Source organism: Gymnoscopelus microlampas (genome assembly GCF_963454915.1).
Source record: "Gymnoscopelus microlampas genome assembly, chromosome: 23".
NCBI classification, from domain to species: domain Eukaryota; kingdom Metazoa; phylum Chordata; class Actinopteri; order Myctophiformes; family Myctophidae; genus Gymnoscopelus; species Gymnoscopelus microlampas.
This window is the reverse complement of record NC_139960.1, coordinates 25,763,195-26,051,552: the sequence shown is the minus strand read 5'-3', so window position 1 is coordinate 26,051,552 and position 288,358 is coordinate 25,763,195. Positions and strand designations below refer to the sequence as shown.

The 288,358-nt window shown below is 42.3% G+C and overlaps 5 protein-coding genes across 13 annotated transcripts in view; 3 read left to right on the top strand and 2 right to left on the bottom strand.

Moving 5' to 3' along the window:
- Positions 1–86,572: 86,572 nt before the first annotated feature.
- On the top strand, positions 86,573–191,145 carry syt1a (synaptotagmin Ia). Of its 3 annotated transcripts, XM_084050040.1 has the most exons (10): positions 86,573–86,710; positions 139,659–139,856; positions 152,579–152,751; positions 156,549–156,674; positions 165,540–165,707; positions 167,687–167,854; positions 176,585–176,702; positions 188,474–188,607; positions 188,823–188,859; positions 190,639–190,724. In XM_084050040.1, exons 2-9 carry the CDS (start codon positions 139,691–139,693, stop codon positions 188,853–188,855), a joined length of 1,086 nt encoding a protein of 361 aa, XP_083906166.1. In that variant the 5' UTR covers positions 86,573–86,710; positions 139,659–139,690; the 3' UTR covers positions 188,856–188,859; positions 190,639–190,724. The 3 variants fall into 3 exon arrangements, with proteins under 3 accessions (XP_083906166.1, XP_083906165.1, XP_083906164.1); XM_084050039.1 differs by lacking the exon at positions 188,823–188,859 and having other exon boundaries at positions 156,558–156,674; positions 190,639–191,145; XM_084050038.1 differs by lacking the exon at positions 188,823–188,859 and having other exon boundaries at positions 190,639–191,145.
- Positions 191,146–216,383: 25,238 nt separating this feature from the next.
- LOC311039888 (endoplasmic reticulum-Golgi intermediate compartment protein 2-like) lies at positions 216,384–223,492 on the bottom strand. 2 transcript variants are annotated; one of them, XM_084049899.1, is made up of 14 exons: positions 223,359–223,492; positions 222,559–222,694; positions 221,862–221,970; positions 221,690–221,736; positions 221,510–221,577; positions 221,048–221,088; positions 220,532–220,633; positions 220,175–220,270; positions 220,024–220,079; positions 219,018–219,116; positions 218,269–218,366; positions 217,994–218,156; positions 217,803–217,887; positions 216,384–217,585 (listed from the first exon to the last, which is right to left on the bottom strand). In XM_084049899.1, the coding sequence occupies exons 2-14, from the start codon at positions 222,668–222,670 to the stop codon at positions 217,561–217,563; spliced, it is 1,101 nt and encodes a 366-aa protein (XP_083906025.1). In that variant the 5' UTR covers positions 222,671–222,694; positions 223,359–223,492; the 3' UTR covers positions 216,384–217,560. The 2 variants fall into 2 exon arrangements, with proteins under 2 accessions (XP_083906025.1, XP_083906024.1); XM_084049898.1 differs by having other exon boundaries at positions 217,808–217,887.
- Positions 223,493–226,462: 2,970 nt separating this feature from the next.
- On the top strand, positions 226,463–263,107 carry kdm7aa (lysine (K)-specific demethylase 7Aa). Its single transcript, XM_084050392.1, has 18 exons — positions 226,463–226,583; positions 234,709–234,794; positions 241,085–241,202; positions 241,527–241,687; positions 245,183–245,324; positions 249,129–249,315; positions 249,760–249,922; positions 252,915–253,002; positions 253,532–253,638; positions 254,214–254,305; positions 254,590–254,676; positions 257,128–257,370; positions 257,974–258,098; positions 258,180–258,340; positions 258,643–258,740; positions 258,955–259,160; positions 259,426–259,823; positions 259,970–263,107. The coding sequence occupies exons 1-18, from the start codon at positions 226,486–226,488 to the stop codon at positions 260,056–260,058; spliced, it is 2,649 nt and encodes an 882-aa protein (XP_083906518.1). The 5' UTR covers positions 226,463–226,485; the 3' UTR covers positions 260,059–263,107.
- A 124-nt stretch (positions 263,108–263,231) lies between these two features.
- On the bottom strand, positions 263,232–265,830 carry ndufb2 (NADH:ubiquinone oxidoreductase subunit B2). 2 transcript variants are annotated; one of them, XM_084050394.1, is made up of 4 exons: positions 265,631–265,830; positions 264,838–264,982; positions 263,528–263,639; positions 263,232–263,307 (listed from the first exon to the last, which is right to left on the bottom strand). In XM_084050394.1, the coding sequence occupies exons 1-3, from the start codon at positions 265,714–265,716 to the stop codon at positions 263,553–263,555; spliced, it is 318 nt and encodes a 105-aa protein (XP_083906520.1). In that variant the 5' UTR covers positions 265,717–265,830; the 3' UTR covers positions 263,232–263,307; positions 263,528–263,552. The 2 variants fall into 2 exon arrangements, with proteins under 2 accessions (XP_083906520.1, XP_083906519.1); XM_084050393.1 differs by having other exon boundaries at positions 263,232–263,330; positions 263,539–263,639; positions 265,631–265,829.
- A 4,414-nt stretch (positions 265,831–270,244) lies between these two features.
- Positions 270,245–288,358, top strand: part of kmt2e (lysine (K)-specific methyltransferase 2E) — a 36,039-nt gene continuing 17,925 nt past the window's right edge. For 4 of the 5 annotated variants that reach the window (XM_084050030.1, XM_084050028.1, XM_084050029.1 and 1 more), the window contains exons 1-3: positions 270,245–270,592; positions 283,161–283,342; positions 287,876–287,987. In XM_084050030.1, the coding sequence (XP_083906156.1) occupies positions 283,272–283,342; positions 287,876–287,987 (183 nt within the window). In that variant the 5' untranslated portion in view covers positions 270,245–270,592; positions 283,161–283,271. Of the gene's footprint in view, positions 270,593–283,160; positions 283,343–286,380; positions 286,493–287,875; positions 287,988–288,358 lie in introns of those variants that run through there. The other variant, XM_084050031.1, reaches the window with a different exon arrangement.

Sequence of the window (288,358 nt, the reverse complement as noted above, 5' to 3'; positions counted from 1 at the left end):
GAAAATGCACAGTGTTGACATTGGAAACTAGAAAAATGTGCTCCTCTGAGCAGTCTCTTCCAGGCCAGGTAGTAAAAGTCAATCTTAGCCAATCAGGATGAAATATGAAAAATCTTACAGGTCCGTCTTGATGACATGACTATAGACACAACGTGTACCCGCTGATTTATGCTCGTGCCCACGGGTGCTAAACCCCAATCCAAAGGTTTAGCCTAACTAACGAATAAGGAGCCGATAAATATCACCTCGTAACTAATTAAATTGCCCACACTTTCACTTTAGGAGCCTGAACCAGTATGAAAAAACGCACACAAAGTAATTAATTAATGCGATTGCACCGACATTATGACAGAAGGCATTTGTTGATGAACTCACAAAAGATAAGTGCTACAAGCACGCTTATGTTTTACATTTTTTTGTCTATTTAAATTGTGGAGGAAACATCTCTCTACCTCACTCCCTCGCTCTGTCTCTCTCGTTGACTGTGCCTTCACTAGGAGCCAATGGGCAAGCTTTAACTTCAGTGGGTAGGTCCAATTGTTTTACAACACAGGATATGCCGTGTTGGGAGGAGTTCGTTATCAAATTAATGTAAATCTGGCCCCGCACGACGGGTGTATCATTAGTAGAAATCAAAGGCACTTTCCGAGGCGGTGCTGGACATTTCTTGCATGTGCTCGGGCTCCTGAGTACCCTTAGGATCGGTGTCTTTGCCGATGTACGCGATGTTTGCACAAAATCTGTAGAAGTAATAGCAAAGTGCTCCTCGGAGCACAGGTCTCCGCCAGGTCAGGTACGTTATTCTGGCCTTCTAGTGGCGCTATAATAGGCCAATGTGAAAAGGGTGTCACCCGTTCAATTTATTCTTAGGCCTTTCACGGCAATCAGACACTGCATTCATGATTTGAGGCATTTTGTTCCAAAAATGTGTTTTGCTAAATTAGACCTGCTGGTGGCGCTATAACAGGCCATCTGAAAAGGGTGGCATTTCTTCCTCGGCCTAGTGGGAATGTGCGTGTGAAATTTCACGGAAATCGCAAAATGCGTGCATACTTTGAGGCTTTTTGTTCAAAACGGACCAATCCTGCAAACTTTGGAAGCTAACCTTAAGCAATGAGGATGGAATATGGGAAATCGGACAGATCCGTGTTGATCACATGACTGTAGAGATACTGTGTACCGATTTGCATGACGTTTGGATAAAATGTGTAGGAGTAATATAAAAAATCACACCCTGTGTGAAGGTAGCGGCGCCTTTGATACATTTTGTCATCGATTATGTGTTTATAATGTGTTTATAGCCATGTGTCACATGAAGCTTGACCAATCACTTTGTTGACGGGTCTGACCAATCAGAACATTGACGGGTCTGACCAATCAGAACGTTGACGGTGAACACGGACAAAGTCAGGTATAGAGCGGCTAGCGCCGCTAAAAATGGGTTTTGCACAAATCGGCCTCCTGGTGCCGCTATAACAGACCCATGTGAAAAAATTGGGGCAGAGGTTCTGAATAAGCATCCAGGGAGTGTGTGTGCACAGTTTCGGAGCGACCGGGCCAACGGTGCCGGAGATTAGCCAGTAACACACGGACGGACGGACAGACAGGGGGTAAAACATACTCATACTATGCCTTTCGGCCTGGCGGAGACAAAAAAGTGTTTAGCAAACATTGGCCTCCTGGTGGAGCTGTAACGGGCCAATGTGAAGTTTCACGGTAATCAGACATGATTTGAGGCAAATGAGGCATTTTGTGAAAAACAAGCCACTCCTGCAAACTTATGATGCCAATATTAGCCAATCAGGATAGAATATGAAAGATCTGACAGATCCGTCTTGATAACATGACTATAGAGATAATGTGTACCGATCTGCGTGATGTTTGGACAAAATCTGTAGGAGTAATATATTTTTTTTTGTTGCAAAAATCGGCCTACGGGTGGCGCTATAACAGGACAATGTGAAAAGGGTGGCATTTCTTCCATGGCCTATTGGGAATATGCGTGCAATGTTTCACAGCAATTGGATGCTGTGTTCATGATTTGAGGCATTTTGGCATTGTGTTCACCTGCAAACATATGAATGGAATATGAAAAATCGGACAGGTTTGTCTTGATCACATGACTATGGAGATAATGTGTACCGATTTGCGTGATGTTTGGACACAATCTGTGGGAGGAATATAAAAAAATGTGGTTAGCAAAAATTTGCCTCCTAGTGGCGCTATAAAAGGCAGGTGTGAAAGATTTGGGGCAGAGGTTCTGCTCTGACATCCAGGGAGTAGGGATGGAGCTCGAAAACCGGGTCCATTATATACCCGGGCATGAATTTATCGAGACCCGGTTTTCGATAAGCTTTAGGCTTGTCGAGCCTGTTATCGAGTGTAGCGGCCCATGACGTCATGTCTAAACTATCAAAACAAGAGGCGATCAAGAAATAAATCTAATCACCCACGCTGGCACAAACATGTTGGTCTAAAAGTGTATTGATAGCTGCAAGTTGTGCCAAACAGCGCTGTCCGTCCCTCAGTCTATCGTTGCCGAAAATGGCAGATCTACAAGCTCACAACGTGGTGCGAACAGACGCAGTGTGAGCTTGGAGATCGGCCATGTTTGGTGCGTGACACCGTCGTACGATGAAGTATACATTGCGCTTTTAAAGTGACAGTACACACATTAACCGTTTCTTCAATATTATTTTCCAAAAGTAAAAAGGTCACTTGCCTTCTGTCTGTTAGAAAAGTACTGTATTTGAATGCCCTAGTAAAATGTAGTGCACGTGATATATTTTGGTTAAAACAAAGAAAAAAGAATAGAAAAAATAACTATGCATTTTTTGTTTATAAAAAGTTGAAGAGACATGGAGATTGTATAGTAATTATTACAGTACTATTCATAATATAAAGCCATTTAACACTTATTGCACATTATATGAATGGTTGTTTTAATGGTAGGCAAATGGTAGGTACTTTTGTCATCTTCATTTAATTTTAGATAGTGGTCAGCCACAAACTCACTGTCACAACTGGCCAATAAAAAAAGATACCGGTTCTGTTCAGAATTTTTCGCCTCACGTCTTTTTTCTTAATAATAGAAAAAGATCGATAGTGGGCTCGATAAAAGCTCGGTTCGATAAGCAGGTTCGATAAGGTGCTCATTATCAATAAAAATTAACGAGCTCCATCCCTACCAGGGAGTGTGTGTGCACAGTTTCACATCGAACGGGCCAACGGTGCCGGAGATTAACTGTCCACAGTTGGACGGACGGATGGACACACACATACGGACGGACGCCGGACGGGGTGCAAAACATAGTCTCGGCCACGCCTTCGGCCTGGCAGAGACAATAATTGAAAAGGGCACAGGCCTAACACAAACATTAGAAAAGAGCTGGAATTACTCCGACCGACATATGGATCCATTGTTGAGTATCAGATTAAGTCATGACGTTTGATGGTAAGACTATTATCACCAGACAGCATGGCCACAGACAGACAGGCCACACAAAAAGATGGTGAAATTGGATATCATCATCTTCTTTAACCCTCTGATCAGATCCCTGGAGATCAAGAAAATGGTGTCAGACAGCAGAGAGCTGTTTGTTCCAGAAATAAGTTCATCCCTTACATGAGGTTGAAGTCCAGTGCCCTGTGTAAAGACCGATCAATGATACGGTCTCCCTGGTAATTCTTATGACAGCTGCACAGCCTGTCAGCATCCATAACCCTTAGATTGGGACGTGACATCTGTTTTACTCCTGGGAAAGAAGTTTAGAAAGGGGGCGGAGGTGCTAGCGGTCTGAGGGCCATCCAAAACGCCCCAGGCCACAGCCACATCCACCTACTGTAGGCTGCTGCTCTCTCTTTGGCTCTTGCATTTGCAGTAAAAGGTCAGAGCATCCTCCACTGCCTGCTGTATTATTTGCCCTTTCTGCTTGCTAAAATTCCCTACTGACCTCCAGTCAGGTCAGTCCCTCCCCACTGGAGCCATGGCAGTCTTCCAAATTAGATTTTAAACTGTGTCTGTATATCAGCCACTAACTTTAAAGGGGCTACACCATGAATTTTAACTTTTTCTTAATTTTTGTGTGTTTTTGGTCTCCCCCACCTCTCTTCTGTTCCAACAAATACCCGACTTCGAGCATGCAGGCTTTCATAGGCTATCTGTGGTTTTTATGTAAATTGGTCTGAAAACAGTCCGTCAGATTTGTTCCCCCTGCCTACGTCACGTCTGGGAACAATTCCTCCCGTTTTTCAGTTCCAAACAAAAAAAAAAAAAGTACATTTTTTAAAAAAAAGTTTTTTTTTTTTTTTTAATTTTCATATTTTTTTTTTTTACTTTTTCCACACAGAACCAGGAGATAACATGCATACAAACTGGCTCAATAGCGCCCCGTGCCAAACAGGACAATGTGGTATTGCAGGTGAAAGTGCTTTATAAGCCAGAGAGAAGTTAGTTGGAATGAGTATATCTGAGGCTTGATTTAGGCTCAAACCTTTTGAAAAACGTTTGAGGGACATAAACAATATGATATTAAATATTATTATTATTTTTTAAATTCATGGTTTAGCTCCTTTAAACTATAGCTTGTGCTTGTGTTTTTAAATAGTATTTAAATAGTACAACATGGTTTAATCGTTTTTTTTTGCTTTTTACCCCTTTTTTCTCCCCAATTTAGTTGTTATGCCAATTAATTCCTCCCACATTTGTTTGGGTAGTTGTCACTGCTGTTGTATCCTACTGACTCACCTACCAGTGAGGATCCCCCACCGGGAAGACGTAGAGCCTTCGTCCTACTCCCCCCGCCCAAAACTCCCTGCTGACAGGTGCCGCCCCAGCCTGTGGGAGTAACTAAGTGCAGTAACAACAAGACTGCAATCTGTCAATTGCTAAATTGCGCCTTGAGAATTAATGTACAATTTTATTGTACAAGTTTAATGTACAAGTTTATTTTTTATGTATGTGTATATATATATATATATATATATATATATATATATATATAATATATTATATACATATACATATACATATACATATATATACATACATACATACATACATATATATACATATATATGTATTATATACATATATATACATACGTACATACGTACGTACGTACGTACGTACGTATGTATGTATGTATATAATACATATATATGTATATATATGTATTATGTATTATATACATATATATACATACATGCATACATACATACATACATACATACATATATATATATATATATATATATATATATATATATATATATATATATATATATATATATATATATATATATATATATATATATATACAGTATATATATATATATGTATATATATATATACAGTATATATATATATGTATATGTATATATGTATATGTATATATATATATATATATGTATGTATGTATGTATGTATGTATGTATATATATATATATATATGTATATATATATATATATGTATATATATATATATATATATGTATATATATATATATATATGTGTATATATATATGTATGTATATACTACTTTACTAGTACACTACTTTACTAGTTTTACATGTTGTGTACTCGACATGACGGCCCTGAATACAGTACACGGGCTAATTGTGTTCGTATGGATGCTTGACAAAGCCAGATGCACCGTGGTAGGTTCGAACCCCCAAGCCTCCGCGGTGGTGGGCAGGCTCTTTACCACTGCGCCACACAAGCGCCCCAACATGGTTTAATTACCTCTAATGTTGTGCCTTTTTCTTCTGCATGCCATGTTATGGATATTTCTATTTACCAGTTTTTGGCATGCTGCATTACCTACAGTACACACTCTCTTTTTTTCTCCTCCATTTTCTCAAACACCCCTCTTTTCTTTCGGTTTAAGCTGTGTGGTCTTTGTTCGTGTAATTACTAATTACACATTCATGCTGCAAGAGCATTTCCGTGCACATTTATAATGTGATATTAATCAGGACACTCAAGTATTCAGGTCAAGAGATGGCACATGTTAACGTCATCTCATTTACAAAATGTGTGATAAACACAAATCCTAATTTTTAACAGCTGTAATAAGATAAGCCTATGTGGGATTTTAACCACAGGCCCTGTTTTCTGTTTAGTAGCTTTGTGTTGTCTGTGCAAGTTGTGAATAATCCCTTGATTAATGGGAATTTGATATACATTTGATTTGAATATAGCCACGTTTTCACTACAGTCCCAGAATCTTTCCAGCAAAAATAATTAGTATAACTTGCTGGAATGGCAATGGGAGAGACCGTTTTCACATGCCCTCATTGGCAGCAAAAGTTCTGGTATTACCTGATAAGTCACTGTTTTCATTTGTTTTTCTTCTAACGTTATAGTACTTTAAACTTGCGTGTGAGGTGATGTAAACACGCGAGATTGTAACTTCAATCCATAGACAGAACAGAGGATAAGCGGATTTCTCATTCTTTTTTTCTCTCTCTCAATCATTCATTATCACAGGGATAAATCTAATCTAATCTAAAATCTCACAGTACTTTTTGGAAAAATTACTAGGTACAGTAGCTTGACGTAAAATTTCTAACGCCAAAACTTCCGCCACACAAGATCAGTGGGCGTTTTCACATGAGATGAATTTCAAAATTTCCACTATACTTCCTGCACTTTGGCTCTGTAAAAACGGGCTTTTGATCACAGATGCAGAAAAAGTTGACTTTGGGTCTTGACCCTAATCATTTAGTATCCAGGTTATAATGATAACCAAGACAGTGTAGCCTCATCTGCTGTTCAGCAGCATGCAGTGATTAAGGAATATAGGGAAGACATTTATTTTCAGGTTGCATGCCTCTGCTTCCCTGCTCTGTAATTATGCATGTAACTGGCACACAGCATGTTATTTATATTGTGGAGCGTGTCGCCAACTGCCACGAATCTCCTGATTGGCTCAACTGTTTTATGGGTCAGACAGGAGAACACACGTGAGCACACAGCACACAACACACACACACACACACACACACACACACACACACACACACACACACACACACACACACACACACACACACACACACACACACACACACACACACACACACACACACACACACAGAGACACAGACACAGACACACACACACATGCACAAAGAAGCGTCCCCTTTCTCTCATGTGCACAAAACCCAGTACTTCCCCTGGGAAGGTGATGTGCATTATTTGCCTGGATGCTCCTCTTCCTCCCCAATCTAAATATAAACGTGACTCATGGGAAGCAATGGCACTCGCACTCAGTCAAAATGGCGGCATACCTTCAGAGGTCCCTGTATTCACTCTGACAGGTCATTTTTGCCATTGGTAGGATGTTATTGTCTCCACCAGGCCGAAAGGTATGGCCGAGACTACGTTTTGCACCCTGTCCGTCCGTCCGTGTGTGTCCGTCCGTCTGTGAACAGCTAAGCCGACTAATGTAAAACCTTTTTTTTAATATTACTCCTTCAGATTTTATCCAAATTTCACACACATCGGTACACATGATCTCTATAGTCATGTGATCAAGATGGATCACATGATCATATTCCATCCTGATTGGATAAGATTGACATCTAAAGTTTGCAGGAGTGGCCCGTTTTGAACAAAGGCCGCAAATCATGAACGCAGCATCCGATTGCGGTGAAACTTTGCACGAACATTCGCACTATGTTGAGGAACAAATTCCACCAACATTGCCCTACTATAGCGCCGCTACAAATGTTGTCCAACCATCACACAAATCGGTACATATTATCTCGTTCGGATCAAGACGGATCCAGACGATTTTTCACATTCCAGCCTGATTGTCGAATTCCGAACATTGCTGGCCCACACTAACCTACCTGACCTGACGGAGACCTGTGCTCCGAGGAGCACTTTTTCTAGTTCTCTTTTGTTTCTTTTCTTTAGTTTATTTTGTTCCTAAAAAATAAAAATAAAATCAATTCATCTATGCAGTGGGACAAATCACCCAAGTCAAGATTTACAGCTGAGCTCCATTTCTGTCTGCCAATGAGAGACGGCTAATTGCCATTGTCTGAGAATAATGCATAGGCAATAAACCTGACACTGCCAGCTGTTGTGGGCTGCTCACTGGCCCCCAGGGTTGGCCATCAGGTGGGTGCTCGTCTGGCGGCTGCTGAGGCAGGAATGGAAGTTGGCACTGCCCCATTGCCTCTTTCCCTTTCTCCATACCCCCCCCCCCCTCTCTCTCTCTCTCTCTCTCTCTCTCTCTCTCATTGTCTCTCACTCACACTGCAGTACAGTATGTCACTGTTTCTGTGGTTTCTGTGCCCTTTGACATAAAAGGGGCAATTTTATCATATTCAGGCTAAACGTTCATTGGCTGTTAGGTTGGCTAAGGGTTTTCATAATCAATGTTAAAGGCCTGAGAAGGCAGAGTGAGCACAGCATGGAATGGATTTGATTGTGTGTATGTTTCTGTTCCCAGTGCTCTGTGTACTCTCTTCTCAGAAAGAGAGTATTGGAGTGGAAGGAAAGCTGTAGTTTGTTTATTACACAGTGATTTGTATCTGTTAATGATTGGCATGATGGAATCCGATGAGCGGTGCCACAGCGCTTGAGGTCATTTGAGTATTCTGTGTTGCCCTGAGCTACAGGCTTTTGTCACCCATATGAATCATTTAGCCTCTACCACTAGTGCCTCATTGGTCATTGTTTCAACCTTGAAGTTTTGTCTTTCTTTCTTCAGCTCCTTCATTGACACCATCAATCAAGGTTTCAACATTTCCCACCTCTCTACCCCACAAATAAGATGTTCTGTTTTTTGACCCCCATTCACATTTTATGTGCTCAGAATACCTTATCTGGTGCATTTAGCCACAGTAAGCCCCATCATTTTCTCACTCAACCCTTAACTATTTTTTTCCTCCTTTTTTCAATATCACAGAAAGACACTTGCGGCATGCCACTGTGCTCTACTATTGCAGAACAAATTCTTGAATATGGATAGATTTTTTTTTCTTTTCTCAGGTACACCCCCCATCAACTACTTCAGCCTTTCTTAGGTTAAGCAGTGCAATCTTCATATGCAAATATCTCGGCAGGTGGGCAGTTGCTGTGGCTAACTTGGGAAAATGAAATACATTTGCATGCGATTGTGGGGAACCCAGTGGGGGCTGCCTTGCAGAGGAAAGGAGATAGTGAGAAAGTGGGTCTGATAGCATGCTTCGCTTGCACTCTTCAGGCGCTTCAGTGCTAATGCTTTCTCTCTGGAGTATGAACTTCTCAATTGTCTCTTATCTGCTATTCACATTTGTCAGCTGTTATTATTTTGTTTAAGGGGGCAGGGCAGTTCACCCAAATAACAAAAGACAAACAAGTGATATCTTATGTAGCACCAGTGTTGGAAGAAGTACTCATATTTTTTACTTAAGCACAAGGTAGAAATACTCTGTTACAAGGAAAAGTCCAGTATTGCAAATTTACTTGAGTAAAAGTACATAAGTGTTGGCATCAAAATATACTTAAAATACCCCAAAGTAAAAGTACTTGTTACGCAGAATGTCCCATTTCACAATTTTTAAAAATTGTATAGAAATCCTTTGAAAATAGCATCGGCTATTTTCAAATAGCCGAAGTATATTAACTGCTGAAATTTTCAAATCATTGTATTGGAGTAAAAGTACTCCAGTAAAGTAAAAATACCTCAAAATTGTACTTAAATACAGTACTTGAGCACATGTACTTAGTTACTTTACACCACTGTGTAGCACACTATCTATCCATCTAGATCGTTTGGTTCTGTGCGGTTTGGTTTGTGGCAGTTGAAACACCAAAGAGTTCCATTTGAGACACAATAGCAACTCACCATACAGAATGAACACCCAATGCATTTGAAATCATCAGACTTGAAACAATGAATTTATGAAATTATATCTGTGTGCACAATGCAGAATTTATTGATTTTAAATTCAGTTTTCAAAGTCATATTTCAATCCAATTTGCATTTTACAAACACTGGCTTACCAAAGTGCTGCACAAAGATTAAAAAATAAATACACAGTATAAGTTAAGAAACAAAAGCCACGGTTGATTGATTGATTTAATACTTAATTAGTCAGAAATGTAAACGGCACGAGGTACCGTCAGACATTAAGGCTAAAAGGATAACACAAAAAAGTCCTGGGGACTTGTTTCTAGCCTGGTAAACCATCCCGGTCGCGGAATTCACAATGGTCTTCTGCATTCATCAGGTCTGCCGAATGAAAATCAAATTTGAATTCCGTGACCGGGATGGTTTACCAGGCTAACTTTTTCCTGGAGACTTGCAAGATTAACGGTGGGGGCCATTTTGATATGGCAGGGTAACTCATTCCATAATGTAGGTGCTACTACTGAAAACTACTACTGATTTTAACGTGTCTTTGGGATGACAAGTTGCAACTGATCAGCGGACCGCAATGACCTTGAAGGAGTGTAAACATGTAAAAGGTCAGAGAGGTACTGAGGTGCCAAACCATTCAGCGATTTAAAGAAAACTTAAAATGTATTCTGAAGCCAACGGGGAGCCAGTGGAGAGTGGCCAGAATCGGTGTGATGTCATGCTTGAGGGTTCCAGTTAAAAGACGCGCTGCAGCGTTTTGAACCAGCTGCAATCGTGCAATATTACATTTAATTTAATATTTGAACTTGTGCACGGCTCATTCGTCTTGTCTGAGAAAATGGGAAATCATGCCATTCATAGTGACTGCTGTTTGCCACATGGTGTGTATAGTATTGGAACCAGTCTACCAGCTCAATCCTGTTGTCTGTCACAGGGGTTCCCAAACGTTTACATGCCAAGGACAGGATCCCCAAATATCCATAGCCTCTGGCTGTGGCCTATTGTGAAATGGATTTAAAAAAAGCAAAAATAAAACGTTGCTGATCTACAAGCTCACTGCGCATTGTGAGTCAACACGTGAGCTTGCAAATCTGCTATTTTAAATGTAAATATAATGTAAATATAAGAAATTTGACAATAATTACATGCCCAAAATAGGGATGCCAATTTGAAAGTTGTTAAATTGGCACAATAATCTTATGAATTGAATTACTTAATTTTTTTAAATAAGTTATTTTTCCTCTCCTTTCCAACTGGCACCCTGGGCCCCCGAGGAGCCCCCCCCCCCCTCCCCCCAATTGAAAAACCATGCGGTCTATCAGGCCAGAAGATCTGTCACTTAAGGCAGTCAACCAACTCTTTAAATGGAGAATGATAATTGTGACTGATTGTGTGTATGCCTGTCAATCAACCCTGGCACGATAATGTAAACATTTTGGAAACCATAACATCGTATGACTGCTGACTGCATGACTTTGTTTATAGACAATGCGATCATATTGCCCTAAGTGTTGTCTATCTCTCTCTCTCTGTGACACACACACACACACACACACACACACACACACACACACACACACACACACACACACACACACACACACACACACACACACACACACACACACACACACACACACACACACATACACAAGAAGTGCCACAGCCGTGTCGAGGAGTAGCAGTTCTAGCCAGCACAGACTAGTTCACATGATGCAACAGACCACCTTATGTAACACACGTCTCTGCTGGAACTAGGGCAGAAGACCACGTGAGCCAACCATTGGATTCTGTCCATTCGCTCCCCACTCCCCTACCTTGCCTGGCTCAAGATAACTGTATAGGGAGACAAATGCAAACAAGTATGCTTGTTTCCCCCTGCCGTGTCTTACCTTTCTTTGTACTGAACACATGCATGCATAAGTACTGTAATTTATCCTAGAACTACAGTAATTTATTGGTTACATGGATGGTCCCATTTAGAGGCTATTAGATGAGCTCAGAAATTACATTGAATTTCAGTCTTAAAAGTTGGAAGATTTGCAATTGTTATTTACAATTCAATTATTTATTATTGCTGTTGTTGTTGTTTTTGTTGATGTTGTTATTATTATCTAGCCTGGTAAACCCTCCCTCCGGAAATCTCATTTCCATTTGATTTCAGGAAGGAGTCTGGGCTGAACCGCCTTTCTGCAATAATCGCTCTGTTCTCCAAACCGACGAGCCTATCAGCGTCGTCGCACATCGTTCTGTGATTGACAGCGACAGTTGGCCAATCAGGTGGCGAGTTCGAGTGAGCCCGAATGAAGCCGAGTGCAGCCTGACTGGGGCCGACAAAAGACGAACGGCAGCCATTGTTGTTGTCCGAGTGCCTTCACTGTTTACTTTAGTTTTTAAAACGGTCTCAAACTTATTTTTTGAGGCACGGAATTTACTATTAAGATATCGTTTGGATAGAATTTAGTTGTTTAACTTCATATATGTGGTCAATTAATCATGACAGAGCCTATTTAAAAATATAAATTTAGAGAACCGGCAGGGGCGGGGAGTGACACGCATGTATCCCAATAAGGCAACCTATTTTCGGCATGGCCGTCCCAAAAGTCCCGTTGCGTCACATAGTCTGGAGCTCGTCAAAATGAACTGCTGATTGGCTGAAGGGGAAAAACGGTCATTGGTTGAAGGGGTTGTCAGTCAACGGTATTACTCCCGCCCAACTCCAGCCCACAGCGAATATTGCAGAAAGGCGGTTCAGGCCAGACTCCTTCCTGAAATCAAATGGAAATGAGATTTCCGGACGGAGCGTTTACCAGGCTAATTATTATCATCATCATTATATTTTGCATAGTAAATAATGCACATAAATGTATGTAATATATGTAGAATTGTAACATTTTATGTGAAATAATATTTATTTCATGTCAGTTTAACAGACTTTGGACAGGTGGAAAACTATAGCTAAACTATTGTAGATGATAGACCCATTATTTTACCTGAGTTACACTTCTGTTAGTTGAATGTTGTCAGACATGAAATAATGAAGCCTTCTGGACCGGTACAGTACATTAATCCAACTAGGCTAGAATAAGGATACAAGGATTTGTCAGTGATGTCACTGTCAAGTGTTTCAGACGAACATGTAGGCTGTGCAGCGATATTAACACATTGACTGCCAAGGGGTTTTCTAGAAATGGCTTCCCACTGCCAAGGTTTTTGACCATTCTGACTCATTTTTGAGGGCCCACAGAACATTTTGTACTAGGACTATGAAAACATAGAATATCTAAAAAAAAAGCTTAGAATCTCTTCTTTCATCTGAAAGAAAAAGTGAGTTGATACCATGCTCCGTTCTTTAGCTAGAGGAGTTTGAATACAGCTTGGTATGCACCAAAAAGAGGCCTTTTTCTTCAGAAGCTGAGATATGAGCGTTTTAGTAAATGACACACATTTAGAGGCATAACTTGATTTCAAAAGTGTTTCAAATTTATTTCGCGCCTTCATTGACATCAGTCATGTAAACAATACTTGTTTATATAAAAAAAAAAAAAAATGCTTTTGATTGTACATTTATTGCTCTGTTTCGCTCCAAAGTGCTCAATTCAAACAACATTTTTCACTATATATTTTTTTTCTTCATTTTTTTTTTCAAATAATAATAAATAATAATAATTCAAAGTTGATGTGCAACATCAATATATTCATCGAGAGCGTCATTTTCCAAACTTTTTGCCCACACAATTCAAAATCTCAATACTACATTCATAGCAGATCTACAAGCTTGCCTTTTTTTCTCTTATGCCATTTATGACATGAATCTCTAGGGAGTACAACAACAAATTGGTGCTATTAGAGCAAAATAAATAAATAAAAGTAAAACATCTGCCTGGCATGAAGCAGTATGAATAGGCAGGTTGAGGTTGATAGGTTGAACAACATAGTAGCAGCTGCTTCACAAAGTGCTTTCAAAGTCATTTCAAACTAAACGTAACTACATCAAATAATAAATACTAATCATTCAAATCAATAAATTGAGTGCAATCAGTGCAAATAAATACATAAACAAAAATAAGTGTTTATTTTAGGATGAGTTGTTGGAGGAAATCTGCACTCAAACCAACCTCTATGCCTCACAGCAGCCGCGCAGTGACAAGAAGTATGGCAGATCAAAGAAGTGGAAAGCGGTGGATCTAAACGAGCTCAAGCGCTTCCTGGGGCTCTTTCTTCTGACAGGAATCAACCAAAAGCCTGAGCTCGAAATGTACTGGTCCACTGATGAGTACATCGAGGCCGCTGTCTTCCGGAAAGTCATGCCAAGGAACAGGTTCCAGGCCATTTTGAGCAACCTCCACTTCGTGGACAACACCATCCCCCGCCCTGTACCAAAAAAGCCCGAAGACGCAGACAAACTCTGGAGAGTCCGCCCAGTGCTGCAGTCCTTGCTGGCCAATTTCCAGGAGATGTACCTGCCGAGCGTGGACATCAGTCTTGATGAGGGAATGCTGTTGTGGCGGGGACGCCACAGTTCAAGGTCTATGCCCCACAGAAGCCGGTCAAGTACGGCATCAGGTCGTACATTTTGTGTGATTCAGCAACAGGCTACCTCCACAACATGCTGCCATACTGTAAGCGGAAGCAGACACTACCTGCCATCATAACACAACTCTTAGGCAGTTTAGCCGGATGTGGATATAGGCTCTATATGGACAACCTGTACAACTCGGTGGGGACGGCCATTATGCTCCTGGACAAGAAAAATACATACGTCTGCGGGACCCTTCGTAAGAAGCGAGGACAGCCACCAGCCATCGCAGATGTTACCCCTGCAAAGCTGCCACTGGGGTCCACCATCTCTCGCCACTCCAGGGACGTGATGGTACTGGCATGGCGAGCCAAGAAAACAAAAATCGTCACGATGATCTCCACCTTGCACCCTGATGGCATGCTGCCCGTGTCCAGCAAGGAGAAACATCACAGGAAGACTGAGCTCGAAATGTCCTGGTCCACTGATGAGTAACAGCTGAAAGAAGTCCACGGGCTCATCAGACTGCAGAGCAGCAGCGGCGTTCTGAGGACCCGGAGTCCCAGCTGTGAAGGGGATGTCCTGTGAATTATAGAAATAGATCATTACCATAAAATACTTTTTTCTTTCACACACACACACACACACACACACACACACACACACACACACACGATAATAATTCTTACCTGCACGACCAGCTCCACCAACCGCTCCACCAACTGCTCCCTCCTCCACCTCCTCCTCACCACTAGCATGCGACCCTGTGTAACATAACATATACTTTTTTTTAGATATTATGTCCATCTTTAGCAAAGCATTTATCATCCACAGACCACATGCATATATACACTGAATAAATAAATATGAGAGAATACATTTACCATTACCCTGGTTTTAGCATTTTTTCATTCCTGTGCTATAATTGACAATTCACTCACCCCTAATACCACACACACACAGCTCTTTGAGCTTGTAGATCTGCTATTTTTACACAATAAAAAAAAATCAATAGAGCCTAAACATAATCATCTCATAAGATAGATGCATGCATATACACACACACACACACACACACACACACACACACACACACACACACACACACACACACACACACACACACACACACACACACACACACACACACACACACACACACACCTGGTCGCGTATTACTTTCCCTGGTCGCATATTACTTTCCCACGATCTGGCACGATCAGGCTGTGGCCCGTCTTGAGTGACTGTATGTGGCTGTATGTGAGCAACGAACCACAGGTTGAGAACCGCAGCCACATACAGTCACTCAAAACGGGCCACAGCCTGTCGTCTATGTTGCCAGATCGTGGGAAAGTAATACGCAACCAGGTCTATGAAAACGAGCCCACAAGAAGCGAATAGCCGAGTATTAGGCCACATGGGCACTTCAAACATATCTAAAAAAAGGTGAAAATAGTCCATCTACAAGATCACAACCACAATTACCATAATTTCCAAGCAGATTTACAGAAAAACAAGTCCAGTGTGGCTTAGCAGACCTAGCCCTGAAACAGATACAAGCGTCATGTGAACCATGGCTTAGCAAACTGGCAACGCGGGCAACGACGATAGTTTACTTTTCTGCATTGAATCAACTAAACGCACGGTCAGATGAAGTAGTAACGAATACAACTCGATCAAATCAACTTGTAACACATAAAACGATAAAGAAAAGTATGCTTACCACTGGAAAAAAGACTGTTGCCCCGACTGAGAGCCGCCGCCGGCCGGTTCCCAAGCCGAGCCCTCGGCTCTTGGATAAACTTTTTGAAAATGCACAGAAAGAGGGCTTCGCGCATGCCCCTTTTGTAGGTTTCCGATCTCAGGACACCTGTTATTTTTCCACCGTGGCTTTGATCTGAGGTCACAATAACCTGGATCCAGATCCGAGTGCGAGCATTGACGTGCACACCCTCCCTTCCCCCATAGAGCGGCTGCTGCTATTCGGTGATTACAGGCAGTCAGAGTGCATGGATGCGCGTGCACATTACCAGCGTGGAATGTGATGTGCACACGCTTCCTTTTGTTGACTGCAGCGCAGCTGAGGGAGAGAGAGAGAGAGAGAGAGCGATCGCTCGGATTCAACTTTAGGTTTGCCTGATCACTGCTTTAGATGATGTTTTGTGTGATCACATGTTCAGATTTTTTTATTTTATTTACAAAACAACAATATTGGCGGCGCGATCAGTCAGTTTATCAAAGGGGTAACATGCTGTGTGTTTGTGTTATGATCTGTGGGGAAGGTTGCTGCTGCGGGTGCACGTTACGAGTGCGAGCATTGACGTGCACACCCTCCCTTCCCCCATAGAGCCAGCTGCTTGCTATTCAGTGATTACAGGCAGTCAGAGTGCATGGATGCGCGTGCACATTACCAGCGTGGAATGTGATGTGCACACGCTTCCACAACGAACCTGCCATGCGGCTTTGTTGATTACTGCAGCCCAGCTGAGGCAGAGAGAGAGAGAGAGTGATTACTGGGATTAAACTTTAGATTTGGGACCCCTGATCACTGCTTTAGATGATGTTTTGTGTGATCACATGTTCAGATTTTTTTTTTTTTTTACTTCTACGTCATTTTCATGTAAGAGATTAACCAACAAAGTGCCTGAGGGGTTAATCTAATGTAAACCATTAAAAAGACCTTGGCCCGTAGGACTACGGGCTTGGCACTTAACGGTTGGATTTAACGGCCCGTAGGACTACGGGCTTGGCAGTCAATGTGTTAAAGGCCTTCATCACCCACTGCTTTGGTTTAATTGAAATGATAAAACATTGAGTGGTAGTAACACCTACTATATATTATTTGATATCGATTGCAGATTTCTCCCCAGAAGTCAATGATTATTTTAGGCTTGATTATTTATTTGACAATCCTAGTCCCATTGTCATCAAGCACCAATTAGTTAATATTAGTGTTCTTACTGAAGGGGAATCTGCAGCTCATAATATGCAGAAATGCAAATGGCGCAAGATCCGTGCTGATCTGTTGGCCGAGCCTGAGCATGGCAAGAGCAGAAACCATTGTTTAGTTGAGCATTGATAATGAATGTAGTGCAGCTAGGAAATTAGAGTATTCATTTTGGCATTTCCTGTGGATATTAAATTCTAATTAAGAGTGGAAATTGAGCATCCTGGAATAAATGATCTGACTGACGTTGATTATAATGCACAATATCCTTCTATAAATTCACAAAATCTCTGAGTGCATGAGTGAGTGAGTGTGTGTGTGTCCCGCGTATCTTGAGAACCGGACAACCGATCTACTTCAACCTTGGCGTGCCTATTGCTGAGGACCTGAGGCAGTTAGCTGTATGTGCCGAGTAGGAAGTCGGTTGGATTGGCGGTTGTCCAAATAAATATTGATAAATCAGCAAATGTCCATATATGGAGAACCCTGATGTCATCAATATGACGTTATAGGACTGGTGCCATAGACTGACCTGGGCATAGCTGACATGGGTGGGTAAGAGTACAAGAGTACTAGTATCCTATATATATAAAAATGTGCTAATGGGAGGGGCGTGGGGTGGCCAGCAGGCCGGTCGGCAGACGGACCACGACCACGTCATCACGCTCATGTCACTATGACTCAGCCATAACTCAATTTATTTAAGAAGTTCCCAATGCAGCTACGCCCAAATATGGGCGTACATTGGAATGGATATATTTTTTGGGGCTTTTATGCCTTTATTTAGACAGGACAGTAGGCTGACAGGAAATGGGGAGAGAGATGGGGGGAGACATACAGCAAAGGTCATCGGGATCGGGAGTCGAACCCGCGACACGCTGTCAAGCTGGATTACCAGCGTATGTGGTATGCGCCTGGACCGCTAGGCCAGCAGACGCCCCACGCATGCAATGTTCTAATCCAGGTTATGTTATTAGCACACATAGCTCAAACAGCTTAAACAGCAACTTCCCATGGCTGTGGGATCGACTGGTCCGTGTGTGCGTTTGTGTGTGTGTGTGTGTGTGTGCGTGCATGCGTGCGTGCGTGTGTGCGTGCGTGCGTGCGTGCGTGCGTGCGTGCGTGTGTGCGTGCGTGCGTGCGTGCGTGCATGCATGCATGCATACGCGACCACGGACCGGGCAGACTTAGCTACGGGGCTTACTGCGCGCTGTCAGCTATCAACTATTGGGGCTAACAGCGTGAGCGTGGGAGCTCAGCTGACAGTGTGTGTGTGTGTGTGTGTGTGTGTGTGTGTGTGTGTGTGTGTTGTAACTGTCGCAGCTAAGCAGACATCGACCCATAGGAACACACGCCTTGCCCAGACATAACTAAACGTCTGCAAATACTTTTCATTGCGCACATCCCCGGGTAATCCAGCATTCGATGGGGGTCGACCTGCTACTTGCTACTACTACTTTCGAGAACCGTCCGACCAAACAACTTCAAAGTTAGCACAGGGAGTGATGTGCCCAGTAGGACGTTGATCAGATTGATGGTAGTCTAGAAATAAATATAAATCCACAGATTTCTGTGTCTGTCTGTCTGTTTCCCTTTTATGCCCATATATGGAGATCCCTGATATCATCAATATGACAGCACTGACATCAAAGACTGACCTCCAAGTACTATGATAAGGAGTACTCTGTCAATGGGTATAACGGGGATTGCATAACCGAAGGGGCCTGCAGGTCCAACGGGCATTGCCCTAGTAATGTTCAAAAATGAAACAATTAAGTGTCCCACTTCCAATTTAACACCCAAACATGTTAAGCACGATAATCAGAATTAAACTGTTTTGCATTCAGAGCCAATGAGAAACATCTGCATTGTTTTTGCATGTAGAATCTCTTCTATCTTCCATCATACAAACAGCCAATTCAAAATCCAAAATAAGTAATCTTATGTTGGAATTTAAATGTGTGATTAATTCCTGAACAACATTGGAATGGATAGGGTTGCCTTTCCTTATCTGTGACTTACCATTGTTGCGGAATGACAACTTCATTAATCTCCCAGAGTACTATTTTACTCACTACTGTATGGCCCCATGCCACAAAGTTGTAAACAGTAGCTTTGTGGCATCCTGCCAGTCCTAGTGTACTATGCAGAGACACTTACTGTAGTTGCTTTCGTAATGAGCTCTATCATATCAAAGGAGAACATTTCTCCTTTAGTTTAACATTGAATTTGAACAGGAAAGGGCTGGGGTCATTTCCTACAGCAAATGCTGAGACATGAGGGGGTGAGGGAGTAATTATCCTTTAATTAGCAACGTGCTGGAAAGTTAGCTTTTTATAAGTGTGTAACACAAGGATTTTTACTTAGGGTGATCCTATTGTAAGTAATAGGAATGGTCCCAGCTAGCCTCCATAAAAACATCTGGGGTTTACACTACAATGTAACTCGGCTGTTACTGTAATAACTTGTAAGTGAACGGGTTGTTGTATTCTAACGATGAGAAGCACTATTTGGGAGAAACAGATGAACCAGCATTAAGTGCAGTCAATGGCATGGCGCTTGGAGCGTGGCGACAGACGTTTGGTATTTTCTGGACTGGAGAATAGGTGGCAGTCACTCAGGGGGTAGAGTGACAGTCTTGGGTCAGGAAGGTTCCAGGTTTGATCCCTGGCTCCTCCTAGCTGTGTGTCAAAGTGTCCTTGAGCAAGATATTGAACCCCTAATCGCTCTCATACCGTTCATGGTCACCTCCACCGTTGGCGTGTGAGTGTGTACAGCATTTACGTTATGTCTTGCTATGTCCACTATGATGGTGTGTGAATGGGTGAATGTAAAGTAATGTACGTTCACATTCGAGTCGTTGGATGACTATACATGCAGTCCATTTCCCATTGCAAAGTGGGTTGGATTAGGCTGAATATATTATCATATATCTGTGTTGCAGGTGGATTCAATCATGAACAATCAAGTGATTGCCTTTCATTACCTTTAAAGACGACCTAGAGCATTGGTTCTCAAAGTGGGGTCCGGGGACCCCTAGGGGTCTACGGGGGGTGCCAAGGGGTCCCCAGCAAAATGTGTTAACCCATTGAGACCTGAAGCCGATTCTACATGTCTCCTAAATCTCAACAGTATGCTGAAAAACGTATGTTTCTATATCAGTGGTGCTCAATCTTTTTCATGTCAAGGACCCCCACAATTATACGTATTTGGCCGCAGACCCCCATCAAAATATTTTGTTCCAGGGACCCCCAGAAGCAAATGATTTCACGATTTTTCAAAAATAGCAGATCTACATACTGTATGTATATCTGCTATTATTAAATAGCCCAAAGTGTAAATTAATGCTTTTTAGCTCAAATCTAAAAATGACACAGTTTCAGGTCTTAATGGGTTAATATAGCATCACAATCATTTTAACCACTTTAACCTTTTATACTTTGGCTATTCAAAAATAGCAGATATACAAGCTCATAGCGCGGCAGTAGATCTGCTATTTTTTTATCGTACAAATGTGTGTGAACCTTTGAATATATATATTTATATATATATATATATTAAAGTCAACATTTGTTTGATGGGGGGGGGTACGTCCACCTCCACCTGCCTAGGAGTTAGATGCCACAGCAGCCACAGTCATTTGTTTTCTGTCTGTGTGACTTGACCACGAGAAATGTTTTCTATACAATGGGGCTGGCATGCTCCGAGTATGGTACTGCTCCAAGTTTCCTGGCATGTACAGTATATTGTGCTTAAAGTGTGTTTTGGCCTAAGGCTGACGACAAAAGAAAGGCCAGAGGTTCACCAGAATAAGTAGGTGCCATCATCCGGGGAGCATGAAGGTGCACAGCAAATCCCATGGCATTCCAGTCATTAGTATTCAACATTGCTTGCGACCAAAGTCTTGGATGGACTGTTTATCCAGCAACGTCGACCTCCACTAGTGGGGGTGTTAAACATGTGTTTGTTCATCTTACATTGTGCAGTCTCAGTTTGGCCATTACCCAATGTGCTGCTCGCCATTTAACTACAATTAATGACATTTCATTCTTAAACCTTGCACCATTTCTGTCCGATTACAGCAAAACACAGCTAACCTTTACATTTTGAATTACCCTAGTGGAGAGACCCAACATAATGGGGTGAACTCTCTGTCTGCATGGTTAAAGGCCTCTGGCAAAGTGCTGGTTTTGGAGATATGAGTCTGCAGAGTTTTTGTTCCATTATCAAACCTCACTGTCTGGGTGGGTTTGCCCCCTCCTGACAATACCAAATTCTATTCACTTTTGAATAGTTAGCTGATTAAAATGTCAAAAATAATTAATGTGGATAGGAGGAACCACTTACCTTGCTGAATGCTCATTTTTCCAATTTAGCAGGTTTGATTGGCTTTAATATCAGAGCTTAATGAAGTACCAACTCACTTGTATTCAATGAGGCATTGTAACAAGGAGAGGATATAACATGGACATCACCCTTTTGTAGTTGCCAGCGATTTTTCAACTGAACATTGTACTATATATAAGTGTGTGTGTGTGTGTGTGTGTGTGTGTGTGTGTGTGTGTGTGTGTGTGTGTGTGTGTGTGCGCACACACACACACACACACACACACACACACACACACACACACAATGCATACACCGATGTATGTATATATCGTTTTTTTTTTCAGTTGAAAAGAAATATGCCACTTTGTTTCCAAAGCATAAAACAGACTTTATCCAACCCACGCGCCATGTTGAGTCTCTCTGGCTCATCTGCAGCCCTCTGCTCTGTTAATTATGGATAATGGACGTGAGCAGGGGCTTCTGCCAGAACAAAAACAAGCTGATTAAGTGTGGGGGAGCTGCGTCATGAAGACAACATGACGCTTTGGTCATTAATAAGACTGGACGGACATTTCCCCTAAATCAGCACTGCCGGTGGATCAGATATCACCCATGAACTTTTAAGTCTGTCCTTCTAGCCTCAGAAAAGCCTAATGTATACTCTGTCGAAAAAACGACATATTTTCAAACTAAAAACGCCACACATTGTATTGTGCCACAGAGTATAAATTATGCTTTAAGTCTAGTCCTCTTTATCAAGAATGAACTTCTGAGACTTTTCTTTGTTTACTTAATATAAGTTTGTAATTTGTGAGGTCAATATTCCTGTCTGCTTTTTAATTAAATCAATCAGGCTCTGTCTGTGTTGGGTAGCTCAGAGTGGCCATGTGCGTACGTTCATGAAATATGAATCATGTATTTTGATCCAGCTGCGTTCATTGTAGACAAGTAGTGCTGCTACATTTTTTATAGTTTATAAAGAAATGGATGGCTGTGATGAACACTGCTTGTGTGCTCATTTCCTAATAATGAAACAGGAAATGTCAGATTATACCCTGCTCAGTGCTAAGGTGACCAGAATACTGAAAATGGCCACAAATGTCTGGCCACAGCAAACTCCCTGCTGTCTTCATAAGTACATACAAATGGGGCTTGATCTACATGCCCCCCCGCCCCCCAAATCCCCCCCATTAAAGTCCCTGTCTCTGCCAAACTCTACTTTATGTCTGAGGAGGTTGTAGATAACCACGTCTCCTCCAATACAGATGTAGTTGCCAGACCACTTCCGCTCTCTTCTGACCACACCAACCTGTATGAGTTGCTAGTGCAGGAAACACCCTCCCCTGCTGCTGGCTTCTCAACCATGAGGCCAGAGCACCTCCCGAGGCACCATGGGGGTAGTGATAGGGGAATTGGGGAATGTAACCACACACACAACAATGGAAAATGTCTATTGGCAGATCTGTGCTGTGAAAATGATGCCACCGCCTACGGTGCCACAAGCCGCTGTGGGGGGTCTGGGGGTCCTCCCCAAGAAACTTTTAACAGGGTGGATGTAATTTCCTGTGTTCTGGAGAATTTTGGGAGTTTGATAGCCTACTTTTATCATGCTTTATAGCATTGGATAATGATGGGTGCTGTACATTTAGTCATTTCAACCATTAAAAAGCTAAAAGTAGGCCTACAGAAATTGATTTGAAGACTGAAGCAATTAAAGAGCCATCTTTAATAATAACCATTCATCCTATCCTATATTAAAATTGACTAATGGGATGGCCAGCCGGCGGGCGGACCTCTGACATCATTCTGACTCTGCCATAAACAAACCACGGCCACGTCACTATGACATTATAAACAAACCACAGCCATGTCACTACAGTATGAGAACATAACCATAAACAAACCACGAGTCAGCTCCATATATGGGCACAAAAGGGGGCATGCCCATATATGGGCATATATTGATGACATCAGGAATCTCCATATATGGGCATAAAAGGGACAATTAAGGACTGACAGATACACAATACACAATTTGGTGTATGTGTATTGCAGAGGACCTGAGGGTGTATTCTGCTTAGTGGGATGTCAGTTGGACTGGAAGTTGTCCAGAAGCAAATCCAAATCCAAATAACTCTGTATCTGTCTATGTGTCTGTCTGTCTCTGCCCATATGTGACCTTGTGGTTCAAAGGCGAGTGCTCTACCAACTGAGCTACCCGGACACCAGTGACCATAATTCATTCTCAGCAATAACGGGTATAAAGATGTAGTTTTCATTTTTGTCAATGACATGGAATCAACTAAATTAATAAATATAGAGCCCACACCTGGTGCCGGATCTCCCCAGAGCTTCTCTCTGTATTGGCTACTGTTTGACTAATTAAATTCACTATTCCATTGGTGCCAGCTGCATGTCTGACTCAAACCATACTCTCATCAAACAAACCTGATTACAACTGACAGAGCTATGGGGCCTGATCTACGATGCTGTGTGTGTCTTGATGTCGTGACACACAAGCTATGTGTAAGGGTTTTTATGTGAGTTCGATTGAAACAGAGAAAGATGGGAGAGCAGTGGCGGGAAAAGTACTCACATTTCTTACTTAAGTAAAAGTATCAATACTGCAATGTAGAAATACTCTGTTACAAGTAAAAGTCCAGAATTAAAGATTTACTTGAGTAAAAGTACAAAACTTTTGGCATCAAAATATACCAAAAGTTAAAGTATTCATTGTTTCAAGTTTTCAAAATGTATTGAAATCTTTTGAAAATAGCAGATCTAGCTCACAAGCTCACAATGAGTCGCATCGCGACGCATTGTCAGCTTGTAGATCGTCTATTTTCAAATGGCCAAAATGTATATAGGGCTGAAGTGATTACTGTATATATTCTGTAATAATAATCAAAATCTACAAAGTAACTAGTAACTAAAGTCTTCAAATAATTGTAGTGGAGTAAAAGTATAATATTTGCCTCTGAGATGTAGTGGAGTAAAAGTACTGAAAATTGGAAATACTCCAGTTAAGTAAAAATACCTCTAAACTGTACTTTTAAGTACAGTACTTGAGTAAATGTACTTACAGTAGTTACTTTACACCACTGCACTGTGGGAGAGTCGTGACATTTCACACGTGAAATGTCAGGTAGTGGCCATGTTGCAAGATGATGTCACAAAACATCTACTGTATGTTGTGGTCGTGTGCTTGTACATGTGTGTATAGTTTGTGAGCATGTGTGGGAAATGAAGGATGGAAGCAGAAATGAATGCTGGGATTGCTGGCCCAAACGATGAGGTACATTGACTGGTGTGAAAACCAAATTTCATGGTAGCTCATTAGAGAGGCCACCTGATAGATTCCTAAATAAAGAATGTGAGAGTACTGTAGGATGAGTGCAAATTGGATTTTCTCCACCCTCTTAACTACAAAATTCTCAGTGCTCAATCTGGAAGTAATGAGCCGGTCCTGGATATGGCCACATGATTCACAGTGTTAAAGAGCTGATATGCAACCACATTATTACAAATTATACCATTTTATACAGTGGTTTATTGGTTATTTTTTCTGCCTTCACTCTCAAAATGAAAAGTATAACTTGAAGATTTAGTTTGTGTAACTTTGTGTTTTTTTTTTTCAGGGGGTGGTGTGAGGCGGGGCATAGTCTTATCATAAGGTCACACATGGCAATTTCAGGATTTTCACCCTGAAACTTGAATACTGTATAACTTCATATTTGTGGGTATTACATTTTCTCCTTTTCCCATATGGTTCATTTCTGAAGCAATGAAATGAAACACAAAAACAACAAAATCGTTTTCAGTAATGAAATGGCAGCAATCGTGTCAGCTTCCAAAGATCAGTGGTCATTGGAAGTGCAACAGCACTTACTTTATGCTATATTGAACAAGAAACCTTGTTTCATTGCTATTAATTCCTCACACTAGGTTGTATCATATTTGCTGTGCCATAGAACAAGAAAAAGTGCTCCTCGGAGCACAAGTCTCCGCCAGGTCAGGTAGGTTATTGTGGGCCAGCAATGTTCGGGATTCGCCAATCAGGATGGAATATGAAAAATCGGACGGATCCATCTTGATCACTTAACTATAGAGATTTGCGTGATGTTTGGACAAAATTTGGGAGTAATATACATTTTTTTCGTGCAAAAATCGGCCTCCTGGTGGCGCTTTAATAGGGCAAATCTGCAATGTGCGTGCAAATCTGAAAGACCTGTTTCGTTTTATGACTATAGAGATACTGTGTACCGATTTGCGGGATTTTACTGTACTGTTAAAAAAAAGTTTTGCACAAATCAGCCTTCTGGTGGCGCTATAACAGGCCCATGTGAAAACTTTGGGGCAGAGGTTCTGCTCTGGCATCCAGGGAGTGTGTGCACAGTTTCGCTGCGATCAAGCCAACGGTGATGGATACGTATACGTATGCATGCAACATTATTTTAAAGTCATCAGCTAGTATGTTGGATGTTGTCTTTATTCCCATACTGCCCTAAAGAGGTCTAATTGCCTCGTAGCAGAAGTCGAACATTGGAAGAGGATCAAGGTTCATACTTTCCTCTCCATTCCCTATCACTGGAGCCCACTAATGAGTGTTGCTTAGCAACCAGGAAAACAGCTTGTGTGGAGTCAGCTTTTTCAAAGACATTAGCATTCCTTTTTTTCTTTCCTCGCAAATTGCTATATATTTGCATCCAAGAACAATGGAGGTTTCCACATTAGCACCAAAAGGTTCTTTGTTACCTAAATATCAGAACAGTGCTTTCCTAAATGACACTTGAGATATCTAATGTAATTGCTCAGATGACATACTACGTACATAGTCAGATTAGATGCCAAGTCAGTGGTTTTGGGGGGATGTTATTGTGGTTCCCACCAAACATCACTGGTATTTATTTTTCCATCTGCGGTACAATGCTATACCCTGCAGAATCAAACCTGGTAAATGAAGCCCAATAGTTGGTTCAAAGCGTGATAGATATACTGAAGTGTCCACAATAAAACTGTTCCTGGAGCTTTTAACAGCAAAATGACAGGTTGCACTGTACATATCATTACCAAATATTCAGATATTTAAGCTTCTTGTATGAAATCATTGCTTCACAATCTCATCGTGAAATAATGATTTCTGCAGATATCTAGCTGCCAAGGCGAATGAGCCAAATATGACTCAAATTAGCATCAATCTAAAATGCTCCTCATGGGACCTTGCACCTGTGGAAGCCAAATAATGCATTTTGATTGCATGATTATCCAGTGTGTGGATTCTGAGTGCTGTCATTCAGCTTGAATAGGCTGGATGAGAGGATAAGTAATAAAGATGAAGAGCTGAAAATGTATTCCATCTCAGTCTCTAGATAAAGTCATTTTCTATCAATGAAATGGTGAACTGTTGGAGGAATAATAGTGTTCGGCTTTACCGGGGTCCAAGTCCCATGGGTATCATCACTTGTACAATGTCAAGATTATCTACCATGGATTTCACGTTTGAAAACTCACTTGAAAATTCAGACTGAGAGTTGCTGTTTCCACTAGGCTATGTTCTATGTTGTCCTGATTATTGTGTATTGTTTTTGCTCTTGGTATTTTGGTATTTTTTGTTACTGAGTGTACAGCACTTTGGTTCAACATTGTTGTTTTAAATGTGCTCTATACATAAAGTGGATTGGATTGGATTTATGTTGTAGATCTCATCCAAAGAACATTGCCTTAAACAGCTTACTCGAGAGCACATCAGCTTCAAGGTGCTCTTTCTCAAATTAAGCCATGCTCAATTTATGCAGGGTTGTAAGCGGGTCATTTTAACCAGTGATGACCATTGAGCATGACAGGACCTGCCTCAGTCACAGTTGTCTGCTCCAATAAACATTCTTAGTCATCAGTATATGCAGAGTGTGCTTACTGTACCTTTCAACTCTTCCAAGTCCCTCTTCCTTTAGAGAACAAATTATCTGTTTAAGGTGCTGAGACTGGCTGTAAGAGATCAAAGCTGAAAGGCCTGATCACTGATCAAAACGCCTAGTTTCCTTTGCACCGTGTGTAAAGATTTGAGTTAAGAATGTTCGCTTTGTATATATCTTCTATTTTTCAATAGCCAAAGTGTAAAATAAAGGTTAAAGTGGTTACCAGATCCTTTCCCGGTTTTAATGGGTTAATACGGTTCATGATGATGATACTGAAGGCAGTAGTCTGTGCTGAAGTTAGAAGTTGTTGTGTAGGGGCAAAAGCTTTATCAGTGAAGGGCAGAGGAGACAGAGGCAGGCCTTTGCCAATGCTGTGTCATCATCATGCAGGGAGGCCATCTGAATGATATTATACTGTCTAATTTAAGTAAACCAGCTTCAAGGGCAGGTCATCGTCCTCTACGCAGGCGGTTGTTGTTGTTGTTGTTGTTGTTTTTTTTAAAGCACTCAGCTAGACCCATATGTCCTTTCACTGCTACAAGACAAAACATTTGACTTAATTCGCCCCCACGATCCTTACTGGGTTTTGTTTCAATTTGTGAATGCCAGGTTCCCATTCCATTCTGCCGTGAAACAGCAGTGTTTAATAGTGTTAAGAGAAATTGTCAATCACATTGATGTGGAATGGATGATTATTGTGAAAAATATAGCAGTGAAAGATTATATAAAAAATTACTTGTGTTTAGGCTAACTGAAAAAGTTACACAATATGCCTTTAACTGAGCCCTTGATAAACCTTTTGTGGCATGTTAATCTGTTCAGATGTTAAGTACATTTTTGTGACAGACCACGCCCAGTGTCAATCACCCTTCCATCAAATCACTGTAAAAAGTTAGTCGTTTTGGCACAGCATCAATCTTTCCACTAAGGTTTGTGCAAATCCATTCATAACTGCAAAGATATACTACCAACAGACAGACAGATGTACAGACTGGTAAATGCACGGGTCACATTATTTTCCACACTATTTTACAGGCAAGGCAAACGAGGCTGTTAGTCTTTTATTTAGCCGCTCTGCAGAATCTGTAGTTGTATGATTTATTAAATGTTTCCATGTTAGGGGAGAGAAATGTTGACTGACAGGCGACCGACAAGCCTGGCCAAGCGCCACGCTTCACATCATACTGTAACTGACAGGAAGCTTCTCTGGGACCTCAGTGTATCTTCACAGAAAAACATGAACATTTCAAGCATTTAATTATCCTACCACCTCCGGAGATGGATTGTTGTGTTTAATTGAATTTGGCCAAAACATTCATGGCCAACCCCTGTATTAACCTTTGCTTCTTTGGTTATTTCCAAACTGCCTGCCTGTCTAAAGGAAAAAAAAAAGTTTAACAGAGCAAACGTAATTGTATTCTGTTCAGGCATCCATTAATTATTTGTGAACAAAGTAATTTATTTGGATAATATTACAATTAGGAGTTTTCCTTCCTTTAACTTCTGCTATTAGAGGACTGACTGGACATGATTGCATCTGAAATGTACTATGAAATTACATGAACTAAGGTCACTGCATAATAAGTCTACAGGCTACATGCATTATTTTTTCAAGTTTTGAGTTTTGAGTTATTTTTTCGTTATAATAATACAAGTAAGTTAGCCCACTGGCAGGGTGCACAAGATATCTGTGGTGATCGGTCCAGCAGTTTGAGAGATTAGCTCTGGACACACACACACACAGACAAACAGACGGATAGACAGACATACAGACAACACTAATCAACAGCTAGCCTCTTGCAGAGCCACGCCATAAAAACTAACAATACTCTATGTCATCACCTAATTGTCTCTGCCAGGCCGAAAGGCATGGCCAAGACTATATTTTGCACCCTGTCCGTCCGTGTGTGGCTCCGTCTGTGAACAGCTAATCTCCAGCACCGTTGGCTTGATCGCAGCGAAACTGTGCGCACACACCCCCTGGAGTGGAGTTTTCTTTATATTACTCGTACAAATTTTGTCCAAACATCACGCAAATCGGTGCACATTATCTCTATAGTCAAGTGATCAAGACGGATCCGTCTTATTTTTCATATTGATTGGCAAATTCCTAATATTGCTGGCCCACACCTGACCTGGCGGAAGCCTGTACTCCGAGGAAAACTTTTCCTAGTTTCACCTCATATCAGTCAAAATAAAATGATTATGTCAGCTGAGAAAAAATGGTGCAATTGTATACAAGCAGCTGGGAAATTGTCACTTTGAAAAAAGATTGACTTGATTGCAGCTACATTTACTCTCTTTTAATATCTATTGAAAGTGTACCAGCGGTCACTGTGGTGCAGTACTCTCCCATTATCTCTTCATGAAAAAATGCTAGCTACTCCTGTGGGAAACCTTGGCAGAATAGAGGGAGGATGGCCATCTTTTTTGGTTGGTTCTTGATTGCCTGGTTAGAATTGTTCTGACAAAATCACGCCAAATTCCAATTGTCAAGAAATGTGCCTGCTGTGTAGCCTGCCTGCTTGGTGAGATGCAACCTTGGCTTGGGGTGGAATAATGGATACGATTCTGTCCTGCATATACCCTCAAATGAGAGAGAGAAGGGGGGGTTCAGAGGCATGAGAGCCATACCTCTCAGGGGTTATATTTCCATGCCGGATATTGGCTTTGTGTTGGTATCGCTCAACGGAGGACACACCATTATTCCTTAAACACTGAACCAGTGAAGTTCTTCTTAAATAGATATCGAGATATAAGAATTATTGGTCAAAGCTCAATATTGGCCAGTATGCACGCGTGTGTGCGTGTGTGTGTGTGTGTGTGTGTGTGTGTGTGTGTGTGTGTGTGTGTGCGTGTGTGCGCGCGAACACTGGTTCTGGTGCATTGTCGTACATGTAGCTGTTCATTTTGTTGACCGGCATCTAAAATGTTGAAAAAGCTGGAACACACACGTATTGTATAGTAACTTCTACAGGCCCAACACAAGTCACTAATCATTATCATCATAGCTACCTCAGACCATGGTGATTGGTATAGTTACAGTATAAATGGTAAATGGTGCATTTATCTTTTTATCCAAAGTGCTTTACATTCACCCATTCATACACACATTCATACAACGATAGCGGAGGAAACCACGCAAGGCACCAACCTGCTCATCGAGAGCAATTAGGGGTTCAGCGTCTTGCTCAAGGACACTTCGACACTGACTCTGGGGGAGCCCGAGATCGAACTAGGAACCTTGCGGTTCTCATCCGGCCGCTTTACCAGCCACTGTACCCCTGAACCACTGCCGCCCCAAAGACTTCAATGGTCTCAAGTGAATACTGAATGTAATAGAGTACAGTAGTAGTATCTGGAGCCGATAGAGAGGTTATTGTACTGTAATTGCTTCAGGTCAGAGTTACAGCACAATAGCGCTTAGGCTACATTGTGATATGGTCACATATCAGAACAGAACCCCAGATTAAATGCTTTCTTTAGATATTAATGCATAATAATGCCTCAACTGTCTAGGAAACTAAGGAGGAGATACTACTAATATTAGAATACTACCCCAGAACAAATCTGCGCAAGCATTATGGACCTCTGAGCCTCAAACACCCATGAGGCAGAGTCTAGAGATACACAGTTATTAGGACATGATAATAGGCATATGAACCCATGATAGGGCAGGGCTTAAAGATGGACGGACATTAAGAACATGATAATATATGTATGAATATTATGATAAGAGTGAGTGTTGGCCTGCTTAAATCGACCGCATTGTTATTCCATTAAGATCTTGTGCATATACTGTATGTGACTGGAGGGTGTATGACCGTGAGACCGGCTCAACTTCCTACTCTACCTCCATGGTACACACAGGACAAGAGCACAAGGTGTAATGGTACATAGCTAGTTAATTACAAGGGAAATATAATGGGTTATTCAATGCACTGTTGTTGACTTCTGCTCAAACTTGAGTTCCCTCTTTAGTGTCTGTTTGATTGTAGACTTGGTGTATGGTTAAAGACGCACTGAAGTGACATTTTAGGTCATTTTATTTTGAAGGTTCAGCCCGAAACGTCGGCTCAAAGACTCTAAACCAATCAGAAGGTCCCATCCCTTCAGGCTATGGGACGTTGGATCTCAATCACTTCAGCCGTGCTGGCACACGGCTAGTTTGTTTACAAGTGAGAGAGAGACGGCCAGTGAAGCACGTTTGCTACTACCTGGCTTATTTCTAACCTATAATGTTTTCAGATACATATTTTAGTGTGCAGATGAAGTTTAAAATGAGTAATACACTCATCTTCAATGAGATTCAAAACGGAGTATCTCTGTAATTAAAATCAGCTGTGTTTGAAGAACGTGCAGCTATGGGAATCAAACAGGTGCATGTAATCAAGATTCATTTATATTCGTGAAGGCTGTATTATGTCATCACGTAGCACGTTTTCGTTTACAGGAAGTAATTAAGATTGGCTTTTTAGGGACTTTAGATGTAAAAATACACAAAAATGTTTTTTTTTCATTTTTTTGGGCATCTATTGTTAGGTATGCCCATATGATGACCACGGATATGCTCTAAAAGTGTGAAAAACATATTTTTCATTTCACTACACCTTTAAAGGTGAGACAGGCTTAACTTGGAGTGCCCTCAAAAACACGCCTCCTCATTAATGCATCATTTGGAGCCAAAATAATACACTATAACTATTGTTAAGGCCTACAGATTTGATTTATATTTGGTTAATCTGGCCAACATTCTGAATCTGAATATATATTAAGGACATGGCACTAGTTTATTGCATTTTATCTAGTCTGCTAGTACATTAGACCTAATAGAAGTGATCTGATGACGAATCAATTAGGAAATAACGTACTATACCAGGCACATACTCATGACTAGAACAAGGACCAATAATGTCTTAGTGAAAGATACATTTACTTGCTGGGGCAAACCAGTATGTGGCCTCTACTCTTATAGAACAGTGACGCCACTACTGTGGCGCCTCTACTCTACTGATTTGGATTTGATTTACTGTTCTAGTCTCTCTTCTCTCTTAATAATCTGATACCAAATCAAATTTTAAGATAGGCTTGTGGTTTTAGAATGAACACTACTGGGACACTTAGTGGGAGGGCATACACTCCTTATAACAGAAGATGAAGTTCAGGTTGAGTTATACTTTTGACACTGGCACTGTCAAAAAAGACATATCTTAAAATCTTGCTTCATCAAGTACAGTATATTGTAGAGTGTTAATTATTGCCACAGATGACAAGAGATGTCTGCAGGCCTTTGAAGTCTATTCTGGGATCATAGATCACCTTTTCAGTGAAGGAACTGTGTTAGCTTTCAAAGACCTCCTGCGGAATACTGGCAAATATCAACCTATAATTAATGGCTGTTCACTGGTTTCACAACATCATCGTCTGGAAGACAGTGGGCCAATTTTAGACACTTACTGGTACTGATTCCCTACCTTTATAGTAATCATTCGATAAACTCTCTCTCCCCCTCTCCCCCCCCCCCCTCTCCCTCTCTCTCTCTCATGTATCTCTGGGGACAAAGCAAAATGCTTTCTTTCAGAAACATGTGCCGTATAATGTAGCTTTGAGCTGGAAATCTCAAGTAGAAAGGATGACATTGGAATTAATGAATTGAGTACACAGTACCCCAATGGCACAAGCCATAACGTGCTTTCTTGGGTATAATCCTCTTAGCAGACCTTGTATTGAACTGTACTTTCCTGTGCCTTTTTTTTGTGCAAAATAATCAATCGATCAATCAATCAATCAATCAATCAATCAAAGTCTAATAATTCTGTTTTCAATTTACATGCTTCCTCTGGGTCACATAATTCTCAAATACAACTTTCCATTTCCATTGTTATGCAGATGACACACAGTTATATATCCCATTCAAGCCCAGTGACGCAGGTAATATGAACCGGATCCTCACATGAAAAAAAATCAAATCAAATGTTGGATGTCCCAGAACTTTCTCCAACTTAATGAGGCTAAATCTGAGATTCTCCTATTTGGCCCACCTCATTCCACCATCCCTTTCCAATCACATCTTGGCAATCTGTCAAACAATGTCAAGATCTCGGCTCGCAAACTAGGTGTGATGTTTGACTCTGACTTGTCCTTTAATGTGCAAGTAACTAATATTGTACAATCATGTTTCTTCCAACAACGAAACATTGCTAACATTTAAGTCATTTTTATCATTTGCAGACCCTGAAAAAGTCATTCATGCTTTTATCTCATCACACCTAGACTATTGCAACTTATATACTCTGGGCTCAGCAAAAAGGTTATCTCCCGTCTTCAACTGGTGCAAAATTCTGCAGCTAGATTACTAACAAAGTCTGAGTGACATGATCACATTACACCGATCCTAGCTTCACTTCCCTGGCTGCCGGTGAGTTTCAGAGTTGATTTTAAGATTTTACCGATGACTTTTAAAGCCTTGCCAGGCCTGGCTCTCAGCTATATGCTGGAACCACATAAGCCGGTGCGTAGCCTAGATCCTCAGGTAAGGCTCTCTTGGAAGTTCCCAAGACCCGCCTTGTCACTATGGCTGATCAGGCTTTTGCGGCCCGGACACCCTGCCTGAGGATTTAAGGCTAGCTAAGTCAGTGTCATCTTTTAAATTGCTACTTAAAACTTATTTGTAAGGCCTTTCCTTTGATTTTTCCTTTACCCTTACCTTGCACATTTGGTTGTCTTAATTGTGCTGCTTTCAATATGTCTATGTGTGTTTATGTATATGATTTGGTTTTATTTTGGTTTAATTTGTATCTGTTAATTTGAATTGACTGTTGTTGTTTATCCCTATGGTTGGTTGGTTGGTTTTTATATTGGCTTTGGTGTATATGGTAACTTCAAAGTTTTTTGGGTGTGATGAGTTGGTTGGTTGGTTGGTTGGTTGGTTAGAGAAACATCTTCATGGTCTGTAGGATGGTTTGCCTGTTGACGGTGAAATAGTCGATTTGCAATCTCATTTCTTGTTGAGCAAAAGCAAATATATTTAAAAGGGACTGCATCAAGTGAAATCGGATGGAGTGTATAGTAGAATTGTTCCACAGTCCAATGTTCACAGATGTGATTTTTTAAAGATTTCTAGATGCTTTATCTCAGATAGGTCAGTGTAGAGAGACAGGAATCGAGGATCAAGGGCAGAGACTGCCAGAGAGAGAGGAGAGACATGCGAGACAAGACGGGGATCGGATCTGAACCCCGGTCCTCACACTCAGGAACATAATGGTCTGTGCACCAACTGGCTGAGCCACAAGGCATCCCCCAATGTCCACAGACCCTGATGCTGAAAATCACAATCCTTGTGACAGATGAAAGAAAATCAATATTTATTGATGGAATTGTTTTAATTAGGCCAGGAATACACTGGGTCTTGTACAGTACCTAGTGATTTATAGTACAGGTTGTAGAATAGATACACAGTTAAACATTCATGGTCAATTTAGAGCTGGATTTATTGTCATGGGCACCATGTCAGCTGTATGGTGGACAGAACAGAGTTTGGGCTTCAAACCTGTAATATGGTTATGCTACATTTATTATGCAACGCTTTGATTCTGTTATAAGAAATGTATTTCCATCCATACCTTATCAACATGCAAACAGTATACTACTGTATGTGCATATGCTGAGCAGTAATTTGGTTACCGTAGGGAAAAAGTGTGGGTAAGACTGACAATTGTTGCAATATGTCGAAAAAAACTGCAAAAGCTACAGTATCTTAGTCCTCCTTGAAGCCAACGTGAATTTAATATCAAATTCAAGACTATCACACAACCTCTCAAGAGTATAAACCTGATTCTAGTTAATTTGCACTTAATAGTGGACATTAAGAAATTGTATTGGTACTGAGCTGTGTTAATTAATGGGGATCATTTTGGTTCAGAAATGTAAAACTGCTGCCTTCAGGCCACAGTAGCTGTTATTCAAACTATTAGCTAATTGGCCTACTGTTACTCTATGTTGAAATGAAATACTTAAGGTACTAGTTGGTATAGAATAGTGTCCACCAGTGTGACACTTGCAGTTTTTTGTTTAGGCAACTGTCTGAAACGTGTACTATATAATCTCATGTTATTTCCTCACTGAGTACTATATGGAATAGATTTGGAGTTTGTGTGGCTGTTTGACAATGCAAACCTGCCTAAACTCAGTTGTATGTTATAGTGTCATACTTATGTAAACACTTCTTCACATATTTTATGCTGACATTTGACGGACCATTCAGTGCTTTTAATGATGCTGATGCAGGGATGTCCCCAAGGCCTACGTGTTCTGTTTCTATTATAAATATATTATGTGCTCTGTTTATGAAGCGCTAAGTGTAACACTGTGCTATTTCCTTTTTTCAGTGAACAACCATTTGGAAAAGACGACAAGAGGAAACTGCAGCTGAAGAAAGTGGTAAGTGTCCTTCCTAACAGCCTTCTTATTGAATGTACTGAATGAACAGTGTCCGTCACTGTCAGTAAAACCTTCACATTGTGTTTAATCCAAACAAAGCTTTACACTGTAAAGCTAAATTCCTCTGAGGCCCTTACGGGTCCATTTGGTTCCATTCGTTCTCTCTCAGGGTTAAATGAATATTGACAATTTTACTGTGTAGTTTTCCACCCATTGTGCAATTCTTACAAGTAATTCTATTTTACGCAGAACGACATCTTACCCTGTTGTTATTGTGAGACGGCTGTTGTGTGCGCGCATGCAGACACACACATGCACGTACACAGTATCAATCAAATCAGTAAATTCAACAGGGAGTCAGGATGCCTGATGGCCTCTGGTCTCATTGGAGATGCAGACGTTGTCCTGTTGCTTCCTTTAATGAGATCTGTAGGCGTGCAATCTAATATTCACCACTGAGGCTCCAACATGGCCCCTGAAGCCTGTAGCCCAGAGGGCCGCGTTGCTAATTCAATGGAGTGGAGTCAGCTGTGATCAGAGGGACTGGAGAGGTCATTCAGTTAAGAGGAAAAGGGGCCCCAATGAGTCCTTGCCAGACGTGCTTTGCTGTCATATGACGTTGATAAACCTTGTTTATATAGCGTCGTACTACCACGTCACTAACCGATATTCAAGTAGCAGTTATTTCCAACAAACGACATGGCCATACATGTCATTAGCGTCCGTGGCTGAGTGGGTAGAACGGCTGTTTGGGAATTGTAAGGTCACGGGTTCAACGCTTTTGAAGTGTCTCTGAGCAAGACACTTAACCCCTAGCTTTCCCCTCTGCGCTTATCTGAGTGATCTGAGCAGCCAGCTGCTGGGTGAATGCAGATGGCTCTCCCGGGGACCAGTAAATGCTTCTTTTCCATTTACTGTCAGATACCGTATGATGTGTTTACTGTACTCATTCAAATCATTTTAATTTGACTATAACATGATGTACACCAGAAGGAAATGCTATTTACCTCCTTATGAATGGGGATGGTCATCACCAACCAATAGCAGTTAAATACTGTAGGATGGCAGCTGAAGGGAATAACGTTAAATGTGCTTGTGTTCCAAATACTGTAGGTGTTGGGGTGCAGTCACACATGCATGACTGTGTGACCGTACCCTTAGCATGCTTTCATTGGAGTAGCCGTAGAGGTTTTGCTGATGATTGGTTAAAGAAATGGGCCCTCAGAGTTTAGCAATTAGCGCTGCCTGGTTTGACATGGTGGAGCACCTGGTCCTCTCTTGATGAATGAAGCCCCTTCCGTGCCTCCCAGCTGTCACCTGTGATTGATGCACTCTGCCCATCCCAGCTTCACTGCCCTGTGCTTCCCTCCTGTTTACGCCCCATATCCCATCTCACACCCATAGATGCCTCAGCCTCCTCTGATTATCTGCCATATTAATCATCATCTACACCATATGATTGGGTTAAAATCCCAGCTTATCATGTCGCTATGTCTGCTGGGAGAGAAAGCCATGGCCTATCACCTTGATTTGAGTGCTTTACTGTATGTTCATCACCCACCAGTGTTCCTCAGAGAGAAGAATATGATATAATATAGGTATTATTCCCCCATGATCCACATTTGAAGCACATATTAATTTGTAATGTTCCATTTTACCCAGGAATGTGTTAAACATGATTTAATACAATATTATTTGTTGCCTTAACAAATTAGTTATGGCATTAATGTATTAGTGTAGCATGTGAAACAACAGACCATTTGAGACATTAATTAACTATCAACAGCAAAATAATTTATGGGCAACATTACAGGAACAGACATTAACAATGACACTGAGCATCAGTTGTGCGTGAAATTAAAGAAGTGGCGCTGGTTGCTAGATAACAGATATAAAAGTTGGATTTTGGATAATGTTGCATTGAACTCACTTTACAATAACATCACAATAACAAGTCCACGATAACATATTTATCACGATATAGAAAATAAAGAAATGACTGATATCTGTAGGACAGAACTTTTCATTTCCCATTTGCATGTTATAATTTGAGCTGTGACTAGCAATTATCATTGCTAGTTTACAACTGACGCAGTTGTCATTTTCAAGTCCAACGGCCACGTTGTATAATTACCAAATATAATTAGCTCATCTGTGCACTGATGGGCGTTGTTAGCACTGAGGTGTGGTCTGCCGCATTGCTGGCGTGTTGCTATCTTAGCAACTGTGAGAAAACGTATTGCACCTACAGTAGAGGCTGTTCTTAAATCCAGCACAGTGACAGCAGGTATTTTTTATAATCTCTGCGACTGCCAGGCCGACAGGCCAGGAGGCGGAGATAGTTTTTGCCCCTGTCCGTGTGTGTTCGTGCGTCTGTATACAGGTAAAATATCAGACACCACTGGACCGATCAGCATCAAACTTTGCACACTCCCAGTAGGCCAAGGAAGACACACCACCTTTTTCAAATCGGCCTCATGGTGGCACTATAGCAGGCTGTTTTATGTTTTGGCTTTAACTCTTGAACTGTATGTCGTACAATTTCCACTTAATAGATCTTCCACAATTTTTTTTTTTTCAGAACACACATTTTGCTACTTCACATACAGATTTTGTCAAAACACAAATTGGTAAACATTATCTCTCGGGTCATGTACCAAACATGTATCATTCAGATTTTTCATGATCCATTCTAATTGTATTGATTGCGTCCAAATTTGCAGGAGAGACCTATTTGATCAAAAATCATACTGAATACTGTTTGATCTACCCAGAACATGAATCATACATTGAGGGGCCTCTAAACAACATGGAGGCAAACACGATTTCTCTTACACCAATAGGGGGCACCACAAATGCTACAAATGTCACTGTACAACATGATTTGTATCAAATTATCTTGTGAGTCATACTGTATGTCAAGACCCTCAACAGGGTTTTGGATATTGCATACTATTGGCTTCACAAATTAGTGGGAGGGGCCTATTTCTACAAAAAAAACGCCATATATCATGAATGCAACATCCAATCAATGCCAAATTGGATTCGCATGTTGACTTTCATTTCTGCCCATAGCACCGCAAGTGCGTTAATTTAACTATTAAAAATAATGAATAACTATGTAGAAATTTTTGCTCTTAAAGTGAAAGGGAGAAGACTCTCTAATTGTTCTAATTTATGTTATGCTCAAAACGCATCCATGATTAATTCCGAGACTTGTTAACGTTTAACTAGCAGACACACATTGTTATTGAATACTATTAATATTGAACTGATCGGGCCTAGACCGTCGCGGTCTAGGCACCCTGGTTGAAAATCCTTAATAGCAGTGTGCCGCGGGTTCGCGTCCCGTTCCCGTCGGCCTTTCCTGCATGTCTTCCCCCCATCTCTCTCCCCATTCTTCCTGTCAGACTACTTTCCCTGTCCCACTTCAATGAAAAATAATAAAAAACTACCAAAAACAAATCTTAAAAAAAAATAAAAAAATATTGAACTGATCTTCAGAAGGAGCCCCACTGATCTCACTGAACCCAGCTTCGGCACACAAATGGGGTCAAATTTCTTCTACTGCTATGCCACCAGAATGTGGAATGTACCCTCTTTCAAAACCGCTCTAAAAGAGCACCTACAGGTGGCTGCAAATTGTAACTGGCCCCTGTAAAAGGTCTAAGCTCATCACCGGAAATTACTCTGCACTGGCAGATTTGTCTGGTTTTCTAGGCTATTTTGGCTGAGGGTATTATTTGGAAAAGGGCAGGAAATTACTTCTACAACACGTTTGTTGTCCATGAAATTCTGCATAATATCAGTTTTTTTTTTAGGTTATTAGGATGCATACTCATGTATTACTGGAATTATTGAGTGTTCTATCACCAGAACCCTTTATACAGTGTTGATTTTCCCTGTGATTCACAGTATTAACTTTACAGTTCCCTACAGATCTCATCTCACTTTCATCTCACAGAGTAAGCTTCTTGCTCAGGCAAGTCTCCCAGGGAGCAAGTGGGTGGGCTCAAGATAAGTGCATAAAATGTTAATTTAATGCAAAACAGCCAAATCAACCTGTTTACACAGATTTACAATCAACTCGGTTGAGTGCATATACCTCCACCATACCAGAAACTTTGCACGCACACTCCCAGCAGGGAATGTGCGGAGGAATCTTTCTAATTGGCCTCATGATGGCGCTATAACAGGGCCCTTCACATTTTGGCCTATAACACTTGAAGGTAGGTCGTACAGTCAAATATTTTTTTCCTGGATTCCTTGGGTCATGACGCAACTCCCCATATAGTGACATATTATGACAAGATTGCCCGCCATTTTGAATTATCTTCGAAGCACTTTTTACAGATTCTGTTGAATACTCACGCAAATCAGTACATATTATCTCTGGTCATGTGATCAAGACAAATCTGTCAGATCTTTCTGATTCCATTCCGATTGGTGGTAAAGGTTTGCAGGGAGCACCATAGTCGCGGGAACTGGGGGTGCTGCGGGGGGGGGGGGGGGGGGCAGTCGCCCCCCCCTCGGCCAGGAGGTTAAGGACATTGAGATTTGTTTTACTCTTTGTGACCTAGGCATAGAAGAAAATGATGAGTCTCATTGTGTCAGAATTGTGGCAATAATGTTATGGTTTTTACTTAGTACCTGTTGCAAAAAGCAGCAACTGTTACAGTATGTTATTCATATGAGATTATGAATACACTGAATAGTATTTCCTTAAGCTTTATTGTCCCATACATTATAGCTCATCTACAGTACATTGTAGGAAGTGAAATTCTTGAATTTAAACTTCAATTGTAAGATACAGCATAAGTCACGTTTTTAAGTTAATAATACTGATAACTGTAAGCTGTAACTGTAACATACTCATAACCATAAAGGACCAAAAGGTAACTGCTCTATACGCCTTGTGGCCTGTGCCTTAGGCTGACACGCAGTGTTTAGTAACCATCAGTCTGGGTGGCATGTTTCTGCCAGTGAGGCTCCGTGATCCATACACAGTTAGAAGAAAACCCACCCTCTGGCCAGAGTGTTAAGAAAGAAGCAGCGCATGGGGGGAGAAAACCTGGTGTGTTCAAAATGGCCACAGGGTCGCCATTTCCCAGGATGCTTCTATTCCCTCGGCTTTGTGGTGTTGATCTGTCCTTTTGTGAGCCAGAGTGCCTGAGACACATTGCGGTCACCATGGGCTGGAGGAGATATGACAAATACAAAAGGCAGACTGTGTTCGCTTCTCTCCCCTGAGAGACAAGTGTGTGGCTCATTGATATTGCATGAGCTGTCGACGGCATTTCTTGGGTCTGCAAAGGACTGTCATATGTCAGTTATGGTTTAAAAAATTAGCATACATGTGATAAAAGCAGAGCTGCACTCTTAAAAATGTAGAATATTTGTCTTGCAATGCCTATGGCTCTGAGGGCTAAAGCCCATGGCAAACACTCTATATACAAATAAAGTGTCTGTATGCATCACTGCTTGCATACAGGATGGGAACTGACACTTATTATGCACATGGTTGTATGCTTGACAACAGATTATTATGGAAACTGAGTATTGTACACAGCTACGTGTGTAATTATGTATGTATTTACATGTATATATACTATATATATATATTTATGTATATATATATACACACACACACACACACACACACACACACACACACACACACACACACACACACACACACACACACACACACACACACACACACACACATATAGTTTAATATCTGTCATAGGAAACTATGTGTTATTCAAACTCACCTGTAAAATATATGTAGTTCTATGGATACCCAAGCCATGTTACATTGATTGATTGATTAACATTTTTATTAGGCAAAAGAATGTAAAACAACATACGCAGCGCTTTTGTGTTATGCTAATGTTATTATTGCAAGGTGTGGTCCTACAGTATCTGTTGTTTTTGCACTGTATTTTGGTGCCTTGCTGACACCTTCTTGCAATGAAGCAATGACCTACATTTTTGTACAAACAAAGAGGAAAAAAATTAAAAATGGTAGACTAGAGTATGTTAATACAATATAACACAGCTGCGGTGATTGTATTTCTGTCCCTGCTCTTATATTGAAACATTTAGATGGTCAGGTACTGTAGGACCACTACTGGTTGACAAGAGGTATTGCATGAAACTCAAATGGAAAGAACTCGCCTTCCCAAACGCTATAGCTCAGAAGTGCAGATGTTGTCGCTCGAATCCTATACAGCATTAAAGTTACAATACGAATTACAGGTTTAATTCATTTATATCTTTAGCTGTATTTTTGTATTTTGAAGTTTGTTTAGAAGTTTGAACAAAAACAGGTTGATTTATTTCTCCATTAATCATGTTTTGGTTTTCTTTCTCGGTGACAATCACACAGGTGTGTGAGTCATACACAACTCGGCACCAGTTTCATCTAGCATCCTTTGCATGACCACTCACATGGCACTGTTGTTGTCCCCTGTGCATGACCACTCACATGGCACTGTTGTTCTCCCCTGTGTCGACAGTTGCATAGCTCGTGAGGGGACCAACAGTATGGATCATTCACTTTTAAAATATTTAACTGAATGATGCAATTATGTTGTTGTTGAGATCGGCCATCTGCAAAATTACAACCTGAGTTCCAGCGACGACAGCCAACAGCCGTAAGCTGGCAACGTTCCGTTTGTTGAATATGCAGAGTAGTAATGAGCAAAAATAAACAATTGTTTTGCCATTTTCATACAGTATATGCACTAACCCTCTGGTGGTACAAACTGGTTGAAATTGATGACTTGTATTCTACAGCAGTGGTCCTGATTTATTGAGGACCCCCTGGGGTCCCTGAGGGGGTTCCAGGGGGGATCCCCAGCTAAATGATTGATATAGTTATCAAATGAATCCACACAGTTACGTCAGCAAGTGTACAAATGGAATCAAATGGACGCTTATGGGTCCATTTTGTAGACTCTCCGAGTTGATTAACAGAGGGGTTTTCACAGTGTACATTGGGGTCCCAGAGATAAAAAAAATAATAAACTAGAAAAAGTGCTCCTCGGAGCACAGGTCTCCGCCAGGTCAGGTAGGCTATTGTGGCCTCCTGGTGGCGCTATTATAGGCCAACGTGAAAAGGGTGCTATTTCTTCTTAGGCCTTGCACGACAATCGGACACTGACTGCATTCATGATTTGAGGCATTTTGTTAAAAACATGTGTTTCGCTAAATTAGACCTGTTGGTGGCGCTATAACAGGCCAATGTTAAAAGGGTGGCATTTGTTCCTCAACATAGTGTGAATGTGCGTGCAAAGTTTGAGCGCAATTGGACGGTGCGTTCATGATTTGCAGAATTTTGTTCAAAACAAGCCAATTATGCAAACTTTAGATGTCAATTTTAGCCAATCAATATGGAATATGAAAAATCAAACACATCCGTCGTGATCACATGACTATAGAGATCATGTGTACCGATTTGCGTGAAATTTGGATAAAATTGGAAGGAGTAATATAAAAAAATGTGTTTTACACAAGTCGGCCTCCTGGTGGCGCTATAAAAGGCAGATGTGAAAAATGCAGGGCAAAGGTTTTTCCTTGACCTATAGGGAGTGTGCATACAAAGTTTTACACAGATTGGTGCAATTATAGGTAAAAACACGAATCGGCCTGTTATAGCACCACCATGAGGCTGATTTGAAAATTTTCAAATGGTAGTTCTTCCTCGGCCTAATGGGAATGTGCGTGCAAAATTTCACGGAAATTGCATGCTGTGTTCATGATTTGAGGCATTTTGTTCAAAACGGTGCACTCCTGCAAACTTTGGAAGACATTTTTAGCCAATCAGGATGGAATATGAGAAATCTGAAAGACCCGTTTCGTTTAATGACTATAGAGATACTGTGTACCGATTTGTGGGATTTTTGGACAAAATCTGTAGGAGTACTGTCAAAAAATGTGTTTTGCACAAATTGGCCTCCTGGTGGCGCTATAACAGGCCCCTGTGAAAAATTTGGGGCAGAGGTTCTGCTCTGGTATCCAGGGACTGTGTGTGCACAGTTTGGCTGCGAGCAAGCCAACGGTGCCGGAGACTAGCTGTACACAGACAGATCGAATGACGGACGGACGGACACACGGACACACGGACGGACGGACAGGGGGTAAAACATACTCTCTCGCCATGCCTTTCGGCCTGGCGGAGACAATAAACATATCAAATGTGGGTCTGTGGCCTAAATGCATATCAAACCAGGGTTCCTTGTAATTAAAAGGCTGAGAATCACTGGTCTACATAATGTCCACTGGTTGGAATCATACAGTGCTGTAGCTACAATCTCAGATACAGAAAAGAGAAACAAAACTCAGAGAATGTAACATTGAGGTTTTGAGAGGGAAAGAGAGAGGGGTACACAGGCAGAGTCAAAGACAAAGGCGCTGTAAGTGATATGTTTTTGATTTATTTTTATTTTTTGTTAAAAGGTTAAAGCTATATTCCAATTGTAATCATTGCTATAGCGGGTCTCACCATCTCTCTAACTCTTTTGTAAACAGAAAATATGTTTTCAGTTGGATTACAAAATTGCATCCAGTCAGGAGAGAGAACATAACAAAGATCATTTATCGGATTGTGTTCCAGTTACATTTTTTTCAGCTAATTTATTTGTTTCACCACTTCCATTTTCACTTGTTTATCCTGTATCCTGTATGACTTGTCTCTCCTGATCGGATGAAATTGGTATCCCGACCTGAAAATGTTTTTTTTGTTTGCTGAAGAGCGTATTAGCAGAATCAAAGCTGCAGCATTTTAATCTTCTTGAAGGCAGGATTCTTAAACTAAGCCATGTTTGTTTTGTGTACAATTTAAATTACATTAGGGATCATAAAACAAATGAATTTGGGCAAACTGAAGTGTGTGTGTGTGTGTGTGTGTGTGTGTGTGTGTGTGTGTGTGTGTGTGTGTGTGTGTGTGTGTGTGTGTGCGTGTGCGTGTGTGTGTCACTGAATATCTTTGAAGCATGAACTGAGGGTTTAATCCCTCTTTCCACACTCTACAGGAAGTGTGGGTGATTTTTCTCTCCCCCTCTGAGGGATTAGGTATTGCCTTAGTAAATATTTACTGACTACAAGGAAGACACTTTCACTGCTTGGGGATCAAATACTGTATAATTCGCAACAGAGGCGACTAAACATCACTCTGAAACTCCCTGTCTACACTACACTGTCGACACATTCCTTTTCCTCCTTTTGTGGAATTAGGCAGGCCTACTGGACCTTATCACTCATTGTGTCTGGAGGAAATCAATGGAGACGTTAACAGGATGATAACAAAGCGGACAAAACAGACTTTTGAGCCTAAATGTCACCATATGGAAAGTCTGAGATTTATTTAAGCTTTCAAAATACCATTTGGTGCTATCTTTAAATATGGTAGGATAGCCATTGAGTTTCAGCTGTGCTTTATACAAAGTTTTTTTCAGAATTTGCACGCCCGTTCATTACTGTTTTACAGTCAAACATTTAGAGATGAGGGATTTGTTTGCTCCATGTGATAGGATGATGTGTTTGTAAAGAGAATGAATTGGAAAAGATGGACATTGGTCTCGTTCAGGTCTACTAACACAGCCACCCTTTCTATTGAATGTACTTCATTTAATTCACTACCAGCTCAGTGGCCTTGTGGTTTTAATGTCCACCTTGCGATTAGGATGTTGGGGGTTCAATCCCCGGCCGAGTCATAAAAATGGTATACCCAGTGCCTCCCTGCTTAGCACTCAGCATCAAGGCCTGGACTAGGGGTAAGTCCCTGCTACAGGTATAGTACACCTGTATAGTACTACAGGTGTAGTTGGGTGTAGGCTACTTACCCTTTCCCTCTAAACTGTCACATTAAGCATGACACATGATAGAAATAACACATTTTCACACAAACTTTCTCAGTATACTGTACCATTTCTACTAATTCATTCTGTCTGTCCCATGCATTGCCCTAGAATTCATGTGTATGTTGCTTTTTCTTCTTCAAGAATTGTGCTCACGTCTTCACTGCCATAGTGTCACACTGATGGATAAGGTAATTACACAGAAGTGTGTGTTTAGCAAACTTAATCTGGCACAGAAATATACCACAGGGGTGAACTCCATCATACTGATAATGCCTAGTGGCTGACGTTGCAAATTGGAACTTGTGGCCTAAATTTCCAAATAGATTAGTATGGATAAATAAAACTATTGCCCATGATAATTTGTATGTATGATGTATTTTCTCTAAGTGTATGTGTTTGGGTTGATAGCCTACTTGCCATGCACCCAGATAATAAGAAGCCACTAGATTCATGTTATTTCATATTTTGAGAGTGCTACAATATTATGCCATTAATACCGAACCCAGGAGGCCTGGGTGACCATTGCGCATGTGCATGCGCATTCTGTGCGTCTTCAGCTCTCCGCCTCATGCCGGGCGCAACCTAGTTCTTAAAGAGATATTTCACTTTCAAAAAAACTTTTAGTGATTTTATCGTCTACTCAAGCCTTTGTGAGCCCCCCAGACAGTTTTTAAGTTGCTCGATTCAGTATTTAGATATTTGATATTAATTTTATCAGACACGCCCCCTTCCTATACAAACCCATTGTAACTTCAAACTCCATTTTAACCATGTTAGATTCATCAAAAACACCCGTCCTTGGTTCTGGTGACTCACCCTGCCCTCCTAATGCGTGAGGGGGCCGTGTTTTTTCAAGATTTTTTTTCATTTATTTCATTACATTTTTTTATTGTTTTATTTTTTTCATTTTCAAAAAAAAAATATTAAAAATAAATGAAAAGAAATTGAAAAAACACGGCCCCCTCGCGTATTAGGGGGGCGGTATGAGTCACCAGAACCAAGGACGGGTGTTTTTGATGAATCTAACATGTTAAAAATGGAGTTTGAAGTTACAATGGGTTTGTATAGGAAGGGGGCGTGTCTGATAAAATGAATATCTAATATCTAAATATTGAATCAAGAAACTTAAAAACGGTCTGGGGGGCTCACAAAAGCCTGAGTAGACGATAAAACATTTTTTTGAAAGTGAAATATCCCTTTAAAGGTGATGGCACCCTGCACTTTGATTGGTTTTATTAATGTAACACCTAACGCAAGCGTCCTGTAAATAGCACCATTGCGCTGGACACACCCCCATGGCACAAGTTAAGACCATGCACCATGGCGCAAAGTTTCGCTATTAGAATAGGGCCCTCGGTGTACAAATGTAACCTTATTGGGCCCACCTTTTTATGACAGCTATACAAGTTCTGTGTATGTCAACATCAGCTGTGCTGCCAATAAACATTCAAATTTCTACCCTCCAAGTAGTTATAGACAGAATCAAATGCTTTCTTTTTTGTTTCCTAATTGTCTCCGCCAGGCCGAAAGGCATGGCGAGAGTATGTTTTACCCCCTGTCCGTCTGTCCGTGTGTGTGTCCGTCCATCTGTCTGTGAGCAGCTAATCTCAGGCACCGTTGGCCCGGTCGCTGCGAAACTGTGTGCACACACTCCCTGGATGCCAATTCAGAACCTCTGCCTCAAATTTTTCACATGGGCCTGTTATAGCGCCACCAGGAGGCCGATTTGTGCAAAACCCATTTACTCCTACACATTTTATCCAAACGTCATGCAAATTGGTACACAGTATCTCTATAGTCATGTGATCAACACGGATCTGTCCGATTTTCCATATTCCATCCCCATTGGCTAAGGTTGGCTTCCAAAATTTGCAGGATTGGTCCGTTTTGAACAAAATGCCTCAATTCATGAACGCAGCTTGCGCTTTCCGTGCAATTTCACACGCACATTGCACTAGGCCAAGGAAGAAATGCCACCCTTTTCACATTGGCCTGTTATAGCGCCACCAGCAGGTATAATTTAGCAAAACACATTTTTGGAACAAAATGCCTCAAATCATGAATGCATGGTCCGATTGCCGTGAAAGGCGCAAGAAGAAATGGCACCCTTTTCACATTGGCCTATTATAGCGCCACCAGGAGGCCACAATAACCTACCTAACCTGGCGGATGCCTGTGCTCCGAGGAGCACTTTTTCTAGTTTTCCTATTCATCCATGTTGAGAAGTGGAGCTGATTTCCAAAATTACTTATTAATACTTAATCATTTTTAAATGCTTTAATACAAAAGTAATATTTGAGGAGACGCACCGCCACCCTTTACTGCTGTTATAAGGCAATATAAATAATTCCAAAGTATATTTTTATGTCCTGTAATCAGTACCATCATAAAGTACCATAAACTGTGATTCAGCATCAGTGACGTTGTAGGAAAAAAAGGTCAGACCAGTGCAGCTTCCCAAAGGAAGAGTGATTTTTTTTCCCCCTACCATCTATCCGACGGCAATGTGAGCCAAATCTCCCAGATGCTTGTTTAGTGCCACGCTGGCTCTTCATCGGCTATAAATTGAACATGGGAGCATAATTCTGGGTGTCTGTTTGTCGTGTTCAAACATTGCTGAACCTTCTGCCCGTGTCGCTTCATCAGCGATCCCCCACTCCTAAGCTGATAATCCCCCCCTCACCTCCATCCTGTGCAAATCTATGATGGTTGGCCACAAGATTCAAGAGGTGTATTTGTCACTATTCATACAAGTATGTGCCGTACAAATGTTGGTGTGACATGCTCCGCAGACTGTGCTAAGAATATAGAAAAACATGATAATCAAACATGGTATAATACAAGTAAAATGTAAAACTTTTGCAGCAATAAAGCAAGAATATACAGCATATAATGGATAACAATTTAGCAACCGGGATACAGAATATACATGGGCCTACAAGCAGCAGCTTGTAGGCCCATGTATTATCTAAACAATCCCTATAAGTACATACTGTAGTACAATATGTAAAATGAGTATAACAAACTTGTGTTGTCTCTGTTGTGAGCAAAGGAGTATTTGCAAATTGAAGACATTTTCACCTAGCAGTTTGGAGTGCAGGGTAAACTGTTGCACCCTTCTTTGTCCTTTGTTGAGGGTTGACTGCAAGTCAAGACTTGCACTCCATAAAAACTTTAAGGATGATCGTAAGACAGATTGAAAACAAAAATGCTCATGAAGTGCTCAAAGTGAAAGGTGCAAATAAGCTGCAATTGGCTGATGAGACTTAATGTTTTCTCAGCTGTCTGAGGCGGTATACCCTTCCTTGACACAGTGTCCATGTGCATTGTCCATGACAATTCTTAAGTGATATGCACATAGACGACTTGAAGCTGCTCACCCTTTCCACTGGAGTCCTGTTGATTATGAGGAAGGTGTAGGTCCTTATTAGGCTTGTGATCGGGCCCACCACCATAGTGCCGTCAGCTAACTTGATGATGGTGTTGGAGCTATTCCTGGCCACAAACAGAGCCGAGCTAAACTGAAGCAGACGCATCTAATCCAGGCAAGAATGAGCTCGACAAAGATTCTGCATGCATTGGTTTTGCTTTTTTCTTCTGTTGCATGTAATTTAGCTTATTTGGCTAATGTTAAACTTCACCATTAGAGTCGAAATCGCTCCGCAGTTGAGTTGCTAGGAAACCAATAAGCCTCCAAAGAATGTGCTGTTATTTCTGAAAACTGCGTCATGTTATTCACATCTCGAAGAATAAGTGCAAATTGCAAATGCTGGTGTTTGTGGGGAAAAAATACTTCATCCGGATGAATTATACATACAGATGTTAACACATCTACGTACCTTGTTAAGGGGCCAGGAAATAATTTGAACCTCATAATCAGTCTCTACTCTTGAGAATGAGATGTAACACAATTGAAATGTTACTGTCTTCAGCAGTATTGAAGAAATAGAGCTTCATAGATAAATGTCTACGTATTTATTTATCAGAAACGGTCCACCTTTTATAAGTGGGATGATGAAATGGAAAATAGTCTACAGGAGGTGTTATCTTATCGCACTTGTCCAATCCCTGATATAATGCGTGCAGTTACTGTGTGAGCAAAATGGCTTTCAATCGGCAACAGTTGAGAGCAGGCTCGGAAGCACTCCATAAGTGTTTGTGCATCTAAAAAAGCACACCATGTAACACACAATGGATAACATTATTAGGCAAATGATCTGTTCTATATTTTATTTGCATTTTATACTTTACCAGGAGTGTATAACAGCTTTCCACCTGCCGTGTCGACGGCAGCCCCTGAGGTGGGGTGGGAAATGTGGTCTATAGTTTTTCTTTTTTTATTGGTCCAAAATATTGTCTATATACATACATTCATAAAACCACCTGCTGACCAGGTGTCAGCATTGAGCATTTTTTTCTATAGGGGGGTATATGTGATCATACCTCTAAAATTTGATCCAAATTAAATCCATAATTTTGTATCAGGGTGGCTGCAGGTGTAGCATTGCAAGGGCTACAGAAACGATGTGCTTCATTGTAAAATATTATTTTTGGACAAAAGAGCCTCAAATTGCCGTTGCATTCTCAGGCTTTTGCCCTGATTATCTCTCCCTCCCTGCAGACTGCATGCTGCCATGCAGGCTGCAGTATGAGGGGACATGCAGTAAATGGGGCCCTGTGCTTACACACAGTGGCCGGTTATCTGCAGCCTCCATTGTTTTTGAGGTTCACACAATGGCAGCTTTACCAGTGTGGCAGTGTCATGGGAGGAGAGAGAGTGTCTGCCAAATACAGATAATAAATGTACGTAAACATAAAATGTCCTTCCTGGATTGGACCAGGTCCACTGGCAGGTAGTTTGACACCCCTGATCTAAACATATTTTGTTCATAATTTAATTATCAGTGCTTTTCTTCAGATGATAATGAGTAGACACCCCAGACACAAAAGACCCCATGTTTCCCACAGGAGATGACACCACACTGTTCCTCCTATGGTGGCTTACTGAACTCTCCTTTGTTTACCCTTCCATGTCTTTGACATTGAACGCCTTCTACAGTGGTTGCCCCTGTAGATAGGCCAAATTTTTGTGATGTTAATGCAGCCATGAAGCAACGTTACCACGGGGGGGGGGGGGCTTAATTGTGAAATTAATGAAGATTGAGCAACTGCATATCTTATTTCCTATCGTATTTCATCAGAATCTGTAGGTGAAATAGAGATAGTTTCCATACAGGCCACCATCATTCTTTTAGTTACACTAGTAGTCAAACAGCCATATGCAAGCTTTCTGCTGCTCGTAGTGTCTATCCTTCACATCTCTTCACAATGCATTGTGACGTTAATGTCATGCAAATCCCGAAAAGAGAGTTGTATCAGGGTGGCTGGTGGTTGACAACATGAAAGGGGAAAGCATTGTGCCTCCTTTCAAATTATCTACTAAATTGAGGAAAATGACTACATTTTCACATTATTTTCTTGTGGCAGAGAGCGCCCAAGCCCACCTTGTCCCCTGCATTTAAAGTTGAAATGAAGCAGGCTTTGTGACATCTACTCTAGGTAATAGCAGCGGAGACAGCTGGAGCACATGAAAGCTTAGTCTGGTCCTCAAAGGCCAGGAAGAGGGGCCTGAGTCAATGGACCCCTTTGCCCCCAGAGCTGAGCTTTCTACAGGCCCAGCTTTGATCATGCACCTCAAGGGTACAGATGTATCAGAGGCATATGGGCAGCAATACTACAACATTTATCTTTTTACAACACTAATACATCAGCCTCCATTTTGTACATTGTGCTACTGAGGTTCTAGAGAAATGATGCATGTCTTTTATAGGAAGAAAAACCTTTTTCTTTTTTTCTCTCATTATGTTAAGGTTAGAGTGAAATTATTGGGTTTTGGCTCGATCAACATTGCACAACGACAAAATAGCAAAAAACATATAGTAAAGTGACTATAGTAAATGAAAATAATTGCAAAACAAAATAAATGTGTGTGTGTGTGTACATACTGTAGCATGCAGCCTGGAAATTTTAGGGCCCTTGAAGCCTTTTGTTTTGTGTGGGCCTTTACATTTATTGCAACTTCACACCAGAATTGTATTACAGTACATTAGCCTGTCTTTGTTGTTACTAAAATCAATGTCTAGAATGCTTAATAGCCTACTCTCTTCATATTATTGTCAATATTAAGTGACAATGGTGTTTCCCTGATGTTCTCTAGTGCAGTGGTTCTCAAACTTTTTCATGTCAAGGACCCCCAAATTGACACTTATTAGCCCGCGGACCCCCATTTGAAAAGATAAGCCAGTGACCACCATAAGAGAAGATGTTCACGGCTCTCTAGCAGTGATTCTCAACCATTTTAATTTCAAGGACCCCCAGATTGACATGCATTAGGGCTACAGACCCCCATTTAATGGCAATTCTATCACTTGGACCGCAATTTATATTGTAAAATCTATGTCAATTTAACAGGTCCATTTGGTTCCATTTGTACACTCTCAGAGTTCCAGACCCATAAGGGTCCATTTGGTGCCTAATCTATCATTTAGCTGGGGACCCCCTGGAACTCCCTCAAGGAGTTAAATCAAAAATTCAAATCAAAGTTTTGACTTTTACCAAACTTTTCGAACAAACAATTGGGAGCGCTCTGGCGTGCAGCCTCCTCACTTCCTCCTCCTACATCCTGTATTAAGAGACCAATGTTCTCTGAAAAATATTGCATTTGTCCTCGCATCTCCCTCAGGCTGTGCTATGTTATATTTACGTAGGAGTAGCTAATGTGTGCGCCTACTACCCAGACCCGCCCCTCACCTTATCAAACAGAGTATTTACCTTAATGTGTGAAAGCATCTGAAACGGACAAAAAACAACAACATGAAATGCATGTTCAATTGAAAACTGTACAGTGGGGGGAAATGACTACTGGAATTGAAATACTAGTGGACTCTGTCACCTTAGCTAAGCTTCACTGTATTGCCAGCAGTTTCTTTTGTACATTATTTTTTTCTTATTTCCTCTTGCACTTGACAGCCCTAAGCTGAGTTAGGAAAACATGCTACATGTCCCCTAAATGATTCCCCGGACATTTTCCATTGTTCATATTAGAAAGTGGGTATACAGTATAATCACTACTAATTAAGCACGACCACTCCTGATATCGTAATTTAGAAAAAAGTTAAGCATGCTTTTACTTAAACATGTGGATAACAGAGTAGGGTTATGCTGGCAGACTACTCAGTCATTCTGAGTGTCGATGACTGAGTTGTCGATAACATTATTTTATGCCTTGTATGGCAGCTAAACAAACTTGGGGCCTACTGGCAGTGTGCACACAAAGTTTGGCGATTTTACTCATATGGATATGAAGCATCAACTGAAGGTGGAAATGTACACATTTACCCAAAGAGTAACACAATAAAGGCTAGAAACTAGTCAAACGACCCAAAGACTTTTCCATGAACGCCAGCTGCTGTAGGGACAGTGATGTTATACCCGGAAGTGTAGTTCTTAAGACTTTTAAGGCAGAATTAATTCCATTTTCGCCAGAAATGGGCTGAATAAAATATGAATGAATATCATAAACGATGGAGAGCCACCCCCCTGACAGAAACGCCAGGGCAGTGTGTTTATTTTTGGAACACAGTTCTTATATGACATGATCTAAGATTCTGTGGGGATTTTAACACAAAAAATAAAGCCACGAACCAGCAGAACAGCGCCCTCTAGCGGCAGTGACGTCAGACTTCGGTGCTCTATATGTAATATTAACAAACAAGCTAAAATAACAGTATCTATTACAAGTAAAGAAAAAGGAAACTGAAAGAAAAAAAAAACGCCTATATAAAACACCTATTTGATGGGAGAATAGTTTAGCAACTATAGTTGCTAAACACACGGGTATATCTTTTAAAGCCTACAGTATACAGCCGTGTGTTCTCTGTTGTGAGCGAATAGTTATTTACAGGTTGAAGAATGTACAGTACAGAATATGAGAAAAAAAAATGGCCCATGGATAATGATCCGATAATGGAGGGAAATTACTAGTAATTACCAATAATGGTAGCCTGGCTTCAGACCATAGACTCCGCCCACTCATTCACCTTCTCGCTTCAGTCAGATAATCAGGTAGATAATCAAGAGATTATGCAAGCATCATGAGGAAAGGGGCTTTTCCATGGCACCATAGGTTCTGAGTACAGTTAACAACGTTCCAAATGCATTTCCATTTGCACGCAGTTTGGTGCTAATTGGCAAAGAATGGTAAACGTGCCCAAACTGCCTATTCCTGGTTTTAATTACTTTCAGATTTGGTTAGGTCAGGTTTTAGCCCTGGCTGTAGGAAAGCAGTAATGATCTTAGTCAACCCAAAAGGCTGCTCCAAATGCATGTCTGAATATTTTCTACTGCTGGACAATTGAGGAGAAACAACAATACATTTCCAAATCCACAACTATTCATAGAAGTTGTAGGGTGGGTGATGATTCCCTCATACTAATTGGGCTATGAGCTACAGTATGTGTATGATTTTCCCTGTGCCATTTGTTTTCTGTGTGACAATAACCACAATTTCATATCTGAGGCATGGCAAGCAGTTCTGTAATCACTGGAAAATAAAGAGAACTTTGGTTCAAATCCTGCTGTCATCTGTCCTACCGCTGAACCTGTCACGGAAGACTACAGTTGTTGTCACCTGTAGACACTCAATTACATGTTATCACATGGTTGATTACAGGCCATTACGGCAAATAGCCCAGGTTCTCACCAGACAAATGGTTTTGTCTGAAATGCAGCTCGGTAGTCGGTACTCGGCAAAGCACCTCCATTCAAATGCAAAACTAGGGATCTGGTCAAGGCATATTTGGAAAAAAAAGAGATGCATTTTCAACTGAAAATAGTGACAAGACTAGAAGACATGAACAGTTTTCAGTTGACCCTCAGACACGTTCTACAGTGGCACAGTGTGTATGTGGGTTGCGAATAATCTCTCAAAATGTTCTCTCTCCATCTCATTGCGACTTAATTTCTCCCAGGCGATCAATAAAGTCTGTCTGTCTGTCTGTCTGTACGTCCGTCCGTCCGTCCAGCTCTAATGTCATTAGTAAATATGCTGTCGTCCCCTAACTAAAACTAACTACATTGACATCACTGTAGTTTTTACCAGGTTGCAGACCTGGTCTGTATACTCTCCAGCTAGTAGTGACTTTTGTGTGACTTTTTCCTCATTGGCTGGTCCTTTAGCCAATGAGGGCTCAATGTCCTCTCAGAATATGGGATCTAAAGACGACCCACACAATCAATGCTAAAGAGTCCCACTTTGGCCACGCCCCCATCTCAGAAAACGGCTGCAATGACAGGACTTTCAGACTGAATAATGGAGTGAAACGAAATGAAAAAGAGTGTCAGGCTAGTTTTAATTGTGACGCCACTCTAAACTTGTGAAGCCACTGAATAGATGAAGTAAAAGAATGGCTGCAGTGACAATGATTTATCTCAGTTTTCTTTGTGTGATATCCATCTTCTTTAGTGGTCCTCTCTGGCCATAAGGTCCCTGGGTACTGTGTGTGATATTCCCCAGGCATGTGTAAGCATAACAATCACCTGGCCACAGGTGATTGCAGATCTCAGCAGCTTTGCCTCCAGTGTAATGCCAGCAATTGTTGGACTCGAGGGGAGTGAGATAGGAATCAGCCACCCTTAGACTAGATGAAAACATCTCTTAAATGGCTGTCGGGTGTCGGCCAGCCAAGCAAGCAGCAGTCTCTGCCCTGACAATTACCCAGTGGACAACACACCTGTCAACATCCATCTTGATCGTATATTACGACCAAAATTGGACCCAATTATGAACAGTTTACAGTACCTATAATGACCAGCACAGATGCAATGACAAAATGCAGTGTGACCAAGCATGGTGTGTGATGTACAGAACTGTATGCATAAAAAGTGGTCCAATGTGTTCAGATATTAGCGTTAGCCGTTTAACCGTCCCATCTCTAGTTAGGGCTAAGCATACTGTAGTTTTTTGTGAGGTTAAGTTAGGGAACGGAGTCTGATTTTCTGTGTAGTTGTAGCTATTTTCAGGGAAGGAGGTAATGCTAAGGCCATCCCAATGTTAAAATTCTGAAATGTGTGCCACATAAAAGGAGAGCTGTCCTTTGTTTTGGTAAACCCTTGTTTTGGGGTTAAAATATTAGAATTTTTGGCATTGTTTTTAACAGGTTACGTTTTTAGGTCTAAGATTATCTTTACCAATCTATGTTTGAGCCTGTGTTTAAACAGGCTCTGTTGATTCTTAGTCTTATTTAGGTGTATATTAAATTTGTTTTTTTTTGGTTCACAAGATGATCGCCTCACTAATGAATTAAGTTTGTCCTATGACGTTGGCTGCCAGAACATGACGTTGACACCTGGCTCATGAATGAATCAAGATTATTCAGTTGTTCTCCTCGGGGGGAAAAACTATTGCTGTACCTGCTGCATGGAGATACCCACGACATTTAGGAATGCATTGCAACACTGTGACAGCCAGACTCACACATCCCTTCGTGTAGCTAAGGAGAGGAAATGTCAACATTCCTATTTAGTTCCTCTAAAAGTTTTGTGGAAAGAAGATCCTAATGTTGAGCTCTTGACCAGGTTTTACCTGCACCCTTATATTCCATAACCTTGATATAAAATTATAATTTATGATTTTTGCTGTTGTCTTGAATAACCATTAGCATTACTGGAATAATGTCCTGTTTGACATTTCCCTTTGTTGCCTGTTCATTTAACTCAGTTATTGTCTCCGCCAGGCCGAAAGGCACGGGGCATGGCGAGAGAGTATGTTTTACCCCCTGTCCGTCCGTCCGTCCACTCCCTGGATGCCAATTCAGAACCACTGACCCAAATTTTTCACATGGGCCTGTTATAGCGCCACCAGGCGGCCGATTTGTGCAAAACATATTTTTTGACAGTACTCCTACAGATTTTATCCAAACATCACACAAATTACATAGTATCTCTATAGTCATGTGATCAACACGGATCTGTCCAATTTTCCATATTCCATCCTGATTGGCTAAGGTTGGCTTCCAAAGTTTGCAGGATTGGTCCGTTTTGAACTAAATGCCTCAAATCATGAACGCAGCTTGCTATTTCCGTGAAATTTCACACGCACATTCTTACTAGGCCGAGGAAGAAATGCCACTTAAAATTTTTCAAACCAGCCTCATGGTGGCGCTATAAAAGGCCGATTTGCGTTTTTAACTATAACTGCACCGATCTGCATGAAATTTTGCACGCATACTCCCTAGAGGCCAAAGAAAAACATCTGCCCTGCATTTTTCACATTAGCCTTTTATAGCGCCACCAGGTGGCCGACTTATGTAAAACTTTTCTTTTTTATTAAGCGTTCACATTTTATCCAAATTTTACGCAAATCGGTACACATGATCTCTATAGTCATGTGATCAAGATGGATCTGTTTGATTTTTCATATTCCATCCTGATTGGCTAACATTGACATTTAAAGTTTGCAGGAGTAGCGCGTTTTGAACAAAATGCCGCAAATCATGAACGCAGCGTCCGATTGCGGTGGAACTTTGCACGCACATTTGCGTTGAAGAACAAACGCCACCCTTTTAACATTGCCCTATTATAGCGCCACCAGGAGGCTGATGTTTCTTTTTTATATTACTCCCTACAAATTTTGTCCAAACATCATGCAAATCAGTACACATTATCTCGATAGTCAAGTGATTAAGATGGATCTGTCCGATTTTTGTCTCCGCCAGGCCGATAGGCATGGTGAGAGAGTATGTTTTGCCCCCCGTCTGTCCGTCCGTCCGTCCGTCCGTCCGTCCGTCCGTCCGTCCGGCCGTGTGTCCGTGTGTGTGTCCGTCCTTCTGTCTGGGAGCAGCTAATCTCCGCCACCGTTGGCCCGGTCGCTGTGAAACTGCGCACACACACTCCTTGGATGCCACAGCAGAACCTCTGCCCCACATTTTTCAGATCAGCCTGTCATAGCGCCACCATGAGGCAGACTTTTGCAAAACACATTTTTTGCTATTACTCCTACAGATTTTGTCCAAAAAACACGCAAATCGTTACACAGTATCTCTATAGCCATGCGATCAACACGGATCTGTCTGATTTCCCATATTCCATCATGATTGGCTAAAATTGGCCTCCAAAGTTTACAGGATTGGTACATTATGAACAAAATGCCTCAAATCATGAACGCAGCATGCGATTTCCATGACATTTTCCACAGAGATTCCCACTTGGCCCAGGAAAAAATGCCACTTGAAAACGTTCACATCAGCCCCATGGTGGCGCTATAACAGGCCGATTCACGTTTTTAGCTATAACTGCACCAATCTGTGTGAAACTTTGCACCCACACTCCCTAGAGGCCAAGGAAAAACCTTTGCCCTGCATTTCACATATACCTTTTAGAGCGCCACCAGGAGGCTGAGTTTTGTAATACACATTATTTGCTCTTACTCCTTCAGATTCTGTCCAAAAATCACGCAAATCGGTATACAGTGTCTCTATAGTCATGTGATCAACATGGATGTTTCCGATATTTCATATTCCATCCGACTTGGCTAACATTGGCTTCCAAAGTTTGCAGGATAGGTCCCTTTTGAACAAAATTCCTCAAGTCATGAAACGCAGTGTGCGATTTCCGTGAAACTTTGCACGCACATTCCCACTAGGCCGAGGAAGAAATGCCACCCTTTTCACCTTGGCCTGTTATAGCACCACCAGCAGGTCTAATTTAGCAAACCACATTTTTGGAACAAAATGCCTCAAATCATGAATGCAGTGTCCGATTGTCGTGCAAGGCCTAAGAAGAAATGGCACCCTTTTCACATTGGCCTATTATAGCGCCACCAGGAGGCCATAATAACCTACCTGATCTGGCGGAGACTTGTGCTCCGAGAAGCACTTTTTCTAGTTTATATTCCATCCTGATTGGCGAATTTCGAACATTGCTGCCCACAATAACCTACCTGACCTGGCGGAGACGTGTGCTCCGAGGAGCACTTTTTCTAGTTTAACACTGAGATACTACAGAAGGAGCTGTGTACAGTAAAGTGAGGGAATGTTGCTGATCAGGATGAAACAGCAAGTTTATTTGAATGTACATTATAGTCACTCAAGTATCACTGAAGCAAAGTGATAAAACAGTACTAAAATGACAGAGAAAAGGCAGAGATGTTTAAAATGTACCTGAATGTCAAACGACAAACTTGTAATAGGCCTTCACGTCATTGTTAGACGCAAATGTTTGTTTATTTGAAAGACGGACTTACAGGTACTCTCTCAAGCAAAGTATAGTACTTTTGATTACAGTAGTAAATATCTGATGGCTACATCACAGATCTTCCATTTCCCAAGTTATTGTCCTCACTGCTGGCAGCAAGTCACCCCCAAAGTTCCTTGAGACAGAAAGAGTAAACAAGCCTGCCTGTGTTCATCAATGTAATCTTGTTTGCTCTGAAAGCAGTGTCTATGGAGGACAGCATACTGCCACAGGGATGAAGGTCTACCCTGGAGACACTGTGATTCCTGCCTTTATGACTTTAAAGGAGACAAGATGGAATGGCCTTGGAACTGAGCTTGTGTACACACAGATATGCAATGTCAGGGCATTCGAGTGGCATGGGGTCAAGTTCCTACCCACCACTGCAGAGATAAGGGGTTTGAATCCTCCACGGTACTTCTGGCGTGGCCAGGCATGTATACGAGCACATTTGGCCATCTTCATGGGAGGGAAGACAGGCTGGTCAAGGGCACTTGTCAGTGGAGGGGTTTGAACTGTGAGGAATAGGGTGTTCCTCCACATGCACTACATCCTCCCAGGGGTCTCCTCACTGGCAGATGAAAATATGTGGCAGGCGATTCCATGTATCTCGGCATGTGGTTTCAATACCATCCCTAGGACCAACCAGTCCACAGACCAACCAGCAAGGTTCAGACTCAGCAATGACAATATTACACACAAGTGTAATATTGGAAGTCCAAGGATGGATGTTGCAGAGTAGCTCTGCCTGTAGTCCAGAAGCTACATGTACAGATCGAGATCAGATATTTGGTTTTCCATTCAGGAGACCTGTGTTCAAATGCAGGTGGTTACGTAGAATACCAATGCACAGAAGATTTTAATTGGTGTATTTTTAACCACTTAAGTTTTTATTAAAACTTTCCCATGTAATGACATGCCCAAAATATGGACAGCAGGTTGAAAATTGTTAAACATGGGGCACTTATTGCTGTTCAGGTCTTCTATAACAATAAACAGGCGTTAACATTACCTGCGTGGTCTGGATTCTCGCTATGGCTTTCTTCCACTGGGAACGGTCAATGGCCATCTCATGATCAATGCCGAGTGCTTTCATGTCAGCCAACACGGTCGTCTGCCAGGTCTTCTTAGGCCGGCCAGTGGGTCTTGTCCCCTCCAAGTTAATTTGCTTAAATTATATTTTAGCCTTTTTTTAATGTAAAACTGCTGTTGTATGGGGGAGTTTAAAAGTGATCTCCTGGGTTTGTAATTAGTCTCCCAGTAAGTAGCTTTCACAAGCAGAAGGAGACAACTGAAAATGTGTCACAGCAGGATAACTAAGACACGAATGCCACAGCGTGTCACAGAGATTTCCTTTTCTTTATTGGATTTTACATTTTAATGAAACAACATAACAGAGAAAACACAACTCCACATGACGCAAAGCAAAGCAAACAAAAACAAAACCTCAAAGGTTGCCCATGTGATTTGGATGTCATTCCAAATCCCATGTCGTAAAAAGGACATTTTGAAGGATAAAGGGTCACCCAGAAAAAATATATAATAATAATAATAATAATGTATATAATAATAATTCTTTCAAAAGGAATAATTGAGTATTTGCATGACGCTTTCTAGTGTCATAAGTTTTTCATTTCGCATCTGTTCTACCATCTGTTCTACGGCTACCATCAGACTGTTGAACAAGGTCTGATCACCGCCTGTCACCAGGCTGGCCTGTCAACTGGAACACTTTCCTTGAAACGGATGTTTTCCTCCCTTCATGTGGATCTGTTCCTCAATGCAGACTTTACTTTCCCTGTGGAGGGAAGTTTCTGCCCTATGTGGACTACCATTCTATGTGGACCTGCCAATGTGGGAAGGTATTAAAACTGACGTGGCTGCCTTCTAGTTTAATAAATATAATATAAGCTACTTATAATACTTAAAATATCCTTCTTACAAATACAATTATTAAGTTAATAGGCAAAATTGATGAGTTAATGCTAATTACATCAGGATTTATTCATCAGGATTTATTCAGCAAAATAATACCTGTTCTTATTTGTGTATAAAAATATACATTGCAGTTACATATTGTATTACATTTTTTATTATACTGTAGGCCTACAGTACTGTCTGGTTTCTTCCTCAATAGACATCGTCCACCTATTGTGTGAGTTTGGCCTATGGGCCAGCATATCCCAACATCAAAACAATCGTTCATTTTATGATAAAAGCACCTCATATGGCGGGTGTGTTGATAGATATATTGGGAACAAATTTGCCAATGTGACAATAAATATGATTCTTGTTAGATCTCAGAACATTTCACTGTTACTCATCACTCAAAGCAGAATCAAATAAAAGCTTATTATGGGAAAGGACCCGACAGCTGCATCTGAGAGCACTTACTTACTGCAAGTATCATACGTAGACGGCTACCCTTTCCAAGTACATCTTTAGAAATGAGTTTGAATCAGAGAAAGGCAGCACTCTGTTTTAAAGAAGAGCTGGAGTGGATTCAATTTAATTTCCCCCACCCCCAAAAATGTGTATGGTTTAAATGTCTTGTTCTGAATCCCCCAAAAAATATTTATTCAGACAAATACACAAATGTTTTTTGATTGGGAGTTGATTATAAACCCTGTTTTACCCCCAGTTTTAGCAATGTTTTTCTCTACTTACTTAACCACTTGGCATCCCAAATTTGGGCATGTCATTATGGGCGAAACAGTATCATTGTAGATCAGCTATTTCCAGAATAATTTAGAATATGTTTGTGGTTTAGTGGTTAAGTGTTTTTTTTAATCAATATCCCCCGTCACTGCATGTTCAGCTAACCTCATTCACAGCCTCATGAGTCATGAGTAGAAAAGCCTGGTAAAGAACACAAAGTGTCTGTCAAAAGGACAGAGTTGACCAATCACAACTCTGTTGTCATGTCCTAGGAATGTAAATAGATCTGCACAACGTGACTTCCTTGGGTGGTACTTCTAATCAGTGGTGTAAAGTAACTAAGTACATTTGCTCAAGTACTGTACTTAAGTAAAATTCTGAGGTATTTTTTACTTTACTTGACTATTTCCAATATTCAATACTTTTACTTTGATGTCCATTAACCACTACAACTCTATATAATACTGTACTTTGGCTATTTGAAAATAGCCGATCTACAAGCTCTGCTATTTTCAAAAGATTATTTATTTTAAACGTGTGAAATAGGGCCTTTCTGCATAATGAATACTTTCACTTTTGCTACTTTAAGTATATTTTGATGCCAATACTTTTGTACTTTTACTCAATTACATTTTGAATACCGGACATTTACTTGTAACAGAGTATTTCTACATTGTGGTATTAATATTTTTACTCAAGTAAAAAATGTCATTCTTCTTCCACCACTAACTAGTACTTGTGCTTAGACACTTTCAGTGCTGTTCTTGAACAGCGAGCTGTTCAGCATAGTATACTGAATGTCTTCCTTGGAACAGATGGCCTGTCTGGTGCAGCTCCATTGGTACAGAGACTTGCCTTATGTAGATGTATTGGACAACCGGGTAGCTGTAAAGCATGCTGGGAAACAGTTGCTAAGCATTTCACTGGCAGTCCTTTCTATGTCAGTACTTAGACACGTGGCATACCGTATCTACTGTAAGTCCTTGTGTCACCCGTCTCATTCAGAACACACGCTTTCATAATTGCATGGGATGAGGTTGTTGCTCTTCTTCAAGGAAATATGGTTAGTGTCACACTTGAGACTAGCCATTGTCGTTTAATTCAGTTTCAGTTTTTTTTTCTTATCTGGGGGAAAAAGGACATTCTTTGCAGTATTCTTATCAGCACTTTTTTTTCAGAGGAGAGCTTGTACCTTTTTGTACTGATTTGGGTGTTCCACTCTTTGTTGTTAACTATTTATCTTCCAAATGCATTTTCATTTTCACCACAGGCATCGATGCTGGTCAGTTGCACAATAAGCATCAAAGTAATTTAGTTATCTGATGCACAATGACAACTGGAATTTTCTGATTTAATCAAAAATGTAATGATTTAAAATAAATAATTATTATTCAAAATCTACTGTATGCTGCATGGTGTAATACTTTTAACAGGCAAGTACTCCAACTGTATGGACTGTAGTACAGTAATTGACACTGGCTGATTGTAGAGATGGTGATGACATGAGGCCATAGTTAGGTCATTACAGGAGTTGACATATCTGGGTCTTGGCTTTGTGCCTCACTGCCTGTCACAGAGGAGAGACACTCTTTTGACTGGCAGGTTAAACTCTTCAAAGTCAGCTTGCTCTACGGCTCACCTTCTCAGTGTCGATTACTGTCGTAAAATCTCTACTGCTGAATGCCACCCATCCTCCACTTGAAGGATGCACACACAAGGCTCTAAACATTGTTATCACGTGACCCCTTTGTTTTATAACAGAATAAGCAACTGCATAGGCTGTTCAATATGGAGATTGACTGCACATACTGTATGTTGTGTTGGCCATGGACTGGAATACGACAAATTTGTAATTTCTTCCCAGCCAGGCTTTCAGAGCTGGTGGGAGAGGGAAAGGGGGGCGTGATTGCTGCCCCAGCTGTAGCTCTCAGAGAGGGGCCAATGTGGGTCCCGTTCATCACAGAGGAACAGCATGAATTGCATCATTTTAGTTGGTTGCTGCCTGAGAGCCCATTCAAAACCAGTTAAAGTGTTCAAATCAATACAGACTACTTGCATGGAATGCTGATTATGAGCCGATGGAGGAATCGTGCTGTTTGGATGTAGATGAGAACGACGTAGGCCACAGACGCACATATAAGAAAACGTAAAGAGAGGAGGGGGAGAGAGAGAGAGAAAGGTGAATAAACAGAGATTAGAAGAGTAATGATGATTGTGAGTCCAAATACAGGGCTGACGTGTTAAAAAAGACAAACAGAAGGATGAGAGATTGAGAAAATGTGAAAACAAAACACAGCAGGAGACAGGAGCTCTGTTCTATGAAGTGCCACAAAAGGACTTGTGCAGATGGCTGTTGGAAGTCACAAACACTCAGTCACTAGCGATTGATATCACAGTGACATACTCATGTGTTCTGAGCATGGTGTTTTGTTATACACGCATATTTAGCAGCGCATCTCAAATGGGGATGTATCATTGACTCGTACACACCATTGTAATGCTCCTTCTTGTCACCACCACCTGTGCATTCCATGCAATGATGTGAGACCAGCTGGAAATTGATTGGCAGGAGGTTGAAGCCTGATTTATACATGGTCGCATGCCAGTGTCGCATGCCAAAAATAGCAGATCTACAAGTTTGCTTGGTACTGGTACTGGCACCAGCACTGGCACCGGCATGCAACCAAGTTACCTAACCACGTCAGTGGTGTCTGGTGGATTGTTCCCCAGGTGGTGCTACACAAAAATTAAATCACCAATAACATGTACGTGTACAGTATGTTATCATCACATTCGTTTATGATAAGCCCTGCCCTAGGCTATAGTCATTCATTTGTGTAAGACAGACATAACTAATGGCATGAGCAAAAATTATGATTAAGTACTACCACGTCCGCCAGGGGAGTGTCAAAGAAACTATCGGGTCGCACATTGGGGGGGGGGAATGTGGATGACAAACGGACAACGTGACAAAATAGACAAAACAGGACCAGGCAAGCCTAGTTCAACTAGACCCTGAATATAGCCAGTGGGGAAATCTGTCTGTCAGAAAGTGAAACCCACATTATGACTCTCCTCTTATCTGTGATCTAATCCTTGTTCTGGTGACAGTAAAGGTGAACTGGAAGTTGTCATTCTTGCTTAAATGTATGAAATGTTACATTTAGATGTGAATGTGTTTATCTTGCCAACTAACGAAGACTTTCTTGCTCAGCTTCTTTGTTGGTGGAAATTATGCTTACATCTTCATACTACACACATAAAGCACAGAGTGCATTTGAAACACTAGTTAAATAATAATATGTTTTTTACTGATACCATTGGGGGAATCTACTTTGCAAAATAGCATCAAGCGGCCAAGCCACACAATGGTTCTATTTTGTCCAACAATATAAAAGCTTGACTGTGTTCTGTCCGGTCACTTTATGGGCCATCACTGGATTAAACTTTAAGTAGTCACCCAAAATATGGATTTTGCTGTTGGATTATGGAAGTGCATATACCTTTCTGTGTTAATTTGTGAAGAGTGTAGAAATGGGATAGCTGCACAGCCAAGGATAGACAGTGGCCCTCCTTTATCAAACATGCGTAGATCAAAAAATTGTCTTAGTGGTTGCAGTGCAATTGTCTGCAATTACCAATCTGTCTGCAATTTCATGTGAGCATAGCAAATGCTCAAATCTCACGTCAGGTCAGCTTGTATACACCAATAGCTTTCATTGTAGACTCGCAGTCCAGCATCGTCTGATAATCTGACAGGCATCTAAACATATGCAGCAGCCACTTATTCCAAGTCAGAATTCGGGCCAATACATTGTTACTGTTTTTTTGAAAAGCAAGGCCTCCTAAAGCCTGATTTATGCTTACGACCAAGTGTGCCGCTTGTCAAAAAATAAATTAGTCAGCTGAGAAAAGTGTTGACGCGACTTGTCACGTTGACACTTTTTTCAGTTGAAAATATGTTGTTTTTGTTGCGCTACACATGCCGCTTTGTTGCTGAAGCATAAATTAGGCTTAAGGCGCGTCACGTCTACAGTAGATAAAATGTCAACCACACATAAAGGTTTCTCTGTTAGATGAATCACCAGCAAGGAGAGACAAATGTGACAGAACACTCTGCCGAGGCAGAGGCTTAGGCTATATTCAGACTGGCAGCCCAAATCAGATTTTTGGCCGATCCAGGCTGGAATCATATTGTTTTAATCAAGACTGAACGGCAAAAAGCAAACATGGAAACAGATTTTATGCATATCAGATTTGAATCACATTCCTAGGTGAATTGACGTGATTCAAATGTGATTTCCAAAGATGGATCCCAGTCTAGACACTCGGACACTGAAGCCTGGTTTATACCGAAAATAGCCGGCACAGCGTGTTGGCTCATGACACTTTGTGAGCTTGTAGATCTTCTTTTTTCAGTGACTGTCTGACACACCACAGCAACCACTGCAGATAGGTTGACGAAGTCTGACCCTGAATACATAAATCCGATCTGATCACTTGCAAATAACAGTGTGGACAGTCAGTCATTTGAGAGACAAATCAGATTTGCCTGCATCTGAACAAAGCCTTATATGGTACCAACATATCCACTCATATCTCTGATAATTTCAACCACACTGGCATGTCTCCCAGTCCAAAATCTCAGCAGCTGGCAGCATCTGTGAGGAGGAGACCCCAGCTGCTTTCTGTCCCCTTCTCAAACACACGGCTGGCCATCGCCGTCCTTGCTCTGAACACAGCCAATCGTCTGTGAAAACAGCCCATCGATAACGGATATGTGCCACCCCAACACTGTCATGCACCGATTACTAAGCTGATGGAAAAATCAACAAACGCCAAAAGACACAGGCTTACTTACTAGTAGTGGCTAGTTCCTGGATGTAGTTGTTGTAGCCCACCACAGTGCAGTGTGATTATTGTCTCCACCAGGCCGAAAGGCATGGCCGAGAGTCGAGACTATGTTTTGCACCCTGTCCGTCTGTGGACAGCTAATATCCAGCACCGTTGGCTTGATCGCAGCGAAACTGTAAACTCCCTGGATGCCAGAGCAGAACCTCATTTTTCACATGGGCCTGTTATAGCACCACCAGGAGGCCGCTTTTTGCAAAACATTTTTTTTGACAGTACTCTTACATATTGTGTCCAAACATCACGCAAATCGGTACACAGTAGCTCTATAGTCATTAAACGAAACGTGTCTTTCAGATTTTTCATATTACATCCTGATTGCCTAAGATTGGCTTCCAGAGTTTGCATTTTTTAATTCACTGGTTCTCAGTGTGGGGTCCGGCGACCCCCAGGGATCCTTGAGGGGGTTCCAGGAGTCCCTAGCCTAAAGGGTTAATTTTGGAACTAAATCCTTACAGGTTTGTAAATCTGACCCTTACGGGTGCATTTGGTTCCATTTGTACACACTCAGATGTAAAATAGCACTGAGGATTTTAATATGTAGATTGGGGTCCTAGAGACGATAAACGTATTTTGGGGGGCCGTGGCCTAATGCATATGAAACTGGAGGTCTTTGAAATTAAAAAGGTTGAGAATCACTGGTTTAATTAATTAGTTTTTATCTTCTCCAGATCTGAGCAACTGCCTGGGCGAGTAACTGAGTGGAGTGTGGAAGAAGCCCTTGAAACCATTGCAGCAGCATCATTGGGTAAAAGGTTAGTCTCCGTCCTTCCCTCCAAAAGAAGCACAACAAAAAATTGGCCATCTATTTTCATCCAAATTGCCACTCTCACTATTCAAATCCAGGTTTGTTCTTTTTAATGCCAGTGCATATCAGTTTTTTAACATTATACAAAAAGCTATACAGTTAAATATGTTGTCACAGTCATACATGCATGCCATATATAATGGATGTATTTCCCCAATACATTTCTCCCAATTAATAATCCCACCCACCAGGGAGAGAAATCTTTCTCCTCGTCCATGTTTTAGCGCTTTGCATTAAAACTCAGTAATACGACCTGCCATGATTCTTTAATTTTGATTTATCTTTGTATATAAAAATATAGATTTCTAAGCAAATCTCTTAGTTACACCAGCATCGGTGTAATTTATTTTTGTTTGTTTGTGTTTTTTTGTGTTGATGAAACTAAGAAAGATCTAAGAAAGAAAGTGCACTGAATATATGTATATTTTGATAGAGCATGTGCAGTAACTCACAGTTAATTTTGTCTTGTGCAGTTTCTGGGGCTCAAAGATTCAGCTTATGAATTCACACAATATTTAGATTTTCCATGATTGGAATGAAATATTGTTTGTACCAACCATATCTTACAGTGGAAGAGATGCACAAACATACTGCTTATACAAATCTGTCATTGTACAAGACCAGTTATCAGAGAAAAAATACATATATGAATCGTCTTCTGGGAAACTGAGCACTTGTGCTGCATGCTAAATAGTACAAAAGGAGAGTGGTACTGTACTTGTTCATACAGTATCAGCACATAGCCAGATTAATGTTAATGTGTTAATGGAACAAATAAGAAAACTGAAAGGCCCAATGTCTTCCCTGATAAGCTCTTATCATCATGCCACGAATGACTGCTCGAGGATATTTTCATACCATCCGCCTTAAAAAAGAAAAAAGAGAAACGACAAAAAGGACCAAAAACACCTTTTCCGTGATTTCAGGTCGAGCTGGGTGCTCTCAGTAGTTGAGAATAGTATTCTAAAAATGTTTTTTTTTTTAATTACGCAGATGACGTGGGCTGCTTTTTATCACCCAAACAAACATAACTGTATAGAGAAATGCAGAGCTGACTATCACCAACGTCCCTCCTCAAAAAGAAAGCCAAAGCAAGTGCCATTTCTTCCCTCTTGTTATTTGATATAGGTATTAGGTCAAATCATCATCATCTGTTTTCACTGTCCAGGACAGGCTTCAGACACGCCTCCTCAGGAGACTTGCCTCAAATCTGAACTCAATTGATTTGGCGTTAGGAACTCGTTGCGACCGCATGCTCTTGCGGACGTCGACCCCACGACCATCCACACAAAAGGCATGTGCTCTAACCGCTACACTATTAGGTAAAATACATGGCCAAAATATCAATGAATCTAGAGCCGCTAGTCTGCTAGTTGTAATTTTTATTATTATGATTTTTGTAACCCATTCTTTCACCCAGTGCCAACTGCCTAAGCTGTAATCCTGTGTAAGAAGAAAAATGGATGGATGTACAATGTCAATAAATAAATCTTTACAAAAACATTTTTATTAAGCCCACAGACAGACCTAACCGTTCTCAACCTGGGATGTCAATGGCAAAACAATTTCCTAAAGTTGTGAGCTTGTACTAGATCGGCTATTTTTGGTACTTTTTAGTATGAAATAGGGCACTCAAAAAAAAAAAGATGAAATATGGAGATACAAGGTTTCTGCCCGACAGCGACTATGCTGCATTTTAGTTTTATTTGGCTCATTAATGGGAGTGTGCTTCCACATTCTCCCCACTTAGCCTTATGTTGCTGTGTCCCCAACACGACTATGTGACTGCACACATCACTGATCAACCCTGTGTACTTAACCACAATAAATAGTAAATGTGAGTAAAAAAATAAATAAAAAGACGGTCTGCTTTAATTGAAATGGCAGACTAAGGGAGATTAGAGCTATCAGAGCACAATATTTCCAAAGAGGCACTTCATTAATGCTGATTGAGGCTTGTGGTGTTTGATTCAGCACGCCCAGATCATTTGCAGTCTTAGCATGGATTTGAAACTACACCATACGCGCCTTGCTGTCAAACCCTATTCAGTCACTGCACACATTGGCGTTAACCCATTGAGACCGGGGGGAGGATCTGTCATTTTTAGATTTCTTTGGCTATTCAAAAATACAAGCTCATAGCGCGGCACCAAGTGCCGTGCTATGAGCTCGTCGATCTGCTATTTTTTTTAAATCATGAAAATCTGTGAAAATATATATTTTTAAAGCAAACATTTGTAACTCAAATTTGTGCTTCTGGGGATTCTACAAATGTCTTCTAAATCCTTACAGTTTTTTGTAAAAAAACAGTTTTGCTATACAGTATATCAGTGGTGCTCAAACCTTTTCATGTCAAGGGCCCCCCAAAATTATATGTATATTTGGCCCCCATCTGAAAATATATATTTTTAAAATAGCAGATCTACAAGCTCATAGCGCGACACGCTGTGCTGTGCTATGAGCTTGTAGATCTGCTATTTTTGAATAGCCAAAGAAATCCAAAACATTGCACAGATGCTTTCCCGGTCCTAATGGATTAAAGTCTGTATCCAACTGCAATGTTGGTTCAGGTGGGGTTCAGTGGCTATTTACTGAGGCATTGTGAGTGATTCTGGCCTCGTTAAATCCTATTTTGTTTTGTGAGCGTGGAGCTCGACCTCCTCCAGGCGTAGGAAGGTGGAGGTGCTCTGACTGTGGACCTGAAGAGCTGGCCAATTTTTCATCCTTATTGCCCATGACATATCCAAAGTGGCAGTGCCCCGTCCACGCAGAGACAGAGGAATGAGGACGAGGAAAACGGAGAGGTGTTCAGTTCAGATCAGCAGGGAGGCGTGTACCTCTACTTCCTCCTCCCGTAACCCTGAACAAGGCCCCCAATCTTCCTTGCTAAAACAATACAATTCACCAGAGCCGATTAGGGCAGACAAGGTTAAACCAAAGCAGTCCCGGGGTTCCTGGCTCCCTGTGACTCACTCCGCCTTTGGCCCGGTGGTTTAGTTTAGCCAGACACCAGGAGCATGAAGACTGCATTATAGTCTACCTCACCCCATGACGCCGGCTAAATAAAGACGTTACATAACCTACCTCCTCCCTCTTGTATCGTTCTAACCTTTTACAGGAATCGTCTCCTAATGATAATGGAAAGACAGAGACAAAATGAAGAGATCTAGCCATTTTAATTCAATGGCTTGATAGGGGATGTTTGATCCACCCTCCAACCCAAGCAATGGCTCTGAATGGAGTCAATTAGAATGGAAAAGTCAGGTCCCCTCAAATGTATGAAGAACCTTTTCTTTTTTTTAAAAGAACCATCCACTTACTGTAAGTAAATTGTACTTTGGATGCTGATCGTTCTTTCAGGAACTATTGTGGAGAACCATTAAAGAACTATTTGTACTGAACGTGGTGCTCAAAGGATGGTCAAGGACATCATCAAGGTGACTTCTAGGTCAGGCTGGAGGGGGGTTGTGTCTTGAGAGAGGCAACGTGACTGGGCGCTTGTTCTTTGCAAAGCAAGCATCCCTCTCCCTCTGCTCTTCTCATCTCCTTCCCACAGTGGAGATAAAGATCTCTTGTTGTAATTATTGCTCCGTGAAGCGGCTTAATTCTGCCAAGTCGATAGCATCGCAGCCGTCAGGTGCTATAGAGGATATCTGCCACCAGCTGTTCATGTTCTCTACATGTTCCATTGGGCTGTAGTGGAAAGTAATGGCACTGTTATGTGATACATGTCTGACGATCGACAGGCTTCTAGACTGCCGCCTGACACCTGACACCCCACAACCACCACCACCCCATCCCGATTTGTTTTCCTCCAGTAACCACAGACAATGAAACGAAAAAAGGAAAAGCAAATAGGATGGAGGGATGGAGTGGCAATCCCCAGGGTGTTTTCCCCCCCTCCTAACATACAGTGAGGCATCAATCATGAATCCTCACATGAAACATCTGGCCAACTGCCTGTCAAGAACCCCCCCCCCCCCCACCTAGCCCCAACCTAACAGGTACTTGACAGACACAGTGAGATCTGCCTAACAAGCAGTGGCGCCACTGTATAGTCTGTTGTTTACGGCCAGGTACGGAGGTCAACCAGGGTGCGTTCATGAACATGCAAAGCACACATCCAAATAGCCTTCGTAGATGAGGTCCTACAACTTGATATATAATAGCAGACACACCGTCTGTGTCTATCTGTCGGGGGGTAATCTCGCAAACCACAGATTGATCAGAGCCAAATGTTTTGCTTATGTTGCAAGTCAAATGAAGTAACATCCTGGATATACAATGCATGTGTGTGTATGTGTGTATATAAATGTATATTTATTTATTAAAAACGTTTTGGGGCGGGGGTTATTATCTGATCTGCAAGGTTTTATCTTTAAATTTAAACCTTGATCCAAAGCTTCTTTTTTTTGGGAATATTATCTGGACAATAATACACATACAAAAGAGTGAGCAACATTCAAAACATTTAATTTCTCTTGGAAAATCTAAATTAGGCATGCTTAAAAGAAATGTCCTAGTGTCTTCCTATGGAGAAGAAATGATGTGCTGGCACAGGCGGAGGATGGATGGAGTGAATAGAGAGCATGCTTCCTGTGATAATAGCCTTTATGAAATGGATAATAGAGGAACCTTGCTGCTGTTTTATTTGGTTCCTTTTTGTTGTATTCATATATTTATTCTCTCTTGTTTGTCTCAGGTAATGATTTATTCCACCCCTCCCAAATTTCATATAGTATGTCACATCTAAGAAGATTTTGATTAGATTTCTTCACACAATCTCCAGTGCTTGACATCGAGCTTGATGGCAACGACCTTGGTCTCTCGGAAGCAGGCAACGTCTTTGACATGGCAGATGCACAGCTGAACCTCCTCCGCTGGCTTGCGCTGTCACTGAGAAACGATCCGCATTTATGATTAGCTTTTGAGCCTGTTTATGCTAATGCCCCCAATACACAGGAGACCTGCTCAAAACTGGCAGCGCTATGCGACTCAAACAAAAATAATTTTACGGAGTTGTCCATCAGAGGTTTTCTGCTTGCCTGGGTAGCAGGAATGGTTTTCAGGTTTTCACCCTGTTCTTTTGGTCCTCCATTACAAGTGGAGTTGGGACCATTAATTTGTCAGTTGGCTGATAGGCGGAACCAATCGGAAAGCATAAAGGGCTGTGGTTGTGGGTATATAGATAACAATGAGGGACTGAGGGAGCCTTCATCATTCAGCTTGAATGAGTCCAAAAAACACCAGACCAGTGTGTCTGATCACAATTTATAGAGAGGGACATCGATTAATTTACTCTAATTGTAGTGGAATGGCAGGCAATTAAGAACATGGTAATGTATTTCAGCCCTTCTGTCATCTGTGTGTGTGTGTGTGTGTGTGTGTGTGTGTGTGTGTGTGTGTGTGTGTGTGTGTGTGTGTGTGTGTGTGTGTGTGTGTGTGTGTGTGTGTGCGTGTGCGTGCGTGCGCGCACACAGTGTATATGGACATGGATAGACGTTAGGCTCAACTTGTCAGACTTAAGTAAGACAGTAAGACGATGAATTTACTTACAGCTTTGAAGGGTGGTGTGTATAGTTTACATCATGCATTATATTGTAGTTTTATGCACTGTAATCTCCAGCCCAATCTCTTTACCGTAGCTGTGACATTCCATGTCTGTACCACTGCGTGTGTGTGTGCGTGCGTGTGTGTGTGGCATGTGCATGTATGTGAACAGGAGAGAGAGTGCTGCTCAGTGGTAGATCGTGACAGCTCTCTCTGCGTGGGAGCTGGAACTGCTACACCCGCGCACATCTCTCTATCTCTCACTCACTCACGCACGTGCGTGTGTGCGCCCACGCACGCACGTGCGTGTGTGCGCCCACGCACGCACGCATGCACGCACGCACGCACACACTCTCTCTAAGCTCTTTCACTCTCACCCCCTAGCTGTCTCTCTCTCTCTCTCTTGCTGTCGCTCCCTCTCTCTTCTCTTTGTCTCTCTCCCTCTCTCTCAGTCAGTCTTTAACCTTGACTCCCTTACCCGCCCTCAGTATGTCACAACTATCACTCTGCAGTATCTACAATATACTGTATACGCAGTAAAATCCTCAGTGCTAAATTAACTTGGAGTGTACAAACTCTCCGAGTTACAAATGGATACATTAGGAGGATTTTACCATGTAGTAGTATCATGATATTTTAGTGTCATACAGTATGGCTGTCCTCTGTATTCCCAGGCAATTCAACCATGATAATGCATCTCTGGTGAAACCTCTCCAGTTGGTCTTGCATCATCAAGCAGACCCTCCATGACTCATACACTCACACATCGCATCACAGGAAAAATAAGTTATCTAGTGTGACTGCCGACGCTAGTTTTCATATGGATATGAGCACAACCTTTTTTCCCCTGCCGTGCATTTCCATATTTCACGCTGAGCAAGCGTTCCACTGATATGAGTGTATGCGAGGTAACTGGTGTGTGACAATGGCGCGAAAATAAAAAATCACATTCTTTAAATTTGGGGGTTAACTTATCTGTGTGACCTTGAAGAGTCTGTATGGATGGGCACTGACAGGGATGCTAAGGTAATTTAATTACCAGGCCCTCCACGGGCAGCTATAGGGGTAATTACTGCTTTCTAAATCCCCCACTAATCCCCCCTCTGAGTCTCCCACACAGAGCCAGCCCGGGGCACTCTCTCCTCGCATTTCAGATCTGGCTCTTCCAAAACACACCACCCTGCCCTGCAAAATGATGCTCAGAGGCCCTGTCCATGGCTTAATATGGAAGGTGTGTGTGTGTGTGTGTGTGTGTGTGTGTGTGTGTGTGTGTGTGTGTGTGTGTGTGTGTGTGTGTGTGTGTGTGTGTGTGTGTGTGTGTGTGTGTGTGTGTGTGTGTGTGTGTGTGTGTGTGTGTGTGTGTGTGTGCGTGCGTGCGCGTGTGGCCACACCCGGACAATTAGCATGTGTTTTCATGTTTGCGCATGCATGTCTTGTGGTCTGGCTGATTTTGTCAGAGTGGATGACAGCATGTACACCACTCCCGATGAATTCCACTCACGTCGCTCCCTCCTCCCCTGCACGGTGAGGCATGGGGATTCTCAGGTCAAAGGGGCCTCTCATCACTCCATGAGAATATCTTAATTAACACTGCTGGGATGAATAAGATGAGACCTCAGAGGAACAGCACCTGCTGGGTGTGGTGACTGGTGTAGGAGCCAAATGGGGTTTTGTATTTGTATTTGGGCACTGATTGATGTGATAGATGTAGGCACCGCATTGGCACCTTGATGGTGGGAGTGTCTCTGTGGGTGGCCTCCAGTGGCTACAAGTAATGCTCCTCACCTGCTCGCCTTAAGGCTGGTTTGGCCATGGGGGTAGGGTGAGCTGGGAGTGATATATTTTGTTGACCGCATTTTGTATTTTTGCTCACTGTTAACTTATTTCTTTGCACATATTTATTACATTTATTTATTGGAAACGTATTGTAATATTTGGTTACACTGAAGTAAGAGCATTTTAAACTTTCGTTTGGACGCGAGTCCTTTTAATGTGCGCGTCATACAGTTTCTACAGTACCTCCCAGGCTTAGCCTGCCGGCTGATCAATGTATTGGGGGTTGCTATCAGCCGCAACAACTGTGTTATTAGAGAAAGAGAGAGAGACCTGATAAAGATGGTCCAGCAGAGTTGATCAGGCTTTGAGATAATGCTGCCGTCATCAGCCTCACATTGAAATGAAAGCTATAATTGTTCGCTCAAAGTCCTATTATTTAATATATGCGCTTCGACAATGTGACATTTACCTTCGCATTTACCTCCCTTCCGCTGCCATTTTTGCTGTTGCCACGCATCAACAGGTGCTGTGTATGCTGTAATACGTGTGTGTGTGTGTGTGTGTGTGTGTGTGTGTGTGTGTGTGTGTGTGTCTGTGCACACGTGCATGCTCATACAGTATCTGCATGAGTGTCAGTGCCTAAGCAGTTATGAAAAGAGCACCTGCATTTTCTGAAAGGAACTGGCCTGCTATTCTGAAGAGCTACACATATTGGAAGGGCCTCTTATCCACAATAGAAATGTAGCTGAGAGGTGGCAGCTTCCTGCCTGCTGCAACACAAGAGAGGATGGCGGCGAGACAGACAGACAGACGGATGGGGGGACGGATGTAATGTCTGTAATTGAGCCACTAGGAAGTTGGCATCTCTTGTCTTTCAGAGGGAAGGAACTCTGTGTACCCAGAATCCTGTATGGCTTGAACTTTTTAGAGTTTGTATTATGTTGTATTCAGATAATTCAATACCTTTTAGGGTCTAGAATGGTCATATTGTATGCATGTTTCTAGTGTCACTCTAAACCACAACAACCTTGGAAGGATGAAGGAGGGCAACGTTACAGCATGAGTTTACATCAAAGATAAGTTAGACAAGATTCTTACCTTTTTTTCGCTCATCATGACATCCTCTCTCTCTCTCTCTCTCTCTCAGTGGCTGAACAGCTGAATGAGACCAGCAATTTATAGTGTTCAAAGGTGACGATTCAAATGTTCTTGACATTTAGGAAATTGTCCCTTTTGTCCGCCCTCTTTCTATTTCAACGCCTCTTTCTTCAAAATGCCATTTTGCCCTTTTCATTCCCTCCCTCGCCCTGTTGATCTGTGCTGTCCCTCTTTTCTTTCTTTCCTTTGGCTTGGCCACTGATGGAGGCTTTTTCTTTTCTTTTTTTGTCATCACTGGAGAGGTCTGCCGTCCATTTATTTTGATCAGAATGAAAGACGGCTACCTGTGCCAAGTACAAAAGTGTGTTTAGCCCAGCTAGAGGCAGGTTCAAAGGATGGATATGTTGGTCAGTTTGTCCATTCATCCAACACTTTACTCCCAGACAGGATATCTGATATGAAACTTGCTGAATACATTTATGCTCCCTGGAGGATGAACCTCCTTTATAAAGGAGGCAACACTGGTTAAGTGTATATTAGACTCTAAGCAGTCTTTCGATCTACAGTACATAAAATGTTGTTATCAATGTTAATTGGTTGACATTATTTTTATAAGAGAGTGATTTCAAAGCACAACCAGGGAACACTGGTTACATCATTGGTTCTGAGATGGTTTCAGTGTCGGCCAAGTAGTGTACTCACTGTAGTAGTCTACTAACTGTAGTTATAGTATAATTTAGTGTCCCAAATGCTATCTTATTGGCCTTGTATATACACCAACTAGTTAGTTGTAGTATTGTAGTTAGATAACCACCCCTGAATTAACAGGGTGTGCCAGCGCAGGAAAGTGGCCAAGTCAAGGGTTATGAGGCTGTATTACCCGGATGGTTTTACCATTGGTTTACCATTTACCATTTATGGTTACAGATCACACTGGACTTAATGGCACTGGATGAACGATCAGGCTAAGTGTAGAGCAATTTGTTTGAACCTAGTTGTATCCCAAATCTCCATGAATACAAGGTTTCATGGGGGTGTGTAATTAATAGAAAATAAGTCATGTTTTGGGTGAACTACTCCTTTAAGTACAATACTCAAGTGTACTGTGACTGTCCACCACTGCAAATTTGAAAGCTTTGACCAGGCTGATAATTCTCACCTGTCATTTGAGTCACAGTCTGTCACAGTCACAGTAAGGGTTCAGGCTAATTGAGCATCTTGTGAACATTCAGGTAGAACATACGATCACACTTTTTGATTGCCTGCGAGTTTGGCCTTTCTTCCTGCTGTTCCTAAACCATAGAAGAGTACATCAGATGAAACATGGCTGATCATCTTCTTGACCTACCAAATTCACTTCCCTATGAGTCATCTCCTCAACCCTGCTTGAGCTAGTTCCATCTGTCAGTACCAGGAAGGTGTAAGAGCAGACATATTCATTGGACATGACTAACGCTGATCTGCCATCACCAGAGATTAGAGATTTATTAAGAAATGTGATCTTCTGAGGTGGGAATGTTCACAGGATTCTCTATTAGTCTGAACTTCTGTGACTATGATAGGCTCCCCGGCCCCCCTTGTGGTTGTGGCCAGGGCGCTGCGTGCGCGTAGCGGCGGGCCTCAAAAATTTCTCTAGCCCAGGAGCCTCAACTCCTATAAATCCGGCCCTGGTTGTGGCCCTAAGCAACCGCATAGACTGCTTATGCCAGTGGCCGGCCCTGAGTTGGTGTATACAGGGCAGGGGCGCAGCCATGGTGGGCCTGGGTGGGCCGTGGCCCACCCACATAGAAAGCTGGCCCACCCAATCGATTTTGCAAAAAAAAAATGTTTGGAAATGTATTTTTAAAATGTTTTTATAATACATTTTTTGATAAAAAATCGGTAAAATCAGGCAAAAATAAGAATTAAATATCATAACCCTAACCTAACCCTAACCCTAAAACCGAAATAAAGTAACAAACGGCACAGGTCGGGGACACATGCTGCGCCACTGATACAGGGCTAACTAGATAGCATTTGGGACACTAAATTATACTATAAGTAACTATAGTTGGTAGACCACAACTACAGTGAGTACACAACTGCTGCCACTAAACCTCATGCCTCTCACAGCAATGATGTCACCAGTGTGCCCTGGTTTTGCTTTGACATCTCTCTTATAAAAAAGAATGTCAACTAATTGACATGTAGATCAAAAGACTGCTTATACCTTGGACTCTACATCTGGTTGAAACTTCAAATCGAATTACAACAGAAAACTGTGAATTTTAGTTGAAAATGGTCGCCATCTTGAAAACTAGAAGCCATATTGAATTTTTACTTGCACCATTGAATTTATCATGTCAATACATACATTTTGATAGTCGTGACATAAAAATGTGTCCGCGACCCACAAATGGGTCCCGACCCAGTGTTTGGGAACCAGTGACCTTGTAAATCTATATATCCCTATCCATTCAGAAGTGGTGCTAAAATATACATGCACTATTTTTTATTTAATTGTTTGCAATTTGGGTTCAAATGCCCTTAGTAGGAGGGATTGGCTTAGGTTTAAAATGAGAGCAGACAAATAACCACAGAGCTGATGCAATTCTGAAATATATTGTACTGTAGGTCAGTGGTTTTCACCATTTTCATTTCAAGGTCCATTATTTATTTGGGATTTGAGCCACGGAACCACCATTTGATGAGATTTAGACTCTCAGACCCAAAACTTAGAATATGTAACATTTTGTCCACAAATTCATGCTGTATTGATGTTGGTACCATAGGAGATATAACAGGCAAACGTTGATCAAAATAACAATTCTTCTACATTCTCTAATTGTGTAGACTTATTGTAAATGAAGAAATGCAGATGTTTAAGAATAGTTTAACAACTCTTGAGAGCGTAAAATGAAACCAAATGGACGCTCTCAAGAGTTAAAGATCTATAAAGGAAGGTCCATATGGTTACCAACTCTCCATCATTTAGCTGGGGACCACCTGGAACCTCCTCAAGGACCACTGGTGGTCCCCGGACCAGTGGTTGAGACCCACTGCTGTAGGTGATGATTGGTGGTTTTGTTACACAGTTTGCAGAAGGGGAAGGTCAAAAGAGAAGAAAGTATGGACATAAAAGAGGGTTTGGCTTCCATCAAGCATAAGGACTCCCCTCCCTGAAGGCTGCTTACTGTATTCTTCAAGGAACATCCAGTGAAAGATAATTCAAGATGACGTTGCTGATTAACTGGCGCAAGCAATGGTTGCTATGGGTACAGTCCCACCCCAGAGACAGCAGCAGACTACAACAAAACAGCCACCAGTCAGAAGGCCCCAACAGCCAATTAGCGAAGCGAAATGTGTTGCAGAAGTGGGGATTTAATAGGTTCTGTACATAAGCAGCACTCCCAGGATTTGATTCCACTTACCTCTGGTAATTGTCCAGGAAATGTTCACTTTCTTCTGGACGAAATATTAAGGTTCAAGGTTCAAGGTTCTTGTGTACAGGTACAAGAGTAAAACTTATTTTTGTTCGGCTTCCTTCAGACATTTGCAGCAGCATAGATAGTCATAGCAATTAACACATTAACCGCCAAGACCGTAGTCCTACGGGCCATTAAATCCAACTGTTAAGCGCCGAGACCGTATGTTTTCATAGTCCTAGTACAAAATGTTCTGTGGGCCCTCAAAAATGAGTCAGAATGGTCAAAAACCTTGGCAGTGGGAGAGCCATTTCTAGAAAACCCCTTGGCAGTCAATGTGTTAAAGGAAAGGAAAAAGGAAAAAAAAGAAGGTAAACAATATTCATACACCAGTATATTTTAGGGTGCCAAAGGCACCTGTCTAGCGCTTTAAGGTGCCAGAAGGGACGTGCTGTGCCTTAGGTTCTTTGTCCTAGATTGTCGATGTCAAGAATGTAAACCTATTCTGTGAACGTTTTGTGTGGTCTTAAACTACTATTTACGTGGACGCTAAATAAAAGTAAATGCTAAATAAATACTCGTTTACATGCCTCAAAGCAGAATATAACTTTTGACATGCACAAAGTGGTTCTGCCTGTTTTTTTTCAGTATATTTTCTTGATGGACCTACACCGTGCCGTCGGCTATTTGCGTTTTTTCTAATTAAGCAAATGTCTAAATTGCACATGCGATGCTCATTTGTGAAATTATGCACGTTAATAGCGAGGTATATTATCCCAGAGGAGGTGACCAAGAAGAACTCCAGTTATATTGTGAATTGTGAATGTACAAAGGTACTAAGCTGTGCTATGCTGCCAATGATATTATTCTAATACTTTAATTTGACACTATTAACAAACATGCAATGATGCACGAAAATAATGAAAAATAAGCCTTGCTCACTTCTGATTCTGCTACAGTATGGTTGGTGTGTTTGCTATGTCAGTCGGTGTGTCTGCTATGGTTGGTGTGTCTGCTATGGTCGTGAGTTTGCTATGGTCGGTGTGTTTGCTATGGTCGGTGTGTTTGCTATGGTTGGTGTGTCTGCTATGGTCGGTGTGTTTGCTATGGTCTGTGTGTTTGCTATGGTTGGTGTGTCTGCTATGGTCGGTGTGTTTGCTATGGTCGGTGTGTTTGCTATGGTTGGTGTGTCTGCTATGGTCGGTGTGTTATGGTCGGTGTGTCTGTTATGGTCGGTGTGTCTGTTATGGTTTGTGTGTCTGCTATGGTTGGTGTGTCTGCTATGGTTGGTGGGTCTGCTATGGTCGGTGTGTCTGTTATGGTTTGTGTGTCTGCTATGGTCGGTGTGTCTGCTATGGTTGGTGGGTCTGCTATGGTCGGTGTGTCTGCTATGGTCGGTGTGTCTGCTATGGTCGTGTGTCTGCTATGCTCGGTGAGTTTGCTATGGTCGGTGTGTTTGCTATGGTCGGTGTGTCTGCTATGGTTGGTGTGTCTACTATGGTTGGTGTGTCGTGCATCGGTGAGTGGTCATTATGAGTTGGTGCTTGCCTCTGAGATGGGTCATACTAGGCGCCTGATTACCGGTGGGGGGCAGGGGTTTGTCTGCTTTGTGTATTGAGAGATACGTTGATGATGACTTTAAAGATGACTTTATCCAGCATCCATGTGTTCTGTCTGTGAACACTAAGATATGGCCTTTTAAATATGGCCATTTCCTTGCCTTTAAAATGTTGGTTACCTCCTGTCCTCCCTACCTCTAGCAGTAATCATTACCTTCAGTGGCCATTTTGCCATTAACAATTCTTCATGTCCATTAACTGCTTAACCCCTGTGCAGTACTTTGTAGACCAGAGTCCCCATATAGGGTCTATACTTGGTCTCCTCCTTTTTTCCCTCTACACCAAATCTCTTCACCAAAAATAGACATTCAGCTGTACAAGCTCATAACGTTGTGAGCTGTTTTGAGCTTTTAGATTGTATTGTACGTATTACATGTTTTACTCACTGATTAATTGAGTACAATGGACCACAATGGAAACAAGCCCCCTGGGGCTTTTTTTGTATTATACTATTAGCATAACCTTGACTGTACTACCTGTACTGTTAACAAACTTGTTAATAAAGTATTGAATCAGAGCTATTTTCACCAAATGTTTGCCTATTATGACCTTCCCAGAACAGGGATGCTATTGTGTCTTAAGTGTTCGGACAGCTATCATCATATAGTAGTCATGCTATCATGACCCTGATGTACAGCGTGTTCTTTTTCCGTGGTAGAGATTGGTTTGGCAAAATTCCCTTCCAGGCAGTATGTGTTTGCAATGAAGATAAGCTGGACATGTTCACGGTTTGCAGGCCACAGACTGTGATAGCGAATGGCTTCTGTGGTGCCGACGTGTATGGTTAGCTGACTTTGTTGTGGATAATCTCCAAAGAAGATGACCTGCACCGCTCAGCATGGATGCACATCTTCTCCCTCTCATTAGGGTCAACCCGTGAGGCTGCTAGGTTTTAAATCTGCTCAGGCCACATCTCCTTGCCCATTTATTGATCTCACGATGTCTATGCAACAGACACAGATATACAGACACATACAGTACAGACACACACACACACACACACACACACACACACACACACACACACACACACACACACACACACACACGTACAGACAGACAGACAGACAGACAGACAGACAGACAGACAGACAGACACACACACACACACACACACACACACACACACACACACACACACACACACACACACACAGTCACACACAGACACACACAGACACACACACACACACACACACACACAGACACACACACACAGACACACACACACAGACACACACACACACACACACACACACACACACACACACACACACACACACACACACACACACACACACACACACACACACACACACAGAGCCAGTGAACCAAAGCTTGTGTACTGAGGAGCAAGCTGTGCAGTGACCAGCCAGGGTGTTAGTTGGTAATCATTAACACAGGCTCCTTGTTTACCTTGCCTCTGCCCTGGCTATGTGTCTGTCAGGCTTTACGCAGGTCCCTGTGTATGTGTGTGTGTACGTGTGTGCGTACTGTATGTACGTACATGTGTGTAGTGTGTTTGCATACTGACTATATCCAAAGTGTGCTGACTAGGTTGCAAATGCACACACATAAACACCCACACATAGACAAAACATCTGTTCACATCTAAGGTTTCACCTTGTAGCTCTAAATTTAAAATGTTGTATATTAATAAGCCCCTTTATTAGTCTTTAGGTAACATACAGTAAGCAACACTGGTTCAGGTAGAATTGACCTGGCTGGAGATTGGTGGGGAAGCAGAGGGCATACAGTGGATACGCATAAACAGGTGAGGTTGTCTTTTCAATGTGACTTTTGTGGTCAGATGAGCCAGATCGGAACTCAGCTGTGTCTGCATATGGGTCCAGGCTTGACACTTCAATGACATGCCTGTTCTGATTTGTGAACTGATGTCGTGTTCCCACAGAATAGGTACGTCCAGAAAAATTGCTCTTGGTGAAAGAGACAGCCTCCTTCTTTTCTTTATATTTATATTATTTTGTAACGGTACTGCAGCCAGAGCCCGTACCACATGCGTTTTGTTGAGGAGAGAGCAGCCCACTGAATTCACAGAACTCACTGAATTTGGTGTTGCTATACTGTATCTGTTTCAAATAGGACAAATTGTAAAACTTTACATAGTTGATGAACATAAATGCTTAAACTTGCTTTAATTAGTTTGTATTTATGCACTAGCACCGGCCAACATGCATGTCTGCAATTGGGTAGTTCCAGTACATAGCCTGGCAGAATGCTTATCCCATAGCCTAGATAGAAGATTGCTCTGTGTTATAAATGTAAGACAAATTACCACATTTTTGTTGAACGATTAAAATATTCAAGAATTTAGGTTCCTTGGCCTACTGTCAGCATGCACAAATTACAAAATACTCAAAAGCAATTAAATATGTATTTTAAACACATTTAATTGCAATACTGCATCTCTGCATATGACGCGACGCAAATTCTGCAAATTATTCCCCCAACTTCACACTTGGCGGATGTGTTGTTGAGGACCAGAGTAAGTGCAGTGTTGAGTGTGAAATCTATTGGATGAGCTGAACCAGCTCCACCTCGGCATGTGATCTACTGACTCTGTGGGTAATAACGCCAGCAACATTGACTTTTTGAGGGCTGGTCTTTCTCAAGAAAACATTGAGCATTTAAAGCGGACTGGTATGATCAGAAGTCAAATGTTGCATTGAAAAGATGTGTAACCAGTGCCTTACGCTGAATTCACACCAGTAGCACCAGCGATTTCTACTGCTGTGTTTTTCCGCTAAATGGGTATGTCCGATGTATGAGTAAAACCCTCGTAATTAGGCGAATTTTGGTCCTGCAAGAGCTCTGCTGCTCCAGGCGGCTCAAAGCCAGCAGCTGTGCCCAGCAGGATAGCTTACAGGCAGGGAGCAGAAGTAAAGACACTCTGTGACACTTTAGTACTTCCATATAGTAGTCCGTTTCTATCCATCTCAAGTGTGGTGTACAGTAGTGCTGTCAGTTTTCCTCTACAATCCCATTAAAATTGCAATGCTTTATTATTTCTAATAATTTTAATATATCTTTTTTATATGATATATAATTATATAAAATAATGTATAGTTGTACAATAATAAACACCCACGTGCACACATACAAATGCTATAACAGGTTAAACAAAATAGTGAAACCAACTGCAACATATTAGTTAAGGGTTATGGCTTTAATTTAGGTTCATTTTTGGATTTTTTGATGGAGGAGAGTAATATTAGGCTACAATTTCTTACCGCACGTCTTTTCACGTGCCTCGTTGAGTAACCTGGCCAGTGGCTATCGACGTTGGCCCTGCATTTCGTCCTCTCACAACAGTACATGGAATATACTCCACTGGTTTATCAGTGCGATTTTGATGTTTGGTGAGTGGAAATACCTCTTCATTTTCACTGTTTTTAAGCTTTTGTGTGTCGGAACTTCTGAGCACAGTCCACATTGTCGCTGTTCATTTTCACAACATGGCAGGTGATTTGTAAGCGGCTGTGCTTTACCCACTTTCTCACTTACGTGGGTGTGTAGTAGCTACTTTAAGATGGATGTTACTATCATAGCAAGAGCCATCCACCGTTCCGCAGCCTATACCTTTCCTAACGAGAACGGGCTCTCGTCCACTCTCATCCACCGTCCCAAGCGCTGATAGCCACAAGTCCACATTGTAGCGACGGAGAGTAAACAATGTTTCATAAAAACTTTCGCTGTTGTCATACTGTATAACAGTTTCTTTAACGTAACTTTCAAGGGAAATTTATGGGGGAAAGGGAGGGAGGAGTCTTTCCTGCCTCTGTGCTGAACCAGCGTGGTCTGTCACAGTCTCAGCGTGACCAGACACACACACAGGCGCGCGGCTGAGCGTGCACAACACAGACTCATTGGGTGGCGTCACTAGCGATGATGTTCATTTTAACTTTCTGTGTGCAGTGCATGCACTCAAACTTTATTGTTGATCATGCGTGACGTGTTGAAAGCATTTGTCTTCTTTAGATTTGTTACTCAGTACCTTTATGATTTTTTTTAACAATAAATACAAAATTAAAAAAAAAAACATTCTAGTGGCAATTTTACCATTCAAAGATTTTTTTTTTTCATATTCGATTCTTGAATTTCGTTCTGACAGCACTAGTGTACAGTGTGGTTGGCTGCCACTCGCCACACAGGACACAGCAACAGTGGCAAAGGTGAAGTTTTCGCAAATAATGCTGCTCCACTTTTTGCTGGGCCTGCCTCTCGCCATGGTGAGGAAAGCAGCATTCCCCCTCTCCATAAACAAGGCATTGAACCTCGCCGCTGAAGCAGAATACCACTGCTGTTGTGAATTCAGCGTTAGATTTCCATTCTGAACACATACATTTTGAGTGTTAAAACTAACAATTCTACACAACTTTGGCTGTACCCGACAGGTAGCCAAATGCTTCTGTGGAAACCCTGGCCCTATAAAGGGCAGAAGTACATTAAGTTTAGGCATGGGTTTAAGGTTAGTTTAGCCACTTTCATCCTGGCGTCCCTATTTTGGGCAGGTCATTATACACAAAGATTTTCACACTTCTTTTTAAGTGTTCAAAGATAGCAGTGCAACCTTATATGGCTTATGGCAGTGGGCTTAAATGGCTAATAAATCAACTTTTATTAAGGTTAGGCATGGGTTTGGTTTGGTGAATTTAACTAAATTAATTAAGAACAGCGGTGAAGTTCCACAAAGATGAGATCCTACTGCATCGCATGTCGTTTTGAACCATCCAATGAGCCCTGAGCAGTCTTAAGAATGTTGTTGCTGGTCCTCGTTGCCCTGGCATCTGCTGCCCCCTCCCTGGTAGAGCCGAGTGCCACATTTGGTTGAGCTTGAGTGTTGCAGGGATTGCCAGGCAGCGCCTTGAGGCACGGCATTAGCCCACACTTACTCTGGGAATGCCCTTGACAAACTGTCTGTGGAAGGGGACGTGAGTAGCATCCAATGCACATATTTATTGTGGCCACACAATTGGCTTGCACTTATGTAACAGAATAAGCCGCTACGGTTACTATACTTGCACAGAAATCATTGTGTATCTGAACATATTATTCATATTGATTATTAATCACTGTTACTTACGTACTGTAACTTGTGGTGAGTTTTGCCTTCACATTGTCTGCCTCCGTACAGAACATGCAATTCTCCGTGAAAACAAGCGTGAGAATCGATAATATATGGCTATGAAAGAGGGCCATAGGTGGGCACTTGTTTTAATGTACCAGAAGGCACGAGTGGGTGGATAATGTCAGAAAACACTACAGAGATACAGAGGGTATGTGTACATTGTGTGTGTGAGTGTGAGTGTGAGTGAGTGTGTGTGTGTGTGTGTGTGTGCGTGTGTGTGAGAGAGACAGGAGAGCGAGCGAGAGAGAAAAAAACGAGAGAGACAGAGAGAGAGAGAGAGAGGGGGGAGGGTGCTGGAGTAGGTGGGCGGGAAGAGTGGAGGCGAGTGTCACGGAGGAAAGAGAGGGAGGGAGAGAGCTTGCAAAAGAGAGGGAATCAGAGCCGCTTGCTGGAGCTGTTGCCTGGGTGTGTGAGCGTGTGGTCGTGAGCGCTTCCTGAACCGGCGTCGTGTGAAAGGGACCTTGCTGAGCTTTCTAGGTCCCAGATCCCTCGGCCCCACCCCCACCACCGAAACTTGTCAGAACCCTTCCTACGCTGTGAGGAGGACCCAGGCAAAGCAGCGTGCTGCCAGGTAAGAGGGAGGAAAACAGGGGTCTTCTCCGCTAAGAGGGGCTTACTGTACGGGGGAGAGGTGCTGACAGTGTGGATGTGCTGAATAATTGCTTGCCGGTTCCCTGGAAAATAGCTCTCGTCTCCATCACTGCTTTGAAAATGGAATTCATGCATGGAACACCTAGGGTTGGAGAGGGTAATAAGTGCTTTTTTGCATGCAAATGTGTGTGTGTGCGTGCGTGTGTGCGTGCGTGCGCGCGTGTGTGCGCGCGTGTGTGTGTGTGTGTGTGTGTGTGTGTACACAGTATGTCAGTAAGTATAAATCACAATCTAAATTTTCCAAGAGTCAGGTTATATAGGAGGAGGCAGTGTTTTTTTCATAGATCCTCGTCTTGATGATAAATGTAAGGGAATGTCCACTGAGGGCGAAGACTGAAAGGAAAAGCACTGAGGAGGAAAAAGAATAGTCAAGAACAAAATAAAAATAAGAAAGCAAACCGACTGTATGCTATTAAAGGTGCCTTTAATTCCTCTGTTCTTACTATTACATTCCCTTTGCCCTCATGTTGGAGTGTGAAGTTATATATCCCCATAGCTCTCCTTCTTTAAAATACCATGAACCACATCATTGACATGGTTAATTTCCCTCAGCTCCTGAAAAGCTGGATTAAAATATTGCTAGTTGCACAGTGAAATCCAGAGTGTCGATTTCACTCTGAAAGTGTGACTGTGAACCTGTAAGGTCCACTGTGTGTGCGGATGTATTTTGTACAGTAGGCTATGTGTCAGGCAGAGTTGATAGTATTGGTGAGAAGCTGGACTAAGCAAATTCCCCACACTAGGGCTGGGCCAAGCTCCAGATCTACTGGTACTCCTGCTGGCTGGGCTCAGCAGCACTGGCAGGACAACAGTCAGGAAAGACATTCCATATTTAGCAGTTGTGCTGTAGATGGATTTGGTGTGTCGTACGTTTTGTGTCTTGCTGCCCTATGGAAAGGCTCGCTCCCAGGCAGAGATCATTCGCAGCCCTCCCTGACGCACGCACGCACGCACGCACGCACGCACGCACCATTTAGTCGAAACTTGTTGAGTAATCAAATAACATGCATTGACTGTTCTTTTTTATTTCTCTTTTGTCATTCCTTATCGTTATTGTCCCATCCTCCCTTGATACCCCCCCCAGCCTCCATCCATCCATCCCTCTCTCCCTTCATCCATTCATCCACCCCTATGTACTGTATCAATACAGTACTTGTTTAGTGTACTGTATCTATGTACTGTATCAATACAGTACATACTACGCAGGGTAATGTTATTGCCACATACCTATTAAACAAAGACACTGGAAGCTGAACAAAGCCCTCCCTGCTGTTAATAATACACACAGTTTTCCTACTCATTTGGAAAACATGAGACGCTGTGACGGATGGCTGATTGTGGCAACTTCAAACAGCTCCTGTCTATTTGATTGTATTGTCTGCCACTGGAATAAGCAAGCCAAGCCACGGCCCGAAGTCTTTTCCAAACATGTACTCTATCAATTCAGCTGAATTTAAATTGATTTTAAATTCTTCTCTTTGTTTCCCCCCTCGCAACCTTTCAAATCCTTTATTCTTGCCCAAGGGCTATTCCAGCCTATTCACATATTCTCCTTTGGAAAAATAGATTTCTAGTTCCAACAGTGGTTAAGGTAATAGCAGCTGAATATTTGCCTTTGACCGGGCGGCCATATCTGAATAGGGGCGGCCATAGCTGAATGGTTAGTGAGCCCGCCTAGGGAGCCAGAGGCCCTGGTTGCCCCAGGTTCGATTCCAGACCAGGTCAGCATATGTGTCGATGAAATGAAATTTGTCCCTGAGCAAGACTCTTAACCCCTAATTGCTCACAGGTTCTCATTGGAAACAAGACCGCAAGGACTTTCATGAACGACCTGTTAAAAGGAATTATCCTTATTATCCTACCTCTCATTCAGGCTATTGTCAATCTGTAAATTTGTATAATTTATGGAACATAATCAGTGAGATACATTTTCAATGACGACATTTTGGTTCCGTTCTTTGATGTACTGTGAACATTTAGGTGTTTGAGCAACTGTTGTGTGATTGTGATTGATTGGTCCTACACGTACTGTGTGTGTGTGTGTGTGTGTGTGTGTGTGTGTGTGTGTGTGTGTGTGTGTGTGTGTGTGTGTGTGTGTGTGTGTGTGTGTGTGTGTGTGTGTGTGTGTGTGTGTGTGTGTGTGTGTGTGTGTGTGTGTGTGTCCAGCTGTGAGATCTCCCATTGCATCAATAGTTAAAGAGTCTCTGACTCTCATTTACATCGTACAGGGTTTTTGTTTATCTAGAGGCTATTCAGCCTACAGATATGTCGCTCAGGCACAGTGCACCCCATACTGGATTTGAATCTAGATCATGTGTTGGTTGACCTTCCCACAACCTTCTAGCATTAGTATGGGTGTTTGGTGAGTTATGAACGGGTGACAAGACATGAAAGCAATGCCTCGTGTCATAAATCCTGTAGATGGCGAGAGGAATCAAGGTGACGACGAGTGATGTTCATCGTGAAAATCTTTTCATATTATACCTGTGGTTTCATTGTCAAAGAGGCATACACGCCACAGGCAAGGCTCATTTGTGTGCATGAGCGTTTGTGTGAGCCAAAGCTCTGACCCATGCCCGTTTCAGCTTTGTTGACCAGAGTGGCAGCACCAGGCCTTCTCTCCTTCCGCTCTACTGGATACTGTCCGCTCTCTCCGTGACTCACTACCTCATCCACTCTGATTGGCTGGCCCTCCTACTCCAGGGGGAAAAACAGGACAGAAAGGGGTCGGCCTCTCCTGAGCTAAGGATCAGCTGTTCCTTTCACACTGCATTCCCACCGGATGCACCTTTACAATACCTGGATTGTAATGTAAGGTTGCAGTGTTGCAGTGTGGAATTTAAATTGGTCGATTATAGAAGGGAAAGGAAATGTATTTTGTCTGCTTAATGTCAGTGCTTCGTGGTCTGCCATCAGGCATCTAGTATGGGATAAAATTGGCTACAAACCGCATGTTTGATCTGATACAGTATTTGTAAGATCTAGCCCAAACCCATGTCATTATTTATATCCATTTCAGGCAAGAATTCAAGATGCCAACTCTCACATGCAAATGCTCCAACGCAAACAGGGTGTGGAGCTTAGAGTAAGTAGTGTTTTACTGTTAATTCTGAAACACCACTCATGTTGGACTGCCTCACACAGTGCCACTGATTCAGGACCATGGACAGCGTTCAGTAGCTCTTCTTGGTACTGCCTGCAGGGTAAACATGGCAAAAAGCAGAGTGGTGTGAAATGTCAGTACCACCTCTTCTGGACAGTGACGTATAGTCAGTCGATGTGACAACTTGAGATTGGCTGGAGTATAGCAAATCGACGATGCAGCCCTTGTTACAATGCTGCTCAACTTACCTGACAGAATTGGAGGCATTAGGAAAGGGTATAAAAAATTATGAACCAAAGTGGCTCACAGTTTATGACAAATATGCAGTCAAATATGGCCTTTTTTTATGATTATTCATGAATAATAATCAATTAATTAATTAATTCATATAATTAATGTTAAACTAGGCTAGATTAAGATCAATGAACTTAAAGCTGGATTTATACTTAGTTCTTTGCTGGTGTCACACACTGAAAATAGCCAAACTACAAGCTCACACCATGTTGTGGTGCAACCTGTTGTGAGCTTGTAAATCGGGTATTATGGGTGCACGTATAACATTTTGAAACATTTTCCCAAAGACCACCTGTGATTATGCCATGGACTACTGGTTGAGAAACAGTGTTTTATTGTATTGTTATCAATTATGAGGCCAAAGCAATGCCATTCAATGGAAACAGTAAATGCTCCAGTAAATGCTCTGGCAGTAGCTTAGGAAGAGACTTGTTGATCCTCACTGATCTTGACAGAACTGTCACACTGTATTGTTTTGTCAAGTGACTTTTTTCTTCCGCTTTGCTGTACTCAATATAATTTTTCTAGCAAGAGCGTACTATGCACCCAAGATGAACACTCTTGACATAGTAACATGCTTCATTTCACACCAAATCAATGTATTTAATCTGCTTTGGCTGTATTAGATGTGATATATGAGTCACTTATGGATTTGTCGAGCCACCTTATTGATTTTAATGCATATTTTTACTATGTACCTACATGCATGGCATGTTTAAATTGCAGCCATTGCACGACCAAGATTTATTATATGATACAAATTCTTCATGCCTTGATAAATGCAATAAAACCTTCATTCATCTGACATGGGCGGGTATTCTATAGCTTGTCTTTACATCACCCTCTGTCATATTTACGTGACATGTGCAAGTGTGGTGCTGGTGAACATGGCAAGATGTCCACTCACTGTGAGACAGAAATCAAATGGGTTATTTCTATTTGCCGTAATAGATGAAAATTGACTTTGATCTTCTGAGCTTTGGCAATAATATGGCTCACGGGACTATGTATGGATCCCTTGTAGATTCCGTCCACGCGGAAGCTCTCACTGCTGGTGCGGTAGTGTTGGAAACCGCTTACCAGAAAAGTTGTAAAGATAAGAGTCACATGAGTCAAAACTTACATCATTGTATTGATTTTGTGCCTCACTTGCGTGGTCCTCAAGAACCAGAAATCTCTGCTGTCGGCTTGTTCATTGGCAGTGCCTTTAAGGAACCTCACAAGAAGTGAGGCATCAAAGCTCTAAGGCTTCTGCTATCAATAGTGGACAGCAAATGACCCGTCACCCTTCTCTTTGCTGTACCCCTACGAATGTCCTGTAATTGACACAGCATGGCAGACGTAACCAGGGTCATTACGTGTATGTATTTGCATAATTGAATAGGCATGAGGTAAGTGTCCGCCAATGGCGTGTTAATAACATGGTCTGTACACGAGGCAAACAGGCTGTTTGTTCAGCGCAGTGCAACCATGGACTCGGAAGCATTCATCCATTCAGTACCCCTCCCCTCCCTTCTTTACACCAGTCCTCTCCTCTCCGCCTGCCCCCGTTTCTCTAGTTGTCAGTGTCGTGTACCCGTGGTGGGGTGGTGGTTTTTCACTCAAGGAGCACGTCGCCGTTTGTGTGAGCCGTGTGTTGGATGGAACCTAAAAGTAGAGGGAACTGGCCCGGTGTGATAACAGCCCACTCAGGGCATTGCATGTGTGGACATGTCCAGTCCAGTCAGGCAGAAAGGCAGACATCCACATGTATGGCAATTTAGACAGCCATTGCTGTTGCCGCCGCGGGCTAATTTCCTCGTGTCAAACTGAGGCGCTCTGGAGAGATTCCACATGCTTTGTGATTTCTTTCCTAAGCGGTCCTCGGAGTGTACTCCGACCGCTGGCCAACGGTCATTTAATGCAAAGGTCTATGTGACTCTGTCCGGATGTCCAGTGCTAAACCCTCCTTTCAGCAGAGCAACCTAATGTCAGCCAGCTGCACACATCAAAGGCAGGAGGAGGTGGGGCAAAGACAGAAGAGAGCTGAGGTGAATTGGACTGGAGGGAAAAGAGGGGATGAGGGAGGGAGGGAGAGAGGCAGAGGATGAGAGGTAGAAATGGGGTTATATTTTCCATGCTGGTACATTGCAGCTGTCGTCCTTGTCACTGTGCTGTGTAAATCAGTGGCCTGCATGCCTACTGTGACCTGAGTGGAAATGTAGAGCTAGTTTCCACTGCTGCATCTTTGATTCCACAGGGACCTCTTTTTTACACTACCAGCTTTCCTCGTTCTCGCTGTTTACAAAGACCAGGACCCGCCATTGTTGACAGCACCTGTTGGCTGTGCAGCTCACAGCATGCTGAAACCTACATACATTTCAAGAGTGGCACACTTCAACCTTTTTAATCGTTGCATAGCAACAGCACCTGTGTTACCAATTATTGCATGGTAAACGCAGAAAAGCAAAGCCCAGGTTCAGATGTGTGTCCAGTATTACAAGAACAGGGGAAGAAACAGAAATACATATTATACAAAATATCTTAAACTGAATATGTACTCATGTGTCAAACAGATCTGAGGTTTTATGTAAAGTCTGGAAAGGCTGATGCCTTGAGTCCACATTCCCTCACTTCTACATGACGAGCATCCAGAATTACTACACGGTACATTACAGGTACATTTACACTTTCAGTGTTACATCATTTTACTGTGGGCTGTTCAGAGAATGCACTGTGGCCACATGTGTGGAACTACTTGCGCCTAATTTACTAAGGCTGCATTTAATTACTGTACACAATATGTGCTGAAAACCCATCGGTCACATTGTGCATCTGTGGTAAGGCATACTGTAACAGTACAGCACTTTAATGGAGTGAAATGTAATGTGAATTATTTTCTTTATTAATCCATTGCAAACAGTCAACGTGTCAGAGATACTGTATATACCGTATGTATGGCACAGGAGAGTGTTATCTGCCCTACAGTCTGACAAAATTGCTCCTGTGCCTGTTTTGAACTTTGAATGAGCAAACAGCACATCCACGCAATGACAACTTGAGAGCGATAAGGCCATTGACACTATTATAGATATTCTAGAATGCCAATCTGTTCAAAATAATTTCTGATCTATCCACTTGTATTTGGACCATAGAGTGTCAGCTTCACAGCAGGGGTCATGTCACAGCTCCTGTTGCTATCATTCAACAACTGTTCCAAGGTCTGTTTCCACACTATTCTCTTTCTAGCTGTTCAGCAACACAACATCCATGGACGTTTGTATTTTGCTGTTTCTGACAACTTGTAGTTGGTTTCCAAAATATCCTCTGGCACTATAGGAGCCTGCAGCATTTATTTTTCAGCGTCGACAGCGCCGACAAACACTGTAATGACAACAGAGCTACAAGGGGTGTAAAACAGACTACTAAAATTCATGTTACACAGTGTAATATGACTTTAATAAGGTTTGGCAGCTGAGGTCCAGCTCTGGCGTCCCTATTTTTGGCATATCAAAAGTTTAATTAGAATTTATAGTGAAAATAGCAGCTCTATAAGCTCACAACGTGTTGCATTGTGACATGTTCTTTGCTTGTATATCGATTTCTTTTTGCTGTTTGTCGTACAATGAAGTATGTAGGGCTTAAGTGGATGAAGATTAAACAGGGTTTACAAGCAGTGCACTGCATGAACATATTGTACTTTTTACACTTTGTACATTGTACACATGTGCAAAGATACCGTGTGCCTACATTGCAAATGTGCTGTTTACAATGTACTGTTTTTCTTCCTGTGCATGCCTGATAAAGAGAGAGACAGTATTTTATAAAGGCTAGGTGTCTGTTAATGCTGAATGGAGAGAAATGGCTTTCAGTGGCAGGTGGCCTATGCACAAAGCCTCTGCGTTCCTATAAATGCACATTCTCCTTGTGCTTTCTCCTGGTGAGGACAAAGTCTTTCCTAAAGGGAGGATTTGAAAGGCAGACAAAATGCAATCAGTGGCTTTTCATTTCCCTTTTGAGAACTCCCTCCCCAGCTTGCGATGCATTTCAAATGAACCACGGTTAACTGAGTCAGGTGAAGAATAAGGGAATTCTGGTCCTATCTTTCTCTCTGTCTGTCTGTCTGTCTGTCTGTCTGTCTGTCTGTCTGTCTGTCTGTCTGTCTCTATCCTGTGCCTCCACTCACTTCAACATCAACCGTTTGGCGCTCAGAGGGAAAGGGGAGGACTTGTGAAAGGGGAGGGATTGCAGCGAAGTGCGACATCACTGTGATTAACGGCACCAGATTTAGCTCATGCATTATTCATCTGTCATCACCTTCACCTGCTGCCAAAGTCAAAGATTTTTTTTTTTTTGTGGGAAAGATTGTTACTCAAAACTTAAAGCCAAATGAATAATTAATGATAAAAAATAAAAACACATATCCACCCTCCTACCTGACAATAATCTAGTACCCCAAAATGCCTCGCTGTGAGGGATAGCTCTCATGTTTAACACCCTCTGTCATCGCCCAAGGATGTTTGAGAGCAGATAATAAACTTGAAACCCTGGGGAAACGGTGTCATTAACCAGTGGGAGCTTGTGGACTTGCAGTAAGCAAGTACAGGGAAACGCTCTATAATAACACTTTATGGACCTAATTCTATTGTCCTCTCTCTCTCTCTCTCTCTCTCTCCCCCCCTCTCTCCCTCCCTCCCTCCCTCTGTCTTCTCTCTCTGTGCCATAATAACTGTCATTATAAATAACCTTGCTGGCTTCTGATATGATATAGTCCTCCTGGGAGACAATACCCATGATGCAGAAGGAGTGTGTTCCCCACACTGAACGAGACAGTAGATTACGATCGTTCATTGCTCATTGGATACTGTCAAACCTATAGTCCAATAGTTTGGACTATATACTATCTTATTGCCTTTATTTATTATGTCAACTTAAGTGTAAAGATTTGAGCATTTGTATTAGTGCATATATTGGTATTCTTGTATTGGTAATTGATTGGGTATTCTTGTATTGGTAATTGATTGCTAATTCTTGTATTGGTAACACATCATTCTTGTGCATTGTGAAATGCTAGCAGATGGTAAGCTTCACCCTTAAAGGAGCATTTCACCACTGGAAGAAGCTGCTGTCTTGCAGACGCACGTGAATACAAATAGTGTTTAATCGTGTTTTTTTATTATTATTTTTTATCCCACGATTTTGTAACCCATTTTTTTCACCCAGTGCCAATTGTCTAAGCAATCCTGGGTGCTACACTCCCTCTGCCAGCATAGGGAGAGCCTAGAGCCGAGCTCATGCCTCCTTCAATGCATGAGAGCTAGCAAACCGCTTCTTGTCACCCGACAGGGTGTTTAATCGTGTTTAAAGAAGTTGTCACTGAAAAAAAATGTTTTATAATAATAATGTATAATAATGTTTTATAATAATAATATATATATATATATATATATATATATATATATATATATATATATATATATATATATATATATATATATGGGGAATGGTTGTTGGAAAATATACCAGTGAAACATTATATCAAAAAGAACTTGTGTTTAATTGTTACACAGTATGGGTTTAATCTGTATAAAATATTTTATAATTAGATTCTGTGGTGCCTGATAGTGCGAAACTTTTTGTGCCAAAGCACACCAATGGGCAAGTCAAAATCTGTATTCAGACAATACAGAATTGTAATCTTGGAGGCTACTGTAGATATGTTTGCTACTTTTTTTAATTGTGTAAAAAAAAAAAAAAAAAAATTCACTTGTGTATGGCATGCCCAGAATAGGGATGCCAGGTTGAAACCAGTGGTTAAAATAAACATATATTTTTAGGATATAGAATTTGCATCTTCATTGGGAAATGAGTGCACACCAAAGTACTGATATATTACATATTTAAAACATAATTTATAACTTTTTGTACAATTGTATATACTGTATATTGCATAATAATGTGTGGTTGTCACAAAATCCCAAGGCACCTGGACTTCTGTCAAGGAACACCATTGTGCCTTTGCACACAGTTGCACTAAACACATGCTCTAATGAGTCAGAATACAACCCCCATCATCTCTCCCATGTCTCCCCTGTCTCTGCCCTCGCCTCAGCTTCCTGTCTCTCTACACTTTGCTATTTAAATAAAGTAAATAATGCCGCACATGTATCTCAACTCTGGGGAAACATAGTAGGTGGAATTATACCCTGGAGAATGCACTACTGCAGTAAACAGAATCACAAATGCACGCACGCACGCACGTACGTACACACACACACACACACACACACACACACACACACACACACACACACACACACACACACACACACACACACACACACACACTGGGGCACATATACATACATATACACGCTTGGTGCACACATACATGCTAAATTACACCCCGCCCTTAAAGCAATCTTTAAATGCGAGTGTGCACCGTTCAACACCACATACCGTATAATATCAGCTCAACAAGCTACACTATAGTACCATGAATAAGGATGACTGGCTTTGTGATTTAGTCATTTATGTCAACATTTGCCTGCATGCTGTATCAATACAATCACTTTCCCACGGCCGCAAAGGCCAGTAACTTTTTAACCACTTGAATCCCAGCGTTCCATCACTTTTAAATCATGGGTTAATGATCTTATGCATCATTTGACTTTGGAGAAAATTGGGGGGTGTGCTCTGAAATTTTACACCATCTGGCAACCTTTTTTTTTAACATATAGAGAGGATGAATGCTGCTTACATTACTGACACATAATACAGACCCCACTGTAATTGTATTTATGTTTTTTACTTTAGTTTACTTCTGTTTTTTACTGTGGGTACTTTTTTTAACTTTTTATTTTTATCCTCGTTTTTAATTTATTTAATTTCTTAGATTTTTTCTTTCAACTTTCAATGTAACTGTGTCTTATTTGTATGTATTGTCTTTTTTGTTAATGGTACAGTAAGGGTTGTGGCTCTTTCGGAGCAGGAACTTTGGGGGGTGGGGATACACTCTTTTTGCAATTTGAAAAATACCAGTGTTCCTATTCTGGGGCAAATATTCTGCAAAAAATATCAGCTCTATAAGCTGATATTTAATGTAGAGTGAAAACTGGAGGTGGCCTAGTATAGAGCCCTCTCGGGTCAACTAAGTATAGGATGTAGGTAGTCAAGAACCTTACTAGGTCATTCAGGTCTTGAGATGTTCTGCTTCTATAGTATATACTGTATGACACTGTTTATCTGTTTATCAATCTTGCCTTTATTCAATCCTGCAGTTATCTTGAATCAGTTACACAGCACTGCTAGGGTCGTTTCAGACAAGGAGCGGTTGTCGTGGGCGTTCTCGCTCGGATCAGCAGGGATCACGCTGTGATCATTTTTGTTTTGTCCTCCTGTGCGTAGCGGGGAAAAAAAGCTCACCACAATCCAGCTCTTGCCGCCCGCGGGCGTGTGCACAAACGAGCACAAGCGCGAGAATTTCACTGGACCGCACCCGCCTGCCTCTCCGCCCCTCAACATCTCTGCACGTCCCAAATAATCGCCCGCCTCTCATTGAAAATGAATTACACAGGCGCCTCGGCCGCTCCCCGTCAGAAAATGTACAAAATAACGTGTGTTCCAATGGAGCGAGTGTGGTTATTTAGTCACAAGCTCTTACTTACTTTTCATTGGTTAAATATTTATAAAACCCACAGACAGACTTGAGGCGTATTTGACGTTAAAACACATCAGGGTCATTTCAATGTGTTCTCTGGCTTTAGAGTGCACCCCATAAGTTTTTATGTTGCTTGATTCAATAAAAAACTGTCTGGGGTGCACTCAAAAGCCAGAGTAGGTGTTAAAATGAACCCCAGAAGTGTTGTAAAGTGAAATACCCCTTTAACCGCGTTCCAATTGGGTACATACCCATTAAAAGTGAAAATGTTACAAAATGTTCCACTTTTTTCGTCTATTTTCGTTACATTTGTACTTTTTGTTATATGACGAAGTATAACACATTTTTACCAAAAAAAATGAAATATTGAGATACAAGGTTTCTGCCCGATATAGAAAATATCACATTTGTCACAGAGGGCCTTTGTGCACATTATTGTCATTCTGACAGTATATAGTATATGAGCTATATTTCATCTTTTGTGTCATGCTGGTGAAGGATGACAGCACTTGAAGTGACACGTCTTTTGTTGTATATGTGCACAGGCATAGTGTGTGTCGTTGTGTTTACCAGGGTGGGTTGGGAGCTGTTTGGCGGCCCCCTGAGGCAGCGCTGCACAGGCGGGACAGGGGCGTGACCTTGAATTCCACTTCCCTGACACATGACAGAGTATCACATTGCCTTGCTTCATAGAATTCATACCCCAGATGCCCACTGTCCTTCTGATGCATAAATGCAAAGTTGTTTGCTTTGTTGTTGTGTGCTGGTTATCAATGCGGTGCTGTGCGTTCATTATTGCTAGAATTTCTCCAGCGTGTCATCCTCTTTGTTAATGCACATGCAAGCTGTCCATAACTGATATTTTCCCTCAGGTGGTCATTAAACAAAACTCTTGACGACACCGTGCGAGAATCCAAACTTAATAACGTGTGCTTCATTTGTTTGTTAATCTCAATTCGTGAAGCGGTAAAATCTTGAGAGGGTAATGAACAGCATGGCCAGTCACGTTCACAAACTGTAATGATTTAGAGCTGCGACAAGACTCTAATTAAGTCTCAAGTCACATTCAATTAAAAACAGAAGTGTTGTGTTAGGGATTTACAGAAGGCAGACAAAGTGGCAAAGACACCGGAAGGAAACATGGAGACTGGTGGAAGAAACAAAGTGTTCACTCCATAAGATAAACTTTGCAGCATGTGGCCGCAGATGGCTGTCCTCTCCTGGTGTGGCCAAGACACATTCATTTATCTCCTCCACACAGCCTTGTCTCAGGCTTTCTGGCCAGCTCTCGCCTCCACCTGTGTCTCCCCTCCACTCCTCCCTGTGGAGAGTGGTCCCTGCTAGCTACTTCCCTCCTCCTGCCTCATTCTGGAGACGTGCATAATGAGGGTTTCTGAGACGTTCTAGCCCTGGGCCTTATCTACCCAAACATTGTTTACAGATCTTGTTTTGGCAGCCCTTCGCAGCTGAGTTGGAATTGATTCTTGCACATCCTCTGAAGTTGACAGTTGCCATTTATTGCAACCACAAATCCATACTCGAGATTTGATGCACAAAATCGTTCAGCATTTTAGAGGTTATAGTGACCAAAGTGAAACATCTATGTGAGCAACAGTTTTCTAAAGACATTGTCTTAAGTCAATACATCAAAGGCGTGGCCGAGACTATGTTTTCGCCCTGTCCGTCCGTCCGTCCGTCAGTGTGTGTGTGTGTGTGTGTGCAGAGTTGGACCGATCGGTGTGAAACTGTGCACACCCACTCCATGGAGGCCAGAGCGGAACCTCTACCTTTTTCACCTTATAGCACCACCAGGAGGCAGATTTTTGCAAAACATATTTTTGGATATTACGCTATTATTAGGTTTTCCACCATGTTGCGTTGTCCAAACTGCTCATTATCTCTGTAGTCATGTAATCAAGATGAATCTGTCAGATTTTTTGGATTCTATTACGATTGACTACGATTGGCTTTCAAAGTTAGCTGGAGGGGCCCGTTTTGCATGACATGCTACAAGCACCGCTGGACTGATCGGCGAGAAACTTTGCATGCACACTCCCAGTTGGCCAAGGAAGAATCTCCACCCAATTGTTTTTCAAATCGTCCAGTTATAGCGCCACCATGAGATGTTCTTTTTTATAAACTACTACTACTACAGCTTTTGTCCAAACCTCACGCGAATCGGTATACATTACAACAGAATACGTCTCTGTAGTACTTGTCATGTGATCAAGACGTACTGTATCTGTCACATTTCTTATATTCCATTCCGATTGGCTATGATTGGCTTCCAAGTTTGTGGGGGTTGCGTTTTTGCACAAAATGCCACACATCATGAATACAGCGCCCGATTGCTGGGAAACGCACATTGTCAGTTGTCACTAAGCCAAGGATTTATCTAATCTTCTCATGTTGGCGCTACAACAGCCCATATAACAGCCTATAACTCTTGAACCGTATGTCATACAATCAACCAATTTTTTCCCTGGATTCCCCCGATTATGACACAACTAAGGCCATGTTTGTGCCAGCCCGTCTTAGCTCTACAAGTCAAGTGTTATGTAGACATGGCTGTAGACATGCAAATCAACCCATTATGTAAATATATATTGTTTCTTTCGGGTGGAAACCTTGTACTGTATGTCCAAAACTGTTACTTTTCAGGAAACAACCTGTGTTCAATGGATCTAATGTAGTTATTATTTAGTTACAAGCACATGTTAATACTTTTCATGTACTGTACATCTACATACACACACACACACACACACACACACACACACACACACACACACACACACACACACACACACACACTGTATATATGTATCCATGTGATGCAATTATTTCAGAAAGTATTAAATGACATGAACATCATTATCCAAAATGATGCCCAGGAGCGTGAAGCATCAACGCTTTGGTAGCGCACTGAGGTGAGACGACAAATTCGTTAGCTATCTATTTTAAGGGAGCTGCATTTTCACACTAATTCCCAACATTCCACAATGTGTAAGGGACGACAAAAAAGAAGTCTTCACACCACGCCACCATACTTTGTTTCCATGACGACAGTGATCCCTGTATGATAATCGGATTCCGACTATAGCTGTGACAACGCGCTCACCCCTGCCTCAACCATGCAAATCATAATATTAATTCAGTGTGACCCGAGTGTGTGCACGCACGCACGCACGCACGCACGCACGCACGCACGCACGCACGCACACACGCACGCACACAGCTGAAAATAGCTGACACATAGCAGATCTACAAGCTCGAGATTGTATATCTGCAATTTTTCTGTGCGTGATATCACCGCACAATTAAGTATAAAATAGGGAAAACTATAACTTTAACCCCTAAACCTAACCTCTATATGACACATAGCAGATCTACAAGCTCGAGATTGTAGAGCTGCAATTTTTCTGTGCGTGATATCACCGCACAACTATGTATAAAATAGGGAAAACTATAACTTTAACCCCTAAACCTAACCTCTATATGTCTAATCCTAACCCTAACCCCAACCTGAACATTTTACCAATTGTAAAATCATTGTTAACATTAAAACAAAAATTATTCTTGTGAGGACCAGGAAAATTGTCCTCACAATGTTTATTTTTCAAATTCTACTATACTTTTGGGGACATTTGGCCCTCACAAGTATAGTAATACACACACACACACACACACACACACACACACACACACACACACACACACACACACACACACACACACACACACACACACACGCTACACACAATACACAATACAAACAAAAATGTGCATTGTATCTGTGCTAGCCTGTAGTGTCAGAGCTCAGTTTGACTATTTATATAAGATGATTGCCAGTCACCAGCAAGTGATAACAGAAACAGCCCTAAAGCACTATGGAAGCCATAAAACACCACATGACGGTGGAGCTAGTGTATATACTGAACAGCAGGAGCTTGGCTATCTACGGAACAATCAGCTCATTTGTATGATGCATATTAGAGCATGATTGTAGGGGTGCGTTATTGCACCATCTTCTTTTCACATCAGATCCTCATCTTGGAGGAAACAGAAGCTCATTTAGTCCAGTGTGTTTTTGACGGGGGACACATACAACATATACGATGTCATTGTTGTCGGGTGGACACCTTTTATGTCCATAAATGTTAGTTTCCAGGAAATGGGGAGAAAAGTTCAAATTGATCCAATGTTGTATGTTGTATATATTTTCAGATGGGGGTCCGCAGCCAAATACATATACATTTGGGGGTCCACATGAAAAAGTTTGAGAACCACTGCAGTAAATTACCACATAACAACCATGTTCATTGATTTCTGCAGCCTCTGTTCTTTCTGTGTACAGTATGTAATACTGTTGGCTTTTCATACCTTTTAATGTGCAAAATGAGTTAGGTAGGAGTGTAAAAATACCACAGTATATAGCTCTCTTTGCTTGAGCTAGACTAAAGCCTGAGTTACGCTTTGTCATCTGCGCACCGGAAATAAACGACTTACAATGCTCACAACAGGTTGCATCCGCAACACGTTGTGAAGCTTGTCAGGCGCTATTTTTGGCGTACGCCGAGGCATAAATTAGGCTTTAGTCTCTCGCATCTGTCTTCAGCTCAAGAGTGTCTGTGACAACTATAGATCCCTTCTCCTTCTGCACAAGACAAATGACCTTATTACCACAGAGGACCATTCAAAATAGGATCATTTCATCTGAGAAAATACAGATCCGTTCTCTGAGCTGTGCGTTCCACGGGAAGGCCGCCAAGAGCACATTTTGTACACTTCTAAATCCCCAGTGTGCGTTTAACTCTGAAGGTACATTTTTACTCTCTGAGTTGAATTGACACTCATGATTTCACAAGTGTAGTGCCTATACAAGTTTCAGAGCTTTGTTCTGGCTTTCACGACGCATCAGGGGGATCATCGGAAATATGCTTGTAGGCTAAGTACCGGTGTCAGTTTGTGTCTATTTCAATGCAGTCCAGGCGCTTGTAAAGGAACTGTACACTTTAAAATCATGAGTGTTGATTTAAATCTGAGACTGTAAAATGTGTTTAACCAAATGGACTCGTAAAGGGGTCTCTTGTTCTTACTCGCGGAATGAAAAGAACACTCAGGATTTCAAAGTGTGCTTATTTGCTGCCGAGGACACATTCATCTTTATGTGTACTGTACCAAATGAGATATGCCACGTGTACAGCACTTTATGGTCAGTTCTTTGGTTTACTGTGTGTGTGTGTGTGTGTGTGTGTGTGTGTGTGTGTGTGTGTGTGTGTGTGTGTGTGTGTGTGTGTGTGTGTGTGTGTGTGTGTGTGTGTGTGTGTGTGTGTGTGGACTCACACACACACACACACACACAGACACAGACACAGACACACACACACACACACACACACACACACACACACACACACACACACACACACACACACACACACACACACACACACACACAAACACACATGCATGCCTACATAAATGTGTGAGAGATAGGCCAGGCACACAACGTTCTCCCTTGTGGGAAATTGTAATTGCAGGATCCTTTTTTATAGGCCATGGCATGTACAGTAATTGTACAACCTTTATTTACACATGATTAAAACCTACATATTAATTACATTTATTAATATCATTATTATTTTGTCATTATGAAGTGACATTGTGATTCATCTGACAGCAACTTTGGCAGGTAAAAGCGGCCTTGTCCTATTCACGATCACTCTCCAAGGAAATTTGAGAGGGCGGTGGCATCTCATTGACCTCCATGCTTCAAAGACCACTGTTGTTTGTAGTGCCTTGTAAAAAAATGTACACTTCATTGATTTGGGTCTGGAAGGATCTGCTGAGAACAGTAGGGTCTAATGAGCCCAACATGCATTAGTGTCTAATCCCAGCCCACCCATCAAGGCTGATTCATAATGACAGACCTTAATAGCATGATTGATAGGTTAATTGACCAATCATATTTGCGTCAATCACCCAAAATAGGTTTGCTCTTTCCAGAGGATTGAATTGATTTAGGGCACTATTTGCACGCTGTGTTGCACCCTATGGGTACTGTTTTGTGTTGGCCAAATAACAGCATTAGCAAAGGCATCTCGGTCACCTGGCTGTGAATGTCGTGTCCCCCTTCGCACCACAGAGGAGCTTTTAGTCTGATTTTATACTTTGTGGGACGGCTGCATCGTCTACAAGCTTGCTATACATCTATAAATTAAGCATTAGGGTCGACTCTGAGCCTCGTCACGTTGACTTGTTGGATAATCCTTTCCGGCCTTGCCCCTCAGGTGAGTCACGCTTTTCACTTGGTGTTTATGCAGCTTGTGGAAGAGGCAGGGTTGCCGTTTGGCTTCTTCATCTCAGTCAGTCTAGACTGTCTGTCCGCAGCCTGAAGGTCAGACTAGGGCTGGCTCACAGTCGACCTCCCCAACATGAATGATCAAACTACTTTAGCAGGAGATTTATGGAGGAACCCCCTGCAGATATCTGGAGGGACATGATAATGATTGCTAAGATCAGAAAACAAATTAACTTTTGAATGTAGAAAAACCTTTTGAAAATAGTAGAAATACAAGCTCACGACACATTGTGAGCTTGTAGATTGGCTATTTTTGAATAAACACATTATAAATAGGGCTTAATTGTTTAATGTATGTTTTGTAATAATAATCTAAATTTACAAGGTAACTCTTTTGCCTCTGAGATGTAATGGAGTAGATAAAGTATAAAGTATTGAAAATTTGAGATACTCAAGTAAAGTAAAATTACCTCGAAATTGTAGTTTGGTACAGTCAACTCTCCACCACTGCTGAAAATAGACGCGTTGTGTCTGCTCCCTTTTGGCTTAACGCCTACTCAGGCACATGTTTTTCTTTTTCTTCTTTTAATTCCAGAAGCATCTCCCCATACAGAACTCAAAGTCACGGAGGCTTCGTCCTGTTTATAAGGTTGATATCAGAGAGAATAAACTGATTCTCTTGTCCTCTTATTCTTCAACATGATACTGTGCAAGGATGCTTCTGTTAAACACTGAGAATTGTGTCTTTGCACCCCTGAGTGGATACATTTTTGTTATTGCCCTAGTTCATGTTTTTCAGTTTTTTTCCTGAGCTGACAAAGGTTAAGCTCTTTAACAGAGACAAAATGGCTCTCATTTTTACTAACACCACCTAAGTACCTTAAATGTCACAGGCATAAAAAAAAAACCTCCTTTGTTGTTCTCTAGGCTGTGGGTATGCTGCATCAGCTATTATTGACAGCCATGCTGTCAATAATTGTCATAATTATATTTAACCAATTAAAGGATCTACACCATGAATTTAAAAAATAATAATAATATTTAATATCATATTGTTTATGTCCCTCAAACGTTTTTCAACAGGTTTGAGCCTAAATCAAGCCTCAGATATACTCATTCCAACTAACTTCTCTCTGGCTTATAAAGCACTTTCACCTGCAATGCCACAATGTCCTGTTTGGCACAGGCGCAATTGAGCCAGTTTGTATGCATGTTATCTCCTGGTTCTGTGTGGAAAAAGTTAAACAAAAAAACAAAAACAAAAAAATAATTTAAAAAAATATATATATATATATATTTTTTTTTACTGAAAAACGGGAGGGATTGTACCCTGACGTGACGTCACGTCAGGGTGAAAATCAGTTTGGCCTGTTTTGAGACCAATTTACAGAAAACCCCAGATTTGCTGTGAAAGCCTGAGTGTTCAAACTGGGGTAAACACACAAAAAAGAAGAAAAAGTTAAAATTCAAGGTGTAGCCCCTTTAAACCCTCAATACTTTGTAAACTTGACCGTTGGCACTGTACTTGGTCTGCTCTTTTTTCCTCTCCACCAAACTTCTTCGGCAGAAATAGCAGATCTACAAGCTCAACGATAAACACTTTGACGCATTGTGAGCTTGTAGATCTGCTATTTTCGGCAAATGTTGCCCAATAGGGATCACACAAAGATTTGCCTGCTGACCCCCTGTTTTGTATACTCATGATATTTTCTTATTTTGAAAAAATACTTTAGCAGAATTTAGTAGTTTAGGCTCTGGTCTCAGAAAAGGATGTCCTCTCAATAAATGGTCACAATGTCCAACTGCCAAAGAAAACTTTTAGAATGTTACAAATGCATAAATATGCATAGCACATTAAAGGAGAGCATCAATAAAGTATTAAACAAAACAGAAAGTGTTTTTTTAATCCAATAAATACTGCCTATCAAACAGACAACGGGTGCATCGGAAATGGAAACAGCAGTTCTTTTGATCACAGAGTAGCATCTCGTCAGGAAACATTTTAGCAGATCTTTAACCCTTGTCTCATGTTGCTGTCCACCATTGGACGTCTAGACTCAGCTGCCTGTGAAACTGCCTATTGTATGGACACCCGTAGTACCCTCTTGACAGGAAGGCATAGCTGACACTATTTCTCTGCACTCCCACATGGGGCAACTAACAGCTTGTTCAGTCAAGGGTTATCAGCTGCAGATGGTTGAAGACATTAAACATGATCAGACATGGGGGTGGCTATTTAGAGGCAGTGCGCCTGAAGCCCTGTCATAGTATGACGCAACATCCCTTTGTAATGTCTCCTCATATTCTGCTCTTTTATTGTCTCCGCCAGGCCGTAAGGCATGGCGAGAGAGTATGTTTTACCCTCCGTCCGTGTGTCCGTCCGTGTGTCCGTGTGTCCGTCCGTCCGTCCGTCCGTGTGTTACCACCAATTCTCCGGCACCGTTGGCCCGGTCGCTGCGAAACTGTGCACACACACTCCCTGGATGCCAATTCAGAACCTCTGCCTCAAATTTTTCACATGGGCCTGTTATAGCGCCACCAGGAGGCCGATTTGTGCAAAACCCATTTTTTTCACATTATTCCTACAGTTTTTAACCAAACGTCATGCAAATTGGTACACAGTATCTCTATAGTCATGTGATCAACCCTGATCTGTCCGATTTCCCATATTCCATCCTTATTGGTTAAGGTTGCCATCCAAAGTTTGCAGGATTGGTCCGTTTTGAACAAACTGCCTCAAACCATGAACGCAGCGTGCGATTTCCGTGAAATTTCACACGCACATTCCCACTAGGCCGAGGAAGAAATGCCACCCTTTTCACATTGGCCTGTTATAGCGCCACCAGCAGGTCTAATTTAGCAAAACACATTTTTGGAACAAAATGCTTCAAATCATGAATGCAGTGTCCGATTGCCGTGAACGACCTAAGAATAAATGGCACCCTTTTCACATTGGCCTATTATAGCGCCACCAGGAGGCCACAATAACGTATCTGACCTGGCGGAGACCTGTGCTCCGAGGAGCACTTTATCTAGTTCACTTTGTGCCTCGTATCTCGTTTGTGTAAGGAGGAGTGTGTGCCCTGCAGCAGGTTATTTGAAATGCCTTCAGAGTTTTTAGTATGACCTAACACATGAAGCATCAGGACTTGATTGAATAACGTTGTTCCTAAGAGCAGAGGCGCACCTTGTCTACCACCCATAAACAATCCAACTTGTGTAATGAGATGTGTGGCCTGCCCCTCACTTTTAATGGCTACTATAAATCACCTATTTAGGAGTTTGGGAGGGGAGGGGGTGGGGGGCAAAGCTAATGTTCGCTCACAGCCTTTTCTCTCCTTTTTCCTCTCTCTGCAAGCCACCTCCAAGCAATTTTGTGTTATAATCATGATTAATTCTGTTTACCTCACTACAATCATTATAGAGAATAGTCCTCCTGTAATTGCAGGAGGCAGTATCCTGCGTGGAGTTCACATGAAAGCATCTGCCTCGAAATGTGCTGCTCTCCCTTCCAGAGGTTCCTGACATCCAGTAAGGTGAAATAAAGAGCCAACATTCAGTCAAAGGGTTATTGCTCGTGGCCTCTGTGGGTTTATTTGCTCCTCTGTCTGTCATATTGCACATGGACTGATGTATTTGTGCATCTGTCTTCGATTACAACAACATTGAGCAGCTAGTATAGGGCATGAGGTCCCATGGACTGAGCGGAGCTGGATCTTTGAATTGAGGTGACAGTAAAGATGACATGGCTTAGGCTTGATGAAAGATCACCTCAAATTAGACACTGGTTTCCCACAGAGCATCTCCATTTGCCTAATTACCATGCGGGAGATGGTACCACTCTGGGTACAATACCTCCCTGATTGTATGGCACTCACCAGGGATGGGTCGCATCAGCCAGGTTCTACTTGACGTCAATTGAGGCTCTTTTGTTCGTAGATAATGCTTCAAAGAGAACATTTACTCTTATATAATCCCTCTCCTGCTTACCCCCTCATTCTCCTTTTATCCTTACACATCGATGATGGAAAAAAAGAAAGCCTGAGCAAATCAGTCCACTTTTGTATCATTGTGTGTTTTAGTTTGACGCAGTTGGAGGGTCGTGATTAGATGTTGCGACCATCTCCCTGTCTCAGCTGTAGTGAGTTGAAATAATAAAGTAATCAGCAGGGCTGACAGAAGCTGGAACACTCTCAGTGAAGAGGCAAGATAATGTTTCCCAGCTGTAGGAGTTAGTATGTCACAAGAGACCAGGATACACAGGGCGACTAAACGCTTGATATTGCTTCTATGTGATAATAAGTAATACTGTGCAGTGTAAGGCTTTCTGAAGTTCCTCTGGATGCTATAGCAACACAAAGTCCAGACCACACAGGCACAAAGGACGATGTACTGTAGCTTTAAACCATACAATATACGTAAATTCATGATATTCAGATGATAATGCATGAAAAAAATAAGAAAAAAACTTTTAATTTACAAAAAAACACAAAAAGTGAAAATATGGTGATAAGAGGTTTCTGCCCGACAGCACTGGAATATAGCAGGTTTTTCAGAAAACTTATTTAGAAGGCATAGGCCTCAGGTCTTAATGGGTTATGAGCGCATACTGTACCACATAGACATAAATACAAGGCAACCAGCCCGTGTTTAAATCCGACCGAGGCTCTTTGCTGCATGTCATCCTCCCTCTATCTCTCCCACCTTTATTGTCTCTCTGATCACTATATCCATCATAAATAAAGCAGAAATGGTGCGAAAATAATCTTAAGAAAATGTCCAGAGCTGCTTTGACATTAGAGGTTATAAACATGTCTTGTATAATAAGTAATGCCACCTATAATGCAGTCCCCGTCCATTACCAACAGAGGGAGAAGAAGGCAGGAAAGAGGAGAACCCTTAGTCCTGTGCCCTGGCCCCTGCCTCTCCCTCCCACTCTGATCTCAAACAGAGCCCAGTAATAGACCAATTTCAGCTCAGCCTGGGGCACACCAATCCCTTTATTCACGTATTCGGGTCTCTTCCTCTGTGGTGAGATTCTGCTCCTGTCTTCACGCAAGTAAAGTGAGAGATGCCTTCCTGGAATAGGGTGAAATAAAAGGAGAAAGTAGAGCTGCAAGGTGGCTGGATGGGAACAACAGAGTGTCCACATTATGGATGGTAATGGACTGTTTTTATGCCTGCCTCCCTCCCTTATGCCTCATATTGTTTGTTCTTTTGGCTCCCTGTGTGCTACTGTACCTCCAAGGTCACAGCTGGGCTTAGCTGTAGAGGCCAGGCCCATGGGTCCCCCTGGTGGAGCAGTCTATGTCCTATCAAATGTTTAATTTCAAGTCATATTTGTAACAGATGGGCCCTTTTCCTGCTCCATCCAGCTCAACAGAGGGATAGTGGAGAGGAGGATATACAGTGTATGTATCACATACCCAGGATGTATTTGCCCTGGGAGAGGGAAGTGATACAATGACTGAGCGGGGGAAAAGCCATATCAGCATTTGTGCTGGTAATGTCATCACAAGCTATAATGCCACTGTGTGCCGAACTGAAAAATGAGTGACCTCTGTTACAAGTCTGGCTCAAGGCTTGAAACAAAGGAGAGAGTCCACAATAATACTCATGAATACTGAAAGGTAAGAATGCAGTGACAGTATTGTAATCAGTAATGTAGTAAGTGTGTGTATGCATGTGTGAAGTGTTGGATATCAACACATATAAAGCAAAACAAACTGAAACAAACAAATCAATGCCGTGGATGGTAAGGCTGTATTCACGGCTGAGGAGATCAATCAATAAATCAAACTGTATTTATACATGTATAGCACATTTGAAATCGACCGTAGTCGACCAAAATGCTGCACAGGTTAAAAACAATCCAACAAAACAGATATAATCAAACAAACAATCAAACAAGATGTGGTCAAAAAAATATTAAGCTCAGCTGTGATTATTAGCTGTGTTAACCCATTTAGACCTGCATGAGGCCTTCTAAATCCTAGCCTAGTTTTCCGAAAATCTTCAATTTTTTATAAGAAAAATGTAAGAAAATTCCAACATCTAAATTTACACAGATTCTTTCCTGGTTTTATTTCAAATATTTCACTCGATGTCTCGCTATGGGAGAGCGCCCTCCGGCGTGATCACACAGAAGTACACCTTCATAAACTTCCAGACAATCCTATTGGCTGGACTGACCTTCCTCTGACTGGAGGTCCCGCCCTCCTCCTATATCAGTCAGTGGATGGGTCATTTTCCCTAATTCAGTTTCTCTTCTCGTTCGCGATCGAGGAAGCACCTTCTCAGTCCACCTTATGAAGTCAGTACGGCGAAAGTCTCAACAGGACAGGATAATATCCCGGACCGCGAGACGCTACTGATGGTAGGTGTTGACTTTCTTTACAAAACCTGTGATAATATCGCAAGTTGCCCTGCTAGGAACTTAATACGTTCCATAGCCAAGCTTATTAAGCTAAAAAGAAAGCATAGTCTGCTTACATAGTAATCGTGATTCGAAGGACAAGTTTAATACACTCTCCCTAGTCTCACCCTGATTACTAGCCACAGCTAGCCCTGAGCTAGCTGTAAAGAACAACACGCCAGTATAATATACTCGGCCCCAGTGTTTGTTTCTTTCAAGCCTAGCAGCAGGTTGCCAGAGGGAGAGCCCTGAGCTCTCCTCAGCCCCACAGACTGCTAGCCACAGTTAGCCACGAGCTAGCTAGGGAAAAACAAACATGTGAGCATAGTCCGCTCAACCCCTGTGTTTTCGTTTTTTCCCTCCTCCCTGTTCTGTTCCCTAAAGCTTAAAACGCTTAACGTGAACGTGGCCTCCACAACTCTGAGGAGCAGGACCGGGTCCAAGAGCCCCGGTCCCGCAGAAAAGAGTGTGGGACGCCACCGGGTAGTAGTATCATAATACTACCGGCTAGCGTAGCATGTCGTCACCGAGAGCTTAACAAGCTCCCACTAGCGACACTTCTTGCAGGCTACCATGCTAACACAGGGTAAACACGACACCTTAACATCGTGTTTTTCTCCGGGGTGACTTCTCACCCACAAGCTAACACCGAGTAAAAACACCAGCGTCGTCCGCTCTTAGTGTGCTTTCTCCGGGTCAGCTCTGCACGCCACCAGCTAGCGCCATAAGACACCAGCTAGTTTTTAGCATGTTGTCACCAGTGAGCTTAATAAACTCCCACTAACAACACGTCTGGCAAGCTATAGCAAACACGACAGCGTCCCTGCTTTACATCGTGGTTTTTCTCCGAGGTGTTTCTTAGCCAAGAGCTAAAACACTGAACAAACACACCAGCGTTTACACTCTTAAATGTGTCTTTTCTCTGACCAGCTTAATACGCTGCCAGCTAGCTTAGTGCGTTGCCATCGGTGAAGCTTAAAACAAGCTCCTACCAGCAACACGTTACACACTGCGTGCTAACACAGAGTAAACACGACAGCATAACCTGCTTCACATCGTGTTTTCTCCCAGAAGGGGTTTTAGCCACAAACTAAACACCGGGCAAACACCAGCGTAGTACGCTCCTACTGTATTCCTTCAGAGACAGTCCTGTACGCCGCCAGCTAGCATAATATGCTACCGGCTTGCTTAGCACGTTGCCATCGGTGAGCTTAAAGCTCCCACTAGCAACACGTTTTGCACACGACGTGCTATCACTGAGTAAAACATGACAGCATCACTGCTTCACATCGTGTTTTCGTCTCTAAAGTGGCCTCGTAGCCACGAGCTAAAACCGAGCAAACACACTAGCGTTAAACGCTCCTAGTGTTTCTCTTTCAGCTCTGCAAGCCACCAGCTAGCATCATAAACTACCAGCTGGGCAGGCTACAGTTAGCTACACGCTAAAACCGACATCGTGTTGTTTCTCTGGGACAATAAAAGCTTAGAAAGTTTTTCTCCCATACACGACTCCCCTGTTTACAGACCTTGCCACAAACAAGCTCCACGCGTGTTGTGAACAATGACCGCTGCAGTCCAGCAACGAAGGGACCCCTGTCCCTCGAAAGAGTGCGGGGTCTGCGGGAATAGAATGTCGGGTCACGACGAACACAACTCATGTGTTATTTGCCTGGGACCAACCCACGCAGCCCGAGGGCCGTGTGAGGAAGGTCCGTTCCGCATAAGTATGTGGACTAACCGAACCTAGGTTCGTCAGAAAAGCGGGCCAAACATTTCCAGTCCCTTCTACACCAAGTTAGGAAGAGGACATGGACGAGGCCCAAAAGTTACTCCGGGGTACAGATTATGTCCCCTATAACCAGGTCATTGAGCAGGCGACTGGCCAGTAAAACGAGCCTCTCCCCACGACTCATACTCGACCTCGAGTTGCCAGCGGCGTAGCCTATAGCCACGAGCCGCGGCCAGTATGAGAGAACGGTTTTAATGCCTACTCCTGTTGGCAACCAGCACTGGGACAACAGTTGACGTGTCCTGGGCTGAGCCCTACTCTTCCGCTACCCGTGGAAGAAGGGGTGGCCACACACCTCACGTCAGAAGCCACGGCTCTGACACGAGAGCCCAAATCCATTGCGAAGCACGCATCGCCTAAATGGCAGGCGTTCTCGCTTGCAGCTTACAGGCCAGGAGGAGCACCCTAGCCAGCCAGAGGCAGGCCTCGGGTAGCTACTCTACAAGAGTGAAATACAGAAAGGAGAGGGACATGGCTGGGACTATGTCAGGAGGAGACGGTGGACACCGCCTCCCCCTCTCTCTCTGGTGGTCCTGGAGTTCGGATGGCCGGGTGGGCGAGGCGAACACGCTCCGCCGCCCGATGGAAGAGAGAATAACTTTACACACTATACATTATGTGGATAATGTTGTGTGAATATAAACATGAGTTACGACTGTAACCCCGGTTCGATGATACTATGACCACGATGTCTCCTTGGCAAGACATCAGAGTGGTTATTGGAAATTGAACCCTCTCTACCTGTTTCTCCAATAAAATTCAAACCGTTACAGCCTGAATTTCAGGGGCACGGCAAAAAGAAATGAAACAGGACAAAACCAGAACATAAGGGACACACGCTCGCTACCGCAGAGGTCTCACAGACACTTCAGGGTAGCGGGGCGAATACTCGCCATGAAGAGATGGCGATTACGCCCTGTCCCCAAGGGAACGGCTCACGGTCGACTCTGTTCAACCACTATATGGCGCCATGGCACCACAATCGAGCCTAACCAGTGTTGTAGGAACCCCACTGTATGATATCGGAATGGATAAGGTGCAACACACCACAGTAGGTGCTGCACTCTATATCCAGGGATGTATACTACAGTTCGCCTCGAGACCTCCCCAAGCTAGTGGAAGCGATCTTCTCATAAGCAGGGGACAGGCGGGCGACTTTCTACAGGAAGATAATTCTCCCTGTTAGGAAAACGAACTGTACAGGAAATACCAAGAGACCAAGCTAACAGCGGGCTCTATTCGTGCTATTCCTGGTCAAAAAGAAGGGGGGGGGGGCTGCGTCCGATACTGGACCTAAGAGCCCTCAATCAGTATCTAAAGGTGTTCAAATTCAGGATATTATCAAATCCGTTCTCTCCGCATGGTGCGTCAGAGAGACTGGTTCACATCGATAGACCTAAAAGACGCCTAATTCTATGCTCCTTTTTTACCCACCACACAGAAATCTCTGTTGTTAGGGTTCTGAGGTTAAATTACGAATACACGGTGCTACCGTTTGTAACGTCCTCAGCCCCAGAGTATTTGTCGAATTCACGCAGGTTGCGATTGGCCCTCTGAGGAGAGAAGGCACTCGCATAACGTCTTACATAGAATGATGGGCTGCTACAAGCCGACTCAAAAATCAGCGGCAAGGCAGCATACTCGGAAAGTGGTGTCTCACCTACTGAAATCAAGTTTTCAGGATCAACTGTGTGTTGGTGCCTGCACAAACAGCGAATTTCATAGGCAGGACTCTGAACTCACTATTGTTCAAAGCCAGTCCGCCACTGAAAAGGATCAGTCCTTTTTGTCCTGCCTGGCACAATTTTGCACGGGCCGGAGGGTCTCCTTCAAAATGTGCATGAGAATATCAGGTATGAGGGCCTCAGCCGTATCGCTAAGACAGGCTGGGCAGTTGCGGTCGTGTGTTGGTCACAGAGAAATGTGTGTCAGCGCTGTGTCGCTGGAGGAATCTGTGATTCATCTCAGACGACTGGTCTCTGCGCCTGTCCCTGTTAGCTCCCACACTCGTGAGAGTGAGGGACCAGGGGCTGATGGTGATACTGGTGGCCCCAGAAGGGGTCACTGGGTATCAGTCAAACCTCTCCTGTACGACCGCTCATGGCTGCTTCCGTTACGCAGAAACATGCTAACGCTAGCAGGGGGCGAGTTATTTTGTCCCTGACCAGTACATCTGACTCTCTGGGCTCAGCCCATGAGGGGATGAATCTGAGTGCCGTGGGGTCACCCCAGAATGGTTTGAGACATGATGCGAGACGTCTCGCACTGTGCCGTTCCATACCAAAGTCCATTGAGTCCTTCTACAGGACCTGATGGATAGGGGCAGAGCTTTTTCCTCAATAAAGTCTGCTTGGCGGCTATCTCAGCCTGCCATATTACTTGGGGCCGAGACGGTGGGTCAGCACCGCCTGGTTTGTCGGTTCATGGAAGGGACAGAACGTCTCTTCCCGAGTCAAAAGTCCCCGGTCTCGCCCTGGGATTTGAGCCGGGTGTTGGACTCCTGTCCAACACTTTTCGAGCCTCTGTGTCAGATTGACAGAACAACTGTCAATCAAGACTATGTTACTGATGGCTTCGGTGACTACTGTAGAGCTCAGTGATCTTCATGCACTGTCAAGTACACGCTGAGTGTACGCAGTTCAAGGAAGGGGCTACAAGGGTGGTTGTCAGACCCAAACCTGGGTGTGGGCCAGAGAACCCCTTGGTACCAAGTGTCCTTGTGACCTTGGGTGCGTTGCACCCGCCTATTTTTCGCCTCTTAGGAGGATGAAAGGTTACATTGCCTTTGTCCGGTTCGGGCTTTGGAAATGTGCATTGGCAGATCTAAAGGCTTTGAGAAAGTCAGATCAGCTATTTGTGTCATGGGCTCCACGGATAGTGGGCTAGCCCATTGCATAACAGACACTTTCCCACTGGATTGTAGAGGCTATTCAGTAGCCAATTCCAGTGGTGGGATGCTGCCCCAGTAAAACGGAGGGCACATTCTACGAGGGAAATAGAGACATCATGGGCCCTCTTCGGGGGGGTCTCCATCTGAGATGTCTGCAGTGTGGCATGTTGGGTTTAGGCCTTGACATTTGCCAGGTTCTACAGTTTGGACGTAACTGCAGCCCCTGTGGCGCATACAGTACGGTCCTTAGTGTAGCCTCCAGACACGGGGATCAAGTCCCTAGGCTGGTTGCTCTGGACTTCGAGATAACAATCAGGGAGTGTACTATATCTCCCATAGCGAGACATCGAGTGAAATATTTGAAATAAAACTATAGGTTACTGACGTAACCCCGGTTTTATGATAATATAAGCGAGATGTCTCGAAAGACACCCTTCTTGTTTACGAACGAGAAGAGAAAGGTTATCTTGAATTAGGGAAAATGACCCATCCACTGACTGATATAGGAGGAGGGCGGGACCTCCAGTCAGAGGAAGGTCAGTCCAGCCAATAGGATTGTCTGGAAGTTTATGAAGGTGTACTTCTGTGTGATCACGCCGGAGGGCGCTCTCCCATAGCGAGACATCTCGCTTATATTATCATAAAACCGGGGTTACGTCAGTAACCTATAGTTTTAAAGGTATAAGAATGTATAGGCTTTCCTAGCCTGGAAACCAGACAAATCTGCCAGTGCATATAAAGTTTTTTTTATCTGCTCTGTAAAGCGACTTACCTAGAAAAGCGCTAAATAAATAATGCATTATTATTTTTATTATTATTATTAGTGCAAAAAAGAAAGGTCTGACCCCGCTCGGTTGTGATTGGATGTCACTGTCCCCGAAGTTGTGGGGGCAGCAATCAAGGCCCAGGATGCAAATATGGGGTGGGTTTATCACCAGAGACATTTTTTTTATTCCGCCCCTTGGAAATACAGGTTCCACACAGAGATTCCAGACTAATATCTAATGTAACTATTGCTTTCCAGGTCTTAATGGGTAAGCAAGGACTTAAAAGCCTCGATGGACTGGGCGGATTTAATGTGAAGGGGAAGGTTATTTCAGAGCCATGGGGGCAGCTACCACAAAAGCACAGCCGCCCCTGGCCGGTCGGGTGTTTGGCAAAATCAGTAATGAGAGGTCAGCTGACCTTAAAGCTCTAACTGGGTTATAATGTTGAATACGTTCAGCCAAATAAAGGGGGCAACCCATTGAGGGATTTAAAAGCAATTTACCAAAATGTCTAAATCGATTCTAAATTAGAGACGCTGGCCCACTGAGGGCACCGACAAATGCTAGGTCATAATTTGTTAATGCCCGGGTGATAATCTGTATGTATGTGTTTGTACATCATACTCGATAAAATTGCACATAATACAGAATGCTTTGTAACTGCAGTTTGCATTTAAAATGTTCATCTGATTAGAGCGATTAGAGTATATAATACAGTTTATGGTGCTATTATTTATTATTAGTGCTGTCAGGTGGAACACGCACCAGACAGGTTTTCCTGCACGCTCTTCCCCGACTCGCTGGCTCTACCCCTGCTGTTTACTCAAATAAAAGTTATAGCAGCCAGCCCTGCCTCACATTATCATCTCTCATAACTTTGATTACCAAATGGCACACAGCCATGCTTAGTTGATTAAAAGACTAATTACAATTTCTTAAGAAATGTTCTTTTCTTTTTTTTTAAATCAGGCCAAAACTGACAGGGTGGTAAACAGTGTGCTAAAGACAGTTGTCTCCACTCAACAGGAAATGACATTTGTTAATTAGAAGTACTTGGAATTTTCCCGTGTGAACGCCATCAACTGCCTGGCAGTGGTCCAGCACTTTCTAACCAGCAAACAGGGGAAGTGGAAAGAATCAGTAAGGGTTGTGAAGGGCGTCTGGGAACTGACGTCAGAGAGGGTCTTGCACTGATCTTGCACTGTAACTGGCCATTCCTGACATGCCATCCTCCCTTAAGGGAAAGGTAATTGGCCACCTAATTGCTCTCTGAGACATGTCTCAACATGCCTCACCCTGCCATCAGCCTCAACTAAAGCCCAATGTCAGCCGACAGCCTTCTATGTGATCTGCCCTGAACACGTAATAGCTGAGAGAAAATGTCTGTACTGTCCTTTCTCTTTTGTCTCTTCTCCTCTACAGTTATACTCTTCTCAGTATTCTGTTCACCAGCCCTGTCATTCTATCTGTCCACAACTGTTTTTTCCCCAACCTGGCATCCCAGGCAGTGAATTGTTAAATCAGACTTGGATCAATAGGAATTCCATTGCTGCTACCATTTTAAGTACAGTAATTGGACACAAGCTAGACAAGATCGTCTTTCCTCTCTGTTTTTCTCTGACGATCAAATGTCCTAGAACATCATGGCACTGTGTACGTTTTACAGGGTATTGGCAAGAGCCATTTTGTCAGAGATCCACTTAACAGAGGGTTATAGAGAAGATCTACTCTCATAGACAGAAATGGATTTGATTTGTATTCTTGTGCAACTCCTGTATGGCTTAAAGTTTGTACAGCGCAGTCAGCACTCACTCAATCTCGGAGCCCAGAGACAACTGAAAAGGAAAAACAGCGACCTCTGCTGTTCGTTCCTCCTCAGTTATACTCTGGGACAATGCCGACGCAGCACATGTGCGCAAGGAAACCGGGGTTTAAGTCTGCCTTCACCGCTCCACTTCCGGGTGGTGCGACTACGTTTTCATTCCCACTAACAATATTTCTACACGGAACACTAACACCACTTCTCCCAGAGAACATGGATCGTTTTGGTTATAAGCTCACTTGTTTCTATGATGAAAGAGTAAGTTAAAATGTGAATATCTTTCCGTGGTTTTGTCTGCTCCGCGGACGCTATTGTTAAATTAGTTTCGGTTAGTTTCCAGTAGGGAAGATCGACGGACACGTGAATCCCGCCCACTACATTTGATTGGGTAAAGCGCGGCCTGCTTCCTGATCTGAAGGCACGCCCACTCCCACACAGTGTGTACACGTTCTGACGAACCTTCAGGACAGATTCCAACGCAGTGCAGAATCTGTTCTTGAGAGATTAGCACTCACCAGGCTTGAGTCATAATCACCTGGAAGGCCTCTTGAAATACAAGCATGGTGTTGAACATCTCATTTGAATGCCTGTGGAATCTTCAGGCTTATACTTTGCCAAATATACTGTTGACAGAGCTGCTTTGAGACAGAGTGGTGAAATCAGAAGACGTTGTGACTCTTAAGGAGCCATTACAGAGAAGCATAAGGCGAGGGATTTCAGACCACTTGAATTTACGATGCACAGTGAAATTGGATATTGTTGCTGTTGGGTGGAAACCTTTAATGTCCAAAACAGTAACTTTTCAGGAATTGGAAGAAATAACCTGTGTTCCAGTGGATCCAATGTTGTTATTATTTAGTTACAAGCTCTTGTTAATACTTTTCATTGGTTAAATATTTACTCACAGGTAGGCCTAACCACTTTCACACTGGAATCATTATTTTGGTCATGTCATTGAAGACAAAAAGCAGATCTACAAGCTCAAAACGTGACACTTTGCAAAGCATTGTGAGCTTGTAACATTTGATATTTTCGCTACTTTTGCACCCCATACAGTACAATGTCCTACGAAGTACGTATAAAATATGGCATTCATTTAAAAGAATCCTGTAGAATGTATGGAGAGGTTTTTGCCTAACAGCGATTATGTATGAGCCTGGGCTTCATCCACTGCAGAGTGGTGTGCAACAGGCCTTTTCAGCACCATGGACAGCCGCCGTTGCGGGGATGTACAGAAGGAGCTAGAAGAAACAGTTATGTTAAGGTGATCAGTGCACACAACTCATAGATCACAAATCAAATCCTTTATCAAAAGTATGGAGCCACTATTATCAAGTCATTTGGCTGTACAAGTCTCACTCCAATTTGTAAAAATCAATGCCAGTAGTGTCAAACAGGTTGTTCATGTGATGGAGAATTGATGCAACGGAGAGGCTATTCCCTGCATGCTGATACAGATCGTCAAAAATATCACTCCTAGATTTGCTTTTGTCTCCAGACAGTGAAAGGATCAAGGAAAGCATAGCAAAATAAAGCTAAATTCACATCTGTGGAAAGGTGTGGAAATAGAGGTCAGCTCATAATGGATCCCTGGAAGCATGAATTCAAGGAGACTTGATGTCTTCAGCTGTCTGCTCACATCAGGAAAAAGGCACTTCTTTCGATGAAGCAATGCAACATAGCGTCAAAGTCAAACGAGACAATGCTATCTGCATGGAATCTGTATTCAATCTGTATCAGTATTGTGTCCCTTTGCAGAGTAGTAAGCTGTCCACCATCCATCTTGGTTTTCCATCTCCATATCACTGCCATACTTGCAATGCAGACCGTAACAATTTCAACCCAATTTCATGCTGTGCCCACTGTGTGATATGGCTGCATGTGATGGTAATCGGCGGATTCGGCGCCCGCAAGGAACAGAGATCTCTTTGATGGTATCTAGTTTGAATGTGTGTCAAATATGTATGTTCCATTGCTTTATTCTGGTGCCTGAGGTGTAATTATACATCTGGGTTATGGAGATGAGTGGTAAAAAGCATTCTCGAGAAAAAAATATGACAGTCATCTTTCTCTCTCTCTCTCTCTCTCTCTCTCTCTCTCTCTCTCTCTCTCTCTCTCTCTCTTTTTCAGTGTGCCTCTTGCTCTTTGTTCTTCACAACTGGAGCTTTTTACAGTGTATAACCCTGGGTCACAGAGATAGCGACAGCGCACTTGCAAATGTGCCAGCCTCTCCCAAATGAGAAAATCAAAACTCATACTAATGCTACGTCAGTGGTGTCTGATGGCAAAAGTTGAACGATTATTGTTCACAACAGCTGTATATTTGTCACGCTTACGACGCACTCAATGGATTCAGGGTCTCTCTATTCAACACTTCCTGGCATTTTGGACTACGATTTACTGTAGGAAGCATGCTGTGGTAAACGAGAAACAAGAAAATCTGACAAGATGGACTACAGTATTTGAATGACACAACTGCTTAGAAAATAAATGTATTTGTAGTACAGTACAGTATGCCTTGACTTGCTATTCACAGTATTACTAAACATTTGTTTTTTACTTGAATTCATTTAACCGCTTAAGCCCTATACACTTAGTCGTATAACAAATAGTGAAAATAGCTGATGTACACCATGGTGACACTTTGTGAGCTTGTAGATCTTGAAAAAAAAATTATGTTAGAGTTCTACGTCGCACCGCCGATCCGACCAATATGTCTGAGTCATACTGTTGGGGGGATTTGTCAGTGTACCCGTTGTATCCGTCTGTCTGTGTCCCTTTTGTGCCCATATATGGAGATATTTGTTTCTGTCTGTCTCCCTGTGTCCTTTTATGCCCATATACGGAGATCTCTGTATCTGTCAGACCATGTCCCTTTAATGCCCATATATGGAGTGCCCAATCTGCCCATATATTGGCATATTGGTGCCACTCCCTCGAGTCCTCGCCAGTGCGAGTTTGAAGTCGGCACATGACCATATGGGCATAGCGGTCGGATCTGAGCCTCTGGACAACCGGATATTTGTATCTGTCAGTCCATGTCCCTTTACGCCCATATATGGAGATCGCTGATGTCATCAGTATATGCCCATGTATGGGCAAACCCTGATGCCATGACGACACATTGAGGTTAGACAACACACTCCATTTTTGGGCATAGCTGCATTGGGAACTCCTTATATGGTTATAGCTGAGTCAGAGTGACGTCAGATGTCCGTCTGCCCGCCCTCCCAGGTAGGATAATTGTATAATGTGTATGAAAATGAGAAGAGCTACTACAGTACATGCTGTTGTTTGTGTGTGGGTGGAATCATTGTGATACATTGTGTGGGTGTATGAAAGGACAGATAGAGGCTTTCAGCAGGAGGAATGGGAGAACGAGCAAGCCTGGGGTAAACAAGAAAATCCAAGTGATAAAGGAGCCACTCTGTTAAAGGCAATACTTTGGATTATATGTTCTAATTCACTCAGTCCTACTTAGAAAAACAGAGAAGCTGAAGAATAAGCTAAACATGCCAAAAGGCATCATAATTCCAAATCCCCAACCAACAGCACCTCCTACCATTAATTATATCATGATTCATAGTCACATCTGCCAGATCAGATGTCTTGGCTGCTATTTCTTAGGTTGAATTATTTGTCACTGTATAATCACCCTCTCTCATGGCTAACACCTTTGTCGGATGAGCAACCTGTAGACAGTGTGCATGAGCACTGCAGCCATCAGTGTTGCACAGCATCTGTAGAGGAACTTAGGTGTCATTGATTGATTGATTGATTGAATACTTTATTAGTCAAAAATGTAAACAGCACAGGGTCTGATATTAAGACTAAAAGGATAACATAAAAAAGTCCTGGGGACTTGTTTCCATTGTGGTCCTATGTATTCAATTCATCAACATAGCATAAAAAAATCACACCTGTGTGAAGGTAGCGGCGCCTTTGATATATTTTGTCATAGATATGTGTTTCTACTAGAGAAACAATATTAAATCTCTGTAAATTTATTTCAAGGCTTCCAGTGGCACTAAATAGTGCCATTGGAAGCGAATCACCAAATGCATTCCAAGGTAAGTGGCAAAAACTGATCTGTCATAGCTGATAGAGTGGGTACCTAAAAAATAAACTTTGTGTGTGCGTGTGTATAAATGTGGTACCAGAAAGATATGTATGTGTTATGAAATAATCTATACAATTTATAAGCTGTACCCAGAGTGTTTATGTTCCAGACTTTTACAGTTTATATAAACCATCTAATTTTGTATTCATGATATAATATTGATGTCATGAATAGTTCCCTTGCCTGACCAATCAGAACGTTAACGGGCCTGACCAATCAGAACGTTGACGGAAAAGCCAGGTATAGAGCAGGACCATCGGCGTTAAAAATACATACAAAAAAAGAAGGGGGAAAAGCATGAGAAAATGAAAATATATACAAAAAAAAACATGAGGAAATAAAAAATAAACCTTGACATCATAGTGATGTCATGAATAGTCCCCTTGCCTGACAAATCAGAACCTTGACAGGCCTGACCAATCAGAACCTTGACGGGCCTGACCAATCAGAACCTTGACGGGCCTGACCAATCAGAACCTTGACGGGCCTGACCAATCAGAACGTTGACGGAAAAGCCAGGTATAGAGCAGGACCATCGCCGTTAAAAATACATACAAAAAAAGAAGGGGGAAAAGCATGAGAAAATGAAAATATATACAAAAAAAACATGAGGAAATAAAAAATAAACCTTGACATCATAGTGATGTCATGAATAGTCCCCTTGCCTGACAAATCAGAACCTTGACGGGCCTGACCAATCAGAACGTTGACGGACCTGACCAATCAGAACGTTGGCGAGCCTGACCAATCAGAACGTTGACGGACCTGACCAATCAGAACGTTGGCGAGCCTGACTAATCAGAACGTTGACGGACCTGACCAATCAGAACGTTGGCGAGCCTGACCAATCAGAACGTTGACGGACCTGACCAATCAGAACGTTGGCGAGCCTGACCAATCAGAACGTTGACGGACCTGACCAATCAGAACGTTGGCGAGCCTGACCAATCAGAACGTTGGCGAGCCTGACCAATCAGAACGTTGACGCAAAAGCCAGGTATAGAGGGCTAATATCCGCTCTATACCTAAAGGTATAGAGCGGCTAGCGCCGCTAATAACACAATAATACATGTCATCAACAAATACAAAACACTATTATGTACCAAGGAGAAAAAGGGCAAACGGCAGCCAGTTTTGAAATAAACCAGTGATTAAATGTTTGTAAGGGATGGTGTAAGGGTTTGTTCTATATTTGGGTAGTAGTACCAGATCGTCATTCCCTCTAGGAATGGGTGTCACTCACTTTGGAGAAGTAGTTAGGTAGGTATGAGGGTATTGAGGGCACTGCCACTTTGACTATCTTAAAGGGATAGTTCACCCAAAGAAATACTTTTTTCTATCGATGAGTCATCCAATGGACACTTGAGTTCATGGATATTTTTTAGTTTTTGTTGCATTCCTAAGCCAATAATTTAATGACCAGCAGACCGGTAGACAGCAATTCTGGTAGGAGACACAAAGGAGACTCTTTGTGTCCGAGACTACCGGAACCGCTGCCGGTCATCAAATGATTACCTTAGGAATGAGGAATGAAACAAACAAATAAATATCCATGAATTCAAGTCTCCATGGGGTGACTAATCGATAGGAAGGAAAGTAATTTTGGGGGTGAACTATCCCTTTAAATACCAATCCCATTTTTTTCTTTGCTTAACCCTGTCTTCTACCCTGAGCCATCCCAGACTAGCAGAGTGTGTTGGAATTAGGTGGGTCATGGGCTTTAGGCCGAGAAGTAGTCAAATCTGTTTGTTTTGGGAGGTCTGAAGCTTAGTTTTTAGTGACATTGAGATGTTGGAGAACCAAGACGTGCAAGCATAGTCAAAATGGCATTGAATGAGGGCTCCAGAGCACTTTTGATGAAATTCTGCCCAAAACTCTTGTTCTTTGATTGACTTTCTTGATCACTGTTGGTGCCATTTTTCTCCTGTCAGTTTGTTGTCAAGAATGCAGCCCAAATATGTAACTTCTTCTTTGCTTCAACTATATCGTCAACTCTGAAATGCTTTGCATTTACATTATAGGGAATGTTTGGACCCAAAAAGAATGGATTCTGTTTTACCAAGGTGTATTGATAGTTTGTTATCGGAAAGCCAAGTTCGGATTTTGCTGAGTTCAGAACTGAGGGTTTCCTCCACTTGCCTTTTGTCCTCGCCCGAGACCAGGAGTGCTGAGTCGTCAGCGAACAACAACAAATTGCAGTTACAGGCTGCTTTCATGTCGTTAATGTATAAGGAACAGTAACGGCCCTAGTATGCTTCCTTGGGGAACCCCACAGTTCACTGGGTGGGACGAGGACCGTCATAGTGTAGGTGTGTGCGTGCGTGCCTGCATGCGTGCATGCATTGGAAGTCTTTTACACTCTGATGTAAACTAAACCGGAGGATTTTACAGTGTGTATGAATGCTGAAAGAATCAGAATCAGAAAGCCTACAGTATGTTCAGTAGCTGTATTTGCCTCAATTCATTCAACACGCATGCACACACACATCCCTTGGTGTAAACTCACTCTTAATCTGAAATACCCATGCTTGAACAGTGGCATATCAGATAAGACTGCGTATATTCACCATTGGTTGTCTGCTGAGCTTGATATTATTATTGAGCCCTGCTGGTCAGTTGGTGTTGGTGGGTTTTGCACACTGAATATTGTGTCATAAAGCCCCTTGATGTAACCTCATAGGTTGAAGGTCCGGAGGGCACTTAAATGAGGAGAGTGTGGAAATCAGACATGGGAGAAGACCTCAAGAGGCGGCTGTTCGCAGCTACAGTGGAGTCAGTACTGCTGTATGGGGCTGAGACATGGACCCTCACAGCACAACAGGAAAGGACCCTGGATGGAGTCTACACAAGAATCCTACGAATGGCACTAGTTGTCAAATGGATGGACCACATCAGAAATGTGGTCCTCTACGGGGACCTACCACGAGTCACAGACAAAGTCAGAGAGAGAAGGATGAGGCTGGCAGGGCACTGCTTCAGGCAGCCGGAACTAGTGGCAAGCAAACTGATTCTATGGGAGCCAACCCAGGGCAAAGCCAGGAAAGGCAAGAAATGCACCACCTACGTAGATGCACTGCGGTGCAACAGCTTAGTCAATCTGGGAACCCATCGCCAAATAAAAAGGAAAAACAGCGCCCTCTGCTGTTTTTTACTCTTTCACTTGGCTCTGGGACGAGCTGAATGGAGCACCCGTGCGCAAGGAAACCAGGGTTTTGGTCTGCCCTCAGCGCTCCACTTCCGGTGGTGCGCTTATGTTTTCATTCCCACTAACAATATTTCTACACGGAACACTAACACCACTTCTCCCAGAGAACATGAATCATTTTGTCTGCTCCAAGGACGCTATTGTTAAATGAGTTTCGGTTTGTTTTCAGTGGGAAGGGAGCGCACAGACTACATTTGATTGGGTAAAGCGCGGCCTGCTTCCTGATCTGAAGGCACGCCCACTTGTAAGCTAACGTTCTGAACAGGGCTCTCGACAGATTCAGTAGCGTAGCTCTGAATCTGTTCTTGAGAGATTACAGCTTAGCTAACAACATTGTAGAGCTCAAGGCCCTGATGCTAGATAGGAGAGTGTGGAAGCCAGTGATTCAGGAGTCCCGAGTTGGTTTTGGCTAGAGCGCACTCTTGCATCGCATCGTATCGATGTGACCTCATAATTTGAAGCACTTCTACTTTAACGTTTAAATTCAGTCATTGTCATATGGCAAATGTTGTGGTCATGTGGTCACACACACACACACACACACACACACACACACACACACACACACACACACACACACACACACACACACACACACACCAGGCAGAAACAAAAGGTCACCCTGCCAGGTGTCTGAGTAGAGAGCTTGGAGGTGCGTCTGTTTTGGGACCAACATTAACAGCTCCAGGGACATCTTTTTGACACTGGCACCACAAAAACAAAACAAAAGTCATCAACATGTAATGAAATGGAGCTATTCCATCTGGTGCCTAATGCATAACCAAAGAAACAAACAACAAGGAGGATGTGACCTCTTCCAGATTAACCGCTTTCAACTTGGCCTCACTATTTTGGGCACATCATTATAGGAACATTTTGAAAAATAGTGAAAATGGCTAAAAGCTCACAACGTGTCACATCGCACTGCATTGTGAGATTGTAGATTGTAACTATTTGTTGTACGACAAAGTAAAGAATACAGTGTTTAAGTGGTATTCTGCTAAGTGTAGACTACTGTGTGTGTGTGTGTGTGTGTGTGTGTGTGTGTGTGTGTGTGTGTGTGTGTGTGTGTGTGTGTGTGTGTGTGTGTGTGTGTGTGTGTGTGTGTGTGTGTGTGTGTGTGTGTGTGTGTGTGTGTGTTTTCTGATACAACACAGGCACACTGTTGTTTACAGGACAAAAAAAACACTTTGAAATCTTGTCGATGTTTATGTGTAAGACCTACAGTACGAGTGCCCCAAACGCAAGGTAGAATAAAGAACAAAAACAGAGAAAGCTGGTATGTGTGAATGGATGTGTCACTTTCACTTTAGTTTCTTCTAACCTAGTTGTTGTGTTTTGTAAAGCTCCAGTGAGATGTAATGATACTGTACACCTCCGGATGTGTTGCCTTGATAACCCATGACACTTTTTATATTTCTGTCTGAGCCCTGCGGCTTTTGGGATCTTGCCGAAAAAGAAGTGAGGGAGGAAGATAAAAGTCAACGTTTTCTATTGTTTTGAATTGTTTTGAATTTCCTGAAACTACAATGGAAAGACTTGGGGTCCCCGAGGGCTCTGTACTTGGTCCGGTCCTTTTTAACCCCTACACCAAAACTCTTGTTGTGACACGTTGTGAGCTTGTGGATCTGCTGTCTTTGTCGAATGTTTACTCGGTTCAAGTGGTGAAGTACTTGCCCCTGCTTGATCTCTGTGTCGCTGTCATTCTAGCATTTGCTAACATTCATTGATTTGTAGTTCAGCCTCCCACCACCACCACCAGTGTCAAGGCAGTGTTAATTAAACTTCAAGTTAAAAGTAGTGTTTAACACTTTAAGAAGTTTAAAGTGTGAAACTGTGATTAAGTGGAAACATAAGACACACACACACACACACACACACACACACACACACACACACACACACACACACACACACACACACGTTTCTATTTTTTTTTTTTAAACATTCTCATTACAATTTGGGATTTCAGGGTCTGTTTGACAGAGTGAATGCTGGACAGTCTGTGACCTCTTGGAAGTCCATCAACTGGCTTACTCTCGAGACCACAGTCTCCAGTGTCCTGGAGGGTTGTGCCCCATGGTCTGTGAACATTAATAATCTGTCATTCACCCTCCACCTCTCCCCAGCCTGTCATGCCATCGAACGTTGCTGGGCAGATCTCCCTATGGGACGGGTCGTTCCCGATGTCAAGCAGTGGGTTGAGCAAATAGCCCCTGTTTCATAGCATGAGTCACCTACCTGGTGCCCAGAGAACCCTCCCCCAGGCTCATAATCACGGGGCATGCAACCAGGCCTAAGAGTCTGTAAATGTGGGTTGTGGATTTCCAAACCACTCTCCCTTCTATAATTGTATGTGTCAAACCTGATAGAAAACAGAGTAAGTCAGCCAGACCAACTACAGTATATTCTTTGATCTCTCTATCTCTCAGAAAACCACCAGCAAAACCATGGGCTCATTTTTCATGTAGATTCAAGCAGAAAGCTCTGCATACCATATCACCAAATAAAGTAGCTCTCATTAAGATGATTTTGTTTTATGTAGTGACATTTTGTGTCACATAATCTAGATGGTACAGTATTTTGTTTTTACCCTGCACCCATTGTACTTTACAATGGGATGTGCATATCTTTTTTATCTTTTCCTCTAATTTTTCAAACACTGTCACTGTGTGATAAATGGGCCTTAATGACCAAATATGATGGTACTGCATTTTTTGTTTTCTTTTTTTATGTTATTGTTTCATGGTTATTTTCTGGCTGAAGCAAAGGCATAAGTGAAATTTCCATGTGAGATTTACAACTTTTGTTTAGCAATGAACAATGGAGAATGACTAATCTAAAGGTTTTCTAAAAATCGCATCCACGTCAGCAGTTACAATTGATTCCAAACTCCACACCTTGCCTAAAATGGATATACAGTGCAATTTTACACCAGTGTCTTTATTCGACTAGTGCACTGTCAGAGTTAGTGCAGTACCTGTTGTCAGAGTACCTAGTGCAGTACCCATTTTCAGAGTACTTGATTAGTGCACTACTCATTGTAGAGTACGCAACGTGGTTCCCGTTATCAGAGTACTTGGATGACAATCTATGAGTGGTTTCCAGCGTCCTTTTCCATGCTGTGGTGGGCTGGGGAGGCAATGCTAGACAGAAGGACACACTCAGACTGGACAGATTGATAGGCGGGCTGGCAAGGCGATAGGGACTGAGCTCGACTCTGCGGTGGCAATGGCAGAGAAGAGGACTTTGGCTAAGACAGTATCCATACTGGATGATGCCAGCCACCCACTGCACACAGCACTTTACTCACAGAAGAGCACAGTCAGTGATATTTCTATCAAAGAAATGCAGCACAGACAAATTTAAGAAGTCCTTAATTCCAAGGGCCATTAGACTGTACAATGAAGGACTGGGGGAAAGAGGAGGTGGGAGGGGGTTGTCCAGCTAATTTATATTGTAGTTATACAGTAGTTGTGTTCTTTTTTAACTATGTTGTTTTTTTACTTAGGATTTTTAACTTCTTATAACTTATATATTTTCACTGCATTCTATTTCTACTGATATAATGTATTTTATGTATTGATCATGCTTCTTTTTCTGACGAACTGGAGCTGTTGAACAGAACAAATTTCCTTCTGGATTAATTAAGTATTATATCTATCTATCTGTCAGGCATTTGTGGATTCATGGAATTTATAGATAGAAGATAGATGTTATCCTGCTCTTAACTTTGCAGCCATTGTCCTTCAACCCCAATGGCTGACACGCCATTGGGGCCACGCCCATGTTCAGGGGGTGGGCTGCCACTAGTGCAATATTAGTTAGATGAATAGACTGAGCAAGACTGCTGGCGGCTTGGGGGGACTTGTTGGACCTACAGTATAAGGAACAAGAGTGGATGATAAGAGAGGCTGGGGTTTGAGGCCAGTAAGTCCCTCTGTCTGGCAGCCGACGGGGCTGCTTTCTCTAACTTTCCTCTGCGTCTCGGAAGCAATAATTGAAAATGGGGGACTCTTTGTGCGCTGGCTTAATAGAGCTGTCCTGCCCTTGGTGCAAAGCGGGGTTAATAACTTTTTCCAGTTCCATTACCCCTTGAGATTGGCTTCAGGTGAGTAAAGAGGCTGCACTGGACAGGGGGAATCAGGCTCAGGGCCTTCCCAGCTTCTCTTATCTCCCCTCACTCTGTACAACTCAGCTGACAATAATTTGCACACCTTAGTATACACATAAAGAAACTGTTCCTTATGAGTGAATTTGTGTGTGTGTGTGTGTGTGTGTGTGTGTGTGTGTGTGTGTGTGTGTGTGTGTGTGTGTGTGTGTGTGTGTGTGTGTGTGTGTGTGTGTGTGTGTGTGTGTGTGTGTGTGTGTGTGTGTGTGTGTGTGTGTGTGTGTGTGTGTGTGTGTATTCCTCGTGTCAGCAAGAGGTCATGTACCACTAGCCTCCCATAAAGTAGACTCCAAACAAATAATGGAGCAGCTTGACTGACAGCCTTTTCACCCCTCCTGTCAATAATGAATGCTTTGGTAGCAGTGGACCTAGCAGTTCAGGTTACTTCTCCCACAACCACATTTAGATGGCTGACAGTGATTTAGACATGCACAGTGCTTGTCTGCTTGATGAAGACTTAGGACCTTCAACAGAAAAGGTCTCTTTAGCTGGTTGAATAAGAAGATCAAGTTGTAGCATTAGCAAAGATTGACAGGAAATGGAAGTATATGAATTGTCTAGGAGTCCTCAACAACTCAAATTGTGTAAATTAGCCATTCATTTCTTTGTGCAGCAGTGCATAACAGTGCATATTGATCTATTAGTAATAATTAAATTGTCTATGAAGTGTGGAATTATAAATTTAAAAAAAGATTACTATTTGCCAGATACTGTTTCTCCCACCTAAATATGCAGTAGTGTTACTAATTGTTTGATTCAGTGTGTTTGGTCTATTATGCATGCACAAGCTTTAATTTGCTAAAAAGAAGGGGGAAAAAGAAGAAAATAATCCATTGTCAATTACTGCAATTACACTGTTAGAGTTCTCTTTGGATCAAAACAAGTGTCTTTGCTATGATTATTAGTTTATCCGTGAAGTAATTGGAAAAGTGGAAGGATTTTCCAAGCTTTCAACTGTAATCAAGAGGATTAGTTTGAAACCACTGAACACCTGTTAAACAGCTAAATTATCAAGAGTGCAGATGATATGAATTCATTAACATCTCAATGCTATAAACAACAAAACCAGTCACATGAAATGAATTGAAATGTGTTTGACTTCTATAATCAATAGCGCGGTGCGCTATTGATTAAAAATACCTCTCTCTCTCTCTCTCTCTCTCTAACTCTCTGTATTGTCTGTTAAAACATGGTGCTTTGTTTTACAGTATATAATAAAATAAATTATTTTTAATACAGCTTCTGCTTTGATGTTTATATTCTGGTCAATGTTAAGATAGTAATACATGCACTTAACCACCTAAACATAGCATCCCTATTCTGGGGGGGACATTTGCAGAAAATGGCAGATCTACAAGCTCACAACGCATTGTGAACATATAGATCTTCTATTTTCAGTGAAGAAATTGGTGTAGAAAGGGAAAAGAGAAGACCAAGTACAGACGGAGCCATGTGCGTAACTGCATTGGGAACTCCTTATATGGTTATGGCTGAGTCGTAGTGACATGAGCGTGCGTGATGGTGTGGTCCACCGTACGGCCCTCCCATTAGCCAATTTTAATATAGGAAACTTTTTCATCTTCTTGAGTTCATCCTCTGTTTTGGGAATACTGAGATTACTGTTAAAATAACTTCAGAGTAGTTTAACCCTGACGTTTCAGATAATATTTTTCGTCTGTTATTACTGTAGGTGGTTACATATTTTTCTTGTTTATGGGTGTGTTCATTCAGTGTTAAGCACCAGTTTTTTTTATATGGAAAAGGGTGTAAACATGTGTTCACAGCAAGTAAATGGATTTAGAGGTTTTGTCAGTGACTTTGTGTACTTACACATTCCATTAAGGCAAGTTACATCTGTCATGTGTACTGCCTGCACCTTCTCCACAACCATGATAAGTATGTCAATGTGTCTGCTGTTATTGACTCTCTGCCTTGTGCTGTGATGTCGGTCCAGACAGACATTTATCTGCTTTGAATTAGGCTGACACATAGCAACTGCTGAATCGGTTTCGATAATTAACAGACCATCTTTGTTAAAATGAGCGTAATGGGCGATTTACTGGCTGGTTAACTCACAGATCACAACACGACCAGAGGAAAGACGAGAGGCTAAATGTCTATCTAGCCATGCAGTCCACTGCATTCCGTTTCTGTTTGTGATGATGAGGAATGGACAGTGGTCCCTGCCGTCATTCTCAGTCTGGCATCACCCTATGGGTTGGGCAGAACTTGGCAGCCGTGTCATTTCCTCAAACAACATGGGCTCCTGCACCCGGCATGCTGAGAGAGAGTGGGCCAAAATTTTACCCAGCAGGAGCAGAAAAGTGCACATGGTACCAACATGCTGTCCAAACACAAATTCAGTGGTGGTACAACACATATTTCTATCCTTTCAGTGCATTAGCCCTCCATCTATTTGTTTCCTGTCTGTTCTTTTGAATTTCATAATCAGCCTATCGGCGTGACATCAGATAAACTACCAGGGTACCAGGGAACCAAGGAGGGGATAAGGGAGAGTAAGGGAGGTGACCCAGTTAAAAAGAGAGAGAGAGTAGGGGTTGGAGAGGGACAGAGGGGGGAGGTGGAGCATTGCTATGGAAGAGACGGCATGGCCACCGCCAGTGTGTGTTGGGACCTGCTGGGCCATCTGGCAGGCCTGTAATTGGGTTGGGGTTTACACCTGTGAGGCACTCCTCAGGAGAGATGGTTGTGGTTAGTGTGAGGACATGTTTGCTTGAATCAGTTTCAACCCGGCATCTGATATTTTGGTTTTAAATTCTCCATATATATCACACATATCACATATGCTCTTGACATTCTAGCTTGTATCGTGCACGGTTTACAAGCTGGGTACATTTGTCACGTCACCTGTATCACTCAAGTAGAAAGATGGGCGGCACTGTGGAACACAGGAGGAAGCAGTGTTTTTGAGCAGCAAAGAAGCCATTTTGAGTGAACACATTTCTACATCTTACTGCTTGAATTGGTAAACAGAGGCTGTGTGATATATTATTTACAGATAGCTTGAAAGTGGACCATACAGTAATAGCAAAAGAGCACATTTTGGCTTTAAGTTGCATACTTTATTTGCATAGCACCTTTCATACAGGGTTGCAGTTCAAAGTGCTTTACAGACACGACAGAATTCAAATACTTCACAATTCAGAGAGATCATTTGGATATAAAAGGTTAACATGATGCCAGGCCTAAAAGATCAATGCTACTTTCAAGTTTTCTGAAGGCAAAGGCAACTCCAAACGATCGTCCCTAAGGCAGTGGACTGCCCACTGTGAGGCATCACAGATGCTTAAGATAATGTGAGAGTTGTCATTTGAAGCTTGAATGAACAGGTGGTCATTAAGGTGCAAATATATGCTAATGTAATGTTTTGTAGACATGAAGGATATGAATCTTCATATGTGCGTCATAACAGACACCATGGGTGGTCCTATGTATCTGATAATTGTGTCTTCTGTGAAAAAGATTGAGATATGTTGAGATATGCAATTGCAAAGAGAAACTGGGTATGCAAAGCATGCCATTTATAGTTTACTGTGTAAACCCCAAATCTAAATAATATGGAAATTTAACTCGTTACCCCAGAGAGATGTACTAACATGCACCCCTAAGAGTCCATTTCTTACACTCTCAAAGTTAAATTAACATTCAGGATTTTGCTGTGTGGTTTGTGTGTCTTTCTATTGCATTTCGCCTGTCGCCTGGTGCTAGCTGAGCTCTTTCAGTCAGTCAGTCCATGAGCTACCTGCTACTGGCAAGAGAGCGCCAAACACAGATACAGTAAATACAATTAACCACTTTCACAATTAGCAGCTGGTGAACCTCGTTATCCCGGCTGCACGCCTCTCTCATCTTTTGCCACTCGACCCTGTCCCCCCACCCGGAACTAAACTACAGCTCATCCACTAGCCATTTGACAGACAAATTTTGCTCTGAATAACTGATGTGTGTTTTTGTCTCAACGCGAACCTGCTTGTCATGGACAGGATTCTTGATGATAATGGTTTTTGGTTTTGGTTTTTATTTCAAAATGCAGCGCAATTATATGTGATTCATGCCTGTTGGAGCGCTGTGAAACATCGCAGGTGTTTGTGACATTTGTTGTTGCCTGCACACGAGACATTGACTCATAGAAAGGTGATGGCCTAAAAGTAGGTACAGGGTTCTATTTGCTGGGGGGGTGGTGGTGGTCCATGCCTCTGCTTTTGATATCCCCCTCTGGTCATTCATTTTTATGGCCGGTGGGGATATGTTTTACCCCTGCTTCTGGCCAAACAGAATTTATATGCATTTCCTTTTGGAAAAGGGAGACCATAGACTGTGACTGTCTGATATTTTTGTTTGGCAATATCACAATTTTAAAAAATCATTTAAAGTGTATGTTAATCACATTAGCACTGGTATGCCTATTTGGGGCAAATTTGTGATGCGACGTGTTGTGAGCTTGTAGATCGATTTTTTTTTCTTTTCTTTTCCCTGCGTACGGTTCTTCCCCCACAGAATGTAATACATTCTCTCGCCCACATGCTCTCCTCTGCAGAGCATCATTGTGCTCCCTAAAAGTCCTCGCCGGTGTTGAAGTATCTCTGTTGCTGTTTCAATATTTTTATTAAACAAAAAGGAAACACACACCACCACCATGACATCACATAAGACACAACATGACATCACATAATGACAATACAATAAATAAAACAAAAAGAGAGACAGTATATAACACAAGATACATATATAACTAGAAAAAGTGCTCCTCGGAGCACAGGTCTCCGCCAGGTCAGGTAAGCTATTGTGGCGCTATAATAGGCCAATGTGAAAAGGGTGCCATTTGTTCTTAGGCCTTGCACGACAATTGGACCCTGACTGCATTCATGATTTGAGGCATTTTGTTAAAAACATTGGTTTTGCTAAATTAGACCTGCTGGTGGCGCTATAACAGGCCAATGTTAAAAGGGTGTCATTTGTTCCTCAACATAGTGTGAATGTGCGTGCAAAGTTTGAGCGCAATTGGACGGTGCGTTCATGATTTGCGGAATTTTGTTCAAAACAAGGCAATAATGCAAACTTTAGATGTCAATCTTAGCCAATCAGTATGGAATATGAAAAATCAAACACATCCGTCGTGATCACATGACTATAGAGATCATGTGTACCGATTTGCGTGAAAGTTGGATAAAATTGGAAGGAGTAGTATAAAATAATGTGTTTTACATAAGTCGGCCTCCTGGTGGCGCTATAAGGCAGATGTGAAAAATGCAGGGCAAAGGTTTTTCCTTAACCTCTAGGGAGTGTGCATACAAAGTTTTACACAGATCGGTGGAATTATAGGTAAAAACACGAATCGGCCTGTTATAGCGCCACCATGAGGCTGATTTCAAAATTTTCAAATGGTAGTTCTTCCTCGGCCTAATGGGAATGAGCGTGCAAAATGTCACGAAAATTGCATGCTGTGTTCATGATTTGAGGCATTTTGTTCAAAACGGAGCACTCCTGCAAACTTTGGAAGACATTTTTAGCCAATCAGGATGGAATATGAGAAATCTGAAAGACCCGTTTCGTTTAGTGACTATAGAGATACTGTGTACCGATTTGCGTGATTTTTGGACAAAATCTGTAGGAGTACTGTCAAAAAATATGTTTTGCACAAATCGGCCTCCTGGTGGCGCTATAAAAGGCCCATGAGAAGAATTTGGGGCAAAGGTTCTGAATTGGCATCCAGGGAGTGTGTGTGCACAGTTTCACTGAGATCAAGACAACGGTGCCGGAGATTAGCTGGTCACAGACGGACGGACACACGGACACACGGACGGACACACGGACGGACGGACGGGGTGGAAAACATACTCTCTCGCCATGCCTTTCGGCCTGGCGGAGACAACAATCACAATATAGTTGCCAACATCTCCCCCATATACAGCTCAGCCATAGTATCCATCACCTCCCTCCCAATTCATACAATACCTGAATGACATCCTCAGTCACTCCAACACACAAAACATTTGACCACTCATCCCCTATATATGGCGCAGTGCAGCCATGCTTCTACGAATTTGGCCAAGGTACCCCGTAAAACATGTGAGAGGCTCTCCAAGGGCATTAAACGTGAAACTTTTTCAAACCATAAGGTAATACTTTGAGGAATGTCTGCCCCTAGGACATACAGTAGTGAAGTTGCATCTAAGGGTATTTTTTTTTCCAATCAGTTTAAGGATTTCACCTTGGATGGATACCCAGAAGGGTCTAATTTGTGGGCAGGTCCAGAACAGATGACTATGGGTACCTTGTCCACTTTTACACCTACTGTACAGTAGGACATAGGGGAGAGCATAAAGGGTCATATTTGCTCCTCATTGCTGGAGAGACATGTAGTTTGTGTATCATTTTATATTCAGTTTCATAAAACTTGTTGAGCAGGTTGTATATATTGATCCTTCATTGAGTAATGTATTACGCCATACTGCCTCATCTATTCATAGTTGAAATGTGTTTCCCAATCTCTGTTGCTACCCAGTGTGCCACTCAATGGCTCGGTCTCCATGCACTATACTCTTGCTACATTTCAATGGGAGGCCAAGTGGAGGCTGCAGGAATATGGACATGCGTAGGCAGACATGGAGCCAAAGGGGAGGTTGAGAGGGCTTAGAAAACCAATGGTTGTTTTGTTCAGCACAAAAATCCATTGCGATTCTCATCTAAGAAGCTTTGTTTTGATTTGATTGGATTTCTTACTGTTTTCATTTTACTTTTTTCAGTGTTTTTTTTTTGTTTTTGTTAAATATTCTTTTTGACGCAATTGTTTTAATTGGCATTTTGTGTGTCAGACGGCTTCATAGCATGTCTTGAAATATCTGTTCACGAGAGACAAAGAAGGGAAGAAGTGTTAAAATCACAGCTAGAGCAAAGCAACGCTACAGTATCATGCTTTCACAGCTACTGCTACTGTAAGTGTTTGTGAATGCCACCTCATGCTAGTCACATTCCTGTTAAAGGCCAGAGATAAATGTAACGGTGAATACATTTTCAGGACCTACTAATATGCCAAAATAAATCTCTGGTCTGTCCTCACTGCATCCACTGACTGTCATTTCAGAAGTCAATTAGTTGACCAGTATCTATAGTCATATTCTTTCTGTCCTTAAGGAGGGCTAATACAAATGTGAAGAACTAGAGTGAGAGAAACAGAGTAGTTGAAAAATATGACAAATTTGGATAACCTTGAAATTAATATTTGTACACTATGTCACATATTGTTTACACTACCTTCAACAGTACAAATTTCAAATTGACAAATGTATGGAGCAGAACTCCTTGATATATTTCTTTTTTATTAGGCTGTACTGAGAAGGTTTGTCACTGTTTATGATTAAATAATTGAAGGTCATTCTCACTAAAGTTTTTTGACAACAAGCATATGTACAAACAAAAACATGCACATTTTAGTCAAAAGGATGGCACAAGAAAGCCCAGAGGCTTGTTTCCATTGCGGTCAATATTTCCAAAAAAAACGGTCAGATAGCGCAGACATGTGTCTGTTGAATGTGATTTTCTAAAACCTGATTGCAATTGGAACAGTAGATTTTGGGATGATAAGTAATTCTCTATTTGTTTGTGTATAACCCTTTCCATTATCATAGATATTGAACAGAGTATGGAAACAGGGCGATAATTGCTAGGATCTAGCTTGCTTCCCTTTTTGTAGAGAGGGGTTACTCTAGCTACTTTAAAAACCTGAGGAACTTTACCTTGCTTTATGGATAGGTTTATTATATGGGTTATTGAGGGAGAGATGACTTCAGCTGAATCTCTTAGAAATCTGGAAGGGATGTTGTCATGGCCAGTAGCTTTGGATGGATTTAGGGCTTTGAGTTTTTGCAGAACATCTTCATTTGTTACCTCTTTCAAAGAAAAGGCATCTTCCTGAACGCCTTTTATTTGATAGTATGAAGTAACATGACTTTCACCATAACATCCTGAGTGACTTGGTAACTTCTTACTTTTTGACCAGATTGTCGGCTATGTTTGTGAAAAAAAGATTTAAACTGTTTGCTACTTCAGTTTTGTCATGAATAATTTTTCCTTCGATATCCAGTAGGTTGTACAAGACAGCTGCCTTCTGTAATGCTGCCTTATGTAATGATTCTTGTAAATGCACTTAACATATGGGTAAATATAAAACCCTAAACAAGATTGTATACAATGACAAAAGGGAAGCACTGTGCAATAAACTTTCAATGGGAACAAGAGAGAAACCTCTGCAACACTAGTATGCCATTAACCTTTGAAATTGCCATGGTAACAGACACAAATTGCTACCTACAGTAAAACAGTGGACAGTAAATAGTCTGCAGTAGGGTTGTTTCAATGTTATACCAGACCAAGTGTCACTACTTAGTATTATAGCATGCTAGCAAACAACACCATACTGGAAATGACATATTGATCAACAAATGAACTCTTTAACATGTTTGTCTTGACAATAATCTTGAAAGATATTTGCATTAACCCATTTTTAATACTACCGACTCTTTCTTGTTTGGACCATGAATAATAATATTAAAGGTGTAAGTGATACTGTAAGCGATATTATTGGTTAAAATATTTTTGGTTGAAATCAGTGTTATATAGCTACTGTATGTATCTCAATTGTAATCATTGCTGTAGAGTTTTTGATCAGTAACAGGGGTCTCCCTGTCGCTCTTAAAATAACTTTTCAGGTCAAGAGGCCAATTTCATCCAGTCAGTAGAGAGAACTCATACATAATATAGGATACATAGTGGAATTGGAAGTGATTAACCAAAACAAAATGAGCAGACAATTTGAACTGGAACACTATAACATTTAAGCTGATAAATGGGTTCTCTCTCCTGATTGGTGATAAAATTGGTGTCCCATCTGAAAATGTATTTTATGTTTACTAAAGAGCATTAGAGATGAGGAGACCACTGTTAGAAACAAACACTCTATATTAATAATTATCATCAGAGTATAGAGCTTTCATTTCACAACAACTGTTGTGTTTTTAACCAAAAATATGTATCACTTATAGCATTATAAAAATGTACAATACTATCAAACAATATGTCAGAGCCCTTGGTACAGTATGGGTATGACATCATATTGTAATACTTGCTATTATCAGTAGTGTGTTCAAGTATTGTGTAACCCTAGCTTATAAACAACCTCCCACACTGTGTAGTGATGAGTAACAAGCCCACAGTGTTCTTATGTGATATACATTACAGAGTGTACACACAAACAGCCTTGTTTATCATAAATGAAACGGTGTCTCTCCCTCCATCCATCTCACTAATACATGAATGTAAATACACCTGGCAGCCAGCTTGAAGCTATAGAACATGGTGTGACAGGGGTAGCAGAATGGTAATCCCTGTTTGTTATACAGCTACAGTATCTTTTTTGGTGTCAATCCCACTGCAAAAAGAGCCCTGAATTTCCACAGAACCAACTGTGCCAAGTGAACTCTACTCTACACAGTTAACTCCTCAGTGTTCATTTATTCATTTGCAACTGTTGAGAGTGTACACATGTATCCACGTGAACCCTTACGGCTCCATTTGGTTACATTTGTACAGTCAAAGAGTTAAATTACCACTGAGGATTGTACGGTGTATGTATGGCAGTAATGGATACATATCTGCCTAAATGGGCATAAACCAATTTAGTAGTTTGTGTCCTGTACAGGTTACAAACTACAGAAGGGTAAAAACATGGCAGTCTGCATAGGCTACCTTATAGTACAATGTGACGTAAGCAACGCAGATGCTGCTAATATAATCTATGATGGGTGTGTTAGATTTTGGTATGCCAGTGTGTAAGTATTGACTACTGTCAATGTTTACACTTTGGCACACCTACAGTACATGTAAATCTAACACACCCTATTAGCTGCTACTGGGTTTTGCGTATGTCACAGTGTAGGTGAGCCTGCCGTGTTTTTACCCATCTGTAGTTTTTAACCTGTACCAGAAAACAAACTGCAAAATTGGCCAAGGGCTTAATCACGGCCCTCTAAATGTGGAGTTTGAATAAGGGTGAGGGAGGATTCTGAGTGGCCGCCAGTCCCATCTCCCTCCTCTGGCTGGCTGGGACCTGCCGGTTCAACCTGGACTCCAGGTGATGTTTACTCAGGCTGAGCCGGCAGCTGCTCACACGAACTGCCTCAACTCACTCGTCAGACAAGTACAGAAGCAGAGTCTCTGACGCACATCTGTCACAGCAGTGCAAATCTCACATGCATTTTGTCTTTCTTTTTTCCTCTCTCTCTCTCTCTCTCTCTCTCTCTCCCTCTCTTTCTCTTTCCCTCCTCCCCCAGCATCTGCCTGGCTGCCCAGCACCACCACCGCCATGACTGAGAGTCGAAGGGAAGCTCTGGCAGCGGCCCCGGCGCCCACCGCCACCTCCGTGGCCGGAGCCAACACCACGGAGCTGGCTGGCCCGGGAACTGGGGAGAAGGACGAGGCCTTCTCCAAACTCAAGGACAAGTTCATGAATGAGCTCAACAAAATCCCATGTGAGTAATGTTCTACTTTCTCCTGCCACACACGAGCAATGATGACTCATCCACTGGTTCTGCGTAGATGCTTTTTGTAGATTTGTACCAAATAAAAAATATATTGTCCATTAACTTACGCCAATATATGAACTGTCGATACATCTTTACAAGCTACATCTTTACAGGAATAATATGAATAGCATTTTATAGATATGTTTGGGCTTTTTCACCTGTGCCAACCAGCACTGTCTCAGCAGCGGTGTGCTGCACATGTCACAGAATAACTACGAAAACATTAATTTCAATAAAGCACCGACAGCATATTCAGGGGACTTGTGTTCATCTACACTCCTAAATATAGATACAGTGACAGGTTGTTGTTGAAGTAACTCTGACATCACATCCCACATCTCGCACCCATGGAAGAGGGCTATTGCTTTAGCAGCAATGCAAATGACAACACAAGCGTCATACCCTAGCAGAGATTTATAGTGCTGTCAAGCAGCATGTTTACCATGTAAAGTGAGTTTCTAATATTCAGTTTGTGGCTAGCTCTCATGAGCTTTGTCCATAGCTCTGTGAGGAGGACTGAGCAGGTTACAGATTTCAATAGAAGTAACAATGAGCAGGAAATTATGGAAATGAGAAACTAGAAATCTATCTGCATTTGACTCAGATCTAATCAGACTCTTTATATTGTTTTTCAGTAGAAATGTGTTCCTTGTTTGAATTCCTTCCTACAATGTGGCATTTAATGTACAGTATATAAAACAAAGTACATTTGAAACCTTTTTACAATAAGTTAGATATATCCTTTCATGCACACCTAAAACAAAAATAGAAATCAAAGCTAATATGGTTGTACAGTACATTTTTACAGAAAAGGTTCATTCTGACAAAGAAAAAAATATTCTGAAAAGAGTGATTCATTTCCACGCAAGCACGCACGCACGCACGCGCGATGAAGATATGTATAAATAAAAATGTATGCCATTTGAAGCAGCCAAACCATTCCCCGAACGTTATGTTAATTCGACCCTGGAGCCATTTCTATCGTGTTCTGGTTCTGTGAAGCTGTGACTAAAAGTATAAAAAAAAAACATCAGAGTTGTTATTGTGCAAACTTGTCTCAGTGTGAGACGGCCACCATGCACTACGAAACCCTTGACTTTGGGTCTGTTTTGACGCTCTCAGAGTTAAAAGAACACTCAGGATTTTGCAGTGTAGCCACTCTGCTCTGCCTGCCTGCTGTCCTGGCTGTAAGCCCGCTTGTCCAGCCCGCTGCCCTTTGTACTGGAAGAGTGGGCCGGGCATGCACCACCAGCAGGGGCTGCAGTCTGCAGCCTGCCTCTCTGAGCCAGCAGCTGACATCTGTGAAGGAAAGAATGCTTAGAGCAGGGGTTCCCAAACGTTTTCGCTTGAGTAAAAAGAACAATATTTGCCTTTGAGATGTAGTGGAGTTGAAGTAAAAGTATTTAAAATTGGAAATACTCCAGTAAAGTAAAAGTACAGTACTTGAGTACATGTTCTTAGTTACTTTCCACCACTGGTTATATGACTGTGTTGCTCGCTGTATCAGATGCCTGATGTAAATTATGGGCACTATCCATATGCTATGCTTTGAAATGAACAGAGGTGCAAAGTAGCAAAGTACATTTACTCAAGTACTGTACTTAAGTACAATTTTGAGGTAGTTTTACTTTACTTGAGTATTTCCATTTTGTTATACTTTATAGAAGTATAAACTTTATACTTCTACTGTACTCCACTACATTATAGAGGTAAATATTGTACTTTTCATCCACTACAATTATTTTATAACTTTAGTTACTAGTTACTTTGCAGATTTGGATTATTAAGACAAAACATACATTAACCAACTAAGACCTATTTTGTACTTCAGCTATTTGAAAATAGCCGATCTACAAGCTCACAATGTGGCGCTCTGCAACACGTTGTGAGCTTGTAGATCAGCTATTTTCAAAAGATTTTTATACAAACCTGAAATGGGACTTTCTGCATAATGAGTACTTTTATACGTAAAATGTGAATACAGAACTTTTACGCAACAGAGTATTTCTATATTGTGGTATTGGTACTTTTACGTTTTACTTTAAGTTAAAAATGTGAGTACTTCTTCCACCACTGGAAATGAAAATGATTGGTCTCAGTGGTCTCCTGTCTTCTGTCACGACTGCCTATTTATTATTATACATCCAGCTCGTGTAGTTCAAACTGGGAGGGTTGTTTTCCAGATTTCAAAAGCGTAGCACCTCAACTCCTAAATTGAACCGCATGAATGTGGGGAAAAGGCCATGATAAAGCATGCTAATCATTAATGCCTTGAGTGAATTGTGTTTGTACAGGGCCAGACTGGGAACACAAATCAGGGCGGGAATGTAAATGTCAGCGGCCCCCATATCTGACACAAGTTGACATAAAAATACTGTAATACTGTAATGACATTTACATTATATAGCATTAATGATGTGTTGTTGTCATAAAATCTGAAGGCACACCTGGGCTTGTCTCACAGCACACCAGTATGGGAAGCCACTGGCTTAGACTCCCCACAGTGGGAAAAGGGCATGGACTGGGTGTTGCTCTCATTGGCATAACAAGATGTAATGTCAAGGTTAATTGACCATCCGGGTTCTGTCACATTGGATTAGCGTGGGCTGCAGAGGCTGTATATTACCCAGATACAACATTAAACACACAAACTAGCCTGCTATATGTCTGGAGTCTGGACTGGTGGCATTCTGTCCAAATGATCAAAAGCTTTGGATATAGTGACGTACATTTTTCATTCAATTTGACATACGTTGACAACATTCATATTCAGGCATACTTAAAATGAGTGCAAAAGTAGAAAAACTTAATTACAAATCAGGAGTAACAGTAACAGCTAATCTATACTTGGACGACCCTTTTGACAAGTGTATCATAACTGTGCTTTTGTGAAGCAACACATTTTTTTTCTAGTTAAAAATACTAGAATACAACAGCACCAAGTCCCCTACGTGTCAAGCGACACTTGGTTTGGGTGATGAAATATAAAGTAGTCTTGATAAGCGCAAGAGAGAGAGAGCGCTATAGTATAGTGCCCCAACAATAGTAGCCAGTAACCAAATATCCCAGTTAAACGTACAAAGATTATTTGCAGTGTCCTGGTGACATATTAGTACTGTAGCTTCCTGTCCAGATGGACTTTATCTATTAGCAGATGAGCAGCTGCATGGAATATGCTAAAAATGTACCAACAATCTGCTATATCTTCAGATGTCATTTAACTGGACTGATTAGATACTCATAGTATCTCTAGATCAGCAGCTTGTTTTTGTTAACACCGCTGAAAGTCCTATATTTTGGCATAAATCATATCTTACAGTCTTGCGTTTTCATGTATGGATGCTTATTTCTGTATTAGCACAATGCTGTAAAATCTCTGAATGGAGAATTTCTTTCACTGTTAATTAACCACTAATGTGACAAAATCAAAGGCTTTGTTTCAATGTTGCTTTGTGCCAAGAATGCTACCATTTGACATTTTGTCCAGCTCAAATGTAACATCTAAGATCACGTGTGTGGGTCACAACGACAGTATCAATGGTCAATTCTCCGTGCTGAGGTTTTCATAAGAGATCTTGACTGATACAACATAAAAATGTAAAATTGCAATACACCCTATTCCAGTCTTTCAGCAGATACATTTAGTCAGAGTTTGGATAAAGAGTGTGCAGAGTTCAGACAGAGCTTCAAGCGAATTCATCAGGAGGCTGTTTCTCAGGGGGAGTGTATGGTACTTAAGCCTGAGCCAAAGGCCCCTGCTGTGTGCTTGAAGACGCTGGTAGAAAGATCCAGTGTTTATCTGCCACTCGTTGCTATTCACAGCCACTGAAGCAAAGAAGGTGTCTTATTGGCTGATAAAGAAGACCCGGTACTTTGGCTGATGCTGTGCCATGATGGTTTTGTGATAATGATGACGTCGGTAGCAGAAATATGACTAGAGCATTCACAAATACCTTCAGCTACTAGCGCACATGCTGACGTTATTCTCTCTCTCTCTCTCTCTCTCTCTCTCTCTCTCTCTCTCTCTCTCTCTCTCTCTCTCTCTCTTTGTCTCTTTCTCTTTTTCTCTCTCTCAAGGGACAATGTATTTGCTTTCATTGCTTTCTGGGACTCAGGTTCCCTTAATTAAGGAACACAAAAGTGTCTTTCATTGAAAGGCACGTGCTGAATAAGATAAGAGTACCAGTTAAATACATTAATTTCTACAGCAGTTGACTGAAGCCTTTTTATCAGACTGTAATTAAACGGTTAAATGATAAATGATTAAAAAAAAGCTAGATCTAACAAGTACAATGTGTTGTGCGTTGTGAAAACGTCAAAACGCCACTGTTTGATAGGCCTGTTTATTTCGAGGCATGCTACAGTATATTAATCCATTCAATGTGTAATTTGTGTATCAAAGCTTTTATTTGAAAACATGTCACTGCTCTGCAGGTCCCTCAGTGGGGAGGCTGCTTATCCCTACTGCTTTCAGGCTAGAAACATGAACCTGCCACATCTGCGACACTTCCATTAAAAGATAGGCTCCTTAAGTTGTGTGTGTGTGTGTGTGTGTGTGTGTGTGTGTGTGTGTGTGTGTGTGTGTGTGTGTGTGTGTGTGGTAAACATGTCCAGTCACATGTTACATTATCCCCGAATGCTGCAATTGTGGAGCCAGTGCTCCAGCTTTGGCCAAGGTTAAAAGTTTTTATTTATTTTTTTATCTCACGATTTTTGTAACCCATTTTTTCCCCCAGTGCCAATTGCCTAAGCTGTAATGCTGGGCACTACTCTCCCTCTGCCAGCCTGGGGAGAGCCCCGAACTGAGCTCATGCTTCCTTCAATGCATGAGGAGTGAGCAGGCCACTTCTTATCACCTGACAGGGGGGAGTCTCCCCGGTAGGACGTAGCACGTGGAAGGAACATGTTATCAGGAGCCCCGGCTGACCAGGGGGAGGCAGAATAGAGACCAGGATTACTGCATGAGGGTACCTACCCTAAGCGACATGGGGGGAACATGCAACCTCCATACAGAAAGGCCCTTCCGCCAACCCCACCTATGGCTTTAAAGCTCACATTCATCTGTCAGCACCCATTTGTAAATAGATTAGCGGTTTAGGGATGGAAACTCAGTGGATGTATCTGTAACTCTGAACATCAGCAAAAGTTGTTTTAACCTTTAACCTCACACAACCCCACGTCATAGACTGACCTGGATATTTGAGCATGCCTCACACAGAACTCCATGGGTAGAAAAGGGGAAGACTGACAGATACAGAAATCCCGAAGGGCACTGGCCTACTTGTTTTTTTCAGCCTGGGGGATAGTAAAAAATAAAGTCCACTACATAGTTTTAAGTTTGTAAATGGAGGAGACCAGTGGTTTGGGATAGCATCTTCTGCAAGGTGCCTATTGCATCACAACAACACTCCAAGCAAAGGCCGAAGCAGTAGATCCTAAAGTTATTTTAGAGCATCACTCTCTGTTTTTCCATGGAGGAGAGTGCTTATTGATTTTGTCAATGGAGCATTGATTTTTCATGACCACGGCGAGGGAACCGTGGCTGAATGCTGCTGAGCCAAAACCAAAAGGAGATGGACTGTAATATTTGTTTCTCTTCTGTTAGGGCTTTCTTCTGCACTTTAGATAAAGTCTTCACAGCAGGACTGAAAGTCTGTCATACACTGGAATCCTTTTTCATTGTAATATTATTGAAGCAAATATGAAAAGAATATTTTCATGAATGTCCCACTGGACCTTCATAATGAAGGTCCAGTGGGACCGAAACGTCTGTCAATTTAAACAGAGTCTGCTGAGCAAGAGCAGTGTGCGGGATTTTTTGGTTCATGAAAATATTCTTTTCATGTTTACTTCAGTTTTCATTGTCCAACGCACCTGCATCCGAATGAAGTGGATGTGGGAATACTTCCTTTACATAGATTGTAATATTATTAACAGGTTTGTTAATAACATTGTGATTGGGTACGGGATGACGCATTGCATAGGGATGAGGCCTTCTTTTTTTCTGAGCTGCCCTAAAGCAGTTCAAAGATTCCCACCACTATCATATTCATGTCAATAGTAGTCTATGTACATTTGTTTCTGTGGAATAGATATGGCCCAAATCTAAATATGCTCACAAAATTGGCTGACTGTTAATTTTCCCACTCTATTGAAAGTAGGAGATGGGCTGCCAGCTGTTTGATATGTAGCGGTGATTGTGGCTCCTGAACAGGGTTGTCTGCCGCTGAGTTTCCATCCGCATTATTTCCAGCCCATCTGGGCTCTTCACCATCTCTGTGATATGTTCAATAACCCACTTGCCCTGTCTGTGTGTGTCTGTATGCTTTATATACATTATGTGGAAAGCTTATGGGTTATTGTGCCATTTAGGCAAACTGGCTGGTTTGTCAGGTGTGCTGTGTGTAGGTGTGTGTGCCTGGCAGCTGGCCGGTGTCCTCGCTGTGCTCTTGAGCAGTGACTCTCAATGTTGGACTGGCCTGCAGGTTGTCCCATTTGCTAGGGTCACATTCATAGACTTCCAACTACTAATCAGATCTTTTCACTCAGATATTACATGCAGTAAGCAGTGCCAACAAAACACAAAATACTTGATTTCATAATGTTGAAGTGCTACCACCTGCCCAAAGAAATCACATCAACTATTCACAAACAAACTGGAGGGAACTAAATGTACTCTCCCTTTTTGGAAAAACAAAGGGATGAAATGGAAGCCTCAGAACTGGAAGCCTCAGAAACCGATGAGTTTGATTGATTGATTGATTGATTGATTGATGTACTTTATTTAATAAGACATGAGAAACAGTACATGGAAGTACAATTCACAATACAAGGTCTACTAAACTGGATAACTCATAAAAGCACTAAGCTTGTTTAAAATGAGTGCCCACGCAGGGGGGGCTTAGGTTAAGACTTTGACAGGGGCCGGTTTGGAATTGCAGCCTCCTGAAGGTGCTTCTTTAGGGCAGTTTTGAAAGTGAGTAGGGGTTTACACTCCTTTACTCCTTTACTTGTTGTATAGCATGAGAACGAGTTCATTCCATTTGTTGAGACAAATCTGGGTTGAACATGATCCTTGGAGCTGCCTCTGGTGTTGTGATTGTGGACTTTAAGTATTTTGACAGGTACAGGGGTATCCCAATGTTGTGTCGTATCTTGAAGACCAGGCCCAATGCATGTTGCAGTACTCTGTCCTCAACCCTGAGCCATCCAACCCTAGCAAAATGAGCAGGGAATATGTAACGGTGGCCAACTGAGTCACATTTGACTGGTTTGAGCCAAATTACTGGTTAAGTAATATCTCAAGAACAGATTCTGCTCTGCGTTTGAATCTGTCGGGGGGGTTCGTCATATCGCGTACGCACTGGCCTACAAGTGGGCGTGGCTTCAGATCAGGAAGCAGGCCGCGCTTTACCCAATCAAATGTAGTGGGTGGGATTTACGTGTCCGTCGATCCTTCCCCACTCGAAACAAACCGAAATTAATTTAACAATAGCGTCCGCGGAGCAGACAAAACCACGGAAAGATATTCACATTTTAACTTGCTCTTTCATCATAGAAACAAGTGGGCTTATAACCAAAATGTTCTCTGGGAGAATTGGTGTTAGTGTTCCGTGGAGAAATATTGTTAGTGGGAATGAAAACATAGTCGCACCACCGGAAGTGAAAGGCTGAAGGCAGACCAAAACCCCGGTTTCCTTGCGCACGTGTGCTACGTCGACTTCCTCCCAGAGCTAAGTAAAATTGTAAAAAACAGCAGAGGGCGCTGTTTTTCCTTTTTTATTTGGCGATGGGTTCCCAGATTGCTGGTTAAGTAATGACAACTTCTAACTTATTCACATTAGGCTCACAACAATAAAATATAAGTTGCACATTAAAGTGTGGGGTGCGTAATTGTTGTGGATACCAATTGAATAAAATGATTGAATTGCAGACTACGCCACCTAGGTTTGAATTTAGGAGGCTAGGAACTCCTTGAATAACACCTTTTCCTTCACAGGCTACACACAGGTTCGAGATAACTAGGCAAGAACCTTAGACTTTAGGAGAACAACACTTAAAACCCAGGAGGAAACCGAAGTCGACACAGTGGATAAAAAGGGTAAACATACATTTATTAGAATTGTCCCTGTTACAAGAGGCCTCTGTGCCTTTAAACAAAATACAAAATAAAACACAATCCTAAAATAAACCCTAACCTCCTATGGCGCCGCTAAACTAACTAAAATACATTCAATACAAAAACTAAAATACAAATGGGGCCAATGTGCAAAACTATAGCAGGATGCTATTAAATAGCAAGGAAGTGCGTCAATTACCCGCTCACAAGTAAAGTGCAGGTGCTATGTAAAAGGCGTTTAAATATACTATAAATAATCAGACCAAATTCAAATGAAACACTGGGGGTTTCTATAACCAATAGCAATACGCAATAAAATAGCAAAAAGGTGCAACAATAACTCGTTCACAAGTAAAGTGCAGGTGCTATAATAAAATGTGTAAAATATGCTATAAATACTTAAGACAAGGGTGAGTGCAAATAATGGGGGAAACGGGTAGAGGGAAGCCAAGCCAGGACTCTTCAGCGTTCGTCTGTTTCTTGTCACCGTCTGAAATTACAGAAGCATGGGCCAGTTCATCTGTTCCCAGATAGTGTATTGCGGGCTGCTAGAGTGGTGGCTATCACAGAATAGTGTTGCATAGATCAAAACTTACTCCGAAGGCCGCGGATTGCGCCTGCTGTCGGAGTTGCGCGTTGCAACACTTTTAGCCTCCTCTCCGCCGTCAGCTCCACTCCAAGCCTTGCTTCGCTCCTTATATGGTATGGCTGGCTGTGTTTGTCCTCTCTGACCCCTCTGCACACAGATTGTCTCCTTTGCTGTAAGGAGCCGTCTGCCAGTGTTCGCCCTGGTTCTCCGTGGTTGGCAGCACGCACTCTCTCGTCCTTTCCTCGGCTAGGCACTGGTCTTTCTCGCTCACGCCCGGTTCCTGCCCACCGTTCCTTCTTTGCTACCTGCTCTTTCACCGTCTCTTTTCAAATTCACTTGTCTCACCAGGGACACTGCGCCCTCTTCCTTCATGGTTGGCTGCTGGTGACGTAACCCGCTGTCGGATTGGGCCGCGGGGACCACGCCCGAGTGCCAGTCAATATCGCCCATCATAAAACGTGCATAATACAAGTAATTCATCACAAATGTTTAAATAAAAGGGTTAAGAGGATGAAAACATGTAAAAGTATATGCAACAGAAAAATTATAATATTACATTACATTACATTACATTACAGTCATTTAGCAGACGCTTTTATCCAAAGCGACTTACAATAAGTGCATTCAACATAGGTAGGGAAACAAAACTACTAATCACCAGAAGTCTTGCATGCATTTTCGGCTAAAACAAGCAACCAAGAGTATACCTAGCGCTAAGGTAAAAGTGCAATATATCAGCTACCTACTTTCTTAAACAGATGAGACAAATAGCAAAATCAAATGAGCAAGAGCTAAAACAAATAAGTGTATCGACTAAACAAGATACAATACAACAATAAAGCAAGAGTTTGTTAACAACAAGAAGGCAAGGCGAAGAGGAAGGGTAGTGTTTCTTGAAGAGGTGGGTTTTCAGCCTGCGGCGAAAGATTGGGAGTGACTCTGCTGTCCTGACATCAGTGGGGAGTTCATTCCACCACTGTGGAGCCAGAACAGAAAAAAACGTGTAGATCGGCCAGAAGGACCCTTGAGTGACGAGGCAATCAGTCGCCCCGAGGTGGCAGACCGAAAGATCTATAATAATGAGACCAAATAATAATGTCCTGTTTTCCCCCCTGTCACAGTTAGATGGGTTGTGTGTTTGAGGTAGGGTTGCCAACATCCAGAACTGGAGAAACGGGACACATGCACGCGCGCTGTGCGCGCGTGCATGGGTCCCCCGTGCATGGGTCCCCTCGTGCGCGCGCGCGCGATTTTTTTCGGGTTTCCCGCGGATAAAGTTACTTTTTTTTGTTACTTTATTTCGGTTTTAGGGTTAGGGTTAGGGTTGGGAACAGGCTGACATGCCACACAAACAATGATGCCGTTCCCACCGGAGAAAATCTCACACACACACACACACAAGCACTCGTGCGAGCACTGTGCCTGCCCTGTCAACTGAGCGGTCCTAGCTCCCATCTCATAAAGCACACAAACACGCAGCCAGACACTGCAGTGTGCGCAAACAGAAATATATTTTTTATTTTTCCCTTTACACCGGAGTCCGGGACAAACAAAGTCCCGTACGGGACACGCCCCTTTTGGCTCAAATACGGGGCGTCCTGGCTAATACGGGACTGTTGGCAACCCTAGTTTGAGGCCAAGAAGTAGCCTTACTAGTTTGTTTTGGGATGTTTGGAGCCTTAATTTTAAGGCCTTGGTGGTGTTGTGATACCATGAGGAGCATGCATAATTGAAATGAACTTGTATGAGGGCCCCTGCAAGAATCTTCAAAGTATTCTTACTGACTAGAGGGGAGATCCTATACAAAAGCGTGTTCTTTGGTTGATCTTTTTGACCACTCTTTCGGCCATTTTATCACCGGAGAGGTTTGCCTCCAAGATGGAACCCAGGTAGATAATTTCCTCCTTTCTTGAGATAACATCATCACCCGCTTTGATTGTGAAGCTCTCAGCCTTGCTAAGGTTAGCACTAGACCCAAAGAGAATGGATTCAGTTTTTCCCAGGTGTAATGATAGTTTGTTGTCAGCGAGCCAGATACGGATCGTGTCGAGTTCATAGCTGAGAGTTTTCTCAACCTGCAGCCTGTCCCTGTCCGAGACCAGCAGAGCCGATATACAAGCTCACACACACACACACACAAGCACTCGTGCGAGCACTGTGCCTGCCCTGTCAACTGAGCGGTCCTAGCTCCCATCTCATAAAGCACACAAACACGCAGCCAGACACTGCAGTGTGCGCAAACAGAAATATATTTTTTATTTTTCCCTTTACACCGGAGTCCGGGACAAACAAAGTCCCGTACGGGACACGCCCCTTTTGGCTCAAATACGGGGCGTCCCGGCTAATACAGGACTGTTGGCAACCCTAGTTTGAGGCCAAGAAGTAGCCTTACTAGTTTGTTTTGGGATGTTTGGAGCCTTAATTTTAAGGCCTTGGTGGTGTTGTGATACCATGAGGAGCATGCATAATTGAAATGAACTTGTATGAGGGCCCCTGCAAGAATCTTCAAAGTATTCTTACTGACTAGAGGGGAGATCCTATACAAAAGCGTGTTCTTTGGTTGATCTTTTTGACCACTCTTTCGGCCATTTTATCACCGGAGAGGTTTGCCTCCAAGATGGAACCCAGGTAGATAATTTCCTCCTTTCTTGAGATAACATCATCACCCGCTTTGATTGTGAAGCTCTCAGCCTTGCTAAGGTTAGCACTAGACCCAAAGAGAATGGATTCAGTTTTTCCCAGGTGTAATGATAGTTTGTTGTCAGCGAGCCAGATACGGATCGTGTCGAGTTCATAGCTGAGAGTTTTCTCAACCTGCAGCCTGTCCCTGTCCGAGACCAGCAGAGCCGATATACAAGCTTGTAGCACGGCACTCGGTGCCATGCTACAAGCTTGTATATCTGCTAGTGTTGAATAGCCAAAGAAATAAAGAAATGACACAGATGCTTTCCCGGTGTTAGTGGATTAAGTGGCAAGTGCAAAATGCATCTGTTATTTCCACTAAACTGGCTGAGGATGTTCAGTGAGGTGTTGCCCTGCCAGAGCACGTCAGGGGCGATCGTTGGGACTGGAGAACGGGCAGAGGAGTGAGCTATAATGTCTTTCTTCTCTGCTTTAGAAAGAAATATGCCACTCAATTAGAAGAGTGGTCTGGGGACCACCAGCGGTCCTTGAAGGGGTTCTAGGTGGTCCCCAGCTAAGTGATGGAGAGTTGGTAACCAAATGGACCCTTATAGATCTTTAGCTCTTGAGAGTGTAAAATGTTACGGGTCCATTTGGTTTCATTTTACGCTCTCAAGAGTTAAATTATTGTTAAACATCTGCATTACTTAATTAAAGAATTGTTCTTTTGATTAACGTTTGCCGGTTATCTCTCCTATGGTACCACATCAATACAGCATGGAATTGTGGAAATCTTATCAAGATCTTAACAACGCCCTGGACTTTAATTTAATTATACAAGCACTTTATTCATGGAATTATTATTTGATTATCCTCATTATGTTTTGCATAATTGTCAATTATGCAAAAGTCCTATAAAAGTTACAGAACCCATCAAGTCACAAAATAGTGTAGAGGATCAGGTTAACAAAAATATTTAGGGGTTATATATACACACACACACACACACACACCTTGTTTTTAAATCCATGGAAACCCTCAAGCCTGGGGGTCCGCAATCACTTAAAAACTAAAAGTTTGCTCCCCCACCTCTGATCACATTTAGGGGCCCTTGGCAAATTATACAACATTTCAAATTTTATGTTGCATATTTTTCTAAATTTTACAAAAATAGTACATTGTCTTTTTTTCACCGTATGATGAAGTACATGTAGGACTTAACTGGTTAACAATGATTTGTTAAATTAAGTTCTGTCCATACACAGTAAAATCCTGAGTGTTCATGAGAGTGTAAAATGGACCTGTAAGCATTTTGTTGTGTGTGTGTCCCTTCCACAGTACCATCATGGGCCATTGTCTCCATTGCCTTCGTGGCCATCATCCTGGTGTTGGCTTGCTGCTTCTGTGTCTGCAAAAAATGGATATTCAAGAAGAAAAATAAAAAGAAGGGCAAAGACAAAGGGAAGAATGCCATCAACATGATGGATGTCAATGACGGTGCCAAAACCGAGGTAAAGACATTAACTACTAATCCTGAAAAACAATACCAAAGTTTACTTAAAAATCTCTATTCTGTACTTTATGCTAAGTTGTGTAGCTGCCTCCTGTTTCATGATCAATGCTATTATTTCAGCAGTCATTATCGTTGACTCTCCCTAGGGTAGATCTCAAATCTGTTCAATATTGTTCTGTATTCTGTATTTTATGTTGTGTTATAATTCCCCAAAATGATTGCTTCAATTTATTTCAATGCGTCTTCAAGTGTTGTTCTGTGATGGCAGATTGATTTTATTTATTTATTTTGGTTTTCAAATATAATCAACACATTATGTTTGGAAATTTTCAAAACAAAGCAGGTCATCACAGATACAGCCATCAAAAAGGCCTCTTTAGTCTTAACAATAGACTACAATACAATAGTACCTCATCAAGTAAAAACACCCAATCTAATTACAGGACCATACCGGTGGTCTGGCATGTTTAGCTCACTGACTATGATTCACGATATACTTGAAATTATATTTAATTTTACAAAGTATACCTTGGTTTATTTGGTTTAGCTTTTTACGGCATTTTAAAGTATGGATTGAGAAGTCTAGCTGAAAATAGTCCTTGTAGAAAAGATTGATTTATGAACTAAATTAAAACGACTTATTTATCAGTGATGTTTACCGAACATTATCTCAGTTATTATCAGGTAGTTTGGTAGCATTTCAGGGACTTTGAAGAGAATTGAAACACAAATAAAGCCATCAACAGGATAATTATCTATATTTATGTATGATTATGGGAAAGGGTGTGAATAGACAATAACATGTATTGACACCGGTATGGTCCTTTAAGGAAGTCAGCCATAATGTTGGCTTCAGAAAAAAAGCAGGAGTGAATGTCTCATTATGCTCTGTTTTATTTCTCTACCTGTGAGTGTTTCCTTTTGTAAATGCAGTTCACTTGTGTTAAAGGTCCTTACATACCGGCGAATATAGCGAATATACGCAAAATTCAGACTCGTTCCGAATAATTAAAAGACGCTTTTTCGCTTCGCTTTTTCGCTTTTTCGCTCCATGTACGGAGCCATTGACTTTATAAGGTTTTTTAAAAAAAACGCATTATTCGCACGAAAAAATCGCCCCGGTGTGTAAGGACCTTAAGAGTGCTGAGTTAGGTTTGCTGTGTAATGCAGTGGCATCCACCCAGAGAAATGACATCACAAACTAAGTGAGGGAACCAATTGAACGCTCACTTTTTGAAAACGTAAAGGGGGATGTGTAGCGCCAACACCCGGGTTAGCATACTTATTTGTGTGAACGAAGAATCTCAATACTGACATTCTTGGTGGGATCTTTTGCTAAGTAAATTTCCCTTTTTGGGAATTTCCTCTTCCATGCCACCACCTCTCGTGTCAGAAGTACATCAGACATCATCTGACAGAAATTAATACAATTATTTGAGGGCTCACACTTTATTACAAGCACTGTAACACATAATGCTGAGGACCCTCCTCTCCGCTGATTGAATAGATTTTAAAATATTTTTAAAAAATAGAGCAGCTTAAATCATGGCGGTATACACCACAAAATCTTTGTCATTACAGCTCACTACTAGAGCAATAAGCATCTATAGTTTTGCAAAGATCTATGGCTAATTTCTGGGTGCTGCAGTTACATAGTAACATCCTCAGTGTTAAATTAACTCAGTGTACAAATGGACATGTATGTGTCCATCTGGTTATGTTTGTTAGTTGACCAAATTCCCAAAGGCTCTATATACTAGAACCCCTCCTGTTTTCGCTCTACACTAAATATCTTCACCGAAAACAGCCTCTACAAATCTACAAATTCACAACGAGTCGCATTGTGCCGCGTTGTTGTAAGCTTGTAGATTGTCTGTCTGCGCATAATGTTAGCCCCAGAATATGGACGCTAGGGTTCAAGTGGTTAAATTAACTGAAGATTTTACTGTGTAACTGCCCCCGATTTGTAGTGAAGTCCCTCTGCCCGGTGGAGCCAGCTGCTCCTCAGGCAAGCAGTCATTTCTCCTGGGTGTGCCCACACTCTGGTGTGTGTTCATTCCTGTGTGTGGTTGTTTTAATTTGTGCTTCTTCCTTCTATGTCCTCCTTATCTGTGTTGTGTCTGATGACTGTTCGGGATGGTCACTGGCGGTAGGTTCCTCATTGCTGTTGGATCTTCCTAAGCCTGCTGCTCTGATGTGTTTTTCTTATAGCCTCTTGACAACAACTTACTCCCGTAAAACCAAATATATGTAACTATGCATACAGTACATGTATATCTATTGTATATATGTGCGTAAAACCTGCATATGCACACATATATATATGTATGAAAGAAGCACTGGGTACGCTTTGATGAGGTTGAACCACATTGATTTCTTGCCAAGCGAACGTCTCCTGCCTTCTGAACCATTCCATTTACATTTCAAACAAGTGCCCAGGAGCAAACGTGGAATGATTGAGAGGCTCTACAAGTAAAGCTTCTTTTGAAACTGGCAATGAAAGAGAAACATTTTCACACAGAATTTGTGTTTGCGTCTGTCTAGCCAGGCAAAAAAAGATATGAAAGTATGAAAGTTGGATTAACATCACGGGAAGACCTGATGCACTTTCAAGTCGACCAGTAATCGGTGGCTATCTTTTCCTCAATCATTTTACCTGCTCTATAACTTTCCTCCTCTTGAGATGAAACTAGTACAATTGCCCTGCTTTGTAGAGGAGAGGGGGGAAAAAACACTCCAAAATCCCATTGAAATTGGATGTGCTTGTGAGAGGCGGAGACCAATGCGCTCAGTAGACATTCAAAGTAAAAATCAATGTTGTTCAGCTTTTTGCTCTCACACAAGCAACCTGACAGACTGATAGGAGCAGGGCCTGATGTACATTCAACCCCTCTTACCAACACCTACCCACCCACTGCTGGCATGACGCTTCTAGCTACTGTACCATCAGCGTCGGGGGAAACACATTGATTGAGCTCAGGGTTATGATGGCACTGTGACTGTGTGTCTGAGCGGGGCGATGAGACTTGGGAATGGGGGTCACATGGGAGCACTGGTTTGTGCTACTGGGAATGCTGTGCATGCCTAATGAAAGAGACATCTTGGAAGGCAACCTTTGACAATGAATGAATGACCTTGAGAGCAAGTTTTTTTGCCTCTTCAATCGCATGCGTTCTTATAAACGACTGCTTCACCCTCTTCCCCACCAATGGCACCACCCCCTCAACCTCACCTAACTATATGGCTAGCTGAAAGGGCAACGTCACCTGTTACCGCTCTGCCATCGTAGATTATTTTTTTGCCAGAGATTTGATCTGCCTGAAATAAACATCAAGGGAATGGTCACACTGTGATCTTTCCGGAAGCATATCTCTCTCTCTCTCTCTCTCTCTCTCTCTCTCTCTCTCTCTCTCTCTCTCTCTCTCTCTCTCTCTCTCTCTCTCTCTCTCTCTCTCTCTCCCCTATCCTATCCTTCCCCAATGCCTGCCCATTATTCTCATCTCTGGTGCCATCATTTGATCTTTCCTCCCTTTAAACCAAACACCCACAGATTGATAGAAAGCATCATGGGATGAGGCCCGGGTTATAGTTCATCACAGAGCATGTCCTGGTGTTAACCACTGTGGTGATTTAGTGCTTGCTCCCCCACCCCATCCCTCCCCCATTAAAAAAGAGAGGCAGCTTTTACAGGAGTAGGTCGGCGGGCAGGCCCTAGGCGGGGGGGCACAGCCGGCCAGGGAGGCCGGTGCCAGCACCATGCAGACGACTCTGACTGTTGGTGGGTGTTTCCTTCAGGCCTTGAAGGATGAGGATGATGCAGAGACAGGGCTGACCGATACCGAGAAAGAGCCAGAGCCCAAGGAGGAAGAGAAACTGGGAAAATTACAGTACTCCCTGGATTACAATTTCACAGAGAATACGGTAAGGCACTGCTGTCCAAATCGCTCTCACTGTGTGTCGTTGTTTTGCGAAAGTAAGTATTGTCACCCCAGGCTCTATGGTGTTCCAACCTGTCCTGTGTCTTTGTTGACCAACTGAGAGTAGACTGGACCACCTGGTACTGCATAACATTCTGCCTACGCTGCACCATTGTTATTGTCGCCGTTCGTGATCGTTGAAGCTTCTCATTGATCATGCAGGACAAGGGAGTATCACACCAGTTATACTTTGTATCACGGAGGCGTTGCGCAAAGACATGCCTCGGGATTCAATGCTCTTCTAAAGTAGTGTGCCTTTTTTCTTTCATTCTTTTTTTCACCTTGATGGAATACCCTCCCGGCAAAATTCCATCTGCTCCCGTTTCCAATGAGTGGGTTTTAAAGAGCAGAGTGAGTGAGCAGAGGAGCACATCAGCTTTTACCACCACCAGATGTTGTGTGACAGATAATAGAAGCAGTGCGTGAAAACGCAGGCCTGTCCCTCACTGGGCTGGCTAGCTCCCCATTATAAACACTACTGACAGCTCCAGATCACCAAGCAACACACAGGCTCATGTGCGCGCACACATATACACACAAAGTCATGAATGTGTATATCTACTGTAGGTACACGCACGCACGCACGCACGCGCTGGTGGGCAGTGAGGATATTGCAAGTGGGCCCCCAAATAATTGGCAAAACACTAACATTGTAACGCTAATGCAACATGAATATTAAAACAATATCTGGGGGAAAAAGGGACTGGTATTTTTTCTTTAAAGCCTTGAAAGGGGAGTTTTCATTGTGATACAGATGAATAGGAAATTACAGGAAAAGTCTGGACTAAAATAACATATAGCCTTTTTCCTACTTATATTGATCCCAAATGACTGGCCATGGGGTCTATTTGCAGAATTGCCCCTGTCGTCCAGTCTCCCCAGCAGCCCCCATAGCATAGAGCAGAGCCCATAAGCATATCGCTACTTATGCTATTTGTTGCGGTCAAAAGTTGCGTCATGACGTAGTCTGGCAAAGTGTGGAGTATAGAGCGTGATTTCACCCCACGTTGGTCTTTTTACAAGTGGCTTGCTGGGAGTTAGTTCCATTGATCCAAGCCAGAACACAATCGATTGATTGGCCATTCAAATAAACATGCTTTGACAATGCTTTGATTTCCAAGTAGGCCCTGATACAATTTTGGGAACCACTGCCATTTGGCATACGCACAAATTGACACAGTTGGTGGTATCCTCGTTGACTAAAAGGATAAGGATGATAATTGTAGAAACTGTGATGGCAATAATTTTGTGAGCTATAACTGCAATACTATGTGATCATCATTGCAGTAATTATACAGATAATAATTACACGATTAAATCGTACAAATGTGCGGTACCATTTCAGGCCCTTAGTCTTTTAGAGCACAAGTAGACATTAAAATAAACAGGCTATGAGTCATTATGTGAAAACCAATATTATGGGGACAATATTACATTTCACAGACTCCATCTGTCATGTGGTGCGAGGCAGTGACAGCCTACTCTATGAGGTCCCTGATTACACCAGTAATAAGCTCCACAGTGGAGCTACAGTATAATGAATGGATGATAGCTGTCACCCAATGTGACGGTGACCTCAGTGCATCGGGACCCAGTTCACTGACACTCCGGCTGCCTCTGACGATACAGTAGCTCACATCAGCCAGGCCCGAAAAGCCATGGTGCAGGGGGATCCAGCCATCCGCCCTGACCTACTTTCAGCCTGGTGGTAGTCACAGTCAGTGGTGGAAGAAGTACTCTGTCGTTCTGCTACAAGTAAAATTCTTGTATTCAAAACTACTGGTATATTGATGCCAATACTAAGTATTGGCATCATCAATATATACTTTAAGTACCAGCATTTTTCAAAAATAGCCGATCTACAGGCTTAAGAACATCCCAATGTGATGCACTGTCAGCTTGTAGTTCGGCTATTTTTTAATAGAAGTATAAAATTGGGCTAAATTGGTTAATGCATATTTTGTGACAATAATCTAAATCTAAAAAGTAAGTAGTTGCTAAAGTTTTCATATAGTAGAAGTATAAAGTATTGAAAAATGGAAATGCTCAAGTAAAGTAAAAATATCTCAAAATTGTACTTAAGTACTGTGTAAATGTGCTTAGTTACTTTCCACCACTGGCCCAGAGCTACAGTAGCCTCCAGTCAAATACCTCATCCTCCAGTTATGAGGCCTCTGCAATCAAACGGAATACTGTACGCCTGCTGCACATCTGTTGTTAAAGCTGCAATCCAGAACGTGTTTAGTGAATACAACATTATTGATAAATCTGTATAGTAGATTATGTTAATACAATACATAACTAACACAACTGCAGTGGTTGTATTTGGTGTCCTTGCACTTCTTTTTTTTTTTTTTTTTTTTTTTTATCCCACGATTTTGTAACTGGATTGGCTATGATCAAAAGATTTTGACAAATTTCTATAAGGAATTGTGAAATGAGACATTCTGCATAATAAATACTGTACGTATATTTTGATGCCAACACTTGTTTTTTACTCAGTCAAATTCTAAATGTAGGCCTTTTAACTATAGTGTTACCTTTTTTCTACATTGTGGTATTTCTACTTTTACTTAAGTAAATAATATTACTTCTTCCACCACTGGTGACCGGTCAGAATGTGTCCATTTCAGAACAGATTATGATCGAGTGATGAGTTTCAAAAACATCCATTTTATTCCCTCTGCTATTGCTTCAAAGCTTTGCTGAGGATTCTTCTTATCTGAGACAGAGCCAGTACACCGAGCTACCGCCGCAAAAGTGCTGAAGATTAGAATTATATCCCCTTCTATTGCCACTTTCAGAGCGGTGTGTGTGTGTGTGTGTGTGTGTGTGTGTGTGTGTGTGTGTGTGTGTGTGTGTGTGTGTGTGTGTGTGTGTGTGTGTGTGTGTGTGTGTGTGTGTGTGTGTGTGTGTGTGTGTGTGTGTGAGTGCGCGCGTGCGTACATTTGTTATTTTAACTCTGAGGGCCCTATCTTACGTTGTTCTGTCTGTTGTCCAACACAAACACAACGTCTGAGAAATTACACAACTCACCCGCCCAGATGATGACAATAATACAAATGATTATAGTAATGATTATAATGTATAAGAATTCAAACAAAAAGTTGCCGCTATTATGTGTCCAAAGAAAGGCGCTCGGTGAGGAGAGAGATGGGGAGAAAGGGATGCATACATTTCAGTAAGTTGCCTACATTTTGTTCTTGATAGACAGCATTATGTTCAAATCCCTCTCGTTGTGTAAGAAAGTCATGTCATGAATGCATAGCCTCCTGGCATTCTTTATATGTCTCTGTAGCTACAGGAAGGTCATTTCAATGTCCAAATGGGGCTTGACGCGGAGCACGTTCTCACTGCGTCTCTGTCATGCTTTAATATGCACTTTAAAATATATCACAGATGTCTCTTGGACGTGACCAGACATTTTGTTTACCTCTCCTTTCCAGGTGATGTTTGGGTGAGCAGAGAACTTTTGTTTCCCTGCATTTCCTGACAACATTGTATCACATTATTAATGCTCTTCCCATAGATGGTGGAATGCAGTTTTCCTCAGAAGTTTAAATAACATTGTGCTATGATGAAGGCGCAGCTGCTTCTTAAAGGTAGCGGGAGCCAGATAACGCGCTGTTTAACTAGCAAAATTGACGTGGACACCCCCCGACACATTGTGCCATAGATTGTCTAAATGTGAGTGTACAGATGGAAGCAAATGTACTTGTGAGGGTCCATTTGCTTCCATTTGTACACTCTCACAGTTACAAATGGATAAATCTCTCAAGAAGACATACTTTCAATTTGCATGAAAAAATATGTTTATTTTTTATTTATTTTTTACCGAATGAGTTCCCACTTCCCAGATTGCAAATAGATGCATTAACACTGTGGATTTTATCTTGTACGCTTGCAGGTGTGTGTGTGTGTGTGTGTGTGTGTGTGTGTGTGTGTGTGTGTGTGTGCGTGTGCGTGCGCGTGCGTGTGCGTGTGTGTGTGCGCGCACGCCCATATCCCCTGCAGAGTTGTCAGAGCAGGGTTCTGATGCATTAGGACAAAATGACAAATCCCTCAGAGGTAGGTTGCCAAGGGCTGAGTCACCAACCTATGCCTATTCTGGTCAGTGCACATGCTGCGGGCAGTGGTGGAAAGTAACTAAGTACTGTACTTAAAGATAGGGTAAGTGATTTTCTTTGGTTAAAATAAGTGTTAAATAGCTCTATATTCTGATAGTACTCATTGCTATAGAGTGTTTGTTCAGTAAAAGGAGTCTCCTTGTCTCTCCAGCTCTTTATTAAACACAAAATACATTTTTGTTTCAGTTTCAGTTTCATTTCCAATTTTATAATCAGGATAGAGAACTCAATCAGGATATAGATTAAACAAGTGAAATTGGAAGTGATGACACAAAGAAATGAGCAGAAACAAATTGAACTGGAACACTATAAAAATGAAGCTTAAAAATGGGTACTTTCTCCTGATTGGCTGAGATTTTGACACCTACCGAAAAATGTATTTTCTGTTTATTAAAGAGCTGGAGAGACGGGGAGACTCCTGTTACTGAAAAACACTCTAGTCTATAGCAATGATTACTCAGAATCAGAATATAGTGATTTAACCTTTTAACAAAATACTTTTTGTTTTAACCCAAAAAAAAAAGATTATTATTACAAAACATACATTAACCACTTCAGCCCTGTATATATTTTGTCCATTTGAAAGTAGGCGATCACAATGCATCGCGATGCAACGCATTGTGAGCTGGTAGATCAAACGATTTTTATACATTTTATTACTTTAAAACTTTTACTTTTGGTACTTTAAGTATATTTTGATTTGACTTTTCCTCAAATAATTTGATGGTCCGTTAGTCATCAAATTATTGGCTTAGGAATGCGACAACATTAGTCTCCATGGGGTGACCTTTAAGCTGAGAACCGATGCTCTAGTTCACTGGTTCTCAACCTGAGGTTACGGGGTTCCCCAGTTCCCAGTTAAATGATTGAAAGTTAGGAACCAAATGGACACTTAAGGTTTTGTAGTTCAGTGAGTGTTCAAATGAATCCAAATGTAAACCATTTGGTTCCATTTTAAAAAGTAAAGGATTTCACAGTGTATATTGGGGTCCCAGAGTTAAAAATCGTTGAGATGGGGGAACCGTGGCCTAATATTAAACTGGAGTCCTTGAAATATAGAGAATCACTGTTGTAGTTGATCTGACTATATCAGAACATCTGATACACAAACACAGTGTTGATGAGCGGGCAGACCAATCAATTGGACAGAGCACAAACAGACGAATGTTCACACTGTGATCCCACTAGGGATAGGCCATGGTAAGCGACAGACAGTCAAATTAATAGTACATTATTTGTATCGAGTTCTTCAGTAAGTCACACTGACAAGCTACACGGAAGGGCGCAATTTGAGATAGTATTGTCGACGTTAGCCATTGAAAACATGACAGGATCTCATTTCGGTGTTCCTGGGGAGCAGTGTTGTGATAATGACAATGTTATGCAGTACCTGTGGGATGCCTTTTGAGCACAGTTAAATTGAGTCAGGACATCCGATGCTGTTCCCAAGATGTTGTGTTCCTGTTTGCGATCCGCGTGTGTGTGCGCGTGTAAGTGTTTGTGTGTGATATTATACATGGTTGCTTTGTAATCAAACACTGCATCACTTCATAAAGAACGTTCTCTACTGGAATCTCAATGCCATCCTGCAGAATAAATGAAAGGAAGTATAAAATGTTCAATGCATACACACAGGAGTGGCACAGCTGTACAACAAAGTATTGTATGAATTAGCCATTAGAGTAAAGATCTCAAGCAAAAAATATAGCTGCAAGCAGCAATAATACGGGGCCAGCGATTGCAGAGAGAAGAAAGAAAGAAGCAATGATAAGTATTATGCACAATAAGCCATAGAAACATAGAAGACTGAACTTGAGAGAAAGAAGACCATGCAATTAACAAATGAGCATTTTAAACCCTCACTAACCCTAACCTCAGTAAAACTATGCCTATCCCTAACCTCAAGAAATACTACGCGTAAGCCTACGAATGCTAAATCATGATCACCTCAACACATCGTCGGGGACAGGGATCGAACCAGCGACCTCCGGACTCATAGGCTGCCTTTCTTCTAATTGAGCTAGAGATATGATAGCCCTGATAGTGTCTGTTGATATATATAAGTCTTTCCGTCCCTGACGGACCAAGCCTCTGTTTTGCTAACTACTCTAGATCACTGGTTCCCTAACCATCTAGAAATTGTATGTCTCCTCGGAACCAAAACTAGTGAAAGTAGCCGATCTACAAGCTCAGAAACACGTTGCTATCTGAAAAGTTGTGAGATGGCTATTTTCACAATGAAGTATGTCATACATTGAAAAAACATACTCTCAAATGACAGGTTATCTTTAACAATTGCACATGCATTAATTGACACAATCATGTTGTGTGCAATGCAACTTAAATGAAGTCTGCATCAAGTGAGGTTTGAACTGGCGACCTTGAGGTTGTAAGGTACATGCTTAAGCGAGGAGCCATTGGACCAACAGACCTGATTTAAAGAAAAAGGAGTTCAAAATTGCAAATTGCTGAAAAATCCTGGGTTTAAGTGTTTTTCAAACTGCTCAAAATTGCGGACAATCTAAGGCCGGAGCTTACTGGTCAAAGTGATAGATGTGTTTCTTATGAGTCAAGGCATGACTCATGCCTGTTTAAAGTTTGCATGTTCAAAAAAATGCTATAGCGCCCCCCTTAGGCCAATTTGAGTAAGATTGGTTTCAGTGATATTTGCAATGACCCTCTACTACATTACTGCAAAGTTTCAAAAAAAATGTGAGTCTGCATGTATGTGTTAGGGGCAGACAAATCATTTTCATAAAACTGCAATATTCATTGGCTCTTAAAAGCTTCATTTTTTCACTTATGGAAAATCCGCCGCTAACGTTTTGTCGGCATAGGTCCAAAGTTCATGCAAACAGTTTCGTGAAGATTGCTCAAAAATCCCAGGAGGAGATGCTTTTCATATTATTCAAAATGGTGGGAGATCTAAAGGTCAGAGGTCAAAAGTCAGAGTGTGAAAGTTGTTAGGCATGAGTAGACGCATGTGTGTATCGAAGTTTCATGGCTGTAGGTCAAACAGGGCTTGAGTTGTACCTGTTCAAAGTTGGCACTTTCAATTGAGTGCTATAGCGCCACCCTTTGACGAATGACTGTGAGAATCACAGTCATTCGTCAGCACTTTAGAAAAATAATGCCAACATCAAAACGGAGCCCAGCTCAGTGCCTGAGCTCTGGCCCCGTAATAACATAAGTCGTATTTCTAACTGCAGCAGAAATATGCTATTAACCACTTAAGCCCTATACAGTATATACTTCGTTTTTTTTGGGAAAATAGTTGATCTACAAGCTCACACAACGCATCAAATCGCGACGCACCATGAGCTTGTAGATCTGGTATTTTCTAAATGTTTTGAATATTTTTGCCTTAAATGGGTGAGAAGTGGTTAAATGCGGGAGTGGTAACTCCTTTGATCGCGGTGACACTTGACCGCACGGCAAAACCTACGCAGCTGCTGACAGCTGTAGAGTTCCATGGCTTAGTGGCCTGGTCACCCTCCAGATTGCCACTTGATGGCTTCCTGATAGGAAGTTGATTGACTGACTTGCCGGGCCTCCTCGGAGGCCTGGGAGGAGGCCCAGTGACTGGCAGGTCAATCAGCCCTGCAGGGCCTCAGAGTGTTATCTATTATCAGCCGTATGTGAAGAAGAACCATGCCTCTTGTTCCTAACCTGACACGTCCTGACCCCCACGCTGCCGCCATAGATGCTGCCATAGTTGCCGCTAGGCTGTTAAGAACCTGTAGGGCAACTATAAAAACAAACGCTAACCTCAGAGGCTAAAGGTTGCTACATGCTTAAAAATAATCCATCTGACGTCTGAACTTTTTTCGGCTGGCCTAAAAAGTAGTTGACAGACAAGTGCCCATTCATACTCCCTCCGAACTTTTCTGTGTTCTGAACACCACTCTGTACTCTGGTCAATTTATCTGCCCAGCAACAACTGCAGCTGGGCAGATTTAGCGACCATCGTGATCATTGTAAATCCTCATAGCTACCGGCACAAAGGACACGCCAAGTCTCATACAGTTCCACCTGGGGTAGATTCATCTATCGTATCCCTCCTGCTCAGCTGCCCCACTATATCCATGTAGAGGGGATGGGAGGGGTTTGCCATGATGTCACAATTTTATGAGAAAACAAATTACTCTTGTTAAAGTTAGGGTTAGGATAGTTCAACCCCAAAATGACTTTTTTTCTATCGTGTCATGGAGACCTTCAATTCATGGAGATTTTTTTGTTTTTGTCGCATTACTAAGCCAATAATTTGATGAGCGGAAGCGGTTCCGGTAGGAGACAGAAAGAGTCTCCTTTGTATCTCCTACCGGAACCGCTGCCTACCGGTCCGCTGGTCATCAAATTATTGGCTTAGGGATGCGACAAAAACAAAGTGTCCAACATTAGTCTCCATGGGGTGACCTTTAAGCTTCTTTGAGTAGCAGTCACACACAAGTGTTATCCTGTGTTATCCTATCTGTTTGTTGTTGTTTCACTTCATATGACAGCGATGACCAGGATTAGATAGGCTTGCATACCCAGTCAGTTATTTGTTACGGTTTTATCTTGGGATGTGGATGCTCTGTTAGGACGGTGCTGAGATGACAGAGCATGCAGTGATGCTGTTATCACACGGTCTGTGGAGATACAGATTTGTCTGTCCTCTCTCTACCTCCCTGCCCCTGCAGCTCATAGTGGGGATCATCCAGGCGGCGGAGCTCCCTGCCATGGACATGGGCGGCACTTCTGACCCATACGTCAAGGTCTACCTACTGCCAGACAAGAAAAAGAAGTTTGAGACGAAGGTTCACAGGAAGACCCTCAACCCCACCTTCAATGAGCAGTTCACCTTTAAGGTAACACTCCTTCTCCTGCACCTGTATTAAAAAAAGTAATGCACCTTTTCTTTTCCAACAGGAGAGTTTTTGGTTCCACTGACAAACTGATTTGCATGCAACGGTGAATTCTGGGAAGGCGCAGAGACAGTGACCAGCTGGCACATTAACAAGCTCCTGACAGAAAATTTCACACAAGCCCACGCACACGTATTGTAACGTAGTACACACGCAAATACATACATGCGTGAGCGCCAACGCACGCACTGACCACACACGCACACACACAGGCTCACTGTGATTGGGATTAACGCAGGCAGCTGCATCGCTACACCCCGGTCTTGGTTTGGCCTAGATTTCAGCAAACATTCTTTCATAATGGATGCATGAGTGTTACTCAGCAGCTGGAAAAGTTGTGTTATTCATCCAACGGTGAAAAGCGCAGGTGTTTGGCAGAAGTTAGGCATAATGTGTGCGTCTCAGTGCCAGGTCCATTCGTGCCCCTTATTGTGATGCTCAAAATATGTGAAGTGTCCTGAAAAACACCACAGGTAATTATAAGTTAGCTGTTTCCCCTTGTGGCAAGGACAAGCCCAAGGTGCTTATCTCACTCCCGACCAGTGATGCTTGCTTCATTCCATGGTGTTCTAACAAATCCAAATCGCAGAGGTTCTGAAATATTTTCATGTCAACAACTACCAAATATGTATCTGGCCTGTGGACCCTCATCTGAAAACTATTTGTGCCAGGTACCACCCATAAAGAAAGAACAACATTTTCAGAAACTAGCAGATCCACAAGCTTACAACGCAATGCACCGTGACACGTTGGGGTTTTTTATCTGGTGTTCCATGATGGTGTTGCATGTGGTGACTGACCATCCATTCAGTAATGTTGGAACATTTTCTATTATTACGTATATAATTGAAAATGTTCCAACATTACTGAATGGATTTCATTTTGGAGAAACTTAGACACAACTGCTGGTATTTGTGTGATATGAGGACAGTGGAATTAAACACCCTCATCATCATCATTATTATCATTATCAGTGGTCATTTGAGGAGGCTTGTGCTTCAAATCCAAAAGTACTTCAAGCTTAACTACTACAGAATAGGATCAGCTCATTAAGATCCACATATTCTTTTCAAGAGGCACACTTATGAAACATAGCCCTTTGTGGAGTTCTGGATGAGTTGTCAGGCTGAATTTCAAGAGCTTACAGTAAAAGCAATACGCTCTTTTGCCTTTATATACCTCTATATAACTCTGGCTGTGGGGTTAAAGTGGTCAAAATGTTTTTTTTTAATTATTATAATTTAGCTGGGGACGCCCTGGTCCCCGGACCCCACTTTTAGAACCACTGCTGTATAGTATCACCTGTATCACCACGGCTCAGTGGAAGGCAATAAAGAATCAAATTCTAGATACCACTCTCGGCTACCTATGGCCGCCCCCCACCCCCCGTCATTTCTTATTCCTCCATTCCAGGATCTGGGCCAGATAAGCCTGCGCTGTCAGAAACAGCATTGGACAGTGATTGATTTGGAACCAGAACAACCCACCCCCATCCACCACATACACACACTTGACAAGCAATTACTTGTGCAATAGATGTGACAGTAGGAGCCTGGCAGTCATTATTTTCTGTGCAAAGGGATTGTTAAGAGTGATCAAAAGAATGATCGTTAAACCCGATTCATACTTCACCACACGACGGCGTCGCACGCCAAAAAAATGTTGACCAAGCTCACAATGTGTTGCATCCGCGGCGCGTTGTGAGCTTGTCGGTCGGCTATTTTCAGCGTGCAACACAGTTGTGCGATAAAGCGTAGATTTATTAGGCATTGGCTGTGCTATGGATGCCTTTATCCCGTCAGTATCCTACCCAAGATTGGAAATCTGTTCCAATTTCATGACATTGTGGTTCTATCTCAATTTCTCTCCCTCCCTCAGATTTTCTGTTATTTTTTAACCGATCGTTCTCTTCTCCTCATCAGGTCCCTTACGTCGAGCTGGGTGGTAAAACGCTGGTGATGACGGTGTACGACTTTGACCGCTTTTCCAAGCACGACGCCATCGGTGACATTAAGGTGCCCATGAATAAGGTGGACTTCAGCCATATAACAGAGGAGTGGAGAGACCTGCAGAGCGCTGAGAAGGAAGAGGTAAAGTGAAGGAACATTAGATTTGTGTTTTGTCAGATATCAGCCAATCATAGTCCAGGATTTCAAAATAGCCGCCCCAAAATTTGAATCAATCAATGAATCTCTCGTCCTCTTACAAGTGGGAGCAATGGCATATGAACAGATTAGAAATGACAAATTATCTACATCTTTCTCTGTGTGTCAATACACAGAGTAGTTATTGCTTCCACATTCAAATTGTAATATGTGCCAATTGAAACAAGGACACAAGTGGTAGCACAATAATGACTTTGCTACATTTGAACATGTGTTCCTTGGGTTTGGACCGCAAGCACGATGCCGTGGCCAGGGTAATCCATCTCTCTAGGAAATGTCACTTAATCGGATGTCCACACTTCCCCTTCAATTAATATGGCCAGGCAGCAGTTCAGGAGATTCAATTTTCATGGTAAATGTCATGGCATATAGCATTTGTTGCTAGGGGAACCTCATTTTTTACATTACCGTGGTTTGATTTAAAGGTTAATTATAACGGTGTGGAATTGCGTGGTGGTGCTGTTTGAGCTGAAGGGCATCACTACTCTGCCTTAGATTTGGCCAGGCAGCCGCACCTGCACAATTTCATGCAAGGCTTGAGACACTGTACTGGCTGCTTTGTGTTATTGCTCACTGAAGGACACTTGAACTCGAGGAGCGATGAAAATTCAACTGCCAAATCATTGGCAGTGAGTTATTGTTCCAACCGATTAAAAGTGTTTGGATGTCAGAATTATGTAAATGCTCTGGAAACTGCTGGCTGACAGACATGCGGTGGTGAAATTGTGGTGGTCATGCCTCAGTGGCCACAAATGACACCTGCCAAGGTCAAAAATAATTCTTCTTCCCCTGCCAGCCCCCCAATACTGTATGATTAGAACGCAAGTCAGTGTGTTGTGTATCCAAGTTGTGGTTGCAAACTAAATGCATTTAGACAAGAGCACTTAAAATAACTTGTATATCATTGTTGCTGTGGGCTGGAAACCTGTCCAAAATTGTTAGTTTTCAGGAAAGGGAGAGAAGAACTAGAGGTTACGTATGTAACCCTGGTTCTTTTAGTTCAGGAGTGAGGCACTCACTATGGGAAACAGCGCCATCTGGCGATGCAACAGAGCTACACACAATACGCTTCCGGGCCCATTCATTGGGCAAGAGGGTATGTCACGTCACCATCCGTCCCTTCCCCTTTCCGGAAGGACATATAAGGCCTTGTCGTGACGTAGAACTTGTAGCGGCCTCATCTACTTGAGGTTTTTCTCCTCCTGAAATGATCCATTCGCCCCACAAACCGTTTGGTTGTTACCATGGGAACTAGTGACATAGGTGTCTGATCTGGTGGGCCCACATGTGTGGCGCCCGCTAGAGACAGTATCCACCTGTTTCCTAGGCTTTTCACTGTGTTCCACTTCCTGTCTTTTGATCCAATGAAATCCAATGAAACCGGTCAGATGACTAATGATATCCAATGAAATCCGACAGGAAGTGGAAAACACAAGGCCTAGGAAACAGGTGGATAGGCGTTATATGACTGACCGGGGAATTCGGGGAAGTCACGTGACCGTGCACGAGATTCCTCCTCGATGTCAACATCCGGTCTAAACTGGTCGTCGCCATGTTGTCTAGACCTGGCTGTCGAGCTAGAGTTGCTAGTCGGGCCCTCTTTCTTGGTGGAGGTGTTCTGTCGCCCTCCAGAGGTGAGGGGGGCACAGTACACAGAGGCTTGTAAACACGCTTGATCCTCTGATCCGCCATTTTGGTGTGACCAGAGGCCCGCGCGGCCATCTTGTGAGACTCCCTTTCTACAGTGGCGTTTTGGCGCCCCCTGGTGGACGGGAGATAAAACCGGCTGGACCTGTGTACACTGGTGCAAAAGCGCCCTCTGGTGGACAGAGGTGATACTGGTTTTATTAAATTCAGTAGGTTTATCCCAGCAGTGTTTGGAAAACCGAGGACCGGCTTTTCCAAGCACTGTGGGCTTATATGGAGACCAGCGTGAACGGGGGACCCCTATGTAGGCGGCCCCCGTCCTCTCTGGTCTATTGACAGGGTTGGAATAATACAAGGCTTGGTACTTTGCAACACATTTATTGAAACAAAGACAGGCATTATTATATCGTTTACAGACCTCACAGAAATGTTCGACATTCTTGTCCTTTTGGCTGCAGAGGCACGGTCCATGACTCTGTCCTCTGGCTGCAGTGAGGGTCCCTGTCTCTTCCCCGACATTGACGGGGGGGTCCGCTCCCACCCACTCTGACCGAGCAGACCTGGGTGGAGCGGTCGGCAGTGCTGTGTCTCCTCCCAGGTCTGCCAGACACTGGGAGGAACATGGTGGCCAGTGTCACTTACCCCGCCCACGACGGGAGCGGGTGGTGTCGCGACGTGGTTGCCGGGCAGTGGAAGTTGGGCGCAAGGTCTGGGGGCGAGTGCCAACCTCCTCACGGGACCTCTCCCTGGAGACTGCCGGGGCTGGTGTGGTCTGGGGGCGGCCTGACCTGGCCTGGCGGGAGGAAGAGCGTCCTCCTCTTGCTGCTGGTCTCTCACCGCGGGACCTGGGGCTGGGGGGAGGGGGAGGAGGGGGTTCGAAGACGCCCGACGCTGCCTCGCAGGTCGCCTTTCTCTCCTTGATGAAAGCCTTGATGAAGGCCGCGCCTCCCTTGAGCAGGTTCCCCGCGTCCAGGTCGAGGGCCATGAGCTGCTTCTTAGTCTCCTGACCGGTCTCGCCAGGGAACGTCACGTGGTCCAGCCATCTCGTCCGCTCCTGCATGGCGCTGAGGTCCATGGACCTCCCAGTCCACTGAGTGGCGTGCAGGTTGAGTTGGATGATGAGCTGCATCACCAGCTCGATCTCCTCAGTGTGTCCTGAAGCATTAAGCTCAGGGAGCCTTGTAACAGAGTGCACGCGTTGAGAGCCTTGGCGACGAGTGCCGTTGCTTTAAAGGACCTCTCAGTAGCAGCGGAGGCAGCTTTCTCCTTTGAGACGGTGAGGGTGGGCTTGGGGAAGAGGGAAACGCAACCCTTGCTCTGCTCGCTTAGGCTAGCAGCTAGAACAGGGTCCATGGGGGGGTGTTCAGACCCAGACCCTCCGCCCCTGCCACGTTGATCTCGAAAGAGAGCTTAGCAGGATCGCTGTGGCCCTTCCAGGAGGAGTGGAGTTTCTCCTTGAAACCCAGGGCCACTGGGAGCTTCCTCACCTGGGGCCGGCGAGGTTCTGGGACGACCATGCCCGGGAACGCTGGGGTGGGTGCAGAGGAGGCGGCTAGTGGCTCCTCTACTGGGAGCTGCTGATCACCGCCCGTCCGAAGGCGGTGGAGACGGAGAGCTTGGTGGTGGTGCTCGGGGCCTCGTCAGCGGCTTCTCCGGGGCCCTGGAGAGAGAGCTGACCAGAGAGACCAGAATGGGGGAGGGGGGTGCTGGTGGAGATTGCCTGCCTGACGTGGGCCGCTGTGGCCCCGGACTCGTCCCCCCGCACTGGGCTGGGGCTGTGCATGATGACGTCATCGGAGTCCTGATAGCACGGGAGTTCCTCCCCGTCATCCTCCTCGTACTCTCCGCCCGAATATTCCTCCTCCTCCTCGGAGTAGTAGTAGTCCTCCTGCTGGTAACTGCCGCTGGAAAAGGCCGACTGGGGCGGGGGAGAGGAGGGGGAAAGGCCGCTGTCGTGTTGCCCCAGAAGAGAACCATCTGGGACAACGACGGCGGATAGAGCCTGGCTACCGCGATGCTGTGAATCATGGGGAGCAGTACTCACGGCGGCGGTGGTCGGTTGTTGTTTTCCGCGGCTCTGTGGGAGGCTAGCGCCGCGACCCACAGGGCCCGAGGTGGTTGGTGGTGGTGGTGGGGTCCCAGTGTGGTGCCGCGAGCGGTGAGGGCCGCCGCCCGTGGCTGCTGGGGTTGAGGAGGGGAGGCGGGGGTGCCGTTGCGGCGCTTCGCGAGAACCGCTAGCGCCGCTAGCATCCGTTGCCTCGGCGTCTCTGCGGCGCAGGTGGGGCGGTGATGGCGGGTGACTCACCGCTGCTGCTGCCGCCTATGCAGTCCTTAGCCAGGCCGTAGTGTGCACGGAGGACCCTTTCGGAGTACCTGGAGCATGCGGCGCAGAAGGCAGGGTCCCCGGAGTTGTGGATCGCGTTGAAAGCGTGAGCTACTCCGAGGCAGGCGATGCAAATCAGGTGCGGGTCGTCTCCGGCGATCGTGGCTGTGCAGTCCGGGAGTCCACACCGTCTCGGTGGTAGAGGGCCGCCGTAGGAAGAGACGCCTTTAGCGGTGGCGTAAGAATCGTAAGAATGAAGAAATAAGTTGTAATCAAATAGTTCAGTTTTATAAGCGTGTGAGCCGTAGTACATCTGCTAACAGAGGAACTGAAGAGGAAGTTCTACGTCACGACAAGGCCTTATATGTCCTTCCGGAAAGGGGAAGGGACGGCTGGTGACGTGACATACCCTCTTGCCCAATGAATGGGACCGGGAGCGTATTGTGTGTAGCTCTGTTGCATCGCCAGATGGCGCTGTTTCCCATAGTGAGGGCCTCACGACTAGAACGAAAGAGAACCTGTGTTCCAATGGATCCAATATAGTTATTTAGTCACAAGCTCTTGCTAATACTTTTCATTGGTTCAATATTTATAGAACCCACGCACACTTAACCACTTTCACTTTACTGTACCTTTCAAACCGTTTTTAAAAAAAAATGCCGATCTAAATTACAAGCTCACAGCGCATCGCAACCCGTTGTGGGCTTGTAGATTAGCTATTTTTGCTACTTTCGAGTGATACTACTGTATGACCAAAAAAAAACATACAATTTTGAAGTATGGAGACACAAGGTTTCTGCCTGACAGCGGCAATATATAAATGAATATTCCAGACTAGTTAAGGACTTTACTGTGATAAGATGTTTACATCTTCATATCCCTCCCTAGAATAGAATAGTATAGTGCAGTAAGCATTTATAGAATATCATGGATATTATTACCATGGAAACTGTGGACAGATGACATACTCCAAGAACAGACATGGTGAGAGATGTACAAATCTCTCTGTATCAGTAGAAATAAAACAAGCAGAAATCAACAAGGCAGACACCACCCACCCGCCATAACTTTATATAGTAGATTACTATTGGTATTATTGGTATTTCTCAATTCACCAATTTGAATGATTCAGTTCAAAGGTATTCAATCAATGTAAATTGACAGTATAATATATTTGGAAACAACATGCCACTCATCATTCGACATCTATGTTTAGCCCATCTAAAATTGGAAACAGTCAATTATGAAGTCTATAGCAATTATGAAATCCAAGCTCCATCATAATGAAGCAATTTACAGCCAAATTTGTCATTACCATGAGCGTTTTAGAATCACAATACCTATGAATGAATTTCGCATAATAATGCCTATTGTTTCATATCTCCCTTGGTGCAGGCTTTGCCTATGAAAACTGAATTGAGTTAGTCCAGCATAATTTGTCAATTTATTTTATAATATGGATTTAACCAAGCCCGAAACTCCACATTTTCCTTAGTTTTTCCGTAATTCCTCTTTAAATGAGTAGAGTAGTAAAGTACGTTTTCCTTTAGAGGTTTGGGTATGTTTCCTGTGCAGTTATGGGACTGAAAACACACACACACTCACTCACACATGTACGCACGCGTACGTGCACACACACACACACACACACACACACACACACACACACACACACACACACACACACACACACACACACACACACACACACACACACACACACACACACACACACACACACACACACACACACACAGTGAAAGCCATGCTCCAGCCATGCTTGACTTTTAAGGTCAAGCATGGAGTGGCAGGCTCCAGAGATGTCCCCTCGGGTCAAATGGCAGCGGTTGGCGCTTTACAGTTCATAGAATACATTATCAGGCTTGATGGCTGCTCTAGACTGTTAATTAAACATACCCTCTCTCTGTCTGTCTGTCTCTTTGCCCTCCTGATGAGGCTGTTTTCATGTTGATTAAACCCCAGCCCTAGCCTGTAAAGTCTACTTAAGGTCATTTCATTGGTGTTTTAGCATGTGAAGCAAATGTCTAATAATGTGGCCAGAGGTTACAGCCAGCACAGGCAACCTCATTCTGCACAGCCTTGTTAAGTTCTCCAATGCACTGAATAGACCCTGATTGGAACTCAACGGACAGACCTTATCATATTTAAAACAGAAAATACCCATATTCAAGCCTACTTTGTGTCCAATTGACAGTATAACGTTAGCCTGGTAAACCCTCCCTCCGGAAATCTCATTTCCATTTGATTTTAGGAGTGAGTCTGGCATGATCGCCCATTCTGTAATATTGGCTGTGGGCTGGAGTTGGGCGGGAGTAATACCGTTGACTGACAACCCCATCAGCCAATGATCGTTGTTCCCCTTCAGCCAATCAGCAGTTCATTTTTACCACCTCCAGACTATGTGACGCAACGGGACTTTTGAGACGGCCATGCCCAAAATAGGTTGCCTTATTCGGATACATGCGTGTCACTGCCCGCCCCTGCCGGTTCTCTAAATTTTTATTTTTAAATAGGCTCTGTCATGATTAATTGACCACATATATGAAGTTAAACAACTAAATTCTATCCAAACGATATCTTAAAAGTAAATTCCGTGCCTCAAAAAAGAAGTTTGAGAGCGTTTTAAAACCTAAAGTAAGAAGTGAAGGCACTCGCACAAACAACAATGGCTGCCGTTCGTCTTTTGTCGGCTGCTCTCAGGCTGCACTCGGCTTCATTCGGGCTCACTCGAACTCGCCACCTGATTGGCCAACTGTCGCTGTCAATCACAGAACGATGAGCGACGACGCTGATAGGATCGTCCATTTGGTGTACGGGCTAGAAACGCCCAGACAAGCCTTCAGGGCAGGCCAGACTCCCTCCTAAAATCAAATGGAAATAAGATTTCCGGAGGGAGGGTTTAGCAGGCTAGTATAACGTTGCTATAATTCATAATGGTTGTGTCCTACATATAAAGTAGGTGGGATCCCATAATTATATTGATTATTTCTTCTTGTTGACATGTAATGTGGCATCTTGTTGACATGTGGCAGGAATATGAATCACATTCTGTTCCAAATGTCAGTGGTTCTCAAAGTAGTGTCCGGGCGGGGACCCCCAGGGGTCCTTGAAGGGGTTCCAGGGGGTCCCCAGTTAAATTATAAATGATAGAATAGGAACCAAATGGATCCTTGTGGTTCTGTAACTCCAAGAGTGTAAAAATGTTATCTAATTCATTTGTACACTCTCAGAGTTATGGGGGTCCGTGGCCTAAGATGCATACCAAACTGGGGGTCCTTGAAATGAAAAACTTTAAGAATCACTGCCACACGTGGTTCTGACCATCTAGAAGGATTTAACTACTTTGAAGTGGTGATAAGCTACAAGTAGACAGACAAAATAGCCGATCTACAAGCTCACTCATCTGCTATTTTCAAAATCTTTGAAAAATGACATTTTTCTTAACGTTAAAACCATCCAAATAAGTATAGCCTATGTGTACAGTAGAACCACTTTCAACATGGCTTCCCTATTTTGGGTAATGGGCGAAAAAAGTGTAGCCTGACAGTGTGTTGCAGGTTCGAGTCCCAAACCCGACGACCTTTGCTGCATATCACTCCCCATCTCTCTCTCTCCCCATTTCCTGTCAGCTTACTGTCCTGTCAATAAAGGCATAAAAGCCCAAAAATAAATCTAGGAGAAAAAATAAAAAGTTTAAATAGTGGAAATAGCAGATCTACAAGCTCACAACAGACAACACATTGCAATGTGATGCGCTATGAGCTTGTAGATCGGCTATTTTCACTAGTATATATGGCTCAATAATGTTTGTTCCAGGCCTATAACTACATTAAGTTATTAATAACCACTTAAACCCTATATGCTTTGTTGACTGGGGTCCCTCAGGGGTCTGTAATTCGGCCCCCTCCTTTTTCCCTCTACACCAAATCTCTTCACCGAAAATAGCAGATTTACTAGCTCACAGCTTGTAAATCTACTATTTACGCGGAAAGTTCACCTATTTTCGCCAAATGTGTGCCTATATTATGACATCTCCAGAATAGGGATTCTATGTGTTTTTCTTCTGACATTAGCCTACTGTTCCATTTCCACTAGGAGACAGCAGCCAGACTGCAAGATGACTAACAACCTGGTCAACAGCTTTCTTGCATACATCAGTGGACTATTTTGAGTATTGGTGCAGAAAATGGGACACATGCCATTTTGTCTACAAAACTTATTACATCATCAAACACATCTTATTCACTTGCAAATTTGTCACAAAACTCTGCTGGTATGAATCACTTTAAAGGCAGAGAAACGGATTCTTTTACGTGCTGGAAATTCTAATCATCAAATCGGAAATCTGTATTTGAACAGCTGAATCAGCCTCGCTCCCAACATTCAATAACCCTTAGAGCAGTTAGAGGAGTCAGGACAAGAGTGGAAGAAGTCCACCCTGGTAAACTCTGCCAAACTCTATATAAACAAACACAAGGATACTTGTATATATATCATCAATCAATCTACATTCAATTTCACAGTTACATTCCGGACTTGTATTTGTATTTCTACATTGCAGTATTGATACTTTTACTTGAGTAAAGAATTTGAGTACTTTTTCCACCACTGGTAATTGCAACTATTCTCACCCTGCCCTGAGATGTGTCTTTCTTTTCCCACAGCAAGAGAAGCTAGGAGATATCTGCTTCTCTCTGCGATATGTGCCCACTGCTGGCAAACTGACCGTGGTCATTCTAGAGGCCAAGAACCTGAAGAAGATGGACGTCGGAGGCTTGTCAGGTGAGGACTGCATTTATGTACTGCATTTATGTACAGTGCGTGCTAGGGTTTAACATTTTCCGGGAAATAGCTAATTTTAATTCCAGGGAATTTTCAGACCTTTTCCCGGGCTTCCCGGGATATCCCGTTAAAGGGTAAAAAAAAAAAAAGTGCCCACTAAAATGCATTTATATGTAGATACTTAAATAGCCAATTTTACACCGAGGTGCCCAAATGTCCCTATTGTGTCCACCTATGAACTTGCACTAATAATGACTTAAGTTGATTTTAAAAAAATCATATAAATATAATATATAAATATAATAGCCTATAGTGCCCTGCCCTGGCGGAGATCTGCCCTGTTGCGCAGCAGCGGGTGAAGACAATTAACTTTAACGAGGAGCTGCGCTCAAAACGCACTCAAACAATGTCAAACTCTAGCTGCTGAAATAAACGTTCCATTTGTATCATTATTGACAAGAGAATTTGCAAAAGGATTACCATCAGAGCGCCGGTGAGGTCACAGCTTATCTCTACTTTTGTAGGATATTGATTTGATAGCCTAAACTTGTCATTTGTTTGCAGTTATTAATTTATATTAGGCTACTCGCTGGATATTATAAGACTCCATTTTGGGATGTTGGCTGTATGTTGTCTATTAATCTATATTTTGTTGTTGATCAAATGTGGGGTTTTGTAGTGTGATTTTGATGTGCACATGCATGCGCTGCCAGCACTGTCAATCAATGAGACAGACAGCTGTTGTGCAGTTCACTTGTTCTACTGGGTAGTTCTAGTAAAATGGTAGTTTGAACGTTCTAAAGGGTAGGGTAGGCTACATTAATGATGATAAAAAAATCGGACCACATCGGTCTAATTCTCTCTCTCTCTCTCTCTCTCTCTCTCTCTCTCTCTCTCTCTCTCTCTCTCTCTCTCTCTCGCACGCGCTCTCTCGCGCTCTCTCTCTCTCTCCAGCTCTCCAGTCTGTCCTCTCTCTCTATCAAAAGCATTGCTTGGCTTGCGCGCATTTTAAGCTGGAATATAGGCTCGACCAAACCTATCTACTGTTTATGCAGCGTTTCACTTGATGATGTTGAATCTGAACTAGTCAACTGGTGTCTATCGTATTGACAACAGAGGAAACGGTGTAAACAGCGTGCGCAGGGCAGGCATGGGGCATCACGGCCACTTGTGTTTTATTTTGTTCATTACTGTTACATTCAGTGTGTCCCATATTGGTTCAAAACGGGACGATGGGACCCTGCCCTGGTCGGCAACGCGGCAAGTAACTTGCCTAATTATAATAGTAATTCCTCCACGCTGTAGATAGGCCTTTCTAATAATTAGTATTAATTTCTAACAAGAAAAAAAACAAAACGGGAAGCCCGGGAACCGAAGTGAATTCCCGGGATGGTAAAAAAAAACGAATTCCCGGGATTCCCGCATCCCGGGAATCCCGGTGTTAAACACTAGTGCGTGCGTGCGTGCATGCTCCAATGCCGAAGCTTTTACTTTGCCTCTTACAACTCGTGCACCAGTTACAACTGCTGCTATATTTTTAACAAGCCTTTCACACATCACTGACCACTACTACTTTGCCGCAGATACATAGAATATCAAGGATGGTGGTTGTGTTCACGAGCTTCCTCCCCTCATAACCTGAGAATATCAAACCAAGTTATGTTAGTGCTAAAATAAATAAATAAATCAGAACAAATAATTATGTCATCAAATGCTTTCAGGAGAAATGAGTCGAGTGTCAGCCATAATGCCCTGAGGAATCAGTAGAGTGGGCGAAACAGTGCTTCACTGTTCAAACCTAATGTGGGGAATATGTGAACATCTCTCTCTCTCTCTCTCTCTCTCTCTCTCTCTCTCTCTCTCTCTCTCTCTCTCTCTCTAACGATCACGGCAGACTCTAATGAACACTGCACGTTCTACCAGGGTGAGGAAAGGTCCCACTGGGAACAAACAGAAAAGTAATTTGACAACTACAGTAGTCCATCTCCCACAATGCACCGGTGTACAATCAATAGCTGACATTTATTATAGCACAGAAAGCTTTTGAAATGAATAGGGAGACAGAGTGAGACCATGATAACGGAATGCTAAACCTAGTTCAGACCAAAGATTTGCGATGAGATGAAACTGTTTTAAGCCCGATTTATGCGGCCCTACAAAGCCATGTGCAGTAACTACAGTATGCAAATAATCAACGTAATGAAAAGGCTTTACAGTTTTTAAACTGGCCATCCAAAAGGGTTATCAGTGTGTAAGTGATGTTGTTGTAATAATTAATCTGTTTATGAGGTCATTGTTTATTACCCCAAATCATGAAGGTTGATTTTACCAGACAAATAAGTCAGTTTCTCCAAAAATGTAGTTACTGCTCTTTGGCTTTGTAGGGCTGTATACTTATGGCTGAAAATCGTCTTCTTCTTAGAACATTGTGGAAAGAAATCGCTGTGGTCTGAATTACAAAGTACAGGTGTGTGTGTGTGTGTGTGTGTGTGTGTGTGTGTGTGTGTGTGTGTGTGTGTGTGTGTGTGTGTGTGTGTGTGTGTGTGTGTGTGTGTGTGTGTGTGTGTGTGTGTGTGTGTGTGTGTGTGTGTGTGTGTGTGTGTGTGTGTGTGTGTTTTAGGAAAATATGCAGATTGGTAAATTAGGATTAGACATTTAGAGGTTAGGGTTAGGGCTTTTGGGTTGGACTTGATTTACACAAATGTTGATATCCTCACAAGTATAGTAAAACAAAATACGTGTGCGTGCGTGCGTGCGTGCGTGCGTGCGTGCATGCGTGCGACCATGCGTGCGTGTATGTGTGAGGGGTTGGGGAACATTCATTGCTCCACCGGCCAGGGTTCAACAGTTCCGCCATCAGTCGGAAGTGCAGGCAGCACTCATTGAGGAAACAGCACCTGCATGATGGATCTCAAGCAGTGCTCCACTAAGATCCAATTTTGGTTTCACAGCAACAGGTTTATGTTCACAATGGGGGGGGGGCGTATTTTTGTTTTGTTTTGCCGTGAGTGAAAGGTTTTATGTTGACATATTTCTCTGAGATAACAAAAGAAGTCCCATCTTGTGATTCTGCTTATTTCTCGTGACGCAACAGGTACTCGCCACAGGCAAAGGTGCACAGCAGAGGCCGTTCTCTGTGCGTCATTGCCTCAAACACGAACACACCTACACCTCCTACACACTGACATGGTTTCTCTCTCTCTCTCTTTCTCTCTATCCCTCTTCCTTTCTCTCTCTCTCTCTCTCTCTCTCTCTCTCTCTCTCTCTCTCTCTCTCTCTCTCTCTCTCTCTCTCTCTTTCTCTCTCTCTCTCTCTCTCAATTTCAATTAAATTCATTGGGGCTGTATTGGCATGTTGAAACATACGTTTACGTTGCAAATGCAAGTGTGAAAAGAAAATATGTATGTGTATGTACAATAAAAGTTGTAGTCCTAAAAAAAATCAGATATCTCTCTCTCTCTCTCTCTCTCTCTCTCTCTCATATATATCCACACATACTCACATGCACACATCTACCGACTTCCTCACAGAACTGACTCTGCTTCTCTTCCCACTTCCTTCTGTCGATTAAAATAAATAACCAAATCCCCCCATGTACAACTCCTCCCATCAGCTCTGCTTGCCACAATTACCCTGCACCTGGGTCCACTTGCTTCACGCCTGAGAGCAGCACAGCCTCACCACCAGAGCCTAACCACCCTGCAGTATACACTGTGCTATGCACATTAAAAGCTTAGAGCTTCCCTTTCATCTGTCAGACTAGCATGGACAGCCGTGTGGCAGGAGACCGTCCCCGCTACCGTTTCACGCCACTGCCGTAAGCTCTCACCTGTATCCATCTGCAGCAGGGGGCAGTCAGCATCCTGGGCTGCCAGCCCCATTGATGAGGTCATGTACACAGTTAAAACGTTTTAAAGGAAAACTGTGCAGAATTTCAACCTAAATCCCATCGTTCTGATGCACATGGAATGTATGCCTGATGGCGTGCCGCCGTGAACTAACGTTTCGCTGGGAAATACATAGGCGACGATGGGATTTAGGTTGAACATCTGCAAAAACTCAGAGAGTATACAAATCTCTTTTCTATACGCTCATTAGCGTTGAGGGTTCTATTGTGTAAAAGGTGACTTTATTCCAGGCTAGGCGGTTAGACCGTTAGACATGTTCGATCGTTGATGATAACAATAGCAATGCTTGATCATCTTATCCACGACATCTGTGAAAAGAAATGTTGATGTTTATTTCAACCATGATCATGCAAGCCATATTGTATTCAGTATAGTACTTGTCTGTCATATTATCCCTCCAAAAGTGTCTTTATCCTCTAAAAGTGTGGCAGTTAGATGAAATAATGGACAGGTTTAAAATAACAATAATTATACTCTGTTGTGCAGCATGTCTGAGCCAGAGCTTGAAGAGGTGGACAAGTAGACTAATGATGGCTTAGGATCAGTCTTCCCCACCACCACCTTCCTGTTTACCATGCCTAATTGCTGCTCAGAAAGCAAGACGTGGGTATTTTCATTAACCAATGTATATAATCAGAAATAATTATTTTGATTGGCGCTTACATGAATTTTCCCTCTGGAATACAGCGAGCCAGGCAAAACTTCCTCAAAGACTATTACTATCCTGGGGACAAATATTATGTGAAAATAGTCACAATGTAATACAACGCGCTGCATTGTGAGCTTATAGATCGTCAATTTTCAGCAAAGAAATGCTGTAGAGGGGGAAAAAAGGGCGAGTCTGGTAACACACACCACTTAAACTACTTTTTGTCTGAAGTGGTTAACCACTTAAACCCCAGCATTTATATTGTGGGGAAAGCTTTTGCTGAAAATATCAGATCAACAGGCTGAAAATAGCCGATCGACAAGCTCACAATGCGTCGCAGCGGCCTTCCTTTCAGAAGCGCGCCTTCACAGATCCTCACGTTCCTCACGTCAGGGCACGCTCCACCGGTCCTCGACAACTTCCAACACCAATGGTAGCCTTTTGCGCACTGAGCTGGAATAGAACCCCCGGTCTCCAGCTCGGCAGACCAGCAGGCAACAGGCAACGCCAAGAAAGCTAGCTTGCTTTGTGGAGCAAGTTACGGCCAGGTATTTTGCGGGGTCGCTACACTACCCCCTCCTTTCAGAAGCGCGCCAGCTCGGCAGACTGGCAGGCAACAGGCAACGCCAAGAAAGCTATAGCTCACTTGGCAGAGCAAGTTACGGCCAGGTCTTTTGCGGGGTCACTACAATACGTAAACAAAGTATAAAACAGTCATATCCATCCCATACAATCCTGGCGCCAGGCTGGCTGGCCACACTGGAATACTTTCCTTTTTGTCTGATAGATTTCCTTATATTTCTTTCTTCTTCTTTATGTGGATTTTGTTGATTTACCTTCCTTATGCAGATTACTCCCTTTATCTTGACTACTTCCCTTATATCTCTCCTGCACATGAGACTATTTTTTGCATGAATGCCTATGTCCCATATCTGTTACTGTTATAATGCCACACCTAATGTATTGCTCTTACTGCTATTGTTAACTTCACCTTATTGCTGCACCTTACAGTATGTACACATCTGCATCTGATGCCAAAAACAAATCTCATGTATGTACCTGCCACTATATAATCTACATATACTGTACTTTGTACAGTATGTATATACATCTTTGATTATTTGACCTGTATCTGTGCTCTTCCTCTATCCTTCCTCCCCATGAAAAACAGAATTTCACCCACTTCTTTACACCTTTAAAAATGTGATGTGACGATAAAGGTGATTCTGATTCTGAATCATAAAAGTATAAAGCAAATGGCTAAAATTAATCTAATCTAACATAGGAACACTGCATAAAATGCTTGTTCCTGTGGGGAAATAGCAGTGCTTCAAGTGCTTTAAAACATCTGCCCTGCTGCACAATTATTCACTCTGCCAGGTGGCCTGCAGTTCTGTGTTTGGAGTGTTAAGGAGGCGGACAGCTTTAATGTGCTATTCTGGAACATGGATGTTCTGCTGTTAATGCTTCTTAGTCTTGTGGCAAGAAAGGAAATTAAAAAGGGTTGTTAGACGGGTGAGTGTGGCCCTTTACAATTTGAAGGCCCTTCTTCTGTAATCTAGCATTATAGAACCGTGGGTTAGGAGATCACATCCAGTAATTGTGGATGCAGTAAGCACCACTGTGTCCAACTGTCTCCTGTCCTCAGCAGACACGTTGCCAAACCACACAGTTTATGCGTAGCCGTAGGTGAGCCTGCTCTCCACTGTTACACTCTAAGACTGCACCATACTATCCCTGGATATGCGAGAAAAAAGAACAGTAACATTTCATTTCAAGATGGAGGATATTGTCACTGCCAGAAATGTGTAGCTGCCCACTACTGTAGGTTGTCACCACAGCTCCTTCTACTTACTGTATAAAGAATGAGGTGTTGGTGGTGATAGATCAACTCACTGGTGAAGTATTCTATGTATAACCTCTATTTACTATAAAGGATGAGTGTTGGCATTGATATAGATCAACTCATTGTCTCCGCCAGGCCGAAAGGCATGGCCGAGACACAGCGTTTTGCACCCTGTCCGTCCGTCCGTCCGTCCGTCCGTCCGTCCGTCCGTCCGTGTATCTGTCTGTGATCAGCTAATCTCTGGCACCGTTGGCTTGATTGCAGTGAAACTGTGCACACACACTCCCTGGATACCAGAGCAGAACCTCTGGCCCAAATTTTTCACATGGGCCTGTTATAGCGCCACAATTTTTACTCCTACAGATTTTGTCAACATTTTTCATATTCCATCCTGATTGGCTAAGATTGGCTTCCAAAGTTTGCAGGAGTGCTCCGTTTTGAACAAAATGCCTCAAATCATGAACAAAGCGTGTGATTTCCGTGAAATTTTGCACGCACATTCCCACTAGACTGAGGAAGAAATGCCACCCGAAAATGTTCAAATCAGCCTCATGGTGGCGCTATAACAGTTGATTTGTGTTTTTACCTATAACTGCACGATCTGTGTAAAACTTTGTATGCGCACTCCCTAGAGGCCAAGGAAAAACCTTTGCCCTGCATTTTTCACATCTGCCTTTTATAGCGCCACCAGGAGGCCGACTTATGTAAAACTTTTTTTTTATATTACTCCTACAAATTTTGTCCAAACATCACACAAATCGGTACACATCTCTATTGTCAAGTGATCAAGACGGATCCGTTTGATTTATCATATTCCATCCTGATTGGCAAATGCCGATCATTGCTGATCCACAATAACCTACCTGACCTGGCGGAGACCTGTGCTCCGAGGAGCACTTTTTCTATTTGGTGATGTATTCTATTCTGTGTATAACTTCTCAGTGGATGGAATTGGCAACTCAGCTCTCTACCAGCAGTGGCTGCAGTGGGTGGATGGTAGAACACCCTCAACACTTGTTTCTCAGCAAGTGGTCCATGGCATAATTATAGGTGGTCCATGGGGGGGGGGATTGGCTACTTTCGACCATAAAAATACACTTCTGTCAAAAATGGGTATTTCACCTCCCCACATGTCAACTTGCTTTGGTATGGGGTCACAATAAAGTCACTAGAGTCCCTTACATTAGACTGTGTGTGTGTGTGTGTGTGTGTGTGTGTGTGTGTGTGTGTGTGTGTGTGTGTGTGTGTGTGTGTGTGTGTGTGTGTGTGTGTGTGTGTGTGTGTGTGTGTGTGTGCGTGCGTGCGCGCATGAGCACGCATGCATGCATGCATACTGTATGTGTGCATGGGACACAAAAGCTAAGTGGCTGTGAATGACTGTGGAGGATATGGACGTGCAAGCCATTGTAGCTAGTGGTGCTCGCTGCATGTGTGTCTCATACGATGTTGCAGAATAAAGTGAGTATGCCCATAACAGGGTAATGGACCTGGGTGGGGGAGGTTATCACAGCACAGCGGCACTGTGTTGGTGGTAATGAGGCCGCGTTGCTCGATCCAGCGCGCTGGCTCACCATCAAGCCTCTCTTACGTGCTGAAGGGTTTATTTGTTTGCTTCCCCATGCTCATTGCTTGACTGGTTAGCCTGCTAAATCTCAGCCCCTGTCTCTTTTGTGTGGATGCGTGCTTGCAAGTGTGTGTACATGCGTGCGTGCATGTGTAACACCACAATCAATAGTATTATCAGGATGACAAACGGGACCAATGGGAGTGGAAGTAATTTGAAACTGATTATGGAATGTGGATTTTCTTGAGTGAATGAGTGAGCGAATGACCAGTGTGTGTCATTCTCTGCATGTTGTAGTGATGGTACATGCACATTTCTTTCTACAGCAATTTATGCAAAAGACCAGCACCTTATACAGTAGATGGGTATGCATGTACATGTACATGTACAGTACGTGTGTGTGTGTGTGTGTGTGTGTGTGTGTGTGTGTGTGTGTGTGTGTGTGTGTGTGTGTGTGTGTGTGTGTGTGTGTGTGTGTGTGTGTGTGTGTGTGTGTGTGTGTGTGTGTGTGTGGGGGGGGCCCTGTTTTATGTTGTGGTGTGAGTATGTGATTCACCACTGAGTCAAGTGTGTAAAGCTGAGCCGACAGTCACCCCTGGATGCCCCTCCTCACTGGCAAATCCAAAATGATGGTGGGGAAACTAAGATGACAGCTTAGCTATATTTAACCTGCTTGTGCTGGTGATTAATTTGCATACTCTACCAACCAGCCCCCACAGCCTCCGCACTCGGCTAAGAAACACGCCCGATGAGCGAGCGCTGTATTTGTTTGATATCTTCACACCTGATAGACTTTAATGCACTAAGTGACACCTGCCCCCTAATAATCAAAATAAGTAGCAATTAGCAATAATTAACTGCCTGAAACACATCGATGCCCACTTGAATAAAAAAACAGTTGTTCCTTTCTTTAGCACCTCCCATAGAGGTAGATTTGGCTCGGTGCTCCTTTTGTTCCTAGGATCCTGCCTCCTGCCTCCAGCCTCCTGCGGGGGGACATTTAGACCAGTGGCATTGCCTCGGCCCGCCTCATAACTCATGGCCTGCTTCCCAGATTCAGATGAGTAACCCTCAGGATTGTGAAGAAGTGCCTCTGTAGTGTACACGTGCGTGTGTGTGTGTGTGTGTGTGTGTGGGGTGGGGTGGGGTGGGGCCCTCGCATCAGGGGGCACAGCCGCTCATCCACAAAATGGGAGAGATTGCATCCGTCTGGGATTAGATGGCAAAATGGGCCGGATATGAGTTGTTGCAAGACTCTGAAAAACCCAATAATGCCAGGCCCTCATCTTCTGAAGAGAAGGGATGGTCTGGATAGCCCTGATGTGGCACCACAGGTGGTTTTCATTCTAAGGAAGGGTTATCTTGCATAACCTCATTCAGTTGTTCTGTTGTTTATACGCAGGCGTGCTAAGATTTGTGCCATTACTTTTTTATAGACAGAATGGTGCAATGTACACATTGTTTGTCAGTCAGTGGGAGATGTCACACACCACAGTAGTTAGTAGGATAAAAAGGAGACGTTTCCCAGCTAACTTGGAATTCCCTGTGGATGCTGTTTTGAATAAAAGGCAAGCAGAAGGATCCATCGATAAAACCTGACGATAAAGGTGGCTTATACTGTAGATGAGAGTGGAGAAGATTCTCATTTAGATACAACTGGAAAAATTCTTCTCTTCTTTCACAAATGGAAAACTCGCACGCACGCACGCACGCACGTACACACACTTCAACCTCTGTCATCACAGCATGCGGTGACTGTCTCAGCAGGAGATTAATAATGGACATCCACTCCATATCCCGTTTTTCTTGCTCACCCTTTGTCCCTCAACCCTTCACTTCTTTTCTTTCATTCATGTCCCTGTTGTCAATTCATTGTCTTGCTCTTTTCATCATCCATCTGTTCTCTCTCTGTATTCATCTCAGTAGGTCCAGAATGGAACTACGTACAACCCTGCAATCAGCTCTTGTCCCCCCAAATCGGATAAAAGATTAAAGGAGCTAAGCTTGTCTGATATGTGCTATTGCTAAGAATCCCACATTTTCTTGTGCTGTCCACATAAAAACATACACCCTAAATACTTTGTACATATGGAATCCATACATAATTCCACATGATGTGCTCAAGCAGCGGTTCAACAATTGATTAGAAGCATTACTTCACAGTCTTATTTTTCGGTCCTCTCTGGTGCCCAGCATTGCGTTTCAGCGTTTAGATGGATGTTGTTCAGCCATTCAGCCCTGTTACCATCCAATCATCCCTGAGTGTGTTGTGTTAATTTGATTTAGCCTTTCCCAGATAGTCCATTTTCATTACATACGTATTAACTACGCTGCTTGTATTATTATGGCAATGTGATCCAGAGACAATAAAGTATGCACACTGGATCATGCTCCAAAGTGTAAAATGCATTTGGTTTCCACCAATGGAAACCAAATGAAGTACACACACAAGCACCTAAAAATACTGTACATGTAGAATACTGTACAACAAGAAGAAAAACACTTGTCAGGTCGTAAATGCACAAGCGCATCCTCCACTTTATATCTCTCTCACAAACCACATTTGTTTAGAGCAAGCATTGATTTATTTATAAATCAAATGAGCTCACGCCCATCTGATGCCACTTTGTGGGGCATTTAGAATTAGATGGGACCTCACTTCTCTGGGGCATCAATTCCTCTCTGGTGCTATCTCCAGCTGGTGGCACTCTAGGCCAGTGATTCGCAAACTTTTCAGGCTGTGACCCCCTAAAATAATCATATTTGAACTGGGGACCCCCCACCCTGACAAGCACTTGGAATGTAGGAGTTGAGGCATTACATTTTCTTTGACTCGGTTCTAGATAAATATTTTGAAAATAGCAGATCTACAAGCTCACAACGTGAGGCAGTGTGAGCTTGTAGATCGTCTATTTTCTAAATGTTTCCCTCTTTCTTATTATTTGACAATTTGGCCAATGTTTGACCAGTTTTTATAGTTTGTAGATTACTTTTGATGCAGTAATGGTATTTTTATTTTCTTACTTTTTTTTTTTATTAAAAAGGTTAAGGTTAAGGTTAAAGTCCTTAAATTGTCACTTCACTGTCATCTGGGGACCCCTCAAAAAGCATGACCCAAACCGACCCACAGGTTGAGAACCACTGCTCTAGGCGACCGCCTAGTTTGCCTATGCCGAAACATGTCCTGTCTATGTCACAACCCATTCCTTGAAATCCCATAGTGCACTTCAATTAAAATCAGTGCCAGTTTCATAATTTCAAAGTACGATTGTTTTTGTTGCTTGTAACCCTGACCAGAGAACTCTCTCTTCTCCATGATGATTAGCATTCAGAAGACAAACAAATCAGAAGGATAGCCCAACATACTGCTTTTTAATGGTGGAACTCTGTGAGTGATGGCTGCTCTCTACTGGATTAGCAGAGAGTGGCTGTGGAGGGAGGGAGGTTGTCTGACCTCAGCAGGCCACTCTTCAGGGAGTCCAGATGACATTTTGGGGAAAATGTAAATGAGGCCCCCATTGGGAAATGGGAAATGAGCGTCATAGAAAACATACAGCAATCTCACAAGCACGCTTTATCAATACCAGCCTTCTGTGCTTGTTGTGAAATGTGAAATGCATTTGTATTTCTTACGGTGTTTGAATGTCTGATTAACATTCTGGAAAACTGCACTCAGTTCAAAGAGAGCAGTTCAAAGACCAGTCCTTTCAGTATTTACAAAGGAGTCTTTAAGGATGCGGATAACAGACCGACTCAGTAACACCTCGTTCCCTAATTGACCCCCACTCTTCTCTCACTCCACAGATCCGTATGTGAAGATCCACCTGATGCAGAATGGTAAGAGGCTGAAGAAGAAGAAGACGACAATCAAGAAGAACACTCTTAACCCTTACTACAACGAGTCCTTCAGCTTCGAAGTACCATTCGAACAAATCCAGGTACAGATTTCCATGGGCTTCGCAAATTACAATTAGATTACACTGTTAAGTGCAGAGAGCTGCACCCGTTGTTGAGATACCACACATAATCTGCTTTTCAGAAATAAAAAAAACTACACTTAACAAAAAAAGAAAGATAATTGAAGCCTTTCAGCTGTGACCATAATCTGTTTTTTATTTCAGAAAGTTAATACCTCAATTTTGAATCTGTGTAGGTTCGTCAGTTTGGCAGGATAATTACTCAGTAGAGTGGTGAGATACAATACAATCCTATGCACTTCACTGATTGCACACCTGTCGCATGAAGCTTAACACCGAAATAGCATGCCACAAAATTATTATCTTTCAATGTCATGATTGAGTTGCATTTACGGGTGTTTGTCTGCGATGAAAGACAAAAAGCTCGCAAAAGCTGGGTTTTTTTTCTATTCGCTTGAAAGATGATAAAGAATACATAGATGGGACTTCAACACTCCAGGCAAAATGGAATTTGCTTTTCTGAAACCTAATAATAACAATAATACCTCAGATTTATATAGCGCTTTTCTAAGTACTCAAAGTCGATTTACATGGAAAGTGAAAAGAAAAAAGAAGAAATCAACTTTATTGGGAAAAAGCTAAACGCTGATTCAAGGTTCAGATACTGTAGTCTGTTTTTATCTCAAAACAGTAAGATTTAAGGTTCAATCAATACTATTGAACACTACCTCTGAAGAGCGGAAGCAGCTGTGTGTAAAATTAATTGCAGGAATCAGGAATAATTATTTGTTGTTAAATGTGGCTTTCATTAGCAAATAGCAATCCAACCTCCAGATAACTTACATAGAACCTCTTTTAGCAAACCGTAGTGGTTGTTCTACTTGAGCTTAGTGCTGCTTTTTGCACAATTAATCAAAACATTTTGTCTCACTAATTGTGTGAAGATTACAAACATTACTTTAATTGCTTTATCTTGTGACTCTAATAGGACATTTGTCACTGTCTCAGCTCAGCATTCTCCTCAACATAAATAATCTGTGGAGGCAAGGCAAGGCAAGTTTTGCCAATACATTATTTTTGTTATCTAACTGGTTCTGGGCATCTCACATCCATAACCTGTAATAAGACCATATAAGATACACAAGACAGGCACAATTGCATACATGGCTTGAGGATTACACATTAAATTCAAAACCAGATTTTTCAATTGCTTTTTGAATTATCACATGTTTGCTTAGACAAGCTGCTTACAATAGTACAAAAGAGGACTTCTAACCTCTAATTTCATTCACTTTCATGAGCAATCTGAAGGTGAACCTTCCCTTTTAAAAATCACCTAACCCCAACTGTCCGCCTGAGTATTCAGTATTTCATTACACGCTGTATTAGGCATGGTCTTTTAGAACAGTGGCTCTGTGTTCATGCAGGTGGCGGTGGTGCTATCTCAATACGCTAGACTGGAGGATCGAAACTTAATCAGGGCTCTTTGTGCACTAATTCATATTCTCTGCCAGAGATTGACGTCCTGGTCACTCCTCTTTGCAGTGCACCTCTTTGAATAAACACATGCTGAAGGCTGAGTTCTGTACCTCTAGTAATCAGACAATCTGCTCTGTTTGGCTTGGTCATGAGGAATGTCATTCACTCCCAATGAGTGCTTCTGTCTGGATGAGCATTTTGGTTGGTATATTACTGGACTTCAGAAGTGAATATAGGTACATAATAAAATGCACAAACTCTCTCAGGATTGTTTGACGTCACTGATATCGCATTCCTGTCTGAGAATACTCTTGTTGTTTATATTCTAATACAGCTACGTAGGAGCCTTGGGTCTGTTAAGCTTTTGTAGAGGAAGCATCGCCATTTATTTTATCTAAGCAAGCATATGAGTCTATTAGAAGATGAGCTGACACCCTCCTTTTTTGTATGCACTTGATAAGGTGTTTTTCCTTTTTTGTATGCACTTAATAGCAAAGCTTTTATTTCACAACCTGATATTTGTGTCCTGTCCATTTCTCCGCTCCTTCTCTTTTCCAAATGTCTCCCTTTCAGAAAGTGCAAATTGTTGTAACTGTTCTGGACTATGACAAGATCGGCAAGAACGATGCCATCGGTAAGGTCTTTGTGGGCCTCAACAGTTCGGGGACTGAGCTGCGCCACTGGTCCGACATGCTGGCCAACCCCAGGAGACCCATCGCCCAGTGGCATGTGCTGAAGCCAGAGGAGGAGGTGGATGCCCAGCTCTCCACCAAGAAATAGGCGGGGCCCTTTCTGCTCCTGCCATGTAGTGCTCTTTAGCCAGTATGTGTAAATACCTCAGTGATATATGGGTCCATCCATCGTCAGTACCCCCCAATCCTACCTGACCAAACACCGATCTTACGCTGTACGTCTCCCTTTTCTAATTGTTGAACGTCCTCGTGACATCTTGGCCCCCGGCGTTCAGACTTGTTCTGTCAGGTTTGGCTCTTCACTCGGTCTCTGTCTCTCGCTCTCTCCCTCCCTCTCTCTCCCTCTCTCTCTCTCTCTCTCTCTCTCTCCTCTCTCTCTCTCTCTCTCTCTCTCTCTCTCATATTAATATGTTGTCAATCCCCATGCCCTTATACCCCCTAACCAAATGCCCCCTTCTTTTAAGCAATATGATCTGTATAGATAGCGCATGACTGAAAGAATTTATCGTACCACAGTTGTATATATCAGTATGCAGACAAAAATTATTTCTAGTTTGTGTTTGTATGTTGTTACCCGTTTCCTAATCTGTGTATATCTCGATGTTTTTAATAAGATGTTCTATTTTAAATTATGTAAATGCAGATATAGAGGAAAGCCAATATTATATATCCCAGGATAAAAAAATTCTACCTTATTGCATTCCAGAATATAAAAAAGAGAATTCCAACCTGCAAGATGCTAGTGGAAGTATATTCACATTGTAATGGACGACATCAGGCATTTACGTTCAATAAAATATCATCAGAGGATACACTAGATGAATATACACACTCCAAAAATACAAGGCCATTAACTACTATGGTTCAGTGGGAAAAAAAAATATGCTGCTGAAAATTAAACAAGCACATGATTTCTTATGACGTTTTTATACTTGTTTTTCAATCAGAGGACCTATGTTATAGCTTGACGCACATCATTGTCGGAGTCGACACAAATTAATTAGTTTAGTTTCTTCTTTTCTTCTTTCCAATGCTTGGAAAGGGCCACGGTCCATTTCTTCCAAGTGCAGTAGGTCCTCCTTTAGTTGTAGTGGCTCTGCTTTTTTCGCCCCTAAAATTGACAATAATGGTCACCTTAATACCAAAAGACTCTTCCATGACTAGTCAGAACAAGACTCCAATGGGAAAAAGAACCATGCTGTAGCCATTGTGTCCTTTAGCTTGTTCTACAACATAATTGTTTACTTTCAGTAGCCTTGTTGTTGTTGGAAATATCTTGCATTCAGGCTGGAGTCCAGTCTCCAGGAGGGAGTTGTGACTCTAGTTTTAAGATGACTATTTTAGATCGATTTAGCATCTTACTATTTTTTATTAAACCGCATGCTTTTTTAAACAAAAATAACTAAAGGCTGGGATGGGGAGGTCTACCAATGCCTGGGGCTGTCTCTTCTGATAGGATCCCCTTGCCTTCAATCAGAGAAAAAACTCAAGAGTAAAGTTTAAACCGGTTGGGTCGATATATGGTTATATTGACAAAGGTGAAGTTAGTTTCTAAACACTGCCATTTACAGAGAGGTGTGTTATGTGTACAGACGCTCTCTTAATGCACACTCCCATGAGCTAGTGGTTGTAGCTTTCATTTATTGGGAACAATGTCTTTGGCTGCAAAGGTGCCCTGAATAGCAGCCTTTGCTTTGAGTTGCCTTCTCACAGTGACAATAGAGCTAGCCATGTTTTACTGCCAATCTTACCTTTTATGTGGCTACTGTTTTGCACTGGATGTCTTTAAACCGACAATAGCTTGTTGACTTCTTTACACAATTTTGGACTATGTTGGCTGAGTTCATTTCAGGATACTTCATTGCAGGGGACCATCTGCCTGGGGACTCTTAAAGTTCTTGAATGGCTATATAACGGTATTATTACATGAAAGCTGCAATGACCAATCGTCTTTGAGCCAACAGCAGTTAGACCACTTTTGTTTTGTTGTTGGCACAGGACAACGTCAAGAGCAAGTGAAACAACCGTAAAAGTTAATGGTTTGTGTAGGTGATTATATTAGTCCATCATGTCCATACTACGGGTCCAGATAAAAGAGGAATACGTTTTAATCCATGAAATCCATGAAGTCTCTTACCTTGGAGGAACCTCTTGCTTATACTCGATGCTAGCTTCAGGAGGAGTTTCTAAATGTTTTCAATGTTAATGTGTAGTTGATAGCACTATTATGAAAATGCTACTTGTCATTCCATTGGCGTCTCTGAGGACTGCTTCGTGTATCACTGTGACTGCCGTGTGTGCTTAGAGATGTAGACTTTATCAGTAAGTAGCGAACCAGTCTGTTCTGTAGTGATGTTGTAGCATTAAATGCCATTTCCCTTCCACATGCAGAAAGAGAGCGTGCATAGCATCGTCCACTGTCATGTCTGGACTATAATGGGGGCCCATCGACAGGGCTATGTACTCACAAAAGATGCAAGACAGGGTTTTTTTTGGGAGTGCTAGTGGGTCGCTTCACACAGCATTTTGTTGAGCACTGTGCAATACGTGTATGTATGTTCATTCCATTCTGTAGCGTTATGTGGGTGGTTTTGCCCCAAGAAAAATAAAGATGACTTTTGACTTTCCAGTTAAATGGTTACACATTAAAATCCTCAGTGTTAATTTATCCATTTGTAACTCTGAGTTTACAAATGGACATTTGTACACAGTCTTATTTGTACACAGAGTTAAATTAACCCTCAGGATTGTACTGTGTAGGACACAGCACATGTGGATTCTGCAATGGTTGGACCTTGACACCTGTTCAACTGTGCACAGGGTTTCCTCCAGTTCATTTCTCTTCTTGCACACAGTTCCAGTGTCAGACATTTCAGGGAGTATTAGGAAAATACCAAACTAGACACTTAAATGTCCCTGTCCCCCGCAAAATGCCATGTATATATTTACATAAGTGTCAAACAAGTATAATAAATATCAGATTATAGTCTGTCACAAATAACATTATATCAATAAACAACATGCTCATATCATACTGCTATTGTAATTTTCATTCATGTTTTTTTCATTTGTTTGCTGCCCTAATGAATACTCTTTTATATTTAAGATGAGGAATTTGAATGTACAGTATGGACTGTGTGTTGGTGTAGATTACTTTCCCCCTGTGAGACTACTATAGGTGTAATTTGCACTTTCTGTTGTACAAAAAAAAAACTTGCTGTTTATTTGTTTGAGTGTTTTAATATTTTTTTATTAGGAATTTATTTTATAAGCCCATGGGGTACGAATTCCCCTGTTAAATAACATTCCAAAATCATTGAATATACTTTAACCACAGCTGTAGTACACCCCTATCCCCTTTGAGTCTTTCTTGTACCAAGGGATTCTTTTGTTTGACATGTGTACAGGTAGATTAATAAATTATTGAACAGCTTCAGATATAAAACATGGATTAAAGTACTTTGTATAAACTACATAAAATGACCACAGCAACTCAAAAGAAGCGTTATGGAATTATATGCGATCAGCGCTGAAAGAAAATTGGTAGAATTGTTACTCTAATAGGCCTACATGTGTGAAATGTATCAGGGAATTCAGTAATAAGCAACATTGCAGAACCCTCCAGATTGTGAGGTGTGTGGAATACGACAAGAAAAAGCCATTACCTGCAATGCAATGCTACTCTTATTACGGTTTCCTACCAAAGTATGCATGCATAATCAACCCCAAACCATCCTATTGTAAATCTACTTAATCAAACTGTGTGACAAGGAAGTTATGATCCCCTCAAATGACACCAACAAAAAGCCTCGCTAACGGCTAATTTATACTTCATGGAACAATTTTGTCATACGACAAAAACTATGTATTTTCAACTGAACAAAAATGTTGACACGTTTTTGTCATACGACAAAGTACTGTATAGATTAGCCTTAATCTTTTAAGACAAAGCTGTGTAAAGTATTAGAATCTGATGCTGTAGAAAGATCCTAGTTGCCTTTGTGTATATCAACTGCCTGCTTGAGTATTCTGTGTGTGGACATTTTCTCTGTAATCTTGTAGAACTGTTTGGGGTGTTTTTTTCCTGCCATATTGTTCGCAAGTGACGGCGAGCTGCTGACAGATATATTTGCTGTGTATACCTTCATTTTTGACGAGGTGTTTTACAGTTTTGGTTTCACTTTGTGTAGTGATTCACTCTGTGGAGTTTTCTGACTGTTGTTATATAACTTCATATACACAAATTATCAATAAAAATGTTTAATTTCCGGTTGATACAGAACCTTTTTATGTTTTTTTTTCTCATGGTACATTATCCACATTGTGGTGTACAATGTGTATAACAGGGATTGTCAACCTTTTTTAATTTCAAGGTTGATATGGCTTTTATCTCTGGTGCCCCAATGTACACTGTACATTCCTGTGCTAATGTAACTCTGAGAAATGGGATTCAATTTGTACATTCTTGGAGATAGGGACCCTTAAAGGTTCATTTGGTTCTTAACTATAAATCATTTAGCTGGGGACCCCTGGAACACCGTCAAGGACCCCTGGGGGTCCCTGGACTACACGTTTAGAACAAGTGGTGTGGAATATTGCCACAGTAAAGGCATACCAGTCTAGTAATATTTCTTGATCCAAACATCACTTTGTGGTCTTCTTGATGCCTTTCTATTAGTTTACATGAGTCATTGCTGCCATCTAGAGGACAGAATTGAGTACTATTTTCAGTACTTCATTTGCTTTTGAAGCCACCCACTCCACTGAGTTAACTGATTGGATGTGGAGTGTGTCTGATATCAAGCAAGTACTTGATCTAAGTTTTTAGATTTGCCCAAGGCACAGCCAATTTACATTAATGAACACACTGCCGCCCTCCTCCAGACTAGAGAGACATTTTTCCTGTCACTCAAACGTGGATGTTTTACCCAAATGCAGCTTCATTAAAATGAGAAAAGGGCGATGTGATGATCGTGAGGGCGCCTGGGGTAATTTAACCACTTAAACCCCAGCAATCACATTTTGGGGGAAACTTTAACAGAAAATTGTACATACAAGCACAATGCGTTGTAACTTGTATATATATCTGCTATTTTCTGTGAAAATATTTAAAGCAGCACTATGTACAATGTTAACAACTATATAGCATATTATCTCCCACAAAATTATAAAGTTACATGTTTAAGCAATAACAATCATCCTTCCATAAATGTATAGACTCAGGGGGGTCCCTGCTAGGGTCTTGACTGTATTACTATGTATAGGGGAGACAATGAGTTTCATCCTGGCCATCCAGCGTGCCCCCAGGCTCAGTGAGTTGAGTAATTGCTCTGAACTTACAAGGGCATTGACCATTAGCATATGCACAGGGCCGCTGACAGGCGGGGCTAAAGGGTACAGATGTCCCCCCACCCGGAGCGGGGGGTCCCACCGTAACGGAGACGTCGCAAATGTATTTATTTATATTTGTGTGGCGAGTGGCGACGACGAGGTCACTGGACGGGTTTAACTGCGCGCAGCGCTGCGCTGCCGGCTGCGCCGCGCTGGCTGGTGGAGGGGGAGGGGGAGGGGGGGGGGAATCACACAGCTGATCGAGCTAGCTACCCATAATCACTGTGTATGCGCGCTGCGTGCGTCGCGACTTGTCTGTGAGAGGGGGAGAGAGAGAGAGAGAGAGCGAGAGAGAGAGAGAGAGAGAGAGAGAGAGAGAGAGAGAGAGAGAGCGAGAGCGAGAGAGAGAGAGAGAGCGAGAGAGCGAGAGAGAGAGAGAGAGAGCGAGAGAGAGAGAGCGAGAGAGCGAGAGAGAGAGAGAGAGAGAGAGAGAGAGAGAGAGAGAGAGAGAGGGGGGGGGTTGCCAGGTAAAGTGTATGTAAAAAGCAAACATTTGCGAACACCTGCCCTTACAGTATTGATTGATTGATTGAATATTTTATTGGCAGAAAGTACAGTTAAAACACTTTGTCTAAAATGTCCGTCCAAAAAAAGTCCTTGCGGTCTTGTTTCCATTGAGGTCCTTGGTATTCAATTCATAAACATATAATATTCATTGACCGGTTGCTTATTGCTCTCACAGAATACATGGCAACACTAGAAGGGGTCGGGACCGGGTTAGAAAAGTAAACAGGATTTATGATGAGACAGAAAATAGCATGTTTTCAACTAGAAATTATGAATTTAGGAGATATTTGGACGTTGGAGGGACATCTATTGTGAGTGAGTACAGAATGTTTAATGTGCATAAATGGCCGCCGTGCCTAAGTAAAAGTGCAAAAGTATAAAATGCACTCGTATCAAAAGTAAAAGTACTACTCATTATGCAGAATGTCCCATTTCAAGTTTTCAAATGTATAAAAACCTTTTGAAAATAGCAGATCTACAAGCTCTGTGAGCTTGTAGATCTCACCCTATAAAGGCTACATCTCGAGTAAAAGTACTCACAAGGACTGGAGTACTTTTACTTTTGTTACTCAAAGTACATTTTTATACCAATACTTTTGTACCTTTACTGAAATACATTTTGAATTGACTTTTACTTGTAAGGGAGTATTTCTACATTGCAGTATTTATACTTTTACTTAAGTAAAACATGAGAATACTTTTTCCACCACTGGTTATGAACAGAACTGACTATTGGCTTGAGGTGGCTAAAGTGGCCAACGCGAAATCGCGCAGACACCCGACCTAATGTTTTGAGGTAAAAAAATAATAATAAATTAATTCAAAAACCGAGAAAAACCCGAATAAAATAATAAGAAATTAATAAATAACCGAATTAAAACCGGAAAAAAAATCGCGCGCGTGCGGGGGGGGCCACTTTCAAAAAACCTGTCCCCCCACCCAAGAATCCTGTCCTCAGCCCTGCATATGCACACAACCACGTTTTTCACTTTCCCAAAATGTATGCTGTTTATTAGCGTTTATATGCGTCAACACCAGAGATTGGCAAATCGGCTTTAGGGATCATCTGTCGTCATGGTTACAGCCCCGCAAGCTATGGGATGATCATCTCTAGCCTTGCTCCAACAGTTACAACACACGCGCACACACACACAGCGTGTGTGTTGTAGCAGGCCTAACTGTCGGAGCTAGGCAGAGATCGAGTCATATAGGAACACATATGCCTTGCCCATTTCGGCAAATGACTTTTGCAACTTTTGCAATTCAACCCCCTTGAACAATGCCATACTTAAAGTCGTTCACACCATTGTTCTATTCATATCAACAACTTAACAACTCTCTCCCCACACTGTATCTCACCAGCTGTGCTCCATCATTACAGTGCCAGCCCCCTCCAAAGTTTAACTAAGCAAATACCGTCTACACAGCTCATAACTCAAAAGTCTGTAAATACTTCAGTGCGCACATCTAGACTAATCTGTAATTGTAAACCTGTCGGGGCAATGAACTCAAGGACTGCTTTCAGTCCTTGGCTGGTTGACAACGGGATTCAGGAGGCTCTTCGGTGTTAGAATACTTGTGGGCCGACTAATCAGTCGACCACTAACAGGATGCACCATAGATGACATGGAAGCGCCTTAGGAAGCACCATCGATGACAGGGAAGCACCATAAGAAGCACCATAGATGACAGAGAAGCACCATAGGAAGCACCATAGAAGACAGGAAAGCACCATAGGAAGCACCATGCCGTAGAAGAAAGGGAAGCACCATAGGAAGCACCATACCATAGATTACAGGGAAGTACCATAGGAAGCACCATACCATAGAAGACAGGGAAGCACCATAGGAAGCACCATAGAAGACAGGGAAGCACCATATGAAGCACCATAGAGACAGGGAAGCACCATAGAAGACAGGGAAACACCATAGGAAGCACCATAGAAGACAGGGAAGCACCATAGGAAGCATCATACCATAGATGACAGGGTAGCACCATAGGAAGCAGTGTAGCACCATAGAAGAAAGGGAAGCACCATTGAAGACGAAGAAGCACCACAGAAGACAGGGAAGCACCATAGGAAGCGCCATAGGAAGCACCATCGAAGACAGAAGCACCACAGAAGACAGGGAAGCACTAGCCATGGTTCACATGACGTTTCAGGGCTAGGGAAGCGCCAGACTGTATGACGCAGGCATTTGAAAATTGTGGGAAGCGAGCAACAGTCTGGCTTGTGAGACTAATCATCCCCTTTCCCTCACAGACTGTCTAGCCTCCTTTTTTAGTCCCACACCCTCTCAGACCCACAGATCTGTCATGACCGTCATGGATGAACAGTTCATCCATGACGGTCATGACAGATCTGTGGAAGTTCACCATGAACTTCAACCTGGTGTTTGCACTTTTTCCATTTTTGACTCTACATCTACATAAACGTTCAGATTTCAAATATAAAGTTTTTAACCCTGGCGAGAGTGGGAGTTGAATCTGTTACCAACTGTTTGTCATGCGGCTGCTCTATCCATTGAGCTATGGCTCCCCATTCAAACAATATAGTGGTTCTCAAAAATTATCATGTCAAGGACCCGCAAATTGATATGAATTTCGCCGCAGACCCCAATCTGAAATGTAGTAGTGCCTAATTTTCAGTACTTTTACTTCTACTCCATTACATCTCAGAGGCAAATATTATACTTGCACTCCACTACAATTGTTTGAAAACTTTAGTTACTAGTTACTTTGTAGATTTGGATTATTATTACAAAATATACATTAACCACTTCAGCCCTGTATACATTTCAAAAAAGAAGAAGGAAGCAAGCACTCATGAGACGAGTTTTCGACGTTTCAAAGTACAGGGTGCACGGTTCGAGTAGACAATGTTCATAGAAAGGAATACCAGCACTCACTTAAGTCCTTTTAGGCTCTTATTTATTTAGGTCATAGCTCCCCAGCAAGCAGCGTCAAACCGGACGTTTCGGCCCAGAGGCCTTCCTCAGCGTATCACTATACGCTGAGGAAGGCATTTGAAAATAGCAGATCTACAAGCTCACAATGAGCATTATACTGGTTAAAATACATTTAAAATTGTTAAGCAAGTCCAAATAATCAATACGCTTTCAAAAAAAGCCTAAAGAAACGCAACCCGCAACTACCAATATTTACAAGCAACTTCACAGAAAAATAACCACAAAGTCGCTTATAAATAAGTGGACATGGCAACACAGGTTTGCAAAAATGACGTAGATGACCTTACCTTCTTTCCCAGCCTGATCGCCAGAGAATTAGTATACATTGCACGGATTTGTGCACGTCATTCCGTGCATAGTCGCCTAGAAACCCCCAAATTCCGTGCATATGTACGGGGAGTCCCACGGTGGGCGTAACCAGTCGCAACCCGGAAAAAACAGGAAGTAGAGCAGTCCCCACAACAAAATTTACGATTCTGTGCCTATCGGTACGTAACTCAAACGGCGCTGAGTAGGCTCAAGGGAATGTCGCAATGTTCAGGACGGCAACTCGCTCGCTTTAGCTCGCTCGGTGGTCCTTCACACGGCGACAATTCCCTTGAGACTGCGCGCCTCCGAAATGGTTTAGTCACAATGGGGGAGATGCGAGGCGGCTATGCACGGAATTTGTGGTTTTCCAGTAGTCTATGCACGGATTTTGAATTCAATGAGAACGTTTACTCTGGCGATCGGGTTGTTCTTTCCATATACCTTGACTTGACCCTATATATATGAACAAGTGAACGCCCACAAAAATGTACTAACAGTAAGAAGATTTGTTATGCAGAATGCCCATTTCAGAATCAGTATATCATGTTGGATTATAATTATTGTTCAGTAATCATTAAGCCCTATTGCATACCTTGGCTATTCAAAAGTAGCAGTTCTACAGGCTCTCAACAACACAGTGCAAGCTTTGATCTGATATTTTGTAAAACTTGTGTTCATTCATTGCTCTAAGTGCCACTTATAGCCTTCAATCTTCTGATGTACAGCTAAGACAGTGAATACTAATGATGAAGTCTTTACTCTACAGAGGACTCATGTGTCAAACCCCCACGTCTTTATCCAGTCTGTGCATTCCTGTTTCCTCCACAGCACCAGTGGTGTAAAATGGGACAATTTTAACGTCTATTACGTCTATACTCAAACTGGCTTTTGTGTGCACCCTATGCACTTTACCATAGTGGCATCAATACCATGTCATGATACCCCATATCATGGACAATGTAAACCAGGGGTCTTCAACCTTTTTCAGACCAAGGACCCCTTAGCTGAGAGAGAGATGAAGCAGCATTTTACTATATTGTATAAAATTGTGTTGCAGATTAAACTTCTTTTCATTGATTTCATACAAGGCATACGAGGCCCCCCTGTAGTAACTCTGAGGACCCCGTAGGGATCCCGGACCCCTTTTGAAGACCCCTAATGTAAAAAATTACAAAGGTATAATATACACCATAGCAGCATAGATAGTGACCCCATCAGGAACTCCAATAACTTTTAAATGCTTTTTAATAACTATTTTTTTTTGTACAGGTTTCAATGTCTATTAATACATTTTCATTAAGGTGTGAAAAATAGATGTACCCCAATAAACTAGAACATTTCTTCCATTTATAGGAAGGTTCTGTTAGATTAATCGATGTTTAGTCCCCGGTGGTTGCACAGTACAGTATGTTGAGTTGATGAATCCAAAACCTTTTCTTTTGAGATAACATGGGGAGGTAGCCCCCTCTAGTGGTAATTAATGAATAGGCCTATGTATTTACCTGAAGACCACCTCCCTAGCACTATTTTGTGAGGCCCCAATACAGGATTTGTGTTCTTAAAACAATTAAAACATTTTTTCCAAGATTTTTGGAAAATAGCAGTATCTACAAGCTTGTAGATAGGCTATAGCCTATGTATATACTGTAGGGTTAAAGTGGTTAAACTGATTTTGATATATGGACTCATTTTGCTGGGACCAACTGGAACCCCATCAAGGGCCCCTGGGGGTCCCCGGACCCCACTTTCAGAACCAATGCACTAGGGGCAGTGATCTGTTCTACACAAAGGGCAGGGTTGATTAATGGTTAACTTAAAGGAGTCAAATTACTTATTTTCTATTAATTACACACTCCATGAAACCTTGAATTCATGGAGATTTTTAAGTTTTTGTCGCATTGCTAAGCCAACAATTTGATGACCGGCGGAGTCTCCGGTAGGAGACTTAATTGTGGCTCCTACTGTAGTGTTGTACAACGATAGTGAAGATGGCTGATCTGAATATAGGGGTGTATCAAATCATCACCCACTCCTTGTTCAAAGAGCTCCAAAATGTCTGCACCAATTTCAACTTCACACAGTTAATAAATGTACCCACCCGGGTAACTGATTCATCTAGGGACTTGATTGATTATGGGCTTAGCGACCACTCAGTCATTTAGTTAGTTGTGCGCATGTGTGTGCATATGAATGCAGGTGTGTGAAAACAGAGGAAAATTAGCACACACTCAATGTTCATTTTATGATTTTAATGATCAACGTTTGCGCAAGCTGTCTTCATCAGGGCACATGTACATATACATATACTGTATGTGTATTGACAGTGCTGTACAATGTTTACAAGAACATTTAAACTGTCTGATTTTTAAACACATTAACACATTAAGTTCCCATTTTGGGCACATCATCAATTTCAAATAGCCTAAATTCAAACAACATAAATTAAAAACAAAAAGGACCATATGGGTGCGTCCCATTTGCAACAATCCCCACAATTGCCATCGCCGTTGCAAACTGCCACAGATCCAATGACTCAGGTAGCGTGCAGCAGATGTCTCTCAACAGCTTCTCAAAGCATTTGCTGACTATCGGTGTGAGAGCGTCACGTCTCCAGTCATTCAGGCATCCTGTTGAACACATGTCATGTTATTTCATATCAATGCTTGAGATTTATTAAACAGCATTATGTCTTGGAAATAGGGAGGAGAATCAGGAGATCAGAGAAAGAAAGCAACTAGATAGATAGACAGACAGACAGACAGACAGACAGACAGACAGAAAATAGTAAGCATGTATTAATTACCAGCTTCTTTAGCACTTCATAGACGGCATCATCAATCTCACTCTTGTGTTTCCCATACATGTCTTCTGTCAAAGGAATGCATTCTGGGAACAACAGACCGAAAGTTGATTCAGCTGGTCAGACAGATTGCGGTCAATTCCTAGCCTATGGTTAGAATGCCGACTTGTGTATTATCACTTTGGACTCATACAGTCATTGTTCCTCGCTGATCTTGCCTTAGCAAACAAACACGTCCTACAACCTAGTACCTAAAATGCTTTATCTCAATGTTTTTACATAATGAAGTATGAGTCCATTCAAACAACAATTCTGTTGAAACAATTCATACATTGACAGTTTCTCCAGGAACTGCCTTTTCCTAGCTTTAGTCCACTCTCCCAACTCTTCTACTCATCATTTTCTCTTACATTCTGTTCTGTTTGGTGCCATTAAATGTTTCTCTTGGTGATCAGTTCGCCAGTGTCAGCAAGTCTAGGTCAGAGATATACATCTTATCAACTTCCCATCCAAGTGATGGTTGTTGCAGGGCAGTCTTCTCACCTGAAAATTTGGGTCGACTGTCAGGATCTTGGTGCCAGCACTGCTTCATGAGTTGTACCAGCTCCTCCAGCCCTGGGGCGATAGACCGCATCTGTAGAATAGCTTCTACGGATGGCCTTAGTGGGTCTCCCACTTTAATGATTTTTTCGTAACCACCATCTGAGAGAGCGGAGGGGAAGATAGATGATGATGGGGGGATGGGAGGAAGAAAAGAGAAACCTTATTAATACACAGGAGAACAGGTACTTGTCAAATAATGTGCAGGAACAAATAAAGAAGAAGAGAGAGAATTACTCACTTAAAATGACATACACCAGCATTGCGTAACTAAAATAAAAAGAGACATTGATCAGTTTTAGTTTACATATTCACGTATTACATATCACACACGGAACAGATTGCATTAGCAACTAATTCTCAGTTATAGTTTGCCAAATAAGAACACTGACAAAAATATCAACAAGCAATTGGATAAAACCTCCAAGCATATGTTGTTGTTTGGGTGTTTGTCAGTGTTCATAAGCACGTATCGTTGGCTGTCGGAAACCTTGCATCTCCAAAAAAGTTACTTTTCAGGAAGATCTTTCAGAAATTGTGAAAATAGCCAATCTACAAGCTCTGTGAGCTCTGAGAGAGCTATGAGATATCTAAGAAATATGGAGATATGAGGTTTCTGCCCGAGAGCAATGATATGCAAAATTCTTTAGTTTGCACATCTACTACCTGTAAAAAACACAACAGTAGGAACACATCTATGACACAAAGACAACATGACAATTAAAGTTGTACTTGCTGGTATTGAGCCTAATCCACCACAGGTCAGGTAAATGAATTCATGAGTCCCATATAGATGTAATTGTGTTTTACCCTATCTCTGTCACACATTACATATTGTGTATTTTGTGAATCTGTATTTGCGATTTTATTGGTTATGGTTGTCAATGTTTTATATGCAGGGTGACTTCACTTATGTTACTGATTACTATATGTTGTCAGTTGTGCCTTTTTAGCAGAATTTTAACAATTTTACTATTTTAATTGTCTGTTTTGATTGTATTCATTTTGTGTAGACCCCAGGAAAACTAGCGATCACTTTGTGGAAGCTAATGGGGATCCTAATAAAGAATAAAGGTAAGCAGCAGTCAATACCTTGTGTTGGATATTCACAGGGGTTTGCAGTGACATATAGCTGACTTTGACGTTGAATTGCAGTGGCACAGAGGAGCCTCTTACAGACTAATGTTCTCCATGTTCAGTAGCAGTACTTTCATATGGACATGTAAGTTATGCTTGTTACTTGTGGATTCCCACTCCCACAGAACAGGTGCACATTCTGTTGTGACTGGAATCCCATTAATATCTTGGTGTGTATCTGCACAGGTAGATGCCGCTCTGGGGAAGTGGCCTGTTGAGGCCTAGCTGTGTAATTGGGTGATTGGTGCCTGAAGAGCTGACTAGGGAGAGGTTGACACTTTGCCTCTCCATTCATTACAGTGTTTGAATTGCTTTTTCTTCAGCTGTACATTTGTGCCATTTTAGTTGTCTTGGCCTGGAACCAACTTTTTTTCTGCAAGCCTGCAAATCCTGTCCTATTTTTGGGCATGTCTTTGTGCCGATCTACACTCCCACTTTATGACATCCAGTCACACACAAAATCCCACTGGGAACATTGAATACCTGTAGACATCAAAAGAATGAAGTCTTTTAGAAAAAAATGCCTCTGGAGCCATGAAGAGGGGTGTCCCAACACCAACATTCTTCTTTTTAGTCACTTTGCCGATAAACTTGGCGAGGCCAAAGTCAGTGATCTGGATGAATGAGAGAGGAGAATGGAGAGAAAATAAATTAAGGGAACGCAGAGGAATGGAGAGAGAGAGAGAGAGAGAGAGAGAGATGCAGAGAAGTGGAAGGAGGAATAGACAGAGGGGAAAGAGAGAGAGCAAGAGTGAATGATGTTGCAAGAATCAAGAAGGTTTTATTTGTCACTAACTTATACAAGTACAAGCAGCGAAATGCTGCTGGGACTAACATTCTGAACATTCTGAACATAATATATTAAAGCAAGAGAAGAAATATCAGCTTATCAATTTGCAGTAGATCCAAAGAAAACGTGCAGGAATGTGCATATGCATATCTAAATGTGCAGGTAATGTGCATATACATATCTAAACGGCAGCAGCGGTGTCTCAATCAAATGTAAGTAGTAATGCGGCCACTCAAATGTCAGTAACTGTAACGGCGTAACTAGTTATGTTGCTAGTTACAGCAAAAAGTAGTTGCGTTACACAATACTTTGAAACTCATTACTGTACTTCCTCATACGGATTTACCTTATAGTTTTAATAAAACAATACACAAATAATAAATCGCTGTAATCCCTGTAATGAATTCAACCCGTGGTATGTATCACATAATATAACTGCGGTATTGCTGTAATGCACCCAAACCTATAGCCACAGGACACATCATCTTTCGAGGGCTTACAGCCAAACTCACCGGCACAACGGCCATTGTGCCAGTGTTCCTGCTGTGATTTAGTGGAATTGGACCACATACTTGCTATTTTTTGTATTTGCATGCTTGACCCATCATTGGTGGTAATCCCCCAAACATTCTCACCTTGATATTTAGGCTTGGGTCCAGCAGAACGTTGGCAGGTTTCAGGTCACGATGGACGAGAGAAGGTTTGAGAATGTGAAGGTAGTTCATGCCCAGACCCACTTGGTGAGCCAGTTGAAAGACCAGGGGCCAGGGGAGCTGGCCTATTTTTTTCTGGTGAGGGTTGGAGTAAAACAGAACAGTTTAATTCACAATCACAGACACAAATACAATTAAAGGTTCATTTGAAGCTATAATCCTTGAAGGACCACGTCACCCATTTTCAACCGTATCTTATCTAATCTTGTATAATTATTGCTCATTATAAGATGGCATTATTTCTGTCTGCTCACTCTGTGTCTCAGAGGAGGGCTGTTTTGTTGAGTGCTTTATAAAACACTAGACCATACCCGTAGGGGAATATGAGTACCCAAAGTGTGCAGTTTGGCTTATGCGCTGAGAACAGACAGTTTATCAGGGATCGAAAGTGAGTTTGTACTATGTAGTGCTGCGCATGTACTTTAAGACGGTATGGAATAAATGTAGGAGGAAAGAAAAGGACAGATCATTGGATACATTTAGAATTGATGTTAAGATTTGACTGTTAACTTTTAAAGCCCTTCATGGTCTGGCATGATCTTATTAAAAACACCTTAAAACCCAATGTGCCAGTCGGTACCGAGGTTCAATGATTCAGCTCTCTAGGTTGGTGACCATGGATGACCGGGCCTTTGCCATCAAGGCAGTTTAAAAACTATTTTTACAAAAAGGCCTTCTTATGCCCATAAGGTAGCAAGGAAGTGCGTCTAATTATAAAACCATTTGTTCAATTTGTTATTGCTATTTATTTTGTTTAATTTTTGGTCTGTTATCTGTTATAATTCATTCTCTCCGCCAGGCCGAAGGCATGGTTGAGACTATGTTTTGCACCCTGGCCGTCCGTGTGTCTGTGTGTGTGTCCATCCGTCCGTCTGTGAACAGCTAATCTACGGATCGACGTGAAACTGTGCACACACACACTCCCTGGATGCCAGAGGAAAACCTCTGCCCCAAAAAAAGTATTCACATTGGCCTGTTATAGTGCCACCAGGAGGCCAATATTTGCAAAACAAATATTTTGTTATTACTCAGATTATTACACAGATTTTGTCCAAACATCACGCAATTCCGCACACATTCTCTTTATAGTCATGTGATCAAGTCAGATCTGTCAGATTTTTCATATTCCATTATGATTGGCTAAGATTGGCATCTAAAGTTTGCAGGAGTGGTTTGTTTTGAACAAAATGCCTCAAATCATGAACGCAGCGATTCCACTCATCTCTATAATGACTGAATTCCGAACATTGCTGCCCCACAATAACCTAACTGGCCTGGACCTTTGCTCCGAGGAGCACTTTTTCTAGTTATTGACATTTTAGTTTCAAATCTTTTTTATTGTGAAGCACAGGGTAATATTATACATTTCTGTTCATACATATGGATTGCTTATGACATTTTATCCACTCTTGTTTTAATCCTTGCTTTTATCTGTACAACAAGCGCTAAGCGCATATATATATATATATATATATATATATAAATAAAACCGGTGAATTTGTAAAGAGTAAAAGAAACTGACCAGCAAGGAGTCGATGGTTCCTCTGTCCATTAGATCCATGACCAGGCCTACGTGTGTCAAGGCTTTATTGGGTGTACATCCCCTGAATTGCCCCTGGACTCTCATCACATAGGGGTTCTCTGCCCGTCGCATCGCTTCAACCTCCTCGAGCAAAGCCTCATCTGTGCTTCTGAAGATGAGACATGAGATTTAGTTAGTTAGTTTGTTAGTTAGTTAGAATATGTATTCCTATCCAAAGAACTGCCAAAACAAACTTCTTTTTTTTGCATCCAGGGAGCGCTCCTACTCAAACATGTTTTATGTATATAAATATCTTCATTAGATTATAATATCAATTTTCAGTGAAGTGTTAAAAGAAAAACTGGGTGTTCAGAGCAGATTAGCTACTTTTCAGTTATTGCTATTCAAAGTATAGGCTTTAAACACAAAAGAAAAATAAAAACTAAGGTATTGGTCTGTGCAAGATGTGTCCAAGAACAAACGCAGTGCAAGTCATTGAAATATGTATCCTTTACTTTTCCACTTAGACAGTACTAAGACATAATAATTTTATATAAATATTTATCCTTTAAATCCTCATCAGCACTTTGTACTTTTCCACATACGGGTCATGAAGCCCTAGGATTTTGATGGCCAACTCGCATTTCCATGTACGATGTCTGGCCTTGAAGACTTCACCAAATCCACCCTTGCCAACCGACTTCCAGGTGTTCATTTCCAGACTCTGCTCACTAAACATATGTGCCATTGTTCACTGAAGAGAGGGAGAGAGGATTGTAATGACAGTTCATTCACGTGTCATTTTTTTTCTTTTCTTTTATACAGGTATGACGGGTATTCATTATGTTAGCAGAAATCTAAGACAGAAAGACATTAAAACTGTTTTGTATTCTTTCCTAGAAGACGACAAATTCCACCCACTGATTTACACATGTATACCTGTGATATGAGAGCTGGAGAGCTGGAAAGAGCTGGAGAGACATGGAGACTCCTATTACTGATCAAACACTCTATAGCAATGAGTACTATCACAGTATAGAGCTACAGTATATAACATTTATTTTCACCAAAGAAATCACTTACCCTCCCTGTAAGTATATATTACTTGAGCCTGAACCTCTAGTATAGTATATAGAACCTCTATAGAACCTCAAGTAGTAAATATAGAACCTCTAGCAGTATATACAGAACCTCAAGTAGTATTTATATAGAACCTCTACTAGTACAGAAACTCTAGTAGTATAATATAGGCCTGTTACTTTTCACCCATGGCTACAGTCCTTACCTGATGAATTCACCGTCCTTGTCTGTAGAAATGTAATTGGTTGAATGTCTTGTAGTTGCAGTGCAGTCAGTCACACAGTGTCCGGTAGGAGCTGCTATACTGAAATGATAATAAAATGCTTTTCATCAGCTGGTTAAATAGAGGGCTGAGCTGGGGGCGGAGCCACAGGGATACATACAATCAAACAAAGGAAGCTCCTCCCACAGTCTGTGAGTGTATCACCTGACCTCATTTTGATTGATTGATTGAATACTTCATTAACAGTTTGCAAAAAATACAGAGGTATGGTTATACAATAATGTATAACCATAGGATAACACAAAAAGCCCCAAGGCCTTGTTTACATTGTGGTCCTGTGTATTCAATTCATCAAGACATATAAAGACATTCAATACTATACAAGTAATCTCTCAAGACCGATTCAGATTGCTATACAAGAAACCATCAATACTAGGAGCAGTAAAAGTATATTTACAGAAAAACAGTAGGGGGCTAATTTACCTACCAATAGGCATAAAGGTTCTCAACTCCCTAAACCCAAACTAACCTAAACTAATTCCTGTCCTCATAATTTACGTGAACTTATAGTCTAACTCCTTGAATACCTAATAGAATCCTCTGATTCCCACCCCTCCTTTCTCTGTAAATATACCGTATGATTCTACTGAGCTTTATTCCATTCATGTTTTCAGGGGTCATCAATGTGTCCGTACACAGACAAACTTGTCTGTGGAAAGACTTGTCCATGTCTGTGGCAAATCTTTGATTTAAACAATAATACTAGAGCCAGTATACACAGTGGCTGACTTGCCAGACTCCAGGTCTTCTTCAGAATAGGTAGGACATTGATTTAATGAATGCAGAAATACCAGTGGTGTAACAAAGTACAAGTACAATACTTCTATACTTTACTTGAGTTTATAGCCTACTCATCACAACTTTCACTTTTACTTCAATACATTTAAAATAAGACTTTTATTATTTTAACTCTACTACTTTATCATTGGACACCTTGTTACTCAAATCTAATCAAAATATAATTACAAGTCACTCATCATCATGATATTGGATTATCCACACTGTTCATATTTACAACAGGCACTCTCATCAAGATGCCATGTCCATTGTTGTATGCTGATGTATAAAATAGTTTTAAAGTGGTTAAACTGATATTGACCGGATTTCCCAAAGCGATTTCAGGTCGTGCGTAGCTTACACAGCTGCGTAAGAGCCTCCACGCAGCTGACCCCGCTACGCACTACCTTCATTAGCAGCTGGTTGTGCGTTACGTGCAAACTAACTGGCTTCGGGAAACACCACCGTCGTAGGTTCTCAAAAGCACAGTGTTACGTGTCTGCCAATCTGCCTTCGGGAAACCGCCGGTAAAACCTCCTGGACAAAGTAAATTTAGAAGCTTCGTAGCCTATGTAGTGCTGTCCTACGCAGCAGTTTGTTTGCACTGCTGTATATATATATATATATACAACGTTTACAAATTGTACTCTCACGGATGATCTGATCATCTTATAAAAAATATTAAGTTAACTAAAGGTACATAGATGATGCTGAGATAAACATGTACATTAAATATACTTAAACTGCAGAATGTCCCTGTTTAATATGTATAAAAATCTTTTGAAAATAACAAATCTACAAGCTCACAACACACGTGTTGTGAACTTGTAGATCTGCTATTTTCAAAAGATTTATGCAAGTAAATTAAATAGAATAACTTTCGATTGTGGGTTAATAAATAGGCCTACATATTAAATAGGATCGTTCACGTGCACGTGTATGCGCGAGCGTGTGCACACGCACCTGACGTTGCACTCTATTAGTTTAAACATCCACAGTACACCACTGTCTATCTTCATATTATAGCCTACATTGATATAGAAAGAGGAAGCCGTATAGTTTAAAATGAAAACAAGGGTATTGTGCAGTCACAGTTACCGCTAGCGCGTAAAGCGTGTTAATTTTCTCCATTATTTTATTGATGGGCCGAGTACAATCCCACTTGTTACAGCCAAACAATCGGTTAGTCTGGCATCGATTGATATAGGACAGCTCCGACCTTACATGCTTGCTAAGGTACTGCGTAGCCTGTGGGGAGAGAGGCTCTTACATGCGGTTTTGGGAAACCGCACGTAAGACCCTTTGTAAGAACCGCACATAACTCCCTACGCAGCATCTCTTTGGGAAACCCGGCCATTGATGCTATTAAGCCATTTTGCTGCGGGGACCCCCTGGAACTCCCACTTTGAGAACCACTGGCCTAGCGTGCCAGTACACCCAGAAACGCCACTGCAGAGAACCATTCCAATGAATGACCTGATTTGAACTTAGTTTAACAGAATAAGAGCTGGGTTTCCCAAATTCCCATTGCCATTAACACTCTAATATAGACACTGCCAGACAGGTATTCAAACCTTGTTAAACCACTTATCAAACAGTGGTGGATACAGAACGTGCCTAATGACGGGGCCTGGAAAAATCTGTCTGAGCCCGAGTCTTTTAAGGTTAGATATTATAATGAGTAATGACCAGTGGATAATGTCAATATGACATCTGATTGTCTTGAATGCATTGATTTCAAATTTCAAAGTTCTCATTTAAAAAATGTCAAAGCCATCAGTTCAATTTAGAAAGTGAAGAAAGTGGACCAAAGTACAGATATGGCAATGGAAGTAATAACAATTAAAAAAAAAAATGAAACTGCTCCATCTACTACGCCTTCCCTCTCAGCTTTCCTACTTACAGTAGGTGGCCAGTGACTTTGACCAGTTTCACTGGTTCACAGTTTCAAAACCTTTGCATCATGCATGCGTGTCACACAAACAGAATGCGATGCGTCTTTTCATATAGAGTCCTATCCACAAATCCACCATTTAACTTCCACAATCCACATTATCAAAACCATTGCTGTTTGTGTGACATGCATGATGCAAAGGTTTTGAAACTGTGAACCAGTGAAACTGGTTAAAGTCACTGGCCAATCTTAATAAAATAAAACAAAGTACAAAGGGATGAGGAATAACCACTCTCCCTGTTTAAAAACACAGCATGTGTTCTCCATCGTGTCTACTGGACTAGCATACATTTATGGTAACTAGACCTGTGCACGTAAGTGATTGTGTATTCAATGTGTGTTTTCAGTGTGCTTGATAGCATTGCAAGGCAACAAAGCCAATCAAACAACAGATTGGATCATTTGATCATGAGATGTATGTGTCATTGTCCTTATTGTAAACTGATTGATTGATTTGATTTGAAATGCTAATGAAACCCACACGGTGACAGCAGTTTGAGGATAAACCCAACAAAGTCCTAAGACTTATTTCCATTGCGGTTCCTCTCACAAGCAACAATTAATAAGTTAAAAATACAATACAAAATAAATGGCAGTAACATACATTAAAAAAGCAAGCAGTCAACAAAATGTATCTAACCCTAGACAAACAACCAGGGCCGGAGTGGAACTCCAAATGTGGCCGGGAGATACACGCCCACCCAGGCCACCCCGTGCCCAGTTAAGTTACAACAATTTCACATGAGAAATGTATCAACTGATGTTATTGTTATTAGCCTTTGGGGGGCCTTTACAGTTAAGTTACAACAATTTCACATGAGAAATGTATCATCTGATGTTATTGTTATTAGCCTTTGGGGGGCCTTTACAGTTAAGTTACAACAATTTCACATGAGAAATGTATCTGATGTTATTGTTATTATGAACTTCTTCCCTCCATTAACATAAGACACACAATGTACTACAAAAGAAAACAGTCAGACAATCTCTAGGCCTCTAATGATCACACCATGGGTATAACTGCAGCTATAACATTATTTTTTGAAATTATTTTGTTTATTATATTTTATTTTGTTTTCTTAATTGCTGTTTATTTGCCCAATTGAACTTGGTTGTTTTGAGATCACTTTGTGCCGGAAGTGTCAATTGGTTCACGTATGCCGGAACGCTATATATGGTTCCTCTGAAATCAACGCACTATGTGGTTACACATCCGGTGGTTTGGTGTTTGTTGGCAGCATGCCACGAGATCAACAGGTTTGTGTGTGTGAGAGAGAGAGAGCTACTAATAGTTAATTCATAACCAGTTACATTCTCTTGACCAATAAAGAGCACATTTCAAGAGCATGCAAGACTAGAAAAGGTAGCCAAATAAATGATTTGTATCAAATGCAGTCTATTACACTGAGGTTCAATAAACCTATTCACTACCAGTAACCCTGAATTCGACATTGCGAATTTCATGGATATATTCTGAACACTTTGCATCTCGACATTTGTACTAAAAATAAGTACTTGAACTTCATCAAAAAGCATATATTCAGTAGGGTATGGTAACCAGTAGAGGTAGTACAAAAAGTTACTTTTTTAGAGTGATTTATTCAAAGTTAAGATATTACATAGTATCACCTTGCAGCAGCAAACTGTGGCATTGATGGATGACATGCCATGAGGTCCTTGTCTGTGGCCCAGCTACATTACTTCATATACGTACATTTTCTGCATTCGAGTGGTTATCAGATCAGCCTTGAACTTCCCCTATAACCACTAGGACAATGTTCTATAACATAGCATGTGTCATAGACGCACTGTGAGGAAAACTGGCACCTGAAGTTTACTCGAATGCATTGAAGTCGAGAGCAGTTTCTATCAGTTTATGAATATATTTTTATAATTCTACACAATCATTAACACATAGATCTTCATAATCATGTCGACCCATCACTCATAGACTGCAAACGTGACACACAATCCACTCTTCTTCAAACATGTCACAATAATTTCCCAGATCCAGTAGTTTGTCACCTCTTGCACCTCTGCAATTGAGCCACTCCATATAGCCTGCAACACACAAACGTCAAAGGTCACTAAAGAGGAAACATTACCACATCTAATTAGGTTTATAGAATGTAATCTCAGGTGTTCTGCACAAATACTTGGGCTTTGTAGATTTTAAGTCAAAACTCATACATTGTGTCCCATTAACATGTTTAGAAGAACCAGGCAGATTCTGTGATGAGATGAGCATAATTCTGCCTAAATGTAGCTTCACAACACTGATTCATATTATTCAAGCGATTTTGTCTAGCGTTATGAAATGGTACCTACAGTCAGGACATGTATTAAGCAGGATTTGCTTCTGTTTGTGGTTATAGACGGGTTTCCGCGCGACGTCATCACAGAGTAGAATGCGCAATCTGCACATGCCCGGGTAGAACGAACCGGAAGTGCCCTTCACTCTGTTGTTGTGTTCGGGATTTAGATAGGCATAATGCTGCTATTATAGGCATAATAGGCATAATGCTGCTATTATATACAAACAGATCCAACTTCCGACATTTCTATTGAGTAAACAAGATTACAAACTGCATAATTTAATCTACTTTCATTAAACCCGGTGAAGACCATTTTTTTATGAATGGACATTTGACCAGAGCTGCTGCGGGTAATGGCGCCCTCTATAGGCTCACTTTAGAAAGTGCATGCAAATCCCTCTCTTGCGCACGCAGCATCCTCTCATGTTTACTAACAGGAAACACAAACATAACAGCTATAGAGATAACAAACACTGTACCAAATAACGAATGCAGCATGAGTGCACACACACTTACTTGGCCCGTACATCTACATAAACGTTCATATTTAATTTCAAATATAAAGTGCTTATCCCATGGCCACGGATGTTACATTTACGTAGGGCTCTCAGAAGTACCTGTATCATCCGTATTGTTCAATAAAAAGCATTTTAATCTGATCGGTGGCCATTTTCTCCATATACTTTCTACTGAGCGACTAACCTATCGGTTGGTAGGTGTATTGCACTCTGATACATTATGAGAAAATGGCCACTGATCGGATTAAAATGCTTTTTATTGAACAATACAGAATATACGGGTACTTTTGAGGGTCCCGTGCATAATTGTAACATCCGTGGGCCGTGGCCATGGGGTAAGCACTTTATATTTGAAATCCGAACGCATATATAGATGTAGGCTACGGACCGTAAATGGAGAAAGTGCAAACACCAGGTTGAAGTTGATCCATGACTGTAACAGAAGTTTTCATGTACCACAGGGTAAGACTGCAGTAGCAGTTAATAAATAGACGAACAACAAATGAATTAATAGACTTTAACGTGCGGAATCCGAAACAGGCAGCGCTGTGATTCTGAATTTTGTTACGATTACGGTGATTAGTAGCCTGACAACACCTGGGCGAGTGAGTCGTGTAACTTTCCTGACGTTAAGCCTGTGGGGGACTGCACATAAGTCCGACAGCCTCCAACGGGTTTGGGTACGTGGTTCATAGTCACCATTGCGTTATCGTGGTATTGCTATTCTTGCTATTACGTTGCAAATGATTGTGTGTGCGGGCGAAATAACATTGGCAGATGACGAAAGCTTGCCAGACCTATGCCAAGCTAACAACGGTTGCTAAGATAGCATTGGACAATCGCATTTGGGGTGGGGTTTAGCGAAGGGTCCATTGCTCAATATGTCCTGCTAACAAACACAGACGGGTGAAAACCTTACCTCTACTGGAGGTAATTCAGGTATTGCAATACTTCCTATTGAGCTGCAGAGGGCACACATGTCCTACATTATCAGATTCAGTTGTGGAGAGTTTATACTCATCATGTATTATAAACTATTTACTTTACAATCTATGTAAAGCCTCACTATGTAACTTATTTTTTTAATTAAAGGTAGGGTAAGTGATATTTTTTGGTTAAAACAAAAAGTATTTAGTTAAAAGGTTAAAATACTATATTCTGATAGTAATCATTGCTATAGAGTGTTTTTTCAGTAACAGATGTCTCCCTGTCTCTCCAGCTCTTTAATAAACAGAAAATACATTTTTCGGTAGGTGTCAAAATCTCAGCCAATCAGGAGAAAGTACCCATTTTAAGCTTAATTTTGTATAGTGTTCCAGTTCCAATTTTGTCTGCTCATTTCTTAGTGTCATCACTTCCAATTTCACTTGTTGTCTCCGCCAGGAGACTATGTTTTCTAATAAAGAGGTGGAGAGACAAGGAGACTCCTAATACTGAACAAACACTCTATAGCAATGAGTACTATCAGAATATAGAGCTAGTTAACACTTATTTTAACCAAAGCAAATCACTTACCCTACCTTTAACATTTTATTTTGTCCAATCTGTATGGTTGAGTATGTTAATACAATATAACTTATACATTTGGTGCGGTTATATTTAGTCTCCCTGCTCTGACATTTAGATCGTGTCAGAGGTCATGCCTCACCTAGACACAGGATCTGACACGAATTTTGACCTGATGGTCAAGATTCACTTTATCCCCCGAGCATGCAGGCCAGCTCTATTAGCTCAATGGTAAAAATCTCAGCACTTGCGCAGGAAAGCTGGTTCAAATCTGGGGAAGAGGAAAGTTACATAAAAAGTTAATTTTGTACTAGATTGTTGTTGTTGTTTTGGGGGGGTATCTAAATGTCCTTGTCGTTCCATTGTAGATTTCATTGATTAAATTTTTTTTTTCATAGTTAACCGGATTCTCGCACCTGTTGGCATTAAAACTATAATATAAATGGGCGACTGAACAATAACCAAACATTCAACTTTATCAATTCCTACAACAAAAGGAACAGAAACCCCATGATATCTCAAGGCTATCAACATATCTAATGGAAACATAATAAATAAATAAATAGACATCTGTAATACAGTCACTGTGGACACACACACACACACAACTTCTGCCATAAGCATATTAATAGCTCAATAGATACAGCACCAGAGATGGATCAGCATGAATGATTTCCACTATTTATATAATAAATAGTGCGGTGCGATAACCTTTGCATTCTAGCCACAACAATGGTCTTTGACATGGTGAATTATACAGTAAGACCGCTTTGCTATTATAGTTAACAAAACATCTGAACATAACATAGAGAAGTAAACTTTTGACTCCGTTCCACAGATAAGTATACCAGAATACTTTTCATAACACAGGTAGGGAATAATAAATAAAACAGGAATGTAATGAGTAATGGTGTAACAATTAATTGACAAATAGATCAGATAGATTTGACAGAAATGAATCCAGTAGTTTTTGTAATTGAACAATCAGTTTGGTGATGTATCATGTAAATATTTGTAATATGTGCCTTTACAACTGCACCAAACTTTTTTTTAAATGCTTGTTTCTTGCATATTATAAAATGAAAATGATGTTGACTGCTGGGTAAACACATTTCAAGTGTCTATTTGCGATTCAATTAATAACCTTATTTTGCTGTACTTTTAATTAAGCTGAGGTACTATATCTTCATGACTTATATTATGGTTTAATTTCCATAATTTATTTATCCTCAAGAACATGTGTAAATCAGTAAATCAATGAACTGCTTCTGTGATAGATGAGGGAGGTCAGCAATAGAACAAGTGAGAAAAAGATTAGCAAAGAATATGAATTTGTTTTGTCTTCTTTGTTTTGTTTTGTTTGGGGTTTTTGTTGTCGTCATGACTGCATCACTGTGGTGTTCACAATATGAAAAATAAAGTATACAAATAATAATTGGCAGTCTAAATTCATTGCATAAACTAATGGAATAATTTAATAATTGCCATTTCATCCACTGGAATAGAAAATGACGGTAGTGTCGGTCTTCATTCATTCTTGTGCTTTGATGGCTCAAGACAGAATAAACAAAGTGTAAAAAGGCTAGTCCTCCTCAGGCACAATGTCAGCCATCAAAGGAGTACAGTGGTTGTTCATCTGGGTGTCTGGCTGAGAAACCTGGAAACAAGAAGAGACCAATACCAATGTGATCTCAGTAATATGAGAGAGTTCATGCACAGCAACTTTATGAATCTGAAATGATTGAGTTCAGGTCATTAATACTGTAGTTCTTTTGTTCTAATTTTTAATTTATGCTTCAGTGCACATTAAAATACTGTACAATATAAAAAGTATTGCTCACAGCCTGATTTTATAATTACAGTATAGGACTTACAGTACCTCTCTTGGCCTAGATGCTCCCAGTTTGAAGCGACAGCAGACAACATCAAAACAGAAGCCCACAAAGCCATGCAGCATGCCTTTGGAGAAAGAAGGGGAGAAAAAACGTATTCATAATATACAAATTATCTTAGTTTTGCCTGTACAACCGTTATTCAAGCTCTTCATACAACGTAGTTAACTCACCAGTTGTGGTGAATATGCCACCAACAATGCCACACAGTCGCACTAGGAACTGCCACAGAGGCATGTGCTGCTCGCTGACCGTCACCATCAGAGAGCTGGTGTCATACTTAACAAATATTCCAGAGACGCCATGGCTGCCTGCTGCGTGGTTAATGACCCGCTCCTTAGAACCACAGAACACAGTGGCGGTTTTATTTTGGTTGAGCGACACAGACATACGGCAAAGTGTACAGTACATTAGTCATTAGATGCTTTCAAGCTCAGTGCATACTGACCCGTTCAGTAACGGCATACTGGTGTGTGTCTGCCGAGATCTTGTATGTGTGCAGTTTTGTGGGAACTACTGTGATGAAATACTGGAACATCTGGTTATCTGGAGTAGCAACAAAAAGCAGGGAAGGACTGTGAATAGGTTCATTTTTTGTTTTGTTCTAGTTTTTGTAAAGACAATGGGGAAAAGAATGTTTGTAAAATGCAGTTGAATATTTGTAAAATTACCCATTTGTCCCCTAAACAATGAAACTAAAGACTTGTGACATCCAGCCCTTACAGTGCATTGTATAGCATAACGTCTATTTATTTATCCCCATACTTAAATGTGTTACACAATAACTACAAATGCACAGAACCAGCGACTTGATGAATGAAGCAGAATTAGTAAGGCACAGATCAGGACAGAACGTATTTTAGTAAGATATTAAAGGAGTAGTTCCTATCACTTACTCACCCTCTGATGGCTTGAATACAAGAATAATTTTGTTTGTAACTTTGTATAACATTCTCTACAGTGAATGAAGAATCCAAATAAGAAAACACTTGATGAATTGAAGTAAAATGGAGGCCAAGATTAACAACAGCAAAACTCTCAAAGTCCGTTTACAGACTCCAAAACAACACTCACAACTACTCCTTATACTCAAAAAAATAAATGCCTTTGCCGTAAACACTTCCTAAACGTTCTGTGATAGGTCACCAATTTATCTTGTGTTTTTCTCTAGTGTGTCTGGGAAGAGCAATAACTTACTGTTATTGGTGACTTTCTCAGTGCCATCCAGAGGATTAATGATGCCTGGAACCTTCTCTCCGAAAGACAAATGGTCTATTCGATGGGAGAAGTTGTATGCTGTAATGTAATGATAACCCAGATCAGCCTTTTAAGTCAATTGGAGATCGATGAAAACATTAAAACGTGAGAGTGGAGAGGTTTTAAGGCTGAAACAGTTAAAAGGTGGTGTAATTGATATGTTTTGGTTAAAACAAGAGTTTTTTTGTTTAAAAGTTCATGTTCTGTATTCTGATAGTAATCACTGCTACAGAGTGTTTAAGTAACAGTGGTCTCCCTGTCTCTCCAGCTCTTTAGTAAACACAAAATAAACGTTCAGGTAGGTCACCAATGTCATTAAAATAGGAGAAAGTACCCATTTATCAGCTTCAATCTTATAGTGGCCTACTCCAATTTCCCTGCCGGCTTTCCACACACAAACAACGGCAATTGTGTTCATTGGATATCGAGGCCAAGACTATAGAACAATTGCTAAGATAATAATCGATAGTTGCAGCTCTAGTTTTATTTGCACGGAGGCAGACCCTATACAGTATGCAAGATTGCTTACAGTCTGCCACATGTCTACTATGCATCAATGACATGTTAGTGATCTGCTATGGTTCTCAACCTGGGGCTCCTGCCTCACAACTCGAGGTTGTCGCCTTGCAAAACACGAGGTGTTGTGAGCTTCTATATCGGCTATTTTCATAAATATTTATCTGTGGAACGGAGTCAAACTAAATGTAATGCTTCAACTCCTACAATTCCAAGTGCTTGTCAAGGTGGGGGGTCCCCACTTCAAATATGATTATTTTGGGGGGTCACGGACTGAAAAGGTTGAGAACCACTGTGCTACTGTACACCTCTGACAACAGTCTTTCAATTCTTTGGAGGCGCGGTAGTGTCCTTTCGTCAAGTGATTCAGAATGTTGTTGCAGGACAGGTTCAAACTCACTTCAATAAAGAAGGGTAGAAATACACATACTTTCATGGCTTACAAAAGCTGCAATGTGCGCATGGCCCCGAGGATGATGGATAGGCCTGAAAGAGAACAAATGTTACCGTTAATGTCGGTTTAAAGTATGGAGCATTCAACGGTGCCTTGTTCATTTTTTTTTAAAGGTGTCTTGTCTTACTTCCCCACAGTGATGTGGAAGTTTCCTGCCACCTTGTTGACATAGATGTGTCCATGTATCCTGCAAGCGCTGAGCGGCTCCTGATATGTGCCCTCCCTACAAACATACACACGATTTATTAATTATTATGCGTCCTCCTATATTGACCACTAGCTTACTATTCAATACACAGTCAAATTCTTAGTGTTCATTTAATTCTTCATTATTTCTCTAACTCAAGTCCAACTCTGAGTGTACAAATGTAACCAAATGGATCATTTCAGGTCAATTTTGTTACATTTCTTTCAGCGTTAACACTGGGGATTTTACTGTGGGCTACATACTTATCACCATCAGGTGCAGATGAATAAAACTAACCGTGGGGGAACGGCAGTAGGACGTCCCTTGAGGATGGTTTTGTAGAGGACCTCTTGGAGGGCATGCTCCTCTCTCAGCCTGTTCTGTATGAGGACCAATGTTCTGGATGACAAAAAACAGCTTTACAACTCAAAACACTGACAAAACAGTTCTGAAACTAGCTGGAATGCGGTTAAGCAAGATCCTCCTCTTTCCTGCGTCTACACCCTAGGTCTAGCCTAGGAGCTTCAGTGTTCTAGAAAGAAATTATCTATAGCCTTGATAAAAACCTGTATTTCCTTGCAGTACCAATTATTCCAGGATCTAAAGAACATTAGTTTTAACATATTTTAGCTATTTATGGGGACGAGTATAAATCAGCCATCAATCGAAGGAAAGAAATATATATATATATATATATATATATATATATATATATATATATATATATATATATATATATATATATATATATATATATATATATATATATATATTCATATTCTTAGATACCCGAGTTATGCAATTTAAGCTTACCTGTGCCACTGTCTCTGTTGCGGTGTCAGATCAAAGATAACCTGAACAACGATACAAAGGCAGCTGTGAAAGACCATCTCTACAATCTTGAAAGTAAGAATCTATTTGGATGATCCCATAAAAATTATGGCTCCCAAACTAGATTAATGCTAGAATAATAATAATAATAATAGATTTGATTTATAATGCACAAAGTGCTACAATAAGCATTTGCATGAATACAAAAAAAACATCACACCACAATAAAAGATCTAAGAAACAGAAACATTAAAAACATGAGAGCACAAAGCCTAGAGGTAAAACCAGTGTAGCAACAAAAGAAAAAGCTTTGTTAAAAAGGTCCTCTCTACGTTGTACTTAAAGATAATAATATGACAAGATAATTGGGCCTGCTTTGCAAGGCAAAGTAATCGCTGATAGGATAAAAGCTAGTCTGGGTTTTGTAAGACGTGCTCCACATACAGGCTCATAGTACAGGCCATCGGATGTGATCATGGTCTCAGCGAGGTCTAAGATGTCTGCTCCAACATCTGAAACCACAGAAAATACATTCATGTAATTATTTACAATGACATTATACATCCTCTCAAAAATGTATATTTGCACTGCGATTAAATATGATAAAGAAGGGTTAACACTTACGCTGGCACTTCATGGCGACTGTAATATCAACGTTTATCCTCAATTTGCTGTAGTAGAGAAAGAGTGTCATCGGACTCGACTGTCATGATCAGCCACACCATTATGAGCACACAACGCCACATTTATGTACGGAAAATGTTCTGTATAATTGTGAACAGGAACATGGGCTTACCTGGAAAAATCCTTGTCGACTTCGTATTCATATTTCATCCAGGTGTCGCAATAAACGAAAAACTCTAAGATGGCCAGAATCGCCATGGCACCAAATGCTATTAATGATACTGTGGATGAGAGAGAGGGAGGATAACAAGGCATCAACTCACTGAGGTGTTAAATATTCAAACCATGCAGGAGTATGGGTAACCAGTAGTGTAAAGTAACTAAGTGAATTTACTCAAGTACTGTACTTAAGTACAGTTTTGAGGTATTTTTACTTTACTGGAGTATTTCCAATTTTCAGTCCTTTTCTTCTACTCCACTACATCTCAGAGGCAAATATTGTACTTTTGCTCCACTACAATTATTTTAAAACTTTAGTTACTAGTTACTTTGTAGATTTAGATTATTATTATTACAAAACATACATTAACCACTTTCAGCCTTAATTAAACTTGGCTATTTGAAAATCTACTTTTTATTTTTTTTTATTTTACTATTTTCAAAATATTTTAATACATTTTATACATGTGATACCTTGTGAAACGGGACATTCTGCATAATGAGTACTTTTACTTTTGGTACTTTAAGTATACTTTGATGCCAATACTTTTGTACTTTTACTCAAGTACATTTTGAGTACTTTTTCCACCACTGTGGGTAACACAATTGTATGTTTTCTTTGATTGGCTGGGGCTGAATGATGAACTCACCTGTTCCTCCTGAAGCAGAGGTCTCCACATAGCTCTCTGGCACCTTGGGGAAGGCATCTAGTTCCTTCACCAGGCTCAAGGCTTTCTTTTTGGATAGACGTCTCATCTTCATGTTCTCCACCTCAGTCTACAGTACCTTCAGTCATGATACAGTACAGAAGATCAGTGGTTCTCAACTTTTTCAGCCCGTGACCCCCCAAAAGAATGATATTTGAGCTGGTGACCCCCCCATCCTGACAAGCACTTGGAATGTAGGAGTTGAGGCATTCAATTTAATTTGACTTGGTTCCACAGATAAATATTGTGAAAATAGCAGAATACAAGCTCAGCTTGCATTGTAGATCTGCAATTTCCAAATTAATCTCCTCTTTCTTATATGATTTGACAATTTGGCCAATGTTTGACCAGTTTTTATATAATAGTTTGTTGATTACTTTTGATGCATTAATGTTTTTTTTTCTCCCTTCTTTTTTTTTGTATTAAAAAGGGTCTTAAAAGTCCTAAAATTGTTAATAATTCGATCTGGGAGGCCCCCAAATCATGTGGAGACCCCCCAGGGGTTACCGACCCACAGGTTGAGAACCACTGCAGTAGATCAGCATTACATGCATTCTGCATCACAGATATCAAGACCGTAAACAGAATGATTATATTTGAATAAGCTGATCATAACGTTAAGTGAAAACAAAAGACTCCAACACTCTACTGAATATAGGCTAACTGACTGTGGCTAAATGAGGATGTTGCGACCAACAACAACATTTCCATCACTGCATCATCCTCACTTCATTCACTCTTACCTTCGTCCCCGTCTAGAAATTCATTCTACTTTGATATTCATGGCAACTCTGCCATACCATAAGATACGCGAGCTGTTTCTGTTGCTTGCATGATACTCAGCAGAGGACGGATGCTATTCTCTTCCTTGTTGTGGTCGTTCTCAACGTCACACGGTGTACCGTAGTGCTCGCCTATAGGCAAGAAGATTGTACCCATAGGTGAAGTCCCAATGAATGATGTTGCAATTAACCTGTTTACTCGCTAGGGGGAACTATAACCCTGGAAAGCTTTTCTTTGTCAGCGCCCTACAAAGCATGTATTTAACCTCGCATCACCAGTATTTGGATTAGCCCTGGTACCGTTATATTATACCTCTATGCATGGTACAGAGCGTTTCAATGAGTTCTCTCACCCGTCTTTTGTAAAAACAAAATTATATATATATATATATATATATATATATATATATATATATATATATATATATATATATATATATATATATATATATATATATATATATATATATATATATATATATATATATACTCTGTGTGTGTGTGTGTGTGTGTGTGTGTGTGTGTGTGTGTGTGTGCGCGTGTGCACACGCGTGTGCATAGATAGATAGATGTTTCTCCTTGTTTAATTAATGAATACATTAATTCATTAATGAATAAAGTATCATTGAAAGGATCCACATGTATGTATGTCATTTCTAAGGACTGATCTTGACTCCCTGCAGGCCTGCATGCACCATGCAGCCTGCTTGACTATGCAGAGCAGCACAGATGGACGTGTGGTGGCTGGGGGGATGGGTGCTGTCAGCTCACAGATCAAGCTGTGGGTCGGTGGACCCATTGCTATTCACCACACAAGCACGTAGGGCATGTCAGACATGCTCCATGGAGACATACCAGGGGGGGGGGGTTGTTTGTTGTGTTTTGATTTGTATCCTATTAAGTCCGAGGCAGTACAGTTACAGTAGCCTAAAATGTAAAATGTCTGATTAGAAGAACAAAAACATACATTGTCCTAATTTTGGGTTGCATTTATGCTTCTTTTTTTCCCTTATTATTCTTATAAGTTGATTTGAAGTGCACTTTATTCAGGAAATCTGACTGAATGGCCCTCTACAGGAATTCATTACGATTTACAAGAATTTTACGGTTATAAATCGTAAGAAATGTATGGTACAAGCTCTTTATTCACATAATACGGTGAACTATTGTGGGAATCTCTTATTTGGCCAGGCATGCTACCTCTTTTGTCACTTGTCTTGTCTAATAATCAATATTAGACTATTAGACAAATGATGACCCAGCAAGAAATACTGTAGGCCTACACGACCATTATGTCATTCCATTTTCTGGGGGGGGAAGGAAGAAAGAGAGAAAGTTTGGGGCTTTGTTGTAGACCAAAATGAATCATTTGGAACTTGACGTCAGAGATGGGGTTGCCTAGAGAGAATCCTGTCTCGTTTCAGCTGAGTAGAGGCCAGCTAGGCCCCATCAGCTGGAGGGATGGTCGCTTTGTGATAGGCCAATTCGTTGTCAGGCAACTGTCAACCTTGTAAACAAAAACAGAACACATTTTTAGTCATTTTGATTTGAATTTGAATTCTACAAAAGTGTGATACACTCTGAGAGCACCACCTACAATGGCAGAAGTAGTAGACAGTCCTTCACTGTGTTTACATTGCAAATAATATAATTATGGATCATAGAAGAGATTGTTATTTTTTTAAATTTAATTTCGAGTAGCCAATATATTTTTACCCCTTTTTTCTCCCCAATTTAGTCAAAATGCCAATTAATTCCTCCCCACACACATTTCTGTGTTGTCACTGCTGTCCTACTGACTCACCTGCCAATGAGGAGCCCGGGAGTAGTAGTCCTCCCGATGGTGGGAATAGTCGATGACAATTTAAGGACTTTGGTGAAAATTGTGAAAATAGCCGATCTACAAGTTGTAGATCGGCTATTTTCACAACTACACCAGGTACAATGACCTTTTGCACCTTAATCCCATGTATAACGCACTGACTTTTTGTCTTTTTTATTGTGCTCTTTTTTTTCTCTAAGCACCTTAACGTCCATAAGTATATCATGCACAGTATTGCTGCTATGCTCAGGCACCTTACTTTGTTTCTTATCTCAGGTACTTTTGTAAATATGTAGATAACTTGTTTGGCCTTTCTGTTGTTCTCTTGTTTGATCTCCTTCCCACTTAGGCCTACCCCCCTTCTTCTTCTTCTCCCTCCCCCCTCTTCTTTCTATGGAAATTAACGTTGCGATGGGAATGATGTAAAAAAAAAAAAAAACGAATTTCACCCACTTTTTTACCTTGTAAACCTGTGATGTAACAATAAACCTGATTCTGATTCTGATTCTGAATATTTATCTGTGTAACCAAGTCAAAGAAAATATAATGCCTCAACTCCTACATTCCAAGTACTTATCAGGGTGGGGGGTCCGGTGGGGGGTCTCCACCCCAGTTCAAATATCAGTATTTTTTGGGGGGTCACGGTCTGAAAAGGTTGAGAACCACTGAACTCGCCAACCACAACGCGTCTCCCTGGGCTATGGGGTTCTAAACTGTTCGTGCACGCTCGGCACGACGCTCGTTCTTTTCCGTATCCTGAGTTAAAGCCCCGCCAGTGTTGCCATGTCCGCTTATTATAAGCGACTTGGGCTTATTTTTCTGTAAAGTTACTTGTAAAATAATAAAATTGGTGGTTGCGTTTTTTTGGCCTGGTTTCTAAAGTGTAGTTGCTTATTTGGGCTTGTTTAAACCAGTGGTTCTCAAACATTTCATGTCAAGGACCCCCAAACTAATATGTATTTGTCCGCAGACTGAAAACATTTTGTGCCAGAGAGACCCCCATAGGCTACAAGATTTGTGTAAATGGTGTTGTTAAAATGTTTCAAAAATGTTCCATGTTTTTTCACATCTATTTTACAAGATTATTTTTGTTAAATAACCAATCTACAAGCTCACGCAGATCTGCTATTTTCAAATAGTCGATGTGCTCATGTGGCCTAAAGTTGCTTCTTTTAGGCTTGTTTTCAGAGACCTGGCTCCTTATTTCTCTCACACAATCTGGCAACACTGCTTCATTCCTGCGTTGTTTAGGGACACAGTAGGAAGATGGCGGCGGCCCCGCTGTACTGTGTCTGCCGGCAGCCCTACGACGTGAGCCGGTTTATGATCGAATGCGACATCTGTAAAGACTGGTTCCACGGCAGGTACGTAGAGGACGTTCTCTCCTATGTGTGTCAGCCATTTGAGGAGAAAAACAAAGGCATTTAAATCAAGAAAAAGGCGACGAATAGTCATCATCCGCCGCTGACTGGCTAGCTAACTTAGCTCGCTAACGGGCTAGTGGTGGGCGACGGGGGCTTTAAACCCTGGTAACCGGACGACTCGCCCCAAAACACGCTCACCCCCGCTAGCGGTTCTTGTATTTGTCATACTGAGGATAAGGTTAGAAATAAGTTTATGGTTAGGAATAGTTTCCCTAAGGTTAAGTTTAGGAATAAGGTTAGGTGTTTGGCACAATTTACCCGAGGATACGTTTAGGAATAAGGTTAGGTTTAGGGGTAATTTACTGAGGTTACGTTTAGGACTAAGGTTAGGTTTAAAACATAGATTACTGAGGTTACGTTTAGGAATACCACCGGATATGCCCCGGGGTGACTTTGTTTTGGGGCGAGCGTTGTGGCGTTCCTTTAAACCCCTCTATTGACACGACTCGCCAAAAAAGTGACTTTAATGTAATATGGCTGATATACATGTATTTATATATGCGGTTGGTGTGAAGAATGTGTCTTATTGGTCTACACACACTTTGATTAATGTGTTGTTGATGTTAATCTATCTAAATAGAGCTGTTAAGTGGGTAGTTTTAGCTAGAAATATGCGGATCTATCCTGGATTGTCGAGCTGTGTCAGTCAGTCCTCAAGACAGACATTGGTGATCAAAGACAGTGTCAGTGTTACCAGGGTTTGAGAAAGAAACAAGCAACCAGGTCCATGAAAAAAAGAAGAGAGCCCGTCGCCCTTTAAACATAATACATTGGCTAAAATAGCCAATCTACAAGCTCACTGTGTAGATGTGTGAGCTGTGAGCTTGTAGATCTGCTATTTTCAACAAGAAAATTGGATTTGGCATAAAATATTTTCAGATGGGGGTCCGCAGACAAATGCATATTCACTTGACTTGGAAATATTTGAGAGCCACTGATTTAAACAACATTTAGGAAACATGCCCAAATAAGCAACTACACTTTGGAAACAAGCCCCAAAAAAACGCAACCCGCAAACGACCAATATTTACAAGCAACTTCACAGAAAAACGAGGCCAAAGTCGCTTTTAATAAGCGGACATGGCAACCCTGGCCAGTGTGTGTGACTCCTGGCCTGAAATAGATGCGTGTTGGTTGGTTGGTTGGTTGGTTGGTTGGTTAGTTTTATTGTCTCACCCATGGCGTTAGTTTTGAGAGTGAAGTCGCCTTCAACTCTCAAAACGGGGGGGGGGGGGGGGGGTCTCCAGATGACAGTGAAGTGACAATTTAAGGACTTTTAAGACAAATAATATAAGAAAGAGGCAAGAAGTTGTGAAAATAGCCGATCTACAAGCTCGCAACTGCTATTTGCTATTTTCACAATATGTATCTGTGGAACTAAGTCAAACTAAATGTAATGTCTCAACTCCTACAGTTTCAAATATGATTGTTTTGGGGGGTCACGGCCTGAAAAGGTTGAGAACCACTGTAATAGATTAGAGCCAGTTTGATCGCTCACAATGTGCGGGTTTAAGTTTTCCTCATAGTAGGTTATTCAAGGTAAAGGATAGTACACACTCACTTTAATATTAGTCAAGCCCTGTCATTTATTAGGTCACCACGTGTGAGCTATTTAAGGGAGGAAGTCTAGTTTTTCTATTGAAACCAGTCTATGTAATTGTTGTAGATGTGCATGCCGTTATTGCTTGTTATATGCTTTGACATTGTTTCATGGTCTGTATGATTGAGAAGTAAATGGGTGGGAGCAAGGCCCTCACTGGTGTTTAGTTTGTCTATTCTTTTTAAGTGTGCATTCTTGTCCTTACTTGACACCCACTGATGTAAGATGTTCCCTTTTATGTTGCAGGATAGGCCCATGTAATGAACAATGTATGACATGACATCTCTATCCAGTTGACCTCTTTCCTTCCCTTTCGATCACAAGATTTCTATCCTTGATCGTCATGTGTACGATCATCAGTCTGTTTGGGATGCGTATCCATGGCAACTAGTTATACACCGCGTTGCTCATGTCAAAATGACGGAAGCCATTGCGTAACCACATTTACCGACTGCCAAGAACTCTGCGCCCAGAATTTGGATGTCTGAGCCAAAAGAGACTGGCTGCGTGTCGTGTGACAGAGAGGAAAGGAACAAACGTTGGAGCTTCCCCCACTGATGATGACTCATGAATGCACGCATGCATGCAGTTTAGATCCAAAAAGGGCCTAATTTCAGGCCTCTTTCCCACGAGGCTGGCCAGAAGGAAAGGGATATTCTCTGGATGTGGATGATAGCACACTGATGAAGGGCAAAGCAGTGGGATTGAGCAGCCTGGTGCCTGTCTGTCAGCATGGCTTGGTTGTTGGTCATGCATGCGGGCCAGTTTGTGTAGGACTTTGTCATGATGCGTCAGTTGGCTGACACATTGACTGAATTTCCTACTTTGCCTGCCTCACCTGTGTCTTAACTGCTAGCTTGGGTTTGAGGACCAGTTAGGGAATGGGAAGCAGAGAGGTGCTTTATTTGATTGGCCACAAAGCCTCCATTCAAAGTCCTACAAAGTGACTGCCAGGTACTTGTGTAACATACTGATGGGTCCTTCTCTTCAAAGAGAGATGCCAATTTGTGTCGCATCTTTGGATGTTGGCGAACCTGGATCTTCAGTGGATCAATTCAGATCATAGGCTTTACTTCAGTCCGAGTCTAGCGTAGGTGTAAGACACCCAGCTGAAATCTCTCATAGGTAAGGACTAAGGAGGGAATGAGTGTTAACACATCCACTGCCAGGCCCGTAGTCCTACGGGCCGTTAAATCCAACCGTTAAGTGCCGTTCCCGTAGCCCGTAGTCCCGTAGTTTTCCCATGTTAAATCGTGCAGGTGCAGATTCCGGATTTTTTTGCACTTCCGGTCTCGAAGTGGGCGGACCGGAAACGAAATAATACTGTTTCCGGTTTTTCTCCCGCCTCCGTTTCCTGTCTAGCGGTCAACTTTGGACGCCATTATCTCTGGCTTGTTGTTTTTCTCACCGCATCCACCATTTTAGCGTTTTCCTCTCGTTCTCCAGAATGCAGTGTCGGATCGCCGCACGGTTTTCAGCGTTTTGTTCGGTCGGGTCCCGTGTTTGTGTCGAACCAAATGAACGCGGATTTTAAACGGATTTAGCGGGGCCTATGACGGAATCAAAAAAACAAAAAAGGTAAGAAATTGCTTGGCACTACGATGGACGTTCTGAGATTAGCCGATGGCAGTCAATGTGTTAAGAGAGGACCGGTGGCTAGATGAAAATGGGAATGGGGGAGTGATTGATGGGCGCTCCACAAAGCCAAGTTCTATGCAACATCCGTCAATGTCGTACAGAGGGAGAAAGCCCTAAAGAGAGACAGATAGCCTCTACAGAGTGTTTTTAGTGGGTGGATTGATGAGAGCTTGGATGGTCTTTTTTTGCCATATTCATTCAAGCAGACTTTAAAATGATTTGTTTTGTTTGTGGGGAAGTTAATGGGTCAAAGTAAAAAGCTGGAAAGCGTTTAATTGCTCCGGTTTGGCAAAAAGAAAAGAGAACATTAATTAGGTTTATCAATGTTGAATAGGTGGTCAACATCTTGTATTGATTACCATATGTCAGTTTGAGACATAATAATTAGAGCTATTTGATCCTGCTGGGGAAATTCAGTTTTCAGCTTCATCCAGCTGCTGCTGCCCAAGTGGTCAGACTTTTTTTCTGTTGAGACCAAAAGATACGTATGTGAAGGCACCACCCCATCACAAAATGAACAACTCAGCCCAACACCGTGAACCTTGAGGCACTGCAAGCCTCAGAGAGTTAACAATTAAGTTGTTAAAACTCCCCAGGGCTCCATGACACCCTATGAACAACAAAGTGAACCTCCTTTGTTGTTTTCCACCTGAAAACAGAGATAATCTCCTCCAAGTTGTGTACAGTACAGTGTTGGCTGCTGCCAGGGAGGCAGCGGCTCAGGACGTAAAGCGACCATCTGGGAATCAGTATGTCCCCGGGTTTGATCCCCGGCTCCTCCAGGCTTCATGTCAAGGTGTCCCTGAGCGAGACACTGAACCCCAAATTGTTCCCTGTACATTTAACCCATACTTTTCGTAATGGTATGGGTTAAATGCAGAGACGTAATTCCCCATGTTATCATCTGCTAGCAAAGATGATCCACACTAGCGCCAAAGGGACAGATCTTTATCTGCTGGTGGCTCCGTCATCCACTGAGTCCTGCAGGGATTACGGTTGAGTGCATCCATAAAAGCCTAGAGGGAAGTAACGTACCCTCGAGTGCTAGATAAAGATGGCCAGGTGTGTTTAACTGCTCCTATCCCGTCTCTATCTCCTCCAACCATCCATTAGGGATCCGCCAGCTCCCTAATGTAGGCGTGTCAACGTTCCACGCAGGGGGGGGGGTTATTTAGAGCTTAAAATAATGGCACTGCCCGCCTCCGGCCTTTGTGTTTCCTCGCTGATCATTGAGGACAATGAACCCCTCACAGTGCATGGACTAATGAATAAGCCCTCTCAGTCACACAGGAAGGAGGCCCTTGATGAAAGGAAGTGGAGGGAGAGCTGCTGATGGCAGGGGTTTAGCACACAGACAGACCCCCCCCCCCCCCCCCCCCCCATTCGGGAGGGGATGTTTGGCTCAATGTTCTATTGGGGTGCCGTTGCGGTCTCTGCAAAGCAACGTTGCTTGACCCTCATTGGGCTTGTTTTCCTTTTTGGAGGATCGTGTCATTGACCTGTCCCCTCCGCCATACTTTGTCCTGTGGTCCAGCAACAGGTGATGGCTGCGTTGCTTCCGTTACAGGGCAGTTTGACCTCAGTTTGATCACTCCTTCCAAAGGGTGCAAGACTCGAGTCGATACAAGAGCCTGCATGCACTCCCCAGCACCACGATGATGCAATTCATCATCAGCCTGCGCAATGGAGAAAATATTTCTCTCCTCTCTCTCTCTCTGGGTGTGTCTGAGCGGAATTTCCTCTCACTCACCCCCATCAGTACCTAAATTCCTGACACTCTCCTGAGTGCTGTGCACCCGGTTAAACAGTTAATCATTGGCCCAGGTGACATAAGCTGAGTCAGACCAGTGCATGTGGCACAGTGCCCTGCTTTCCCACTGTGTCATTACATAAGGGGAGACGGAAGGAGGAGGACAGCGAGGTCATCTCAACTCTTTGGCTCACCTCAGCATAGCGCGCGCTCTCCCACACGTCCCACCCAGCCCACTGGCAGTGAGTGGTGACTCATGCTTTCCCCCAGCAAATAGCCACACGTCCTGGCCAAGATTCCAGCTCCATGAGCTAAACCTAATACCTCAATCAGAACTGTACAGTGTTGTTGTTTGTCATCGCCATGCTCATGTGGTGGAACTGCAAAAGTGTCTAGTTTGCTTTTTGTTTGTTTTATATATATTAAAAAATCTGTACCTGTGAACTGTTTTGAATAATGAGAGCTGTGATGCATGTAATTGGGCCTGTTAATGTCAAAACAATGTGTTTCTTGCCATTAGCACAATTCCATTGTTTATTACACTGGAACCCTTATTGCACATTGTTGGCTAGTAGCCAACAATGTAAATGTTTGGTTATGTATTCAATAATGGCTTCTAACTTTAGTAAAATGGGGGCTGAGCTACTGTTAAGTATCCACATCCTGTTCGTACATTAATGCTAAAAGGGGGCAGCAGTCACAGGAGTTCACAGCTTCCTGATGACTTAATGGTTATCAGCTTTGTTTCCTTTACAGTTTCCTGCAATTCCTCTTAGATCAAAGTAGATTGGCAGTGGTCAGCTCTCTCTCAGAAAACAGGCTGTACTTTACTGTTTGCTGTTTACACCCCATGCTACTGGCTAGCTATCTCACTGAATCTAACCTCTGCAGATGGAGGGAAAGAAATGATATATTATATTAATATTGCCCATCCTAAATGTTTTTACAGTTGTGATTTGCTAGAGCACACTCAAACTATTGTCTCTTGGTGGCAAATTTAACTTTTCCTTATCTAGCCTAAGAGTTGCATAATCAAATTAGACTCGGCCATGTGAGAAGTCAGAAAGCTAGAATTGTTAACCTCTGAATTGGCCAGAACAAGAATGTCTGAAGTCACCTGATTGGATTAGGACTCTGATTATACTGCTTGTTTTCTGTTCATGAAATGTTACACTATTAATAGTCATACAAATAATTGCGATTCATGATTCAATTGTTTTTGGCATTGCACATTGGATAATATAAATAAAAAATATGTTTTTGTTTAGGCTTTGTAAACAAAAATTGCACTTGGCACATATGACAAGTGACTTTCCACTATTCAGAAGGTTTTCCAACATTTTGGATTGTTTGTTTGCCCAAAATAGGGGCGCCAGGTTGAAAGAGATTGGACAATGATGTGGAAATAATGATGGAAGCATAACATTTGACATTTGATCAAGCAAAATATTTGTGACATGCCAAATATGTAATAATTGTGACATGCCTAATTTCTGCGGGATTAATATGAGTCGATGATCATCACCACCAACAGTAGCACCGACATGTGCAAAATTGGATCAGATCAAGCGTAGACTCACATGATGGCAATTTTGAAAAGGAAATGTGTGCATGTGTGATGTAAAGAGATGTGATTATTGAGGGGAGGGGGAGGGTTGACCCAGATTTAGATAAATACATTCTCAGGAGATGCATGATGAGTATTTTTAGGATCACATGCAGAATATGCCTGGTGATATGAATGATGCATCCTTTTATGACGACATGTCAAAATGCAAATTGAAACAAAAACAACCAATGTAGCCTTTGGTGCAGAGCATACGCACAAAGGGTCCTGTCATTGCTTATCTAAACTAGAACCCAAGTCCCAGCTAAACACATGCATCCTGTAATCGTTCTGCCTCCAAACATCTATTGGTAGGCACTCAAGCAGAATGGCAATACTCATTTTCAGCCCATGCTGCTTTGGAATGGGGTTCTGGTATGTGCAGTGGAATGTGTGTGTGTGTGTGTTTGTTGCTGCCTGTGGTTTGGCTGTTGCAAGGCAGTTGGGGGTAGTGGTTTGAGTGACGCTGACACTGTCGCAGATCCGTGGGAGAAAGACGTAAGACTGTGACAACAATGCCCACTGTAAATAGCAAACAGTTAGTGCCCGTCCCAGGTTTGCCCACAGCAGGATGAAAAAACTTGCCAATATAATTGTATTGTCATTGGTCAAAGGCTATGAAATGCATGGCATGACACAACTGAAGGATGGGGCAGCTCCTTGTAACCTATTTTTTCCGTAATAGTCAAAGATTGTGAGACTTTCACAGCATTTATTGAAAATGTCGGGTCAAAGGCCATGAAAGGTCATCTACCACTCATGCCGTGTTCTGCTGTTTAGTTGTCTTTGTTCATCTCCAACCTACATATGTCACTCAGCCTTTACACCCACAGTTTGTCAGGGTGCGGTTTTAGCTTGCGTCTCGTCATCTTTCTTGGCTTGACTGAAACCTAGCAAATAGAACTTGAAGGTGACCTCCACTTCCTTAAAGGCTGTTATAAATCCTGTAACAATATATTTTACTGGCATTTCCTCTGAAACACTCACAAATGATAGCATTGTACTGTATGCTTACTGAAGGCACAGGACTTTTTAATTTATTTTTTAAAGGCTATCTTGTGAATTACCAGCCAACACCACTTGCACAACATCCAGGGTATGTTTTGTTTTGGTGAAATATTCTGTAGCTTCCCTTTTGGGACTTGCTTGTGTTCGTGGGGAATCGATTTCTATGAACCACATTCAGATTACTAGCAATACATAAAAAAATTGGACATGCATCATGTTTGTGAGTTTTCAAGGAACTCCTAACCATTTGTGTTGACAGTCCTGGCTCACAAAAACTTACAGCTAGCCTAATTTCTTGAAAGCTAAAAACACGAGCGTGCCGTGGATCCATCTTCGATGTCGCAAGAGCGCTTGGCTTCTGACTGTTTGGCTAGGATTGTACAAACCCTGAGCTGTCCTTGTTGGAACATGTCAGCGATGTGTGTGCTATCCTGCTTAACTGTTCATGTCCCGTCCTCTCCAGCTGTGTCCAGGTGGAGGAGCACCATGCTGTGGATATTGACGTTTACCACTGTCCCAACTGTGATGTTGCACATGGACCCTCCTTGAGTGAGTAACTTGTCTCTCAGCGTGTCATGCCTTCCTCTGCTTTCTCTGTCACGCACCTGTATCACCTCTCTTTCTCCCACACACATTGATTTTGCTAACTTTAGGGAACATTGCATTGTAATATTCATACTGGGTTTTGTGATTTCATATATTGGCAGTGTAGCTGTTCCAGAGTGGTTGAATTTTGTGGTATTTTATTTTATTGTTTTCCTGAAAATATGAGAAGTGAATATTGTTTATTGGGGTAATATACTGTATTGTATGTGTATTGAGTATGGTGATATAGACATAGTGCCTTCCACTCTGCAGTGTGGCCTGCTGTAGCAGATATCACGTGACAGCAATCATGGCAGCATTGGGTTCACCTGCGTGAGCTTAGGTGCTGGTAATCAGAACAAACAGGGTTTCAGAGCTGTGAGGAGCTCTGTGGACGCCAAGAAGAAAATATATAAAATGGTATAAAATGATAAAAAGTACTAACACTCCTGAGCATATCTGGGCAGAAGGCGCACACGGTATGTCATTGTTTATTGTGTTGGTCTGTTCAGTCATTGTTATTTTGTTGTGTGTGTTTATGCAACTAAAATGGACATTTCATGTGTTATGTGGACATTTCATGGACATTTAAAAAGAATACAGCATGGCTGTCAACAAGGACATCATTCATGTTTATAATTGATTGTGGTTAAAACATTGTATTTGTTTTATGTCATTTCATTTACAGTTTTTCACGTTGTCTACAGTGGGTAAAATAAAAAGCCCTCGTGAACATCAGTTGGAGCGTGGTCTACCCTGCCTCAGAAAAATACAGTTTAGGAGCAGTTATAGTGAAAAACGTCGCCACTCACTGCCAAAGTGAAGGCCGTTTCTCAAGACTCACTCTACCACGGTGAAAACAGCGCGTCGCCAGGCTGGAGACGACTGAGAACGGCGGCCATTCATTTCGACAGCGGTGAGGATCGGGACACCAGCGTTACAACCCTACACATGCGAGCGAGAGAGGAGCGTCTACATGGGAGAGTGGAGCGTCTAACATGGGAGAGGAGCCAAGACAGCCGCAGCGTCTTCCAGAGACTCCATCTTTCAACGCACACGAATCTTTCAACGCACACGAATCTTTCAACGCACACGAATCAACCGGCAACCTGCCTGTATGCAAGCCGGTGTGACGTCGCGCACATGAACTTCACCTAAATAAACGGAACGGTGGACCAGAAGAGCAACAGTAGACGCTGCAGTGTTCGAGTCGGCCACAAGAAGGCAGCGTCGTACCGTTTTGGTCTGCAAGTTCTCTACAGGAGAAATTTCACTCGTGCACAAGCGTCAAAATATCCTTGGCTTCAGGTCAGACTGTATTGTGTGTGTGTTGGAAGGGGAAAAAATCGATTTTATATTTTGAAATTGATATTCATTTGTAAGACTGAACAATACCAAGTCATTTAAGAGTTTAAGACATTTTGAAAATATTTCATAAGTGTTATTCCAAAGATTCCATTTGAGTTCATTCAGTTTTGGTGATTTAAAAACTGTTAAAACGTTCTAATTTAAAACTAGCCATTTCCTTTATATTTAAACATTTTGGGATGTTTAAATAATACTTAGCCTACCCTTTCTAAGCCAAGCCACTCTGAATTAAAGGGATATGGATGAAGGTGTGGTTGTTGCCCCAGAGCTAATTATGGCAGCGTTAAAAGAAGAGAAGGCACAACTAGAGAAAAGGTTAGAAACTGAAACTGATGAGTCAGAGAGACAAACAATTCAAGAGCGAATAACAGAGATTTATTCATACTTTAATCAGCCTGTAATGCAAGGCCCAGAGCCACAAAAACCTGACCCTGCCACTGTCAGGCACTCAGAGCGTGTAAGACGCCCGACTGAGAAACAGCGTGCACTTTTAGATGATAACATTCAAAAAAGAACACGAAAGTTTATGTCTGTGTATCTAAATTTTAAGGCAGAGGTTCAGTTTCTGAGGTTGCAACTCAAAGAGGAGTGCTCAAAAGATGACTTAGAGGACTGGCTACAAACTCTGGCGAAATGGGAGTCGGACCTTACAGGAGAATATGAGGCTTTACGTGCACTGACAACCCCAACTCAAGATATCAGGCGTAAAATAGATAGCTGTGTCTCAGTAACTGCTGAAGTGAGTGCTCTACTGAAAAGGCGTTCAGCAGAGGCTGGCACAACAGAGTTTGATCCAGCAGCCGCAAAAGCTGCAGCGCTCCAGTTACTCAAAAGAGAAGATGCTAAGTCAATTTATGGCTCAACTGTGTCAAGAGCAGAACGGGGCAGCCAGCAAGGAAGTCAAGCCTCAGATGCATTAACAATTGAAAAAGTAAGAGCAGCAGTGCGATTGGCTTCAAAGAAGGCTGAAATAAACAATGAAGAAGACATTTCAGCCCAGAGAGAAGAGTTGAGGAAACTTGAGACACAACGGGACTTGGAAGCCAAACAAGGGAATACGGAAGAAAAATTGAAGAGAGCATTTGAAGTCATAGCAGCTGAACGGAAGTTGAGCAAACTGGAAAAACAAAGAGACTTGGAAGTTGTAGAAGCTGAATATAACGCCTATGTTGAAGAGGAATTGAAGCTGAATAGCAAAATAAGGGACATGGAACCAGCAAATATCCAGCTTCCAAGTCAGCCTGTTATCCAACGGAGTAGCACTCCAATCCTTCCTTCCACTGAAAACAAGCAAGAGCTCACAATACATGAAGTCTCACTAGTTCAAGCGTTACAAGAGTCCCTGACGCTGAATAAACTTCCAGCACCAGAGCCATTCATATTTACAGGAGATCCTTTAAAATTCATTGAATGGAGCACATGTTTCAAAGCCCTAATTGAATCGAGCTGTAAAAATTCAGCACACAGGCTGTACTATTTAAAAAGATACATTAGTGGGGAAGCACTAAGTGTGTTAGAAGGCACATTCTATAGAAGTGACGATCAGGCATATGTGCAGGCATGGGACGCCCTGAACGAGCGCTATGGACACCCGTTCATGGTGCAAAGAGCCTTCAGGGAAAAGCTCAATAGCTGGCCAAAGATTGGACCAAGGGATTCACTTAAATTAAGGGAGTTTAGTGATTTCCTGATCTCATGCAACAATGCCATGCCCTATGTGGAGGGGCTAAATGTCTTGAACGATTGTGAACAAAATCAAAGATTGCTACAAAAGCTTCCAGACTTTGTCACTACCCGCTGGAACCGACAAGTCACTGATGGTTTGTATGAGAGAAAGCCATACCCAGGGTTTAAAGAATTTGCTAACTTTGTGGCAAGTGAAGCACGTGCAGCGTGCAACCCTATTACCTCCCTGTATGCATTGAGAAATGAGGATGAAAAATCTGTGAGGGAACCAAAGCATTCTAGAGCGAGGGTCTTGGCAACGACAACAGAGGTGTCTGAAACCTCCCAAAACACTGCTGATTCAGAAAATAGCCATTCTGCAAACAAAAGGCAAATAATATGTACATGTTGTCAGCAGAATCACTTCATTTATAAATGTGAAACATTTGCAGCTTTGTCACTAGATGAAAAGAAAAAGTGTGTCATGGAGAATAAGATGTGCTTTGGATGCCTCAGAGTAGGCCATATCTCCAAAAACTGCAGGAACCGGGCCACTTGCAACCTTTGCAGGGGGAACCATCCCTCTCCACTTCATGAGGAAAATCAAGTCGAAGAGCCTTCTGGAGAGCTAGAGGCAACAGCTTCAACTGTCTCATGCAGCGTGATTGGGGACAATGGTAACCGCACATCAATGACTGTTCCTGTGTGGCTGTCATCGGCCGATGGCACCTGCCCTGAAACCTTGGTGTATGCGCTGCTGGACACACAAAGCAGCAACACCTTCATTGACTTAGAAACTGCAGAAAAGATTCAAGCAGATGCACAGCCAGTCAAACTGAAACTGTCAACACTGACCGACAGGGGTTCAGTGGTCAAATGCCAAAGAGTGACCGGTCTGAGGATAAGAGGTTACTTCTCACAAGTAAACATTGATTTGCCATCTGCATACACGCGGGAGTACATACCGCTGGAGCAGAACAGTATTCCCACTCGGAAAACCGCAAAACTCTGGACTCACCTTCACGGCATAGCAGAAGAAATGCCTGACTTGTTGGACTGTCCTGTTGGTCTTCTTATCGGTTACGACTGTGCAAGAGCTCTGAAACCAACACAAGTTATATCAGGTAAAGATTATGAGCCTTATGCAGTCAGAACTGACCTAGGCTGGAGTGTTGTGGGGTCCATAACACGTGCAAGCTCAAAAGATGTCACATTGAAGAAGCCATGTACAGTTATGGCCACAGTGAAGCTTGAGCATGGCACAGAGAGCTCTGTACCACTCCTGGAAGAGGGAACAAAACCCAGAAAGAAGCTGAGAAGAATGGAAAGCTCAGCATCCAAGAACTCCACTGAAGTGGGACAGGAGAAGAACGTGGTAAACCGTTCTGATGTTTCCACAGCTCTGACAGAAAATACCGGACTGTCAGGAACAAAAAGGAAAAGAAAAAGGAGAAGAGGAAAGAAACAAGTGAAGATGAAGGTCCAAGGGGGCAGGGTCACTTTGGAAAGAAAGGTCTGACACAAATTTAAGTCCAATTCAAATACGAAACCTGTGACATAATACAAAATGAGTGCATAAATGTGGGTTGGTTGAAGGTCAATTCAAACTAAAGAATGTGATATTTTGTGTTTAATTAGATAGGAAAATTACAGATTTATACAGCATAAGAGGTCATTAAGCAGTAAATAAATTCAGTGTAATTTGGGGGCAGTGTAGCTGTTCCAGAGTGGTTGAATTTTGTGGTATTTTATTTTATTGTTTTCCTGAAAATATGAGAAGTGAATATTGTTTATTGGGGTAATATACTGTATTGTATGTGTATTGAGTATGGTGATATAGACATAGTGCCTTCCACTCTGCAGTGTGGCCTGCTGTAGCAGATATCACGTGACAGCAATCATGGCAGCATTGGGTTCACCTGCGTGAGCTTAGGTGCTGGTAATCAGAACAAACAGGGTTTCAGAGCTGTGAGGAGCTCTGTGGACGCCAAGAAGAAAATATATAAAATGGTATAAAATGATAAAAAGTACTAACACTCCTGAGCATATCTGGGCAGAAGGCGCACACGGTATGTCATTGTTTATTGTGTTGGTCTGTTCAGTCATTGTTATTTTGTTGTGTGTGTTTATGCAACTAAAATGGACATTTCATGTGTTATGTGGACATTTCATGGACATTTAAAAAGAATACAGCATGGCTGTCAACAAGGACATCATTCATGTTTATAATTGATTGTGGTTAAAACATTGTATTTGTTTTATGTCATTTCATTTACAGTTTTTCACGTTGTCTACAGTGGGTAAAATAAAAAGCCCTCGTGAACATCAGTTGGAGCGTGGTCTACCCTGCCTCAGAAAAATACAGTTTAGGAGCAGTTATAGGCAGTATCAGCTTTGTTTGCATTTGTTTATGTGCTAAAAGAGTGACTTTGAGAGTTTTTCCCACTGTATAACACACACCAATGTTATGGTGACATGCTGACCCCAATTAACTGGTTTGTTGTCCAACATTGTCCCACAATTGAGCTTATGTATACTGTTTAGTTATGTTTCTGTTATGTTTCTGTTTTTTCTGGCATCCTAGTATTTATTATCTTAATGTGAAGCACGTTGGGCTTAGGGCTACATTTTATGTATGTTGCAAATAAAGTTATTATTATGTCAGGAACACACACACACACACACACACACACACACACACACACACACACACACACACACACACACACTCACACTCACACTCACACTCACACTCACTCACTCTCTCATTCCTGGACAAGCCACAGGGGAATCGGGACACTCGGTAGCAGGGCTTCAGTCTGATTTTTTGGGAAGTGCCGGGGGTGGCCCCTGGGAGCCCAGAGGGCCGACATTAACGGGCTAATTGAATGGTGCAGTAAGCTTTCCAGTTCCATTGGACATGCGCCCCAGTAAAATCCTTAGTTTTATTTTAACTCTTGTGGGTCCATTTGGCTCCATTTGTACACTCTTCTGCGCTAAATTAACACTAATGATTTTACAGTGCACTCCAGCCCTTAAGTGCAATCGTTGAGTGGTGAATTAATATAATTATGAAGACGGGCGGGATATGCATAATTTACTCATTTCTGTGGGGGAAACGTCAATGTTGACGACATGAAATTAGATTTTAGGAAAGAATGGACACACCATGAAACTTTAATATCAGTGGCTGAACGCTAATAAATCATATCTGTTAACAGTGAAAAAGCGCAACAACTGGCACAGACACGACTACACGGAGCCGGACGATGGAACCAAGCCAGTGCAGGCAGGCACTCAAGTATTCATCAAGCAGCTTCAGAACAGGACATTTGCCAGGTGCGTGTCAAGTGTGCCACATGCTCACACACACACACACACACTCACATGCACACCTGCCAACTAACCCAACCCAAAGGCCGTTTGTTGAATGTTTGAGGACATTCCAGGTATGCCCAGGTGGAGATTTCGTCTTAAGTCACAAACGATTCTTCTTATTCAATCTGTTCACCAAACATGAAAACGCATCCATGTTTAAAAACATTCATTTTTCTGAAACATCCGACACATTCATGCCACTGTGGTTAATCTAATTCACTACATTTATGACTAAGCAATAGGCCTTTATATGACCTGTCGCTGTGCTGTGTGTTTTGATTTCAGTGCGGAGGAGATCCTGGTGCGGATGCAAGGAGAGCTGGTGACCCCCAGGTACCTGGAGAGACATGGCTTCAATTACCCCATAGCTGTCACCCAGAGGGAAGGCCTGGGACTCAAGCTACCACCCCCTACATTCTCGGTCAAGGATGTAGAACAGTATGTGGGTAAGGACAAAAGGCTATAAGTAAGAACAAAGCGGCCGCCAATTGAAGGTTGGCCAACTCATCTTCTGTCTGGAATCATATGGTGGATGCATGATTCTGCCCCCCAAAAACTGACCGATCAGCAGCTAATGAAACCACCCACCACCACCCAGTGAGTGTCCATCGCTGAGCAGGCGCCATCTGTGTGTCAATATGAACAGGTTGCCAGGTTCATGGGGTTTTAACCCACTTATCAGGCATCAGACGACGTCTGAATGAGCTCTAAAGGAGACACGGCTAAGCTTTCACTGCTCTCTCTGTGACCACCAGGCTTCCTTAATGAAAGGCGCTGGTGCTTCCAGGCTCCTGTTACAAGTCCATTACCATGCCCTTCTGGCATTTTTTTCTTTATCATTAAGTTCAGATTACCAACTCATTCTCTCTCTCTCACTCTGTCTTCCTCTCCCATGCCCTATTGAGCAGTAAGCCATTTTCCTTTGACAAGGCGCAGGTGTTTTGACCGGGGACTGTATAAGGTTACACTTCGTACAGTGGGAAGACAATGGGACAACGGGGGCGGATAATACTGTCTCCTGGGTCTTGGGTGCTTCTAAGCCAAGCCCACCTTAAGCCACCCGGTGGCCTTAAATTGACCCTGGATCATGAACCACTGACCTCCTTAGCCAATGTCAGAAGTTGGACGGTGTCATCATTTAATCTATAGATACACACAGCGATATACAGGAACGCCCACAAATGTCAATCCGGTGTTAAGGGTTGGGGAAAATATTGTATCTGTGTCGGTGCCTCCATTGCTAACAAAGACCAACAATGCAGAAGAGCTTCTGTGTTACGTTATGCACAACAATGCGATGGAAGTGTGCGGTCTAGCCAACACCAACTCAGGACTTCTGAATCGCTGCCCTCCACACCCTCCTGTCTAGCGTCAGGGTCTTGAGCTCTGCGGTGTTGTTAGCTCCACTGTCGCGCCGCAGTGCATCTACGTAGGAGGTGCGCTCTGCACAACAAATATGTTTTAAAAAAAAATTGGCCAAAAAAAGACACAGAACTGTTTAGAAGAACAAAGTGGCTGTAAGCCATCTACCGGCAGGAAGAGTTTGGTCGCCTGTGGAACCTGGCTACAAAACATGTTTACGTATGCGAAACAGATTGTTTCGGGATTACCATAAATGTTGGATTAATCACTCTATAACACTGAGTTGTGTCTCCTGTTATAATTACTGCTTTAGCTACATATTTATTACCAGGGGTGCACATAACTGGTGCGCAGGTGCGCATGCGCACCCAAAATAAAAAATGAGCACCACATCAGACGACGCGAGGCGCTTTTGCGTACCAACAGCCGGGACAGGAATTTCCAAGCTTTTATTTTTTAGCAAAACTAAAAAATAAAAGCCTGGAGATCGAGGCTAGGATACTTCCTGAAGCCACACTCACGCTAAAGCACCCGTCGGCCCCATGTACAGCCAGTAGGCGCAGGGGGAGAGATGCATGCTGCACGTGATTGTGTGAGTGTCTCGCATCGCCTCGCATTGCCCCGCTGCGCACGCAGCCAGAAGCGGCTGTTAGAGGCACTCGTCACCGATGATGAACGCACCGTGATTGTGCAAAATATGCCGCGAACGTCCCAATCTGGCGGAGCGTCCTTTTTCTTTTTTTTTCTCGCGCAGCTGAGAAAAAAAGAAGAAAACCCCCCCCCCCGCCCCCCCCCCCCTCGTTGACAAAATGGGACGGGACCATTTATTTGTTGCGCACCAAGTCACATCTCCAGGTGCTCTTCTGAGTACTAGACCTAAAAAGTTATGTGCACCCCTGTTTATTACCATGTTTTAAACTGTCTTGCTGTAGGTTTGAAACAGGAGGATGGGTTAGGGTTTGGCTTGCGTGTAAATCCCTGCATGATAGCACATCGTCAAAACAGTAATGGCGTCGATAAACTTTAGTGCTGCTCCTGTCTCAATGAAAATCCCTCAACCGTGCTCAATAAACATCATTAATTTTGAAGAAAAAAAAACGTCCTCATAGAAGCACCAGACTCAAATCCACGCAGTGATATAGTCTGGCTACGTGAGGCTGGTGTCTCTTACCAGGCGATTCAACCAGATAACCTCGGGCCATTCGATGGTGGCCGATGGTTGGATCATCCGTTCAGTCCTTCGTGATATAAGGACAACATTCCAATCTAACTCTGTATAATTTGAAAATGTAGCATTCTTTGTCGAGTGGCAACAACACAAGGAATCTGTGAAGATATGGCACCTACTTTTGAATTTACTGTTCTAATTTAGAAAACCATGCTATGCCAGTATTACCAGCTGGTGGAAATCTGTGTGTTTTCCCCAGGTTTACCCCCCAGCTAAGACATGCTGATGACGCGACGCCGTCTGTATCTATGGTTGTCGGGCTCAGTACTTGGGCTGCAGCTGTTAACAGTGGTGCTTTTGTAGTGGAGTGGCACAGAGCCTTTGCCTGAAGACCAAAAGCCTAATATATGTCTACTCAACGGTGATTCACCTTTAGGCTTGTGATTAAGATGTTTGGCTTTAGTGTCCCACGTGGGAGACCCGGGCTCAAATGCCGGGCGTTTCACTTTTTTATTTTCAAACTAAAGATCCTGGCACATTAAAGTGCTTTGTGGTTTATTTTTATGATAGTACAGTATGAAGTAAGGGCAATATAAAAGCCTTCTGCTCGGGTTGCATTGGCTTGTCAGTTTGTGGTTTGCAGGAGGCTTTGTGTCTCTGTGTGACTGCCTGCTTTTACTCCAGCTGTTCTCTGTCATCAGATGCTGGCCAGCTGGGCCCTCAGAGCTGTTTGTGTGTAGGGGAGGTGATATAAAAAAAAAGGTGTGTGGGAGGGGGCTGAGAAAACGCAAGATAGCCAGCTGTCTTGCTACACACACGTACTGCACACTAGCCCTGCATCCGGTCCTTTGCTGTTGGTTCAGTCCTGCCAGAGTATGATTTGTAGCCTCCCAACTGTATGCTGGTCAAGTTACAGTGTCTCTTTGACTGCTTCTTTCGCACTCATTCCCATTCTTGTTTCCGGCTCTTCACATAAATGCAACACCCACAGCTTCTTTATCCCACATCCATAAAAAAATGTCCCCACTCTTGCATCATATCTCTATACTTTGCATTCTCTCTCACGCACAGGCAGAAGCACACACAGGCATTAAAGCGCTGACCCTCTCACCTCCACCCACTCCCCCTCCTCGGGGATTGGTGGTCTCTGTACAGATTGACAGATTGCCTAGCTCGCATATGTCCAGTCCACCTCCCCAAACACACTGCCACGGAGATGCCAGTTTCCCCCAAGGGCTTGTTGTTAAGGCACATGGAAATGCCAGCAGGCTTACGACCCAGTGATCCCCTCGCCCACTCCACTACCTATTTATTTATATTGTACAATTAAACACTGTTAGTTGTTGTTATTATCCACAGAGTGAGCATTAGAGTGCTGGTGGTTGTCTTATCCCGTTTTTGTACCTCACAGGTGGTGAGAAAATCATCGATGTCATAGACGTGGCACGGCAGGCAGACAGCAAAATGAAGCTCGGCGAATTTATCAAGTATTACTGTAAGCCCCATCGGCCTAAAGTCCTCAACCTCATCAGCCTGGAGTTCTCTGACACCAAGTAAGTGAATTTGATTTACCTTGACACAACATTCTTTTGAATTTGCTTATTGTTTGTTTATTCCTTTATTCTGTTGTTACTTATTCTGTTAAGCACTGTGATGTTTGTTTGTTAGAGGAAAGTGCTATATAAATTAAAGGGGAATTCCACTGCAAAACAACATCAGACACATTTACCGGATTGATAGATTCATTAAGTCTCCCAATTTGAATGGCTAAAGCCGTTTCTGCACAGATATAGCGGAAGTGGTAGGAGTTTGGTTGAGGTAAACCTCATAATGATGCTTTCTATCCTCACTCAAGTTGACAAAATAGTTTACCATCTAGACACCAACAAACCAAACTAAACCAAATCAGCTGATTTCCATGTTTGAGTATGCCTTTTCACCATACGCCAGAACTTTGTGACCTCAGTAAGACAAAACAAACAAGGGGCACCTAGGCTCCATTGCAGCCTGACAGCGTGTCGCGGGTTCGAGTCCTCATCCGGACGACCTTTGCTGCGTGTCACTCCCCGTCTCTCTCTCTCCATTTCCTGTCTATGTTCAGTACACTATCAATAAAGGCCGAAAAAGACAAAAACATATCTTTAAAAAAAGACATAAAACACAAGACAAAAAAAGGATGTTGAATTTACACGCTATGCTTAATACTATGGTCATAAAATTCATGGTCGTACTATGGTCGTAACACCATGTGTGACATTTCACTCCAATATTTCAGAAAATATTTACCTCCCTCCCGAGGGCTGAATTCTTTAGGCCCTCCTGGTAATTTATCTAATGACACAATCTGAGTTGGGGTAATATTTTTTAGCATTCCATGTTGAGGTGGGGATGGGAGGCACCGGTCCTAAACCAGGTTACAAATTATTAAATCACATTAGTACAGGCCCTCCTGGAACACATTGAAAATGCATTGAAGAGGCTGAAATTATTATTTTCAAAATGCTCTTAACATGGAAGTCTTAAGGGAGCGATTTGGGGCAATTTTCAACGTGACTGAAGTCGTCCCAAAGGGGCTGTACTCTTGACACTGATTGGGCATTCGGTGGTCTGTCTTAAAAAATTACAGCTTTGCGTGTAACACTCTAAAACAGCCTGTTACAGCTTTTCGCGTAACACTGTGCTAGAATATTGTGATCGAAAATGGAGTAAAATCTCCTTCCACAGTTGGTGGGACATTGCCCCATAGCCACAGAAGGAATTTACCCTTTTCACAGTGAATACTTTAACATAGCAAAGATGGGTCATGTTATGAAATTTCCCCGGGATCAATAGAGGTTTATCTTTTCTTAAAAGCCATTGGCTTTAGTTGGGGGTCTGTTTCATTTAGTTGTTTCTGTGTGAGAGGCGAGCATGAATATAACTGTGCAGGAGTTGTCCCTGCTGGAACACAGAAACTAGAAAAATAATTATATATGAGTCGGCCTCCTGGTGGCGCTATAAAAGGCAGATGTGAAAAATTAGGGGAAAGGTTTTTCCTTGGCCTCTAGGGAGTGTGCATACAAAGTTTTACGCAGATCGGTGCAGTTATAGGTAAAAACCCAAATTCGACTGTTATAGCGCCACCATGAGGTCAAGTGGCATTTCTTCCTCTGCCTAGTGGGAATGTGCATGCAAAAGTTCATCGCAAGCTGTGTTCATGATTTGTGGCATTTTGGTCAAAACAGACCACTCCTGCAAACTTTGGAAGCCAATCTTAGCCAATCAGGATAGAATATGAAAAACCTTTTGTATTCATTTAGTTTAATGAGTATAGAGATGAAGTACTGTCAAAAAAATGGTTTTGCAAAAAATGGCCTAGTGGCGCTATAACAGGCCCATGTGAAAAAATTGGGGCAGAGCTTCAGCTCTGGCATCCAGGGATGTGTGCACAGTTTCGCTGCGACCAAGCCAACGTGCCGGAGATTAGCTGTTCACAGACGGACACATGGGGACGGACGGACGGGCGGATAGGGTGCAGAACATAGTCTCGGCCATGCCTTTCAGCCTGACGGAGACAGTTATTCAGACCCACAATTAATGTTATGTTGGCTCAGAGCTTGGATGGCATCAGTCACTCAATCACAATCATAATTGGCAACTGAATTTTCATATGCGTCAGTGTGGCCTTTGTGGTCACTGAATTAATTGTTGCATTCTATAGTACTCCTAACTATGGCACAAGCTACTAATTATGAGTACCCATTGAAAGGCTTTTATTGGGGACAAAATAAATGTTTTGAACACGGGATTGTATGCAGTGCCTTCCCAAACCTTTTGAAAACATGAAATGTACATGCTACAAATTCTCTACAAAATGCCAAGAGTTGCCCTTGTTAATATTTGCAAAACCACAAGTTGGTTGAATTACACTCACAATCACACACCACCATGTATATCTATTTGAACACTGTTTTATTTAGTTATTATTTATAATGATCTTCATCTGATTAGTATACTACTAGACCATACCCGGTGAATGGCGCAGACGAAAGTCGTTGCAAACGTGGGGTTAATGCACGTCCTGACGCGCGGTTTCTCCCCCGCGCGCGTCCCGTCGTGGCAAACCCCCCCCCCCCCCCGGTCGCTCCCGTCGCGGCAAGAGCCATATGAAATCCGTTTTATTTTTTTCCCAAATTCTGTTTTTTCCATTTTAATATTTCTGAATTCTGTATTTTGCTTTTTATGCTCATTTTTACCATAAAAAAAGTGTCTGGTAAGTGGAAATGAATAAATGTTCAAGATATAACAGTCCATACATGTCTCTGAAAGAAATCCACACAATTCCAAATCTTTAATATTTGCAAATTATATGCAAACATAGAACAGTATATAAGTACATTAAATAGCACCAATATAGGCTTGCTATTTTAATATAGCAAAATATAAATATAAAAACGGATATATAAATACTATGTTGTTATAGTTATATATATATATATATATAAAAAATTGCTATATAAAATAGCAAAATAGGCTTGCTATTTTCTGTTGCCCTGCAGCAGGCTTGAGTATATTTTTTGATGGCATTTTACACCACTAACAACATTAATCAGAGTTTATTTTTAATTCACGTGTGTTAAATGTGTTACCCATACAATCAGGTCTGCTCACGTCACGTTTCAACTGCGTGGACGCTAATGGCCCTTGTTGTGTTATACGCAAAAATGTTCCCAAAATAATTCGGTCTGAGCATGCGCAAAATGGCGTCGCCCATGTATTATTATTTCTATCGTCTTTCTAAGACTATTTGTACGTGGATTTTACTGTTTATAAAGTAGGATGTGACCATGCAAAATGGTGGTGGCCCGTGGATTTGTAAAAATTCGCGATAAAAAAAAATATTTTACCGCGAATATTTTTTATTTTCCAAATTCTGTAATAGTCCGTGTTTTATTCCAATTCCATTTTTATTGTTAATTTCCGCGATTCCGACCGCGATTCCGTTAACACGGATTTCATATGGCTCTCCCCCCGGCCCGCGGTCACCCCTCCCCACGTTACTCGCCCGCCTCGGGTCCGTCTGGTGTGTTTACTTTCCACAGGAAGAGTTGTACTGAGAGAGTGGGCGGGGTCTAGGTGTTGCCATGTCGGCCGACTGTAAGCGCTGTAGGGCCAATGTTGGTGGTATAGGGTTCGTTTGGTTTGGCCTCGTTTTCATAGACCTCGTTGCTTGTTTCTCTCGCGAAACCTGGCAACACGACGCATGCGCAGTTTGATCGGAGACCCAGGACTCCATCCACCCACCCACCGTCAGGTTACTAGAATTATAGTAGGATAGACCGAAGACATGATCTTTTTCTTCTCCCCCTTCCGTGCAGAATGTCCGAGTTGGTTGTTGTTCCTGATGTGGCCCAGAACATGTCCTGGGTGGAGAACTACTGGCCAGATGACTCATTTTTCCCCAAACCCTTTGTCCAGAAGTATTGTCTGATGGGAGTGAAGGACTGCTACACAGACTTTCACATAGACTTTGGAGGCACCTCCGTCTGGTACCACGTTCTCTGGGTAAGCTGTGTGTTGACGTATATTGGAAAAACCTCATTGTGTTTGGGCACTTGTAAATCTGTGTGTACACGATGGACAAGACTAATACGTACGCTGAAGCTATGCAATCAAAATGGCACAGAACATGCAAATCAGAGTGTTTGAACATATTTAGCTCCCAATCTTGATTTGCATCAATAAAACACAACATTCAATCCCATCCATGCTGTTATTCTAAGCCTCACACGCACATAAACCGAAACACCTTTTACCAAGCTCACTGACATTAAGAGAGCTCTGCGGTGACTACTTGTTGCCGCACTAACCCATAATCATTTTGGCCTGCAGCTGTCTCAGATAATAGCACTAATAATCCCAACCTGCCATCTGGTTGTGGATGTTTATATGAAATAAACATGAACCCCCTCCCAACTCTCTACCCTCCTCTTTCTGCTTACCATGCAGGGTGAAAAGGTATTCTATTTGATCAAGCCCACTCCGGAAAACCTTGCACTATATGAGGCATGGAGTTCCTCGCCCAATCAGAGCGAGGTGTTCTTCGGGGACAAAGTGGACAAGTGTTACAAGTGTGTTGTACCCCAAGGAACTACCCTGCTCATCCCCACAGGTATTAGTGAGTCTTTTTACCCTGCCTGCAGCAGTGCATGGCAGGGTATTGTATTCTGTGTGTAAGTATGTGTCTGTCTGAACAAAACAAATAAAACGTTTTGGCTAGATTTTCATGAAACTTGGTGGGAAATGGTTGCCCGAAGAGATGGTTGCCACTGTAGCAAAAATTGCTTGCTCAGGGTGGGACAATAAAGTAAATGGTGCATTTATATAGCGCCTTTATCCAAGGCCGGTGCTTTACAATGATTGTGCATTACATTCACCCATTCACACACCGATGGGTGAGGAAACCATGCAAGGCACCAACTCATCGGGAGAAATTAGGGGTTCAGTGTCTTGCTCAAAGACACTTCGACACTAACTCTGGGGGAGCCCGGGAGCTACTCTATTACCTCCTAAGCCACTGCCGCCCCTGTTATTATTATATAAAGTACAAATATTCAAGCCAGAATATCATATGCTATAGAGCGACAGTCACCTCTTTTCTTTTTTTTTAATATATTTTTTTCTGCCTTTATTAATGTGTATACAGTAGACAGACTGGAAATGGGGAGAGAGAGGGGGGGGGGGGGGGGCGGGGTGACATGCAGCAAATGTCGTCGGGATTGGTACTCGAACCCGAGACACGCTGTCAGGCTGGATTACCAGCCTGGGTGCCCAGACGGCTACGCCAGCCGCCCGGGCCGACAGTCACCTCTTGAATTGACCAGGACTATAAACAGATGTCACTTATCTGAAAGAAACGTTGTCTGCAGTCAATCATGTTGCTTTTGCAACAGAAAATGTTGTGCCATTTCATTGATCATGTCTGGCAGCTTAATCTGTGGTGTTGATGACACAAAGTCTACCAGTTAGGCACACCGTTGAAAACGTTGTCAAAGAGCTGAATAGTGGCCATGTCACAGCCTGTTTGTTTTATTGATTGATTGAATACTTTATTAACAGTTTGCAAATAGTGCAGTAGTACGATTATACAATGGTGTTAAAAGTATAATACGAAAAGCCCTAAGGGCTTGTTTCCATTGCGGTCCTGTGTACATACATTTGTCATTTTGGGTTGGGGATGTGGGTCAACTGTATTTATGCCATAAGCTACACCATTAATAAAATGAATTGTTCAACAACATCCATTTATTTACCAAATGTCAGCCAACCAGTTAAAGTTAACCACAATCTGTTTTTAACATCCCTATTTTGTTTGTATTTGTGCCTGTTTTGAGACTGTGACACTGTTACCGTTTATAGCCCTGGTCCCTAAAGGAACTCTACCACGGCTTTCTCACAGTCCTGGATGATTGCCCACTCTATGGTTCCCAAGCACATTGAATTATACTCTCACAGACCTATGTGTCACCACCAACATTATATCATCACAGTTGAGGCCAGGCTGACTGTATTGAAGCAGCTCAGCTGATGTGTACTGTCTCGAGGCCAGTGTGTCCTTTTCAAGACTGAACCCCATGCACAACGCATGGGGTTCAAATACACAAACACGGGGGAAGGCGTACAAATAAAATTAAGCTTCCCATGGTTCCTGCCAGGAAAACTGCAGGCTTCTTGGAGGACCTCTCTCATTGCCAAGGGAAAATGCATAGAGAGCGTAATTTCTTGCCAAGCAACACGTTAAACACAACAGTGCTAAATGGCTATAATTACTATGGAAAGTTTTCAGAGAAAGAGAGGGGTCTTAATTTGTACGATGAAATGTTAGAGCTTATGGCTTCAGTGTTTGCCAGACCTGCTGCCTCTGCATATGATGCCAGCTTGGTCTCGCATTCCATGCAGGGACATGATTAGGTAGTTTAGAGAAGTGGTGTGTTTGCAATCACAGTGACTGACAAACGGATATACCCAAACATAAAATATGTAAAGAGATTAGTTTATTTTCTCTTACATTCCCGGCTTTAACCTACGTTATTATATCTCTACTGAATATTATTAAATGTTCATAGACTATAGCCAACGTGTGAAATCATTGTGTAGGGGGGGTCCATCCATCCATCCATACATCCATACATACATACATACATCAATCACTTTCCCAGCGGAATTATCAAGCACACAGAGCTCCCAGACAGACGAAGGCCAGTTCAGGTTGTCAGGTTTGGGTGTCCTCAATCAGACCTCCAGCTGGGCTGCCTTTGTCCAGAGACTTGGAGCTTGGTTGTCAAAGAAAGGCTCTCAGTGTGGAGAGCGTGTGGTGGGGCAGGATTAAAGAGCGGTCAGAGAGCACAGCAGGTCCGTCAACCACTGCACCGTCAATCCATGACGTTGTCAGCATCGTCATGCTCTCTCTATCAACCCACACAGGTCCTGGTTTCTCCCACATCTGGCACAGTCAGTGTAGTGTTTATATCTGCATAAGGGGCATGCATTGTAAAACTACTCTGTAGAGGAGATTGTACTTAACGGTTTTACTTGTCTGAACTATTTACTTCGCTCATATCAACTATGTGCTTCCTCGCTCTGTTTCTCAATTATTTCAAACTCTCTCTGCTTCACGATTGGCTGTCATTTACATTCCACAAGCCACGTCATAGGGAGGTCACATGACTGGTTCAAATAAGGTGAAATGTGACATAGATGTGAGGTCTTCTGATCCTTTTGTACAGGCTCTTAAGTTAGACTGTTGCAGTCTTCTCTCAGCTTGGCTTGATTGTAGGAAGGTGTGTGTGTGTGTGTGTGTGTGTGTGTGTGTGTGTTGTCTGTGCGTGCACGTCTGGGGTGTGTGACTGTGTGCATATTCAGGACTATGCATAGTAAAATTCTTGGTCTTACTTTAACTGAGTTTAAGAGTTGATCCAAAAGAACCCGAATTCCGAAAGGTTCCATTTGGTTCAATGTATAAATCTTAGTTAAATTAAGAGGATTTTACTGTGTGTGAGCTAGCTCAGCAGTAAATATCTATGTGTGTCTGTCTCACACACAAACACATTTGAGTAAAAAGTCCGTTCAGCTGTTTGACTTGTGTTATGTGGTGCCCCCTGCAGGATGGATCCATGCCGTTCTCACCTCTCAGGATTGCATGGCGTTTGGAGGAAACTTCCTCCACAACCTCAATATTGGCATGCAGCTCAGGTAAGACCTCACAGAAAATGAATACTCCATGACTGTGATACGTTACAGACAATATACATGGAAGATATACATTCAATTACAATAGCTTGGCCACAGACAAATAATCCAGCCACAGAACATATACAAATCCAGGATTACATTAGGTGGTCAGATGCAGTACAGGACATTTTCAAATTCTGCAAAATTCGGTTGACATTAAAAATGTACTATACTTCACAAACTTGGCATCAATGTGGCATCCCTATTTGGGGCATGTCATTATAGGCAAACATTTTATCTTTGAAAAATAGCTCTACATATCAACACGCTTACAATGCGTCACTTTGATGCATTGTGAGCTTATAGATCCAATTTTTTTTTTATGTTTTGAAAAAGAGTTCAAAGTGTTCAAATGATCATAGCTCGATTATTCACATTTGTATCACAAATGTTGATTTAACTGAATAATCCAGATTACAAGCCATGCCCCCTCTTAATTTTTCATTACTGAACTGTTTTGTAACCCACCATTTTATGTTTCTTTTCCAAGGTGTTATGAAATGGAGCGTCGTCTGAAAACCCCAGACCTCTTCAAGTTCCCTTACTTTGAAGCCATCTGTTGGTATGTGGCCAAGAACCTCCTGGAGACCCTAAAAGGTGAGTCAATGTGGTGGGCAGCGATGTAGGCAGTGGCTATTCTGGAAATGTCACACAGCATTCTTACTAATGGCTAAATATTATGCATTTGGAATAAACATATTTACACAGTACAATCCTCAAGGTTAATTTGTCCATTTGTAACTGAGAATGTACAAATGTAACCAAATGTACCTGGATGTTACTGTGTAGTTGGCAATGAGTGTTCGGCCATTGACCATATAAGCATATTTACACCCCGAGTGTGACGAGAGCAAAATGGCCACCATGTAAACATGGTCAATAGCCAGTGATTCACCTTCTCTCAGACTTTTTTTTTTTTTTCTTGGGGCTTTTTCTGCCTTTATTAGATGGTATGCAGTAGTCTGACAGGAAATGGGGAGAGAGATGGGGAGTGACACGCAGCAAGGGTTGTCAGGATCGGGATTTGAACCCACGACGCGCTGTCAGGCTGCATCGGCAGCCTAGTTGCCCGAACCGCTACGCCAGCCGTCCGGGCCACCTTCTCGCAGACTTGATCTTTTTAATTTTTTTGTATTAACCAGTCTTCTCATTCTTTGCTCTCTCTCTTTCAGAGCTACGAGAGGACAACTGTCAACCCCCTGACTACCTGGTGGAGGGAGTCAAGGCTATAATCAGTGCACTGAAGACCTGGCTTAAAAGAGAGGTGAGGGGGTCAACACTAGTGTCCAGTTCACCTCTACATACCTTCACATGACTATCGGGTCCCCTTGAATAGCCTCTGATGAATATCTAGTCTCGAATGGTTATCTCCACAGCCAAGTTCCTGTGGGGGCGGGTCATGACTGTTTGGCCTGTATACTCTGGATAATAATCTTTATTGTATTGGATATGGGCCACCTACTGACCACCTACTGACAACAAGAGTTGTCTTTCTTCCACTCGGTGTCTTGTCTGACTGTGGTATCTTGCTCTCTGCTCTGTGTTCAGGGGACTGAACCCACCAGCGAGGTACCAGATCATATCAGGCCCAACCATCTCATTAAAGAGCTGACCAAGGAAATACGCTACCTGGAGGTAAGATTGACACCTGAATGCAGGCGGTAGAGTCAACTCCAAACTCGACGAGTATTGGGTTCTTAAGCGTGTGAAATGGCACTGGTTTTACATATTTGAATGTGACTCGCTGCAAGATAATTGGGCCTTTCATTAATTAAACCTATAATGGGAGATTGTGGGATTTCAGTTGTAAAGTGGGATTTCAGTTGTACAGTAGAAAACAATAAAGACTGTGGGTCTCATTCACTATTATGTGCATAGAAATGATCGTATTTTTACGTAGATCAAATTCCCGCCATATCCTTTCTAGAGTGGTGGGCAGTGTTGGTAGTAAATGTTAGTTGATCACCTAAAAGTGGACGCATACTCCACTTTAAGGTGATCGCCCTCTCACTGCGGTGGTTGGAAAACTACAATATGACGTCACTGAGCCGCATCTCACAAGCGTTTTCACTAACCGAAATCACCCCTGGGGAGAGACCTCCGTGATAAATTCACCAGGTAGGTGAGGTCGGCAGGTCGGAGATTGTTTGCCCGGAAAAGAAGTGATGCAGGCAGGAAGGTTGTTCCATTCATTCAGACCAGAGCGATTATTTGGGACTTGTCTTGAGCTGAGGAATAATTTGTCCCCCTCTAGTGTCCATGCATAAATACAAACGGTCAATAATAGCAAATTACTTTCACAATTATTAAGTACCATACTAGAAATATTGTTTACATTTTTAACTAGAAAATGTGCTCCTCGGAGCACAAGTCTCCGCCAGCAGACTTGTGTTGGGAATGTTGGGAATGTTCTAATTCTTATGTTCTAATTCTTACAAAAAATAGAACATGTTACTGTGTCATAGTAACATGACACACTGTCTGTATAAGTGTCCTATCCGTCCTGTCTGTATAAGTGTCCTATCCGTCCTGTCTGTATAAGTGTCCTATCCGTCCTGTCTGTGTAAGTGTCCTATCCGTCCTGTCTGTGTAAGTGTCCTATCCGTCCTGTCTGTGTAAGTGTCCTATCCGTCCTGTCTGTGTAAGTGTCCTATCCGTCCTGTCTGTGTAAGCGTCCTGTCTGTGTAAGTGTCCTATCCGTCCTGTCTGTGTAAGTGTCCTATCCGTCCTGTCTGTGTAAGTGTCCTATCCGTCTGTCGGAAAGGCGACATGTAACCACTAAATGTTAGCTTGGCTGATGGCACTGATGTCACTTCGGAACGCGCACCGCAGCGCTCCGAAGTGACGCATCTATTTATAGTCCGCTATACGTCATGCGTCTCACTAGCCAATCAGAGCACACTCTTTCAACGTATTGTCACGTGTCACGTGAGGCTTGACCAATGTTAACTTGGCCGAGGGGGGGGGAACGGAAAGTGAAAACATAGTCTCCTGGCGGAGACAAATATTGAATATTCACAAATTTCTATACATTTTCTAAGACTGTGTAGAACAAGAGCAAGTAAGTTTTGTTGAAGCAGACATTTCTGTGTACACACTGTTAGTGAATGAAATCCAATATGGGAGACAATTCAAATAAAGAACTAAGAAATAACAACTCAAAAAAATAAGGTGTGATGTAAAAACGAAAAGCAAAACGACAAAAATAAATCCTACTGAAAGTTCGCTGTATATTCTGTAACTTCAAACGTGCCATTTTAACCACTTAAGCCCTATATCAGTTGTTCTCAAACTATGGGTCATGACCCCAAGTGGGGTTGCAGGGAAGGTGATGGTGGGGTCTTGCGTTGGCAACGAAAATAAAATAAAATGGGGATATGATCCTAAATACCTTGCATATGGACAGGCCACAAAGATGAACGTAACCTCACACTAATCTAACATTGGTCGGACTATTAAGACGTCGGACTATTGGGCAGCCTCCAATCATCAGTGCAGTGTTTGTGTTACAAGCCAAACTGCTAGATTTCTTTCAGAGAAAACCAAAAGCTTTGCCAGGACAGAAAACTGTAGATAAAACTGCAACAACAGCAAATTAAAGAGAAGCGCATGCGAATGCATTTTATTTATATGTTAATGGTTCTGGCAATAGATTTTGGCTAATATGCCATGGTTTCAAAATGTGTGTACAGACACACTGCCGTTGCTTTTATTAATATTTATTCATAAGATAGGCCTACAAATCAGCAAGATTTCATTTTGCAATAAATATTCATATTCAAGGCCAACAATGTATGCTTTTATTTAAAGATATTCTTTATTTCCACTAGAAATTGCACTATAAATAAAGTGTGGGGTCACCAAATAATTTCCCCCATAAAATGGGGTCGTGGTACAAGTTTGAGAACCCCCTGCCCTATATACGTTGTATGAGCAATAGTGAAAATAGGCGACCCTGCTAATGTTGAAATTCTTTGGGAATGAAAATCTTAATCTATAATGACCAGAAAAGGGATGCCAGGTTGAAAGTGGTTATGACTATTTACGACTGCTCTGATGTTATCGTTTGTGACTGTTAATCTGCAGGAGGAGTCGGGCAGCAGTGTCAAACCAGTGAAATCTCAGGGAATTGTAGCTGGTGTCGTGGCCGAGCCAGGGGGGTGCCTGGCCACACGCTCCTCACTGGACAAGCAGTGCCAGGCGCGACGGGCACGCAGAGCAGCCAGGCGGCTGAGCCGGGAGCAGCAACAGGTGCCCTCCAACCTGGACATATTGGAGCAGCACACCAGAGAGGTGCTGAGGAGGCTGGAGGTGGGGCCTCTGGATGAGGTGAGCATTTTTTATCTTCTCATAATGTTTTGCATAATAATGTAAAAAATATATATTTCTGGGGGGGGATCTAATTTGTGAAAATCTTTTGAAATAATACATTTTGTTTTAAAATATAGGACAAATTGGTATATTTACTCATCACTAGGGTTGTCCGATATTGGCTTTTTTACCGATAACCGATATACCGATATTGTCCAACTCTTAATTACCGATACCGATATCAACCGATACCGATATATGCGGGGATTATTGTGATTAGGGTAAGCTCAAATTTCATATCACACACACCATATACAGTAAGAACTCCTGTAACTTATTTATAAAGCAAAAAAAAAAAACGATACCGATATTTTCCTGATATCAATTTTTATGCTAATATCGGCCGATAATATCGGACATCCCTACTCACCACCCATAAAAATGGGTTTGACCCAAAAATAGTTCCCGACCCAATGTTGTAACGGATCATCTCACAATGATTTTTACAGCAGGACACACTGATAGGAACTGTTAAAATACACAGTACTGTACATTGTACTAATAACACAAACGAATTATGGAGGCAGAAGTTACATTCACAACCTATGCTGTACCACTCAGGACCCAGCATTCTGTGCCAAGGTCCATGGGAAGCTCAACAAGGTGTCCACGGCGTCTGCCGCTGCCGCGGAGAGTCTAGACGACAATCACCTGCGTTTACTGCTGGTCAACGGCAGAATCATCCGGTGAGAGCGCCCGTCCCTGCAGTGACTATATATATGAACACACACACACTTAATATTAATAACCTGTGTGTATGTTTGCAGAGATGTGAGGCAGCCTGGCACGGGGACTAGTCCGGTGAAGACGGAGGGTGAAAGGTCATCGGAAGGTCATAGGCTAGCAAGGCGTGGCGAAGAGATAAAGATGGAGGGGTCACAGCCCTGCCAGGAGCAGCACGACACGGGAGAGAAGCCCACACACCTCAGTAAGTCAACACTGACCTATGACCACAGAAAACCACCGTATTCTGGAAGATAATTTGAGAAATATATGAGGGCGTTCAAAGACTTTCTATTACAGCTGTTCATCTGCAATAGACAAAGTAGTCTGAATTTCAACAGAAATCAAGTTGACTTCCCCAATAAGACCATTGGCATCACAACAATGCATGGTTCTAAAATGGTCAACATGCAGGCATAGAATAGACAACCATTATGCATTCAACAGAGTTCGAGTCAGCATCATGTTTAGAGTCTGTGGCTCATGGTGTCCCTTTGCTTTCCTCAGGGGGTCTGGAGAGAGTGAAGACTGAACTCAGGGAAGAAGTCTCGGGACACTCAAGTGTGTCCGATGTGGAGTCTTCAGACAGTGATTCTCGCATAGAGGTAACCAGCCACTATAACACTGATGAACACATCACCTACTGTTCTGTAACAGCATCACAAATAATATTTCCCAGATGTATTGTCTCCTGTGAAGTTGCACCAATATCTTTGTATCATCATCATCACCCCTCTCCTCTCCCCTATTCACTCCTCATGCTCCACCATCTTCAACTCTTTACCCACACATTACTCCTTTCAACCTTTGCCAACATAGCGGAAAGCATCGTCATCGTCTTCGTCGTCATCATCATCATCATCATCGTCGTCGTCGTCATCAACTTCCTCTTCGGAGGAGGATTCGGGGAGCTCCCAGGAAGAGGAGGAAAAGCAGGCCTTGTCCCAAAACAGAGGCTCAGGCCACACCATAGAGCTGGACCCGTCTGGCCAGAACCTCAGGCACAAACACCAACCACTCAAACGGTAAAAATGCAGAATAACATCATATAGTATGTGGGCATTTCCTTTAGAACCATGATAGCATACTCATTTCAGAGCTGGAAAATAAGTGTCAATTGTAGCCTCTCGTTCCAGCAACCTCATAATACTGATCCAATTGTTATTGAATTACAATTGAAGCTTCACTCATAGCTTTTTTTTTTAAATGTACGAAGTACAGAAATTGCAATGCTGTTGGGGCAACTGCACAGCAGGAAGTGAGCATGTTCCCCTCTATGCTTCTCTGTAGAGAACGTCCTACCTCACCCACCACAGAAGAGGCCATTCAGGGGATGCTGTCCATGGCCGGCCTGCTGTGCCCCTCCAAGCCAGAAGAGGGCACCACCTCCCAGGAGCCCTGGTGGTCCAGCCCTGGCCAACGCTTGCCGTCGGAGGAGAGGCAGCAGGCGCAGCACCCACGACGGCTCCAGGGGGACAAGAGCCCCATGGACAGCCAAGGAAACAGCAGCAGTGAGGCCTGGGACAATCAGGGACTCTGCCTCGGGGCCCCCAGCCCTCTGAGCCAATGCCACAATGCCAGCCCAGAGACAGATTACCAGTACTGTGACCCATCGATATCTCCTCCACTGCACCCCTCGAAGAGGCATTCCCCCAACCCCCCTCCTATCAGCAATCAGGCCACAAAAGGTTTGGAGACCCACATTTTCTTGTTGCATCAATCAAATGTTTGCTCAGTTTCTTTTTATTCTATGGGGTCTTTCTAGTCTCCTTAGCAGTAACCTGTTGATCTCGCAGACGTTGATATGCAGTCTTCTGTTTTTTGTTTGTTTCAGGCAAACGGCCCAAAAAAGGGATGGCCACAGCAAAGCAGAGACTGGGGAAGATCCTAAAACTCAACAGACACAATCGGGTCTTTGTGTAGCACTCAAGAAGATAACAGGCGGATGTAGGGATCCAAAATATGGATAAACGTCTGTACAATTGTTTCTAGACACTTTTTGTGCTGTAGAATACTGCCTGGTGATGACCCTAAATGACAAACTCGGGCCACACAGAAAGAAAAGACTCACTGTGGAGACAGGGTATTGGATTCACGTTAAGCAAAGTGCACGGCTTTACTACAAGCACACTAAAAAATAAAGAAATTAAACTAAAAAGGGAACTCGATAAAACAACAGATGAGCATGTTAGAAAGAATTCTGCGGCAGGGAAATGCAGAGTAAAGCTTAATCAATGCTTTGTTGTACGACAGTGTCACGTGTCAAAAATAACTTATTTTAAAGTGATAAACGCAACATGTTTGCTTTCAACGTGCTACACCATGTGACAAAGCATGAATTAGGCTTACACAATGCTGGGCATTCTAACGGGTTAAGGAAATGTAGCAGGAGATGAGAGGTGGTAACATTGCTCGCTTGCTTCACTGGCAAAACCGCAAAAGACCACCTACCGCTTTTTGATGCCGAAAAACCGCATCCGTTTTCTCTACTCATTTAAAGCTTTTTCTTCCCAACCAACTCCTCCCTCCATGACTGTCTGTGGCAAACCGAATATGCTGGATCAGCAAGTCAAATGAGGTAGGCTTCCAATAGGTTGAGACACTGTCAATGAAACAACTGGCTCTTTTTGGCTGGTGTCTGTTTCTCTCTAGCAGGGTCCTCCTCGGGCCCTTGGAGGGGGAAGAAAAAAAAATACCTGCAAGGTGCTAAGGAAGTGGAGATGAACTGAGATTTCATAATGGTGCTTACTGTTGGTATGTTCACCACTCATATCCCACCCACCCTACCCAGTCCTCTCTCGCCTCCCCCTTGTTTATCTCAATCACACCAGCAATAATGACTTTGAGAGGAAAGAGCGGGAGGCAGCACTTTGGTGCTTTTTTCCCTTAATAGTTTTTTTTATCAGTTAAAAGCCCCAATCCGTGTTGTTTTGAACATATAAATTACGGTTATAGTATCATCCAACATTCCTAGAGTTTCATTTATCGATGGAAAGTATGCTATTTGGAACTTTACTACGCCATAATAAATTAAATTATAGGTCTGTTTTACTCAAGTGTTTACAAACCATACCAATGTAAACAAATCTATTACAGGCCAAAAATACAGAAAATGTGTCTGTTGTCCATAGTGTTAATCCTACTGAGTGAATGAACTAGGGAATAAAAACGTTTCAACTGCTTTTTTTGGGGGGTTGAAGGGGCGCTATCCATTCGTATATGTTTGGATCACTGGAGAATTGTATTAAGATATTATTTACAATTCAAAGTATTATGCATTTGTTCAGTCGACTTCATAAAAATAATTTACCTTCAAAACATTTACACATTGACATGTTAAATGGCAGTATATAATATCAGAGAGGGGTCTCTCTGGCTAAAGGGAATCCAACACTGAAAGTGCTGCCTCTCAGTAAAATGTTTAGAATAGGAAAATTAGTCCTACATATGGTCTAAATGTTGAGGAACGACTCATATCCTGCTTAATTTATTTCTTATTTTATCTTGTGATGTTTTTTTCCTGAATGTTTTTTATTCTGAATGATGTATTTATTAATTGAAAGAGATAATGATTTTATTATATTTTGACCCTAGAACTCAGCTATTCTGGGTATTTTCTTTCATAGGGGCTTGTTTTTGTTTTTAATCTCTATTCTCATACTTATTGTAAATGTGGATATGTTTTAGATATCATGTGATCATGATCTATCGTGTAGCAATTTGCCTACAAATATTTTCCTCACCTTCTGTTCTGTCACGACTCTTTACTCCCCCACCCATAGTCGAGTAGATTCTACTCTCCTCTTTTCTGGGTTTCCTCCTCTCTTGGTAGCCAGAGGTTTGGGGCTATTTGCTGACAGAACAGATTTGGTTGTGAATTTTTGAATTCAGAGAAATGTCAACTTGCATATCTACGCCTGAGCTCTTTCAGCTAGTGCCACTTTTTCATTTAAAAAAAAAGAAGCGAAAGGTGCTTTGAGCCACTGTGGTCTATCCAAAGTAGTTGTCGTGATCTGAGGGGGGCAATGTAAATTGAGGCATTTCAGTCGGATGAGTGAGTATTTTTTTAATGATTCCAATGATGTGGTGAGATGTGTGTGCGTGTGTGTGTAGCTTGGGATGTGCAGTTCTTCACTCTCAGGGAATGATGCCATGGACATGACCTTTGATTAACCACCAGCCACATCATGGACATAGGCAGCATGTTCTTCCAACTTACATTCATATCACATTTACAGTTGCTTATTAGCTCTTTTCTTTTCCAATCAGTCAATAAGTTATTTTAGTAATTGTGGTCTTCAAGCTGATCAAGTCCGTAGGACAAGCTGTAATTACCAAGTTGTTACCCTATTGATTTGTATTTTCACTATTTACACAATTTGGCATATCCCTACCCCACACACAGAATAACACACTTCAAATTCAGCTGTTAGTCTGTGGCACCCTCCTTTAGGCAAGTCTACAAGACATTTCACCCAAGTGAGTGACACCTAAGCTCACTGTTGCCAAGTAGCTTTAACGTCAGACTTCTAAAGCTTTGCTCAGGTTGTCATGTGGTGCACATGAGTGATCCATTGCTTATATTCCTAATGAGGTATTTCACATAATCCTGACACAAAGAACCCACTATTAGTATTATGTACCCTTCACAGCATATAAAGAGTATTTGCCAGACTGATTTCCTCCTTGACTTTACACTACACTTTTACCTTCCAACTCTTTGCATGTCCAGTCATTAAACACAGGAGCTAGCCTGCAGGCAGGGTTTACGTTGTAGTGTTCATTGTACAGGATCTGGTCCCTGTTTTTATATGCAGATCTCTTGGCATTTGTGTTGTGTGCTGATTCTTGGAATGGTTTGTTTTCAGATTTAGAAGGCTTATGATTTTAAGTATACAAACACTGGCTAACTGTGACACTGTTACTTAATGCATTGCATATTGTTTCTGCATTTAAAAAAAATGCCTGTAAATAAAATGTATGAAAACTATTGATTGGTTGACCTTTTTTAATGGTTAAATTAGGCCTCAAGTAACCATGCTGCTGCCTGGCTCTTTTTATAATTCTGAACGTGTAGAGTGATAATTTGACACAAATCAGAATAAACTCAATTTTATTGGTCTATGTACAACGACGCCTTTCGATGAATTCCAGAAAGACGTCTTCGGCACCCTGGAACCCAGACAGGGAGTGATCTGTAAATGACAAAATTGACAAATAGATGTAATGAATTACCGTAAAAGTTAAATATTTAGTTGTGCAAGACTAGTGCAGTGAATGCTCGATCAACTACAAATTATTTAAAACCTTTGTGATCAAATGAATGCGGTAGCTCGAATTTAACCAATCAAAACGGACAATTCCTTTATATAATCGATACAACTGTGCGTACGAACAGGTCACCTTTTGGAACTTTACTAGTCTTCCTCTTCCTCAGCATCATCTGGTGGGATCCCTAGTTCCTCATCTGTCCATGCGGAGGCATCAGGCCATGGGAAGTGACCCTGGGAAAGCGACGATAGTCAGAGATAAAGTATGTAAATAGAGAGGGTAACCCAAGCTGTCCGTAGAGGTGCAATATTGGTGAGTGTGTCATTTTAATCAGATAGGACTTTTCTATCTCACAAAGAGGGCTGTCAATGGAAGGAATTGCTAAGTTGCTTGCGTCAACGACAACCAAAGGGCTCAGAAAACAACCATGGCATTAGAGCAAACCACCTGAGAATCTAGCCCACTGTACTTCTAATAAGTAAATTGGGGGCCTGATTCGGTGATGTGGCGAATACAGACATCCTCAGTTTCTTCAGACACGATCATTCAAGGTTCTTTATTTTGTTAGATCTTGTGACAGGTACATAAGAGTGAAATGTACTTTTGTTTGGCTCCTCTGACATTGCAGAACTTGAAGCGGTATAGCAACATGATGACGAGGAAAGGAAAGAAAAAAAGGATGTACATCTCTACATTATAGTATACATATAGTAGCAGCAAAAGAGAGACTAAAGAGAAAAGTGGCTTTGCACCCAACTGTAAACATTGTCAGTGTTTGTCTGCACAATATACATTTTTAGGCATTTAGCAGACACTCTTACCCAGAGCGACTTACAATAAACGCAATCATAAATAGAATGCAGAGAGAGAACAGTGTACTGAGTGTAGTGCCTCAAGAAACTATATAACATTTTCCTTTATACAGTATGCTATGACAAATGTTTGGCACTATTGTAATTGATTTTGTATGAAGAATAAGGCCTTCTGATAACAGCCACACATGATTTGACATATACCATGGCCTGAACTGTTGATAAAAGGCAGGACGGATCCATTCTTTCACGTTGAAGATGCCAGATTCTGACAACACAGCAGAAATTTAGACTCATCAGACCAGGCAACATTGGTTATTTGAGTTACTGGTGCCTTTCTGTCTGGCCGTTATCCAGTCTGGCATCAACAAGGCATTTTCAGCAACAGAACAGCTGCTCACTGGATATTTTTCGCACCATTCTCTGCAAACCCTAGAGATGGTTGTGTCTGAAAATCGCTAAATTTCTGAAATACTCAGACCAGCCCATTTTGCACCAACAACCATATGCCACGTTCAAAGTCACTTAAATCACCTTTCTGATGCTCGGTTTGACCATGCAGTGAGTTTGCGTACTTACATAATCTATAATATCATGTCTGTTTTAACAGAACACTCACCAACACAGCGTCAGGATCGTGCCAGCAGTGCCAAAGAATCCAGAACCACATAGCACCACTAAGAAGTTCTGACTGGAACTTCTGGTGCTTGGTCAGTTGTGGATATTGCCTGTACTGGGGCTCTATGTGTGGTCCACCGCCAGCCCTGGCATAAAACATACAACATATTTTCAGTGGTGTAAAGTAACTGAGTGCATTTACTCAAGTACTATACTTAAGTACAATTTTTAGGTATTTTTACTTTAATGGAGTATTTACAATGTTCTGTACTTTTACTCCACTACAATTATTTGGAGACGTTAGTAATTACTTATTAGATTTTGATTATTATTACAAAACCTACATTAACCACTTCAGTCCTATATACAGTACATTTAGGACATTTGAAAATAGCCAATCAACAAGCTCACAGCCATGCATTGTGAGCTTGCAGATCTGCTATTTTCTATCCATTTGAAAACTTGTGAAATTGCACATTGTGCATAATGAGTAGTTCTACTTTTGGTACTTTAAAGTGCATTTTGATACCAATACCTTTGTACTTTTACTCAAGTAATTTTTTAATACAGGTACTTGTAACAGAGTATTTCTATATTGCGTTACTGATACGTATACTAAAGTAAAAAATGACTTCTTCCACCACTGACTGTAGTACATAAGAATGGTCATGTACGTTTGAGGGTCTATATCTAATGTAATAGTTTAGTTATATTTTGCTCAGTGGGCTTCAGATGACAGCAGCATGCTAACATGCTAAGTTAAGCTAGATGGCTTTAATGGAAGAAACACTTACCTTCTAGTTAGTATTTTTTGTGGCCCACGTCGGATGAGTTGCGTCCCAGCTCGAAGGACCCCTGCGGCCCTTCCTAGAGACGCCATGGTGGTGTTGTTTTTGGGAACTATATTCTTTCAAACGTTATTAAAAACGAGAGAACCGTCCTAATGTCACCTTCCCCTTGTCAATAGATGCCCCCCAATGCAACCAGGGCTATGATTGGTCAATTAACAAGGACTGGCCAGTGTCTTCTGTTCCAATTGGTCGTGGTGGTTTTGACCCAAGACGAAAAAAAAACAAGACTCACTATCTCCGGTTTACTTTCCATATCTGCGTGAAGTGGGCGGAAGCCTTTTTAGGAGACCGGAAGCAGGTTGGAGTCTATTCAGTGAACGTGAACACAGCTTCTGAACCATTCTTTAGCCCCTCCCTTGGTCACTGAACTAAATATTGGACCCGATCGTCACAAGCCACACAATATTCCCAAGATTTTCATACTAAAATGGCTTTTTTCAGAGAGACAAATCAGGAGAAAATCAACTTTATTATTGACCTTTCTCTGTCCCAGCAACACACTCTCGCGGGATCTAGCAACAATAAACATTGGACGTTCGCAAGATTTGCCGTCAGACGCCGGCCCCACTTGGGAGACCATTTGTAGAGATACCATGTCGCCTCTCGTGGCTCCAGTTGGGATAGTCTATCTTCCTAAATTAACCATCTTTGTTTTGACGCCCAGGCCAGATCTATTTAGAAACATAAAAAAATACATACGTGGGTGAAACTACGCCCTCGTGTGGTCAATTTAGATAAGCTGCTTATTTTTTTCTAGCCAATGCACAAAATATTACAATGCAATCCACAAATTATTAAATGCTCTTTTATTATTCTATATCAGATTACTGGCCCAAAAAAATCTAAGTATTTCCACAACTCCAAACATGTTAATGATAACATTTGGCTTATAGATGGGAACAGATGCTTTGCCATTTTGGTTGCACTCTACAATAAAAAAATATTATCTGTGAAATATGTGGACTTCTATTTGCCAAGCTCAAGTCGAGCTTGGCAACCCTAACCCTGTGAAAACTGTCATTGTGTTGTTATAGATATGAAATGCCGTCATTCAATATTGTTTATTAGTTATATAACGAATTGAATTAATTCAATTGTTCTCCCTATGTTGTCCACTAGAGGGGGTCAAAGGCCAAATGATAAATTCTTATTAACGGGGCTTTTAAGAGGCCATTTGATTGGTTGTGTTCTTTATAACATGTTTTTAATGTTATTACGCCCTTTTAGGGGAAACACTGACATTCCAATGGAATCGTGGCAATGAGAATTCAAGTGCTTATGGTACTAGAATGTGGATTACTGAATTGACAGTGAAACAAACGAGTGACAGTGTTGTTTTAATAACTTAAGCACAGTTACAGAATGTGTACATAATAGAAATTCCCAATGAAAGAATAATAATAAAATAAAACAAACAACTCTTGACTTAATACTGTTTAAACTGCTTTAAGGATTTATAATAATAAAAAATAAGCGATACTTTTCAGTCAATCGAGACAGGAAACACTAAAAGAGATAAGACTCTTCTGTCGGGGGGCGCGGCGCGCCGCCGTCGCTGCCCACGAGAGCGCGCTTGCCTTGGTGGTGTCAGCGTTGCCATGTCCGCCTGTAATAAGCGACTTTGGGCTTGTTTTTCTGGTAAGTTGCTTGTAAAGTAGTAGTTTGCGGGTTGCGTTTTTTATTTGGCTTGTTTCTAGTGTAGTTTATTATTTGAGCTTCTTCCCTAATGTTGTTTAAACCAGTGTTTCTCAAATATGTTAAAGGTAAGGACCCCCAAATAAATATGTATTTGTCTGCGGACCCCCATCTGAAAATATTTTATGCCATATTTTATGTGAGCTTGTAGCTATCTTCAAATAGCCAAAATGTATTATGTTAATAGGGCGAAGGGCTCGCTTCTTTTGGGCTTGTTTTCATAGACCTGGTTGCTTGTTTCTCTCGCGAAACCTGGCAACGCTGTGTGGCGTACGACGGTCGATTTCAACGACGCCATCTTCTACCCGATTGTTACACTGTTAATAGTTTCTCCAAACGCAATGATGGTGCTTTTTATGAGGCGAAAGGGGGGTACAAAAAAATCATCTCACATAAGAAGAGAAAATCTTAGTGTCGGTAACCTGACAAACATTTAAGTATGATTTACCTTTTTTTAATCACATGAAAAGTGTGCGCTAATGTTCTACACTGTTATCTAATGGCGTCGCTCTCTGAGCTGCTCCTCAGTCCTCACTCTGATCTCCGGTTGCGCCCCTCTCCCCTCGCAGCTCAGAACCCGCCCACAAATTCTATACAAATGATGTCATCAGAAATTAGTCTTTTTTTTCTTTTTTAAATGGTTGGCTTCTGATGATCAGAAGCCGACCATTGAAGAAGAAAATAAATACTAATTTTGTAGATCTGCTGTTTTTTTTTAAAGAAAAGAATAATCTTGGGCGGAAAAAGGGTAATTTTGGAACATTTTTGAAACATTTGAACGACACAAATCTTATATAAAAAATAAAAAATAAAAAGACCTAATTCATGCATCAATTGGTTTTAGGGCTAAATCCATACGGCGAGAACGACTACTATTTGATATCGTCATCCATTGTATCCCAAATAAACCGAGACCAGAATAAAGTCGGCTGATCTTATATAGAGCCAACAAAACAAAAAGACTTTCACCACCACCACCACCATGGTCATATATATATCCTCTGCCCTCTGGAAAATGCTGCGTTTCCGTGGTCTTTATGATCATTGCCGTTGCTAATGTGCGAAGGAAGGAAGGTGGCCTGCTCTGTCCATCTAATCTCCGTCCAGAAATTATTTCTAACCTGACTGCAAACAGCAGTGTAGTGTAGGGTAGAGGTTGAAGGTGCGCATGTGCGAGGGGATGCGGTTTAGAGACGGATCAGCGTCTGTGTGGTGTGTGGGGGAGGGTCAACCTCAGCGCTACTAAACGGAACGGTAACCGGAAACCTCGCCCCAATACACACGCACCCCCATTTTTCCCCCTTGTATTTGTTTTACTGAGGTTAAGGTTGGTAATAATAAGGTTAGGGTTAAGCATAGTTTTACTGAGGTTAAGATTAGGAATAAGGTGAGGTTTAGGCACAGTTTTACTGAGGTTGCGTTAGGGAATAAGGTTAGGTTTCAGGCATTGTTTTACTGAGGTTAAGTTTAGGAATACCTGGTGGCGACCGGTTCCGAGGTCGCCGGATTTGACCCGGGGCGAAGGTGTTTCGGGGCGAGCGTTCTTGTATTCAACGGAACAAGTGATGTGAATAGAGCTCACACATCTCAGCAGATGAAGTCAAAAGGGATTTCTATCTACAGTACAGCGGCAGATGATTTAAACTATAACAAACCTGCTAGATTAAGTATTGTTTCAATGTCAAATATGTGTCTGAAATCATTTCAGCTATCACCACTGACCCAGGCTTGTTTGGCTTAATTATTGGTTTATTTTTGTGTACATATATGGGCTTGTGCTTATAGTTCAGCATGCATTACCACCCAGTGATGATGTGTAGATTGCTGCTGTTTTCAGTAGCGCATCTTCCGTTCCGTTGTGTTTGTCCATTTTATCCTATGGTTTTCTCTTGTTGGTCGGTGTTTTAGACTGCCCACCCTCCAAACGTTAGTTCAATAAGAAAAACACTGCTCTCTTGTGTAAGGGGTTACGTAAGAGCTTACTACCTAGTACCGAGTAGGATAGCAGCTTTAGGTACTCATTTTCAGCCCCGGCAATGAGCTCTAGGTGGATTCAAATGTTATGTAGCCCAAAAACATTAATTTTGCTAATCAAAAAGACTACAGTTTTCCACTCCCAGAGGAAACACGGGAGGAAAAGGACTAACAATTAACCAAAATATCCTGGGGGGGGGGGGGGGGGAGTCCAGTCACCACACAGAACTCAATTTTCACTAAACAGAGGATTGCTCAAACAGTCCCAAAAGTTTGTTTTACTGACTATCAGAATGTCCCTGGCTGTAAAGCCGCTTCACAAGGACGCTAGATTTAATAGGATTTGCACATAATTAACTCTGTACGTCTGTAGCCTGTAATAGGCTATTTTAACTTAACTTGTTGCACACACAGGTATGTAGCCTATCAGTGGTTTTACAATTCCCTAACAACAAACCTGTACTGAAATTAAGACACTTGTGTGTAATGATAATTATGTCATCACAAAACTTAGATATGGGGGGGCATCAGATATAATCAATGCCCTCAGTGAGTGTGACACTGACATTATTTGCAAACAGACAACAGTGACTCCCTCAGTCTGTATAATTCGCCGTAGGACGGCGTTAAGCGCCAAAAATATCCGATCTACAAGATCACAGTTGCTGTGATCTTGTAGATCGGATATTTTTGGCGCTCGACGCCGTCGTACGACTGAGCACAAAATACAAAGTTAGTCGGCGATGAACGTGAACACGCACCCCCTTAACATGAACGACCACGGCGCCCCTGTAAAACTCGGCCTTGTAACCCCGTAGCATGTGGAGGCGGGGACTGCGATTGGTGGCCGGGAGGAGGGGGGCTCGTGCAGGAGGCGGAGTCTCCGGCAGTCCTGCCAGGGCCGCCATTTTTGCACAGGGAAAAGAGACTGGGTTAGTGAGGGGATCTAATTTCCAACAGTCGGCGTAGCTAGGTAGGGCACAATTTTAACGGTTCGGAATTGACTTTTAAGTCCCGGCTGGATCCCCGTCAATACCGGAGAAGAGTGATTTTGACAGGAAAGGTATCTTTGACGGGACAGACCGAACCCCTTGAACCTTTTAAAGCGTTGTTAGTGATCCGCAGTGTGTGGACAGAAGTATTGTTTTGGTTGTGGAGGCTGTGTGGAAAAGCGACGGGGGTCTCACCCAGCTCCCCATAATTCTTCATTAAACTTTTCAACAGTGGACATAAACGGTGAGTAAACCTCCAGTTGGACGTTAATTACATCTAAATACGAGCTACTTTGGCTTAGTTGTTCCTTGGCCAAGCAGATCATGCTGATGCTGCTGGCTAGTCTCAGGACAACATTAGCCTACCTGATAGTGAGCTGCTGGAGTTAATGCCACCGACCAGAACCAACAATAAATGATAATTCAACTTGTAATAACTAACTTATTACTAGTAGTTGTTGGGGTATGATTGGCTCTAACGTGATGCGACCAGAACAGTGCTGGCTAGCTAGCGCATGCTACTAGCTAGCTGCCATTAGCCTGACATAAAGTGAATAAGGGCTGAGTGTGTTGCATTACATTAGACGTCACACGTTAGCAATCAGATGGCTTAGAGATACAAGTATTTAGGCTCTATAATAGTTCATATAAAACACACTCGTCTGCGAGTATAGCTAAACAATACATCCGGCTGTTAATTTAACTCTTAGTTTGAAGATGGACCCATGTCCATTTTACACTCCGAGTTAAAGCAGCAATCAGTATTTTTAGTGGTAAAAGCAAACGTTATGTGAATGAACACATTTGGGCTCCATTTGGGTCCAGTTATCTGCCATCTAGCTGCTGTAATGAAAGGGGCAGTTTCATTCCTCTGCCATGATCAACACAGTGGACTTAACAGTAGATGTGCTAAACGTCATGTTCCCCTTGTTTGGATTCTGTTCAAATACCATAAGGTGCATTTCAGGTTTAAATTATCCAGTAAGTTTGACGTGGTGGCATTCATGGCCATTATGGCGCTCGAATTTCAAATGTTTTGTTTATAGTTATGATGAAAACATCTCGCTTGTCAGCTTAACTAACTAGCTTTATTTTCAGCCAATTAATCTTATTTTTTTGTATACACCCCAAGCCCCGTGCAAACCACAGCTACTAAACACTCAAACAAGCATGTTTATGACAATGGTACCAGCACCTTGGCGTGAAAACATGACATCTCGGTTAGATATGATCATATTATGCCCCAGTCAGCCCCCCTTGTTCTGCTCACCACGACCACAGTGCATTATTTCCGTTCAGAGTCAGACACATTTCAGACAATGCCACTGTACAACGCCAGAGGACAAGGAGCTGTGTATAACCTTAATGTAAACAAAATGGTGTTTAAATCTGCTCCAAGTCAGATGACTGCTGTGTCTTAACCATTTGTCTACACTGTAGTGTAGACATTATGGCGATCAAATCGCCATAATGTCCAAATATTTACATGTAGACCTGCCACGTATTAACACATTTGACAGCTCGCGTGAAACTCGACCGTGCCGTTTTATTTTGGTTATAAACAACACTGACGTTTCGCGATTACTTAATTTAGATTCAGGCTGTATGTGGTTCAAATGCTGCAAACGTGGGGGAGGGGATCCTCAAATTTGGGCACAGCTATCTCACCCCTGCCTCCCTCTGGCATGCGAGTCGTAACTTCAACTTTAGTGAATGAAATAAACAGCCAGTCGGGTTATATCGTCAAGACAACGCGTTTTTAGATCCGCAAGACGATCGTATATCCGTGCCTTGGTGTTTGGTACATTGAAGAAGGCTTTGGGTTGTTGTTGTTGCGCGCATTGACCTCACTGCACCGAACGACGTTGTGACGAACCAACTAAACGTACTTCGGCAATAGTGCTGCTGCTCGTAGCTTTAGCTAACGTTAAAGCTTGGTTTATATTTTGTCGTACGACAGTGTCGAAAACACAGCCGATCTACAAGCTCACAAACCGTCGCACCACGACCAGTTGTGAGCTTGTAGATCGGCTGTTTTCGAGCCGCGACACCCGTCAACGACGGAGTATAACTTCAGCAATACCCCTACCACCACGCATTATGGCGTTAGCTCCCACTGTGGCTAACCGTTAGCTTCATACTTCTTCTATCTGGCAGGCCAAAGATAGTCCCATCCGAATCGTACTTCTACAAACGACGTACATGGCGACTAAATTATAAGACTTGTATATTTCATCTGATCCTTATCGTCGTGTTTGGCTTATCCGACTATGACCCGATTCCGAATGAATGGCGTTGTATTTGTCTAGCATGCGCTGCGTCTTCATCAGAGGCCATCGCCGACCATAATTATATTGCTAGCACGTTAGCTTACTGGTCTTTGCCTTCGACGAGTGGCACATAAAATCATAACGTCAACAACACATAAGACGGTACCGGCAGAATGATACTTAAGGAAGAATGTGTGAAAGAGGCCATTGATATCTTTTTCTCGGGGGGATTTTCTTCCCGTGGCGATTGACGAGGCTTCCCCTGGCTACACGATTGTGTTCGTTGTCCTTAGAAAAAGCGTTATGAAAATGGCGACCGGGATCAGGGTGTTGTGGTAACATAATAGCAACGTTCTGCTGCCCTCCACACCCCTACTGGTGGAGAGCTGACTGCAGCGCCGACACACTCACTCGAAAGCAACTACACAACACAAACACAATTTGATTTCAGTCCTTATCGAATACAAACAGTAACACCACTAACGCAGTCAATAAATCATACCTTTATTTTTTTTAATAGCACTCTATGTTCCTAGTTATTTCAGAGTGAGAGGAAATTGCTGACAGTCCCTTTTATCAGAATGTATTGCATAGCCTACTGTAGTGTAGTAGCCCTCTAACTTGCGTCACGACATAAGCCATTGCTACTTGACTTCTATATCGACTGATGTCATATATCAGTGGTTTTCAACCCTTTTCATATCAAGGTCTATTATGTATTCCGTATTTGAGCCACGGACCACCATTTGATGAGATTTATCAGACCCAAGACTATTTTGTAATTGTTGGATAAGATTTTGTCCACAATTCCATGCTGTATTGATGTGGTACCAGAAGAGATAACAGGGTCAACGTTGATCAAAATATCTATATTCTCTAATTGTGTAGACTTGTTGTGAAATGAAATGCGTCCATTTGGTTTAATTTTACACTCAAGAGTTAAAGCTCTAACAAGGGTCCATTTGGTTACCAACTCTCCATTTAGCCGGGGACCACCTGGAACCCCCTAAATATACACAGGTGGTCCCCGGACCACTGGTTGAGAACCACTGCCATATATTGTTAACGCAATTTACTAAGAAATGACTTGATAGGCCACCGAAAAATACTACCCGTTTTGTTAGATTTTTGATATGCAATTTACCACCAGTAGAAGAATGTATTTGAGTTACATAAAGGAATGCAAAATAAAATAGCAAATTGTTCAAAGAACAATAGTGCTACTCATCGATTTTTAAGTTAACCATGACTGCTATGTAGTCTATCTTCTCAGTTCTCAATTCTCATATACATGGTTTACAGCTTCTGTTAACTGTTTTGATTGCATTGCATCCCCTCTGATATAGAATGCATATTGAAATTGAGATATATAAAGGATATGATAGTTGATAAGAACAAGCTGTGTGTAAAAGTCAGGAAGAGAGCATGATGATTGTGGATGAGTCATGATCACAATAAACACAACACCCTTTGATCTTTCCTTTCATGCTTCTTAATAACTATTAACTCGCAACCTGCCTAAGCCAGGGTGATTTTGTGGCAAGTGATTTTCACTGGGAAACTAAACTTTTCATTTTGTCAATCGGCACAGAGTTGTCATAAAATGCTGCACCACGATCAGTGCATGATCATGGTACTGTACCTGAGCCCTCTCACTTTGGGGTTGGGTCCTTCAGGGTCAATTTTTTTGAAACAACAGCTGTGACTGTCCACCGACATTGACAAAGACCCCCTACTCTCCATGTGCCCCTCCCCCTTGATCTCTGCCACAAGCCCAACACAAATGCTTGTCTTCGAAAAACTACTCAAACTTCCAGTAAGAAACGGGGACTTTTATGTCTGCTGGTATCCAAAAATCAGGGCAGGGGTCACACCACAGCCGTGTGTTTTAATAATAGCTGAAATGAGAATAATGCGTTGTGTTTATACTTTGAACAAACTTGTATGCTCCATTTTCCTTGTGCTGTTGACATTCTCTTTGCTGCCAGGAAATGCCAGTGCAGCACAGTAGTCACATCTAAAATAAAGCATATAAGAAGAAAATGAAAACAAAACACATAGGAAATCAAATTGAGGCCAGGTCTCAGCAGCCTAGCATAGTCAAGTCCTCTGGGCTTTCACTGCTCTCTGATGGTGTGAAACAGCCCGTCCTCTGCTCCTAGTCGGTCTGTGAGACGAGCTGGAGCTTGAGAGAGAGCCATGGTGCAAACATTGGCACTCTTTGCTGCTCAAATGCCTGTTATGAGACTGTTGCCAAGGATGCCTTTTCCTGTCCCTCCTCTCTGTATTGTACTTGAGTGGAGGGAAAATACATTTTGGTGAATTGGTAAGGGTGATGTCAGAATTTTGTCAAAGCCAGAGCTGATTTTCATAAGACTTAAGCAGTGCAGCTGTTCTGTGAAGTTGTTTCACTACCTATCGCGGCTGACTGACATTCTGAGACTGTGATGCTCTCATTTACATATGGTTCTGATCGAAAAAGAAATGCATAGCATGCTAAATTGTGCTTTGCGTGGGCCATTCACCTCTTTCCTGGTGTGGAATAGATATGCAAGGGTCACCTAGATCCACTGAGACCCAGTGACTTTTGTAATATTAATGATATATTCCCACACTCTGAACATCCTTCGTCTAACACACTGTTGTGGGGCCTTTGAGGCTGCAGATTCTCTCAGGAAGTGGTTTAGAATTGGTATAGAATTGGTCCATTGTCAGAGCAAGTGTTGACAGGAACTGTGTGATAAGAAAGGCTGCCTGTTTATTATGGCCGTGGCTTACGTAGTAACAGCAGAATGGCTCCTGCCTGAATATGGCAAAGGGTCTCCATCTTGTGTGGACGGGTTATGAATACTAGATGAGTGAGGGCGCTACTGTGCCTAATCAGAAGCTGCTATATAATACACAAAATCCCCTGACACCTCTTTCGTTCGTCTTAAAGGGACAGAGGCCCGATGGTGGTTCACATAACTTTTTTTTGTTGCATATTATAACATTCATATTATGAATATTTAATTGTATGGGACCTGGTGTGCACCATATCCACATTATGTAATTTCGTTCATCCCATCTCACTTTGCATCTCACTTACCTATCTGCTGGACCATACAACTCAGAGTTGTAAATACCTGACAGGCTTCGTGTGTACCTGGTTGTATTGAGCAGCAAAGAGTATGTTTGCCTGTTTGCCAAGTTGCTATATTGACAGAGACTGTGAAGAGACCCCCCTCCTCTCGGGAACAGAGCAGTGCACAGCAGGTGTCTGGGAGACATATCATGGTCTCAGGTGACATACTTTTCCTTTCACCTTAACCTCTAGTCAGACACATGCTCACCTACATGGAGGCAAGAAACCTCATGCAGCTAGGTGCAAAACTATGGTCACTATAAACAGTCGCAATCTGCTTTTGCTGATGTAACACTGCAGAGATGGACAGAGCAGATTGAGGTCGTAAGCCTAATTTATACTTCATTACAACAAAGTATAACTTAGGCTTTAGCCTGGCTGTCACTATTGTATTTACTTCTCCTCATGCTTTGAATAGCATCCCATGTTTTCACATTCTTCCTGCCCCAGACCTGAAATGGTAACATCTTCGTGAGGATACGCAGTTACCAGAGTTTCACCCTACAGGTCTAAGGTGTGTGGCTGCTACCTGGTAACTGTTGGCCTGTCTGATGTGGCCCTGAGAGGCCCATAGGCGAAGCAGCCTGGCCCTGAGGCCCAGCACAGTCACGTGAGATCCCAACCGGGAGGAGAGAACCCTGGGCTCAGGTGACCTGTTTTTGTGCTGCTAGCTGGGCCGTAACGGATCCTCCTTTAATGGGCCTTTTACCTAGCGAGCTGCCTCCCTGACAGGTGGCCTAGGGGGTGAGGCTGCTGCAGCTGCAGCCCTGGTGCTGCTGCTACTCCTTAACCTGCTTGTTGTTGCCGTGCTGTTGCTGCTGCTACGTTACGGAAGCGTTTACTGGTTGTGATGCTCGGCAGGCTGGGAGCTCACAAGGGAGAGAGAAAAAGGGGATCTAGCGTCGGTGATGGTGATGATGACGTAACACTGTTGTGAACCAGGCGTGAAATTGATCATGAAATGGTGCCATGATGGGGCCTGAGTGGCTCTTACTGTTATTTTGCCCTGTTGAGGATAATGACCATTCCCTCCCTATTTTCTATACACACACACAGCTCACATTTTACTTAGTTGCACATAATGCATTCCCCAAATGCTGTAATTAGCGTCCAGCTACATTTGCGTCTGCCTGTCACACTCCAGTGATCAGGGTAGCTCTCCAGATCCAAGGCATCATTATATGAGCCCTCACAGGGCTCAGTAACACAGAGACAAACAGACTGACAAGGAGTTCGATGTTAGTTTGTTTGCCGTCAGTCAGCCCCATCTAATTTAAAAATGTTGAGTGGTGCTGTCCCCACACATAGGCATACTATGATACACGGTGAGCAGGAGAGGGAGCAGGAGGAGATGGAGAGAGATGCTTTCCCCCCAGGGATTCTCCTCAACAGGCATTACTCATACTACAGGAGGGCTACCCCAACCCTGCTGTCAGACCCATGTCTCACAGAATCTGTGGCTACACAAAAGGTAGTGTTTGCGCTTATAGTTCTCCTGGTTTGTTTCTTTTCTTGCAATCACATGGGTCCCGTGCTTTTCATTTTAGTGATCTAATAATGCAGACAGACTACAGGCTGATTATCTGCATGCAGATCAAGTGGACTTAAATCTTGATAATTTACCACAATGTGATTTAAAAGTTTGGTGTGTGTAATAGGTCCAGTGTAGGTATTTTGAGACAGCTCCATGTCATGTGTGTATTGGGCAACATGGCGTAGCCTTGAGGCCTGTATGTCTCTCCTCCTGTCAGCTGGCTGTGCTGCTGGCCATCGGCCATTATTGTCTACTGGCTGCTGCTGAGAGTTCTGCAGAACAGGAACATGAATGCCATAATCATTGGCCTTTTCATTGGATCTACATACTGCCATTTACAGTCCATTGAACCGTTAAGCTTTTTGTTAGCAACATCCCACTTCCTCTTGCGCGTGAATCTGCTTTCTCTGCCTTAACAACCACGGGTGTTGCTCACATGCACACGCTCACTGATATTCATATATAATCCCCTGTTTTATTGAGGTATGGCTTCACCTTCAGTGCTGGAGCACAGAGGGAGAGCTGGCAGGCATGGGCACAGCAATTTATAAAGGACGGGGCAGATGCAGTGTGTCCCACAGTGGGCATTGTGAAAAAGAGGGCCAGGCCTACATTCCATCTGGGTCGCTCTTCCTGTGTACGCGACCGTATTTGTACGATCGTGTTTTATATGTGTATTCATAGGCTGAGTCATCACAGGCAGTGGCGAGGATGGAGCGAAGTCACGTCAGCCAACCCTTGCTGTCTTTCCGTCGTTCTTCCTGAGCCCTGGACCAAAAACAGCTGAAAACTGGCTGTGAAGACAAGAATGAAAACTTTTACACAGCAGTGGTAACAAAGTATGGCTGAGTTATACTTGGGTACACGATACGGTGTGCAACCAAGTATAACTCAGGCATTTGGGGGAGGGTGTGTGTGTGTTGGGTATGGATTTTCCCTTACCGAATTCTGTGTGGTTCTGTCTTAAAAGGATAGTTATTCCTCAACACAATGACGTGACTGTGTCCCCTTGCTCATGACGGGAGGGATGGAGGAAGGGAGTAAAAAGGGGAGGCTGGGTTAAGCTGCATGCTCCACTCTGCCACCCTGAGTCCCTCCCTAGTCCAGGCTGTGTAGCGTCACTGTCAGACAGACCCTGCATACACCTCCCCCACCCTTCTGCTTTCTGAATTGAGGGGGAGTTAGGATGATTTCTAAAGCGCCCTACAGTGCAAGAAAATCTGTTCAGATACAAAATAAGATGAAGAGAGAGCGTAGATAAAGAGAGCTGGAGAGGAAGAACAAGAGAGCTACAGTAAACCTCCACCTCCCCCTGTGGCTTGCATTTGATCAGTTTCTGCTGCGTCTCTCTCTCTCGGCCCCATTCCCCTTCACATATTCCTCCATTCCCCCCATCTCTCTCCTGTTTCCATAACAGCAGTAGATGTGGCCAAAGGTGGCTTTAAATGGCCTCTCCCAGCCTCCTTGTAATTAGGAGCTATGTCTACGACACTCCCCTTCCCCTCTGCTCTGCCTCGCGCTCCCAGGTTTATTTAGGAAGTGCACAGAGGAGAGAGAGAAATCCGGCTGGGCGGGGTGACTGGGCACAGCAAGGGGGGTGTCTTTTCTCCCTCTCTCTCTTTGCTTTTCTTTTTCTTTTTCTGGCAGCGTTTCTCTGGCATGATGGACATCGCTGCTAAAGGAAATGGGAGGAGCCGGCAGCGGCAGTCACAGAGCAGCTCAGATTTAGTCAGGAATGCTGCTGTACTGTACTTGTTTTTCTTTTTTCCAACCCCCCTTTTGTCAGCCTTCACTGTGTCTGGCCGCAGCACAGTGTCTGTGTGCGTTTGCAGTGTTATTTGCACGATGTCGCTCTGAGAGCGTTCTCGTAAAAGAATGTTTGTAAGGATGGGGCAGAGGGGGTTATCTGTTTGGTGTGTGTGGTTGGGGGCTATGTGTGAATATGAGCTTGTGTGTGTATACATTCCTTAGCAGTGACAAGCAGGATTCCCTGGCGAGTGTAGAGATCGACCTATTGGACGTGGCAACATTTTCTGAAGGAAGCTCACTGCACTACAACATACTAAGCCTTTCAGATAATACAAAAGGGTGGATCTGTCATATTGGTGTTGTTGGACCACTGCCAACCCCCCTTGTTTAAGGAAAGAATCAGATTCCTTTGTCAAGTGGTTGGGCTTGTGATAAAGCCCCGCTGTTTAAAGAGGGTATAACATTTTTTCTGTTTAAAGTGGTAGGCCTTGTAAAAATCCACTTGATTATTGCTCAAAGATTTAGGCAAGAGTTGTGGCGCTAATGGGGCCATATTTTTTGATTGATTGATTGAATATTTTATTAGGCAAAAGAATGTAAAACAACACATTTACATTTAAAATACTTTGTCTAACAGGTCCGTTCATAAAAGTCCTTGCGGACTTGTTTCCAATGAGGGCCTTGGTATTCAATTCATAGACATATATAGTGGCACCACAGTTCAAATATCATTACACAAAGAAATAAAAAAATAAAAAAAAACAGCAAAAAAATTATATATATATATATATATATACATATATACATACATACACATACATATACATATATACATATATACATATATACACACATATATACATACACACATACATATATATACATATATACATACATACATATATATATATACACATATACATATATACATATATACATACATACATACAACACTATGTACAGCCAATGGAATAAAAAAAAAAAAAGGGGGGAAAGATATGTACAAGAACAGGGGGGGGGGGTCGGCTGTCTAACGGGAAAATGGTACTACCTCCTCTTTTGGCCTCCTGAAAGGTGATTTTTTAAGGCTCTTTTAAATGAGCCCAGCGAACTGCATTTTTTGAGGGATGGGGTTAGACCATTCCAAACCTGGGTGGCAGTGCTGTAGAAGGAGAATTTGCCCATGTTTGTTTTATGGGTGGGTGGTACCAAATTGTTGTTTGCACTCCCTCTGGTATTGTGACTGTGGGTGTCACTAACCTTTTGGAGGTATTTACTCAGATATGCGGGAATAGGGGGCATATCGGGCAAATTTTCATTTACAATTTTGAACGCCAGTCCCATTTTTAGTTGTTTAACCCTGTCTTCCACCCTGAGCCAGCCTAGGCTGGCAAAATGGGTGGGAGAAAGGTGGGTCATGGGCCCCAATCCGAGGAGTAGCCGAATCAGTTTGTTTTGGGAGGTTTGAAGTTTAGTCTTCAGTGACACTGAGGTGTTGGAGTACCAGGAGGTGCTAGCATAGTCAAAATGTGGTTGAATCAGGGCCCCTGAGAGGGTCCTGAGGGCCTGAGGGTTGACAAAAGAGGAAACTCTGCCCATAAATTTGGTTCTCTGGTTTACTATTTTGACCACCTTTGTCCCCATGCTTTCACCTGACAGGTATTTGTCGAGAATACAACCCAAATAGGTAATCTCTTCTTTGCTAGAGATAATTGTGCCATCGACTTTGACCTTGAAATCATTTACATCCATCTGTCTGAGGGAATGTTTGGTCCCAAAGAGAATGGATTCAGTTTTCCCAAGGTGTAGTGACAGTTTGTTATCAGTAAGCCAAGTACGGATTTTTGAGAGTTCGGAGCTGAGCGCCTCCTCAACTTGCAGCTTGTCCTCTCCCGAGATCAGGAGTGCCGAGTCATCAGCGAACAGGAACAATTTGCAGTTACAGGCAGCATTCATGTCGTTAATGTATAAAAGGAACAGTAACGGCCCTAGAATGCTGCCCTGAGGAACCCCACAGCTCACCGGGAGGGAAGAGGACATGGTTCCGTTGATGTCAACCACTTGTTCTCTTCCCTCCAGGTAGGATCTCATCCAGTTTAGTGATGTGCAGTCAAAACCAATCGCCCTCAGCTTATCAAGTAAAATTGAATGGTTTACAGTGTCGAACGCTTTTTGGAGGTCCAACATGACCATGCCGCAGTATTTGCCCACTTATTAACACACTTGGAGATGGGGCGGCAGTCAGGGTGGGGTTTCCCACCCCTCTGAGCATAACATGAGTGCAAAATGGCCCCCATGTGAATATGGCCAATGGTCCGGACAGTCAACCTTGATGACACATTGAAACACAAACACACTGTGGTCTTCTCCCTCCCATTAATTAGGCCTAGAGCTGACAGCTGTTGTCTGTCCCTCCCTGGACAGGAACCAACACTGGTTCATTCCTCACATCATTTGGTTTGCTCTGATGCCCAACAAGTAAAAAAACAAAAAAAAGCGAAATACATTACATTGTTTCCTAATGTGAGTTCATGATTAATTTGCCAATGCTGTATCAGGCTAGAGCTCAAGTGTACTGCGGTGCATATGCTGATTAATAGCTGTTTTATCATTAAAGAGGTGCTGTAGCAAGTAGCATGTTTATTTATGGAAGCTACAAGAGTTCCCTTACAGGCAGTGTGGCCAGTTTGTCCTGTGATTACACAGATTTCCTAGAGGGAGACTGCAGTGTGTGATATTTTGTCTATGCATAGTTGCATACTAGTGGTTCAGAAGACAAGGACATACCATAAAACAGTCATACCTCATAGGCAGGCACAGGCAGATCTTGGGTGATTATGTGTTATTGCTTCCTCGGGGTGTAAATTATGGCACCATCTTTTATAAAATGAATCCCTGAACAACTGTAGCCCCTCTTCCATCGATAGCTGGAGCTGTGATCTGAGTCTTTGTTTTGTCCCAGTGTGCACGGGAAGGCGGAGGTGTGACCTCCAGCCTATTTTGTCTCGGCATCTGTCCCTCCCACTAATCCCGCTTATCAACAGAGCTCTCTGTATCAGGGGCAGCCACACACTGGCACATATGCTGCTGTCTGGACCCACACGATGGACACAAATACATGGCTTAATATACACAATTCTGGCCCACTGTGTATGTAGGTGGTAGGCTTGTACCGTGTCATCTGTATTGTTTACCTATTGCCAGTCAAGGGCTTGCTGCTCATATAGAGATACAGTATTGGTACCTCTTATGCAGTAAGCCAAGTGGAAACTACATCCATTGCTTGACATGTAAAGTATTTAATTATTGAAGACTCTCTGTGCAACTCATCTATCTGTATTGCTAGAGAGAGATAAAGGCTGTTGTTGGATATGCATCACTTTTGAAATAAACAAATTGTGTGGGGCAATTTGAGTGCATGTCTTTCATTGGGAAGGTGTGTGTGTGTGTGTGTGTGTGTGTGTGTGTGTGTGTGTGTGTGTGTGTGTGTGTGTGTGTGTGTGTGTGTGTGTGTGTGTGTGTGTGTGTGTGTGTGTGTGTGTGTGTGTGTGTGTGTGTGTGTGTGTGTGTGTGTGTGTGTGTGTGTGTGTGTTCTGAATAGAATAGCCCTCTTTGGTGGACAGAGAGGGAATGGCTTCTGTGTGTCTTTGCAATTTTTCTCTCTCTCATGGCGGCAGTCTGCTCTGTGTGCTCTTGCTCCCCCCTGTGGGGACACTCCAACACCGCAGCTTTCTGCATCCCAGACGAGATGCACAGAGGTCACGTTTGCACAGTTCAGAGCCAAGAACGGCCCTTTCTTCACCTTACAATGTCTCCTCTCTTTTTCATCAGTCAATATCTCAGCCAGCTAAGGCCGACTTAGCTTTGTCACAGGGAATTTCCTGTCAGAGATTCTTGGTTTTAAATTCACTGGTCTGAAAGTGAATTGTGTAATAAAGACCTGTGGAAATACCTACCTACATTTTAGGTATGACTCACTCTTGATTTAGGCACATATTTGTCACATGTAAAGGGCTTTGTTCTCGGCATGAAACAATGAGTGACACATTATCAAACTGATCATCTTACCCATTTATCTCACCCAAACCTTTTTTCTTCTTTTCTGTCTTCCTTCCATCTCTGGTTGTATTTTCAGGCCTTGTGGATGCACTTAGATGTCTGCAATGAGTGCTGCGGCTGGCATGCCTCAGTGTTTTGGACTCCTATGCTCTGGACTCAGTAGGACCAGAACTGATCAGAGAACGTCATGAGCATAGGTATCCCAGTAGGGGTGGACACAGCAGACACCTCATACCTGGACATGGCTGCAGGCTCAGAGTGAGTAACCACTGACACACACACACACACACACACACACACACACACACACACACACACACACACACACACACACACACACACACACACACACACACACACACACACACACACACACCTTACCCCCCACCTCTTCTTTCATTTCTATTTTCTCACACACACACCCCAACGTTCATTCTCACTTTCAGTCATTTTTCTCTCTCAATAGTTAATTTCTCCAACAGTTCTTCATCTGCCTGCCAGTTCCTCCCTGCTCTCAAAACTTTCCAATTGTATTTTTTCGACTAACTCTCATCTCACCCACACTCTTATTCATTGTAATTTAATTTCCCTGTCTTCCCCCTGGTGCTTGCCCCAACATGCCCTCTGTTCTCTGTGAAGCAGCCCTCCCATCCTTCTCTGGGTGACTCCCCATCTCTCTTTCTGTGTGCTGCATTGATCTCCTCTCCCACTTATAGATGATAACTGTTAATGGGAAGGGAGTTTGTGGTCGATCATGGAGGCAGGGCCTCCAACACTGGCTCCATAACACTGGTGTCTGCTCTAATGGACAGGTCCACTTTGCCATTGATTACACTCAGACACACTCGCCCATCCCTCATCACACAGACATTCTCAATACTCAGCTATTAACTACAACTGCCCACGCAAAGCTGGCAGTCGGCCCAGAACCTACAATTTATATGTTGCCTATCCGTTTAGAACATTGTCTGTGTGCAATAAAGACGAATATAATTTGCCCCAATCTCCCTCCGATAGCAAAGCGGGTGTAAATATTCTCGTGCGTTTGTAGTGTGTCCGTTTAACAAAGCCGAACGGGAGACATGGCAACAGCAAGCCACCCTCTACCCCTCCTCACTCGTGTTCTTACAGGCTTGTCAAGGACACTGCTATGGCGTTTTCTTATCAAATAAGTGAAACAAGAGGTTCTCCTATGACTAAAGAATAACACAAATACGTCATCTGTCCGTAAAGGGGCTCCTGTCTCTTAAAAAAGGGGTGAGCACTGCCCTCCCCTCTGCCTTCATCAGAGCTGTTGCCGCGACAGCTTGTGTTGCCATGGTATCTTCCCTTCACCCCTCCCTATCTTCCGCACTGCGCAGGGCCTGTTACCATGGCCACTGGTCTGAGTGACAGGTGGCCCTCAAACAGTTATGGCGTCTTAAATGGTCCCACTGCCCCCCCCCCCCCCCCATCCCCAGCTCTTATAAGGCTCCTCTGCTACGAGGGGCGGGCTTAATAAACCCTAGCCACCTTCACTACCTCACTCACTTTGTCTCACCCGCTCTTTCTTTCCCTGCCCAGCGTCTGTTCGCCCGCTGCAGATTTATTTAAAAGAAGTTAACAAGCTTGAAGAGGGCCTCCACCTGCTGAGGGACTAACTAGAAAGACACACACAGTATTTGGAGGCTAGCCTTGTTGATAACGCCAGCGGAGCCTCAAACAGCAGAGAGGGATATCCTTAATTTATACTCGGCATACAACGGTGTCGCATGCTGAAAAAAAAAAAAAAGTTCTACAAGCTCACGCTGCGATGCGTTGTGAGCTTGTAGATTGGCTATTTCCGGGCATGCGACAACGGTATAAGACAAATTATAAATCAAGCTAGCTCAGTAGCTCTACTCACCAGAGGAGCAGCGTCACATCCTGTCCACATCCCCTGAAGCCAGGAGCAGCCGGGCCAGCTGTTGGCTAATGCAGTGTGTGTGTGTGTGTGTGTGTGTGTGTGTGTGTGTGTGTGTGTCAGTGTGTGTCAGAGAGAGAGCAATGTGAGTCCCGCTCCACAGTGACACACACTCAGCCTAGTGCACACGCTGACAGAACACGGAGTGTTGCCATGGCAGCAAGTGGGAGCCCTTTGGAAGAGAAGGCGTTGCCTCTGGCCGCGCAGTGTTGCTCTGTTTTTCCTTTCTTTCCCTCTTCTAATCTCTCCATCCTCCCCACTCATCCACTCCGCTGCTTCACTCTTTTTTCCTCAGCAGGTGTGAGTGTGTGCGCATGCCTTTTGAGTGACTTACGTTGCCCGTTTGAGTACTCTGGAGCGGTGCGAGCTATGATTAGCACATGCCTATCTAGCTGTCATTTTAATTGAAGCCTCCATTCCAGTCTCTCTCTCTCTCTCTCTCTTTCTCTCCTTCTCTCTCTCTCTCTGTCTCTTTCTCTCGCGTCTTTGCAGAGCGTGTTGCAGTCCTGTAGGTCTTTATGTTGGTGTTCGGTTGTGATAGGCTCCAGCATCTGTTGCCCCCCACTCCCCACCGTGTAAAGTGTTCTATGTATCCTGAATCTGTTGTCGCTCCCTTCTGTTTCCTCGGAGTGAGGACATGACTACTAGAATCCCACCTACAATACATGAATGCAGACAATCAAACACGATTACTTGCTAGTAACCATCAAACACTCTCGCTCACTTGCCAGTTTGGCTTCCCTCTCTTCATTCACTCACTGACTGGCTGGCTCTTTCCTTGTGTGCATCTGTCTGTCTGTTTGCCTGTCCGTCTTTCACTCAGTGTTGATACCAAATTTAAAGCCAACTGTCTCTGAGTCTCTCTCTCTCTCTCGCTCGCTCGCTCTCGGGTCCTGACACACATTTCCCTTTTTTAATTGTTCAGGTTTTTGTTTATTTACATTTGAAACCTAACTTCTTTGTTTGAACATTAAGTTCACTTTAAAGGGGGCCTTGTGTCCTCCTGGTGGGGGCTCCTCACTGGTAGGTGAACCAGCAGGGTACTAGCAGTGGCAACGCAGAAATGTGTGAGGAGCGTTAATTGGTATAACGACTAAATTGGGAGAGAAATGTGTTAAAATAGTTGGCAAAAAAATAACCTTGTACGTGCAAATATACTTCTATAATTCTTATTTTGATGAAGTACAGATTTTAAGAGTGTATGCCATGTGGGATGGTTCAATTGTCTTTCCCTAAACTGCTAGAAGACTTTGCCTGTGTAACTGTGATTATAATGCTCCCACTTAAAGAGTCTTCACACACACGCGCACACACAACTTCTCTCAGGACCGCCTCCAGACCTCATGCATGTACTTGCATTTTCACTTTGACTGAATACTTGAGCGGCAATCCACACAGGAAGTGTTTCACATTGCTTTCTTTAGGCATGCCACAAGATCAATAGGGCTGAAGAAGTGCTGCTACAGGTACAGTACCAAAACGTAGCCTTTGATACAGTATTGTGAGCGGTAGAGTTAAGAAGAGAGGGAAGGAAGGAAGGAAAGGTAGGGCGGGTATTTTGGACAAGCGTTTGTCTTTGTGTGCAACATGTAGTCTCACGAGTCACGACACCAGTTTATTAGTACTTTCACTTCTACAAAACTGTTAACCTCTGTATGTCAATGTGCGGCCGTGCTCTTTGTACACGTTGTCCTTGGTGTTGTGCTTTAAAATGTGCCTCGGTGGAAGCAGAGAAGAGAATAGTTATCTAAACAGAAATGCTGCAGAGCAAGTTCACAGTCACACACAGTCCCTATAGTCTTTTTGTAACATACCTCTTTGTCCCTGTACGTATACGTACCTGGAAGGCTGTCCAGTGCGCTTTGTGAACTCTATGTGGTTGACCACTGAAGGTTGTTGGCCAAGCTGTTGGCCTTTATGGAGGTTTGATATAGTGAGGTAGTTACTGCCACGGTGTGTGTGTGTGTGTGTGTGTGTGTGTCTGTGTGTGAGTGAGGGAGCACATGTGCTCTTCTTCCTGCTCCTTTTCATTTGTGGAAGGAAAAAAAAGTAAATGAATGTAAAACTATAAATGTAATAAATAAAAATGAAATGAATAAGCTGGTCCCACTCATACACAACAAGAGGGTGTTCTGTAATGTTGACCTTGGAACACTTGTCTGGACAAGATGAGATGAGATGTGGAGGATTTGATGTTTCCACATGACTGATTCCTAGATTTCTGTGTCTGACCATCAAGGCACGTCCCCATCTCTGCTCTTTCCCTCTGTGTCAGCCCACCAGCCGGATCCTATTTGCCCGTTCTCTTCCTCAGAGCCTCTCTTTTCATTCCTTCCTTCTTTTGTCTTTAATCCCTCACTATCTTGTCTCCTGCCATCCATTTTTGCCAGTCCCACTTCCCTCTTTTTCTATGGCCACCCCCTTCCCTCCGTCACTGAAGAAAAAAATAATCTACTAACAATAACGTTGGGTTGGTCTTAGACAGCCAAAAGTGGATTTACCGGTTTGGCATAAACTGTGTGTGTGTGTGGATTGTATTTGTTTGTGAAGGAGTCTGTCACCCCTAGATATGTGACACTAAACGGTCTTAATTGCGCAGTAGATTAGACCTCATTCTAATATTTTCCTGGCTATCAGGCCTGTGCAGTCCACCGGTGATATGACAGGCAGGGCACCGCAGAATGTGTGAAGGCCTTTGAATGCCCTGGACTGTGCGCACACACACACACACTTGCAAACAGTCCACTTTATTTTACTTTATGATAGTGTGGCCATTTTTTCAGCCTCTAGTTCTCGCTGTATAACTTTGCTCTCTGCTGTGTTGTTTGTTTGTTTTTGCTGCCCAGCAGACCAGAATCGGTGGAGGCCAGCCCTGTAGTGGTGGAAAAGTCCAGCTACCCCCACCAGATCTACAGTAGTAGCTCCCACCACAGCCACAGCTACATTGGCCTGCCTTATGCTGTGAGTACACACACCCCGCCCACACTCACCCTCTTTTACCTGACCTACATACTGTACCTTGAGCCCTCCCGCTCTGTTAATCATCTTCTCAGTTAGCTAGTTGCCGGTTCCCATTCGGGCTGAAATAGAACATTGACCCGCAACAGACTTGGCTTTCTCAAGCCTTTTTTATATACAGGATGTGTCCTATTCATAACATAATTTTTAACTTCATCTATGTATCACATAAAGATAGATTTGTTTAACCGAAGCCCCTTTCCCACATGGAATCCATAACAAATATCCAGCAACGGCAGTAGATGGTCATTCACACATTGGACTCCTTTATGGAGAAGTTCTGTACAGTGTCTGTTCCCACATTAGATTACTGT

Bases quoted from the DNA above. Each gene is read 5' to 3' on its own strand.
- syt1a (XM_084050038.1), top strand. From the start codon at position 139,691: ATGACTGAGAGTCGAAGGGAAGCTCTGGCAGCGGCCCCGGCGCCCACC. The intron at 139,857-152,578 runs GTGAGTAATGTT...TCCCTTCCACAG, and splicing joins TGAGCTCAACAAAATCCCAT to TACCATCATGGGCCATTGTC. The intron at 165,708-167,686 runs GTAACACTCCTT...TCTCCTCATCAG, and splicing joins ATGAGCAGTTCACCTTTAAG to GTCCCTTACGTCGAGCTGGG.
- LOC311039888 (XM_084049898.1), bottom strand. From the start codon at position 222,670: ATGAAGATGAGACGTCTATCCAAAAAGAAAGCCTTGAGCCTGGTGAAG. The intron at 221,578-221,689 runs GTAAGTGTTAAC...CTGTGGTTTCAG, and splicing joins AGTCGCCATGAAGTGCCAGC to ATGTTGGAGCAGACATCTTA. The intron at 220,271-220,531 runs GTTAGTTTTATT...GTATGTTTGTAG, and splicing joins CCTACTGCCGTTCCCCCACG to GGAGGGCACATATCAGGAGC.
- kdm7aa (XM_084050392.1), top strand. From the start codon at position 226,486: ATGGCGGCGGCCCCGCTGTACTGTGTCTGCCGGCAGCCCTACGACGTG. The intron at 234,795-241,084 runs GTGAGTAACTTG...ATCTGTTAACAG, and splicing joins TGCACATGGACCCTCCTTGA to TGAAAAAGCGCAACAACTGG. The intron at 259,824-259,969 runs GTTTGGAGACCC...TGTTTGTTTCAG, and splicing joins CAGCAATCAGGCCACAAAAG to GCAAACGGCCCAAAAAAGGG.
- ndufb2 (XM_084050394.1), bottom strand. From the start codon at position 265,716: ATGGCGTCTCTAGGAAGGGCCGCAGGGGTCCTTCGAGCTGGGACGCAA. The intron at 264,983-265,630 runs GTAAGTGTTTCT...GTTTTATGCCAG, and splicing joins CAAAAAATACTAACTAGAAG to GGCTGGCGGTGGACCACACA. The intron at 263,640-264,837 runs GTGAGTGTTCTG...TCGCTTTCCCAG, and splicing joins ACGATCCTGACGCTGTGTTG to GGTCACTTCCCATGGCCTGA.